The 272461-nt window shown below is 35.7% G+C and overlaps 10 protein-coding genes across 10 annotated transcripts; 3 read left to right on the top strand and 7 right to left on the bottom strand.

The window, feature by feature from the left end:
* Positions 1-22998: 22998 nt before the first annotated feature.
* On the bottom strand, positions 22999-27293 carry LOC129254935 (uncharacterized). The gene has a single exon (XM_064108090.1). It carries the CDS (start codon positions 27285-27287, stop codon positions 26352-26354), a length of 936 nt encoding a protein of 311 aa, XP_063964160.1. The 5' UTR covers positions 27288-27293; the 3' UTR covers positions 22999-26351.
* A 14288-nt stretch (positions 27294-41581) lies between these two features.
* On the bottom strand, positions 41582-49268 carry LOC129276168 (uncharacterized). Its single transcript, XM_064095746.1, has 2 exons — positions 49087-49268; positions 41582-44392 (listed from the first exon to the last, which is right to left on the bottom strand). The coding sequence occupies exon 2, from the start codon at positions 44339-44341 to the stop codon at positions 43427-43429; it is 915 nt and encodes a 304-aa protein (XP_063951816.1). The 5' UTR covers positions 44342-44392; positions 49087-49268; the 3' UTR covers positions 41582-43426.
* A 4544-nt stretch (positions 49269-53812) lies between these two features.
* LOC129254936 (xanthine dehydrogenase/oxidase-like) lies at positions 53813-99828 on the bottom strand. Its single transcript, XM_064108079.1, has 31 exons — positions 99518-99828; positions 95214-95271; positions 89718-89814; positions 88709-88817; positions 88047-88235; positions 87207-87272; positions 81773-81844; positions 81226-81367; positions 80396-80640; positions 79220-79316; positions 78331-78440; positions 77747-77931; positions 75245-75410; positions 74283-74378; positions 73431-73548; positions 72887-72938; positions 71231-71348; positions 70805-70927; positions 70083-70310; positions 69201-69331; positions 68015-68189; positions 66660-66851; positions 66298-66446; positions 65001-65085; positions 63922-64017; positions 63309-63437; positions 62757-62831; positions 62260-62312; positions 61124-61304; positions 59616-59807; positions 53813-58808 (listed from the first exon to the last, which is right to left on the bottom strand). Exons 1-31 carry the CDS (start codon positions 99554-99556, stop codon positions 58638-58640), a joined length of 3939 nt encoding a protein of 1312 aa, XP_063964149.1. The 5' UTR covers positions 99557-99828; the 3' UTR covers positions 53813-58637.
* A 4710-nt stretch (positions 99829-104538) lies between these two features.
* Positions 104539-127644, top strand: LOC129254938 (vacuole membrane protein 1-like). Its single transcript, XM_054893486.2, has 14 exons — positions 104539-104741; positions 111283-111542; positions 111971-112061; positions 112351-112461; positions 112858-112937; positions 114063-114156; positions 116165-116216; positions 116618-116700; positions 116988-117068; positions 118605-118721; positions 119427-119488; positions 119982-120084; positions 120862-124265; positions 124899-127644. Exons 1-13 carry the CDS (start codon positions 104655-104657, stop codon positions 120997-120999), a joined length of 1359 nt encoding a protein of 452 aa, XP_054749461.1. The 5' UTR covers positions 104539-104654; the 3' UTR covers positions 121000-124265; positions 124899-127644.
* Positions 127645-128536: 892 nt separating this feature from the next.
* LOC129276193 (72 kDa type IV collagenase-like) lies at positions 128537-137196 on the bottom strand. The gene is made up of 7 exons (XM_054912612.2): positions 136930-137196; positions 136054-136340; positions 134122-134280; positions 133722-133870; positions 133142-133289; positions 132372-132647; positions 128537-131795 (listed from the first exon to the last, which is right to left on the bottom strand). Exons 1-7 carry the CDS (start codon positions 137169-137171, stop codon positions 131686-131688), a joined length of 1371 nt encoding a protein of 456 aa, XP_054768587.2. The 5' UTR covers positions 137172-137196; the 3' UTR covers positions 128537-131685.
* A 20930-nt stretch (positions 137197-158126) lies between these two features.
* Positions 158127-187502, top strand: LOC129253622 (switch-associated protein 70-like). Its single transcript, XM_064108050.1, has 14 exons — positions 158127-158507; positions 165159-165470; positions 166239-166454; positions 172322-172468; positions 175070-175199; positions 178284-178462; positions 179476-179613; positions 180034-180171; positions 180568-180705; positions 183595-183732; positions 184434-184600; positions 185110-185329; positions 186442-186639; positions 187306-187502. Exons 1-14 carry the CDS (start codon positions 158409-158411, stop codon positions 187408-187410), a joined length of 2325 nt encoding a protein of 774 aa, XP_063964120.1. The 5' UTR covers positions 158127-158408; the 3' UTR covers positions 187411-187502.
* Positions 187503-194543: 7041 nt separating this feature from the next.
* LOC129254940 (uncharacterized) lies at positions 194544-201963 on the top strand. The gene is made up of 4 exons (XM_054893487.2): positions 194544-195350; positions 196336-196460; positions 197394-197512; positions 198092-201963. Exons 1-4 carry the CDS (start codon positions 194874-194876, stop codon positions 198226-198228), a joined length of 858 nt encoding a protein of 285 aa, XP_054749462.2. The 5' UTR covers positions 194544-194873; the 3' UTR covers positions 198229-201963.
* Positions 201964-202188: 225 nt separating this feature from the next.
* Positions 202189-206985, bottom strand: LOC129276204 (transforming growth factor-beta-induced protein ig-h3-like). The gene is made up of 5 exons (XM_054912623.2): positions 206607-206985; positions 206094-206311; positions 205745-205931; positions 205203-205418; positions 202189-204671 (listed from the first exon to the last, which is right to left on the bottom strand). Exons 1-5 carry the CDS (start codon positions 206860-206862, stop codon positions 204532-204534), a joined length of 1017 nt encoding a protein of 338 aa, XP_054768598.2. The 5' UTR covers positions 206863-206985; the 3' UTR covers positions 202189-204531.
* Positions 206986-210625: 3640 nt separating this feature from the next.
* On the bottom strand, positions 210626-218633 carry LOC129276217 (sedoheptulokinase-like). Its single transcript, XM_054912632.2, has 3 exons — positions 217562-218633; positions 216323-216507; positions 210626-215331 (listed from the first exon to the last, which is right to left on the bottom strand). Exons 1-3 carry the CDS (start codon positions 218209-218211, stop codon positions 214733-214735), a joined length of 1434 nt encoding a protein of 477 aa, XP_054768607.2. The 5' UTR covers positions 218212-218633; the 3' UTR covers positions 210626-214732.
* Positions 218634-223651: 5018 nt separating this feature from the next.
* Positions 223652-261005, bottom strand: LOC129253623 (transmembrane protein 132E-like). Its single transcript, XM_064095907.1, has 11 exons — positions 260933-261005; positions 253836-254718; positions 241090-241239; positions 233676-233859; positions 230953-231096; positions 229817-230022; positions 228937-229067; positions 228522-228682; positions 227469-227663; positions 226739-226876; positions 223652-226394 (listed from the first exon to the last, which is right to left on the bottom strand). Exons 1-11 carry the CDS (start codon positions 261003-261005, stop codon positions 225201-225203), a joined length of 3459 nt encoding a protein of 1152 aa, XP_063951977.1. The 3' UTR covers positions 223652-225200.
* Between the last annotated feature and the right edge of the window lie 11456 nt (positions 261006-272461).

Raw genomic sequence — 272461 nt, 5'->3', positions numbered from 1 at the left:
AGCGCGAGCTGAAAATTTTTTATATTTAGACCAGAAAAAGGTGACATTTTAAGGGCTGTTTTTAGGAATTCATTAAGAGCACACAATTCTCACCAATCCACTAATGCAAACGTAAGCACGGACTGGAGATGTTCAGACCTTAAAAGGGGGCAATCACTTTAAGTAGTCATAAAAAAGGAGCATATGTCGCTACTAATAAAAGCTCGGAGTGCGAGTAAATATTTTTGGTGGATATTGCCTTGAAAACGGGGTTTTAATACCATTTAATCACCTTGAACAGGATTATTTATCTCATTAAACAGACAATGCGAGCACCAGGAGTGAGAGAAGACATAGGCTCTAAGCAAATTATGTTTCCTAAAGTTATGAAAAAAAATTCTTATGTAATAAATATGATATAATAATCTAATACAATATTATATGCAATAATTTCTTCTTCTTCCCCCTCTACGTTTTCTTTCTTTCTCCTCTTTTTCCCATTTCCCCCGGGTTTTTTTTAGGGGGGCACGTGCCCCCTGTAGTTACGCCAATGACCCTATGAAAATGGCAAATTGCCAATTCATCTACTGCTAACTAGTCCACTCACCAAATTGTCTACTTTCATTTAATGCCATCCCGTCCATCAACATTTCGTCTAACAACCATTTGGTCCAATCATCACTTCGTCTAATCACCATTTCGTCTATGACCCTTTCGTCTCATAACCAGTTGGTCTAATATCCATTTAATTTTCATTCATTTTGCACAATTAACACTTAGTCCAATTAGACCGAAAGGTATATGTACTAAATGGCTATTGGACCAATAGGTTATTAGACGAAATAGTGATTGGACGAAATGGCAATTAGACCATGTGGATAAACTGATGGTAGACCAAATGAGAGTAGACGAGTTGGCAATTGGACGAATTGAAAACGACGAAAATGACAGTACGAAGCACAATCACAAGTTTGTCTAATCGCAGCTTACAAACGCTTGCCTTGCAGTAAAAAAAAAAGGAGTCAATATACATTGGATCCAATCCTTTCGTGAATGTCGCGTGGAAAGGGTCTAAAATTTGGTTCCATGACACTAGCTGCTCCGGCGACAATTGCTCCAATGGAAAATCTGCACCAAACAAAAAATCTAACCTCCAAAACTAAGTAAGACCATAATCCTAGCATGTATCTTTACATTATTCTGAACTTTGTTACAATCCTAACTCTAACCCCAAGTCATCTGAGATATTACTAGTAAGACCGGAGCAAATGTCACAGAAGCAAATGTCAAAATAGAATATTTGAGATAAAATTAAGGGGTGAGGAAAACATGAAAAAGACAAACTATTTTGAATCCATAGCCGAGCCCCCCCCCCCTTCCCCCATGTGTATATTAAATTAATGCTGTATTCAGTTTGAAAAGTTTTAAACGGTGTTTAAGTCGCGTCTCAACGTCAACGGACGTGAAGAAGAATATGCTGCATGCAGTGGCATGATAATTATATAATGATAATTATAATTGTAATGCACATTATTATTATCTTTTTTACTCGGCAGCCCAAGGGGGTTAGGGGGGTTACCCCTCCCACTCGGGTTGCCAATTAAAAATAATGTGCATTACAATTATAATTATCATTATGTCCAGACCCCCATAGCATTAACTGTCTTTTATGGTCTCCATTGCGTTAATATATGCCAGGAAAACATCAGGGAGAGTCAGAACCACTAGACCACGACAGCAGTGCTGACTTTGAAAATGGCTATAAAATAACACCATTCATATAATAATATACTACTACGTTCATTGACCCTACATGACATTTGACCTTGATCAAGTGACCTACGACTTGTGCAAGATGAGCGATGATACTGGATTACCCCTATGTCCACATTTCATTAACTAAATATCCATAAACTTTCAAACTTATGATGGTAATTCAACAAATACCTACAAAATGATTAAAGTTCATTGACCCAGAATGACCTTTGACCTTGGTCATGTGACCTGAATTTTGCATAGGATGTTCAGTGATACTTCATTACCCTTATGTGTAAGTTACATAAACTAGGTCCATACACTTTCGAAGTTATGATGAGATTTCAAAAACTTAACCTTGGTTAAGATTTCTATATTGATTCCCCAAACATGTTCTAAGTTCATTGACCCTAAATGACATTTGACCGTAGTCATCTGACCTGAAACCAATGTTCAGTAATACTTGATTACCCTTATGTCCAAGTTTCATCTACTAGGTCCATATACTTTTTAAGTTATGATGTCATTTCAAAAACTTAATCTTAGATTAAGATTTGATGTTGACGACGCCGCCGCCGTCGGAATAGCGGAGCCTATAGTATCGCTCTGCTATGCAGGTGATACAAAAATCGACTCGCTGCTTCGCGGCTCGCAGGTGATGTTCCTTCTGGTCAACCCGACCCCCCCCCCCCATGGAAAAAAGCTAGATCCGCCCCTGGTATGATCTTTCTATATAACTTTTCATATCCTCATATAAGATCCCCATGGTAACAGATAACAATTGAAGCATGTTTCCCTTTATTTATCTTCTCTCGACAACAACCGGATGGTTTCACTTTTGACTCATGTTCATGGGCGGAAATAAGTTCAAACATAGTTAACACTATACCAGATTTTGGTAGAGTGCAGAGACATGTATTTCAGTTCTTCATCACATCCATTTATCAAAGGGTTCAGTAAAAAACGATCCGATTTTGGATTAAAACGCGGTTTTACTCATTTTCTGAAAATGTGAATGAAAAGTATCTTTTTATTTCAGGTTCATATTAACTGAAAGAATATTAATATAACAATTTTGGATGATTACAAACCTTCATTTTGGAGAAAAGGCCAAATTATGTTTCAAATCGTAACAAATCGTACGACTGCTATGACGTCATTATGACTAAATATTAAATTTTATTCTGATAAGGAAGATAGCATAGTCACATATTGGAACATAGGTATTCTTGCGATGACTTAGAACGTTACACAGTAAGATATACCATGTTTCAATATTAGCATCAAATTCTATTACGTTTTATTCCAAAATCGGGTCGCAGACAAATCGTAAGGTGTGCGGTGGCCTTAAGGCGAGCACGCCCGCCTGTAACGTGGAAAATGGAGTTATTGGTCAAGCAAGAAAAGTGGATGGTGGCAACTTCACCTTTGACCTTCTGACCTCAAAATCGATATAATTCCTGGAATCTATGCTAGTATCATACGCACCAAATTATATGAGCCTAGGTTAAGTTAAACTAAAGTTATCACGTCAACAAGGACTTCAAAAGGGTGAGGTGCATGGTGTCACTGTGATCTTGACCTTTAACCTTTTGACCGCAAGATCAATAGGCTACCTATGATCCATGCTAATATCATACACACCAAATTATATGAGCCTACATGTAGGTGAAGTTAAACTGAAGTTATCGCGTTTACAAGGACTGCAGAAGGTATAAGATGAAAACATGTCACTGTGACCTTGACCTTTGACATTTCGAACTCAAAATCGATAGGCTTCCTGGGATGAAGTGCCAATGTTCCCAATCCTAATATTATTTGTAGAAGTCATGTGATTCATTTCATGGAACCATTGTTGGGTTTTTTTTGGCGAAGTGGAAACGAAGTCTAAATTTCATTAACTCTTCCGACAACCAAATGATGTTGTGGTTCTGTCTTCTTTCAACCTTGTTGGCATTCATGAGCTGATTCACGTGTAATTATTACGTTAAATCCTTAATTCAAATGCAAATTTCAATGCATTTCTTTGAATTATTGCTTCATTACCATAGTGATTTCTAAGATCCGTGCTAAATACCTAGCTATTATCACGATCAATACAAAATATAACGTCATAATAGGCAAGTGTACTTCTATCGGATAATAAAAATACTTATATTCCGTTTGACTGGGTGCATACTAAATGCTATCATTATGGTTCTGAAAAGAAAATATACCGAGAGGCAACTGTTTCATCGTGGGTAAATGATAATCCACTCCTCATGAAAACTGACACCCACATGACTTTAAGCATATCTGTAATTTACCTAATGGTAAATATGTAACCTGTTTTCTTGCATGTTAAGATGGGCCTCTATCCGATTCCAAAGCACCCCTGTCTTTGCGGCCTGGGAGAAATATAGACCCAGTCCTATACATGTAAATATCGCCATGTATGTCCATGATGTAGCTGATGGGCTTAGTAATGTCTTTTAAAAATATATACATGTTTATTCCCTTTTTTCCATTTTTACACTCGGTTTGGTACAGCTAATGGCATTAAAACAATGTTTCAATTTCAAAGAAAAATTGTATAACAGCAACTCAACACTTACGATGCATTGATAAAATTAAATAAAATCAGGTTCCTAAAAAGTGTGATAGGTATCACATTTTTATATTTTCGACATTTGTGAGAAAATTACACAACAGTGCCATCAGTGCAATTGATACATAGATAGTATGATAAACGGCATAGGTTAATAATTGATCAAACGATAGACAAACGTGGAGAAACTTTATAAACAAAGACATACATGAACTGTACAAGGCCTAAAAGTGTGACGTTTTCAAACCATTTTCATAGGTATTATACGCGCCAAATTCATAGCCTCAATATCTCGGTCGCGCGCCTGACCAAATACACGAAAATCCAAGGTTCGATGCTCGGCACGGCGCATGGATTGGTAACCCTTGTGGATGCTCTTCAATAAGGAAATGGAATCGGGAACATTTTTTGTGAGCACATTTTTTTTTTTTACTTTTTATTTTTAATTCGTGAACTGTTACAATTCTATGGAAGAGACTCAATCAAGAACCATCAAGCTTTACTATTTTCAGAGTGATGATGTATTCCCAATCCATATTTTCTCTTCTGTTTCTGAAAACGAACATCGTCAAGTATAAAACTCTATCCTTCATCATGTCAGTTTGTTTTAAAATAATATATATCCCTGGAGACCGAGTGCCTCGTGGCGTTACAAATTTATTCATGATGTGCATGCCCGCGAGGGCCTTCATATCACCATATGGGGATGTTTACCCTTATTTTTCTTCTTCGATCACCATCTCGTATTCCTCTTTTGTACTTTTAATATGAGAGTCGTTAGGGAGTTATTAGACAGTGTTTCACTGAATATTTTAAACGTTAAAGTGTGAAGAGTGCATTGGCGTCGACTAAAGGGACTTGTAAACCAGCTGTATGGTGTAGATAGAGTGAGTGTATAAAAGCGATTAAAATAATAATGTTTAGGCTGTTATCATGGTTATAGAACCATTCTTGTAAATGCTAATTAAATATCAGATCGGATTGATCCATTTTTATTCATATTATGTCAGGGTTGGGCTCAATTACAAGGTTATTGATCAATTACGTAATTAATTACATTTTTGAGTAATTGTAATTGTATTTGAAATTTTGAAAGGGAATGTAACTGTAATTGTATATTGAAAATGTAATTGACTTCAATTACTGTCAGTTACTTTTAATTACATTCAATTACTTTACAATAAACTTACTTAATTTATGATTTAATTTAATGACCTATTTCATGTCAACTGCTTCAGCATCAAAGAGTGTAATAAGCAGAATATGTGCTCTTTAACATAAACCTTCATCTTGTCAGTTTCTCTATAACTAACAGGTAGAATAATGTTTAAATAGGTGGTGCTAATACATACATAATACAAAAGCGATTTCATTTGTAACTTTTCTAGAAAGTAATTGAAATTGTACTTGTAAATGACAAAAGTAATTGGTAATTGTAATTGAAAAAATGTAGTTTAATTGAAAAGTAATTGTAATTGAACATTTCTTCAATTGCGTAATTGCAATTGAAGAAAGTAATTGAGCCAAACCCTGTATTAAGTACCCAAATCACACCAAGTAGTCTTGAATTTGAATTTCATAAGAAGATATTGATGGATGATATTGTGATAGTAAGTGGGGTGGAAAAATATATACATGTACACGATGTAGATCACCTTTCTGATGTGCACAACTAAATCATGCCTTATATCATACAGGATACATGAACATGCTCAGACATCTTGCTGAATGACTCCGCAATATAATTATAATAATATAATATGTAAGTCTAAACCACATCTGATTTATATTAATATTTTTTAATACATAAGCTTATGGGAGCTTTAATGAAAAATAATGATCGAATACTTCATAACCGGTCTTATTTTCATGCAGTTCATGAAAACCAAAGTAAATCTTAGTTACATACAGTCAGTGTCGTAACGATCCAAAAATTTGAGGGGGCTAGATATGGCTTATCGCGTAAAATTAATAAAAAGTTGTGATCGAGCAAAGTGAGTGAGCAAAAATTTCGACATTTTTATTTGAAAAACCCAATTTTGTGATAGATTTTAACATAGTATTCATAAAATTATATATTTCACCCTTCTCTCTTTTCTTTTCTTTCTATTTTTTCAAAATATTTTTTTGGGTCGTGATTTTATTTTATTTATTTATTTATTTATTTTATTTATTTTTTTTTTTTTTGGGGGGGGGGGGCAAGAGCCCCCAAAACACCCCCATCTATACGCCAGTGTCTACAGTGGCGTATCACATGGGTCATGACATTACTAGTGGGGAAGGAGGAGGGGCACCAAGAGCAAAATATTCAAATCACGTTGTTAAAATCGGTACACGGTGAGCGTAAGAAGACAATTCGCGTAATGGTATATAGGATATTCCAAAGAGATGCCCTTTTCCCTTTTAATTTACTGATTTTCTTTCTCTTTACCCAACAAGTACACCCCCCCCCCCTTTCCGATGCAAACTGAGAGGAGATGGACTGCTGGAAAGAACAGTGTCGTAGCTAAATCCCTGGCCGTAGGGTGTGTTCACAGTGTGAAAGCAGTGAGTTGTGAAAGTGCGATACTTAATGATGCTAGAATTTAACAGTGTGACGATGATTTCACACTGTGTATACTTTGTGGGACACATGCACTGTGGGATATTGGATTTTTTTTTCAGCAGATGGGAAAGGGGGCTTGTGACTTTACTGCCCCCGTACTTAACAGCACTAGTTATTTAGATGTATATACATATATTTTGTCATTTCTCTTCCCTACTAAAAAAGATTTCAAACAGTGCTCTTTGATGTTTTGGTGGTGATGTTTATTTTTCTTTATTTAACGTGCTTTTGCTCATCAGAGGTTGAGCATGGAACCCACCCCACCACACCCCACCCCCTTCTCTCTCTGTCTGTCTCTCTCTCTATATCTACCTATGCTATCTATCTATCTACCTATCTACATATATATCTATCCGTCCATCCATCCATCTATCTATCTATTTTTCGACCTACTTCTAGGTTTCTATTCATCATTATAATTATAACAAAATATGTGTTCATAAGCAAGCACGGAGGCATTCAGAAATATCACTTGAACAAATAAACATTGTAACTTTGTTTGGAAGCTAACTAAATCTTTCGGTTGGTGTATTATAAACGTGATTTTTGTTTTTATGACCTTGGAAATCATCTCAAATAATGTAAACATAATGTGGTTGATTTTAAATGGAAAAGAGAAGTGACACTTCCTTTAAATCATAATTCCTTTTATAAATGGGAGTTACATAGAGATTACCAATCTCCATAAAAGAGATAAGGTCGTCTGTAACACATGGCATCGCCATAAAATTATTACAAAACATCACTCTTTAGTATATATAACTCGTTTAAATGGGATTGGTCAAAATAACTAATCTGTGAGTGAAATATGTGTTCGACCGAGAAAATACAATGAGCTAAAATTATGTTGATTTCGCATCTTTCCTCCCATTATAAACGCATTCATCAATCTAGTGGTTAATATCAGAGTGATTATATGTGACGTTCTTGTAGTACATGTATGTTTCAAACCTATAATCTATAACCTTCAAATCTATAATATGTATTAAACGGATGCTGATAAAGTGTCATTAAATGCATACATGTTCTCTCTTATTACGAGTTCCCATATTTATAAAACCTTTGAGTAAGTCGAAGTCGTAACTATGAAATATGTTGACAGAGATATTACAGAGATATTACAGATAAGGTTTCGAGAAAAGGGGGCTATAGGCGTTGACCACACATACAAAGCTTGGGTAGTTAGAATTACATGTATGTACATGTACATTGTACACTGATGTATAAACTGATTTACCATGGACAAATGTAGCTCCATGGATTTATTTGTTCTCAGATGGATGTCTATGCTAACAGGCAAGAGAGATGCAGAAACGATTAGGAAGTATTATAATTGATTAACCAGATCATATATCTTTCATATCCTCATTAAATGTATCACTGTAACAGGCATATCAAACAAAGCGATTCAAAATGCATATTTACATTAATTGTAGATCAAATTAAATTTGCCGTCTGATAAAATGAAGAAAAAAATGGCGACAATGCATATATTTCTGCATGATGGAAAGGCGAGGAATTATAGAGGACACAATACTATAGCATTTAAAGGGGAAGTTCAACCTGACGAAAAGTTTATTGTAAAAATACCAGAAAAAAAACAATTTGAAAAACAATGGGGAATGTTTAAGGAAAATCCATCGAAGAACAAGAAATATATTAGAATGATAAGTTTTTGATTTGTGACGTCATATTGAGCAGCTCAGTGCTCCATAATTGTATTATGTAATATAGAATGCGCAAATTTCAATTATTGAAAGGTTCATGATGACTAAAGATGTATTTCTTTCAGGAGCGGGTGTGAAATGATTTATGTGCTGACATATTATTATGAAGGTAGAATAAAAGTATTTTCAATTTTTCGAGAAAATTACATTTAATTGATTTTTTAAATACACGATATATTGGGAAGCTGCTCGCATATGATGTCACAAATAAAAAAAATAAATGATAATAACTTTTTTAATTTATCATAAAGTTTCCTCAAACTTTTACCAATGTTTTTCATTACTTTTTCTGCGATTTCTGCAATGCACTTTTCGTCAGGGTGAAATTCGCCTTTAAACTTAGGAACATCATGCTTAAAATTATTGCAGAATGCACTATATGTACATGTACTTACATGCCCATCCATAAGATATCCATCCGCCCTGATTATGATGGTTTCATAGGTCACACTTCAATAGGTAACCGACGATAAAACTATTCATTCGTATTGTTTGTTTTTATTGTCTTATCATTAGGAGTGGGCTATAAATGGGTGGTTTTTGTTTTACTGTGGCAACAGGTTTTTGTGTTCCTTTTACCGAGAAAAAAAGTGTGCCGGGCCAAAATCCAAAATGGCCGCCATACCCCCCCCCCCCCCCGAATTCACATATTTGGCCACAATTTCTTTATTTTCAATTCTTTATTCGATTTTCATTCAAATCGTAATACAAAGTAATATAAAGTAATACAAATTTATTTGATGGTCTTTTTCTCTGGTTTTGGTGTCTATTCATATGTTTTGGGGGCAATTTATTTTTCCCCTAAACTTAGTACTTTAAAACCATTCTTTATAGAGTTAATAGGTAATGTTACCAAAATTTACCAATTTTTAGACCCTTTTTTTTCAGCCAAAAGTAGGTTTCATCGTCTTGTGGTTCTTGGATATTAAACGATACGAGTATAACAATAGCAAGCAGCTTCTTATATATTGTTTTTATTCTGGGTTTGCGGATATTTGCAAAATATGTCTATAAAAAATGTCATTTATATACAATGTACTCTACATACTACACTGCATATATACATGCATTGACTACTATGACATATAACAAGGCCTGTATATAAACTATAGTGTCTTAGAAGTGAGCTACTGAGGTTTAGAATCAGATTGAGAATTGTGAATTTTGATTGCTTGTCAGCTGATATACATGATCGATGTAAGCCAATGTAACATCAATTGCACATAAACATCACTATAGTACATCCCATTTTTAGTTTTTAATAATGTCTTTTATTTGGAGTTTTTTTTCCTGGTTGTGGTGTCTAAACCTATGTTTATGGGGTCAGGTAACTTCCATGGTAATGCTGATCAAATGCCAATCAGAATCAAGAATTCCAAGTTACCATTGGATGGCAATAATAGTTACAGTGCAGCTGCAATCATGTGGGGTTGACTATAATCCATTGTTAATATTTACCTCTCTGCGTCCCCTGAATTAGCATACAGTGTATTTCATTTGACTAAACATAGATCTTCAATTTCTGAGGCACCTAATTCCAAACCTCAGGAGCTCGCTTCTGTGACACTAGTTTATGTATGGTGGTCAATGCATGTACATGATGTACGTAGTGCAGTATGTAAAGTACATTGTATAGATAAAGCGTATAGCCCCTTTGCTATAGATAAATGACATTGTTTTATTTGATAAGATATATTTCGCAAATATCCGTAAACCCCATTTTAGAGGAATGATAGCAATAAAGCTATATGAAGCTGCTTGGTATTGTTCAACTCGTATCGTCTAAATAAAAGTTAATATCCAAGAACCACAAGATAACGAAATCTACTTTTGGGCTGGAAAGGGGGTTGTTAAATTTAGGTAAAATCACATTTTAACTCTACAAATAATGGTTTAAAAGTACCGGGTACAAATTTTAGGAAAAATAAATTGCCTGCCCCACAAAAATGTGAAGGGAGGGGGGGGGGGTGGCGGCCATTTTGGATTTGGCCCGGCGCATATTTTTCTCGGACCCGAGACAAAAATATTGTCATTTCATCATGAGATACATTACAAGGGATGAAAAAAAAACTGTTGCCATGTCAAAATGACAAAAATAACGTATTTTGTACCCTTGTACATTTATTACTAGTCGCTCACTCCTATCATCACGACGAATTCTTGCAAAGGACCAATAAAGCCAGACTTCATGCATGGTGAAAAATGGAGTAATGGGGATCAATACCCCCACCCCCTCCCCATTTCCGGACATGTCGCATTTAAAAGGAACTTTAAAATTAAGTGAATCTGTTTCGAACATTACATGAGAGAATCAAATACAAGTATTTTAGTTTTGTCGGTCCATATTAAGTTTTGTAAATACCTATTTTTATGTATCCACAATACCCAAAGATCGTCAAGATGGTTTTGTTATCAGAAATTTCACTCGGGGCGGAGATCATTATTTTCAATGTTCAAACTCGAAATCTACAATCCAACAACCAAAACAAATGCAGAAAGTTTTTTTTCTCCTCCTATCGAGGTGTAACAAGTCGTAGTCTAGTAGAACAGCCAGGCAATACAAAGGATCGAGGACGATTTTGGGCTGACTTGGGGCGAAGAACAAATAATCCACCAAATTTGATGCTTTGGGGCGACAGTCTTTTCTAAAGTAGCCCCAATATTTCCCGCAAATAATATTCAAGAATCAAAAATGGGCCTAAGCTTTCGATCCTAGCAGAATCTTCGTCGGAGGCAAAATGACAAACATATAAAGTGGAACAACCATAACATAGACCACAGACATGCTACAGCAACTCTAGAAACAAGGAGACAAAAGGGGCATTAGTGAGTAGAGAAGACCAATCAGGTTAGAGAAGGGATGAAAGAAAAGGAGTAGGCAGACACAAAGGGAAGTTAGTGTAAGTAAGGCCAATGAAAGACCTTAACTTAAGCTAAGAGGGATTAAGATTATGAGGCAGGCAACATCAAACAGGATCTGGAACAAAACAGTGATAGAGGGTATGAGGAAGAGATGAATAACAAGAGAATTAGTGAGAGGTGGGTCAAACAGGTTACAAAGAAAGGCATAATAAACTGGTGCATAAGAGTGGGGAAAAAAGGGAAAGAATGGGGAACAACTGATAAGTGCAAAAGACATACGGTATAAGTATATACGATAAAGCGTTAAACAAACTAAGAGAAGAAGGTAAGTGTAAATATGTATCTATAAGTAATATGTATATAATTATATCCAAAAAGGAATGTTTTACTCTCTAATTTACTCCATTGGCTCTCCTTTTTTTAGATAAGCAGTTTTCAGCAGCTTCTTTTTGCCAAATAATATTCAAGAAAGTTTCGAAAATCAAGTTTCTACATGGACTACAGCATAATAATGAGATGCTTTTAAATTTAATACAGCATAATTGAGCGTTACAGTAAAGTGACCATTGAAATTAAAGAAATAGGCCCCCCAAATAACGTTAGCAATCGCTCCAAAGCAATGAAGGAAAAATAGTATTTACTTACGACTGAGACCATATAACTAGACCAAATTAAAGTATGAACAAGAAAGGACTAACGCAAGTCAGAACATTAAATACATATTTAACATGCATAAAAAGTCCGGCTAAAAACACACAAGGACAGAACGTATTTAGATCTACCGGTATAACGTTAGGCCTAATTAAAAACTAATATGAAATAGGGGGTCTATGGAATTTATATTAGTTACCTAAAATCGTCTGAATTTCGAAGATACACTTCATCGTCTTGATATCTGGAAGCGTCAAACACACCATTGTGATGGAGTGAAAAGATGAAAAGAATTGCCAAGATGACGTAGCAAGCTTTCCGAATCGAAAATCTTGTCCATATGAATGACATTGTGGATCCAGATTCGTACCGTACTCCGTTGGCGATGGCATATACTAAAACAGACAAGTCGATTTCCCGAAGCTGAAGTTTTGTGTCGAAATTATAGTCATACACGTACAATACACTAGACTTCGATTTTGACTAAAAGTAAAATCAAGTCTGGGTTTACATGAGTTGTTTGATTCTAGGCAATTCCAAGTCTGAAGTTAGCATTTGTCTGACTCTCCCATGATCAAGCACTCTGGGTGGCGATGGGCATGCATTCAAAATGGATGAAAACTATTAGTTTTGAAAAAATAACTTGCTCGAAATCGATATACGACTTACGAGATTGGGGATAAGGCCTAAGATAGGTTACGTTAGGCCGGTTTGTTCACGTCTATCGCCGCCAAGACTGATGAATATCCGTTTGTCAGTGTTTGTAAACTATATCACAGAATTATACACCTATTGGTGGCAAATAGTAGCCAACGTCAATGTTTCAAAAGCAGAAATCATCCGGGCATATCGATGTTACGTTGATGACGTCCGCTGTATGTGCGCATGCTACATTGTAGCTATAGCTAGCTCGACGCTATCAAGATCTACTGTAGATTTGAGAAGTTGCTAGCTTAGTGCAGGTGCACGCGGGACGTGACCGGTGCAGGTGGACGTACGTGGTGGTGTACGTTTGCGACCTCACCCCGAACCAAAGCGCTACGCTCGCATGCGCTATGCATGAAGCATTTAGAGACTGCGATGCTTAAATCAGGTCCAACCGGATTCAGTAAACAGTTAAACAAAAGGAGGCTTGAACGAAACGTCAATAAGATCTTCGATGTGTTTATTGTATCAATCAAAAGATGTTTGCTTTGGAATGAACAGTAGTTTAATTATTTCACGTAACATGGGCTTCCGTCCGTTCCACTCGACAGAAACAGCACTGGTTGATGTAAATGACTCTTTACTGAGGGGAATTGATGTGCTTTATTCCTGGACTAAAAACTTGCATCAGTAAATCATAAAATTTAGCTGTACAAATTAAGAAAATATGGTATAATTAAAGGACAAAGAATTGGAATGGTTTAAAAGCTATCTAAGTGATCGATTACAATGTGTCGTAGTTAATGGTGCTTAGTCTGGGTTTCGATCTAAGTAATCCCACATGGATCAATATCAGGGCCTCTTTTCCAAATTCATTAATGACCTTTGTTAGTTTTTTTACTGTGAAAATACTAAAATTTGTTTGTACGCTGATGCAGCAGCAATTTTTTGCCAAGGCAGAATATATTGTTGAGAAAACATTTAAATGTGAGTTTTTAAAAATAGTTGATCACATTGAAAAGGATGATTTAACGTTGAATATTAAAAAGTGCAAGATTTATGCTATTTGGAACTAGGAATCGCATAAAAAATAAACTCGTCTGTTCTTTGACCTATAGAGGTTATTATATAGGTTGTAAATGAATTTAAATATCTTGGTGCTATTTCGGCCTGTTTGATAATTGTCTAATGAATCCTGGGATTCACTTCTATCGAAAATTGTCTCTAATATCGAGAACCATATCATATAAAACGCGGTTGATTCTATTTACCAAAAATAATTTTAGCATTGCTATAATAGTTTTATCACATATTGATTATGTTATGATTTTATGGGGCTGTTCAGCAAAGTGTCATCTGGAGCTTCAAAACCGATATGCTCGCCCGGTATGCTCGTCTGATACTTATGCACATTATTTAATTCCTCGAACTACATTATTGTCCTCTTTTAGGATGGCAATCCGTCGCAGATAGAGTTCAGTTCCAATTCAAAATATGGATGTACAAAGTGATGAACAATAAACCCCAAATATATTCAGGTTATTGTGCGCCATCGAACAATAAATTTCAAAACTAGGTATTCAAATAAATGTCCCCTTTATATTAAAAAACCTCGATCCGAATACTATAAAAGATTATTTTGCTATCAAGACTGTCATATGGAATGCATTTTCCCCTTCTCTCCGATTAGTAAACTCACTTGATTCATTTAAAAAACTTCTTTCTCATTGATTATTATGTTCATTTTGTTGACTATTTTATGTATTATTGTTTTGTTATGTTTTCAAATTTCTGTTGAGCAGGGCCCCTTGGTCGAGCAGTTTTTTAACTGAAAGGGCTACCTGTTAGAATAACAGATAAGTAAATAAATAAATAGATAAATAACATGGGTTGAGGGAATGGGGATTTCCATTATAGTTGATGAGGGAAACCTGACCAGTAGGCTCTATCCAGTCCTTGGACCCTTTCTAGAGGTTTTTCTTGATTGTTTTTTTTTTCATGAATTCAGCACATCCAGTCTGTGCTCCATGTAATCCTTATAGTGCTCTTTACCAAAACCACTTTTTCGGCACAATCGGCCAAATATCGTGCATGTCGCCAGTGTTTCTGCTCACCTTTTGGAGACATGAAGATTTGTCAGAATGATTTTGCCTTTTTATATGATGCCAAGTAATTTCGGAGGCGATTTTTAACCAGTAAGCCGTTTTTGTCTCGCCTGCATAGCAGAGCGAGACCGTAGGCGCCGCTTTTCCGACGGCGACGGCGGCGGCGTCGTCAACATTGAAATCTTAACCAAGGTTAAGTTTTTGAAATGTTGTCATAACTTTGAAAGTATATGGACCTAGTTCATAAAACGTAGACATAAGGGTAATAGTGTATCACTAAAGATCCTGCCTGAGATTCAGGTCACACGAATAAGGTCAAAGGTCACTTACGGTCAACGAACTTTCGCCATGTTAGGGTTATTTGAGGAATTGTCATCATAACTTTGAAATGTTATGGATCTAGTTCATGAAACGTGGACATAAGAGCAATCAAGTATCCTTGAACATCCTGTGCGAGTTTCAGGTCACATGACCACTGGTCAAAAGTAATTTAGGGTCAACGAACTTTGGTAATGCTGGGGTATTTGTGGAATTGACATCATTACGTTTAAAGTCTATGGATCTAGTTCATGAAACTTCACAGTAAAAAAATATATACAACGCTGTTTACTATATGAACCTTACAGTTATTGTTTAAACAGTTTAAGCAAGTGTTTAAATTTTAAGCAACAAAGTTTAATTTTCAATATCTAATCTTCAATAAATTAAACGTGATTGTTTTTAATCGGTTAAACAAATACTGTATGGTTCATATAGTAAATAGCGTTGTATAAAATCTTAAACAGCGTTTTTACTGTGTTGGAAATAAGAGCAGCAGTGTATTCCTGAATACCCTGTATGCATTCAGGAACATGGCCAAGATCAAAGGTCATTTAAAAGTCAATAAACTCTGGCCATGTTGGGAGTATGTGTTGAATTGGCATCATAACTAAGGAAGTTTATGGATCTAGCTCATGAAACATCGACATAAGGATAATCAAGTATGAATGATTGTTTTGCCCATGTCTTAGGTCACATGATCATGGTCAAAGGTCATTTTGGGTCAATGGGCATGATATTTTGTTGTCATATTAGTGTTTTCTTCTGTGAATGATATTAATTAGCTATTTTCAAAGAAGCACTGCTGCTATATCGCATTTCGTAATGCAGGCGAGACTGCCAGAGGCGTTCCACTTGTTTAATTGAATTGATCATTTATTTATTCCATTCTCATAAAAACTTATTTACACAATAATCATTACAAATGTATCTACTGAAACCTACGTTAACGTTTTTATTCTGCACATTCGACTATTATGCAATTAATCTGAGAACTACACCATTACATCGTTTTATTTACCAAAAGGGGTCTATACTGTTTCACCATTCATCTTCAAACGTACCGCGACTGGTAACATGAAGAAACGAGATTAGAAAAAGAAAGATTTAAGAGGTGTTACATTTATTACGTTACCACATAACTAAAAGATATGAAGGTACATAGCTCTGAATCATTGTTCTAGAGTTGAGACCAACGGAGTAGAGCCTCACTTCTTAAGATTCATTAAATATATTGTTAACTCAACCATTTTAATCCACAAATGTAACATACATGATGTAACATACGTTACCAAACAATTTGATGAATCGCCAAATCATTGATTGAATAAAAATAAACTTAGTTCAGGTTTGCACCATCTACGAACTTTCATTCGGAAAATTGCAACCGCCTCCCAGGAGTATTTTACTGAACAAAATAGAATTGAAACTGCAAACACGACATATTTAAGAACAGGGTGACTATTTCAATTTGAAAGTATGTTACTTTTTATTATAGAATCATGATTTTATCCGATCATTGTTCAAACATTTAGTCAATAGCCCCCACTGTAAAAATACAGTTGTTACTTTGTTCTGCAGGTATATATTTTCAAGTAAATTACTCTTATCGTTAGGTAACGTAAGTTTAAAATTTTGGTAACGTATAAGTTTCAAAATATTGTCACTTTGATAGCAGACAATCCAAGTAAAAGTCTACCACTATTAATCATAAACATTTTTGACCAATTAAACTTCCTCAACAGTTTTAAATCCAATTATCCTCTTATTTCGCAAAAAAATCACGCATTTATTTGGGGACGTGCATGGGGTGTGGCCTTCGAGCCCCAAAACTGCAGGTGTTAGAATTGATAGTTTCAGGCGTTGAAGGTAAATGATTTATCCCGTATGTCGGTATAATTATGTGGGCATCCAAAATTTGACGGGGGAACAATTATAATGTCACTCGCTTCGCTCTCTCATGATATACTTGTAGTGTTTATTGTTTAAAATTTGTCTCTTGAACTAAATTAAGAGAAGAAAAACGGTCATTGAGGCTTCTAAGAATGATTTCATTCTTTGCTAACGTTTTTCTGTGGCGGAACGGTTGCCCGGCAGCCCGGGGAGGGCAGGATGCGTAATCCTTTTCGAAAAAACTCGAAAGCGAGGGAGCAAAGCATAGTATAAGAAATCATTTTTTTTTTAGTAGCATGGCCATTCTACCCATCCTTGACCATATTTGCAGTGATTCGCTTCTAAACACCATCGAATCGACCTTAGTTCTGTTAAAATCAGTTAATGGGAACTGTTAACAGTAATTAGTGATCTGTGGTCGAGCACTGAATCAACAAGGCTGTTGACCCTATAAATAGCGACACGGATTGGGGATTTTCTTTTGATTCTGGATCTGTTATGACAACCAGAAATATATTGGCCTATATAGGCTTTTTCAGTAGGCCTAGACCTATTATACATGCACAAAGCGAAAAAGAGAAAACTCTCCAAATATCTATAGTTTTTAACTAAGAAAAATCTGTGATAACTGAAAGTGTTTACTTTGGAGATGGTACCGTCACTTCTGAATTTCGAACAAAAATCTGTCTCAGACATCTAATTCTCATTTGAAAGCGTTATGCTCGTTCAGCTGAATTGTTTACACGTATAAACTCACAAAATAAGATTAGAGAATATTGAGGTGAAACAAGACACGATTATGCAAGACCCACATACAGACCCAGACAGTGGCGTACCTTGGGTCAAGGCATTGTGGGGCACCAGCAAAAATTTTGAGTCACTTAGTGGGCGCGCAAAGCGCGCTAAATTGTCAGGTATACTGTCATAATAGAAACATTCTAAGGACTATGCCATTAAACAAAAGTGTGTCTCATTTATCAAATAATGCGAGCGCGAAGCGCGAGCTGAAAAGTTTTGATATTGAGACCTAAAAATGGACATTAGAATCAACTTATTGTAATCATGATACGTAGCTGTCTCACTAAACTAAAAAGCGAGCGCGAAGCGCGAGCTGAAATTTTTAGTATATATTGACCCCAAACAGGGACATATTAAGGACTATTTTTTTATTCATGAACAGCAAACATACCTCACTATAGTCATCTAATGCGAGCGCCAAGCGCTTGCTGATTTTGTTAGAATTACACCTAAACACATGAAGCACTTTTTGTAGTAATTGTAATCAAGAACATGATACGTATCTCACCATGCTCACTAATAAAATATTGCGAACGCGAAGCGCGAGCTGCCAAATTTTGAAATTCAGTCCTGAAGAGGGGCATTCTAATACTTATTTGTAGGAATTCATGAAAAGCAAACATATCTCACTAAACCACTGATGCGAACTTTTGAACGTACTAGAAATGTTTTCACTTTAAATAGTCATTAAAAAAATGCATATGTCATTACATAAAACAGTAATAACTCGAAGAGCGTTCGAGTGACGATTATATTTGGTGTAGTATTAGCAAGTTTCATCAATGTTTAGAGCAAATATCCTGGAACTTAGATGAGAAAGACCCAAATCTTGCATACAATTCTTTTATAGATAAATTTCTAGAAATATACAATAAATGTTTTCCTTTGCATAAAGTACGTATTAAGAATTTTTTTCTTCTAAACCATGGATTGATAAAGAGTTGATTACAAAGATAAAGAACAAGTGGAAAGCCTATAGAAAATACTTAAAGAACTGAGTAAAGAAAAAAGGTTTTATAAGGAATATAGGAACATGGCCACAAATGAAATGAAAACGAAAAAATATGCTTACTACAAAAATAAATTCAACAGTAACAAGAATAGTATAAAAGTGACATTGGAAATTGTAAATCAAGCTCTCGGATCTCGATCTAGTAAAAAATATTTTAATATATCAAACTTCAATGTTAACAACTCAAAAATTACTGATAAAGCTGATATGTGTGATATTTTTAATAACTATTTTGTTGATATCGGTTATAATCTTACTAATACTGAACATTATTCTGGTAATTATCCACAGCCAGCCTTTTCATGGAATATCCGTTCTGCTTATTTTACTCCAATAGCTTGTAATGAAATATTAAATATAGTATCTTCTTTAACAAGTGGAATGCCTCTGGCTGTCTCACCTGCATCACGCGATTCAATATAGCAGCAGTGCTGACTTTGAAAATTACTATAAAATAATTATTCACAAAAAAACACCATATAATGGTACAATATTACATTCATTGACATTTGACCTTGATCATGTGACCTAAAACTTGTCAGTGATACTTGATTACCCCTATATCCACATTTTATACACTATATATAAACTTTGAAAGTTATGACAGCAATCTAATAATTACCTCTAAAATGGCCAAAGTTCAATGACCTTAAATAACCTTTGACATTGGTCATGACGACCTGAAACTCGCATGATATGTTCAGTGATACTTGATGACTCGTATGTCCAAGTTTCATGAACTAGACCAATATACTTACAGAGTTATGATGGTAATTCAACAAATACCCACAACAAGGCCAAATTCCATTGACCTTTGACCTTGGTCATGTGACCTGAAACTCGCACAAGATGATCAGTGATAATTGGTTACTCTTATGTCCATATTTTATGAACTAGACCAATACACTTACAGAGATATGGTAATTCAACAAATACCCCCAACATGGCCAAAGTTCATTGACCTTATATGACCTTTAACCTTGTTCATGTGACCTGAAACTCGGACGGGATGTTTAAATATACTTGATCACTCTTATGGCTAAGTTTCATGAATCAGATCTATAAACTTTCAAAGTTATGATGGTAATTCAACAGATACCCCATTATGGCCAAAGTTCATTGACCTTTGACGCTGGTCATGTGACCTGAAATACGCACAGGATGTTCAGTGATACTTGATTACTCTTTGGTCCAAGTTCTATGAACTAGACCAATAAACTTTCAAAGTTATGATGGTTATTCAACAAATCCCCCCAATTTGGCCAAAGTTCATTGACCCTAAATGACCTTTGACCTTGGTCATGAATGTGATGTGAAACTCAAGCAGGATGTTCAGTAATACTTGATCAACATTGTGTCCAAGTTTCATGAACTAAGTCCATATCTTTTCTAAGTTATGATGACATTTCAAAAACTTAACCTTAGGTTAAGATTTTGATGTTGATTCCCCCAACATGGTCTAAGTTCATTGACCCTAAATGACCTTTAACCTTAGTCATGTGACCTGAAACTCAGGCAGAATGTTCAGTAATACTTGAATAACCTTATGTCCAGGTTTCATGAACTAGGTCCATATACCTTCTAAGTAATGCAGTCATTTCAAAAACTTAACCTTAGGTTAAGATTTGGTGTTGACGCCGCCGCCGTCGCCGTCGGAAAAGCGGCGCCTATATATAGTCTCACTCTGCTATATGCAGGTGAGACAAAAACGGACCGAGTGCAGGGTATGATGAAATTGATGTTAATGTTGTTAAGAAAATAATTCCAATCATTATTTTGTTCACCTCTTTGTTCAATTTTTTAATTTGTCTATATCCAAAGGTCTCTTTCCAGATAAGCTTAAAATAGCAAAGGTCATTCCTGTTTTCAAAAATAGTCGTAAAGATGACGTCTCAAATTATCGTCCAATTTCAGTTCTTCCTTTGTTTTCTAAGATTTTCGAACGATGTCTATATAAAAGACTATACAAATTTCTCACTTCTAATATTTTACACAATGGACAGTATGGCTTCCGTAAGGATTACTCCGCATCGATGGCTCTTCTTGATTTTATTCATAAAGTTTCTGATTCTATTGACTCCAAAAAATATATGATTGGTTTATTTCTCGATTTAAGCAAGGCTTTCGATACGTTAGACCATAATATTTTAATGAAAAAACTATATGCTTATGGAATTCGCGGTTTGCTCTGGGAACTATTTATTATTTATCACATCGTTTTCAGTTTGTATCAATTTGTAATAATAATTCATGTTTGAAACCGATTCGATGCGGAGTACCCCAAGGATCTATTCTGGGCCCCTTACTTTTTGTTATATATTAATGATATTTGCAAATCATCTAAACTATTACATTTCATTTTATATGCTGACGACACCAGTGTGTTCATGTCTCATCACAATGTTGTTTCTTTGCAGGATAATTTTAATAATGAATTAGAAGAACTAAATAACTGGTTTATTAACAATCGATTAGTTTTAAACATAACTAAGACAAAATTTATGATATTTACAAAGAAAAAAATTGAGAAAGATAGAGTGGAAATAAGATTCAACAATTCAATTATACAATGCGTTTCATTTTTTAAATTTTTAGGAGTTTATATAGATGATAAACTCTCATGGCATGAACACATTGGTGTCGTTTGCAATCGTGTTTCTAAAGGTGTTGGTAGGTTATATAGATTAAATAATTTTCCGCAATATATTTTGATTATGTTATATTATGCTTTAATTTTCTCACATATTAATTACTGCAATATCGTTTGGTCTAACTCCGCTGATTGTTTTATAAACAGATTATATATACTTCAGAAAAAGGCCGTGAGGATAATTTGTAATAGCTCTTATAATGCCCATACCTTGCCACTTTTTCATGATCTTCATTTACTTACTTTGTCTGATTTAAATAGGCTTAACATCGCAATATTTATGTATCTTTGTTCCAAATCACTTATTCCTGATTCCATCATGTCTAAATTTGCCTTAATTTTTCGATTCATCAACACAATACCCGCAGTCTATTTGATTATCATGTACCACGAGTACGTACCTCAGTTTCTCATAACTCAATTTATTTTGAAGGACCTATTCTTTGGAATAATTTACCGTATTCTATTAAAACATACCGAACCCTCAATTCTTTCAAACGTTATTACAAATTACATCTTTTAAGTTGGTATTCTTAATTTGCTTGTATAACTATACGCTATATATTTTGAATGTATGTGTTAATATCTGTTTTCATTTATGTTATCTGTTTTTGTCATATTTATCGATTTTGTCTTATAGTTGTTGGGTCAACGCTCAATAAGGCTATCTGCTCTTTTTTGTTGGCCCCTCATTCTCATAAATATGTTTTTTGTATGTTGTGACAATGTTTTACTATGTACCTTATGTATGTTTTTCATGTTTTTATTGAGAGTGTAAATAAATTGAATTGAATTGAATTGTATATTGACTTGAAAACGGAATGATTTAGTAAAACAGGATTATATATTTTATTATACTGACAATGCGAGCACCAGGAATGATGAACACACGGGCCCTATGTTTCATTACGTTTATGAAAAAAAATTATAATAAATATGATATAAACAATAAAAAAGTTCTTCTTCCTCCACTACTTTTCTCTTTCTTTCTCGCTCTTTTTCTCATTTTCCCACGTTTTTTTTGCCAGCCGATTGGCCCCATGCCCCCCGTAGTTACGCCACTAGACCCAGACGCACCATAAACATTGTTTGGATGGGGGAGAACACCCAGGGACCATCTTTTCTTTTAGAGAGAGAGGGGACAGAGTTCTGACACAACTTTCGCTGGCAATTAGGGCCGTACACAGGGTGTCGTAGGTGTCGATTTCTTGGAGATGATGGGGGAGGGGGATGATTGGTGTCTGAGTCTCGCCGAGGGTGTGGGAGGGGGTATCCCCCTCCCACGGTAGGGATGTTTTAAGAAATAAATCGCATTTTAGAGTATACTAAAATCACTTTCTATGCCATAATATTGAAGTCCACTTTCACTATTAAATTACCACACAACATGCAAGTTTCAATTTTACAAGTATTTTATTCAAAGAAAAAGAACAACTCAAAACATTGACAGAAAAATGAAAGTAGGCCTATTTGAATATGGAATGGCATAGGTTACGCGTAAAACAACCAGTTAGAACAATTTTATTGATTACTTTTATAAGGTAAAAACCATGACAATACAGTACTGTGTAAGTTCAAAATGTCATTTCTATGAGTAAGATTACAAAATTATTTATTTTTTAAATCTCGTGTCAGATTCTGACATAATTGTTATCATGGCAAAATATAGTAGCAACATTAAAGTACAAACTTGTCATATAGTTTATATAAAAGTCAAATCTATAAATTTAGGGCCTATACATCATCCGCATGTATTAATTGCTCGTGATATTGCCCTATATCGGCAAGTTCACTTATCACATACAGATAAGTGCTTTAACTTAATTTTTTTTCTTTCTTTTTTGTATTTCTGTGTTGTCAAGTTTTATCGAGTTTATGTATTATAATAAATTTATTGATTTTTCTGGAGAAACTGTTTTGTTATGCCCTCAAAATATAGGGGAGATGATCGTACAGGCCATCTCCCCACCTGAATTTCTTTGGGATAAATCCCCCCCCCCCCCCCGGATCGACACCCATGGTATACAGAACTTTTACAGGAATAGTTGGAGGAGATGCATTGATATTTTTTCTGATATGAAAAACCTTGAAAGTAAGAGATGGAAGTGGACTGAGATTATCATGAAGGTACTTTTACATCTGAAAGAGTTGGGAATGGTATCCCCTTACTACCAACGGCTGTAGAAGTGACCCCATTTTGTGTAATATGTCCAAAAAGGTATAAGGTTATCCCTCGTGCATGCCCATTTTAAACGGAATTATAGATCGATCTTGTCCGCATGCCATTTTCACCATGAGATTATATAAATTATGCGTGAAGTAATTATGTGTTTTGTAGTTATTGAGTTGAGCAAGCCCTTTTTAGTGATTTCTGATTGATAATATATATATTCAGGCTTTATTTTTTTTCCGCGAGAGAGCGTAGCGAGTGATTGGTTCAGGGGGATCAAAATATGAAGTTGTAAAACTCGCTTTTTGGTCAATTATTATGGCGCTAATTACTGTTAAAAGCTAGGGCATAATAGCGAGAAGTTGCGAGCACGAATCGCTAGATCAAACTTTTGGGAATTTCATGTATTAAACATGAGAATTAAACATTAAAAAAAATTCAATCATTAAAACGATGTGCACCTAACTAAAGAATTAATGCGAGCTGATTTTTATAATATACTAACCTTAAAAAAGGATTTGTCAAAATAACCAGTGTGTTGTTGAATAAAATTGCTTACGACAGATAAAAATTGTTATAATAAACCAATTTATTAGTTAGAAACTATCGGTCGGACACTTTGACCGACAGATTGGTTACATGTACTTTGACCAATCATTTTAAGAGTGTATCAACAATCTAGGGACCCGTTGCATTACTATAATGCTAACTTTGCCATCCAATGATAACTACCATGGTAACGATGATAAACAACCAATCAGAGTCAAAAGATTCTATGCAAGATACCACTCACATGGTAAAGCTACCATAATGGTAACTTTTATGCAACGGGGCCTTGATAAATTATGATTTACTATCATCATAATTTTGACTTATTGGCCTTGATCTAATTACTGTAGTGAGTTGGAAGATAGACATTTGGTATAATAATTGGGTATATTTTTGTAAAGTCAAATTCGAAACGAAAGCATCAGTATTATTGACCCAAGATTCCTTATATAAATCCCAATGTACTTTGTTACTGTAGTTTATGTGCCATGTATATATTATTTTAAATACATGAAAATTAAACTAAATAAAATTCAAATGAACTGAGCTAATTGTTTATGACTATACTTATAAGAACCCTCCCTCCGCTCGTGCAATTGAAAAAAAATTTTTTTTGTACAATCAAATATATTTTGTAGATATTTACTACACGTACTTTAAAAAATATTTCTACCACTTGCTGTTATACAGAAAACGCAAAATAACATTTTATCATGAATTGAAAGAAGTGTGATTGTTAAGAATAAATACATGTTTTATCAAATCAATTATTAATAACTGATCAATAAAAATGGGCTGAAATTAATTTACTTGGAGACCGTTGGTCCAGAATTTTGACAATTACTTTGTCATAAATAAATTCACATTTTTTTCCCGTAGCCATGGTGGTCTAGTGATTACGACACTCATCTTTCAATCTGAGGAACGTCGGTTCGATTCCCATCCATGACGACCGTGTATTCATTCAGGAAGAAATTTACCAACACTGTGCTGCACTCACCCAGATGAGGTAAATGGGTACCCGGTAGGAAGAATTCCTCGAATGCTTGAGCATATATGTGGCAGCTCGGCTACAGCCGGGATAGTAACATTATGATACCAATGTAAAGCGCAGTTGAGTATTGATAAAGTAAATGCGCTATACAGTGCGTCCCACAAAAACGAAACCGAGATTTATCGATGATTTATCATAACTTAATCACAAATAAAATAAACAAATGACCTACCATTGTAAAGCTTAGAATCTCCTCTTTCATCTGAAATTACTTAGATTATTTCTTATTCACGTATGAGTGAGCAAAAACAATTTGAAAAGGGGATACCAAAAAGTCACTTGGCGGGCTGTATCTGGGTTTCAAAAAGAAAACCACATTTTCAAAAAGTTCAATATCTGCTCTTTAATTTGATACCTCAATTACCGAAAATGGTCGAGAAATAACAAAGTTCTGGTTATTTGAAATAAGGCTTGAATTTCAATAATTTCATAAAATGAAGAGGTTTTACAGGCCAGCGTTTAAACTCACTCGACACTCCATTTTGTTGACGATCAGCCATGCATTTAGTCTTTTGTTACCGTGCGATAGCTTCTGTAGGAAACCGGTGAAAACACGTTTATTTAATGAAATTATGGAAATACAAGCATTGTTTCGAGGGAACATAACTTGTTTACTTCTTGACCATTTTCTGTGATTAAGGTATCAAATAAAAGAGCAGATATTGAACTTTTTAGGCATGTGATTTTCTTTTTGAAATTCAGATACCCCCCGCCAAATGAGTTTTTGGTATCCTTTCTTCAAATTCTTTTTGCTCACTCATGCGTGAATGAGGAATAATATAAGTAATATCAGATGAAATAGGAGATTCTAAGCTTTACATTGGTAGGTCATTTGTCTATTGTATTTATGATTAAGATATGTTAAATCATCGTTAAATCTCGGTTTCGTTTTTTGTGGGACGCACTGTATTATAAGGCTAAGGAAGCAGGGTGTGAACACCCCACCCCTCTTTCCTTCTAACATAATTCTCTTAATTACATGTAGCCTAATTCACAGAATTCCCTTTTTGTAATCTAATGTTATGAATTCATCATTCAAGGCAACATCTAACATTTCCTGTGAGACCTGAGGGAAATACCGAGCAAATGCTTTTTTGATCTCTTCAAGGGACCTAAAGTAGGATTTGGTTATCTTCCCAGTTTCATTCTCGATCAAGAAAGTAGTGTCTTTAATACACACGAAACGACCGTTAGGAAACGCCATGCACCTTACACTTGTCAGGAAGACACTCTTCGGTGTATCAGAACAACCGACATAAATTGGCGTCATACTGGGTTCAAAGTGTGATATCGCCACACCTTCTTTGAAATGTATGGTGATAAATCGATACCAGCCATCGGTGATACGATTAGCTTCCATCGTCTGCTTGGCTGGATGACCTTCAACTTGATGCAAACAATATATGATGTCACCCTGGCGGGAAAACTTGAAACGCAGGAAAGAGTGATGATATGGAGGCGACTCGTCCTTGAAGTCGAAAGGAACCACGCTAAACAATGGAGTCCCGTTACCAACATCGACGTAATGTCTGCTACCCTCATTCGTTAAACTATGAACGATGATGGCGGCGTGGTCACTGGGGTGTTGAATGTCGCATGCGATGAGAGAAACATCATAACCCAATGCTTTAAGTAGAAGATAAAATGCAACATTGTGTTGGTAGCACATTCCGCCAATTTTAGTGAAGATATATCTCTTGATCTCGGATACGGTAGGAACGTGTCTAGAGTGCTGAGGCGTCGCCATATTTTGGACGTTCGAAAAGGGGATATGATGCAAATATGTTCTGATGAGGTCTTTGAGAAACTCCTGTGGATTATCCTTCAGCTTGATGGAAGACATGCCCAATACATCTTGGACGAAGTAAAAGGCCTCATCGGACGTCAGCAATTTATCATCTGTGGATCCAGCCATTCTCTGAGGCATCTAAAAAGAAACAAGATAAAAAAAATAATCCGTCACATTCTACATCGATCATTACACGAAACATGACAGCTGCAGGGCTTCGGATTTAAAACGGGTCTAATTTATATAGGGGCACTGAAGAAAACAATCGAGTACGCACACGTCTAGACCAAAAGCTTCAGTCTCTGTATTTTGGTTGTTCCGCTGAACTGCGTTGGCTCATATGGGGATTACAGTAAAATGTCAGAAATTGTTGAATAAATCCCCAGAAACGACGGTTATTCCTGTCTAGCACACGTCACACTCAATGGTATTATGCCCTATTGACACGTTCTTCTCTCATAATCGATACGATAGATATGTCATAAAAACCAAGAACAAGGAGTTGACCAGTAATCAATCATTGGTTCATTAAGAAAATCAAGAAAACTGAATGTGCGAGCAATCAATGATTATCCTAGTTTGATCGAATCTGGGAAACTAATAATGGACTGCATCATTAATCATTCATGATTTTATATGATTAAAACCAAGAGCAGGGAGTGAGCTAGCAATCAGCCATAGTTGATGTCATGCTGGAAACCAGAACATAGAGTGAACTAGCGGTCAATCATAGTTTGATGTCAGAGGCGTCGATCCTGGGGGGCAGGGAGGGACGATCGCCCCACCAATTAAAATATTGGGGGGCAAACATATCGTTTTGCCCCCCCTCCCCCCCCCAATAATTCTGCTGCATGTGCAAAAATAAAATAAGATTGCAGTGTTACACAGAAATCAGCAAGCGAGATTGAGATACACAACTCGTTCTTTATTTAAAATCGTGCTCAAAATATAAAAAATTTCAGCTCGCGCTTCGCGCTCGCATCATTTATGTACCAAAACCCATACTTTTCATGATTAATTAGATGAACAGAATGTCCCGTTCTCAGTTCTACACCTAAAAAGAACTCCCGCTCAGATTTGCAATAACCTTTTGTTGAATATATATCTTGTTCTTTATTAAAAACGTCCATTAACCTGTCCATTTTTTCAGATCGAAATATCAAAATTTTCAGCTCGCGCTTCGCGCTCGCATCTATTGTTATTTTAGATACCCATCCTAATCTTTAGTACCAAAAATAAATCTTTCAGGTCAGAATATAAAGAAATTTCAGCTCGCTCTCGGTACTCGCATTATCTGTGTAGTGAGATATGTATCCTCCACATGAGTTACTGCTACAAACAGTCCTAAACAGGTACCATTCCTGTTTTCAGGTCAGCATTATAAAAAATTTCAGCTCGCGCTTCGCGCTCGCATTAATTTGTTGGTGAGATATGTGTCCGAGTATCTTTCTCATAGTTTGTTTGGTGAGATCGAGCGCCTTTAGAACGATTCATGATTTTGCCCCCCCCCCCCAATCTGAAAAATGGATCGACGCCCCTGTTTGAAAACCAATAACATGGAGCTTGCAAGCGATCATGCAATCATAGTTTGATGTAAAGAAAACCAAGAACATGGAGTGAGCAACATTATAACGATCAATCATAGTTTGATGTCATGAAAACTAAGAACATGGAGTGAGCTAGCGATCAATCATAGTTTGATGTCATGAAAACTAAAATCATGGAGTGAGCTAGCAATCAATTCATTATAGTGTTATGTCATGAAAACCAATATCATGGAGTGAGCTAGCGATCATGCAATCATAGTTTGATGCCATGAAAACCGAAAAAAGGGCAGCGATCAATCATTATTTGATATCATGCAAACTAAGAAAATTGAGTGAGCTACATAGCGATCGATAATATTTTGATGTTATGAAAAGTAAAAACATGGAGCTAACGATCAACCATAGTTTGATGTCATGAAAACTAAGAACTTGGAGTGAGCTAGCGATCAATCATATTTTGATGTCATGAAAACTAAGAACTTGGAGTGAGCTAGCGATCAATCATATTTTGATGTCATGAAAACTAAAATCATGGAGTGAGCTAGCGATCAATTCATTATAGTGTTATGTCATGAAAACCAATAACATGGAGTGAGCTAGCGATCATGCATGCAATCATAGTTTGGTGTCATGAAAACCGAAAAAAGGGCAGCGATCAACCATTATTTGATATCATGCAAATTAAGAAAATGGAGTGAGCAAGCGATCGATAATAGTTTGATGTTATGAAAACTAGAAACATTGAGCTAGCGATTAATCATAGATTGATGTCATGAAAACTAAGAAAATGGAGTGAGCTAGCGATTAATCATAGATTGATGTCATGAAAACTAAGAAAATGGAGTGAGCTAGCGATCAATCATAGTTTGATGTCATGAAAACTAAAATCATGGAGTGAGCTAGCGATCAATCATAGTTTGTTATCATGAAAACTAAGAAAATGGCGTGAGCTAGCGATCAATGATAGTTTGTTATCATGAAAACTAAGAAAATGGAGTGAGCTAGCGATCAATCATAGTTTGATGTCATGAAACCAAGAAAATGGAGTGAGCTAGCGATCAATCATAGTTTGTTATCATGAAAACTAAGAAAATGGCGTGAGCTAGCGATCAATGAAACTTGAAAACTTAGAACATGGAGTGCGCTTGCAAGGGTTCCCGTATGCGAATGCAAGAGTCCCGGGAAAACACGTTTTTTATTGTTCTCCTTGCCGCTGTCAGGAAAGGTTTCCGTCCCGAATCGTAAAGTCCTTGTTTAAGCCAGGGTTACACCAGATCCGATTTCTCCCGATTAGATTCGGACCGATTCTGTCCGAATACGCCCTGATTCGGATGGTTTCGGTGGATTCGGAACTTGTTTGTCTCTGATTCGGGGAGCTCCCTTTATAGAGACGAATGGGTCCCGAATAGGTCCCGATTCAACGCAGAATTGCCAAGAATGGACACAAATCAATTTCGGCCATCCCGAATGGCCGAATGCCACCCAAAAAGTGGCAAGAATAGAGACGAATGAGTCCCGATTGCTCCGATTATAGCTAAATGACGACCCGAATGTCGACCCGAGTCAGAAAATGCGCCGAACTCGGACCGTTACGCCCCGAATGATACGAATAGGTCCGAATCTGCCCAGAATAATTCGCATGCCTCTCCTAATCCAACCGAATGTAATCTGAATATATCCCAAATGTGGCCCGAATGAATTTTTTTGTGGTCACATTCGGGAGTATTTTGGAGGGTATTCGGCCGAATTACTCCGCGAATGTTCCCGAATATTCTCGCATTCGCGGAGGGAGAACAGAATACTCCCGAAACCACCCGAATACAACTATTCGGATAGATTCGCAGCTGATCCAGATCCGGGGTAAACTTAGCTTTAAGCTAGGGTTACCCTAGACCAAAAGCTTCGATCTCTGTTATATCGGTTGTTCCGTTGAACTCCGTTGGCTCCACTCACCAATACAATTACAGAGACCGAAGTCGATCTGTAAAGGGACTCAATTATATTTATGTCCCGGGGTTTATGTATTAAGATCGGATAAACCAGGGAAGTGGGAGTTGCGCGACAGCCGAAGAAAGCCACTGTTTTTTTCCTATTACGTTTTTTTTCCGTTTTGGTGCATTTCAGGCGATAACGGAATAATAATCTTTATTTTGGTCCAGTTCTTTTTATATATTTTTATGATATAAAGAAAAAAATCGATGAGCCCCGTCGAGGGATTTTGCATTGTTAACATTAATGGCGGCTGCACGATCGCGAGCCATCTGTGTACGAGGAGAAATAAAAACAATATGACAATTTTTAAAAACTCGAAACAGACGGATGCCAGCTGTCTAGTGTTACACCAAACCCGAATTCTCCCAAATAAATTCGAACTGATTCTGCCCGAAAGAGCCTGATTCGGATGGATTCGGAACCTATTCGTCTCTGATTCGGGAGCTCCCAGAATCAATCGGGAGTAATCTGTTCTCCATCCCCGAATGCTTGGAGAAAATTCGGGAGGGATTCGGCTCGTTTTGAAATGTTCAAAACCAGCTAATAGTCCAGGATAGGCCCCATAGACAAGGGATCGAACCTTGTTTTTTTAGATATACAATGTTTTTTTATGGTTTCTTGTCAATTCGAGGGTGCTGATTCCGAATCTGAATGATGCCACTCTTGTAACCTTGAGCATTTTCCGCAAATTGGCAAAATCCAATATGGCCGCCAAAATATGCAAATTACCCATGAAAATCATAAAATTGCCCACACATTAGCTATAAAATGCATGTAGTTGTTGTGCAGAAGTGAAATACCAATTGGAAAAGCGATATTTGACAAAATATTTATTTTATTGATATTCAAAATGGCCGCCATAACCCCTGTATACTTTATTATGTAGAATATGAATGAAGAAAAATATTTTTTTCAAACAAGAGCACTATTATTGCATGTGATTGTGACCTGCGAGTGGACTACTGTCTGAAAACATGACTATTAACAAAACTATGTCATTTGTATACTATCTAATGTGATAAATGCTGTATTATGATATTCAAAATGGCTGTCATAGACCACTTATACTGTGTACAATGTCTAAAAGGGGACAAATAATTTTCACAACCTTTGAATTTGTTTGACTTTAAAATGCCAATAACTGCGAAATATTGGTGTAACACTGTCTGACAACAAGGATTTCTAACGAAACATATCATTTCCCTTGCAATTTTGGTAATTATGCTGCATGTTGACATTCAAAATGGCTGCCATAGGCCCTATCTGTATTATGTACACAGCGAATGAAGACACTAATTTTCACAAGAGTAAAAACAACAAAATGAATGTAATTGTAATCTACGAGTGAAATATTGTCTAAAAACATGTTTTCTGGCGAAACATATCATCTCCTTTTTCATGCATGAGATAAATGCTGTCTTGTAAAATTCAAAATGGCCCCTATGGGCCCTTACAGTATTATCTAAAATGTAAATGGGGACAAATACTTTTGAAAGAATTAGGATTTGCCTGACTATGAAATCCATATAATTCTGTTGTATAAGGAAAATATTGTTTGAAAACGTGATTTTTTAAATGAAATATAACATTTCCTCTCCCATGTAGGTGATAAATACTGATTTTTGACTTTCAAAACGGCCACACAAGCCCCTACAAATTCTGTAACATGCGTATAGAGAAACTAATCATTTTCAATTCAATTCAATTCTTTTTATTTCATTTCCATTCAAAACATAATACAAAATCATCACCAGAATGAGAACAAAAAACGCACGTAACTATGTGATGTATAGGTAAATTTGGTCTTGAACATGATTTCTGACTAAATACATCACATAATGGTTGAGAAGGTAATAAAGGCCTTACTTTGAAATTCAAAATTACTGCCATAGCCCAAAGTAGTATGTACATTGTAACTGGGGACAGATAATTTTGACAAAATTTTTACTATGAAAATGGCTTAATTTTGATGTAAGTGTTAAGCAGAGGCGTCGATCCTGGGGGGGCAGGGGGGCGATCGCCCCACCAATGAAAATATTGGGGGGGGGGGCAAACATATCATTTTGCCCCCCCCCCAAATAATTCCGGATATGCATAAAAAAAACAAAATTGTAATGTTCAGCAAGCGAGATTGAGATACACAACTCGTTCTTTATTTTAAAAATCGTGCTCAAAATGTCCGCTTTTCAGATTGGAATATAAAAATTTTCAGCTCGCGCTTCGCGCTCGCATCATTTCTGTAGCAAAAACCCATACTTTTCATGATTAAATTGGTGAATGTAAATGTCCCGTTTTCAGTTCTAAGCCTCAAAAGAACTGCTTCAATTTGCAATCATCTTTTCTTGGATATATAGCTTGTTCTTTATCAAAAACGTCCAGTAAACTGTCATTTTTTCAGATCGAAATATCAAAATTTTCAGCTCGCGCTTCGCGCTCGCATCTATTATCTTTTAGATAAAAATTTTAATCATTGGTACCAAAAATGCTAAGAATATCAAGTTTTCAGCTCAGAATATAAAGAAATTTGAGCTCACTCTTGGCACTCGTACTATCTGTGTAGTGAGATACGTGTCTGTGTCTCATTAGTCATATATATATATATATATATGTGTGTGTGTGTGTGTGTATATTATATATATATATATATATATATATATATATATATGTGTGTGTGTGTGTGTGTGTGGGGGTGTGTGGGTGGGTGTTTTGTACGATCGAGCGCCTTTGGAACGTTAATGATTTTGCCCCCCCAATCTGAAAAATGGATCGACGCCCCTGGTGTTAAGTATTGTCTAAACCCAATGATTTCTAACGAAATATATCATAGCTTGTGTCATAAAGGTGATGAATGCAGCCTTTTAAAAATGAAAAATGGCCGCCATAGTCCCTTATCTTAATATGTAAAATTTGAATGGGGAAATATAATTTCCACAAAGAAACATATTGCAGCCATTTTGAAATTTAAATATAGCATTTATCACCTAGTAAATAACATAAGAAATGATCTATTTGGTTAGAAATCATATTTTCAGACGATATTTCACTCATACATGCAACACCATTTAGTCAAGCAAAGCCAAATTCTGTTAAAATTATATGTTCCCATTCACAAAGTACATAATAGGCCTACCGTTAGGGCCTGTAGCGGCCATTTTGACTTTCAAAATACATTATTTATCACCTACCTGGCAGAATGAATGATATATCTTGTTAGAAATTATGTTTTCAGAAAATATTTTACTCTTAAATCACAATTATATGCATGTTATGGTGCTGACTCCTGTGAAAATTGGTTTCCCAGATCGATTGTACATAATACAGTCAATGTCTTTTGGCGGCCATTTTGAAAGTCAAAATACAATATTTAACACAAATATGAAACCCGAATAATATATTTCGTTGCAAATTATATTTGAAGGCGGTATTCCACTAATTTACCACCAAAAAAAATACGTTTTAGTGCTCACCTTGTTATTGTTTTTGTCCTCTCTCACATCGTAGATCATAATTTTAGGGCCTTTGGCGGCCATATTAAATATCAAAATACAGGGTTTATCACATACATGGCATGTTAGATAATAAATTTCGTTAACAATAATGTTTTTAGTCAGTATTCCACTCGTTTATCTTAACAAAATGCATTTTAGTGCTCACTCTTGTGATTTTTTTTGTGTCACCATTCACATTGTACATAATAGTGTTAGGGCTTTTGGAGGCCATTTTGAATATCAAAATACAGGATTTATCACATAACTGACATAACAAATGATATATATCGTTAGCAATCATGTTTTCAGACATTGCTTCACTCATAGATCATAATTACTTGTATATCAGTGCTCAATTTTGTAAAAATTAATTTTCCCCATTCATATTGTACAGGGGTCTATGATGGCGGCCATTTTGATATCAAGAAAATAAATATTTTGACAAAAATCATTTTTTCAGATATTATTTCACTCCGGCAGCACAATTGCATGTACTCTATAGCCAATGTGTAGACAATTTTATGATTTTCATGGGTAATTTGAATATTTTGGCGGCCATATTGGATTTTGCCAATTTGCAGAAAATGCTCAAGGTTACACGAGTGGCATCATTCAGATTCGGAATCAGCACCCTCGAATTGACAAGAAACCATAAAAAAACATTGTATATATAAAAAAACAAGGTTCGACCCCTTCTATCCTGGACTATAATACCCTCCAAAATAATCCCGAATGTGGCCACGACATAATTCATTCGGGCCACATTCAAGATGTATTTAGATGGAATTCGGTTGGATTCTGGGAGGCATTTTGGTAATTCTTGGAAGTCAATTCTTGACAATTGTGCTCCAATTCGGGACTAATTCCGGACCAATTTGCCTCTGATTTGGTCCGAAATTATTCGGGAGAAATTAGGTTTGGTGTAACCCTAGCTTTAAGCAGATCATAGACGTGAAAGAAGCCCTTAAAGATTATGTAGACTAGTTGCAGTAAAATGAGAATGTCATGCTTAATTGTCACCACGGTTACTGTATAGATTGGTATATAAGATCCCAAACTCGGCTTTGACATGATGGTGGGACAGTGTATTATTATTGCTTCAAAAAAGATCCATTATCTGCAGGGCCCTGGGAACGATTTTGGAGGGGGTGCATGTTTTGAAAAAGAAAATGACAAAAATGAAGGGAAGAAATGGGGAAGGTTTTCGTTCCAAAATGAAAGTGATTTTTGTCAAATTTCCGCATTTTAGCATAGTCGGATTTCCAGGGGGTGTTGTATGGTGAATAATTCCCAGCATCCCATCGCTCTCCCGCTTCCCTGGGCCATGGACAAGGGCGGAAATCTCTCCCCCAAAGGTAGAGGAGACCAGGGGCTGAAAAATTTGACAAGTAAAGAAAAAAAAGGTTATTACCACAAATGTAAGAATATTTGGTTATTTCGACCCTAGTAAATTTGACAAGCAAAAAAAAAGGGGGGGTTATCACCCAAAATACACGTTTTAGTTAGATTATGTATTTCTTTCCATCATAAAATACAAAAAATGGTAGGGGGACATTTGATATTGTGTCTCCCCTACTATTTTGGGTATGGGGGACGCGTCCCCCTGTCCCCTGGGGTTTCTTCCCATGGCCATGGACATTTTGGCAGACATATGTTTATAATTTTTGCTATGTTCTCAGCGGGCGTGGTTCTTCCAGCATCCTTTGGCACATTTGTGTAATTTGTTCATACAGAGGCACTTTGGTGATGAGTTAAATTGACTATGTACGAACTCATTTTGAAATCGTCAAAAGAATTTTAATTCTTCTATGGAAGCCCCCCCCCCCCCCTCAAAAATAACCCCATACAAGTATTTCCATTACGTCACAAGTGGCCTATTTGGTGGACGTAACAGTGGGAAACCTGTGCATTGGACCATAAAAATCATCATCATTTAATTATTTGATGAACATCAGCAAATAATATTCAAATACAAAACATAAAAGGGTATATCATTAATTAAAGAAATATGGCCTTTTCCGCTACCAGGCCGATTTTACACGTTAAGTTGCTTCAGCTGAGAGAGGGCGGTATTGTGCAGCAAAGGTTCCATGAGCCTAATTACACAGTAAAAAAAATAGCACGTTGTTTAAGCCTGTCACTCTAACAACAAAATGTTTAAACTTTTTGTAATTGTTTAAACTTCTTAAACAAGTTGTTCAAAAAGTCTAAACAGTTGTTTAAAAAGTTTAAACAGTTGTTTAAAAAAGTTTAATCAGTTGTTTTAAAAATCAAAACAGTAGTTGTTAAAGTGACAGGCTTAAACAACATGCTTAGAATTTTAAACAGCGTTTTTACAGTGTACAACAGGAGGGCTAAAGATATTAGTTCGACCCAACCCATTCGAATTTTTTTCAATTTGATATTGCTGATTGACAAAAGTGTATAAATACAATTGAAAATCTAACACTGATTCTAGAAATGGTAACTAAGCTGAACTTTTTTTTCCCAATTGGGAAGATATAAAATGACTTTGGAACTATTTTTTGACTGGCGGAAGAATTAGGGCTATTTTACTGTTTCAGTTGATAAATTTGATCCCATCATAGTTATCTTCATAAATGGCGATTTATTTTTAAAATGAGCTGGCTACAATACCCTTCTCTGGTCAGATATGGAATGTCAGATATAAAAATATATCCTATCCAATGGTAGTAAACATTCGACCCTCTGTTTTCACGTTTATTTTTTATGAATTTTTCAAAAGTGCCATTTTAACACACAAGTCTATGGGGAATGTCTTACGCGCGTGACACCCAAAGGGGATTTTAAGTACCTGTCCCTGATCTGTATTCTGAATTTAGGCGTATCAGAAATGCAATTATTCTATAATGCATATATTGGTATCTGCACCCGAACACGTATTTGCAAACATAATTTTTTTTAAGGCTTGGACCTTATTGGAAGTGTTGAAAGTTTATCATTCATATGGCAACTTACAAAAAGATAATACATGAAGAAAACTGTTCATTTGTGATGGTAACTTAAGAAACATATTGCATTGTAGAATAAGGATACAAATAGCTAAGAAATGTCAATCCAAACAACCATCAATCGTCATAATCGCTATGAAGACAAGTATATCAGGAAAAAAGCAGAGATTCTAGAGAGCTAGGGGTATGGGGAGAATCCGTATGAAGGAAGGGCCGAAGAATCAACAAGGCAGGGATCGGCAAAACATACATTTCAATAAATATAAACTCATAATTTCACTTCGACATTCATGATAGTGCACCTAAATAAAATGCCTTTAACTATATTGAAAAAGGAAGAATCTTCTTGGCTATTTCTCAAAGACACTCTGGTAATAATGAATAAACGATGTGATCTGCAATATGTCCATGCCATATATTACAATGAGCTGGGTCGGATACACGTTTTTACGTTCCGAGTGGGCTAAAGGTTGGTACTTCTTGATTTTCTCTCGGGAAGAAAAAAAATTGCTGAAACTATTCAGAGAAGCCTACGCAGACTCTGTTTTAGAACTTACCTATGATGAAATGATTCGTTTCTTTAAGATCATAAGACCACAAATTCCGTTCCAACAAAAGGTGAACCAAATTTTCCATAGGCCTACGAAGTATGAAGTGGGAAGATTAACGAATAGAACTACATGTACGTGCAGCCGCGAACTTTGTAAATGCCAACGATTGTCATCATTACTTTGAATGCACAGAGCCTGGGATCGAGTTTTAAAGGGGCGGTGCTAGTTTGCTATAAAAAAAAATTGTCAAGAAAAACGGGGGTTGGTCAAATCTCTGCATTATAGCATACCAACTAACTGAATGTATGTTATATATCGCAGGGGCCGCGGAACGGTATTCAAAGTGGGGGGCTGAGCCAAAAGTGGGGGGCTGACCATGCAAAAAATCACAATCATAATTATGGTCATTTTTACGTTTTTACACGGTTTTGGAAAAAAGTTGGGGGCTGAAGGCCCCCCCCCCCCCGTCCCCCCGCTTCCGCGGCCCCTGTATCCAACCATTATATTTGTTGAGAAATAATGGCGTCACCGTCTTTAAAAGTGTCTATTGCCTTGTCTGTTTCGGACCTGATCATCGAAGCCCATTCAAATTCATTGACCCATCCTAATATATTGAACGCAACGATATTGTAAGCGGTTGATTTCGTACAGTATGTCAAATCATCGGTGATACTTACCACTGTTATATGCCATTACAAAGAGATTTGGTGAAGGTTATGAATGACAAGAAATTCATGGAGTTTATTCTAAGAATGGAATAAAAGAATGTTTAAACCACCCCTTATCTACCCCGCCCCATCCCGTTCATTTTCTCGCTGTGTTTTATTATTATTATCATCATTATTATTATTATTATCAGTAGTATAGTAGTAGTAGTAGTAGTAGTAGTAGTAGTAGTATATCTTTCAACTGTCTCACCTCAAAGTCCGTTTCGATTCCAAGTTTGTTTATCCGTTCCACACACGCGCAATTATAAATTAGTAAAAGCACATGCACTTGACGCCTGTCACAGAATTTCATATCACATAAAAAGCAAGACATGATTGAAAAATATAGCCTATAATCGCGCGTACCCACCAGATAAACCCAGCGGTGCCGTGGTCGAGCCGTAAGACGCCTGACTATAAGGCTACGGGGTTCGATCCCTGCCAAATACAGGTACCAGGATTACACACAGGAGCGGTTATATTCTGTGACTCTCTTGGAGCACTAGAAGCTTTGAAAAACAACAACGAAGAACAGTTCATTTATGAGTTGTTGATGCTCCAGACACAACTTCATCATAAAGGAATACATATTTGTTATGAGTGGATACCTGGGCATTGTAACATCACTGTCAATGAAGTGGTAGTGGCCGCCAAAGGTGCTTTAATACATCCTACAATTGACATCCATAATAAACTAAATAAAAGAGAATCAAATAGTATGATCAAATTTTATTATATGCAAAAATTGCGAAATAGATGGGAGGAAACTGTATCCTCCTTAAAAAGAATCCAAAAAATGTAGCAGGAACTTTTAAATGTTCCTTGAACCACAAGAATAGTGAATCCAGAATGGAAAATATAAGATTAAACCAAAACCTATTTCTATTCAAAATACACCTATCTGGATTATGCGATGTTTGTGGAGTGCCTGAAACAACAAGACATTTTCTAACTGAATGCACAAAATATATTATAGAAATGACAATGCTGTTAGTCGATACAGACTGCCAAGAGGCAGCAGATCTCGAAGGATCATTATCTTCATCAGAGGCTTCACACCAGAGAGCACTTGTGTCTTTCGTAAGAAGGACACATAGACTCTCTTATTTTTAAGTTCTCTCTGCATAACATAATCATTACAAGACATAGCAGGCTGTAAAAATATGAATATAATGTGTATATATGTATATGATATGTTTTATTTTTATTTTGTTATTTTTGTAATTTTTTTGTTTTGCTTTGTTTTCCTCTCTCTAAATTTACTTGTAATTTGGCTTCTACATTTTGAAGTTCCCCTTAGTCTATGTACACAGGGGTCATCCATCTATGAATCGATAGAACATTCCAAATAACCATGTAAAACATATAACATTGAATAATAACATATGACATTAATCGCACCGAGCACAAGCCCAGAATGTCTGCATTAATTAATTGTTTCTTTTGTATAGGTTATGGTACATCATGCAGTAACATGTATTTTATATTACACATTTTTTATTTTCTCTTTTCAAACTTCGGAAGGAGAGGTCTGTTGACAGGCATCACACTGTCTTGGTTGGGTATTGGGGGGCCTATATAGGTAGTGCTTGCTTTTTATTAGCAATGACGCGCATGCTGAGAAGACCGTTCAAATTACTGAACCAGGTTGGCCAGAAAATACTATTCAAACAATCAATGATTTGTGATGAGCCGCCTTTCGATCTCATATAAATTGTCTTAAAGCAGCGTTGATCCATAATGCATCAAATTTTATAACCACAAAAATGACAAATTAATCATAGGCGTAAATATTCATATCTGAATGACACGCGCCTTAAAACCTAAGTTAACAACATGCCACGGCATGTATGCCCTCGAACGAGGCATTCAGTAATCAACTGCCCTGGAAACGATTTTTTTTTTTAACTGGGGGTGCTGATGTAAAATGCAAAAAAAAAAGTTTCACTACAAAATGAAGGTTATGTTGGTCCCGAGAAATTTGACAAGCGAAAAAGGGGTTTTCACTACAAAATATAGGTCATTTTGGCTACATTTATCCCCCTTTAAAACCTACCAGAATTCCTGGCGGTGCTGTCTATGGAGAATAATACACACAACACCCCTGAATGAAAATCTTGGTGGTGCTCCATACAGCACCCCCACTTCCCAGGGACATGAACTGTACTCTCTTATCCTACATTAAATTAAATGGAATTGCGATAGGCTTTCTCTGTAATTTCAGTGTGTGTGTTGTGTGTGTACTTATTAAAGAACAAGTCCACCCCAACAAAAAGGTGAATTGAATAAAAAGAGAAAAATCCAACAAGTAAAACACTGAAAATTTCATCAAAATCGGATGTAAAATAAGAAAGTTATGACATTTTAAAGTTTTGCTTAATTTCACAAAGCAGTGATATGCACATCCTGGTGGGTATGCAAATGAGGAGACTGATGACGTCATCCACTCACTATTTCTTTTGTATTTTATTATATGAAATAGGGAATGTTCTATTTCTCCCCTCATTGTCATGTAAAACAACGATTAATTCCTCCCTGATCATGTGGAATGAGCATTGTTTAATACTATATGATTCAGTCAAGTTGGTCCTTATTGTCAAATATATAAAGAATGAAATATTGTATAATTCAAACAATAAAGTACAAAAGAAATATAGTGAGTGAGGGACATCATCAACCTTCTCTTTTGAGTTTTGCATATCACTGTTTTGTGAAAAATAAGCAAGACTTTAAAGTGTGATAACTTTCTTATTTTACATCCGATTTTGATGAAATTTTCAGTGTTTAGCTAGTTTGATTTTTCTCTTTTTATTCAAATCAACATTTTTTGGGGGTGGACTTGACCTTCAAAAACATATACCTTCTTCTCAAGATGACACCACTAACCATATGGCATGATAATCGTGTCACTCGCATGTTTCTCGAGGATGTTTTCATGATTTTTGAAACATAAACTACCGAACTACACGAGGTTTAATGACCCATATATTTTGTTGTGAGAGCGAGCGAAATAATTTTTAGCAGTTGAAAGATTAGATGCTGTCTCAAATCGTCTGCCAAGGCGGGACTTTTTGAAATCACGTTAAGTCATTTAAAACAATGATGGTATAACAATAATCAACTGAAATTACAGAAAGAAAGAGAAATAAATGTCTGCTATATTAAAACAAACAAATTATGATTAAACAGCTGATGTTTATTCAATAAAAACTCATTTACTCACTGGTTAGAGGTGAGGTGAGAATGGAAGAAGATGGGATCATAATAATCATCAGGAATTAGGATGCCTTATGAAAGGAATTATTGGGCATCACACACGTTATAAATTCCCCCAAAATGTGGAAAACGCTTGCAGATTTTTTTTGTAATCTTAATATAATATGTATTCAACGTTCAAAATTCTGGTTAAAAAGTTCATTGGCATTTGGAATAACTAAATGAAAATAAATGTTTTAAATCTCCTTGAGCACATACTCATTGTGGATTTGGCGCTTTAGAAATACTCTGTATTATTATCTTATTATTGTAAACTATATACATGTACAGTGCGTCCCAAAAAAAACGAAACCGACATTTAGCGATGATTTATCATAACTTAATCATAAATAAAATAGACAAATGACCTATCAATGTAAAGCTTAGAATCTCCTCTTTCATCTGGTATTACTTAGATTATTCCTCATTCACGCATGAGTGAGCAGAAACAATTCGAAGAAAGGATGCCAAAAACTCATTTGGCGGGGGGTATCTGAATTTCAAAAGGAAAATCGCATGACTAAAAAGTTCAATATCTGCTCTTTTATTTGATACCTTAATCACAGAAAATGGTCAAGAAGTAAAAAAGTTATGATCCCTCGAAACTATGCTTGTATTTCCATAATTTCATTAAATAAACGTGTTTTCATCGGTTTCCCATAGAGGCTATCGCACGGTAACAAAAGACTAAATGCATGGCTGATCGTCAACAAAACGGAGTGTCGAGTGAGTTTGAACGCTAACCTGTAAAACCTCTTCATTTTATGAAATTATTGAAATTCAAGCCTTATTTCAAATAACCAGAACTTTGTTATTTCTAGACCATTTTCTGTAATTGAGGTATCAAATTAAAGAGCAGATATTGAACTTTTTAAAAATGTGGTTTTCTTTTTAAAACCTAGATACGGCCCGCCAAGTGACTTTTTGGTATCCCCTTTTCAAATTGTTATTGCTCACTCATGCGTGAATGAGAAATAATCTAAGTAATTTCAGATGAAAGAGGAGATTCTAAGCTCTAAAATGGTAGGTCATTTGTCTATTGTACTTGTGATTAAGTTATGATAAATCTTCGATAAATCTCGGTTTCGTTTTTTGTGGGACGCACTGTATAGAGATAAATTCGTTAGGATATTAAAGTAGGCCTACCCTTTGTTCCATTCACGCTAGTTTGAAGGTTATATTGATTGGTTCATGATCAAAGTTATGTTATATAACCATGTTTAAAAGTCGTTGGAATCATTCAATTCATACATGCTTCATTATGATAAAACCATATTCTAGCGAATAACAGCGGATATAATCTCTGCAATAAGGCGATACGTAGACATATGCCAACCGAAGTCCAAACACTATTGAATTGTAATTACAGAAGGGGCATACAGTATATCAGTATGTTTCTTGTGTAAGTTGATATTATGAATAATTAGAGCTATCAATAACACGTGATAGATGTAGGCATATCCGCTGTAACACCGGTCGAAAAAACGACATAAAACGATATGCAGATTCTTTTTTAAATAAAAAAGGTCCAACTAAAACATCTCTTTTGTGGGTATCTTGGATATAATAAGGAAAGGGTTCAATCTGTTTGAAGTTATAAATGGATTCAATGATGCAGACGTTGACTTCCTATATAGTTCTGTAAAGTTATTTCAAACAAATAACACTTTAGTTACTAATCGATTACATGGTGCTCCTTCTATTGTATTTAGTATGTATACATGTAGAAAACAAAATTATAGTAAATGTGAATGACCACTAAAATCTAGGCATGTCCAGTAGCTGGTAATATTTTAGAGTAGTCTATATCAACCCATGGGTCATTCATGACCGCTTTCAAAGTTTCTTCGGGGAATTGTGGGAAGTACTTCTTGTACGCAGTAAGGACATCATGAAGTGACTTTAGATAAAACTTTTCAACTCGACCCTCATCATTCTCAAGTAATAAGGTTGTGTCTTTGATGCAGGTGAACCGACCATGTGGCCAGGCCATGCATCGAGGGCTGGTAAGATATGGTGGAGTAGGTATCTTCTTGGTGTAGACAGTTGTCATGGCTTCATCAAAGTAGGAGACCTTCTGCGGCTGGTCAGCATGGATGTAAATGAAGGAATACCAGCCATCCTTGACTCTGTCGGGCCACAGTGAAGCTCTAGGGTCAGTATCAGCATGGTGTTGACGGATGATGAGGTCTCCTTCGCGGATAAACCGGAAGCGGAGATATGAATGATGGTACTCGGGAGATACAAGATCAAAGTTGAACGGTATAGCCTTGAATGTTGGGTACCCCGATCCAACATCCACCATATGGATGCTACCTTGGTAGGAGGCATTGTGAACAAGATTCAAGGCATGACTGTCTTTGAAGCTGACGTCACATGTCACCAAGGAAACCTCGTAACCCAAGGCTTGGAGGACGGCCATCGTACTCAGACTGTGGTCGTAGCACAGACCACCAACCTTAGACAACAGATCCTGTTTGATCTCCTTGAATGTAGGAAGATGGCGGTTAGGGTGAGGTACAGAGATAGCCTTGATGGATTGGAAAGGGATATGCTGGAGCCATGCTACTACAAGTTCATCCAAGAATGCAACCTTGTCCTGATGAATCCTCTCCATCGTGGTTTCAATACCAAGAGCATCTCGCAAGAAGACGATCGCTTCTTTAGTGGTCATCGACATGTTGTCTGATATTTTAGTGGAGATCAAGCGTGTCAGCAGCAACAGGAAAATCTGAAAAAGAAACACGAAGGTTTAAGGTAATTTACCAGACACTGTCATTTTGCAGGAGAGACAATTTCATATTTCGGCATGGACTTGGTTTTGAAAGTCTCATAATATTGTAGACATACGAACTATTATCGTTCCTCTTACATGTCTTACATAGGCGGATCCAGCTTTTGGCGAAAGGGGGGGGGGGCGCACTGCCGAGCGGCGCACATATTTTTGCACTTCACCGGCGCCATAAAAGAAAATGTTGAAAAAGGGGTAAAGTCTGACCCTGTCGAATGCTCTTTTCAAAATGTAGGATTTCCAGTCATGCCATTTAGCATGACCACACGCAGATAAAATTTCCGGGGGGGGGGGGGCAAGACTCGAAAATTTGGTGCACATCTCACATTATTTTGCACATTTTTCATAGTTTTCATGAAATGTTAAGGGAAAAAAATTGTTTTTCACAACAGCAGATCGCGAATGTGCCCCCCCCCCTTCCCCCTTGCTGCGTACGACCATTCCCTGAAGTCCACTTAAACATATCTCATTATAACAGAAATATACATCAATTTAAACATATAATCTTTCTAAAACATATATAGAGAGAGATTGAAAAACTTATTAAAGAAAGAAACAAGCAAAAAGTAACACAAATTATGCATGTTATGTGCGATTTCAAAATCTCGTGTATTAACCCTTTTATTGCGATGAGGCCAATACTTTTGTATATTAATAGAGATACAAGTTTTTGTTACTATATGTATATATATATATACACAGGGGCGTCGATCCTTTTTTTAAGATTTGGGGGGCAAAATCATGAATCAACTTTCCAAAGGCGCTCGATATCACACAAAACAAACAAACTCACACAAATACACACACACATATGCATATATATATATATATTTATATGACTCATGAGATAGAAACACATATCTCACCAACAAATTAATGCGAGCGCGAAGCGCGAGCTAAAATATTTTAGTATACTGACCTGAAAACAGAAAAAAGGTGCCTGTTTAGGACTGTTTGTAGTAACTCATGAGGAGGATACATATCTCACTACACAGATAATGCGAGTGCCGAGGGCGAGCTGAAATTTCTTTATATTCTGACCAGAAAGCTTGATATTCTATGCATTTTTGGTACCAATGATTAAGATGGGTATTTAAAAAAAACAATAGATGCGAGCGCGAAGCGCGAGCTTAAAATCTTGATATTTCGATCTGGAAAAAAATGACAGTTTAATGGACGTTTGTAATAAAGAACAAGATTATATCCAGCAAAAGATTATTGCAAATCGAAGCGGGAGTTCTTTTGACGTTTAGTCCTGAAAAAACGTATTTCCGGTTTTAGAAAAGTTTTGGGCTAAAATATCGAATCATCTTCATAAAACACTATAGTAGCTGTCTTAAACTAAAGGCCGTAGAGGTGGCACTATGTGGAATGTGTAAAGAAGAAAGGTGACTGACCTTCTTTTTATTAAAGCATTGGAAAATAAGATCAAAATTAAAGGATTTGCTCTACGCTTTTGTATGATTCTGGGATTTTTTAAATAAATTAAAGATTTCATGACATCTGTCATTCTGTGGGCAACTGCCCCGCCCCAGTCCACTCTGTAAGGGCATGCGATAAGCTTTGTTATGACCATTCAACAATAAAATGTATAACCAGGTGCCGCTGATCATTCTTGACCGGTGCCGATCTAGATTTGGTTGGCAATAGGCCCTTCCTTATTATTCTACCGGCGCCTATTTATTGGAACCAGGGGACGCTGATTATTCTTGACCGGCGCCGATTTAGAACAAGTAGTGCTGATTATTTTTACCGACGTCACGTAAGATTCAGGCAGCGGCAATTCATAATTGACTGGCGCCGATTTAGAACCAGGAGGCGCCGATTATTCTTGACTGGCGCCGATTTTTAACCAGGTGGTGCTGATTATTCTTGTCCGGTGCCAATTTAGATTCAGGTGGAGCTGATTATTCTTGATCGGCGCCGGTTAAGACTCAGGCAACGCCGATTTATAACCAGATGGCGCTGATTATTCTTGACCAGCCCCGATTTAGATATAGGTGGCACTGATTATCCTTGATCGGCGCCGGTTACGAACTCAGGCAGCGCCGATTTTTCTTTACCGGCGCCGATTTATAACCAGATGGCGCCGTTTATTCTTGCCCGGCGCCGATTTAGATTTAGGTGGAGCTGATTATTCTTGATCGGCGCCGGTTAAGACTCTGGCAGCGCCTATTTATAACCAGATGGCGCCGTTTATTCTTGCCCGGCGCCGATTTAGATTTAGGTGGCGCTGATTATCCTTGATCGGCGCCGGTTACGAACTCAGGCAGCGTCGATTTTTCTGTACCGGCGCCGATTTATAACCAGATGGCGCCGATTATTTTTATCTGGTGCCGATTTAGATTTAGGTGGCGCAGATTATCCTTGATCGGCGCCGGTTAAGACTCTGGCAGTGCCGATTTTTCTCGACTGGCGCCGATTTATAACCAAATGGCGCTGATTATTCTTGTCCGGCGCCGATTTAGATTAAGGTGGCGCTGATTATTCTTGATTGGCACCAGTTATATGCAGGCAGCGCACTGCTGATTATTTTTAACCGGCGAAGTTGTTGGGAAAAGGGTAGTTAAAAGAAAAGATAAGGAAGATGATATGATTGTGCTTTGCTGGGGGATAGTCTTTCCTTGCTGTTGCTAACATTATATCAGTGTATAATTTTTTTAAGCGGCGCCTTTTCTTTTCTTTCCTTTGTTTTTTATTTTTTCAAGCAGCACCTTTTCTTTCTTTTACTTTTTTTTTTTTTTTGAGCGGCGCCTTCGGCGCCGCTCAAATATTAGGTGGGGGGGGGGGGGCGCGCGCCCCCTGCGCCACCCCCCTGGATCCGCCACTGTCTTATTACTCCAATATTTTTCACAAATTCAGACCTCCCACGCATAACACAATGTAATAGAAATGATCTGTAATGAATGGAAAGTTACCATCTACAAATAATACTATTTAATACTATAACTGGCCAGGCGTGGTTCTAGACTAAAAGTTTTATTCTTATTAATAATTTTTTTTTGTTTTTTTGGTGGGGGGGGGGGGGGCTTCTGGGGGCTTAAGAAATGTCGACGTTGGTCTATTCAATACAATGAAAATGGCCTTTTGTGGGTAGCCTTATATCCAAGCAGCTATAGTCCTCCCTATGAAAAATATAACAAATATCACGCGAGTGAGCGTAGCGACCGAACGAAATAAAATCATATTTTAAAATGCTTGAGAATTTCTCATCAAAATATAACATCCGTAAGGGCCTGATGGGTGTAATATAGATGTAGATAAGGGCATTTAACGATAGGGTGTAGGATTGGTTATCAGGAAATGAATTTGTGTTGTTACTCTCTCCAGGCACGGATGGGATACTGAACATGCATATAGGCTGCAAAGAATACGACCCAATGATCACTGCCCTGTGTAAGACAAAAGTCTACACAATAGATAGTGTAAAGAATAGAGTCAAATCATTATACATGTTGCTTCCGTAATGGGGCAGGGGTGATTGCCATGAAAATATTGGGGATGCGGCAAACACATCGATCATGTCGATTTGCACTGCCAAATAATTTTGACAAAAGGAAACATTTATGAATCCATTGCAAAAAATTGTTTGATAAATACATCCGAAAACGCTATTAAACCATCGAATGACATAGAAATACTAATGAACTACTAATTTTTCGGTGTGCTTCACGCGTGAAATTCTTTGCATTGTCTTTATCCCCTCTCACCATCCGAACGGGATCGACACTCCTGACTCTAAACTATATGTTAAGTTTAGCCTCAATCAGGGAGTATATTGGAAGTATAAATGAGGCAGTCTACTATATTGCAGGAGATCATTGACTTCCTATACTTGTACTCTAATACCCCTTTCATAAACCCAATAAAACATATCCTCCAATTAGCCGCCTAAGAGTAATGCGGATAATTCAATAAAAATTGCGTTCACAAACTCCATAAATTATTTTTACGAGCGCCCGTCCTGAAAAAGGCGGATAATCGTCATGACAACTGGACACGCCCCCTCCAATGCGGTTGTGTTGGAAAAGGGTGACCTTGTGACCGCACCATGGCAATTATCCGCATTATTTGGAAATACGTTCATAAACTCAAAATCTTGTCCCGATGCCGCTATTATGCGGATAATAGCAGCATCAGAATAATGCGGATAACTCTTGTCCTCCTCTGATTTTACGACCAAATTATGCTGCTATTAGCCGCATAATTGTGTTTTATTGGGTTTATGAAAGGGGTATAAGAGAGCATTATGTATTCTGCATTTAGATGTTATTATGCGAGGGAGCGTCTCGCGACCGAGCGAGAAAATTTTCGAATTTGGATAGTAAAAACTGATTTTAGAGCACTTGACAACATGAATGGTATACTTTACTGCATTAATCAATACATTATACACATATAGGGCCTACATAAATATCTATTTTTTCTTTGTGGTTGAATCTTTTTTTTTTTTTTTTTTTTTTTTTGGGGGGGGGGGCTTCAGTCCCCAAAACAACCCCTAAAACCGCGCCTGCAACCGGCACTGTGAAAGCAGTGTACCTTGCATGGTAGGACTATATATACTCGTGGAAAATATAAAGTACACGATTAATTACTGCGGTATACTAATATAAGTATCAATCTAATTCACGTACCGGTAATAACGTAATCAATCTGTAGAAACCCAGATAATCGTTTCCGATTGTTCAATTAATCCTGACGGTGTTTGTTTCTACTCCAAATAAGAAGGTGTCTGCACAGTTTGCCAGGGATAGTAGATATATCAGCTGGACATGTGATTCATCCGATGCAAAGTCGGCTATAACAGAAGGAGAACAAAGTCCAATTTCATGATTATTAGTTATTTGAGGTTTATATTGAAATGGTTGTAAGTTCAAACTCTTCTCAATCATGTACTATCAATACTTGTGATCTGAAAAGGGGCGTATAATTGTGTTATTGCTCATATTATGACAAGGTATACAGATGATTTTCTGACCCGTGGCAGTGGGAAGTATTTATTCCACCCCTGAAAGGCTCTTTGTTGTACATCGAGTAGAAGCTTTCTGTTTGGTTTAAAAAAAGGGCACACCTAGTCACCTGGAATGTATGTAGTATTTCCATCTATTTGAATGTTGGAAAAAGAGCACTGTCCATTAATTGCCTTGCTCACGGGAATCGAATCCCGGACTTTCATATGTCAGCCAGGCACCTTAGACTACTCGACCAAGGCAGCTTGCCAAGTAGTAATTAAATTGAATGGTTACAATTTATTTTAGACAATTGAAATATGTTTCATTAAGACAAAATGTGCATGGTCCTGGGACGATTTTTTTTACTAAGGGTGCTGAGGTAAATTTCAAAAGCCAAAAGCTCCCCCCCCCCAAAAAAAAAAAAAAAAAAAAAAAAAAGTGGAGGGCCTCTGGCAATCTCGCCTGCATTATGCGATTCATTTTAGCAGCAGTGCTGACTTTGAAAATGACTACAGAATCATTCACAAAACACCATTCATATAATGATAAAATACTATGTTCACTGACCCTAAATGACATTTAACCTTGATCGTGTGACCAAAGACTTGTGCAAGACGACCAGTGATATTTGATTATCCTTATGTCCACATTTTATGAACTATATCCATATAAACTTTCAAAGTCATGATAGCAATTCAACAAATACCCCCCCCCCCCCCAAAAAAAAAAAAAAAAAAAAAAAAAACGGCCAAAGTTCAATTACCTTGGTCATGTGACCTGAAACTCAAACAGAATGTTCACTAATGCTTGATTACTCTTATGTCCAAGTTTCATGAACTAGATTGATTTAATTTCAGAGTTATGATATTTAAAATGCTTTACCTTGGTTAAGATTTCGTTTTGATTCCCCCAACATAATCTAAGTTCATTGACTCTAAACGACCTTTAACCTTGGTCATGTGACCTGAAACTCAGAAAGGATGTTCAGTGATACTTGATTATACTCTTATGTCCAAGTATCATAAACCAGATCCATAAACTTTTAAAGTTATGATGGAAATCAACAAATAACCCCATGGACCCGGGAAGCAGGGGTGCTGGGGGTGCTGAAGCACCCCCAAGTTCTTCCCAGGGGGTGCTGCGTGTATTATTTTCCATAGGCAGCACCCCCTGGAATTCTGGTTAGTGTGTCACATAGGAGAAATGTTTGGAAAATGATCAACATCTTGTGTTGAAACCCTTTTTTGGCTTATCAAATTTCTTGGCACCAAAACGACCTTCATTTTGTAGTGAAACCTTTTTTTGCTTGTCAAATTTACATAGGCGGATCCAAGGGGCCCGGGACTCCCCAATGGCGGAGCAAAAAAAGGGGGGAGGCATTTAAAAAAAGTGAAAGAATGGAACTTAAAATATTAAGTTTTGAAGTCAATATACAAAACATATTTCAGCTCCGACATCGAGCTTTCATTATTTTGTTTGATTTATAAATTGATTTTCAAAAAGTGCTTTGTAAAATGTCCGTTTTATTGTCTCAGTATCAACATTTTCAGCTCGCGCTGCTCGCTCGCATTATTTGATTTGTCAGGTACCTATTCCCTTCGTGTATTACATAAAGTTCTCAAAATATACCTTTTCAGGTTTGATTGTCAAAACCTATCAGCCAGCGCTGCATGCTCGCATTTTGATGGGTGAGTATATAACGTATACCTCAATAATTTCCTTTAAAATAATAAGCAATTCTATAACAAACTATTTAAAATCCCATTTTCATGACATCGCGATTTGCGCTCTCAATAATTTGTGCTTAAAATTTCCAGTATTCAGAAATTAATATCAACAAATTTCGAGCTGTCATTAGGCTTATAAGGAATATTTCGCACTTAGGAAGAGGAATAAGAAAGTAATCATTTTCATATGATGACAAAATGTCCCTAGAATGTCCAGGTCTTAGATCAAAATAAAAATAATAAAGAATATCAGCTTCCGCTTCGCGCTCACATCATTTATTAAGAGCGATCCATAATATCCACTTCACAATTTTCCTATATAGTGCTTGAGTTAGTGCTTAAATTGACCCCTTTTCAGATAGGAATATCAAATATTTTCAGCTCGCGTTTCGCGATCGCATTATTTATTTTCATGATAAAAAATATATTTAGAAATGCCCAGATACTAGGTATAAATCTTAAACGCACGCATGCATATTTATTGAGATACACAGCTTGTTCTTTATTTAAAACATGCTTAATTTATCCAGTTTCAGACTAAAATTTCTGCTCGCGCTTCGCGCTCACATTATTGATTTAGGATACCAAATTACCTATTCTTTTCATGATTTACAAAACATGAATAGAGTGACTAGTTTTTAGGTCTAAATATCTTTTTTTTTTCGCTCACGCTTCACGCTCGCATTGTTTAGTTATATGCCTTTCCTGCCCACGATCGATTCTTAAAATTTCATTTTTTAAAAAAATTTTCAGCTCGCGCTTCGCACTCTCTTTATTCGATTATTTAATATGTATCGCTTTATGGCTAACTACAGACAGTCCTTAACAAGTCCCTTTTCGATCAGTTATATACGCTTTTTGTTTAGGATCACAAACATTGCCCAGAATGTTCGATTTTCAGGACAATATACATGAGATTTCCAAAAAATTAGCTCACGCTTCGCGCTCGCACTATTTAAATATGGTTTATGAGATTACTATGTTGTATAAGAATAAAGCAAAGTAGTGACTGTTACGAAGAAACAAACAGAAATCATCTTTGAGTGGCCGATCGGGGAAAATTGGTGAATTTTTTTTCGCCCCACCCCCTTATTGGCGAAAGATGGATCCGCCCCTGAATTTAGGCCTACTTCAGCACCCCCAGCCAAAAAATCGTTCCCAGAGCCCTGATACCCCCAACATGGCCAAAGTTCATTGACCCTAAATGACCTTGACCTTAGTCATTTGACCTGAAACTCAGGCAGGATATTTAGTAATACTTGATTAACCGTATGTTCAAGTTTCATGAACTAAGCCCATACACTTTTTAAGTTATGATGACATTTAAAAAACTTAACCACCGGTTAAGATTTGATGTTGACGACGACGCCGCCGTCGGAAAAGCGGCGCCTATAGTCTCGTTCTGCTATGCATGCGTGACAAAACATGGAGGACACTTTGGTTTCGAGGAATCTGAAAAGCAAAAAAAAATTGTTTTCACTACAAAATGGAGGTCGTTTTGGTTACATTTTTACACATCTTTCAAAATACCTTGAGGCGGTGCTTCCTATGGATAATATATGTGCAGCACCACCAAGGAAATTTTCGGGGGTGCTGAAGCACTCCGCTTCCCAGGGCCATGAAAACATGTTGTGAGGAATTACTTCCTGTCGGTACCCATTTACCTCACCTGGGTTGAGTGCAGCACATAGGGGGTAAATCCGTCCTAACCCCCCCCCCCCCCCCCCCACAGACTGCCACTTAATTTTTCGTAGGTATTTCTCCGGCTTATTGTTCTTTTTTCTTCCAAGTTAGATCTCTTAACAAAATACAAGCCTTCCAAACTTTCGGGAGGGCATGCCCTGTTGTGTCTCCATTTTCATTTATGTATTTCCCTTTTTATGGGGCGTCTAGATTGACATAATGAGAGGGGAGGGGCACATATACGAGTGCCTGAATAAACCCAACAGAAATTGAGAAATATACAACTACGAATAATCAACTAAAGGATTCAAAGTCCTTTTGTGTGAGGGAGAAGTAAGAGCATGGATGATAAGAAAGAAGTATACATTGGTACAGCTATGAAATACATCCATGTCTTTCTCCAACTTCATACACCATCATACCATACCAACCCAGATTGAAGTGTAGCTCATTATGTGTTGATGATTGTGGCCTTTTTTCATTCATTTTCCAGACAGATAACATGATATTGTGCTATTTGACATAATTGCTATTATTCATTTTGCAAACTTATTTGGATGAATGAATGTCTGACTACTGTTGCTGCGTTGACTTTTGTACAGGGGATGTAATTAGATTAATCATATGCCATTTCTTGAGTAACAACATAAGTAAAACCAACTATAAAAAGGAGAAATTATAAGACTTCATTTCAAAAGAAGGACATCATCTCAACTCTCTGAAAAAAATGATCACAGAATGGTCTTAAAGTATGCATTATTGCATTTTATTTCATAATGATTCATACAGGACAAATCCCATTTTGTTAATTCTTTTTTTCATATAAACAATTCATAAGATTTGAAGTAAACTGTGCTAGGATTTCTTTGTATCTCTAACATAGTTCATCTTCTCATTTTATTTTAAAGTATTGTGTGCATAAAATTCATGGGGACACTGTATGACAAGAACATCGAATTAATCAGACACTAAATGAAATACATTTCAATGCAATGGCATGATTTGCAATGTTTATCAGTATGCTTTATTGATGTTAGATAGGTCATTGATCATTACATGATCTAACACAAAAGAGAAGATAATAAATGAATGTGAAATTAAATGTTATTACTACACACACACACACACACACTAAAATACACATCTTTTATGTGAATAGGATACTTAATATATGCTATATTTATCAATATACTTTGTTAACTTTAAGTAGTAAATCATTAGATGATCTTACACAACAAAACACAGAGAAAATCAGATTCCTGACATTTGCTCTTGCAATTGCTCCGATTGGATAAACACACATGAAGCCAAACATAAAACAAAGCTTCAAACCTTTCTTTCACCTTAATCCTAATCTTCACATGACTATGAACTAAAAACCTTATCTCTACTCTAGAAATCAACAGAGGAGTAATTGTCATAAGAGCAAATGTCGTAATACCGAAAAAAAATCACACATGGTCTTTAGAAAACAATTTCTAACATGAAATTTATCAAGTCATTGACCAAGACGATTTCATCACTTAATCAAACAGCTGCAGTGCCTTATTTCAATAATAATCACTAAACAATCTAAAAATACATATTTTTATAGTATTCATGAAAGATTTATATTGGCAAATATTTAAAGTAACAATAGTGATATAAATTGAGTAAAATCCATACATGTATAGTTCAATGTAACACACTTGTGGAAAAATTACACAGGTAAAAGTATCAGAAGCAATTTTTTGTACACTTATTAATAATCAATTTTTATTCAAAATCAGATTTAAAGTATTTTACTATCATGATACAATGCATTACAATCAGCAAACTAATCAAAAGATCTCAAAAGAAATTTTATTTAATACAGAAGATATTAATATGTGATTTTTACTCTCCATAAATATTATTCTATGATAAGAGAAAGACTTTCACAAGCACAGATGCAAGGAAGGAATAACATTCATTCAAATAATGAATTACATTACTAGACATTTACTGAAGGCAAGTTTATGATATATCAAGATACTGAGCAATACACTTGGTGCTCCAGAAAAGTGCACTTTGCAGCTTTAGAGTTGAGCAAGTTGAACACTTTTATTGTTAACAGGTTCAATGTCCATGAATTCTACAGTTCAATCAATGCTACAATCAAACCACCAAGAACATGACTCCAGATTGACAAAATTTACTATACATACCATCAATCTGAATGGAGTGGGTTTCTCAAGTGTGACAATGCATTAGAATGCTAAATAAAGAAAACAAGAGTGTCGCTAAGGCGAGCATATAATACGCCCGCCTGTAACGTGGAAAATGGAGTTATTCATCAAGCAAGAAAAGTCGAAGGTGGCGACTTCACCTTTGACTGTCTGACCTCAAAATCAATAGGCTTCCTGGGATATATGCTAGTATCATACACACCAAATTATATGAGCCTATACAGTGCGAGTCAGAAAAAATGTTACACTTTGTAAATTAAGTATATTTTAAAGAAAATGTGGGATTCAGAGAGAATTTCTAGCATGTATAGATAGAGTAAATATATGGAAGATTGAAGGCGGGAAGCTTTGTCCAAGTTATGGCCAAAATGACAATGAAAAGGATTTTTTCAGTGAAGATAATTTATTGATTTACTGGTTCTCGTGTTTATTTTTCTTGATTAATAAACATACGCATAAACTTTACGCTCATTGTTTGTGTGAATGCTTTTGTCTCTGTTTCAGCAGGTAATCACCTGACTTGGCGCAAATGGGTTTTGACATTTTTTCAAACAATGGCTGTTGTGCACTCAACCATAACAACGACAATGAAACAATTTTAACAAGTGACAAAGGAATATTTACTCTATCCATACATGCTAGAATTCCCTCTGAATCCCACATTTTCTTTGAAAATACTTAATTTAAAAAGTGTAGCATTTTTTCTGACTCACACTGTAGGTTAAGTTAAACTAAAGTTATCGCGTTAACAAGGACTTCAGCAGGGTAAGATGAAAACATGTCACTGTGACCTTGACCTTTTACCCTCAAAATCAATAGGCTTCTTGGGATCTACACACCAAATTATATGAGCCTAGGTTAAGTTAAACAGAAGTTATCGCGTTTACAAGAAAAAGTTAACGGACAGACAGGCGGACAACGAGCGTGATACCATAATACGTCCCGTCTATATAGACGGGCGTATAAAAAAATGAATAAACAGAAGTAAAATCTTCATGACTGACCTCAGAGATTTTCATAGAAAATCAAATATTTAACTCTTTGGTATGATAATATATGGCATTAATGATATTCCTCAAAATTATTATAAAAAATGAATAAACAGAAGTAAAATCTTCATGACTGACCTCAGTGATTTCTACAGAAAATCAAAATTTAACTCTTTGGTATGATAATATATGGCATTAATGATATTCCTCAAAATTATTATAAAAAATGAATAAACAGAAGTAAAATCTTCATGACTGACCTCAGTGATTTCTACAGAAAATCAAAATTTAACTCTTTGGTATGATAATATATGGCATTAATGATATTCCTCAAAATTATTATAAAAAATGAATAAACAGAAGTAAAATCTTCATGACTGACCTCAGTGATTTCTACAGAAAATCAAAATTTAACTCTTTGGTATGATAATATATGGCATTAATATTCCTCAAAATTCAAAATGTCTGTGAATAATACTGTCCTAGGCATTTATAAAATCAAAGATACATTATTTCCAGGTAGTAAAAGTAGTTTGTGTTTGTACAATGCTGCCCAACTTTGGCAAAAGGAAGCAAGTGACACATCAGTCAAATTTGAGTTACTGTTGTTTCTGAAACACCCTTTGTATGTTGCACGTTCAGGCAAAATTTGGGGAAGAAATTATCGTTCTATGGAAAGATATTGAAGAAAATATGCTGTTAAATTGCAGTGATGCCTATGTAAATGACGAACACACATTGCTCATCTACAACAAATGATACTTTTGTAACTTGCTTCCTTTTGCCAAAAGTACGGCAGAATGTTTTACAGGCAGTTTTTCCACTTAATTTGCACGTATAGTTTGCAACGGTGTGATTTGAAATTCAAATGAGTAAAATGGTTCACAGGCAGTGTTTTCCACTTAATTTGTAGGTATAGTTTGCAATGGTGTGATTTGAAATTCAAATGAGTAAAATGGTTCACAGGCAGTGTTTTCCACTTAATTTGTAGGTATAGTTTGCAATGGTGTGATTTGAAATTCAAATGAGCAAAATGATTCACAGGCAGTGTTTTCCAGTTAATTTGTAGGTATAGTTTGCAATGGTTTGATTTGAAATTCAAATGAGTAAAATGGTTTACAGGCAGTGTTTGCCGTAGTGTGTTCTGAGATTGTAGGGGAATGGGGGCATGCGGGACATCAGGCAGGATGGCATTAATATACAGAACGGAACAACATATTTCATTACTTGAATGAAAATAAAAAACCCGCCTTTTGTACATCCAACCCCATTCCTCAAATCCTACTTCATGAACTGCTGCTGAAGCCAAGATAATTGATGAGAATTACACCTTTCCATATGAAATGCAAAGCAGAGACAACCTATTTCAGTATTGTCCCGTATACAGGCTGTTGGACATACATGTTTTATTGAATTTTCCGTTCTGGAAACACCACATCAAAAATTTAAAATCATCACTCTGAACACACACACACACTTAGTAAGCTGCATATTCTAAATAGCAAATCTATGCACTTCGTTCACTTCAATTTTGACTGAAATCATGCAAAATTACATAATAGTCATTATGTCAACCTGATATGTAATAACCTTGAACACAATTTTTGTAAGGGATACCTGAAATATGTTTGTTATTTGTATGTCAAAATTTACAAAACAAACTGTAATTGTTGAAAATGGAAATAAACAAAATGAAATGAAATAGTTAAACATCAATAAAGCAATCAATCACTATCAATCCATCACAATCATTTAACCATATTCTCCAAATGTACCAAGTCCAAACACTTACAAAAAGTTGGAGATGGCTAGCACTTTGTACAAAGACTTTTTAGAAAGTACAGTGTACAAACATTTTATCACAAAATCTATTTCTCAGTGTTCTGTGTAATCGTGCAAAATTACAAATTGTGATCTGGCTCAGACTCTACTTCTTGAAAAAAAGCAAAAAATAAAAAATAGATTCATTCATCTCTTAAATAGTAGATTGTTATGCCTGTACATTGTAAAAAATATTTTGTATCAATTACAGTAATACTGTGTTGTTCTTCTCTCAAAGATGATGTTTATTTTCACATGATATTCTTCTGCTATATATTTCACAATTAAAATGTAATAGTACTGATTTAAGATTGATTTTGTTTCTTATTTCAAGATTTCAATCAAATTGATAGAATACTGGCAATATCATGCCCGTGGTAGTTTACCCATTCATTCTTGATATCAAGCACCATTGATTAAGAGAGGTCAAAATTTTATTCTCCTTGTTTGAGACTTGATTGTATATCCCAATGACTATATTAAAAAAAAAATTGTAATGCAAACAAAAATAATGAATCACCTTAACAATTACCATTTCTTCATAATAGGATTTAGACAACTATTTTAAGATTATGATAAATTGCATATAGTTACAAGCTAAGCAAATTAGAAGGCAATTCTAAGCATTGTTTTAGTAGTTTTGGCATTAATAAGTCTTTCCCTGACAGTTTATATGGTAACAATCAGAGATTGATGCTTCTCAGCAAATGAAAACCAATGACTGAACTAAAATATTAAAGAATTTCCAGTGATAACACCTTTCATGAAAACTTGGCCCAGAAGAGAAATATTCCATTACAATGAACTTAGTCATTCGTCTTAAGATCCCCACACGTCAAGCGTACTCTCTCAACTGTGGCTGGAGCATTGAGATCAAAGACACCCGTCAGTCCATTATCAGAGCGAGAACAACAGAGGGCATGCTTGATGGCAAAAAATACAGATGCCCCAATAAAGAATGGTGGTTCTCCAATGCCCTGTAAATAGAAAAATAAGATGATTCGATATTAATGCTATCAATCAAAATAGTCTGGAGTCTCAAAATGGCATAAGATTCAAGATATTAATATTGATTAAATCATTGATGAACTGGGCTATTTAAGAGGTGTTAATGATAGAGGTGGGAGACAATAATGGACTTCTCAGCTGCCATTACAGACAATTATAGATAGTCAACAACAACAACAAAATTAGCCCTAAAGTATTCAAGGAGCCCAATAAGAGTGAATTACAATCCCCTCTAATAAATTTATCTTAGCATGATTGTCTTGAGGTCACTAATTTGTACCACATAATACACTTACAGCTTAATTATCAAAATACAGTCATCCTCCACTGGTGGGTGATGTAGATAATACACAAAACAAGAATAGCCAAGACATATCAAGAAGATTATAAGTTCAAATTTGTATGATAAAGTGTGCAATGAAAGCACAATAAATAAATTCTCTATTGCAAATACAAGCAAGTAATCATTCTTTATGTGATAGTACTCCCCTACATTTATTCAGAGTATTGGTACTTATCATACTAATATTTAATCTGGTACATTTCCTAATATTTCCATGAGGAGAAATGTAAATGACTACTATCATTTCTTGGGAAAATTACATTTGCTGATCAAATGAGAGGACATTTCATCTCTTTGAAATAAACTTTGTTATTTGCTCAGTACATCACTATAAGATTCTTAACCTGTTACATAATGAAAGTGGGGGTTCCTCATACTAAACCAATTGGGAATTGCATAAATCAGTAGTAAACAGGTTAATATTAATTCGTACCTTTGAGGAGTAGAGATTATCTTCAGGGGTACGCATGTTTCTCAGGAGAGTCACATTGAATTCTTTAGGGATGTCTTTCACTGATGGTATCTTGTACGAGTCGGGTCCGTTAGTAGTCAGGGCACCCTCTTGGTTGAATCTTTTCTCTTCCATGGTAAAGTAACCATAACCTTGGAGGAAACCTCCCTCAATCTTTAACAGAGAGATGAAGAATAAATCATACAGATGATATGAGGCACACTCCAGTTCTTTTAATTAACTTTAGAAATCTATTGAGGTGTAAAGATACTCAATTTTGATTCATGTAAAAGTCTGAGTTATACATGCATGCATCAGACAAATTTGTAGATTTGCCTTTTTTATGCTGCCATGTCACTCTCATTTCTCTGTAAATTTATATATTTCTGCTTCCCCCTCCCCCGGACAACTTGGTGACTTCACTTCTCGTCAGGCCATGCACTTCTCCTCTCCCAAATATTTGTGTCTGGTGTCTGTTCAATCTATAAAATACAGAATTTACATTCAAGTACCTTGTCAGTGGTTCTCACTGATCAACTTGTCATCAGCCAATCAGATTCAAGTACCTTGTCAGTGGTTCTCACTGATCAACTTGACATCAGCCAATCAGATTCAAGTACCTTGTCAGTGGTTCTCACTGATCAACTTGTCATCAGCCAATCAGATTCAAGTACCTTGTCAGTGGTTCTCACTGATCAACTTGTCATCAGCCAATCAGATTCAAGTACCTTGTCAGTGGTTCTCACTGATCAACTTGTCATCAGCCAATCAGATTCAAGTACCTTGTCAGTGGTTCTCACTGATCAACTTGTCATCAGCCAATCAGATTCAAGTACCTTGTCAGTGGTTCTCACTGATCAACTTGTCATCAGCCAATCAGATTCAAGTACCTTGTCAGTGGTTCTCACTGATCAACTTGTCATCAGCCAATCAGATTCAAGTACCTTGTCAGTGGTTCTCACTGATCAACTTGTCATCAGCCAATCAGATTCAAGTACCTTGTCAGTGGTTCTCACTGATCAACTTGTCATCAGCCAATCAGATTCAAGTACCTTGTCAGTGGTTCTCACTGATCAACTTGTCATCAGCCAATCAGATTCATCAATTTCAGTAGCTTATAGAATTTTTCTTTTTTAAATGCAACAATGGAAATCTTTGAAAATCAATTTATGGAACACTCTCTAGAGGTCCATTTAAAAACATTTCTTATTATGGTAACAAGCATGGAAAAATTAATTTGGATCGGCTGCTGACCCGTGTTAAAAACGAACCCCATTTATTTTCTCAGTGATATCCTCTTCACATTTTCTAAGTACTTGGAGAGTAGAGTTACTCTTTGTTATTGATTTTATTGTAAAATGCTTTGGGTATTTTACTATAGAAAGGAACTATATAAATGCCAAAATAGATAAAATCAATGTAGTTAACTATAAATTTGTCATTAAAAACAAACAGCCCCCACGGTCATAGAATTGATAGTATAGATATACCTGTCCTATATCTAATGCAGGGTTGATACTCTTGCCAACATCCATGATGATATCAGTGCGTAATAACTGATGCTCTCCAGTAAGACAATCTATCTCAACCTCAGATACACCTACTCCCATGGTGAAATAGTAATAAGGATTACCGGTTTTTGTAACCCAGTCAAATGTTGGACCAGGCCTCCTAGATAATGGAAAGGATGAAACAAGAAAATTGAATCGAACAAATTTCTCAAAAATTAAGGCAGTGGCAAAAACACACTATAAACAAATGTGTAAATTAGTAATGATATTTTAACAACACCCTCTCCCAAAACCAAGACCACACATTCCAACTAATTAAACATCTCAATTAACTATACCAACATTCAAATAGAAACCTCCTTTCAGAACTTCATCCCAAAATGATGAATACAGCATCTATGTCCTCAGGTCTTATAAGGTCTGATTTAATATATGTAGTGTGATTTACGGTAAAGGCACCACCATCAATAGCAATAGAACAACAGAGACAGTGACATCAGCCAAAGGCCCCGAAACACAAAGATTTGTCATGAATTGGAGGTATGAAATAACGATTCTGATTGGTTGCAAGTCAGCATTTTGAACAAAATTAGCATGGACCAATTATCTTGATTTGACACTGCCAATAATGAATACCCTTGCCTGGTAGATATTTACTAAGATTAAATAATTAACTGCTTTTGGTATTCAATTCATGAATTTGGTTAAGCATTTTACCCTAAATTTAAGATAGCTCTCAAGGATACTTAAGCTTCACAATTATAAAATCCCATTGGCAGGTAAAGGCTTTTTGAACAGTCATCCCAAATTCAGCAGAATTATAAATTAGTACTAATGGTGAAATGCGTTGTTTGCGCAATATTGAACGATGACAACAAGATGTCAAATTTTTGCTTGTAAAAAATTTGTATCATATTGACTGGCTAAGGTATAATGCAAAAGTATGAATTGAATCCATCTCAATAACATATCTTAGCCAAGTAAAATACTTCGTAAATTTTTTGCTCAATTCAATTATTGATCTGAATACCGACATGGTATTCCCATTTTGTAGAAGTAAAGTTGCAAAGTTGTAGATACATAACTTTTGTGTATACATTTCACAATGTACTTACTTGTAAAAGCCTGCAGTTGAAAGGCTTACTCTGTCAAGATAGGCTGCTTGGACCTGGATAAAGAAATCAATAAAATTGCACTTATGATTTCATAACTCAAAATGAGCCAGCCCAAAATTATGTAAATGGTACCTTTTTTTATTCTTTTTTTTCAATTTCAAACAGAAGAGTTTGTGTGTGGGTATGCTGGTGGCTATCACAGTGTGTGTGTGTGCTAGTTGTTTCAAACTATTTTTCAGAAAGGTACAATAATTTCTTGCCAGAATTAACATAATTTGGAAAAATTTATAGTGCCATCATACATTGAAAAAAGATGTTTAAGCTACACCTGTCCAGTATTATGTAATTCTGATCATTAAACAATCGGTATCAATATATGCAATAAGGATTATGAAAAAACGTGTATCTTGTATATATTCAACAATTTTGTGGTGGGGGAATAATTACCCCCCTCCCCCAACCTCAATCTGGTTTTAATATAGATAAGGGCTCCTTACCCAGTTTTCCCAAGTTCCCTTGGGATTTGCTGTTCGGTATGGCTCTAAGCGCTCCTTCAACACATCACAGGCTGCCTAAAATTAAAATAAACAATGAAACAAAATCAACATTACTAGGACTATCTATCTCTCTATTAGGCCTACAACTCCAAATTCATTATCTAACCTTTGTTAGAGAAGTTGAATCAACGATAACTTTAGACAGAGCCAGAGAAAACTTTCCATGTTTTTTCAGACAAACAAAACGAACATGTAAACTTTTTACACTGTACGTCTCAGCCACACCTGCTTTAAAATTTGGGCAACTCCAAAAAGTATGAACGTCTGACCCCGTTTATTAGCTAGGTACTCCCTGAAATGATCTGTTTACGTTTTTTAGTTCATATGAAAGTTGTAATGGTCTAAAATCTTATTGATGATCATTCTTTAAATGAAGTTAGAATGGAGACAAATGGGGTTTGAACATACAGGAATGTTGATTGTTTTTAAAAATGAAACTCCCTATTTTAAATGGGAGCTGATGAATAAATGAAAGGAAGAGAACTACATTACCTTTACAGCACTACCTTGTAAATCAGTACCAATGCTTCCACCTGTGGTTGTTGTATTTGGAACCTTGTCTAAAGCAGTATCACTAGTATGAATCTTACTTACAGGGATGTCCAAGGTTGTACTTGCAACCTAATCATCAAAACATCAAAATAGTATAGTCAATGCGCAGTGCTTCATGTACAGGTAAATTGGGATCGTGATGGTGATATTAATTCATATTAATCAAATTACCATGGATATTCCTAACAAGATCCAAGATATTCAAGGAGGTTGCTTGTTTATGTGGAGTTAAACCAGACAGTAGAAAAGAATCACTAGAAAATATTGACAACATTACCGACACTAATTTTTTTTTACATTGATATGCACAAAATGGGACTTATGCATTAGAAATTTGAACATTCATTTTTCCATAAATATGTACTCCCCCTCCTCCCCAAAAGAGTTTTTACCATTTCAAACTCAGGTCTCTGTAGTTCACCCTTGAACATTCATCTACATGAATGTAATTTAAAAATATGACTATTCATTAGTTCTAGGAGTCAACAAAACTAGGTAAGATGGATATAGACAGCCACGCCTCTTGTGACAAACGATTGTTATTGCTACATACCTGAACAATTTTAGTATAGAGTCCCTGTCCCATCTCAATACCACCATGGTTGATCAACACAGAACCATCAGTATAAATGTGAACCAGAGCTCCTCCCTATGAAATCAATAATGACAATTATTTTAGGAATTGTAAATTTCTACTTAATTATATAAAAAAAACAAGAACTTTATTTAGAAGATGATTCTATATAACTATTGTTGTACCTTTTTTCAATTTACGATTTAATACCAAATACTCCATTTTTTCTCCAGACATTATATAACTAACTCCTGGAGGAATTACAAGTAGGCGATGGATGATTTGGCCCTCATCACCGCCAAAATTGCCCCTAAAACTGTCCAAAATAAAATGTTTTGGGGCAAAACTACTGCAGTCATTCCTATATCTTCCATAAACAATATTCAACTACATTTAGAAAATCAATATTCTACATACATGTATGGCAGAATGATATTGAATTGACCGTATAAATGCTAATTCTGCACAAAAAAAACAGCAATTACTCCTATGTGAACAAAAATAGCCCCTAAAAATCAAAATGATTTCCTTGCCTAGACGGTAGACCTGTATGTCATGTGTCTTTTATTATTTTTTTCTTTAGAACAGATATATTTGGTCATAAAACTGGTGTGAATGATCACCAAATAATGAGTACCACCTTCCCCTATTCTCTCGTTACTTAACTGCGCCCACCCCCCTTACATTAAACTCACAAACATGGTAATTGTATGGCCATTTCCATTTTCGGAGTGTTTCATCTGCATCTGTCTTCTGAAAAGTTGGCATATCTCGCAACTTTCCATGGATTTGATTGGCTGAGAGACAGGTGTCTGACTGTTACACATAGTAAATGTTGTGTAAAACATCCAACAATTACTATCGTGAAGTTTATGCAATGCAACACATTTCATCAATATATTTTGTTCAACAACTTGCCAGATCTCACATGTTACCATTGTTACTATGGAAAAACAGACTGTGTAAGATAAAACAACCAAAAAATTTATATTATAGAATGCTCCCAGAAGTCTATTGTAATCATGCCAGTTCATAAAGAAAGCAAATCCATATTCTACCTGATTGAGGGCAGGCATACCAAATATTCCGATGCCATGTTTGGTTGGGATGATAGACAGACCTCGTTTCTTCCAGGTATTCATCCTGATATAAATAGAAACAAGGAAATATACATGTATGAAGTAAATAAAGAATCAGTCCTAAAGGAAACTTGCTAGAAATATCATTGACCCTTACTAGGATATAGGAGGGGGGAAGGCTGGTTAGCAAGGAAAATTATTGCCGTTTCTTCCAAACCCCAATAAGATGCTAACTATTGCCAGGTAAATGTTTTGAGGGATTGCTGGGAAATTCTCCCAGCTTGTATGTGTCAGAGGTATGAACCCAATATTCAAACCTTGTTTCTTGTTATTCTAGGCCATCACACACCTTACAACTTGTATAAGAACTGATTGAAGTAGAAACAAAGAGATGCCAACTAAAATATTCACATTTCAGAGAGAATTTATTGAGGAAGGATGGAGATTTTTTTCTCGATTATGTACAATCCATTGAAATAAATCAATGCATGAATCAGAGAGATGTTGAATATCTTAAGTTTTTCACTTGAAAATCATTCAGACGTGGCAGAGCTGGAAACAGCATTCTGAATTGAATAATTATACACATATAGAATATTATTTGAGGTTCAGGATAACTATATCAAAATTTTCAATAATTGCAAGGCATTTTAAATCACATTCATTGCCAAGTTGGCAAAAAATCATAGCTAATAATCATCATTTGATTTTAAACTGAATTCGCTTTTACAACTATGAATAAAATGAAATAGCCATAAATTTTCAATTAAGTATTCATATGACAATTCAGAAATCAGGACTCTAGTCCACACTAGGTCCCATAGAAAATTATTACAAATCTGAATGATACCACTCGTGTAACCTTGAGCATTTTTTTTCCGCTAAATGGCAAAATCCAATATGGCCACCAGTATATACAAATTACCCATGAAAATCTTAATATTGGCTATAAAATGCATGACATTGTGTGGCAGGAGTGAAGTACTCTTTAAAAAATTATTTTTGACAAAATATTTATTTTCTTAATATTCAAAATGGCTGCCATAGATCCCTGTTCACTCTATTATGTACAATATGAATAGGGAAAATAGGGATCGTATGGTGTATAGTGGCCTTTCAACCTCCCCCTGAAATTCTTATAAAATGATTCATACACTTGTAGGCTATTGTTGATCAATTATGACAAATTCATTATCATTTCAAAGCTATATGATCAGTTTTTTTTTCAAATTTAATCCAAATCACAGAGGCCAACAATCGATAAGTTTTTAATCACCTGTTGAATTGCTCCACAGCATTCATCCTTGTATCATAGTCACTCAGTCGGAGACAGGTATCCCAACATTCTCTGAAGATATCCATTTCCATTGGGTTAGCACCCTCTATCACTGATGCTCCATCAGGTTTGAAGTTCAGTTCATGTACCTTAAAATCACAAGAAAATAATTATTAACTCTTAGCTTTTTGCATTGTAAAGCTAAAGGCAGCTAGATAATTGTAAAAGGTGATATAGCCAACTATAAAACTACCATGTAAGCATAGTGAACAATGATTGCCAATATGAAAAAAAATATATAATCATCTGTCTCCTGGAAGACACTACTTGATATTAAACAATTAAATAACAAAATCACTCACCATTCTTGGTGAGACACCTGTGGCTATGGCTACTTCAGACAAGATGTGTTCAGTGACAGCTAAGGACTGAGGGCAACCAAATCCTCTCATAGCAGTGTTAGAAGGCAGGTTTGTACGACAGCAGTGACCTTTCACACGGAAACCAGTAAAGCTGTAAAAACTCTCAAACACAAGCGTTGCTTGCCGCATTACCTGAAAGTATAAAAAATTGTGACAGTTACTATTAGTTGACACAAGCTTTGTCTACATTAACATATTACAACTATCATCATAATGTGCAGATCCTACATAAGCATAAGCCCCAATTCTCATATACTTGCTTAAACTACAATAATAGAAACCAGTTAATGTGTAATGGGAACACTCAAAGCGACCTTGGCAGCGATCTTCAGCGGTCTTCCAAACCAGTTTGAAACCACCTTACGAAGTGGTTTTCAATATCGCTTTGCCTAGTTCAACTGGTTTAAGTGAAGCAGAGGACACAACCGTTCTTCGCGAAGCGATGTTTGCACAGAAGTACAAGACTGGGTGTATGTTTGGTGCACTACACACACACTGGCCCGTATTCTGAAGTCAGGTTTAATTTAGACCATGGTCTAACTCTGTGCTAAAATTATAGACAGCCAAAAATGTCAAAATTTTCCTGACATTGGATGTTTCTTATGTTTACTGTGCTCTTTCCTAGCTCGAGAATGGTGAAGAAAGCTTATTTATCTATCCATCCAAAACAGTTAAGAATGATTTGAAAGAAAAAGGAGCTGATTGAAATCATACTGTTAGAGATTTATGCTATTGGCTTTCCATAGTTAAGCCACAACTTTAAACCAGAGGTTAAATTAAACCCAACTTCAGAATACAGGCCATTGTGTATAGAATGCCTATGCTGCGGTTTCAAATATCGTGTGAAACATGTGACCCCATTGAGAGCTTTGCCATAGCAACAAGATCGCTTTACGTGAAGTGACTTTGAAACCAGTTCAGGAGATGGAGATAAGAATGCTAGGCCAAGCGATCTTCTAAACTGGTTTAAGGGAATCCAGTTCAAGAAAGTAGATGAAAATGGGAAACTTGTTCGGTAATGTACATAACAAGAAATGATGGGTTATTGTCAATGATGAGTTCATGTCAATGCAACAAATACTATAAAATGTTTGTTTTTTTCAAATGAAATAATTTACCTAAGTCCAACATCGTTGATCTGAATAAATACGCTGTGTAAGACCATACAAAATACATGGTATGGGAATTATCATGACTAGCAAGTTAGTAAAATCACTTTGGGGGAATGAATGTTGAGTATAAATAAGACCCTTTCAAAGTGAACAAGAAGAATGGAGTTGTTTTGAGTACATTACCCACGCAGTGGCATCATTAAGGAAGCCTCCATCAAAGTACAGATCAGCATCGACAGCAAGGATACGCCCATCATTACGGAAACCAACACGGTACTTTGCATGTAATGGATGCCTTCCACCAGACATCAGCATATCTGTTGTACGATCTAAACGGATACGTGTAGACCGACCCAACCTGTAAATGGAATAAATATACAAAAGTCAGAATGAATATTATCAATGGCATATCTCAGTGTATCGGGATATTGTATTACTTTGTTGTTTTTCTCATTCACACCAGTGCAGATTTGTATTAATGTTTTTTACTCACTTTGGCAAAACACCTAAATTTATTTGTGTCTTGCCAAATATTGAGATCAGATTACTTTACATATAATATACATCATCAATGACACAAGTGAAAATTTCTTAACATGCCTTTGGAACAGTTATACCATGCCCGATGCATAGCCAAGGGTGTTTGGACAGGATCAGTGGTAATAGGTGCAGGTAATTATTATAATGCTTGTATGTTTTATAAGACATTGATGTGGATCCTGGCTATCTGATAAACCATCCTCAGCTCAAAATCATGACTGGTCAATAGATCTTGTTATCATTTTCAAATTTGACAGTTAGCTAAACTAAATAAATGGTCACAATATACATATCATCCAATCATTTGATGAGGATCCATGCTAACATATTATAATAAAGATTATATACACAAAGTATCACTGGAACAGTTCTACATGCCTATAAAGACATAGCTGAGGACATTTGCCCTGTTTTGGGAATAGTGCCATCAATGCACTTTGCTTTATCTTTGTTACACCAATTATATATCCTACACATAAACTCTGATTTTTCCAGCAAAACAAATAGGTAAGGAATGTTTACTTGGAAAGAGGGGGGGGGGGTAATAAAACTTACAGAGGCGTATGAAAAGTTGAAAACAATTGCCCAAGAATTGAACTCATACATGTACCCCATGTAAGATTTGAGTGTAGTGATCTACACATGATTATTCCTATTGTGGTTTTGTATGATGTGAGTGGCATGTACCTCTCACTTCTCTTTCTCATAAAACTAGTTCTGTTAATACAAAATTTTCAGGATTGAGAATATTTATTCAAGCTAAATACCATAACATAGCATTAAATCCTCTTGAACTCGGAATATATAGCACACACAACAAATCACTCACATTTTGGCAGCTACAGCACATGCTGCAAAGTGTGAGAGGATTTCCTCTTTTCCTCCAAATGATCCCCCAATCCTCTTGCTCTGAACTGCAATTCGGTTACGAGGAACACCAAGAACTCTGGCTACCCCAACCTTTTCAGGAAACAAAATGTCAAAAGATACTCCAACATGCCTCAGTTTGAGAGGTGCCATTTAAGCTTTTACTCCACATTTAACAAAAAAAAAAAGACCTGGAGGGGGAGGGCTAATTCAGCTCCCCTTAATATTTTTCACAACATATTTGTAAGTAACGCAAGAACCTACTTCCACATTGTTCAAGGACTCATTGAGACTTGCATATCTATTGAGACCAAAATGTGATGCCCAGTAATTTAATGAAATAAGTATTGGATTTATACATAAAATAAAATATTTTGAATAATTTGTGGTCTGTCAAGCAGGTACACAGTTAAATTATATTTACAGGAGGTTACTCTTGACAGCATATTTTCAAAACTATGTTCATAAGAATTGTGAATATTAGCTAAATTAGGGTAGAGAGTAATTAAATATCATGCTGACAGCATCTCACATCACGATTTATTGAGAAATCTGTCCCCCAATGATATTTTTTATCCCCAATTATCATTGTCAATATTCATTTAATCTAGCCTTTCCCATTGATAATTTGGATTTAATTATGAGGTTTATCTTTACATTACTCTCATTTCTTATTCAATTAATGAATTATAAAGTACACACACACATATATATTCAATTTTGTTCATTTACAACAGAATCTAAATGGGTTGAAAAATTGAAAGCATGACTCATCAGATTATCATTCGTTCGCTTTCACATCATGATATCTGACGAGATAATTGAGTTTAAATAGTTTGATTACCTGTACATTTGTAAGAGCCTGGGAGGAGGCATGGATAGTCATTTCATCATCTTCTCCAGGTCGAACTACACATGTCTGAGTTTCCATGTAGAAGTGTTCCTGTCCACCAACATCAAAGGTTCCTTCAAGGATCCTATCAGATTGTTTGAAACTCTCCTCCAGGTCACCATAGTTGAACTCAGAGTCTATATCAGGACCCTTGAAGAAAGAATCCTCTTTGATTGCATCCTGTGGTGTGGATTCAAAGAATATCTCAGGACTGGGGACCAAGTCATCAACCTTACACTCAAGTCATTAGATTAGTATTAGTATGTCTTGAATTTGGTCCAAATTTAATTATCTTTGATGGATATGAACTTCCATATACCTTTTATTTCATAAATACTATGTTCACACAAAATGGTTGACTTGAACCATGCAACTTTGAAATAGATTAAGAATGAAGTCTACTTTTTTGTTTAACATGTGATTAATTTGGACTTGAATGTAAGGATATTACTTGAATACCATTACCATAAACAGGCTTTAAATCAAGAACTACTAAATGAGAAGCTTACTAATTTAACAAATACAACATATACAAAATATTTAATAACTTTGACTGCTTATTTAAAAAAAAATAAACAACCCCCAAAGTGTAATTAAAGTAAAGGAAGTCTTTCAAACATGGAATTTAGTTTTGAAATGCACAGTGTACAAATGTTAATCTCATGACATCTCACCTGGATGGTCAAAATGCGTGGATGGAGGTCTTCATACTGGATTTCAACCAGTTTGGCTGCATTGTTGGCAAGACGATTTGAGGTAGCAACAATAGCACCAATGACCTGCCCAACACAGTGAACCTATCACAAAACAAAGTTGGAGTTCTTACGTTATTCAAATATCAACAAACCTTGTAATAATGTAAATAAACCCTACCTATGCGAGAATAAGTTTCTTTCCTTCATTTAACAAGTTGGTTACTAAGTTTTAATAAAATACAGCTGCTAATTTCTAGTCAAAAAGTCATATGATAGGAAAATATTAAGAAAACCATCTAGCTCATACATTTAAAATTCATGTTCCAGTTGTTTATGAAGTCATGTTTTACTCTACCAACAGATAAATGACCCCTGCATGCCCCTCCCGATACAACTAAATCTCACCTCCTCTGCTGCAAACAGCTCAAAACCATCACGGATATACTTATCACCAGGTATATCCTTGTGACATATATATGCTTGTACTCCTTCTAGAGCCAAGGCCTTGCTTGCATCAACACAGCTGAAATTCAATTATTTAATTATTTTATTACTTTAAAATGATGAACACATATGACAACATGAATGATTTATGATTTAAAAAATCTTAGATTTCTTCCTAAAATGATAAAACTAGATGCTCTCATTTAAAGCATGACTGAACAAGGGATTTTCATTTAGAGGAGAGACAGGGAAACATGTAGTCCTGGGCCTCATCTTACAAAGAGTTGTGATTGATCCAATCAATCACAACTATGGAAAGCCAACATTGTCAACATTGAAAATGCATGTTTGTTCAAAATGTTTTCTAGATATCATGTATTTTCATATGCATTGTTTACTTCGCAATTTAGTATGCTCCTCTACAAAAGACACTGCACATAGATTTCTTCCTAAAATGATAAAATTAGATGCTCTCATTTAAAGCATGACTGAACAAGGGATTTTCATTTAGAGGAGAGACAGGGAAACATGTAGTCCTGGGCCTCATCTTACAAAGAGTTGTGATTGATCCAATCAATCACAACTATGGAAAGCCAACATTGTCAACATTGAAAATGCATGTTTGTTCAAAATGTTTTCTAGATATCATGTATTTTCATATGCATTGTTTACTTCGCAATTTAGTATGCTCCTCTACAAAGGACACTGCACATAGATTTCTTCCTAAAATGATAAAACTAGATGCTCTCATTTAAAGCATGACTGAACAAGGGATTTTCATTTAGAGGAGAGACAGGGAAACATGTAGTCCTGGGCCTCATCTTACAAAGAGTTGTGATTGATCCAATCAATCACAACTATGGAAAGCCAACATTGTCAACATTGAAAATGCATGTTTGTTCAAAATGTTTTCTAGATATCATGTATTTTCATATGCATTGTTTACTTCGCAATTTAGTATGCTCCTCTACAAAGGACACTGCACATAGATTTCTTCCTAAAATGATAAAACTAGATGCTCTCATTTAAAGCATGACTGAACAAGGGATTTTCATTTAGAGGAGAGACAGGGAAACATGTAGTCCTGGGCCTCATCTTACAAAGAGTTGTGATTGATCCAATCAATCACAACTATGGAAAGCCAACATTGTCAACTTTGAAAATGCATGTTTGTTCAAAATGTTTTCTGGATAAAATTTTAATATGCATTGTTTACTTTGCAATTTAGTATGCTCCTCTACAAAGGACATTGCACATATTGCCTGAAGACAAAATTATGACATGGATGGATTTCCATATAGTTGAAATTGATCGGATCAATCAAAACTCTTTGTATAAAGATGGGGCCCAGATGCTTGCCCTTTTTACTCTACACACTGCGCTCCACCCACTGAACACTCTTTAAATGAATAAATCAATAATACGCTTTGTTTCATTGGTAAAACCACATTCTTTACTTTTGATACCATGATATCAGCTCCATAAATAATACTAGACTTTATTACACATATAAAAAACTTGTTTCTTTAATATTCAAATGCTTTTCCAAATCATTCACACAACACATAAATATGACATTATCTAATATTCATACCACATTTAAAGTTGTATACTTACATTATCTTTGCATGAGCTCTCGTACTTAGGACCAAAGCCAAATACAGTTCTCCTGTTTAAAAACAAACAAAATCCTATATATTAATACATTGCCGTGAAATAAAGGAAATAGAATTTGATTAACTGACAGATGATAAGACATAGAATATAGGTCTAATCAAAGTGGCAGTTGTTGCTTGACAGTGCTTCATGGATTGATGTTACTTCATTATAAAATGAAGAAGATAGAACAAGGTCTGGTAGTACATATATAGCAACCAACATCAATATAAGTGAATAATTCAACCACTGATACAACATACCCTTCAATTTTCCTTTGCAATGAAAATACTGAACATCATTATTTTAAAAAATCACAAATCAATAACCTACAATCACTATAGAATTATTTAAAAAGGACATTATCTCTGAAATGCTGGCATTCACAAAGAATTACTATAGAAACTGTGCCCCTTGGTCATTCAAAACCAAAAGATTCCATTTGAGTTAACATTAAATGACAATAATTGATAATAGCAACTTTTAAGATCTCTGTATTTTTTACCTTCATGGACTGGTATATCATCACTGAAGATGGCCTCCCCAGAGCATTGCTGAAGAGCTCCTTTATGAATGATAGGTCGACCAAGAGGATTCGCATCAGGTTGGTCTTTAGGTGGAGGCTGGATGCAAACGGATGCAAACAGTTATTTTAGTTAAGAGACATCGCTCTTGATGATATACTCATTACTCTCCGAGCACTTCACTACCTGTTCTTTTGATCACATTCAGGTGACAAGAGCTTGATCACCTGACAAATTGTTTAAGAATTACTCCCGATCTTATCAAATGATATTACGAGTACCATTATAACTTGTTAATCCTAAATATCATTGTTACTTATCAACCTAATTTTAATTTATATTGATTCACAACTTTTCTATGGTAGATAATTAAAGTTATAGACTCCATAAAATATTGGGTAGAAAATGTGCACCGAGTACAGATTTGACGTACTTCACACTGAAATTGGAGAAAATGGAAGGGAGTTGATAGATAAACCATCAGATTATATTCGTTTGATGTCACCTGTGGCCGGTAGGCAAAAAACAAACTGAATCACGATGACCCGCAGGACTCTCTTCCTGATATAACTGATTGGGGGGGAGTGCAGGTGGACCACTACATCGGGTTTCCCCCTACTCTTGTACAAATAGTGCAGTGGGTTCTTAACATGCAAAGGTGGTGATACTCCTCTAAATGGGGACTACATTTAAAGTCATATCCGAGATATCTAAACATTCTTGTTATTCCATTAATAGTCTCATGGAGAGCTTGATTCAATCTCACTACCCCCCCCCCCTGAATAAAACAAAACAAACAAGAAAACAACAACAAAAACACAAAGAGACAATACCTGATAGATCTGTGTACTGACTGGACCTTCATCGTTGTAGGATGCAGGAATGCTGGGATCTGACAGCTGACCTTGAGAGAATGGACCAGTCAATGCCTAGTTTCCATTACAACATAGAAAATTGAGGTTATGACATATTAAGTATAAAAGGAGCTCCTTCGGTGTTGAAATCTTTGAGTGTGGGAAGTAAGGGTAAATCTGAAGTATTATAAATTGTCCCGTACGATCACTAAAACTGGTACCCCTCCCCCTTCTCCAAATAATCATTATGATAGGTTCACACAAAGCATACATGTCTACCAGATGTATCAAGTTAGGAGTTACATGTACATATACACAATAATCTCCCTTAAATCTAGCATGGCATCCAAAATGGTGCTTTTGCACTTAGAGGAATTACAAGAATAAATTTGGTTGGGGATCTACATAAACTTCTTGGAAATGGACAATGCTTCTTCAGTGGAATTTGAATCCTGCAAGGCTTATGATATAATAGTGTCATTCTAATAATAAACATACTTCAGTACCAAAGAGAAAATAACACTGAACTTAGGATGATTTCTCAATATCTAACCTAACTGAAATCAAATTCGAAGTGGATATCCCAAATTGTCTTACTGAAAATTAGAAATAATTTTGCTTTCAAATCTAAGCTACATAAGGGGCAAGTTAAGTTTTGAGCTCTGGTCGTTCCTTTCCAATGGCAATGTTGCAGGTCAGTCCCAGACATAAATAGTCAAATCTAATTGAGACACACCTTTACAAACCTAATTACACACAAACACAATCCTCACACATACATTTCTCATAGGAATATATAATGCAATCATTAAAAAATATAGAATACTGCAACAAGGGCAAATATTGTCTCAACTTATATTCTTTCTCCCACATTCAGACTGGCTGAGAGGTGTTCAAAATCTCTCTCTCTATTCTTTTCAAAACAATGTCAATTTGCTGACCTGGTTGTTGTCGATGAGTTGTGACACTTGAACATAGAACCTTAGAAGACATGTCACCATACCGCTCTTCCTATACTCTGATGAAGCATCATAGGGATGAGGGGTTGGTCTAATCTCCTGGTTGACAGACTGGATTGCATCTTGTAAAAAACTTTGGTTCCAAGCTCTAGAATAATAATGAAAGAAAAATATACTTCCTTAAAGGAGGTACTGTGAATCTGGAAGTTAATTGTTACATACCTTATGTCAAAAAATAAACCTATTCAGTTCAAGCACAAACATATAGAGTTGGATAAAAATTATATCAGAAATATACTAGACCTGTATCCAAGCATACTAAAACATGAAGCACAAACGACCATACAATTCATAAACAATCATATCACATGAGTTTTTTTTTTTTTTAATTCAGTGTAAAGGAAGTAAAAATTTGCAAGGCTATCAAATCCCAAAATCATTACAACAAAATACACAGACAAATATTCAGCTCTATGATTTAGCATAGTATAAAATGCAGCAGAACTAAAATTCTGTAAATTCTTCAAAGATCAAATGTTTCACTGAAATTAAATAAAGTTGTGGTTATATAAATGATAAACAAATGGAGCCCCTCTGGCAGTCTCGCCTGCATTCCACAATTCAATATAGCAGCAGTGCTGACTTTGAAAACGACTATAAAATAATTATTTTGACCATTCTTATAATAATAAAACAAGTGGAATGCCTCTGGCGGTCTCACCTGCATCACGCGATTCAATATAGCAGCAGTGCTGACTTTGAAAACTACTTTAACTCGCACAAGATGTTCAGTGATACTTGGTTACTCTTATTTCCATGTTTTATGAACCAGACCAATACACTTACAGAGATATGATGGTAATTCAACAAATACCCCCAACGTGGCCAAAGTTCATTGACCTTACATGACCTTTGACCTTGATCATGTGACCTGAAACTTGCACAGGTTGTTCAGTGATACTTGATAACTCTTATGTCCAAGTTTCACGAGTCAGATCCATAAACTTTCAAAGTTATGATGGTAATTCAACAGATACCCCCATTATGGCCAAAGTTCATTGACCTTTGACCTTGGTCAGCGCACAGGATGTTCAGTGATACTTGATTACTCTTATGTCCAAGTTTTATGAACTAGACCAACATACTTTCAAAGTTATGATGGTAATTCAACAAATACCCCCAATTTGGCCAAAGTTCATTGACCCTAAATGACCTTTGACCTTGATCATGTGACGTGAAACTTATGCAGGATGTTCAGTAATACTTGATTACTATTAGGTCCAAGTTTCATGAATCAGATCCATGAACTTTCAAAGTTATGATGGTAATTCAACAGATACCCCCATTCGGCCAAAGTTCATTGACCCTAAATGACCTTTGACCTTGGTCATGTGACGTGAAACTCATGCAGGATGTTTAGTGATACTTGATTAACCTTATGTCCAAGTTTCATGAACTAGGTCCATATATTTTCTAAGTTATGCTGTCATTTCAAAAACTTAACCTTAGGTTAAGATTTGGTGTTGACGCCGCCGTCGGAAAAGCGGCGCCTATAGTCTCACTCTGCTATGCAGGTGAGACAAAAACTACATTCACTGACCCTAAAAGACATTTGGTCTTGATCATGAGAGCAAAGACTTGTGCAAGATGATCGGTGTTACTTGATTACCCCTATGTCCACATTTCATGAAGTTTATCCATAAACTTTCAGTTATGATGACAATTCAACAATTATCCCTAACATGGCCAAAGTTCAATGACCTTAAATGACATTTGACCTTGGTCATGTGACCTGAAACTCACATGGGATGTTCAGTGACACTTCATTACTCTTATATCCCAAGTTTTATGAACTATATATATAAACTTTCAAAGCTATGATGGCAATTCAACAAATACCGCCAACATGGCCAAAATTCATTGACCCTAAATGACCTTTGACCTTGGTCATATGACCTGAAACTCAGGCAGGATGTTCAGTAATACTTCATTATCCTTATGTCTACGTTTCATGAACTAGGTCCATATACTTTTTAAGTTATAACATTTCAAAAACTTAGCCTTAGGTTAAAATTTTGGTGTTGATTCCCCCAACATGGTCTTAACTTCGTTGACCCTAAATGACCTTGACCTTGGTCATGTGACCTGAAACTAAGGCAGGATGTTCAGTCATACTTGATTACCCTTATGTCCAAGTTTTTATGAACTAGGTCCATATACTTTCTTAGTTATGATGACATTTCAAACACTTCACCTTTGGTTAAGAATTAAATGTTGATGCTGCCACCGCCATTGGAAAAGCAGCAACTATAATCTCGCTCTGCGATGCAGCGAGACAAAAAGGGAATACACTTCATACAGTGATGAGGAGGAATTACACTAAAAATACACTTTAAAATACTAAATAATATTCAAAATAAGATCTCTTTAAGTTTTGTTACAAATTTCAATTTCAATTCAAAATAAGAAAGTAAATGCCCTTACTGTCCAATAAGTGCATTGCATGTTTTCTGAGCAATGAATGGATTATCATCAACAGCACCAAACACTAGACATAGATCATTGACCTTTTGACCTTCAGTCTCAAAGGTCACCCTGAATCCACAGCTGATTGAAGAACGAGAGTTATGGCGACGCTCAGCAACTTTATGAGAGAAGAAGTACTCATTCTGTTCATAAAAAATAAAGAGGAGAAAAAACTTTTCAAACCTGAAATGATAATTTTTAAAATTACAATAGGAGCACTGCTATGTTTTCCATATTGATAGGGAATTTTCCCCTCTATAACGCTACTAATGCCAATCATTCTTGAAAGTGGCTCTTTCCTGCATGCCATGCAAAAGGAGCCCAATATTAATATCAGATGAACCATTATAATAAATTCCTGCTGAGGCAATGAAGCATTTTCACATTAGCCCATCTACATAATGTTGGCACAATATGCCACTTCTCAGCCAACTCATTTTTCATTTTGGGGCTGGCTGATTTTCTATGATTAATTTCAATCCTACCAATGCTGATTAATTACTAGCTAGAAGTTTAGAAAGTATGTTGGCTTTTATACTCACCTTCCCTGAGAAAGGTATATGCAATGATTCAATGATCTCATCTCTCTTTAAAACTGATTTATTGGATTCTGGGTAAAAATCCTTGTCCAAAGCGACAGTGCGTCTGATTCCTGTATGATGCAAAAACAAGATGAAATTTCATAACCAATTTTATGGTTTAAAAAAAAGCCCATTTGGACTCGTTGTATCTTTTATATTGAAGGGCACTATACCCTTACAAGACTCTTATTTATTACAAAAAGATTGTTTTATTATTATGAAATGCATATGTATGATCAAGGGTAAATTATACTAGTACTTGGAATGATTCATGCATGACCACTAACCACAAATAAGTTTATGATAAACCCTAAATCATAATCAAACGACAAATTCGAGCAAAATTACTTGAAAGAATTGAGTAACTTCTGTGTTTAAGTGAAATTAATAAGTCAAGTCATGTATGCGAGAGCACAGAGTACATGCAAAATTATTAAAGTGATAGGAAAATTTTCATACCATAAATACATTTTCTGGTCATTTACTTCAGTGTGTGCTAACTTCACTATAATATTAAAGTTGTGTTTTATATACAATATCTGTCCTCTTTTTATCATAACAAAATGTTTTCATTTTCTTTCAGAATATATCAAATTTAGGAGGCCTAAGCATAAATTTCCACCAAAAAGTTTTAACTGATCCATGCAAGACATAGTAAGGTCAATGAAATATACCAATATAGGTATACTGGCACAAAATAATAATAAATAAATTATGACAATACTTAAATGGTTGATGAGGGATACTAATGCTAACCTTTTGTTACACTTTCTTCACATGAGATAAAAAGTGACAATTACACTGCTTTTAAAAAGTATAATAAAAATCAAACCAAGAATATTTGTTATACCTCCAGCTTTCACAAGAGTAACTGTTGTGTTGGTTGCCATAAGGATGATACAAAGATCCAGCATTCCACTTGCACCCGCTATACTTCCACCAATGCTCTAAAGAGACAAGGTAATTTCAACAGTAAAATGCCACTTGGTCTATACATGCAGTGTATATTATTCCATATGTTCCTATTGCCATTAAGCATATTCACAATTTTTCTATTGCTTACTAATCAGCAGTAAGCAAATACCTATTTTGTCTAATACTGACATGGTCTAACACAACTTAGTAAATATCATTAGATGAACAGTTATGAACCAAATTTTCATTTCATGAAGTGCAAAATACTGAACTGACAAAGTTGAAATTAGAAGATCTGAGCACTGGACTGGAGGACAGTTAGACCAAGTGATGGTAAGACCAAATTGTAATTAGGCCAGGTAATTATAGAAGATCAGGTGGGCATAGCAATTGTGGTGTTACAGGATCTGAGAATTAGACCATCTGCTAGTAGACCACTTTATTAAAAGAGACAACAAAGGGCTCAAGCGTTAGAAAGAGCCCATACCCTTCACCTCTATAACTGTCACCATTAGAAACAGTACCAATATCATGCTGTATAGGGTATAGCTGCATAATTCACATTCCTTAATATTGTAACAAACTGATAATTCATGTTATGCATAAAAATTGAAATATATTAAACGTCTTTTTGATATAAAGTAGAAGAGGAGAAACTGGGTATTTATTAGTGCATTAACATGCATTACATTAATTATTCATTAATTTCCCACATTCCATCAATAAAGTATTAATGAAGAGCAGTGGCGTACCTAGGATTTTCCACAGGGGGGACAAATTCATCCGTAAAAAAATTGACAAGCAAAAAATAAAGGATTTCGTACCAGAAAAAAATTTGACAAGCAAAAAAAAAAAAAGGTCTTCAACCACAAATAAAGGATTTCGTACCAGACAAAAATTGGACAAACCAAAAAAAAAAAAAGAAAAAAAAAAGGGTCTTCAAGACTCGTCAGGGGGGGGGGCAGTGATATGTCCCTTGCACGGGTTGTGACTCGTCAGGGGGGCAGTCTGCCACCTCTGCCCCCCCCCCCCCCCCCCCCCCCGTAGGTACGCTAGTGATGAGGAGCTTTCAAGAGGACAGGATGCAGAGGTTAAAAAAACGTGAACTCACTGCCATGTTGCGAATCTGTTGTCCTGCCCATTGACCAAGCATGTCAAGTATAGCCCTTGCAAACCTGGTCTGGTGTTCTGGAAGCCGTTCTACTAGCTCCCTTAGATGCTCTTCAAACTGTGCCACACTGACCCCTGACCCAATGGTAACCCCTCTATCAGAGGTCACAACCTCCATCAGCTCTAGGACTCCACTGCTCGGTGAGACAAGAAGAGGAAAACGTTCACCTTCATACTTGCGAACACCTGGTAATTAATGAGATAGAAACAATTATTAATTACTCACTGATATATTCCTGCAACATATGTGATAGATGATAAAATATATCGTCACTGAATAAAAATTCAATAAAATGGTGAACTGTTTGTGCCAGTGGGGTCCTATGGCAAAAAGACATACATTCAATCAATCTCATAATCAAAGGTACATGTTTTGCCACATTGTTTGATTGGTAACAAGCAGAAGATTGATCATAACTTTCACATCTAAATACAGGGAACAAAGCATTCAATATTGATTGAATATAGCATATTTAATGACTGATGTCAAATAGTCATAAAACCAGATTTATGAGTAAATACAGAGCCACAAGAGCCTTTCATATAATTCATATTATTAAAATTTGAGTAATGATAATGAAGTAAATCAGATGAAATCCATACCAATTCAAAAGAGTACAGAATATCAACAAATTCGCATTATCATGAATGAGTCTGCCTGTTTGATAAATGGAAAGGTATTTGCTCTATGTAAGATTTTGGTCTACATTTGCATGTGGAATGGTCATACTCAAACATCATGGAGGAGATATCCCAACTAGAACAACCTACTCATTACAGTGTTTCCCATGGCAAGCTGAGCCTGTGAGTTGGCAGCAAGGAGTTGAAGAAGTTCTTCTAAAGTTGACGCCACAATCCACTTGGATTGACCCCTCTGAAAGGTCACAGTCTTATTGTATTCTTCTGCATCGGTCTTTGGGAAATGGAAAAAGATTAATTATACAATTGTCAAAGTCAGTCATATTTTTATTTGAGTTTAATCATTTCAAAAATGTTTTCGTTTTCACCATCATTATCATCCACATTATCCACATCAATTTTGTATTTGCTATCCCTCTTTCATGTTCAATCCCACTTCAATAAAAGTGATTTTTAGATCCAATTTAGAGAATTTATTATATAAACCAATATGATACATGTATCTGCACTTTAGACAGTCATCCTTTACACCAATTCCTTCTGAATTCTATACTTATGGCTATTAACATAGGTTGTGGGTGTTGATTTGAATAATCGTCATGACAATAACGAACAATGCCAGACCAATTTCAAAGATAACATAATGGTATTTAAATTGGAGATAAAAATGAAAGCATACTTGAAGTTCAGGAGGAAATATTGGTTCTTGAGAAGGATCGTATGGTTTCCAATCACCATCATCCATCACCACCTATAAAAAAAATTGATGCAATATTAGAATCCAGTCAAAATGACAGATATATCACAGTAAGCTGCTACAACAAAAGTGATACTTAATGTGTTAATGAATGGTAGCAGACACTTTCAATATTCTACATATTTTTAACACCTAAATGGCTATTAGGACCATAAAATATATATATTGCTGAAATTTGAAATGGATTATATTAAAGATATGTACAGCTATGGTTGCTGAAATCAATAGGACCGGAATGTAAATCCCATCCATCCAATCCAATACACATTTGATATAGCGCTTTTTCCTTTCAGTTACAAAGCACTGCACACATACTACTCCATGTTTGGGCCAATAAAACAATAATTCAACACCTCAGAATGATCAGCTTTAGTCCATGCAATCGATTGGTCATGAGATATTTCATTCGTGATTTTTTTTTTGTGAGTTAAGTGTTTGAAATGAGTCAAATGTAATCTGAACAATAATGTCCTACTATATGTTATGTGAGCATTTAGGACAGATGCATGTCATGAGTTCTAAGTAGCTAGCTGAGTTATTAATTTTTTTTTTAAATTAAAAATTAGATTCATTATTAATCTATTGCATTTATAATTATATACATGTACCCAATAGTCAATACAAATAATATAAATCATGCAAATGCAAAGAATATGAATAGAATTAAAAAACAAACTACACGTCAGATTGAGTTTCTAAAATCCTAACTTTATCTATCATTTGCTGATTAGTAGCTTAAAGCAAGGCTATCTGTCACAGATATTTTTATGGGCTCCCAAAACTGGACCTTCATTTAACACACTCCAATAAAGAATTCGAGCTGGTTATGAATTTATGGCAGAACCTTTGATCATAATCCTTATCTGACCTTATATCAGATAATCTCTATTGTTACTACACTCCCCTCGGAGATCTGCCACTCACTAATCATACATTAATGACCTTCAGTGAACATTGCAAATTATACAAGTCTGATAAATAAACTGGGTTGTAAAAGAATCTTATCAAACTTCACCAGCACAAACCCTAATCAAAATCACGAAATCAAATTCTACTCCGGAGGTGAATTCCATTTAAGTTTCTGTAACAGTACGAATTCTGCATGTGCAATGCTTGACCTCCAAAACATATTTTGGGGGTGAAGCTTATGTGACCTTTTAAGCACTTCTGTAGTAATACAACTGTCATGCACTCATTGCAGTTTGTATTTGCATACAGTGCTTTGATTGACAAGTCACCAAGGACACATACCGCCTTCACCCGGGAATTTGAATTCAAATCAGTTTTTTAGTGAGCGTGTGAAAGGTCTGATTCTAATGACGAATTGCAAGATTCATGTGAAAAGGCCCTAAGAAGTTACAGGAAGTTAAACACACATATTGAGGTCAAAGAAGCAAAATGCATAAATGGTCTCAATAGCAGTCAAGCAAAGAATGACCATTTCTTTAAGCTGGTATAACATACAAGATTTTTCATCCATGCATGAGTGAGTAAACACAATTTGAAGGATAGCAGAAAGTCATTAGGTGGGGGGCATCAAAATTTCATACACAAAATCACATGCCTAAAAAGTTTAATATCTGCTCTTTAACTTGATAGCTAAATCACAGAAAATGGTCAAGAAATTAACACAAGTTATGTTTCTTTGAAACAATGCTTGTAATTCCGTAATTTCATGAAATATACATGTTTTCACCTGTTTCCCACCTAAGCTATCGCACAGTTTACAAAAGACTTTCTGCATGGCTGATCATCAATCTAAGGGCTATCCTGTAAAACCTCTTCACTAAATAAAATTATTTTAATTGGATCGTTTTTAAATTAGAATATTGTAATTACATTTTTGTTCATTTGCTTTGTTTTATCTGTATAGTGTACTTCATGAAGTTTTGTAAATTGACCCTTTCAGCATGTGCTGCTGGTCAATTTTTATGTGCATATATATCAATAAATACAATAAAATATTGGAATTTAAGCCTTATTTCAAATAATCAAACCCTTTTATTTCTTGAACGATCAAATTAAAGAGCAGTTATTGAACTATTTAAAAAAATTATTTTCTTTTTGAAACTCAGATATCGCCCGCCAAGTGACTTTTTGGTTTCCTTTCTTCAAATTATTTTTGCTCACTCATGCACGAATGAGGAATAATCTAAGTTATTTCAAATGAAAGAGACCCTAAGCTTTGCAATGATAGGTTGTCTATTGTATTTACGATTAAGACAAGATAAATCATCTATAAATCTCTGTTTCGTTTTTATGGGACGCACTGTATAGTGAAGTAAGACTTGAGAAAAATGGGGGTTGGATGTACAAAAAGGTTTATCATATTATGGAATTGCCCTTTTGGAACCCAGATTAGTTTCATTCCTGATATCACCTCCTTGACCTTGTTATGATGCAGCAGTTTTCAACATAATACAGATGATAATAGCACAATAAGCCAGTTCACGGTTAGCTCATGATCAACTTTTCTCAAATGACCTTTGTGATTTTTCATTAGGATAAGCACTATCATTTTCAAACGTAGATGTTGCGTAAGCTTTACGGTAAGCTTTACATAGAGTATTCGAATTCTAAGAACAAAAGGCATTGTATAGACCAGGTGACTAGAATAGTACATCAGGGATAAAGTTTGGAAATCTGTTTTATTGTCTGCCTTTGGCACATTTGACTATTGTTTAGGCTACTGTCAAATACCAGTTGATTATGAAGGCTCTATTTATTACTCTTCAGCTTGAATGTGATAAATATTTTGAAAGGAATACATGAATAATCATCAAATCACAAATGCCTATGTCAGTGAATTTGAAAGCCACCTTCATGGTTGTCTCCAATGACCTTTTTCTGCTCGTGCGCAGTTTACAACCGTGAACAGGCTTATACAATGTACAGTGAATCTGAATTGTTTCCACCTCACTTGATGTGAAACATAAATCCTTGCAGGGAATGTTATTTAGCAAACCTTTAAATCAGGGATTATCAATAGTGCAGGGGCGTGTCAGGAAGGGTGGGGAAACTCAAGCGCAATACATTCGAAAAATCTATAGGAATACAACAGCATCACAATCATCAAAGTCGGGTATTAAACCTGTAGTCAAATCAAGGTCACATGGGTCATAGTATGTGTAATGTAGACTGTGTATACATGTCTCATTCCATTCACATGGGTTTAATCAAAGATAGGTCGTCTGCTTATAGGCCAAGCCCATCCAGGGACGTGTTACGGTGCTACATGTAGGAAGGATGGGAACTCAAGCACAATACATTCAGAAATCTATAGGAAAACAATGACATCCCAATCATTGACAAAGCAATTCACAGGAAATTGATATTCCATGAGGCATGCTATAAACCCAGTCCTGCCAACCTCTGGGAATGAAAAATTGTATTCAGTGATAAAAAAACTGTATTTTTCGCAAATAAAGTGTATTTCATAATAAAATGCTTGGCACACTCGCTCATCGCGGCGCTCAAGCTGCACGCAAGCTAAAATGCGCACTGCTCTTGCAGATGAAAAAAAAACATCGAAACATGTGTATATCTCACCCTGGTTTTAACAGAATGATTGAAAAAAAACAAGTTACCTGAAATTACATTGATCTAATAACCATATTTGTCTAAGTTTTATGAAATAGAGACATATAGAGATGATTTTTTTTCAATAAATTACGATTTTGAAAAAAAAAAAAAAAAAAAATATACAAAAACATATTTTTTAAAGAAAAAACGTACTGCCGTATTTTGGTTTAAAAAACGTACTAAATACGCCAAAAACGTACTGGTTGGCAGGTCTGTAAACCCTTTGCACATGCTAAATGGGTACCTGGTAGGATGTGAAAGTCATTGTAGCTTGTCCAGTACCGTGTGCGCCTCACCGGTGACTGACTGGAATACTCCCCAGGGAATGGAGGATGTGCACATTGTGTGCGGGAATGACTGACTGAATCCGATGACGGGGGTAATAATATATCTGTAAAGCGCTTAGACACGTCGCTCCCATGTATTAAGCGCTATATAAATGCGGATTATTATTTGCAGGAGACAGTCTTCTGCAGAAACAAAATATCAATATTTATCAATTTTTTGTCTCTAGAAGCATTGTTTTGCATGCCAACATAACACAAAATAATTGTTGGACTAATTTCGGCATTTTTCAACAATTTGCGCTATTTTAGAGCTCAATCAATACGAAAGATGTAAAATTATGAACATAATTTGTATAACTTTTGCATGTTCTTGCGTGAATCTGAGTAATTAATTTTCAATATTACTCATATTATGGTTATTTTTGTTCGCTGATGCCTGTTATGCCCACAAAATGTAATAATGCATCATTAAGAAAAAGACAAGTAAAATTAGAATCTGACTTTATTTTGTTGCTCTGAAAAATTGTTGCCTTATATTAAAAAAGGTTTCTATTGTTGAAACACCTGAAAGGCACTGTTAAAACTCCTGTTTAAAACAGAGAATTGTGAAGCGCTTTGAGCATTGATTGATAAAGCCTAGCATAAAAGCCAATTGTTAATATTACCATCTGGTTGTCGGCTCATCACATGGGGTACAAGTAGGCTGGTACTAAGCGGGTACATTCCTATCCTTCTAACACGTCCATGATAAGTACTGTGCATGCCACTTGTGATGCTTTGCATGCCAACGCGATAGCAAATTTGGTATTTCAACTAATTGAGAACCCCTACTGTATATTACGTAAAAATGTTGCAATTTTCAAGATAAAAGTAATGAAGGCTCATATAGAATGTGAAATGTTAAGATTTCCACTTTACCACACAAGGTGGATCGCTAACCACAAGTCTTGCCTGATTTCACAATCAATAAAATATGATCTTTTGACACCTAAATGACATTCTACATCGTTCTCATGAACACACATTTGATTTTACCCAAAGATCATTTGTACAAAAGGTGAACGTAATTGATGCAGGAGTAAAGAAATGAGATCAAGTTGAGCAAAATTTTAACATTTTTGTAACAGACCAAAAAGAGTAATAGACCAACAGGAAAAGTGATCACGAGGTCTCTGCCAAACTTTGTTCAGGCGAGACAAAAAGGGAGAATGTAAAGAAAATGCATTGAAAAGAATTTAATGCATTTTTTATACAAACATTCACACCCTGTCTTTGTTGCATAAATGAATGGCCGGTCGAGCATTTCTGCTTTTTTTTTCTAATACAAATACCCTATAGAAAAATATTAAGTGTGTTATCTCAAAACATAATACCCTTAGGCATGAACTGCACATCACATCCAAACTAGTGTCAATAAGCAAAGTCCATTTTTAGTATTTGTATTTAAAATGGCTAAATCTTATAACAAATATAATTTCAATACTCACACTAACGGGCTGGTCCTCATTTTGTGACTGAGAAGAACCTCCTGTACCCTGACAACAGTTCTCCTTCTGTGAAATAAAATAAAATCCTTTTCTACTATTCATTCTATTCCATAAATCACTAAAACAATGTCAGGCACCTCACAAAGTCTAGGTCATGTCCCACTGTATATATTTTCCTACTCCTAAGCTTCATACCCCTTGAAGTCTGTTGGTCAACTTACACATACCCCTATGAAATGTTTCTGAATAACCCCTTTATATAAACTTAACTTGGAACACTTTAAGTGTTTCTTTTTAGTGCTTTGCTTAACAAATAAAACAACCCGGTTCAACATCCAACAGAAGCACCTCGGCAAAGTGGTAAACAAGGGATGTCGAAAGGCCTCAAAAATAATATGTGATAGAGAAACACTTCCTTTACCTCCTGTCAAAAGATGAAATCTTCAATAAATAGATCCTTTCTTTTAAAACTTGCTAAGAGTTTCAACAGATCTTGCCCAGTACATGTATGTACATCTCATGCTTGGGTGAATCCCATATCAATTACCATTTTCTCTTTATTCGTTGGATCTCCCCTTGAAGACTTTCAATAATAAATTTGTGTCCGGTAATTAACACGCTTTCATTGATCATATTGACAAGTTGTGCATGATGCTAGAGCTTAGGTTCTGCCTTTTTGTTGAACTAAAACAAAATAGAAACTCTGTAAATTTGTCCTGGTCAGCTTATTGTGAGCTTTCAGCTGGACAGTCACATCGGTCAATTGGTCATCAGTATCATAATTCATCTTGATATCATTCCCTGATAATGTTTCCACCTTCCTCTGCACATTCAACTTACCCCACAGAATGATTTAAATCCATCAAGGATTGGTCTATATCCAGTACAACGACATAGGTTGCCTTCAAGGTACCTGAGGATATCCTTGACTTGTGGCTTTGGATTGTTCCGTAGTAGAGTGTACATGGACATGACCATTCCTGGACTGCAGAAACCACATTGAGAACCATGGCTCTTGGCAAGACGCTCCTACAATCACAAACATGTATTTCATTGAAAGAAAAATGAAAAAATGTTTAACTTAATATGAAATTATAAAACCTAATAGAAATGGATAAATTCAGATGCATCAGGTTACCACACTTGATCTTGTTTTTTTCTAATTGGTCTCCCCCTCCCCTTTCTTTGTCTGTCTGTCTGTATCTCTCTCTCCCCCTCTCTGTCTCTCCTTCTCTCACTGAGTGTCTCAGTCTGTATGCCACTCTCTTTCTCTCTACCCCCCCCCCCCCCGAGAAAAAAAAAGTTTTGCATATCTTCACCATAAACCAGGACCAACACCCATGTGTGAGCTTAATTTCAAATAGTTTTATACCTAATAAGTTCTTCACATGCAAGGTACCTTATTTTGTGTGTGATATGTGGGATGCCAATTTGAGCCACCACTGACTCAGTGATTCCTTGATGTACACTGTATGTATTACATGTTCTTTAAAAATAATTACCTGAACAACATGGAGCCTATCTCTGCAGCTTCCAATACCTTCTACTGTAGTGATTGCTTTGCCATGAAGAACACAAATTGGTGTCAGGCAAGAAACAATGGATTCATTGCTGTGGATATTTTTTTTAAAGGAAGGAATATCAAAAGAGAACAAAGGCAATATCATGATTTGGGGGCCGTTTCATAAAGAGTTTAAATACAACAGTTGTAACTTTGCCATTATGGCAACTACCATTGCAACTGGGCTCAGCAGCCAATCAAAATCAAAGTTACCATGGTAGTACAACAGTTGCAACTTCTTATGAAATGGGCCCCTGATCATGTTGGCAAACAATAAAACTTTATTCACATTCACTCCTTGACTAAATCTGACTTGCAAAGAAAATAGATGTAAAGGATTATCTGGCCCTTGAAAAAGGAACAATTAGCATAGAGATTGTGTCTCATAGCAAACCATATTGGGACTCCTATATCAACTGTGAAAAGCAAATTACACTCAATGTCGTGACAGAATAAAGCATAGCATAGTGAAAAAGTTAAAAAAATCACATAGTTCATATAATTTACATACGGAGCCATTAGTAGATAAGTCCAACTGGGAACTATAGACTAGAAAGAATTGAAAAATGCACCGGTGTGTTGGCTCAGTTGGTAGAGCGTCCGTCTCACAACCGGGAGGTCGGGGGTTCAAACCCCGGCCGCGTCAGACCAAAAGACGTTAAAAGATGGAAGTTGCTGCTACCCTGTTTGGCATTCAATTAATGGGATAGAGCCTCATCTATCTGGCGCTGCACAGCGGCTACCGGGCCCATTATCAATTGGGAAAAGCAAATTTTCGGAGTGTTTCATTTCATGTGTATTTCGAACAATAAAATATGGATTTTCATCATTTTTTTTCATCATACTCGCCCTTTGATTATGAGAAGAGAGAAGGGAAGGAAACTGAGATAGGAGAGAGAGATTTCACATCGATTGGGTATGATCAACTCAAATATAATGTCAGCTCTTACCGTATAGATTTTGTTTGTGGATGTACATATGAAAGCATCACAGTACATGACCCACATGCCCCTACACCACATCCTTGTTTGGTTCCCTGGAGCTTCACTGGTGTGGATATCGTTAAGGAACTGCTTTATAATTTCACTCTCACTCTCAAGGCAGCTGCCCTGTAAGAACATTCTCAAACAAACATGTTTTCATTATGGCATATTAACATAAACTCTAAAATTAAACATTTCTACCTCTTTAGTCAAGTACACTCTATATTAAGTAAAAAAAGCATCATTTTAGAACAAATCAATATGAATAGGCTATTGACAAAATTTAAAAAATAATCCTAGAGCAAGTTTAGATTTCTATCCCACAAAAATCTTTCAACAGCACACACTAATTTCAGGGAGAAACTCACGTTCTATCAATTGGACATGGTAAAATTTGAGCAAATTAAATAAATATTCATGATAATTATTCAGCAAGTGAAGTTCCGGTTAACACTGTATGACTGCAAAAGGCATATATACAATTATACAAGGTTGGCATAAAGGCCAAGAAAGATGGAAGTATTAACTGTCAACACCCTGGGACCAGGGAAAATATAAGGCCACCTCAACAAAGAGTTAATTCAAATGGATACAGAACAATGAGAAAAGCAGAACTAAAAATCGGATTAAAGTTAAGTTTATTTTGATTTATAAACAAAAAAGTAATATGCATATCCTGGGTAGTATTGTAAATAGGGAACCAAGAAGATCAAACACCTGCTACTTCTGATTTTTCTCTATATTATTAAAGTTTATATCCCTTGTTTTGAGGATCGACTTTGCCCGCTCAGGAAAATCAATGAGAAAATGTGTGGGAATGTAGCAGACAATAAGAGCTAACATCCAGGTATTCTACGCATCCTGTTGAACCGCGCAGCAACAATATACGTCATAATGTTAATCAAGATGAGACAACGCTGGATATTACGTCTCCAGGCCAAGGACCTGACATTTCAATAATTCAATTACGTCACAAGGGTTAGGTTCAGAGGCCTGATCTGCTCGATATGACAAAATAAATGTAGATTCCCATTCTTAAAGAGTAAAATATTTTTTTTTACACAAATTTTGCTCTAGATGTCTGATTTGGATAATAATAAAAATATTTACGGGCTTTTCTTTTTAAAGAAACATATTGCCCTTGTCTAAAGACTCCGGCCAATATGATTCTATTGCGGGCAATGTATTTGATGTTCCCCTCTGGCCAGGCAATATTATAATATCTCAGATCGATGCAAGAACATGCATAAATTATTGTACAAAATACGTTCATAATTAAGTATCTTTCATAACGAATGAGCTCTAAAATAGCACATTAAATTAGCGGAAAATGCTGAAATAAGTCAATTTTGTAAGTAGTTATGAAATTCTTTTTATCATGTTGGCATGAAAATATCACAACTTGTGAAGGGCTTCCCTTTTGTTGTCCATAACTAAGTTGAAATTTACAAAAGAAATTGATAAAAAACAATGCTTCCAGAATAAAAAATATCAACTACTGATATTTCGCTTCTGCAGAAGCCAGTCGGCTCCAAAGGGTTTATCGGCACGCCACATGAAATATCCTACCCCTGAGGAATGCTTTGTCAATGATTATGATTGGGATGTTCTTGTATTCCTATAGATTTCTGAATGTATTGTGATTGAGTTTCCTATCCTTCCTAGCACCGTAATACGTCCCTGGATGGGCTTGGCCTGTAAAGCAGACAACCTATCTTTGATTGAACCCATGTGAATGCAATGAGACATGTATACACAGTCTACATTACAAATACTATGACCCATGTGACCTTGATTTGAACTACAGGTTTAATGCCTGACTTTGAAAAAGGTGGTTCACAAGTCCCGCCGGAATTCAGAATCAATATAACATGCAAAATGACTTTTTACCCCAAGATGGCCTTTGGTGTAAGCTTTGTAGCTATATTCCACAAATGTACTCAGGCCTATTAACCCAAGGATCATTTGTAACAAGTAGTAGTACAAGCACAATTGATGAAGAAATAAATGAGAGCAAGTTCAACCAAAACTTAAAGGAAAATGATGATGCATATTTCTTTCATTTAACATTTTGTCCCTAGATGACCTTTGACCTCACCAACATCATCACAGTATAATACCCAAGGATCATTTGTACAAAGTATTAAACACAATTGATGCAGAAATAAATAAATGAGATCAAGTTTATCAAACATTTAACATATTTTTCGTAACAAGAAAAGTTGTGTGCATGGCCTCCCATCATTTGACCTTTAACCTCATCATTTTCACCACAAGTGTGGTATTACCCAAGGTTCATTTGTACCAAGTACGAACACAACTGATGGAGAAATGATTGAGCAAATTAAACAAAATCATTAACACTGTCATAACATGAAAAATGAAACACATGGCCTTCCATCATGGCCTTTTGACCCCAAGATGACCTTCGACCTCACCATCTTCATCACTACAAATGAGGTATTACCCAAGGATTAAAGGGGAAGTTCACCCTGAAAAAAACTTTGTTGTAAAAATAGCAGAAAAAATAGTAAAAAATATTGGTGAAGGTTTGAGGAAAATCCGTTAAAGAATAAGAAAGTTATTAGAGTTCAAAGTTTGGGATTTGTGACGTCATAAACGAGCAGCTGCCCCATGTGTTATGTAATATAAAATGCATGAATTTCAAATTTTATATGGTTCCTGATGACTTAATTTTGTTTTCTATTCATGATCGGGTGTGAAATGATTTGTCTATTGATATACAAAAGATACAGTAAAAACCATTTCCAATTTTCTGAGAAAATGACATTTCATTGATTTTTTACCATTCGCTATGTAGGAATGCTGCACTCGCATATGACGTCACAAATCAAATAATTGAAATTCTAATAACTTTTTAATTATTTGATGAATTTTTCTCAAACCTTCGGCAATATTTTTTTATTATTCTTTCTGCTATTTTTACAATAAACTTTTTGTCAGGGTGAACTTCCCCTTTAAGTATGAACACAATCAATGCAGAAATAAAGAAACGAGAGCAAGTTGAACAAAGGCTTCAACACTTGTAACAGACCACCTGTTATCTTTTTTTAAAGGGAGCCTCACTCTGATATCAAGCTCTCTTTAATTCATCGTTATTAAATTTACCATCTGTGAGAGTGAGGCTCTCATTACTCCTATGTTAATGAGGCAATTATGGCAACCTATCAGAGTAAACAGCCTTGTACCATGAGTTGTTTATATCTGACAAAGACCTCATTGATTATCATAAGGTCACTGCTTTATATTTTTTTGTAAAGTTGAAACTACAGAATCATGAATGTGTCTAAAGAGAAGAATCTCCAGCTGCAGTTCTTCATCAAAAATGGAGTCCTGGGTTCAATGTATGGATAAAAGGGTAATGCTAAAAACATGGCTTGGAACACAACACTTCTCATGATATTGGAAGATTGTAAATTCACAAATGAATTATAATAAAAGCTCCAATCATTTGAATACACAAAATGACATCCCATTGCAAACCAGCAGCACAACCTGACACTGGGGGCGGTATTCTGAACATTGTCTTTTCTCCATATTTTATCTTTTCTCAGAGATATGACAAAGTCGGTATTCTGGTGGATGTCATAACTTGTCACAAAAGTTGTCATAAATTTTGTCTCTTCTCTTTAGTGCGCACCAAACATATGCAGCTCTTAGATGCACATAATCCCAATTTAGAAGCAAAAGATTTATGACAGGGGGATAGCAGTCATAAATTTTGTCATATCTTTTAGTACCAAATATCCCGAAACCCTGCCAACTAAATGTCAAGCATATTGTAGTATTAGTTTTACTCATCATCCATGATATTTTTCAAAAACATTTTTTCATGCTTCAATTAGTTAGGCCCTACATATCAATTCCTCCTGTATTTCTCTGTTTTCCCTCTTTTCCTACTTCTCTTCTAAAATCCTTCACAGCTCCCTGTCTCTCTTTGTAGTTAGGCGCATCAATACTCATATTGGGGATACGCCCTGCCTGCCACCGGACCTTCCTATTGGTTAAAAGGGCTCCCACTGGGAACTAACAATGATTTTGATTGGTTTGCTTCTGAAAAGATGGGCGGGAACCTAGAGAGATATGATAGAGAAAAGACAATGTTCAGAATACCGATTTGTGACAATCATAGCGGTGTCACATCTCGAAGAGAAATAACAAAATTTATGACAAAAGTTATGAGTGTTCCTGAATACCACCCCGGGTCATTTAATCACACTTTACCCTTGCTGTTTGCGTGAATATCATTGTCTCCAAATCAATATGTAATCACTTTGTCAAAATAGCTTTTGACTTTGAAATAATTGTCTGTTTGCCTCAACCATAGGACATGTGACAACAAAATTGAAGATTGCTTCATAAGATAAATGGATGAATTCTCTCTAAAACATTGAGGGATAAAATACATGTATCTCCATGCTCTCTAATCATGATTTAAAAACGAATCATTTAAACATATAATAATAATAATATAGGTATATTTACTCAGGGAAGCCACTTCAGTTCTGAAAACTTTTCACCGAGTGGGCCCTGCTATTGTTGTTACCTGGCTTTAGCTGGGCTGCCTAGGCGCTCAAAGCATTCAAGGAATTTCTTCCTACCCGGTACCCATTCACCTCACCAGGGTTGAGTGCAGCACAGTGCGGATAAATTTCTTGCTGAAGGAAATTACGCCATGGCTGGGATTTGAACCCACGACCCTCTGTTTCAAAGTCAAAAGACTAATCCACTGGGCCACAACGCTCCACATAACATAACATATCATCATAACATGTAATTGTAAATAGCTTAATATACTATATTTATCTGGGGAGAAGTTTGTGAAACTGTGCATAAAATATGGCAATGAAACCTTTTGGTTCTTATTTTGGATTACCAATAAAGGCCTAAAAAAATAAGATGAAGTACTCAATTCATGATTAAGTGCACATTTTCCCAGGATTACATTGTCGATAAATTTAATAATAACATGGCTTTTGTCAAAGGATTTTTATATGCACTGTTAAAACATTGGCAGACTTTGTTCTTCTGACGTGAAAACTTGATCTTCCATTTTCAATGGTCAAAACTAAGATGATGAAATTAAATTTTCTTTTTTTTTCATTCATATTGAATCTGATTATTTAAAAGTACCCTGTACATTAAAAATCACCTTCAGTGCTGAATTATACAAATTTGGGGAATATCTGAAGATTTGATCATCAAATATATTTGCATGCATGTGACAGCCTGTATTTTTTAATGATCAGAAGATTCAAAACCCTACATGTATGAACCATAAACATTTTCAAGTTTTGATTCATGAAAAAAGTAGAGGAGATGTAATCAGCATTATTGAAGGTAAATATTGGGTTTTCAGAACTTATTAGCCAATCCTAGCCCATCCTAGCTGCTAAGCAACATATAGGCCTATCTTGCATTTAAAACTGATGAAAAGGATACGCTTTGTCCGAAGATAAACATCAAGAGTAGTATCAGGATCTGCATCTTTTTCAATGATCTGAATATTTAAAAGAATAATAAAAAACACTTTATCTGTTTTTAACCTTGTTCAAAACTAAACTAAAAACCTACCTTTCTTAAGAGTTTCAATAAATAAGTCAATTTTTGTTATATTATTTGTAGAGACAGTAGGCTGCCCCTTTTCACTTTTTCCTGCAATTATAACTTAATCATATTTTTGCTTCCTTATCTTGATAACTAATTCGTCTTATAAGTATTGTAAGGCGCAGTTGAGTATAGGAACACAATATGAATTATGCACAATTATTATTATTATTTTGTCTGATTGTCACAAGATTGTAACCTTAAAATGGTAAAAAGACAGGACTGTCAGCTTCACTGGAAATTTATGTCTTGAGGGAGCAGTGACACCAAGTGTTACTTACCACTGCACTGCACTAATATTGTCAATAAATCTAAACATTTTGTCAAAATTCTTACAAATTATACTACAGTATGCATATTTATGTGAAGCAGAGATGATTGTGCTGTTTGATGCCGTTTCAAAAAGAAATTCTTCAGTATGATAGAGCAGAGGTCTACAGTTTACATAAGGAATATCATAACAATCACACAAATTTGCTCACATTGTTTTCGTAAAAACTACATATTTCTTCAAGTTGTTCAACCATTTGAGTCATATTGAAGCTGAATGAGCAACATTTTCAACAAAACCAGTTGTCGGTCATTTGAAATATCAAACATACTATAGAAATTCATAAAGGGTGCCGAAAAGAAGAGAAAGAAGAAGAGGAAACAAAAATTGACTAAGACATGTAAGTGAATGGAATGGAGATGAAAGATGATGATAAAAAACATTTTTAAAATCGTGAGAAAAATAATACAATATATAGGAAACCTCCCGGGGGGGGGGGGGGGCAGTCAAATATATTGCTGTACACACGCGTGACCAAGTAATTTCCAAACACCCCCTAAATGAGTTTTTTTCTGTGTGCAAAAGTACCCCCTAAACAAGTTTTTCGCGGGATTTTTTTAAACCAATTTTGGCCCCTAAACAAGTTGTCGCCAAAATATGACCTCCAGGAAAAAGCTTGGGGAAAAAACATACCCTAAACACGTTTGGCTAGTCTTTAAAAAAAAAGCTTTGGGGGAAAAAAACATACTCTAAATACGTTTGACCCCGCGATTGACCATTGACCAGTCTTTCAAAACCACCCTTTTTCTTGAAAATCTGTGTTTTTGATACCCTTAACGAGTCCACGTGCGGACCACGTCAAAACTGAAAAAACACCCCTTTAAACACGTTTTTTTGGTCACGGGTGTGTACAGCAATATATTTGACTGGCCCCCCCGGGGGAAACCTATGGGCCTAGTTGTTAATGACTTAGTGTCAGGTCTTCCTGAATCGACTTGCGAGATCCAGATCCAGCCACTCATTCAATGAACAAGGTTATGGCAATTATCTTGCGTCGTATTACAATTACAATAGCGATACCTCAAGTGATAAGTTCAAGTTCATTTTATTTGTCTCCCAACTTTGAGTTTGAATACATGACAAACATACAAGTGTGTATGAAACAATAAGCAGAGTACATGATAAACATACAGGTATAAATAAAACAGAGTATGCAGAAAACATTGTTTTTAAATACATTATACAGCTTAAGACAGAAAAGAAATAATTTTCAGGGAAGACGAGGAGACCTAAGTGAAGCAATGCTTGTATTAAAATTTAGGTTCCTCATTACGAATTCAAAGAACATTGGATAAACAACACAGAAATGGCAAAATAATATATGATAACTAAAGAGAGAGGCGGGAGAGAAGAGGGACACATTTATGTACAAGAGACAAAAAAGGGGACATGAGGACAGAGACCAGCCAGGCCCGGGAAAGGGGGGGGGGGATGAAACGTATTGACAATTTAGCATTAACTGATAAATAACACACGTAAAATAGGCTTTACGAATCACTTCCATAGTTACTCAGTAAATAAGATTTCAATTTTCGTTTAAACACTGTACAACTGACAGCATGTGTAATGTCAGGGTCAAGCGCATTCCAAAACCTGGGTCCAGTGCAAACTAGAGTGCCCAAAGTGAACTTTGTTCTTGCACGAGATATAAGGAGAGTGGAAGATTGTCTAGTATTGTAATTGTGTACTTGACTATTTTTCTTAAATATCAGTGCCAGGGCTGAAGGGAGACTTCCTGAATCAAAATCATACATAAGAGATCCTAGCTGCATAAAGTAAATATCTTCCACTTTCAATAAGTGATTGTCATGAAATAAAACATTTGTATGGGCACGATAACTGACATTACATATACTTCTAATAGCTCTCTTCTGAACAATGAATAATTTTTGCAATTGCGTTTTAAGTGAGTTGCCCCAGGCAAGCACACCGTAGTTTAAGTAAGGAACAATTAATGAGGAATATAATATAAATACAATTTCTTTAGGGAAAACTGATCTCAACTTGTATATAACACAAGTATTTTTTTACAACAGTTTGCAGAGATGATTTACATGAAGTTTCCAGTTCAATTTCTCATCAATAAATAACCCAAGAAATTTAGTTGAGGTTACTCTTTCAAGACAGACATTATTAAACATTACATTGCCAGGCAACATTTTTAAGGAAATAAAAAGCATATAATTTGTCTTTTGAAAATTAAGTGATAATTTATTGGCTTGAACCCACAAGATAACATTCTTCAATTCACAATTCACAATTCACTGTTTCTATCAGGGTTAGAGGATTCCTATGTGAAAAAAATACACAAGCATCATCAGCAAAGAAAATAAAGGATAATTTGTTTGATGAATTTTGAAAATCATTTATACACAGTAAGAATAAGAGAGGTCCTAGAAGAGACCCCTGAGGTACACCACATGTAACAGTTTGCAAGCTGGAATTAATTCTATTCAAAGATACAAATTGTCTCCTGTCAGTGAGATAACTCCTAAACCACTCAAGGGCAACACCTCTCACTCCATAATGGGATAACTTATGTAGCAAAATTTTATGATCAACTGTATCAAAAGCCTTGGAAAAATCCAAGAATATACCAATTGTGCTCAAGTAATTATCCAAGGCAGTGGCAACCTTATCAACAAAGTGCAAAATGGCATGTGTAGTTGTATGCTTCTCGCGAAACCCAAATTGAAAATTCAAAAAGATATTTGACTTTTTAAAGAAATGTATGACCCTTGCATATACATGTATGAGTTTTTCAAGGATTTTTGAAAAAGATGTCAACAAATAAATTGGACGATAATTGGTCAACAATTCAGGGTTGCCTTTCTTAAAAATTGGCACAACTTTTGCAATTTTCATGCTTCTAGGCACAATGCCACTTGACATTGAAAGATTAAAGATGTGGGTAAGAGGTGTCAAGATTCCTACAATAACATGTACCAGTATAATAAGTTCATTTTTAATATTATCACAGCCTGGGCTCTTTTTACTTTTGAGAGATCTAACCACATCAGTCAACTCTTCCTCACTTGTAGGCAAAAAAGATTGACTTTCCGAAGTAGGCTCAGACAAGAAGTCAGCACAGGTTTTTTGACAGGGTGGAATAGCCGCCTGTAAATTTGGACCAATAAAAATTACAAAAATAATTGTTGAACTCTTCTACAATAACACTGTTAAAGTGTTATCATCCACAACTTGATCATTTATGATTATACCTGTTTTATCTTTGAAACCTTAATTAAGTGGTGCTTAGTTTTAAAACATTTCTGATCACTTTCCAGGTATCCTTAATATTATTAATATTAAAAGTCGCTTGGAAATGGAATTGAGCACAGTAATATTGCTTTTTTGCTTTACGTAATGTAGCAGTTAAAGTATTTCTATAACTTTATAAGCGGAATATTTCCTATACAAAAATGCTGACTTTGTTTTTTATATTGATTATTGGTAATACATCTTATCATATCATGCTTATTTTTCTTATTGAGTTTAACAAAGATTTGGTAATCCACGATGTTCGTGCAGGCTCCACCCCACTGAAGTGGGGTGGAGCCTGCATGAACATCAAGCTTGAAGTTGAGGTACAATATTATTAGCAATAGCCCCCGGCAGTAGCCTGACTAGATCTAGATGCCTACTAACCAAGGCAAAGGGAGCTCCGGCCCGCTTCGCGGGCCGGAGCTCCCTGACCCTGGGTTAGATGCCTACGGTACCTAAGTTAACACGGTTAAAGAGTGTAAATCTACATCTACATTCTGTCACTAAGTAAATGCCATTTATTCATTTACAGGGTGTTGCCTACCTTTCTACCATTGCAGAAGAAAACTAACTTGTCAGGCATTTTAGAGAAGATCTTGCGCTTAATACGACGTTACATAAAAGATCAGCGGATGGGTCGACGTGCTCGATGACGCAACCGTACCGTCTCACCGGTGTACAGCAACGCTATCTGATAGGCATCCCGCGCCTGGCCGGTTCGATCGAGGAGGCAGGCAGCGCAGCGCAGCTGGCGCGCCGCAGAGCAGAGCTAGCTCGCTGCAGCTAGCTGGCAAAAGGCATGGGGATGGGGTTTGTTTCACAAGGCCGTTCGTAGTGCAAGCTGATATTACGATCAAAAATAACTATGACAAGCCAATGAGGGAGCTGGGTTTTTATATATTTTCATTGATTTTTATCCATTGTGTGTGTGTGTATTTGAGTTTTTGTCAGACATGTATCAATCAGATATGATTATTCATTCATTGTTATTTTATTCTATTTCAATATAACTAATGTTATTATTTCAGTATTTTATCATTTTATTATATACGTAATTTACTCATTAGCATCTTTGCATTTCTTTATATTTTGTTTAATTATTAATTAATTTATTCATTTTTCTTAATTCATTATTACATATTTTTCAGGGGGAGGTGAGGTTCTCGCCATCATATAAAACCGGACATAAATAAGCATCGGTTTAACCATTATTGACTTTTCAAAGTTTATGCAAATGAGGGAGTAGATGATGTCAATCACTTCGCCTAGCCAGGTGGGCGGTGAGGGGAAAAGGAGAAGAAAAAAAGCGGATGGAGAAAAGGGAAAGAGGGTATGGCTTTATTGTTTATCCTCCTTATTTTTTGTCAAAAGAATAAAACCTAAACGAGACGTTCTTCTCTCTATTCATACAAAATTTTGTTTGCGCACTTCGCGCGGAAAAAATATCGAAAATGCCTTTCCCCTTTGTTTCCCACACCTTTTTCTACTCCGTTTCCCCTCCCCATCAGATATGGGACTCGTGTATTTCTTGCCTTAAATTATAAAGTATACATTGGTTTTTTAAATATGAGAAGTAATTTTTGTTTAAAGGGGAATGAAACTTTTATAACAAGTGGGCTTGTGGGGGGGGGGCAGGCATTAAATTCGCTCCGTGCTATATACAAAAGTACGACGAAACTTTATTCTACATCGCTGCCCATCCATCTCCCGGTCTTGTTTTGAGCCATTAATTTGAAATTATGAATATTTCTGAAGTTTCTTAATCAAACAAAAAGAAGCGCTTAATATGAGCGAAAATTACACAATATTTATCCCAAAATAAATCACAAAGGTTTCCGTCATTCGCGTGCATGGGAAAGGAAAAATCCCCTTTTCTAGCCTGCATCATAACTTTGACATTTGGGAGCGCCTTTTTCTTCGTAAACAAGTCATGTAATATAAGGAATATCAAAATTTTATATTAGAGCAGGTTAAGGTTTCAAAGAAATGTCAGAGCATCAATGCCATTCGCGGAAAATAATAATCCTCCCTGCATAAGCCTACTTGTCTTTTACACTGTTTTTCAAATGTAATGTGGCTAAATCTTTTGGTATCGAATCTGATCTAACCAAGGTAGACATTTTATACCACTTCTGTTTTTACTTTTTATAAAATATTTTCGCTTCCGCGCTTCGCGCGGGAAGAGAAATTGTTTCATATTCCTCAATATTTTCCCATATCTGGGGTGCTCATAATTTCTTTAAAAAACAAGTTTTTTTTAACTCAGCATTTCAATTAAATCGAGTTAAATTCAATACTAGAAGCGCAAGAAGCGCAAGAGACCTCTTTTGATTTGAATTGAATGAGACATCGAACCCCCCCCCCCCCCCCCCGGAGCGCGATTCGCGCGCTCTGTAAGTGTTGGCATGCTTCGCGTGCACGTACCGCCCCTTCCAAAATTAAATCCTGGCTGCGTGGTTGATCACTTCCAAGGACTTTGGAAGAAATCTGAAATTATATTCATATTTTCACTCTTCTATTATTTTACTTCCTATATTCCCCTTCAAGTTCTTCCAATCATAGTTTAAGGCCAGGTCCCACTGGCCGACGGACACAAAACGTATTCATAAAGGATATGGCGGACGAGCAAAATTTCGGGGGTGGTTCCATCCGTTTTTATTCGCTCCGGCCAGAACTGGATAAAAAGTTATGAAAACATAACGGAAAAGAACGGACGTGGGTAGTATGTTGCGCGGATGTCAAACGGATGTTCATCGGAAACACCTAGTGAATGTAAATGGATGACAGCTCCGAAACGGGTTACCGGGGGGGTGAATACTTTACGAGATGCATACGCTTAAAATCATTTCTGTGCACTAACGATGTATAGACGTTCCATGTACCTTATCTTTCCTCCCTCCGTCGTTCAGCTGCATATGGATACGGATATGAGTTGCTAGCAGGGGCCGCGGAACGGTTTTCAAAGTGGGCCGGGGGCTGAGTCAAAAGTGGGAGGCTGACCATGCAAAAAATCACAATCGTTATGGTCATTTTTACGTTTTTGTACACGGTTTTGGAAAAAAGTGGGGGGCTCACCCCCCCCCCCCCACTTCCGCGGCCCCTGGCTATGATGCCCAAAAGATGCAGAGAGGATACAGCGGACGTTTAATGTATGATAACGGACATGGGGCGCCGAGGACGTTTGTTCCTCGTTTATGTTGAGGATTTACATCGTACACGGCGGAAAGTTCATCATCCGTTCTAAAAGTTTTGTGCAGCTAAAAACTTTTTGCGCGGATGAATCACACAGTGGATCCGACGGATGCTTGATGGATCGATAAAGCGTATATGTAACACATGAGTACACAACGGTAGAGGCGTAGGCCTACTGTAGGTCACGGCATTTGGGGGCACCAGCAAAAAAAAAATGATTGGGCGCGCGAAGCGCGCTCAATAGCCAGGTACATGTAAATTGACCTTTAATAAAGACATTACAAAACCGTGTACAAAAACGTAAAAATTACCATAATGATATTCCGCGGCCCCTGCATTAACCGTGTCATTAAAATGATATGTACACTAAATCATGTAACGCGAGCGCGAAGCACGAGCTGAATTTTTTTTTTATTCAGACCTAAAAAAAGGGACATTTTAGGCATTTTTTTGTAATCATGTAATCAGTAACACTAAAAAAACGATGCGAGCGCAGAGCGCAAGCTGGAATTTTTGTATATTGATTCAAACAGAGGCATTTAAAGGACTATTTTACAGGAATAAGAGTATACATATTATCTCAATTACGGATTACGAACCTTCGGAAATACGAAGCTTCGGAATTACGAATGTATGCGCGTGCGGAACAACCCTGAACCCTTTATTATTACTTCAAAAGAGAATAGCTAGAATAATTACGTTCAACCATCATACCTATCACACCTTTATTTTATGATCGAAATATTCTCGATATTTTCAAACAATACCAATATTTGTTAAGAGTATTTATGCACGATTTAATTAAAAATCGGTTGCCGCATAGTTTTATTAATCATTTTTCATTTATAGACCATCCTTACAATACGAGAAATAGAGAAAAGCGAAATGTTAATTTTGACAACTATAATACCAATTTGGGAAAACAATCAATTTCATTTTCTGGTCCTACTTTATGGAATCATCTGCCACGTAATATTAGAAACACCCCCAGTCGCAAGATAGTTAGTAAATCGTTAAAACTATTGCTACTGGAAGATTATGATTAATTTGGTATGGTAAATACTGCCTAAAAACTAACAATTCTGTATAAAGATTTTGTAAATGATTAAGATATTTTTTCCTGTAAATAGTGTAAATATGTTCACTAAAAATGATCGCAATTTTCTGGATCAGTAATAAGTAGAATTAGTACTTGAATTTGATGTACAATATTGAGATTTGGTTAAAATTATTGTTTAAACTTCGATTAGCATCTTGCTGTTATGTTAGCTCCAATTACCAAATGTTTTGTTTATATGTGATACTATTCCATGTAATTGTACCTGACAGTGTTAATAAATAGATTCAAGTGTCAAATTCAAATAAAAGCTCGAAGTGCGAGGAAATTATATTTGGTGTATATTGATTTGAAACGGGATGTTTTGGTACAATTTAATCCCCTTGAACGGGATTATTAATAGTATTAAACAGACAATGCGAGTAGTGACGGACACATATATAGGACCTATGTAAATTACGTTTCATAAAGTTATAACAAAATACATCTTATGTAATATATACAATAATTTCTTCTTCTTTCTCCCTCTTTTTCTCCTTTGCCCAGGACCCAGGTTTCCCCAGCCGATGGGGGAGGGGGGCACGTGCCCCCGTAGTTATATGCCATTGCGGGGCGGCATATATGTAAACACAGTATTTCCCATCATCTGCCTATAATTTAATGACATTTATGCCAGAACTGTAAAGCGACACAAAATCACAAAATGAGGCAACCAAAGTAATTTGAATCCGAATCAAATTAGATATCATATAACACAGCCCCGCCCCCAGCTTAATTGGGCCAAAGGCAGCGTATATGGACTAAATGCGGGACTAAATGGCTATTGGACCAACTGGTTATTAGATGAAATAGTGAGTGGACGAAATGACATTTATACCATGTGGTACTGGCGGATCCAGGGGGGGGGGGGGGGCAAAGCCGGCGCCGCGTATCCCCCCTTGAGAGCTAGGGAAAATTAAAATTTGTAATGTAATAATGCCGTTAAAATAGAAGTGGGCCATCCCCTTTTGAAAGTGAAGCCGGGAAGTGAAGACCTTTTTTTTTTCTTTCGCTTGTCAAGTTTTTTCGTGGACGAAATGCATGTCCTTAATTTTTGGTTAAAAACCTCAGTTCCCATTTTTTTTGCTTGTCAATTTTTTCCTCGGGAAAATGTGCCCCCCCCCCCCCTGGATCTGCCCCTGCCATGTGGATAGTGGACGAACTGATGGTAGCTAGTAGACGAGTTGGCATTAGACCAATTGACATAAACCGAATTAATTAAGGCATAATTATTTTCAGACGTAATAGCTTTTGGCACCTCATAACCTCTTTAGTTCATACTTTGCGATCGGTTTTATGAAATACAGTACCGGTACCGGTACTCCCCTAATTTTATACGTACGTACGTGTGTGCGGATTCGATACCAACCAACCAACCATTAACTTATTAAGAATGGATTATTCACAACTGAAAGTTCCTCAGCTCAAAGAAGAACTCAAGCGACGAGGTTTGAAAGCACACGGTTTAAAAGATCAGTTGGTAGGCATACATTATAATATTATGCTAATTTTGTAGTACCAGTATATCTGCCATGGTTTTTGTTCGAGAATTTAACTTAAGTCTTGACTTGAGTCTAATCGGGCTATAATTAGTTACAGTTGCATTATCGATGTGTGTGAACTCTTATTCACGCAAGTGAATAGGTGGTTATCATATTTTTGTGATACGTGATCTGAATTGCACATGAGCAGTTTTATGTTGACAAGTATACTCGTGAGGAGTGTGTGATTGTATCGCCAACCAACATGCTTATCTGGCATTGGGCCTGGGCCTTTACTAGGAAAATATTCCCCTGATTCGTAGAATATTTCCCAAACTCCTGGAATATTTCTGGTATTTTCTGAGCCATCCAATATAAATATTCATGCTGTTTGACCTGCGACCCTCGCATGCGATGTTTTGAAATCGGCCGTGAATAATTACGTGTGAGGAATTAGATACTGGCCCAAAATCACAAATTTTGAGGATAACCGGAGGATGGACTCGGAGTGAAATAAGGGTGAAGAGTAAGAAATAGAGCTATTTTTCTTTCTCGTTATATTTTTTTCTATAATTTTTACAATAAACCACTTTTTGATCCCACCTTTGTCACTTGGTATATCCGAACTAGTTCACGGTCCCGAAGTTCTGGTAGGTGGAGCGTAGTGTAGCGGTATTGAAGTGGAGTGGAGCCTGCACGAACTTCGCCCGAGGTAGTTTAGAGTTGCCAAGTTTTTTAACATTTTGAATTTTTTTTTTCTCCTCGTACACAGACGGCTCGCTATCGTGCATCCACCATTAGCATGATGAGGGGGTTAACAATGCAAAATTCCCCTGACGGGGCTCATCGATATTTGTCTTTATTTCATTAAAATATAGAACTGCACCAAAACGGGGAAAAATAAACTTAAAAGGGGAAAAAACAGTGACTACTTCGGCTGTCGCGCAACTTCACTTCCCTGTTTTATCTGAACTTAATACCTAAACATATGGCCATTGAGTCCCTGTCCCAAAGCTAGAACTTTGGTCTCTGTATTTGGTGACTGGAGCCAACAGTTCAGCGGAACAACCAACATAACAGAGACCGAAGCTCTTGGTCTAGCCTGTAACTAGTACTTAGTAAGTTAGTAGCAGGGCTGCCAACTTTTGAGAAGAGTTTGGAGTGAGACATTGCGAGGGAGCGAAGCGACCAAGCCCGATCAGCGCCCGAGGGGGGGATGGTGTGGAAGGAGGTGTCCCCCTACCATGGTAGGGAGCTTTTAAAATTTTGAAATTTAAATGGTGCAATCTGGCACATACTTTAAACTCTGATTCCATAAATACATAAGGCAGGATTCAGATAGGTTAATTGACTTTTTTAATTAAGTTCACTGACCTTGACAAGAAATCCACATTTTTAGGTGCATTATTCCAAATCAACTGTCTTTATTAGCTTAGCAGTGAAACTTCAACCTGTGATTATCTGCTGCTCCCTTGAGGAAAAAAGAATGAAGGAAAGAAATAAAGATGGAAGGAAAGGAAGCAAGCAAGCAAGCAATATAAAAAAGAAAGAAAAGGTAAAATAATAGATGGAAGGAAGAAAAAAAAGACCGAAAGACAAAGAAAGGAAGGAACGAATGAAGGAAGGAAAGGAAGGAAGAAAGAAAAAAAGAAAGAAAAGGTAAAAGGATAGATGGAACGAAGGGAAAAAAGAAAGAAGAACAAAAGACAAAGGAAGGAATGAATGAATGAAAAAAAGAAAAGGCTGAAAGAAGGAAGACATAAAAAACAAAGGGTAAAGAAAGGATGGATGGAAGGAAGAAAAAAAAGATGAATATAGGATGGATGGACTCAAGAATTTAAGAAAAAAAGAAAGAAAGAAAAAGAAAGAGAAAAGGAAATTATAGAGAAAAATATTTTTTTAAAGGATAGAAAGAACAAAAGACAAAGAAAAAAAGGAAAATTAAAAAAGAAAGATAGTAACAAAAAATGAAAGAAGAGAGGGAAGAAACAAAGAAAGATTGAAAAGAAAGATAGAAAGAAAACAGAGGAAGAAAGCTAAAACTATCATCATAAATAAATTATCAGTTTCTTTTTGGCTCAATTAACATAAAGCTACGAAAGAAACCAAGTGTATCAACACACACACAAATGCATATGTGGGGCTATCATGTATTCAGAGCACCTTGCCAGCGGGCTATCGGCATGGCATTGCATTGACACTCGATCGCTCGTTGTGCCTTGCACAAAAACCCAGCTTCATAGACATACTAAAATTTCGACGTCACCAGCTCTCACACGCGGGATACAGTAAGCCAATCGCAACTCAATATCTTGTCTTTGCGCGGCAAACCGAAACCGATTTGCATTGATGGTTTAGCTTTGCGCTTGTGTGGTTAAAAACATTGAAACTTTTGCCTAGCCGGGTTATAATGTTATTGAATATCCGATATAGGCTAATAACTTTTTTCTCCCTATTTTCGGGGTTCAGCGTGAGAATTCCTATGATCAGCGTGAGAATCAGGTGAATTGCGTGAGATTCACGCAGATTGCGTGAGAGTTGGCAGCCCTGTAGTAGTAGTACAGTAGCTGTCAACGGGGGCCGCGGAACGGTTTTCAAAGTGGGGGGGCTGAGCCAAAAGTGGGGGGCTGAAAAAGTGGGGGGCCATGCAAAAAATCACAATCTTATGGTAATTTTTACGTTTTTGTACACAGTTTTGGTAAAAAGTGGGGGGCTGAAGTCCCCCCAGCTCCTCGCTTCCGCAGCCCCTGACTAATGGACATGGTCATGGACACTTATTCAATGAACGAACAAGGTTATGATTAGACCAAAAGCTTCAGTCTGTATTTTGGTTGTTCCGCTGAACTGCGTTGGCTCTACTCACCAACATACAGTAGACTGAAGAGTTGTTGGCCCGTACGTAAAGACAACGTATTAGCAGCTTAACGTTAGATCTAACATTCGGCGGAAACATGATTTTCGGATCGTTTTTTGTACATTAAATGTCACATTATAAAAAAGAAATTACATCAATATTTACAAAAAATATATAAAAATCAGAAAAATTGTACCTTAGACCGTAATTACTGCTAATTCCTTTCAAATGATGATCAGAACATAGTCATCCTCGATCCTTTCGTTGGTCATCGTAAGTTGCTATCTTGGATGACGTCATCATCCTTACAGACGTATTTACCAGTCGCTATATATCGCGATTCATGCCGCTGCTTTGCGCTTGTCTATGTGCGTGCGTTCGGAACTTGTCGCATGCATTGATTGGCCAGGATATCGAAAATTCTAATCGGAAAGCCTTGATAAAAGCATGACTCAATGAACGTAGAGGGCAGCAACACACTGCTGCCATATTTTCCTCTCCGGTAGAAAAATTCAAAAAATATATATCATCGGTAACCTATATTTTCTTGGAATATGCACAGTATCAAAAGAAAGATTAGAGTCCAATAAAAATAGTGGGCCATCGTTCAAGATAATATAATGTCATTTAGACGTAAACAAAAATAAAATCTAGACAAAACACTATAGGCCCGAATTGGGCGACGTGATTACACATGCAGGCTCGCACTAACACACTACCGTCGGTGAATGGGGATTATAGTAAAATGTCAGAAATTGTAAAATAAATCCCCAGAAACGACGGTAAATTCCTGTCTACATGTAGGTTATGATATAACCTTGTTCTCTGTCAGTACTCCATGTGTGGCAAAATAAGGTTGGCAATGTTTGGCTTATTTTCTCTTTTTTTTTTTAAATGCTTGATTGTTTGACACTCTCAGATTCCATTACAGCCAATCATCATATAACTTGGTTCTTGAATAAATTTGGTTCTTTTAATGATTTTTTCTAAATTAAGAATAGAGATTGAAAAATGAATATTTTCTTGCCATATTACTTTCCACCAATAGAGGACGCACACAAAAATATGCCTAAAATTCAAGTTTTTGAGCGCTCTGGAGAATACAAAAATTATTTTCAAGTTACTAATTAAAAATAAAATGGAACTGTATGGAAATTAGTATTTTTGGTCACAAATATTTTAATGATTTTTTAAAGTGTGTGTTGCGTACTGCATTGGCATACCATAGTCCTACCTTAGATTCCCAGAATGGTTGCAGTACTTAAGCAAGTGGACATGGTATACGAGTAAAGTGCCCAGTATCGGACACTTAATTAAGCATAATTGAAATTTGGACCAAAACAAAAATACAATCATTGAATCAAATAAAAATCATGTTTATTTCGGTAGTATAGTCACGCATTGTATTACCAGACACTATCATGATTCCAGACGTGGTGGGCTGGTGGCATATTACTGCGTACGAAAACAATTTCGTACTGCAAGACTTCCGCTGTTCAATTTCATAGAGCAATACATAAAACAAGATTGCAAAAACAAGGGAAAAGATCCAACTTTTACCTTCATTATCTATAAAGGGGAATCCAACCCAAATAAAAACTTGTTTTTATAAGGAAAAGTAAAATCAGACAAGTTGATAGGTGAAAGTTTGAACAATATTGGACAAACAACAAGAAAGTTATGAATTTTTAAAAGTTGTAAATATTGGTAATCACTATACCCATGGAGACTTCAAATTGGCCGCATATGGGATGTCATAGTGATGTAAGGCAAGGACTACTCAGACTTCCATATACTCCAATACATATTTTGGCTAAAATGTTATTTTTCCCCAAAGTTTTATTTCAAATTATATTTTTCTTTCATGAGGTCATAAAACAATATACTCCCTGGGTTATATTTAGAATACTTCCCCAGGGGAATGGGTACTTAGGAGAAAACCACAAATCTCTGATAATAAAGTATATGGCCTATGGGAAAGCTGTCCTTGCCCCTTGTCATAATTTACTTACCCAGTTGCCAATTTGAAATCTACATAGTATTAGTGATCTTAATTTTAAAGCAGTTATAACTTTCTTATTGCTTGTCCGATTTCTTTCAAACTTTCACCATTCTATTTAATTTATTTTTCTCCTTCCCAACACAACATTTTATGGCCAAGGCTGGATTCCCCTTTAACATAACAGAAAATGCTTAAAATGTATATTTTCTGACGGAAATATGGGCCTGATTTGCTGAATTTCAATCTCGTCCGCTCCTTCGATCGAATGTTGAGGAGTGGTGTATTGTGGGTGATCATAGACGGCTAGTTCTCAACTAGGTACAGCCATGTGCGAGGTTACCTTGGAAAACCAAAATCTTCTGTTTCTGTTGGTTGTGGTTCCGCTGAACTCAGTAGTGAGATCGTACACAAGGACTAATTTCTTGCCCATTATTCCTGCCTTGAACCGGTTCATGTCATTTTCTTCAAGAGATTTGTAATGATGGTTGGAATTCATAAGCTGCCTACTTGGTTCTGAATATTCAAGAAAAAGTGACGACATACTCCACCATGTCTACCCCGTGACCCTTGCGTTATTTACAGTGCCCAGATGTTTTGTGAGTTGAACGTTCATCACATGGGCACGATCGACTCACCATCTAACCCAATATAGAAGGGATGATCTGATATTTTGGCCAATGGTTTCGATATGCAGTTCACACTGTAGTGCTCTTTGATATTACAGCACTGCACTGGTCAGTAGAGGTGCTGGTCTGAAAATGAGGATTGTCCCTGTTTACAGGGATTGCCTACATTCATAATGAACAAATATCAATCTCAATTTATCAAGACATGTTTTGTCTTTATAGTTTATGAGGATGTCCTTGTTCTCTGGGATAATCCTCACTTTTATACCAGCTCCTCAACTGCTGGTTGACCAGCAAGCCTATGGGTAGCCTGGCCTGGGGCCCGTTTCTCAAAACCATGATAAGTCTTACCTTGACTACATCAAATATAGTTAGCTACTTGCCTGCTAACCACTCATGATGCCCTTTTTACCAAAATCGGGGACAACAACATGTTCCCACAGTCACGGAAAATCCTGGGGAAAAATGGTGGTCATGGAAAGTCAGAGAATTGCGTTTACCTCTTGGCTATGGCAGCTTTACAGTTTGTTATGTCTCGCAACTCTCATCCTCTGTGATCATACTCCGCTATTATAATTGTTGTTCATGATTTCCATTTTTCCTAGTTTTGTGACATCCCAAATTCCATATTACTCCCGGGACGTCACAGGAAGTCATGGAAAGCAGCAATTTAGTCATGGAAAAGTCATGATATTCTGTTTTCAAATTTCTGTGGGAACCGTGAACAACCTGACTAAATATTCATGAGACCTCCAACCGTGTCGTAACTGTTTTCGTAATGACAGAGTGCCATCTTAAGTGACATGCAAAAGTGTTTCGAAATTTGGAAATTATAATCTTACATAATCATAAAAGTTGAAATAAAAAGTGCCTTGGGTTTCCTGCCTTCAATTCATCAATGTATTGACCATATTGATGTTTAGCTGGTAGAAAGCTGTCAAACAACAGTTTACAAAACAATCAATGTGAAGGTGTGATCTTACAGTCTTTTTCAGTATCTACTTGAAGAGTGTGTTCATGCAAATTAATATTTGAAGATAAATTTGCTATTTTTCCAGGTGCTACGTCTGAAAGATGCAGATAGCATGTTCAAGCAGAACAACCTAAATCCTGGTATTGGTCAGCTTATCCGGGCTGGTCCTAACACCCCAACCAGTTCAGAGCCTCCATCTACCCCAGAGGAACTAGAAACTCTGAGAGAGATGAGGAGATTGGATAGAGAAGAAAGAGCCAAGATTACCCTTTTGAAGAAACCACTTACCACTTTGCAGTACTTTTTCCTAGAAGTTTGTATCATAATTGTGGGATGGACATACAGGTATTTATCCATCAGTTTTTAATTTTTTTAGGTATTTAAAAAAAGATATCTGTACCTAAAATATAATATATTCAAAGTTTATTATACCGTTATTTTCCTATCTTTACCACATTTCACCAGTGAACTGGTCTTTGATGTGAAAATGTTGTCAGGTACCAGTTAATGCGCTTTCACAATTGGTTTTGCGACTACAATTTGCGACATTCAAATTGAATGCAAAAAATCAATATAACCAAATGGTCACAAAAGGTTGAACAATCATTTGTGAAAGCCTCTTGAGAAAATGACTGGGGTAATTGACTTTTTAAGGCAACATTATAAGAAGTATACTGTCTCTGCAAGTATTAAATGACCGTTTATCTTGAAGATCATCCTTTAACAGTGCACCTTGAGATGAAATGAAGTATTCTATTTTACTATTCTAACAGGTTATGGGCCAACAGAAGAAAAGTTGCAGCTGTCATCATCTTTCTTATAACAATGGCTATCTTGTATCATTTAGAGGGATCACATCAAGTAGTAAGTTCAGAACACATTAAACTTAAATATAATGCATTTTAGCATGAATGCTGCATAATCATGAGTATTATTACATTAAAACTTCAATGATTAAACAATATTTGATACTTTTGATTGAATTGATAGGGAGAGAAAAATTTCACTCTTTTTAAAATTATTTTATTAATATTGAAATATTTCTTTGTGTGTATGAATTTTTGTCTCTGTTTAACATGGGTATGGATGGTACAATATTAGCATGCAATGTTATTACCAAACCTAATTGTTTGCTTTCTTTTTTTATCCATAGTATGTGCAGTACTTAGAGAAAAAGACATTGTGGTGTTTGTATTGGGTAGGACTTGGAGTTCTATCGTCAGTAGGTCTAGGAACTGGTCTTCATACGTTCCTTCTATATCTGGTAAGAATTGCATCATATCAGTTTGGGTCATTTTTACAGCATCTGAAAATGTTTGCATGTTGGACTTTACCTTTTCAATGTTCAGGTAAAAAATAGAAATTTACATGTATGAAAGCAATTAATTGCTCCATAAAATTTACATACACATTACTCTTTCCCTCAAATTTGACATGCGTCACATGTATCATGTTTAAAAAAATGAAAATATGTTTAAAAATGCAGCCATTTCTTACTCTGTGCTTTCTCACTTCACACGAACATGCACCAGTTTGCAAAAAGTGCCAGCAAGAAAGTGTAGAATTTGAATGTTAAATAAAATGATGAATTACTTACAGATCTTGATTCTTGATTATATGGTTTGAGTTAAGTGTAAGTAACTTTGTTTCTTTATTGCAGGGTCCCCATATAGCCACAGTGACGTTAGCAGCATTTGAATGTCAATCATTAAATTTTCCTGAACCTCCCTATCCTGACAAGTAAGTACATTTTTGTCTCCTCCATGCATGGTAATATAAGGGTGGCTTGTATCTGCACACCAAATCTGGATCCGGGGGAAGCACGATGGTACAGTTCATAGAAAAGTGAGCGTAAAATGGTTCATCTGTACTATTTGAAAAAGACTGTTCATACCAATCATAAGCTATGTCTGGTATAAAAGCAGACTGATAACCTTAACAATTACTATGCACTCATTCTGTGAGTGATATGACAGAGTTGGTGTGCAGGTGCCTTTACTGTGAAGGGGTATCTAGGAGGACTCTATGGTAATTGTAGGGTTACTATTATGTGGTATTAACTCTCAGGTTATACCTCCCTCTACCAATCCTGATCTCTGTGTAATTCAGGCTGACCTTGATACATTAGTAGACTGGAGTAATAGATGGCAATTGCACACTTTAACTCTCAAAAGTGTGAAGCACTACTTGTAGGCTCTGGAAATGCCAAACATTCCTACTTTATACTTGGGAAAGACGTTCTTGAGCATGCATTTGGCAGTGGAGAGAGACCTAGGCATGGTGAAAATGGCCTTTATGGTGAATACAGTTGAAATTAATGGTTGTATAAAAATTGATAATAAAAATAGTTTAAAATTGTTGTGATGACACCATCAATGCCACTACATTTTTATTTTGCATCAGATTAACTTCAAACAGTTATCTGCTTCCAATGAGCCAAGTGAAAACAGTTATACAGAACTTTCATTCACCCCAAAATACCACCCTTATTTTGTCCGTATTTGTAGACTGCTCCACATTTTTAGAAATGTTCATTTTTGCAGAGACATGCAATAGAAACTTACATCAGTTAGCTATAATAATAATAATAATAAATTAGTACTCGCACAATCTTTTGTATTTTTTCAGCAAAATGTGAAGTCTTATGAGGGTTTTTTTTGTCTCACTAATTTCACCTTGATTTTGAGTATCTGATTTATTTTTTTTATTTTTGTCATTTTGATACATTTCATGTTGGACAAGTTTAATCTCTTAAAAACATTCCCATTTATATGCATGTGACACATGTACATGGTATTGCCATCTTTAATTTGACATGATCATGTTTCATTTAAAAAGAAAAATGAAATTGTTTCTATTCTGTAGAATTGTTTGTCCTGAATCAAGTGAAGGAAGTACAGCTGTTTCTATGACAATATGGTCAGTTTTACAGAAGGTCAGACTTGAAGCAGTCATGTGGGTGAGTAGTCAATAATAAATTTATTGGGGTTTTTTATGATTCCGCGCACGGTAACTATTTGCCGGAGGCTTTATGTTGTCCGTTTATCCATCCATCCTCTCTTGTTCTGGCAATAACCAAAGACAGATTGACAAATCTAGTTCAAGTATGGTATAGGAGTGTCAATGATCTGATTTTAGGGTCATGAGGTCAAAGTATTAATCACAAACAGAAAACAGCGCACTTAGAAATGTCGGTAGTAAGCGCCTTCTAAATGTTTATTATTATTATTATTATTGTTTTTGTTGCTGTTGTTATTGTTGTCATTACTATTATTATTATTGGCCAAAGGTGACAGAAGTCATTATATACCCAGAAGTTTCATTCTCATATAAAGTTAAAGGGATGGTCCATGCTGGAGATATTTATATCTCAATAAATAGAGCAAGACTCACAAAGCAAAATACTGAAAATTTGATCAAATCAGATAACAAATAACAAAGTTATTGAATTTTAAAGATTTGCATTATTCCAGTGAAACAGTTCTAGGCATGTCTTTATGAATATTCATTAGGTGGGCTGATGATGTCATTTCCCCACTGTTCTTTTGTATTTTATTATATGAAATTAGGTTTATTCAAAAATTTTCTTCCAAGAACTAAAACAATTGGATTGACAACTGATTAAGTGCATTAGTTATTCATTGCCGCAACTTATTTCATCATAATGGAGACACATTCATGAAAAAATGAAACATTTATGATTTCATGTCATAACATATGAAAAAGGAAAGCGGGGATGTGACATCATCAGCCCACCTATTGAATATTCATGATGATGTGCATATAACTGTCTTCACAAAATATTGATAAACTTTAAAATTCAATGACTTTGTTATTTGTTATCCGATTTTGATGAAATTTTGAACATTTTTCTCTGAATTTTTCTCTATTTAGGTAGATATAAATATTTTTAGCTCGGACCATCCCTTTAAGAACCATTTGAGGATTTCATTTTACGCTTGGCCTATGTATGCATAGAAGAGTAACGATGATCTGATTATAATTTTTTGATACATTGAAATATCTTTTTTCTTGCAATAATTGGAGAACCTTTTCAGGGTTCAAACTTGGCTGAGTTAGTTCATGTATGCAGATTTGACTGACATTGATCTGATGAGATTTTGAGGTCATATGGTCATTGTCATAGAGGTCACATTAAAGGAAACCAAAACCCAAGAAGAAAGGCAACCATATTGGAAAGAGTAAAATTAGAGGAACAATTTAAAACAAGTTTCATCAAAATCAGTTATGAATGTTTAAAGAGTCCTGAGATACTTTCTATGGGAATCCCCAAATTGGCCACCATGCATCAGAATTGCAGAGTTTGTGGACAACTCACCATTTGATTTGTACACAAATTTTTCCCATTATCTTTCAAATTGCATCTTTCCTTCTTTTGTGCATGACATGTCATGGGAAACTATAATTCACACCAGTGGCACCACATATGTCAAAGTCAGGAGGAGATAATGTGAAATATGTCAAATAAAGGGGAAAATCTGAAAATTTGTGTACAAAACAGATGGAGAGTTGTCCACAAAATCCGCCATTTCGAAGCATGTTTACCAATATTAGGATCCCCATAGAAAATACAACAAGACTTTGCAAACTTCCATTTCTCGCTTTTCCTATAACCGGTCTGATTTTGATGAAACAAGTTGTACATGTAGATTACTCCTCTCATTTTATTCTTTCTGATAAGATGGATTCTCTCCCTGTATTTTGGTTTCCTTTAATAAGTTAAGTGTGTAATGTTCTTGATTTGCAATGGTGGAGGCAAGAATTTTGACTTCTTGCAGTCAAGAATCTATCTAGTTATTACTTTCATACATGGTGCTAGTACTACTCTTGGAGAGGAGTAAACTTTGTATTGATTGATTAATTAATATATAGATTGATAAATAGATTAAGTTGCTTAGTAATATTGATTCGTTCAGTTGTTCATTTGCGTTGTTACTTTCTTATAGGGTGCTGGTACTGCACTTGGAGAGTTGCCTCCATATTTTATGGCCAAAGCAGGTATGTAAATATTCATTTTGATTTATTCAAAGCATTTTATTACTCCAATTATTATCAGCATGTTGGATTTTCTTTTACAAAAAATAACACCAAAAAAGTATTGTTAGCCTTCAAAGAGAGCTCAAGAATTTCATTGATTGATAAAAGAAATAGTAAAAAAGCGAGGGCTTTGACTGACTCTAGTCCATTCCAGATGTGATTTGAGTCCAGACACAGACTTTGAAGGAACTTGATTAGAAATATGAAATGTAAAAGAATAATGTAGTAAAATGCACTTTGAATTTCCATTGACTGGAGGTATGTGAATCGGTCGGAGTCGGCCTACCCGGTAAATTCTATACCTCATAACTCAAATTATAGAGTTCCTAATGATGGCTTATTTCTTTTAAATGATTTTACAGCTCGTCTTTCTGGTGTTGAACCCGACAATGAAGATTATGAAGAGTTTGAAGAGATTATGGAACATAGTCAAAATACTCAACAGGTAAGTTATCATAAAACTCAATATGTAGAATCCAGCCCCCCCCCCCCTCCCCCAAACAGACTTGCAATATGTCAACAGTGCACTGTCACCACCACAACGCATATTGACTCTTTTTCTGTAGTTTCTTGCACATCCTTTGAGATCACCTTCATAACAATAATGACATTCAATTATGTGGTTCCACCACTTTGGGAGCACTTTGAAATGTTAATGTATCCAGTAAATTAGTTTTACGTTTTATAAACAATGGTGATATTACTCTTTTTTGTATATATTGCTTTTAACAGGACTTTATGACTCGGATGAAATTAGGGGTTCAACGCTTAGTTCAAAGAGTTGGATTCTTTGGTATATTAGCATGTGCATCAGTAAGTATTAACTCCTTAAATTTGCATCAACCAGGTGCTATAGGATATTTCAGGCTGTGTCATATCAGAATTCTATCCATAATATTATCATCCCCAAACATAATTTGTAATCTGCTTTAAAAAAATCTTGTTCGACAGTTGCTGGCCATTATGTTTTTTTCTGGATTCTGATATTATCTTACCGGCCATTAGAAATTGATATTCTGTGGGATGGTCAGGAAATTGAACACATTAAAGGAGAATGAAACTCTTGGAGCAAGTTAGCTTTTGTGAAAGCAGAAAAATCAAAGAATAAGATCAACAAAACTTTGAGTAAAATAGGACTAGCAATAAAAGAGTTATGAGCATTTGAATGTCGAGATCACTAATGCTATGGAGATCCTCTCATTGGCAATGCGACCAAGATCTGTGATGTCACACACGTACAACTCTCCCATTTGGACACTGAAAATATACCCCAAAACATCTCTTTTTGCTCATTCTAATCATATGACAAACGATTCATCAATGATATAATGTTGTGAAACCTCTGTACTTGTCATCTCATAAAGAGAACACCTCACCTTGTGATAGACTCTATAAAAGTGAGAATATAAGTGAAATAAGTACTAAAGTATTGAGGGAGTTGTACGTGTGTGATATCACAGATCTTGGTCGCATTGCCGATGGGAGGATCTACATGGCACTAGTGATCTCAATATTCAAATGCTCATAACTTTCTTATTATTCATTCAATCTTCCTCAAACTTTCAACAATATGTTTCTTAGATTTTTCTCTTTGATATGGATTCAGATAGTTTCAAGGGTTTCATTCTCCTTTAAAAAAATCTTGGATTTGCATCCTCCAGCCTGTTTTTTTCAAAAATAAAATAAATAAATAACTGAAGACACCATCCCATGTCATATAACCAACTCTCCTATTGGATAATGTGTGACACTACAGGGTCATTCTAAAAAAAAAAAAGCCTTACCAATTTATTTGGCATGTTGCTTTGCACTCATAATTGGTTTCTGTGACATGATATTTACTTTGATGGATGAGGTGTTCTCTACATCTATGCTAGGTGCCCAGCAATCCAGCTGAAATAGCTAACTGGTTTGTTAACATTCATGAAGTTATCATCCCTAAACATCTTCATTTGTTATCTGCTTTCATTATCTGGTTGTGTTGTCTCTGGACAAGTGCTGAGCATTAGCACACAGGGATGTCAACCTTATCAAATGAATTGCAATATTTTGAAGGATGGAAAATGATGAAGTACAGCATTTGTTAAGGGCCATTTGTATGTTAAATAAAAAGTATTTTGTGTGGAAATAGTATTCATCTCTGCTTTAGTCACATATGCAAAATCCCTTTAGGAAAACAATATTTTCATGAAACCTGCATTAGTTTTATTTCAATGTTTTGAATAATTTCTCTTGAGAATGGCCACACAAGCAGTTACTTTGTTACCCTTCTATCCTACCATTTTTAAAGATGCTTCCTAAAGCAGCAATATATATCTTTAATTGCCTGTGTACCATTTCTTTAAACAGATTCCTAATCCATTGTTTGATCTTGCTGGTATTACATGTGGTCATTTTTTGGTACCATTCTGGACTTTCTTTGGTGCAACACTCATTGGAAAGGCTGTTATTAAAATGAGTATTCAGGTAAGTAAAGAGCATTTCAAAGCTCAACAGTTAAGGAAATTATTTCAAAATTATTCAGAGAATAAACCTTAAAACTTTAAATCTTCAGAGTTAAATGTTTAGCTTGAATATTAATAGTTCATTTGTTTTCTATGATTTTGTGCCTTTGCATATTTCTTTACCACAATTTCGGCACATTATAACCAAAAACAAGTGTGTGTGGGGGGGGGGGGTGGCTGTTTGTGTGAGGAGTGGGTTCAATTTGATCTCTAGCACCATTGCCAGGTGTTTAACATTTTATTTATGATCCTGACAATTTAGTTTATTTGTTCTATATATTCATCTTTCTTATGAATTTAGATTTCATGTTCATGTTATGTATTAAAGCAACATTAGCATCAGTACCTGGCTGATATGTTTCATATTTCAGTAATAAATCAGCAATAGATCTTGTAGAGCAATCTACTTTCCCTGTTTTTGCCCAATACTCATAAGGGAATATCTGCAAGACACATTTTTTTAATGTTTCAAATAAAGCATTGCCATAGTAACAACGTAATATAGCAATAAATGAGGGAAAATGATATTTTCATTTATAATGACATATATTCCTCACATATATCCACCATGATATGGTCTGGTTATTTATCACTTTCATTGATATTTTTTCTTCTAATTATCAGAGCACAACTATAGTTTAAATACTTTTGTTTATTTCTTTCCTAGACAATTTTTATCATCATCACATTTAGTGAACATCATGTAGAATTCGTTGTTGACTTGATCGGGTAAGTCTTCTCGTATAGGAATTTTGTTTTCAGGGGAAAATCCTTCAGTGAACAATTATGTCACAGGATGTTCTTCACAAGATTAGTTGTGCTGGTTTCTTTTCTTTGTTATCTATTCTGTTTTGTTATCCAAACACAGAACATTACTGAATATCAGTTGATTTAAAGACAAGAAATGCAAAATGTTGAAATACACGATGCTGGAAGTGTTGATTCAACTATTTCTGTTTATAGTTTTAGGATCATTTTTGTAGATATTCAAAATTCTTTCTTAAAAAGTAATTTAGGCCACTCAAATTTCTCACAAATAAAATGACTTATTTTCTCACTGTGACTTGCAAGATATATTCTAATGAGTAATTATTGTCCTACATAGTCATTGCAGTTGCATATGTTGTGTCAATTCATAGTATGATATGTGATACTTACCAGCTGAAAACCAACAAGATGAGATAAAGGAGCGTGACAGTTTACAATTTCATTTCTTTATTAGGGGCATACCCATGATTGGTCCCTTGATCCAGCGACCATTCCGTGACCTCTTAGCCAAACAAAAGTCCAAGTTACACCGGGTACCAGGCAGTGCTGTTGATAAGGTATGTTTGAAATTTGAAAAATGTTTTTGCAATTTAAAATACAATACCCTTCCATGACTGATCTTGTGAGGAAGATTGATGTCTATGTTTGCTTTTTTTATGCGAGTTAGAGTTAATTTATAATAGTCAAAGAAAAATTGTATCCTTGTTTTACGATATCTTTTAGATTACGCTGAGAAATTGCAAGTGCAATGTTTGGTGTTAGTGCTAAGTGCCAAGAGAAGAAATCAAACTGCTGAACTTAGTTTTTAAAGAAAATAATTTGGTCTTAGAAATTTATCTTAATTGCCTTGACACTAAATCCAGCATTTAACATCATACTTCAGATCACCCTTTTTCATTTACCGGTACGTTCATTATTTGGGATGACAAAGGTCAGCAACAATTGTTATGCTTTTAAGGGATGGTGAGAATGATGAATCATTTATGCTGATTGAGGGGCATTGTTTGTTCTATATCTAAAAACAAAAGTGTTCAAAGTGCAGACTTATTCAAGACATCTATTATTATTCCATCAAGATGTCTTGAGTCAAGTCATATTATGTCATGAGTTTGTCTGCAAACCTTTGAAAACAACTTAATTTATGTTAACTATTGAAAGAATATGATTAAAAAATTGCCTCTTTGTCACCTTATGACGAAAACAAAAATGTCTCTCGCCTCCAGTTGACTTTCTTACAACATGTCTGAGGAAGTCCATTGCATTTCTTATACTGTGAACATTATCTACTAAAATCAGTAATATTTATCTCATATTGTTTAATTTTCTATTTACAGCAAGGTAATCTGCTTGGATTCCTGTTTGAAAAGTTGATCATTGCCATGGTTCTATACTTTGTTATCTCCATCATTAATTCCCTCGCTCAGCGATACTTGAAACGGGTCCAGGAAAAGAACAGAGAAAAGAGCTCTTGATGATAATGTATCCTCAGCCTAGGTTTTATTGGGATTTTATGTTATATTATGCATATCATTATTATTATTTTTTATTTGACACCTAGATAGATCCTTGTCATTTGATTGGTTATTCTATATCGATCATTCAGCCCATTTTACAATGACGTCATCAACCGTGCAATTTTGGATCCACTCATCGTGCAATTTTTTATCCATACGACTCTGTTCATTGCATGCGTGCACCAAGACTGCAGGCACCTCGAGTAAAACCACTCATGTTTGCAGCGCGCATGTTGTTTGTACGAGATAACCAACAGACTGAGCTCGCACTGCATGAGCATATTTTGCATCAAAATTCATAAATTTCATATGAAAAAGAATCTTTTTTAGGTGTCATATAAACCAAATAATGAATGTTCTTTACATTCGTGCAATGGATAAAATACTTCATTCGGTGAAAGATGAAATGAATGATCCATTCAATTCGGCTACGCCTCATTGAATGGATCATTTCATCTTTCACCTCATGAAGTATTCAGTCCATTGCACTCATAAATATTCATAATTTGTATACTATTCATTTGCCGCTGTGTGGCTGACAGGTGATGACTCAACCAGTTACATATCTCTGGTATCAACTTGCTATAAATTATTGCTTGCTCAATAATGTTCCACTAATATAGTCCTTGATTCCTCAGAACAGCATCTCTAAGCACTTTACACTTTACAAAATAATCCTGCTCAATTTTCTAAATGATGATTCAAATACAGTGTCATAATCTACAACTGTTCCCAATGCACTTTTAAGAATTAGACATTTCTAGTGCAAATTTTCTTGCATGCATGCTACTCATTTTAATATCCTTGACCCAAAATAAAGATGTGAGCTATCTATGTAAATTGTAATACCGGTAGTGCTTGTCACTTTGTAGCATATTAATACAAATTCATTCTGTCATTCACACAAGAGATAGAAGGGTAGTCAGAAGATTTTATATATTTTTTCATTCCATTTGCACTCACCTATATTGGATTGTGCATAGATTTCAGTTGACTTGGTTTTAAGATCATTTTTGTCCATTAGAGATATTGGTGCAGTGTTTCCATTTTTGTTGCAAGTAAGTCTCCAAGATGTCTGCACTAAAATGGTTTTGCTCTTAAAAAAGGCACAACTTCCAGGAAATTGACTCAAGACTTCTTCAAGTCACTTGTTAATCAATTTCTGGGAAGTTACAGAGATGAGAAACCTCTCGAGGTTGCAAGAACATCTCTATGGTATCTTTGGAACAAAATAATCTTTGCAACTGATAGAGACGCCACAGAAACATTTCAGAAAAGAAGCAGTCTCTGTCTAAAGTATTAAACGTGTTCAGATATGTCTCAACTGCTAGGAGACTGTAATTTTCAAGAGACATTGCGTAGACCTCTCTGCAGTATGCAAAATCTGTAGTCATGACCGAAGCGCCAACTAATATCAAACCCATTGAGATTAACCCTTAGAAAATGTAAGAATTTGTTTTAAAGTAATACATGTAATTGTATTTTCATATTCGAAGGTAAGGGCCCCCAGGGTCCACAGTTTACATTAATCTTTATTTCATAAATTTAATATAAATTCTATAAATTAAAGACAGTTTCTTTTGTGTTAATAAGACCCATATTTAATTCAAGTTATATCATTTGATAAGGGAGAGCCCAGAACTGACACAATTTTTTATGATTTTTATGAGATATCTAGATTCTTATTTGTTGTACTTTCTTAATTTTTGTAAGGACACATCTTAGATTAGCATGACAATCTATTGAGGTTTGATTTGATTTAATTTGTGACTGCAACTCTTTATGTGGGAGGGCCAAGAACACATTGGAATATTTATGTGGTTGTTTTTTTGTTGGATAATTTGTGTTTTGATAAAAGTGACTACTGATATAGCATATTTGTTTAAATGTTTATTGAGACCTTCTTTATTTAATAGTTTTGAATAAGGAAGTACAAGTGTAATCTTGTTATAGCCAAGCTGATATTTCACTTTGTGATGCGTGTAGATCAGGCATTTAAAAGGAAATAGAAAACCCAATATTACCACATGTAATGTGAATATACATAATTATTCAGAAAACTGTAAGATGTGAAAGAAAAGATAAAAAAATGTGAAACTCAGTCATGACTCTACTTGGAGTTTTCCTTATCACTATTTATTCAGAAAACAATGTGTAATATTGCATTCATTATAAGACTTATAGGGCCAAATTGACATAGGTAGTTTTGAAAATATGTGGTTTGAAATCGGTGCTTATGCATATTTGATTCACTTGTAACTCTTCATTCAGTGCGCATATTGTTAAAATGTCTAATAATGGATGCACATTATTATCACAGCCCACTTAAAGTTGATGCTTGTTACTACTGATAATAGGTTCACTGTTTTGTAGATAAATTAACATAAACAGTGGACTGATTACTGTTGTAACCTTAGTAACAGGCATCAATTTAGGGCACTGTGATAAAAGCATGTATACAGTATTGGACAGTATATTGTAAATGCAATTTATGGCTTTCAACCCAGTGAATAAGATCGCATTGATCGATTTATTTGATAAGTCAGAAAATATTTAGTAACCAGCTCTCATCTACTGATTGCCAGTATTGGATACCTTCTCAATATACATGCTGAATCAAGCATAATCATTGCATGAAATCTGTTTAAACCATTGTTTCAAACCACACATGCAAAACATTTGGGAATTCAGGGCAAAGAGTAATGATGAAAACCAACCATATCCCAGACCCTCCTTTTTTTATTTGAATGACAATACTTTAGGTATTGTAAAATATTTACCTTGTTCTTGTTAATTAAAATTTCATACATGTATGAATGAAAGCAGGTTTAATAAAAATGACAAAGAGTATGGTGATGTGTTACTTATTGTACATGTGGTACATCAATGCACTGTTTTTGAAATTATGATCCTGAAGAATAATACAGGGAATATTTAAGTTGCAGATGGCTGTTTTTTTATAAGTTGTATGTTTAGCATACTTTTTGCAAATTAATATCCCACCAAGTAGATATCATCTATCTCTCTAGTGCTTTCACATTTACATTGCCATATTGAGCTTGATTATTTATAATCACATGTGGTAATGCATAATCATATTTGTACTGAAATGTTGATAAATTTAACATTTGAAATCTTGTAGTTGGAAATCAAGTTTTCACAAAATATGTAAGTTTTATCCAAAATAGCACAAAATATTGAGAATCCTCATTGACTTTGTACAGGCGGCACCGCTTCCTCACCACCCCTGGTGCTCTGTCTTTAAAGATGTGTAACTCAAGCTCTATTTATTCTAGAGCAATGAAACTTTCTACATCATTAGCTAATGAATTCAGCTTTAAATTGATACCAAATTTGTTGGCATACCTCTTTTGGTTTTGAAAATATTCAAGAATAACTCTACGAATATGTCAAAATATGTAACAGCACCACCCTTTTTGCCCGGGGGGGGGGGGGGGGGGGGGGGGGCCAGTCAAATATATTGCTGTACACACGCGTGACCAAAAAACGTGTTTAAAGGGGTGTTTTTTTCACTTTTGGACATGGTTCGGGCATGGGCTCGTTAAGGGTATCAAAAACACCAAGAAAAAGGGTGGTTTTGAAAGACTGGTCAATGGTTAATCGCGGGGTCAAACGTATTTAGGGTATGTTTTTTTTAAAGACCAGCCAAACATGTTTAGGTTATGTTTTTTCCCCAAGCTATTTCCCCGAGGTCATATTTTCGCGACAACTTGTTTAGAGGGCCAAATTGTGTAAAATAAAGCCCGCAAAAAACTTGTTTAGGGGGTTATCTTGCACACAGAGAAAAAACTTGTTTAGGGGGTGTTTGGAAATAATTTGGTCACGGGTGTGTACAGCAATATATTTGACTGCCCCCCCCCCCCCCGGGCCTTTTGGTGGGCAACCTCATGACACATGTCCTTATATCACAAAATAGTAACCTTTGTGATAATATATATTACAAGATAAAGATGTGGTATATTGCATATAATTATAAAAGAATAAGTCAGAAAAAATAAGATATATAATGCATGAGGTAAATAAAAGGTATGCTGTAATAATAATACTCCGGGAATCTACTCTATCTACCCATTTTTTTTTACAATCTTGAACAAGAGCAATAAGCTTAGAAATCTACTATGATGTTGATATGAGCATTATCATTGATCAAGATATTAACATAATCATGAATTTCTAGTTCCATTTGTAAGAATCACCAGAATTTACAATTTTTTGTTTGTAATTCATGTAACACATGTGACTAGATTCCAAGTAACCCATCAAAAACTTGCAATCCTTGTTTTATTCCATGGGTCAGTATCAAGAGTTATTCAGTGTGTGTGATATTACCAAATACTATCTGTTATAAGCAGGTTCATAATCCCAATTCTCGATTCTAAATCACAAATCTAACATACATTACTCTTTTTTAGTTTTACTGATTTTTTTTTGATCGGATTCATTGTGATAGCTAGTTTGATGCAATCATTCAATACCGTTTATATACAAATTTATGAAGGATACGTGATTTTCTTGTAATAAGCAGGTCCCCCCATCCCATCATATATGTTTGCCCATTGAAGATTACACTTGTTTAGGATACAATATCAAGCATTTACCTTGATGATCCATGTTAATTTGGATACTAGAATTAAGTTTAACTTCATATTTGCTTTGGGAAAGATTTGCCTCTTTTCCATTTCAGTCCTTTGAATTTTCTTGATGAGACTTCTGAGTTGCAAACTTATTACTTAAATTTATTGCGTAAGTGTATTTATGTGATACTGTACAGCTTTGAATAGCTGTACTGAAAACCTAAAACTGTCAATGAAGGCCTACAAAATAATTGAATGTTTCTGATATTTGAATGGAAATAAAAAACAGCAATGGTTTTCAAATTCTACAGTGTAACCTTGTTTATTTTGGCCGCCTTCAGACCATTGCCCAACACTATAAAGGACAGACTTGATTAAGACACCATTCAAATGGAAATTAATAATGTAGAGGGGTCTCTTATTTATGAAAGTCTATTTATATGGGTTTATTTGTACAAGATGAAAGTAAAATGAAAAAAAACTTAAAAATTGCTAAATTGTCTATTCTTTGTACTTGTATAGAGGGAAATTGGCAGGGAGACACAGACAAATAGTGAGTCCAAAATTTGACTAATTTCTATCGTTATGAAATAAGGCACAGTTATAAAGTCTGAGGCACAAACCTCCTTGGCGTCTTCTCCCTTCTAATCCCTACATGACACCTTAGCCAAACGATGGAGATACTGAACTTCTGCTTGCACCATACCTGTTGTGACTTATAATTATGTGACTGAACTGAATATTGCATTGATTGTTTTTATTTCTAGAAATCTCTTTCTAGTCAACTGTCTTGATTCATTTATTTAATTCTCAATTTGAAGTAAATGATAATCAGAATGTATCTTCTGAATCAATGGATTCCTTCTAATGAAAGTAATGATTTGTATTTCCCGTTTCAAGTGACTCATCTACCTTCATACGGTTATGTAACAGCTTGAAACAGCAATGCTCTACACTTCTTACATTTTGCTTGTTTTGCAAAGAAGGGGAATATGTAGTACCATATTGTTTGATTATGCACAAATTATATGCCAGAAACATATATCGCAATTGATTTTACAAAGATATATTTCCCCTTTTAACAAAGTGTAAAACTTTTTTTTTTTCCAGTTGAACACAATGCCGTTATGTTTGGATGTATTGTTATGTACATTGTAATTTGTTAAGTGTTAAATGTGTTATTCATATTCTTCCAACACGGATATGCAGTATGAAATGTTTAAAAGGCATATATCATTTTTTGTCTTCAATTCATGTACCAAATCTGAAGTAGGGTACATATTTTTTTAATAATGTTTATCTGCTTTGTATGTTTTATTTTGTATATTTTGGAATGAAATCACTGGATGTTTTTGAGAAATGCTTGTAGGTAGGATCAAGAGAAACAGAAGTCTGTTAAACCTACCTCATAGAGGCAAATATGTGAAACAATTGAAAATTGTTTGGGTTTTGCACTCAATGTTGCCCTGTGAAAATACAGTTATCACTTTTTCATAGTGCAGGTACCTAGTTGCATTAATGATACTATTTTGGTAATTTTACCATCCAGTGATAATTACCATGGTAACAATGTCCAACAACCAATCAAAATCAATGATTCCTTGGGAGATACCATTAGATGACAAAGTTACCTTCATAGTTACTTTAAAGCAAAAATGCCTTGGATCAGTCAAATATTGCTAAAACTGAGGAGTGTTCCACAAAGCAGTTTGTCAGTGATTTTTATTGACTAATTTGTTCTGAGCCAATCGGATGCAAGGATTTCAGTAGCCTATAACAAAATTCTGTGAGAATGACTATATGTTTTATGAAATGCTTCTCTGATTTTGTTTTGACAGCCGTCTTGGTGAGAAGCTGCAGATAACCTTGATAATTCATTCAATGTGGTAAAAGATTGTGTTTAATGTTGTTAACTTGTAGTTGTGGTATTAACATTTCTTGAAAATGGCCAAATATTTCTATGTTCAATAAATATTATTATATCATAATAAATTCTTATTTTCTTTCATTGGATGTCTTACAGAATTGTTTGGTTTTCAAAATGCTTAATGAATTCAAATGAAATAATGCTTCAGTGAGGTTGCCATAATGACAACCTGTATTTGAAAGTAGATAAGAGAGCATGAGGTGAGTTGTATGGGTTTAAGGATAAAAAGATCTACACATCCTTAGCCCCAGACTAAGTTTTCATCACACACTTCACATTTTTTCTCCAGTGCTGTCTACTAAGCCAGGCGTGCTTCTATTGCTAAGCATCACAAATATTCCCTCGTTTCAAAAACTGGTAGATAAGCATACTGCTTGAAAAAGTTAAATTCTGAGACGAATCGTTTTTTAATGTTTACACAAATTTTAGGGCTACTTTTAGCTTTTTTTTTTCAAAAGCCAGTTTACACTGAAGAATTTTGCAAAGGATAGGTAACAAAGGTAGTCAATATTAGTGGAGCCAAGGCATCCCCCCCCCTCCTTGCTTATATGTTTATACTCCTCAAAACTTCCCAATGTAAGAATACATATATATGTATCTCCAAGAAGTGAAAATGGCCAAAAACTCAAAATAATGATATCAGCAAAGTGCTAAGTTGATTTGCATTATTTTATGAAGAGGTTATAATATTGTAGCTTGAACTAGGAAGTTACTCAATTCACTTCTCAAATCAAGTGAAAGACAAAAATCAGCAGAGATGGCTGAAAGCTAATTTCCAGCTAACAGCCTTACACCATCTCTGCTAACTTTTACTGTAAAAAATAAGAGCGCAGTAGTTTTTTTCCCCAAAGATTTGCATGTCAAGCTTTTAGCATCCTCCTGACAAAACATTGTTTTGTTGGGAAGATACAATTTAAAAACTGAAATTGAAACCACACTATGTTAAATAAATACGCCAATCCAAATACTTCAATCCCTTTGTTTTATACTCATGTTTAATGTTGCATATGTTCATATATATTTTTTCAGATATAGATATCTATATGAATATTTACAAGATATACATGTTTCACAGTCCTAGTACACTATTATCTATACAAGCACACATGTAGGAAATATGAATTAATTTACAAACCATACCCATTTAAAACGTCCATAGCAACCCAAATGCAAGTTGATCTACAGTGCTGCAAAGAATACATGTGTCATACAAACATATGAAATAACTTATCAATCCTTTAAGAAATGCTTGTCTTATTCATTTAGTGAAATTACATATTACAAAAAAAAAAATTGCAAAAATTGTTTTTAAAAGAGTGGTAGACACCTCATTCAGCTGGTACTTGATGTAACAGCATGCCTCCATACAATATCTTCTCAAAATTATTCTTTTCTTGTTGATACTACAAAATTAGTCATGTCTCACATGATACTTTCCGTAGTAAGATAGTCTGTAATATCATTTGACGGGCCCGTGGCCTGCTTTGCCAAAATTGCACACCACTCTCTTGGGGAATGAGACATGTCACATTCATAACGAATAGAGCTGTGAGAAAATTATTAAAATATGTATATATATCCACATTTGAACATAATATTTGAGTTCTATTCAGCTCTGCACTTCAGAAGGAATCAATCTGCATTTGAGTTACAAGGGTCTTTAATTAGCATTCACATACAGTAGTACTTATTATATAACATATACAAGAACTCGTTAGTTTGGCATTTCTATTAATCCAAAACATCTGCTAACACAGTATGTTCACAAAACAAGCTTTGACACAAAAGTTGAATTTGCATTATGCATATGGAAAAAACTTTCCAAAGCTGTGTCATATTATTATATAAGAAAAAAGGTATTTTCTTTTCATTTTTCATAGGGGACATGTGAAGTTTGATTAATACATGATCAAGGAGAGCATTCTTCGCTCCCTCCACTGATGACCAATATTCTAATGTATAGCCATTATGTTTGAGTTTGTTTTGTGATGCACTGCACTGATTTCATCTATTTACCTATGATGGCATCCCTGATTGTAAATAAACTATTTGACAATTTTACATATGAATACAATTCCATTGAATACTACTGTTTAAAGAAAATACTGCTATTAATATCCATTAATATCTTTCCCCAAATTCACTATGGCACACAATATTGTTTACAGTATCATGAAAAGATAACTTTGCTTAAGTATATATTGAACATCCATTACATATTTATAATCCCATATTTTCAATAATAAATATTTTCTATTTCCATTCATTTGAAACCCTTCAATATCTGTTAGTTAACCTTAATCTGCTATCTGTTTTATACAGGCAGATTCATATACAATCACCACTTTGTCAGAAGTCAGCCATATTTTAAACTTACACTTTGAAAAGTGTTTCCCTTGCTTTAAAATGCTGTTCGTGTTGTTGAATACCATCAATAAATACATTATCACAAACCACATTAAATTACAATACTATTGAATACAATGACTGCAACACAAAGACATACATGTCTTCATATTGGTATGCAGATTATTAAATATATAAATGCATATTGGTGCCATTTTTCGCAATCTCTTTACCCAATCACCAGTCAGTTTATTTTGCATTTGTTTATACTCTGCCCCCATAAGCAATGATTCATAGGCAAATCTGGCATTTTGACAATTCATTGCATTCATGCAACAAAATTAATCATATATTATGTCCCAAATATAATAAGAAAAAAGCACACACCATTCTCTGGAATGTGGTTCATTTTAAGTGGAAAGAATGAAAGAAGACCAACCAGTACAAGTGATTATAAACAAAATACCTCCAGTACATTTTAAGTACATATGGAAAAAAATGAGTGTAAATTTGTTTTACTCTTAAAATGGCGATTCTCTCATCACTAAAATGGTCAAATCATGTTTTATAAAATTGTGAGATCTTATGGTAAAAAACCACATGCAATTCATCATGATATCTCCTATTGTAACTCTGTATCATTAAAAAATATCACATTATTGCTTTAAAATAGTAATATGTGTTACTTTACTTAACATCTTTATGTACTTTGATTGGTGTTTTTGTTGATACCATTTGTATTTACCTACAATTGATGCCAAATGCTTTTTTTCACTTTACTCAATACAATGAATGGAGTGTATGATTGGTCAATTTATGTTTCTATAATTGTCTGTTTATGATAAAGTAATTTTCCAATCAAACACTGATTTTAAAGTATTTGATATTGATTAAGCTACTATTCATATAAACCTCAATTTGCTCTTGACTCATTGGTGTAAATTATTTAAGTTTAAATTGGCTGTTTTAGTCCATTGTTGGCAATAGGATTTAAAAGCCCTTCAACACAAATTTACACTATTCATTGGTGAATATATGCTTTTGACATATTGCGTGTGAGAAGACGGGTTTTGACTAGTTGATATCAAAAGGCTTCAGAATGTGGACATAAACTAGTCATGAAATATTAATACACTATCATTATCAAGCTGTGATCTATATTTTGTTAGGTTGTGACGAGTCACAGAGGCCGTTGCAAGGTATTGTGAATGAAGGAAAGGGGGCATAATTATATAAAGGTGCATGACTTCGGTTCTCTTTCCCATTGTTTTAGCTTGAGACCTAATATTCACTTGAAAAATCATGGGGATCATCACCCCCCCCCCCCTCTTATGGTTCTACTCCTGACTAGTCAAAATAAACTCCTCTTTAAACCTAAATTAACTTAAGTCATGAAATGAAAGGATATATATTCCTTCCACTAATTTCACCCTTGAGTCATTATGTTTAATTACACACTTCATGACTAATTCATATCTTTTATAAAATATTTAATAATAACAAATAAATAATAATGTTCCCCAACCTCTGATCTCTATTTAAGACAGTAAAGATTTGTTAATCCAAGTCCTGTCCAATTTGATTTAATGATGATTAGTCAACCCTAGTTGCCCACAGATCAAAGAAGATCCTGTACAAAGTCTATTGTAATTGAATAATTCAGTAGCTAACTGGTTAAATTTGAAATATTGGCAGGAGTCACTTTCTCCTGTCTGCTCGAATGTGTTAAAGTTACCATGGAGATCTTTCAAAGGATTGTAATGATGGTGATAACATTCAGCAACCCAGAAAGTCTTCATGAAAGTTCATGGGATATCCAGAGGCCACTCTGTTATTAGTATGATCCACTTTCCAGTATTGGTATCCAAGGATGAAATATGAATCATCTATGTTAAACAAAAGAAAACACAATAATGAAAAGGGGGATATCAAGTGGTCTATTCATAATAAAACAATGACAATTGATATTCAAGTAACCTTCAGCTATTCTGTGAATAATTTTAAACTGATAAATATCTCTCTCACAATAATTGGAGATCTAATACTTTTAGTTCTTTGAAATTTGAATTGAAGTGTATAATTTCTGCTTTTTAATGGATAACCTTATACGTGGGTGGGTTGGGAGGCTCATTGATGGCTAATCAACTTTTGATTAATAAATATACTTCTATTATTTCTTTCCTCAAAATCTAATCAGTTCAAGGCTTATAAAAATATGGCCTGGTTCTATTTAATCAAAATTTGGCCAGGTTATATTTTTGTAATATGTTCATCGGATTTTATATATATTCATAAATCTAGTATTGCAATCAGAGATATGTTTAAAACAGTGAAAATTTAAAAAAAAACACTTTTTTCAGCAATAGGATATATTTTTGAGCATCCCATTCGTATCAATGATCAGATAATCGGCTAACAAAAAATATTTCAAATATCAATTATTCATTAAAATTTTAACCCACCATTGTAAGTGAAAGCTGCATCCATGCGTCTGGTTGGTAGACCATTCCATAAGTCCTTTACCTCAAGCGGACCTTCTAAGATAGACCTGGTCTGGTCACTGTAGTGCCAAACTTTGCCTTTCTTGAGGAAATATGTAGACTGGGGCCAAGAAGGACATGAGAGGGCCATATCAATAGCTCTTGGTAGACCAATATCTCGAAGATGAATCTGGGTGTAGGGGGCAAGGGTATCGCTTTCTGTCTTGGGGTGGATGTCATAGATCCACATCCTTCCAGCTGGAAAGGAAATAAACAAATAAATGGCAGATGTGCTTATATGGTTGGATATTGCTGATGAAAAGTGAAAACAAGACACAAATAAAACAAAACAGACTGACTGATAGCAAAAAAATGGTGTGAAAAAAAAATCAAGTATTTTAAACAAAGTGAAAATGAATTAATGTGAATCACCATAATAGTGAGAGGATATTTTTGAAAAATCAAAGAAGATATTGAGGGATTGAGTTCCACATGAATATCAATTTAAATGGGCGATTGTAGAAATTATACTTGAACTACACAAATTCAACTTTTCTCAAAGTTGGCCACTTTAATATGTAATCGACCATGGTTCATCCTTAAACTCTTTCAAAGTGCCTTTAAGTTTGAAAGTCTATCAATTTCTAATCATTTTAGCATAGTGTACAGTATATCTGGTAAAAATGAAAATATTCAATATGAGAACAGCAATGCTGTAGCTCGACCATTCCATTCAAATTATAAATAATTACCTCTAATAAAGACGACTTTATTATCAGTGTTCCTTTGATAAACAGCATCTATACCAGTCGGTAAACCAGGCCAACGTTCTGATATGAGACTACCACTGATAGGTGATAACAGATGATTAGGAGATGAAAACTGCCAGTATCTATTACCCTAGATTGGAAGGGAACAAATGAAAATATGAATTTTGGTAGAAGAAGAATGATAACATTCTGTAAGTTGTTGCATAATAATCATCACCATCAACACTGGAATAAGAACGTTTTTTGTAATCTATTTCATTGTAAGTTTCGACAAATAAAAATACAATTGTAACTTACATTGGAGTTACTGAAGAGTCTATAATTACTTTTGTAATAATGAATTATTTTTATCATACAATGAATTGTAATAGAGATGTTAATACTAATAGCAACTTGCTATACCTGTAAGCGCTCATCACTGCCAAATGCGACCAGTATGTTTAAAGAGTGCAAAATTGGGCCCCCTCATAGTATATACCACAGACCCTCTTATACATTTTACTCATAGCATCATCTCGACATCACCCCTACTATCTGAAGGTCAAGGGGGGTCGGGGCTCACCTTAAAAACATATATTTCTCCAGCTAAAATGGCCACTGCATCTAAAGGTCTCTCTTGACAGAGATATCTTGGTTCACTATGCTGTATAATGGGACTAGGCAACCTTCCAACAGGAGGAGATATAGGGTCAACGGGAGAATTGGGTAATCCTGAAAAGAATGAACAAAACCAAAATTAAATGATTACTAAAATGAAAATTTAAAGATATTGATTTAAAAAATCAAGAAAGCTAATTCAATGTTGTTGTTTTTTACATTTCGTTTACTATAATGTAAGATAATAATATTAGTATATATTTTTTTTTAATCATAGGGTATCCATAAGCATGATAGGTACATCAGATAGCAAGGTAAAGAAAAAAAACTCAGCAAAGAAAGAAAAAACCTCTTGTTTTATTTACCATATATTGACTGGATACCAGCGATGTCTGTCTCTGTTAGAGTAAAGTTTGGAATATATGGTTTAACGCATGGAGACATGATAGAGTCATGATCAGATGAGTGTCCTAATCCTAAGGCATGACCAATCTGATGAACCATCACTTGAAGAAGATTTATACCTGAGAAACAAAAAAAAAACGATGAAAAGGAGAGATAATTGGATTGATCTGATGATTCAAGTATAACAAGGAAAATATTCTCATAAAACAATTAGAGAGAGGGCTTTAATAAAAATGTGAAATATGGTGAAATTGAGGGAAGAAATACACAAAATAGTTAACTTACTACAGGTACTATATACATGATAGAGAGGAAAGAAGAGTGGGAGGAAATATATTGCAGTTACAAGAGAAAAAAATAGAGGGGCCGCGGAGCAGTTTTAAAAGAGGGGAGGGGGACTGACTATTTCCCAACTCTCCCCTCCAGACATTCCCGGTTGAAGCTGCCCTTGATGCCTTGATAGACTAATGGCTTCGAGAAAAAAAAAGAGAAATGGATTGTAAGAAGGGAGAAAGGAAGGAGTCTTGAGATAACAAGCATCCATGTTTTCTTAATACCAAAAGAAATAACCACAACTAAAACCACTAAACCACTAAATAGCATAGCAAGTGATAAAAAATAATTTCACATGAAAATGAACTACGCCTACGTCCTTTGCATTTATAGTTTTAATGATGACTGGATTTGCCTGATAAAATCATCCTATTGTGATAAAGATTACTTAAATTAAAAATTAAATGTCACATTCGGTAAAGATAAGAAAACATACATCGCATTTTCAAGGTTAGTTTGAGGACATTCATTAGTTAATTCTGAGGATTCAATTAAAAGTTTTACGTCATGAGATATCTTTCTATTTGAGTAAATGATTACAGCGACTTGCCTCATCATCGTTGATTTCTACAGTTAACCTTGGATAGTTGATTACCAATATAGTACGCATCATTGGAGTGAATTAAACTATGATTAAATTCCACTGAATACCAGATGGGCACCCGACGTAATTTGTTGGGCGTTAAAATATGGTATCTCTACTACTGTATAGCTACACAATAACCCAAGAAGATGATTATGAAAGTTTGATCCCTCCCCGTCAACAATACTATGTTATGTTTGTGTAAGGTGTCGGTTTTTGATTACTCACGCGAAAGTTATAGAAGGATGCCAATAGTATTTAAAAAAATACGTTATATATTATTTTTTATGTTAGTGAATTTATGAACCGACCTATAAAAAACACATTTTGCTAATTAAGTCTTGTCGGTTTGAAATGAATTGATTAAATGAAATGAAAAAGGTCTCACAGTTGTATATTTGCGGTCAATAATAGCACGGAGGTCGTTTGTCGTGTCTGTATATTTGTAAAAATACTTGGTAACATTCAAATTTACTACCAAAGTTTTGCGCATCCCGCCAAAATTGCGACTCTTCCAAACCGAGGCGTATACGTAATATCAAACTTTGGACACATAAAAAGGGAATGTTGGGAAATTTGCCATTACTGACATTGTCATAATCGAGTACATGTGAAAGTATAGGGCCTATATAATAACGACACTAATTATAAAGTCGTATTATAGCTTGCCCTGTTCATAACAAATAGATATTCCCTGATAGGAATAATTCATTCAATCATCATTTTAATCAATATTATCATTATCATTGCTTTTTTCCATTCATTGCTAACTCTACTGTTACTGTTAAAAATGTTGACACATATCGGAACAAGTATAAATAGATACAAATAACTGATAATGCCAAACTAAATGGTTTATTACTATCTCATTATCTATTTTCTCCAAAGATGAGTGAAGGTGTTTGTAAGCTTGAGGGTGTGCATTTTTGTGATTCTTGACAAGGACTTCTTGATCCCAATCTACGACTTTCCTTACCGTCTGCGCTGTCAAAACTGAATAGTTCATCTGAATCGACGTCGATCCTGACAACGCGAGATTCATACATCTCCTCAATCACCGGATGACCAACAACGCCCATTGGTCCATCGAATGGATGTTCATCTTGATGAAAACCCGAAACAAACCGAATGTCGATGTCTGCCGAATCTCTCCGATTCACTTCCCGAAATGTGAGCGGTGAAGCGTTACTCCAAAGCCGGAAAGCCTCCTCGATCGCGTTACGGTACTGCGATTTCTTGACCTTACGTGGAAACTTGAATATCCTGCATGAAGTATGATAATAACATTGATTTAGGAACGATAGAAATGATGATGAAAAATATCGAATTGAATAGAACTGAAATAAAGTACTGAAAATACCAAAGCAAACAACGTATATCACATATGTTGTAATTGGAGCTAATATAATACCAAAATGCTAATTGACGTTAGTGGTAAAGTGGTGATGACGATGATAATGATAATCGAGATATAATGGTGATGATGATGGTGATGATCACAATGTTGGTGGTGGTAGGCCTACTGATTACGAAGGTGATGATGATGATGATGATGATGATGATGATGAAGACGATGATGGTGGTGGTGACGATGATGATGATGGTGGTGATGATGATGATGATGATGATGATGATGATGATGGTGATGGTGGTGGTGGTGGTGGTGGTTGTGGTGGTAGTGGTGGTGGTGGTGTTATTGATGATGCTGATAAACAAAAATACTTAAAGGATACATAATAAAGCCTAACGATGCGCAGTTTAACAGAATTTGACGCAAAAAAGCATGATTGCTCTTAGAACTATTCAGAAACTACCAATCCTCTATTTTGACGCTTCTCTCGTGTGTTCTTACTTGTAGACTAATGCAGTCTTGTTCCACCTCGGTCCAAACAATGTATGACGAACTACATCAGGGTCTCCCTCAGCCATGTGTCTGATAGGATCTTTGAGACCACACCTAGGTGTCCTGACAGTATCAAGAGTCTTCTTATCTACCTGTCCCTTGCTACCAGATGGAGTAATGTCCATGAAAGACTGAAGATTAGATACAGCATTCGTGATGACCGTAGGGCCGGGAGATTTCCCGACAGGCATGGTTAGGTAACCGAATTCAAACAGGTAATTCTGTGGAGGATTCGATGAAAAAAAATATATTATAGTATAAAGAATTATTTTGTTAAGTTGAATTTTGTTAAAGGGATGGTCCGGGCTGAAAGTATGTATAGCTTAATAAATAGAGTAGAATTCACTGAGCAAAATGCCAAAAATTTCATCAAAATTTCAACAAATAACAAAGCTATTGAATTTTAAAGTTAAGCAATATTTTGTGAAAACAGTCGTCATGAATATTCATTAGGTGGGCTGATGATGTCACATCTCCACTTGTTCTTTTGTATTTTATTATATGAAATTCGGTTTATTCAAAATTTTTCCTCCATGATTTAGTGCATTAGATATTTATTGCTGCAACCAACTTGGCTGCAACTTATTTTATTATAAGGGAGACATATTATTCACACAAGTATGAAATAAAGAAAAAAATATGATTTTATGTAATAACATAAGAAAACGGAAAGTGGAGATGTGACATCATCAGCCCACCTAATGAATATTCATGACGACTGTTTTCACAAAATATTGCTAAACTTTAAACTTCAATAACTTTGCTATTTGTTATCCGATTTTGATGAAATTTTCGGCATTTTGATTAGTGAATTCTACTCTATTTATTAAGATATAAATATTTTCAGCCCGGACCATCCCTTTAATAAAGAAAGATTTTGATAAACTGTTTTGGTTGTTTTCACCAATTTATTGTATCCTTTTGATACTCTTTGACTGCATCACAATTACAACACAGAGATAATGAACTAGGCCTATATACCCAGGGCATTGATGAATCAGTGTGTCGATTTCATCATAGTATAAGGAGCAGCAATAAAATCGAAGAGGGGACCAACTCCTGGGGAGGACAGTGAGTGAGCTAGGAGGGAAAGTTATCTTAAAGACAACGTAAACAGATATACACTTAAAAACTTGTGTCATTCATCATTTTAAACGGCTTAAGAACTGATGAAATGACGAAGAAGAAATAAATATGATGTATGTTTATTTATTCATTCATTAATTTTTTTAAACTTTTGTCAGGGTATCAAGTAGTGATATTCCATGGGACCCTGTATAATATTGTCTTTTTTTTTTGGGGGGGGGGGTGGTATTTCATTACTTAGCAAATCACAGGGCGGTTGCCCCTTTCCCCTGTAGCACCGCGCTCCCTGACTTGCCAGTGCAGGAAGAAATGTGAAAGTAAACACTATTATTTGAGAACGTGGACTTGGGGACAGTATTTTGCAGTAGATTCCAGAATGAGGGAGAAATAAAAAGTACAGCGAACCTCAAAATCATATCCACCGTTCACCGGCGCGCCGAAGGCTCTGTCAATCAGAGTGCTTGTTGCGTGATAACAACCGACCTCGGTAAAAATTAGTCGTGATGATGAGTAAGAGAATGATCATGATTGTGAAATGATGGCTTTGAATATTACTCTATACTATAAGCCAATTAGTCTTTATCTATCTACTGTCGAGTTGTATAGGATGACATATAGCATGATACACGCCGGAATACGCTTACCATACCTATATATTATATGCTATTGATATTGCAATCAATTGTAATTAATGAACAATTGGTAATGATAATACACGATGCCACCGGTATATAGGTCCACGTGACGGTGATCATAACGGATTCAGTCTATATTGGATATTTTGGCTATCATTCAGCAAGCTTTCACCCTTAGTGATTCAGGATTCCGGTATTAAGCACAGTCATGCGGGATTTCTAAAGATGTATCTTTTCCGGATGAGTTGGATCATTTTGGCTGGAGCCGATGGAATATTATTTGACTTCTTACAATTCCTGCGTCATCCATTTACGAATAGAGTAAAAAAAAAATATGAAGTTCAAAAACTTCCAGCAAACACTAAGTTTACCCGATGACTTAAATTCTAAATCGGTAAAAAAAAGTAGCAGAACGTTTCGGTGTTAAAACTTAGGAGAAAACTGTAAATAAGTGATAGTTGTCTCCATTTAAATAAGTAGCATATATTTACAGTATTTATGAAATTCAAATATTTTCTCCTTTATTGATAAAACTATAATAAGAACTAGCTGGTCGGATAAAGGTTTATTACGTGGACATCATCATCCCCAGTTTGAATTAAAGAATTTCCCTCTGATGAGATGTGATAATAATCATTCGTTTAAAAAGTCTGAATTGTGGTAAAATATCAGGACTGCTGAAAAGCATTTTGGACATACACTTGTTGAAAGTACAAGGCACATAGCATTCTAAGAAAGCACGACAATATCAGCTGTTCTAAGGTGGTTGCCAATTGCAACCGGTTGACAATAGACGTGACACACATTTCGAATACACGGGGGGGGGGGGGAGGGGCTCGCAAGACTGACAAGAGACTAAATTTTATAGAGGCTTCGTTTCTGGTCATTAATTGTCCTTTTCTTTCCGAGGCAAGCGGACTTGTATTGTAAAGATCATCTACAAAAAAAGTATTTTCTCAAGTGTAGTGAATCGCTAAATTAAAGCAGTAGTAGTAGTAGTAGTAGTAGTAGTAGTAGTAGTAGTATTACCAGCAGCAGCAGCAGCAGCAGCAGTAGTAGTAGTAGTAGTAGTAGTAGTAGTAGTAGTAGTAGTAGTAGTAGACGTAGTAGAAGTGGTAGTAATAGTAGCAGCAGTAGTTACTACCAGCAGTAGTTACTAGCAGAAGTAGTAGTAGTATAGTAGTAGTAGTGGTAGTAGTAGTAGTAGTAGCAGTAGTAGCAGTAGTAGTAGTAGTAGTAGTAGTAGTAGTAGTAGTAGTAGTAGTAGTAGTAGAAGTCGTAGTAGTAGTAGTAGTAGTAGTTGTTGTTGTTGCTGTTGTAATGGTAGTAGTAGTAGTAGTAGTAGTAGTAGTAGTAGTAGTAGTAGTAGTAGTAGTAGTAGTAGTAGTAGTAGTAGTAGTATAGTAGTAGTAGTAGTAGTAGTAATAGTAGTAATATAGTAGTAGTAGTAGTAGTAGTAGTAGTAGTAGTAGTAGTAGTAGTAGTAGTAGTAGGAGTTGTAGTGGTAATGGTGGTGGTGGTTGTGGTGGTGGTGGTGGTGGTGGTTGTGGTGGTGGTGGTGGTGATGATGATGGTGATGCTGGCTAGTCCCAAACCTCTACAAAATACATCACCTTTCTGTTTGTTTGAAACTTGAATTTGAGTTTGTTCTTGGATCTGTTCTAAAAAAAGAGAATTTTCAATGGAGCCTTGGCCAGTGTAAACACGGTTTAATAATCCTGAATAAATCAGTGTTGGTCAATGATGTGACAGAAAAGGTTTAAATTTGACACAAATCTATAGAGCCTTTGAAAAATTACCCTCTTTTTTGCTGCATCGAATATGATTTTTGGCATTCCCATCATAAAAGTGTATGGGCAATCTAATTTATACAAAATGGGCAAGGTTATTACATTTATTTTGGAATGCAGTGTGAAAATTGATAGATAGGAAAGATGGACATGATGGAGGGAAATATATATTTATATACTGTATGTATATATATATATACATGTATATGAAATATGATGTGGATTTTGTAAAGCAACTAGTCCGTTTTGCCAAAGAACTTTGAGAAAGTTTCATACTAACTCACTACTAATAAAAATATTTGTATAATCTTAGTAAATGTATAACACCGTAAGGCATTATTCGTGACAAACTGCGGAAAATAGAATGTTAGAAATACAGTTCGAAAGAAAAGTATTTCTCTGTTGGCTACCTCGAGTTGGCGCGTATGTAAAAAAGTAATTAAATCCATCAGGCTATTCTTGTACAAGAACCATGATTATTTAAAGCTGTCGTCCAATCCTTTTGCAATATATTTATCGGTGGCGTAATGAGGAAAAAAATGAGGGGGCTAGATATGGCGCATCGGGTAAAATATATAAAAGTTGGGAGCGAGCGAATATCAACATTTATTACAAAAATCTAATTTTGTTATAGATTGTGACATAATATTCAGCAAATAATATCACCCTTCTCTCTCTTCTTTTCTTTCCATTTCTTTTTTTTTCTTTGTCATGAAAAAGCCCCCCCCCCCCCCGCTTATGTACGTCAGTGCTATTTATGGATAATAAGGGATTTCACGGAGCTGTTGTATCCTGCAATTTATAATATTGCGTTTACGAATTGTGTTATATATGTGATTCAGAAGAGAGATATATATAAAGTTATATATGAATATGTTTAAAAGAAAAATAAAAGAATACTTAGTTGAAAATGAATCCTATAATAAAGTTTTCAAAATATACCCTTTTTTAGGGGAGGATTTTTGGGCGTCTGGTCGTCTTTTTTCAATTCTATTTATATTCATATTTCTGAATGCCATGTGTAAATGTTTTTTTTTTCTTTTGTTTTCTTTTGTGTGTTTTTTTTTTCTTTTCTTCTTCTTTTTCTTTTCTTTTGCACACTTTATATATTTTATTTGGAGCAGCTCACCACAATTTACGATACTTTCAGGGTAAGAAAAGTAGTTTAGAAATGTGACACGAAGTCATGTGAACAAACTACGCGCGTTACCCCGGATACCTTACACGCTACTTGTGACTTTTGACCTCTGTGTTTCCAATGATACCTTTCATGCCTTCAACCAATCCAAATCTACGAATTCCATTCCATTGGGGATCATTTCCTCTGAATTCACGCCCCGCCTGATCCGTTTATATATAGCCATATTTACTATTTAACACCATCTCAAAATATAGATAGACAGATAAGTAATTTTACGCTCAAAGGTGTTCTCAAACAGGGTGAGAATCACAAATACTTTTTTTTTTTCATTTCGAGCTTGCCAGGGGGGCTACCATACCACCCTACTCGCCAATTAAAGAGTCCAGAAGCCGACTTGCTGTGGTTGATTGAGTTGTAATTTCAATTGTTGTTTGTGGCTTCCTGTCAAAGAGCAGGAAGGCTTTCATTTTCTCCAACGAGCCAACATTGAAGGAATTGGAAAGTAAAAGTATTTCAAGAAGCCTCGATCCGCTCAAAAGATTTCATCACCAGTGATCACGCCAACCTTGTGAATGTAATATGCACATTCTATCTTACATGTTAATACGATAGGAAGTCTTAAACATAGAATTGAATTGTATACATTTCCTTCACATGCCTATACTTGGTAAACAAGGCATTGTAGTTTTAGAAGGTCTTTGACGACTGAACTTGCTATGATCAGGAGATTTTGTCACAAAAATATTCTAATGTGTGTTCTTCTCTTAACGTATACCTTAATAGCTTTCCATTTTCACTAAAGATTGTTACCATGAATGCCATTTCGAACCTTTCGCATTTACTACGGAGACACTCTCTACAACGCACCAATTCCTTTGAAAATGCAAGTCAAATCACAATGGAGAGCTGAGAGGCTTTTGTCTAAATTTGGTGGAACGGGACAGCATCGGAATCTCTTGACTTTGGACAACGACATTTGCACTTGTTCGTCCGGTGTAAAGCTTACATCACTGACCAAGATACTAAAATATATGTACCCATTCACACAAAAATCATCGACGATTTGCTGATTACATTCAGCATTACTTAGCAATAGTCAAGTACAAAGAATGGATCTGACTTTATATCGGTCGTGAATTCTCAAAATGTGTGGCAACAACAACAAAGTAATAACCGTAGGGGATGGCAGCACTTTCAGGCCTAGTTTTAAAAAGCGTCATTTTACATTATCCTGCTCCTCCCTTTCATCACTTCTGACCAGTGGCCATGCAGCCTTCCAAAGGATCGTCCTTTTGAAATTCGTTCAGTTTTATAAATGCCCCTATATAGAAACCGGGAATGATTATTAGAAAAAAAAAAGTACATGTTGTAGGACGGATATCCCTCCCCTCAAGGTTTTACATATAGTTTTTATGAAGGTCTGTCTATAATTCATGTCCTTGTGACAGGGATCCATTTTCAGTATTCTATCATAATTAATTGTCATCTCTTTCGTCCACCCATTATCACCTCCGTATCCCATTTATCTTCACAATTTAACCAGATAGAACGCGTTCTTTAAGCATGTTTAGGATGTGAGAAGTCAGTGTACGCCGAGTCAGTGCACCTATTATACAAGATAATTCTTCCCCAAGAGGACTGATCTGCTGATGTCATCAGTGAATTTCTGACAGATTCTTCAAAACCTTCAAAAGTCCCTTTCATCATATTCATGGTACGTTCCAAGAAAATTTGTTAAAGAAGTAGCGTGAAAGCAAACAAACTTGCATGGCACGCCCGAAGCCCAAACCAGTATAGTTCCGCTAGATTCCTTGGAAGAATAAAGGTTCATATAAATCACTTTTTGATTCTATACTGATCAACTATGGCTCAAAAAAGTAAATTTGTGCTGATTATAAACATATATATTTCAAAAGGATCAAATTTACGATGGAAGCTGCTTGATAGAGACATGTCACCATGATCAGGAGGCTAAATTGTTATCTTCAACCCCCTAGATTGGAGGATAACTTTTTAAAGACCAATATATGAAATTTGCTCTTGAAAATGTTCTGAAAATCCTAAAATATATTTCATAGCCAATCAAATATTTATTGGTGTATAAATGAAAATTACTGCTTTAAGAATACTTCAACAAAATAATACAAATACACTGACTTGAATGATTTCACATTCAAGATAATACATTTCAACAAAATAAATGCATGTATGGAAATAAAGAGGTAACACTAAAAAGAAAAGCTTGTATATACAATATGGTCATCCTACTTAACTTTTAAACGATTTTATGTCAAAAATTGTATAATTAAGGCAGAGACATGAATGAAGACGACATAAGTATTTTTTACCAGGTATAAAACATGACATGTTTGATTTTGGACAGTGTATAAGAAATTCATCTATGTCTAATGTATATAAAAATAAACATAATAAAAGAAGCGACCTGTATTCACCCAAAGAAAACAAAATCGAGTGCTTTCAATTCCTGTTTATCCATGGCTCCTCCCGACCCACAGATCATAACTCTACATAATCGTGCTCTTTTTGTTTATCGATACGGGGTTTGAATTATTTGATAAAATGGAGATGCAGCATACAAAATTAATCTGGAAACCCGAGAAAAACAAGAGAATGTGGGAAATCATCCCCCATCAAATAAAATTGTGACCCTATCATACAGGTAAGACTTGAAGAGAAAGCTGCTTGATCTTGGCTTGTAATCATGATCATGAGGCTAAGAATCACAAATGAACTGTGCTGTGGTTTACTACTAATGAAATTATATACGCGGTCGACCCCCGAGATGAGAGGCGGGTGCCTAGTTATTTCAAGGGAGGAGGTTTAAAAAACATTCTTCAAAATCTTTTGATTTGATAGATAAAATAATGATATTCATTAGCCCTGAACTGCTGAATGAAATTCTTTGCTTGGTTCTTCGATTATTCATAAAGAAGCTCGGATCCAAGATGTCATGACGGGGGGGGGGGGGCAGATTTCTTCAATTTTGTTTAGCCTAAAAATTGTTATCGGGATCCACATTGGTTTAGAGTTCCACCACTCGAAATTAAGACAGCGTAATTCAATCCAGCGTGCTTTTCGGGGTACTAAAAAAAAAAAATGACTCCACAAGCTAGTCTGGCGTTGACTACTGCGTGGTTACAAATGACCAGGTTCTTTTTTAGAGTGAAGGAATAGTGTGCATTTCAGAGAAATTACTTGTTCTTTTTTTTTGTGAATGAACGAACGTTTTATTCACCACTAACCTAACCTATATTGTTTGTTTTACCAGGTTCCAGATTGCAGTAATTATTTTGTTCATGTTTTGAGAGATAAACGGTATTGTTATCATGTCAATGGTTACTAAATGGGACCAGTTGGTGTATGGATTTGTATAATCGAGTAATCATGTTGGCCCGGAAACATATCCCTTTTCATCGTTTTTTGCCCATCATCTTAAAAGCAAACCCATCACCTCATATTTCTTTTTCGACACCGGGCTATTGCCTAAACAAGGTAATTATTGGATACCCCTTCAGCCTTCCAGCACCCGAGATGACGCTCGAACTCAGATTTTGTAAACGTTTAAGGGTGATCAGTACATGTATATATTTTGTAAAAGAAATAAGAATACAATTATTTGGAATTAAAAAGGGGTGTATTTTTTGTTAGCTTTTAGTTTATATTCCAATAGCACATGTTTTTATGCACGTACTTTTGATCTAGATTCTACCATGGTTTGCATCATGCATGCATGCCAATGTGGTATAGACTCCCGGAGTGTTCGTGGTTGCTTGGTCGGTGGTGTCAAGGTAATATAGCACGCATATTCTTATGATTAGAAGAAATATACTACAACGTGTATTGTGATGTCGATGACAAAGCTGACAGACACATGATAGAAATAATAATTCATATTTTTGTTCCTTGCATATTGACAGACAACCTGTATACTGATAGTAGTACGTGCACTGGTGTAGCATATAAAGAATCACCAAGCAATTGATGATCTAGATCAAGATGAGTACTAACCAAGCGGGAAAAGCAATCGAATCTTGAGAGAATGTGTGCTTATCAGAAAGCGGTGTTTTCATGTTTAGCGGCTAAATTCAGATTTCATATTTACATCCATTTCCGCATTCTCTTCTCTTAATATTTAATGTGCCCGTCTGAATTTGTCTAGATTACCACCGATCATCATTGCATCACTCAATTAAAACGGTGTTTACAAATACATTATCTGACTGAAAGCCATATAATATTGACATTCAATGGAGTTAGATCTTCTTACCCCTCAACTCATTTATTTAACTCAAATCCAGTTCATCTTTTTCGCTCGGTGCTCAATTTATGGGAATATACACAGTAAAAAATATCACGCTGTTTAAACCCAGGCCCAGGCGCGTAGCCAGGGGGGCGGTGGGGGAGGTCGCCCCCCCAAAAAAACGCTCCCAAAAAGAAAAAAAAAAGAAGGAGAAAAGGAGAGAAAGAAAAAGCGAAAGGAGAAAAGGGGAGAAAGGTATAGCTTTTTTGTCTTTTCCCTTCTATTTTTGGTTAAAAGAATAAAAACTCTAAACGAGACGTTCTTCTCACTTCATAAAAAATCTTGTTTCCGCGCTCCGCGCGGGAAAAAAATATAAAAATTGCCATTCCTTTTTGCTTCCCAAACCTTTTTTCTACTCCGTTTTCCCCTTCCCGCCTGTGGGAATCGTATATTCTTGCCAGAAATTATAAAGTATACATGGGAGTAAAGAGTATGACAAGTATTTTTTCAAATATTGCATTGACACAAAAGTTTGGATTTTCTGTTCTTCCGCTTTTCAGCAAGTAGTGTTTGGCAAAGTCAAAGGGGGAGGCATTAAATTCGTGCCGTGCTATATGCAAAAGTATGTACGATATACTTTATTCTATATCGCTGCACATCCATGTCTTGTTTTGCACCATTGATTTGAAATTTTGAATATCTCTTAAGTTTCTTAATCAAAGGAAGCGCTTAATATGAGCGGAATTACACATTTTTTCCCAAAATAAATCACAGAGGTTTCCGCGCTTCGCGAGCATGGGAAAGGAAGAGTCCCTCTTCTAGCTTGCATCATCGTTTTCACATTTTGCGCTCGTTTTTCTTTCTAATCGAGTTATTTATACAATATAAGAAATATCAAATTTAGAACAGGTTGAACTTTTTCAGAGAATTTTTTTGTATATTCGCGGCGCGCGGGAAGGAATATAGCGCCTATTTCCTTCCTGTATATACCCGTCTTCTACTCTGTTTTGCGACTTGAGTTAAAGAAATTTAATGTGGGTACACTTTTTACAATCAAATCTGATGTGACCAAGGTGGGCATAATCATTTCTTTTCTCTATTTTCAGAAAACTTTATAAGCTTCCACGCTTCGCGCGGTAAGAGGAATTTATTTCAAATTCTTCAATCTTTTCCCATTTTGGGGGCACTCATAATTTCTTTCGAAAAAAAATTATGTTAATCATAGCAAGTCAATATTCGAGTTGATAAGGGTACTAGAGACGCAAGAGACGCCTTCTTTTGAATTGAATTTGATGAGATATCGAAAACTTCGCGCTCCACGCGGGATGGGGGAAACCAGGGGGAAACTCCCCCCTCCCTGCACCCTCCTCCAATAAATCCATTATTCTTTGACAAATTTAATCAAACTATCACCAGCATTATTTTGTCTCTGAATTGTTCTGCTTTATTAAATTATTCCCAGGGTAAATGCGTCCTGAAGTGCGAATGCAAATTGTTTGACAAAATCAGAAAGCAAAATGAACCATGTAGTAATTTTTTTTTCTGTAGGCCAGGATAAAAAGGGGGGGGGGGCCTTTCAAATATTGTTGATTACGAGAGAGAAAAAAAAATAGAAGGGGCAGGGGTGGGGGAGAAGTGCAACATCATCCTGCCCATCTACATTTTGAATTTCTTTGGAATACGTACCTTGCTCCGTTTTCAACTTATTTTGCCACATGAATTCATTTGTATAATATGTATACGTTTCTGTTTAATTTCTTTCTAGACCAATTATTGATAGAGACTTTTATACGTGAAAATCAAAGCCAACAGTCTCAAGCACGCGTAAATCAATTACATTATGCTGTCAGTAATGTATTTCGTCAGGATTTATGTTGTGTTATGGAACGCCGCGCGATAGAGTGCCAGCTCGGGATCACTCATCATGGATTACTTCATTAGTGGCACCTGTCGCTTGTCATACACCTGTTTTCAACCTAAGGCCTCGTCATTTCATTTACACCATTATACTTGGACTAGGTTCTCAAATGTGTAGTATTTTGAAGAGAAATCTTAAAACCAGCTGAGTCCATGTGTTGACAGCGCTTTTTTTTTTATTCAATCATCGTCTCTCCCCCCCCCCTCTCTCTCCCTCGTTCATGTCCACAAAGTCTTTTGCCAAAATGTACTTGTAGTTGTAAATTGCGTCTGATAATTATTGCCTTTATAAACCTTTTCTAAGTATTATACCAGGTGGGTGTTTCATAAAGCTGTTCGTAAGTTAAGAGCGACTTTAAGAACGACTGGTGATCCCTTCTTGCGGTAAGTGGTATATTGAATCGGAGATGATTTAGCGCGTAAGAAAGGATCACCAGTCGTTCTTAAAGTCGCTCTTAACTTACGAACAGCTTTATGAAACGGCCCCCTGGGGTGTTTTAATAAAGAACAATAATAACTTAAGTGCTCTTGGCGATGACAGTGCCACATGTTACCCATACCGGCAATGGTCTCTTGATAAATTATCATGGTCATACAAAGTTCATTTTATGAGATTAAAATATCAATCGAAAGTACGGATTTAAACACACGATTGAGAATTATAACAAGATTCAAGAACAACGGAATACTAGATAATAGATCTAAAATAAAATGAATGATGGATACCACTGGGCCGGTAATTTCGGATACAGCAATCCGCGATTTGACGTATCAACGTTTCCATGGAGATTCATTCGACTGAACGTGCACTTTGCAGGTTATCTGTTCAATAACAATAGATCGAATTATGCAAGATATGCCATTCTGTGATTTGTCGATTAATCGCAAGCCATATTACGAAGATCAACCAACTGATAAAAATGACATAATTTCTTTCATTGAAGCAGACTGCAATCAGGACAAATTATTGATCTAGTTCTGATAATGATCGTAGTGTAGGATGTCCATAAATCAATTAACGACAGCAGGCGTATGATATTATATGAGCTCGAACGATAGATATTATACCGGTAATGGTATAAAGATAGTAATGACGACAATGATAGCAATTATTATTATCATTATTATTATCATTATCAATATTATTATCATTATCATTATTATCATTATCATTATTATTATTATTATTACTATTATTATTATCATTATTATTATTACTATTATTATTATTATTATTATCATCATCATCATCATTATTGTTGTTGTTATTATTATTTGGCCCTATTGTTAATATTATTAGTTCATTCCCCCCCCCCCCGAGTTGAATCTGAAATGAATTTCAAAAAGAGTGTTTCAAATGAAATACGCTACAGGAAGTTGGGGAGGGGCTGTTTAGTGCTTGATCACACTGAAGTCAGTTCGCATGGTGCCTCTGTTTCCAAATCTATTATAGGTCTTCGCGCGCTAATGATTTCCAATTATTGTGAAGGACACCTTACAATCAAAGCTGTAATTGCTGACACTTTCCCTTCATTTAGGGGACATATTCATAGGCTTTTTGTCCCTTGCATGCAGCATTGTATAAAATTCTCGTAGGGTGAGATTTAAAGCATTATACTGCTTCATATGGGGAGTATGTTCTGACAAAATGTAGAAAATAAAATAAATCTGTGACCTCCCTGATTTGATGTGGGTGGGTAGTGAAAAAAATACACAAAATAAGACAAACCTTGTCCGTTTTTTTGTGAAATTACTACAAGGCATTTTACATAATATTACGTAAACGCAATACGAGTAATAATGGATGTCAAAGATTTGTCCGTTTTAATTTGTTTCTCAGGAATTTGATCGTATGACGTTTGTACGTTTGTTTAGATTTTTTGCAGAGTTGACATTCCTCCTCACGAAGACAAATCATTAGACACATAATCTATAATTTTTGGAAACATCAGATGTGTTTCTATGGTTACAGTTTATATCAAATTTGATTTACGTTATTTGGAACTGCATACAATAAAAAACACTGAAAATTTAATGGAATTAGTTGCAGAGCTAGTTGTGGTTGGTGCATTGTTGAGACTTTTTTGGGGGTCTTTTTGTAGGAAAATTATGACTGACAGTTATAACTTCTGTTTCTTTTCTTTTTTTTACAAAATAGACCCGTTTCCAACCCCCTCCCCAAATTATGGAATCCTGGATCTGCTCATGAATAAAGATGATGACATTTCTGTTTATCATACAAATTGAGATTTCTCCGATGACTTTAATGTTTATGGTTTAGGTGACTTGAAAATCGGAGTCTGATACATGCATGGTTGTAATTGTGCAGTGTTTAAATTCACAAGCTGAATCCTGTCAAAAATCACTTTCAAGAAAAGATCAAGTCTTGTCGATATCAATAAGAAAACCACAAGATGAGTAAGAAGATGACAAGACGCAGTAGTGTGTATCTGACCACACACCATTAACCATGCATTCACAGACCCTATACAAAGTACTCTCTCATCAACTCACATTATGTTAACACTGAGATCCAAGTTATTATAACTGGTGAAATTATCATATCAATAAACTAAAACTGGTTCATTTTCCTCCACCGGTCATTGAATGATATCTCAATTTAGATGTATTGCTGGACATTAACAAACATGTTGACCTTAAGTAAAGGACAGAGGTGTGAAGAGATACCCCGCAACTCCTCCACCCCCCCCCCCCCCCAAAAAAAAAAAAAGATCGATGGGCGCTCATAAAGCTTGGGACTTAATTAAAGTAAGGAAATAATTATGAATTAACGCCCATCCTCAACCTATAGGATCCGACACCTGTTCCTTGTACATGTGGATTGAATGATTACCAAATATGGGACGTATAATCCTTGCAATTTAACACAGAAATCCTGTATTTCAATAATACACCCGAACTATAATCGGAAATCTTAGTAATTCGTTTATAAGCTTATATAGTGTGGTTGAAAGTTTACCATATTGCTAGTTATTAAAATTCATGGATTCTTTAATCTTTATGAATCTTTTTTATGATAAATTTCATAAAGATCTTTAGCTTTGATAGGTAAAGCACTATTAAAAGTGGGCCGCGGTACGGGGGTGCGAGGCTTCAGCTCCATATTTATTTTTCAATAAGCGTCTACAAAGACGTAAGATTTCCATTTTATTGGTGTGTTTTTATGCATGGTCAGCCCCTCCCCTTTCCCCTTTTCAATGCCGTTCCACAGCCACTGGTTACTATGGTAACTGACGGCCACCTTTTTTATAAACCATACCCAGATATCAATTTTCCCTATAACCCGTGCACCCCCCCCCCCCCCGATGTTAAATAGCACTTCGTTCACAGCCTATGCAAACAATAAGATGACCCCTGAGAAGTATATTGAATATTATTTCAAGAAAACACAATTCTTCGAAAAAAAATAAGTACATGCACGTATATTTATTATGTTTGACGAAAGGTTTCACTTTCTATTGCTCGTATAGCTATAAAGCGAAAATGAAAAAAATACAAATTGAAAATAAGTAGTTCTACAAGTTTTTTTTTCTATTATGTCTGAGGAACAGTAAGGTATTTTAGCATCATTCTGTATTATACCCAATCATACCTACATCATAATTTTACTGCCCCCCCCCCACAAAAAAAAAGATTCGCATCATCTTATTCAACATCACTATCGCTCATAGTCATTATCATCACTTATCATCCTCATGATCATCACCTTCATAACCATCAACATCATCATCGTTATCATCATTAAAGTCAACATTATAATCATCATCATCTTCTTCTTTAAACTATGTCAATGTCAACATTATGTGTTATCACGGATCGTTGCGTTCTTACATTCAGAGGACATAAATAATAACTTAGCATAATGTTCTAGTTCTATGTATAAATTCCCACAAAAAAATCACCTTCTAATGTCATTAAATTTTAGAAATATCATAAACATCAAGGTAGAACAATTTTAGGTGAAAGAGGTTTGTGATGATCTTACCATAGTTTCTATGAATGCTCGATCAGGACTCTCCGAGATGGAGGAATCTACTGGGAACATAGACACCGATGTTACGCCTGTTGTAAATATGGACACCTTCAAGAAAACCAGACAGAGTAAAGACCCAACACCGTTCATAACTTCCCATCTCGTGTGATCCAGCTTACAAACCATGGTTACACACAACACACTCTATAAACTCTGACAAGTTCAAATACCACGACCTACTACGGCACTGACGATGATACGCTTCCAAAAGTTCTCAACATCAGAACTTTCATATCAGAGATGAGGAGCAAGTCGTATTATCTGGGCATCCCGTCGGTGTGGTGGTCTACAACTGGAAGAAATGTTCGCAAATGGGCTTTATTTATATATCCTGGATCCTTGTGGAATCAATGCTTTTCTAAAAAAGAAGAATGGCGAGGAATATCAGAACCTATCACTAACGCTTGTCATGAGAGTGCGTTCGTTGATTTGAGCTCTCACTTTTAATCGAAGTTTTCTCCACACACTGTTGGTGTATTCGGTGGCGCTCTTGCAAATTGCATTTATAACAACGGTTGCTAAATGGAAAGAGATAAAGCATGAATATATAGGTTCTTCATGATCCATCCCACTGATGAAGTCTTCATCAGTGGGCTGGGATTTTTGATACTTTGGAGAAGTGGAGGAGTGCCAAAAAATTGCAAATACAAAAATTGAATAAAATATTTTTCTCATTGATCAAAGGTGATATCAGTGTATTTTGATTGAGGGGCAAGGCTCAATCAGTTCGATTAATTTTTAGACTCTAATAATTTTTTTAGATGAAAAAAAAAAATATTGGTACATTATTATATATGTGTTATGTAGACATACACGACATATCCATCTGTTTCCATACGCTTCTTTTTATTTTTATGTTTACTTCTTTTCTCCCCTTTCCATTTTGTCATAAAAAAGATAACAGTGGTGTCGCTCCCTGTAAACATGTAGAGTAACACATAATATCACATTACTTGAAAGTATGTTCTTGTTTAGGAAGAGGGGTGACGACCAAAAAAGAGAAGAACAGCGAGTAAAAAAACATAAGAAGGCATGCAGGGGCGTTACCGGGATATTTTAGAGAGGGGGGCAAAAGAGTTTAAGCTGACGTCTTTTTTTCTCTTTTTTCCATGAAAAATAGAGGTAGCGTATTGTTATAGCACCCAACCTCTTTCCAAAAATCTCTTTTCTTTATTTCGTCTGTTTTTATTTCATCATTTAAACAGTTTGGGGCTGTCGTCTCGACCTGCTCCCTTGTAACGCCGCCATAGTAATTGCTTTACCTTAATCTTACATCATTATCAGAAAGGTATGCTTGCTTATATAGGTAAGGAATTCATTCTATCTGTTGGATGTGATCCGAAACGGCACCTTACTCCGCTTTTTCGCGAAAAACTGAAAACTTTTGACATACTTTCATTATTTTGTTTAGATTTCGTTAAGTCGTATTCTTCCGAAATGTCAAAGTTTTGACCCTGATAACATACACAACAAAATAAATCACCACCCTGCAAGACAATCTTAAAGGTGCAGTATATGGATTTTACCTGATCTCTGGTATCGATGGTACATTAAATACAGGCAAATGGAATCGAAATGTAGATCCCTTGGGTATAATACTCGAAATCTTTTTATTATAAGGTACTTTTCTTTTATCTACAATACCCGGTTCAAGACAATCTCATTTCATTATTCAAATAGATGGCACTTAAAGGACAAGTCCACCCCAACAAAAAGTTGATTTGAAAAAGAGGAGAAAAATCTAACAAGCAAAACACTGAAAATTTCATCAAAATCGGATGTAAAATAAGAAAGTTATGACATTTTTAAGTTTCGCTGAATTTCACAAAACAGTTATATGCACATCCTGGCTGGTATGCAAATTGGCAGACTGATGACGTCACACACTCACTATTTCTTTCGTATTTTATTATATGAAATATGAAATATTCTAATTTTCTCCTCCTTGTCAAGTGAAACAAAGTTTTATTTTTCACTGAACATGTGGAATTACCATTATTTTAACAGTTTATGGTTAAGTTAAGTTGGTCCTTATTGTCAAATCTGTAAAAATTGAAATATTGTATTATTCAAACAATAAAAAACAAAAGAAATAGTGAGTGATGGACATCATCGACTTTCTCATTTGCATATCGCTGAGTTGTGTATTGAACTGTTTTGTGAAAAATAAGCGAAACTTAAAAATGTCACAACTTTCTTATTTTACATCCGATTTCGATGAAATTTGCAGCGTTGTTTGTTTGATTTTTCTCTATCGATTCAAATCAAATATTTTCTGGGGTGGACTTGGCCTTTAAAAGCATCGTTGAATTGTCTTATTTGCAGACCCGCATTCCTTCAGATTTCAGTAAAATGGTTATGGGTAAAACAAGAGAGATGGGAATTTTAGTGACAAATTAACGAACTATGGATCTCACTGACGAAAATAAAAGATGACATGAGCACAGTGGCTATAGTTTGAACGAAGTTCATGACGTTAATTCAAGAACACCCACTGGTTTTTCTTCTTTGCGTTCAAACACCGGCATAATAATCATTTACTTCGGTGTACTTGAGACGAACTCAACAACAATTACCAGCCATACTTTATTGGATTATAAAATGATATTCGTTGTTTACAGAGGGTTCGTTATATTGCATTTGATTTATTCGGTTATTATTTTAATTTTTATTTCTCGAAACGTAATCGCATTACATAACGAAGTTTAAACTGTTAAAATCATGCAGGTTCAATATTATTATGTATAGGGAGGCCAATTTCCTCTGATTTTACAATTCCTGAAAAGGGAAGTAAGAATCAATAAGAGAATGTACTAAGCAAGAGATTTAAGGATTTGGAAAATAAAATGATGAAGGACGTTGAAACCTCTAATTTTTATTCGAACAGTTATCAATCCAATAAGGGGTTATCTTGTTGCCCTATCAATGTAAGTTGCTATCGCTAGTAAAAAAACATGTGTGTAAATGAAATGTCAATATTCTGAACTCAAACGTTATGATAAACACAGTTTAACACCATTAATGTTATTTTTTTAAATATATTTTGTTATGGGTATTCTCACAATGCACTAAAAGTTTGTTCTTAGAAAGAAACTCTTCAGATGCATGATGTGGATGTATAACTGAATTAAGCAGGGACTGCGGAATAAAGGTGGCTTTACCCCCCACTTTTCGTTAACAAAAAAATCAACATCTTATAGTGATTTTTTTTTCATGGTTAAGTCCATATGGCTCAGTTCCCCTTTCAAACATGCATTCTGCGGAGACAGTATCTAGATAGAGATGAAATTAAAGCAAAGCAAATACAATACAAAATAAGAACAATCGCCATCATATTCCGATTGACATAATATTTCATTTGGGAGGTGGTAACTAATTCCTCTACCGATATACAACTAAGCAAAGACTTTTTCAAATGTCATTCACATGTGAACGCAGCCATTCACATTTTTGCACGGTATTAGTAAAAGACCTTTTAACCTGCAAGGCTCTGAAGTATGTGTTTGGATTGGCTTCTTGATTTTTTTCCTCGAGGAAGAAATCCATACTTCAACCATGGATATATGCCTCAACTATAATTGAAGCTTGGTCATGTTGGTAGGTAGATGGATGTAGATTAGCAAAGGCGAAAGTAAGAGAGCTGCACCCGTTTTTTCATGACAGGGGCGGATCAAGTATTTTATGGGGAATGGGATAAAATAAAATATTATGCCAGCTTGGCTGGCATAACGCGTTAGGAAAGTGTTATAGTGGGGGGGGGGTGTGATGCGCTAGTATACACGTATACATACCCTAATCCACTTGCACAGATTCTCACACTTTTTTTTTTTTTTGCCAACGAGCGAAGCGAAAGAGCAAACAATATTATATATAATTTATACGAACGCGAAGCGCGAGCTGTGATAATGACCTGAAAAGGGGACTTATCAAGCACCGTTTGGATTCATGAAGTAGATAAGACTTGTATTTAAAAACATATAATGTGAACACAACGTGCGAGCTGGATTAATATTATATTTATGAGTGAAAATTGACATTTTGAGAACTTTTTTGTAATCATGAACAGAATACGTATCTTATATACAAAACGAACAGTGCGAAGTGCAAACTGAACTACTATTTCTTTAATTTAAAAAGAATATTTTATGTGTCGCTGTTATCCTCTTGAATGGAATACGTATCTCGTTAAACGGGTATATGCGAGCGCATTACCCCCCCCCCCCCCCACCTCAAATTATTGTCCTATTCCCTTCCACTTCCTTTTCCTTCTCTCTTCTCTTGTTTTTGGTCCGCTCCTGCCGAAGGTGTGTCCTTTCACATCCGGACATTTTTTTTAATTCTTCTTTATTGTATATTCTGATCGTTTGTGTCCAAATTGAAGATTTTCTTTTAAATTTCACTATAACCTGTTTTCAAAAAAGGACCCCTCATTTCAGACCTAAACTCAAGGACATAGACTATCATCTGTTTCAAACTTCCCTTTCCCCAGTTTTCTCTCCCTCTCTTTCCTTCATAAAATTTTAGATGGACTCGTATTCTCCGTTTAAATAGGCAATGTGAGCACAAAGCGCGAGCTGAATTTATTATTTCCATTCAGTGACTTTGTCCCACCCATCTTGATCTGTCTTTGTAAATTTTATTTATTTATTTTTTTTGCGATATTGATGGTTCGCAACTCTGTAATATAACAGTATTTGGGACGACATCATCATAGTTTCGGTATGTGTAAAACAGTGGCGGATCCAGGGGGGGGGGGCACATCCGGCCCGTGCCCCCCCTTTGAGAGCCATAATAAAAAATGTGCCGTTTCTTACACAAGTATAGTCAATATATTTTAATGGGAATATGTCGTTCAAACACAAGTGAGGACCTTTTTATGCTTTACAAATTGTTATATCAAGTTTTAAAACATAAAACACAGTCATATTTTGTGAAGAAAATACCTAAAAACTTGAATATAAAATCGTGAGAGCATTAGTCTAGGGAATAATAATGATATTCACGCAAGCTGCCAAAGGTGGCGTACTCCTATTATGATTCGATGAACAGTTTAGTGCCATCATGACTAATTTAGATTCAGAATTATTCTCCCCCTCCTCATCATCATCTTCATCATCATCATCATCGTCATCATCATCATCATCATCATCATCACCATCATCATTATCATAAGAAGAAGAAGGAAGAGGAGGAGGGGGTGGATTACATCTATTATCAATCATAATTGTATCAATCCTATCATATCAATCATATTATTAATCATAACATTATATCAATCATAATTTATCATCAATCATATTAATCATAAAATCAACCATTTCAATCTTATTAATCAAATCAATCATATCAATCATAACTTCTCAATAATATATATTTTTTTACTTTTGATTTTTGACGATGTAGGTTTAGTGAAAATATGTAAAGGAATATTACATTTAATTTTCAGTTTTTAGTTTGGGATTCCAAACATATATGACCCCTATGCATAAATACTCCCTCGTCATGCAAAAATCGGATCTTTGAAGGCCAGGCACAGTGTATGGAGAAAAATTTCTGAACGGTACGAGTTAGCTAAACAAGCTAGCCTATTATTTAACATCCTTTTTAATACAAAATCTAATTTTGTGATAGATTATAACACAACAGTAAACAAAACAAAAAAATCGTTATTATATTTCACCCTTTTAATTCTTCCCTTTTCTAACTTTTTCTTCCGACAGGTCATGGAAGTATTTGGTGGCCGTGGCTGCAAGGTCCCCGATCGGTACGCTAGTTTAAACTGACACATCATACATTCAGTTACATTTATTTATCAGGGAGTTGAATCTCTGGATTTGTCCTCATGTTTTTCGTTCGTAAATGTATTGTTTGTTACCTCCATATCGAGGCTATTTCTGCGTTTAAGATCAAATGACGTCAATATTTACAAGGTCATATGGGTACGAGAAAACAAAAACACAAACTTTGGACCCTCGCCCCGCCTCAAATGTTTACGACTAAAACAATTTTAGCATATTTTAGGTTGTGTGGGGTTGTGTACAACACGTATTCCAACGTTTATTTTTACGAAAAAATTGTTTTTTCCATTTTTTATGACAAGTAAAACGTACTTTTTTTAATAAACTTGGGAAGAATAATATATGATTCTCGTCTTTATTAAAAAAAAACCGTAAAAAACACACGTATATTTTGAAATTCTTTCAATCCCCTTAAAAAATAATGGTACAGTCTTTATTGCATATTCATTAAAAAAGTTTTCTTTGCCCAGAAACCCGGAAGTAGGGGAACGCTAAATCGTGCAGCGCAATATATGAGGAACCGGACTTCCGAAAATACGTCGAAGCAGCTTAGCTTCACATATACCTTGCCCTTCGCGTAAGGCTTGCGCCGCAGCTAGGCTAGCTAGGCGACCATCGACCGTACCGTACCGTGTGCCGAGCTCGAGTTCTGGAGTCGTCTTCACTACTTTACTACTATAAAGTTACTTGCATTTGCCGTCTAGAACGATTACAGCAATAGTTTTGTTGAATTTGACCAACTACAAATGGCACGGAGAGAGGAGTGCATACCGAGGTGGTTGTGGCATGCTTTTGACGCTCTTGATAGTGATAAAAATGGATCTGCTCCAAAGACAGAATTAAAGGTACGAATCTACGATACGTACGATAGTCGATACGTTGTCGTTGTGCAGTCCGACTTATTGATGTTGCATGCCTTCAGTTCTTTACTGAACGATGATGCTGAACGAATGAGTGGGATGTATTGTAAGGTTGAATGGATTTTCAAATTAATATGCCGGGACGTTGTTGGGCTTTAAAAATGAGCGTTGTTTCCTATTTCATGCAATTGTTTTAAATGTGATACCGGTGCTATACATGTTCATGAGCAGTGGCATAGTGAGTGAAACATTTTGAGAGGACCAGACGGCGTAATGGACAAAATTTAAAAAAAATGAAAAAATACTTAAGACTTAATACAAAGTTTCAAAAATGTACTTATGATTGATTTTAATATAATATTCAGAAAAAAAGGATCTTATTTCACCTGTTCCCTTTTCCTTTTTTTTTCTTTTTTTGGTCCTGAATATTTTTTTTGGTACACATGTATGTACATGTACGTGCCCCCAGCCCCCCCCCCCCATCTGTATGCCAGTGTTTATGAGCTGTTGTTGTTGTTATTTTGAATAGGCAAACTAGTCAGTTTTGACTATTGTTGCCTTGTAAAATAGCTTTCCTTTTTTTTTTCCAAAAACAATAATTTCTTTGTTGAATCTATATCAGTTAGAAAAATAAAGGAAAGAGAGGAAAGAAAAGTTCCTAGGAAATCGTGCAAGACCACCTCTCCTGCCCTGTACAGCACGTTATCCTGACAAGCCCGCTCGAGGTGCATTTCGATGGCATCTCAGGAATACAAAAAAATTGTATTCCCTATGTCTCTCAAACGTGAGCAGGGGGCTCTCTATCCGATACCTCGTAGAACTTCAATTGAATTTCCGCAAGTGAAATTTATGTCAAATCAGATCAATATCAACATAAAAAAAAAAACTATTTATAGTAGAGTAAATACTGACATTCAAGGGCCATATGAGGTGAGGTGAATGGGTACCCGGTAGGAAGAAATTCCTCGAATGCTCGAGCGCCCGATCAAGGTAGCGGTGCTGAAGCTGGGGTAATAATAATAGCAGGGCCCGCTGGGAGAACAGTTTTCGGAACTGAAGTGGCTACCCTGGGTAAATATGCTGATATTATTATTATTATTATTATTATATGATAAAGTGAAAGTGACAAGAAAGGTGCACACATAGACTATTTAGGTGAAAACATCATCGATTACATCATAAACAATTACCCCCCAAAATGAATAATTATATACACCTTGCTCAGAAAAGTATTATGGTCACGAAGTCTTGACTACACCCTGTTGTAATGGTTGCCATCCTGGCAACCAATTTGAAATCTATGAGTCCTTTTGAAATATTTGATAAGTGCACTTTGTGTCTTTACTGCGAGATTCTCCATTTTACGTTTCGCATCAGAGATATTGTTAACATTTAATTCAGCAAGTAATAGTGCTTGTTGAATAATAAATCTAGGGCAAACATATAAGAAGTGGTATATCGTTTCTCTTTCATTACAGAAATCACACTTTCCAGTTGTGTGTCTTCCCGTCTTAAAAAGGAAGTCGTTTAAACCCAAACCTCCCAAAAGCACATATCATACAGCCTTATAAAGTCACTGAAATCATTTGTGTAGCTGGTTAGGAGCAATGGATGTTTTTTTTTAAAATAAATCATCTTCTCAAATCTTAGACTGCTAAATCCGCTGTTTCAGAGGAGTTTTCAACATTTTCTGATTTTCCTATGACCGTCCTTTTCTCATGATTGCTTATCACTGGACATAGTAAATCTACATATATATTCAATTAAATTCATTTGTTTTTATTTAGGCCAAATGAATGACCGGTCATTTACGTAGTGCACACAACCAATCATATCATTAGGATCTGCTTGTAGAATCATTTTATTACATACTTTTTGTTGAGCCTGCATAGTCCTTCAGGAACATATATATCTTTCTCAAAGCATTTATTGACTTCTTGTTGATCTGAAGATAAAATATTCTTCATTGACAGATGAAATGGAGAAGGGCCTGTATTGTTATGCAGATGTCTTGTGAAAGAGGAAAGCTAAGTCAAATATTAATTTGTAGAATTCAAAATAAATACATAAATTTATGTTGAAATAGAAAAATTGGATGATCAACATACATGTACTAACTCCCTTTTGTGTACGTGTGAAACTAGGGTGAAACTAATAACCCAGCCTTTCTCAGGCAGGGAATGGGATGAAATTTCAGGATACAACCTTTAACTTCCTGTTAATTACTCTATTTACCTATATAATTGCAATAAGTCATCAGATGTGAGTAAATTATACAATTGGTAGGTTTTTTTATCATCAGTATGGGTACTTGTCTGTTGATGGAAGTTGGTATATCGCATAAAAAGTGAGGTTTTAATTTTGCCTCCATGTCATTAAATGGAAACAGTATTCATAGCTAAAGGGAAGTAGTCCTTAAAATATTAATTAGCTAAAGTGCTAACCTATTAAATTAATTAGCCATTGACTCACTACCACCCACTTGAGTTTGATCGATATAAATGGAGACAGTGAAAGAGGACATTCTTGCTTTATAACAGTGCACTGGTGTTGGAAATAATTCATAATTGAAATCTTTACTCAAGCATGAAACCAAATGAACTAAGCTCAATTAATTTACAAAGAATGGTGAATGATGAACGTGTTTATTTGTTCCAAGGTACATACTGTATACTGTACATGTGTATACATACTGTACTGTATGTGTCCATTTTCATCATCTTCTCATGTACTCAAGTTTTTTTTTATAGATTGAGATTGTACTAGAAAATCCTAATTTTACACCTTTCAGATTTTTTATATTTTTTTATTTATTTTTGGATGATTTTTTTAATATTAAGATAAATTGGAAGCTATTGATGACCATTATAAAGAGCTTGATCTTGCAACTTTATCATTTAGAGAGCATTGTTGGCTCAGTCGGTAATGCGCCTGCCGTCGAACCAAAGATCGTGGGTTCGAGTCCACCACGGGCGGATGACCGAAGCCAGTGCGTTGTGTGTAAACGTCTCTCCCATGTTTCATAGATGCAGGCTATGTTAAAATGGAAAACACTCTGTCCCTCGGATAGGACGTTAAATGGAGGCCCATGTAGAGGAGAGTCACCACCTTTGCACATTAAGAACCCACCGCACTATTCGTATAAGAATAGGGGGAAACCCCGGTATAGTGGTCCACCTGCACTCACCCCAATCAGTTATATCGGGAGGAGAGACCTGCGGGTCATAGTGATTTAGTTCACTTTTCGCTTCCCAGGCACAGGTGACGCCAAACAAACAATAATGATAATAATAATCACTGAATTTCTAAAGTAGCTGGGGTTTTTTTAAAAGATATTTTCTTTGATACTGGCTGTGGATAAAATATGATGTATGATCAATATGAATAGATCATCCCCTAAAACTCAATCATTGTGCACATTATATTCATTGTCCATCTGTAGTTTTTGTCATACTGTGGCAGCAATGTCTTTTGACACTTTTGACACAAAAAAAAAACTGTACTTAGCAATTTCAAGGTTTATCACACAACTGACACAATGGTCTATTGGTCACAGTGTATACAAGAATCTTTCTTTTGTTTGATATTCTGATCCAAACACAACCCTCTTCTTTGAATTTGGTCAACAATCTGACCTTTATTGTGAGTCATATTTATTTAACAATTGACATGTTTGATGAACTTTTTGTTTTTGTGTCGACTTAAAACTGATTATACAGCATTCTACATACTAAAAGCTCACCTTGAATGGCAATGGAAACTGGCAAGTGACTATCTGTTTACAAAGAGTCAATTAGCTGAAGAAATTAGTCTTCCATTGACCGCATATGATTTCTGGCCTTTGGTGCACAGTTTTTGTCTCGCCTGCATAGCAGAGCGAGACTATAGGCGCCGCTTTTCCGACGGCGACGGCGGCGGCGGCGTCAACATCAAATCTTAACCTAAGGTTAAGTTTTTGAAATGACATCATAACTTAGAAAGTATATAGACCTAGTTCATGAAACTTGGACATAAGCTTAATCAAGTATTACTGAATATCCTGCCTGAGTTTCAGGTCACATGACCAAGGTCAAAGGTCATTTAGGGTCAATGAACTTAGACCATGTTGGGAGAATTATTTTCAAAATCTTAACCGAAGGTTAAGTTTTTGAAATGACATCATAACTTAGAAAGTATATGGACCTAGTTCATGAAACTTGGGCATAAGGTTAATCAAGTATTAGTGAACATCCTGCCTGAGTTTCAGGTCACGTGACCAAGGTCAAAGGTCATTTAGGGTCAATGAACTTTGGCCAAGTTGGGGGTATTTGTTGAATTACCATCATAACTTTGAAAATTTATGGATCTAGTTCATGAAACTTGGACATTAGGTTAATCAAGTTCCACTGAATATCCTGTGCGAGTTTCAGGTCACATGACCATGGTCAATGGTCATTTAAGGTCAATGAACTTTGGCCGTGTTGGGGATATTTGTTAAATTACCATCCTAACTCTGAAAGTTTATGGATCTAGTTCATAAAACTTGGACATAAGAGTAATCAAGTATCACTGAGCATCCTGTACGAGTTTCAGGTCACATGACCATGGTCAAAGGTCATTAAAGGTCAATGAACTTTGGCCGTGTTAGGGGTATTTGTTGAATTACCATCCTAACTCTGACAGTTTATGGATCTAGTTCATACAACTTGGGATATAAGAGTAATCAAGTATCACTGAACATCCCCTGTGAGTTTCAGGTCACAAAACCAAGGTCAAAGGTCAGTTAAGGTCAATAAACTTAGGCCATGTTGGGGTAATTGTTGAATTGCCATCATAACTTTGAAAGTTTATGGATAGAGTGAATGAAATGTGGACATGGGTGTAGTTGACAAGTCTTAAGTCACCGTTCAAATGTCATTTATGGTCAATGAACGTGGTATTATGTCATTATATGAATGGTGTTTTTGTGAATGATTACTTAATAGTAGTTTTCAAAGTTAGCACTGCTGCTATATTAAATCGCGTAATGCAGGCGAGACTGCCGTTCCACTTGTTGTAGATTCCAGCCTGTACTAATGTTGAATGGAACAACTTTTTAGGTGATATCTTGAGAAAAAAAAAGCTTTTCAAAGAGTACAATTTTGTGCAAGTGTAAGAGGTAGGCCTATACTCTTCAATCGTGTTTGGAACCAATTTATGAAATACAGTGATCTGTATATCATGCACTGTGGACCCTCTAAGAAATCTATTACAAATTTTAAATTATTTTTGGTGCACATTTATTTATTTTTGTTTACATGAAATTATTTAAGAAGTTTTATACTCAGTACTCACAACTTGCTATCCTAACCTACATGAGCCCAGCAATTAGATTGATGTGTTGCCCAAGTGATGAAATGTGAACATTCACAAGAGCTCTTTTTACTATAAATTGCTTTTTGAAAACCCATTGATAGACAGATAGGAAGTCCTTATATCAATACTGATCATATTGGTTAGACCTGCTCAAGTGCAATGATGTAGGTTTGGTCACGGAAACAATTAAATATTTACTGGCAGGAAAAAAATTATAGTTGATTTTAAAGGGGTATTCTGGGCCAAAAATATTTTGTGAAAACAGTTATGTATGTCATCATGAATATTCATATGTAGGTGGGCTGATGATGATACACACCCCCAATTTCCTTTTCTATATGAAATCAGAATTATTTCATTTTTTCATACAAGTGTGAATGATATGTTTCCCTTATTTATAAAAAGAAAAGTTGCAGCAATGAATATCTAATGCATTTAATCAGTTGTCAATCCAACTTTTTTAGTTTTTTGGGAAAAATTGACTAAAACATTTCATATATTTACAATTAAATACAAAAGAACATGTGGGGTTATGACATCATCAGTTTGCTCATTGAATATTCATGAAGTCATTTACAGAAATGTTTGCCCAAAATAATGCAAATCTGTATTATAACGTTGTTATTCCGTGTTCGTTTTAATCAAATTTTCAGTGTTTTGTTTGTCTTGTTTTTCTTTATCAGTTCAAATCATGTTATTTTCAGCCGGGAGTACCCCTTTAAAGCTGTCTACATATATTATATGTAATTCCTAACATGCCACACAAGTTACATCCTTGTGCAAATTTGCAAGTATGAATGTTTCTGATTTGCCAATTCAGGTTATTTTCAGTAATAATGGGGGGGGGGGGGGGGGTGGGGCTCCTTCAAGGAGAAGGATAATCCAGTTGATGAACCAAGGTACATGTATGTTGCTATTAAAAAAAAAGAAAAATGGACAGATTTCCATATCATGTGATCATACTTGAAGCTCTGCTATGAATGTCTGGAATAGTCATACTATCTGAAAATGCCAAATAAACAATTGATGACATTTGTCATTATCTAGAAAAATCAACAATCTGTTTTCAATGTTTTCTATTCACCCCCCCCCCCCCCCCCCATTCCCCATTTGTAAGTCCACATGACTAAATAGTGTGAAATTAACTTACACTTTTACAGGTCTGTGAAATGCAGGGTTATAATATATACGAAAAATGCAGTTCATTTTTCAAGAATACAAAGGAAAATAAACAATGTTATAGTTTTGTCAATATCAAGGATTGAACCATTGCTTTATGGTATCGTTTCTTAATGCAATCAGGTCCTGACTGCTCATATTGGCAACTCACTAGGGGCTGAGAACAGCAATGCCATAGCCAAGCGTCTTATGGAGCTATTTGAGGATCATCAATCCATTGGCTTCAATGACTACCGTGAATTCTTGAGAAAAGAACAGTTTCTTGTCCTTGAAAACATGGACCTGGTGAAGCTGGAGGAAGTATCTTGGATGATCTGTGGGAGATGTTATGGGCCGAGAAATAAGAATGTCCTGGACAATAGAGATGTGTACAAGTTGTGGAGAATCTTCAATTTCTTTGCTGAGCCAGTATTCCCAGTTGTTCTGGATCCACAGGTAATCTGCCTTGAGTCTGTTGCTGATAACAGCATTGTTTTGTGTCACATTTTCGTACTATAATGTAATGACAATACGTTAATTAGTTGACATGATTATGATGATGATAATGGTGAAGACCTGGTCTCAGAGAGACAGAGAGTTGTTTCAGACAACTTTGCAACTCGCCACCCAATTTTCTTTTTCAGAAACGAATAATTATGATAAAAAGTATCATATGTATTTTACCTAAATATTTTGATCAGGCCTCTGGTTTTGTGATATATTGACAAACCAAGGCTGCCAGGAAATCCTTCCACAAAGACAACAGTTTATCAACATTTTAAGAGCAACTTGATTGAGTATATATATTGTTAAATAGGGTACAGTTTTGAATAATAATAATTGAAAAGGTATTCAGGAAAGAAATTATTTGAAAGGGAACATCAGATGACCTGATTTAATTCATACTATTTTTGCATCCTACTTCATACTACAAAATTATTCATACCAAAGACAGAAGTGATTTATATGTTTTTAATATACATACTAGAATAAGCTTGTAACATTTCCTGTATAAGGACCTTCGGAGATGAATTTCATGTGCGTGCATAATTACATTGATCAATATTTGAAACTTCAGCACACTTGCACACTGTCTTTGCAAAATGACTAATTGGTACGGTATATTAGCTGTTAGTTATTATAAGATCTAAGATCTACTACATTCACAGGGAAGTGTTTTTTTTTGCAATAAATCAATCTCCTGGTGTTCTATTTTCCTCATAGGAAGCAGCTATCATGTTTGAGAAACTTGTTGTTGCTATGGGAATGAAGTGGAGTTTAACAGAATTCCACTCTCACATCGCAATGCTTCAAACTCTGACATTCACAAACTGCTTAAAGTTTTTTGAACAGCAATACACGGGTAAAGTCGACAAGATGTGTGTCCAAGTTGGCATCTCAGAGGTCTACAATAATACGATAGAAGAGGTGGAAAAAATGGTGAGTTCAGATGATGATGATGGTGATTTAATGCCTCTTTATAAGTTTTAGTTATTAATAAATCCCCTGAAAGTGTCTGTTTTTGGGGTTCAAGATCATTAATACACATTATATGAACATGTATGCAGACCTAATGTATTTTGTGGATGATGTGTAATAAAAATGTTATTGGATGTGTATCATGATTTAAGAACAAGTGTCTGATCATAATAAAAAAAATCTGCATATTTTTTTCCTTTTCTTATATTGATATAAATCCACTTCTCCAGTATGGAATAGGATGAAAATATAAGGATGTAGTCTTTGTAGCGTACTGATATCCAATCAGTATTGTAAGTCAAGTATTCAAAACCCTTTTTTCCCTAAAAAAAAAATTAAGACATTAAATGCATGTACCAAGTGCATTTTGATATTTGGAAGTAAAAAGTTCATTATTTCACAAAGAATGAATGGCTGAAAAAAATTATTTAACAGCCACTGCACTTTTCTAAGATTGCAACGTTTGGTGATACTCAAAAGTATAATTCACATTATTGATACTTTACCAATTAAAATTAGAGATGGGCTTTGATTGAAGTTTTTGCTGCATTTATAAGATGAATGCTGCTCATTGTCTATGCAGCAGCTTTGTCACATGCTGCATCTTTAGGATGAATACTCTTTAGTCTCTTTCACAGTAGCTACTTGTATGATCCCCCATTTTACAGCATGGGCAGGGCTCAATGAGGGGAGCATTTCATCAACTTTAGGACTTCTTGACTTCTTTAGGACTTCTCTTTTTATCTGACTGGTACACAGATTATGAGATAGGCATAGTGCTAAATTTGAGAAGTTCTTTTGTCCTATCAAACCATGTATGAGCTTAATAATTCATATTGCAATTTGACCAATGCTTTTTATGAATTTGAGACTGATACTGGGCTTCTGTAACCTCGGCAGAAAAATTGTATGGTATGCTGCATGGAAGTTCAAAGCTGAGTGGAATCAGTGTTACAAATCACAACTCCATATACAAACCCCATCAATACGTTTTGCATGTACAGCTCCTGGGGGGGGGGGGCACTCAGATTAATTTTTGATGAGGGTGTGCCGCAAGAAACTCTGAAATGGAGGTCTAAGGAACGACTAAAAAAGGGTAAAGTACAGGGTCTTGGGAAGTTCCCAAGACCCTGTACTTTACCCTTTTAGTTCCCAATGGGAACTAAATATATACTGCATGGTGTGAAAACAGGGTCTACGGTACGGGATAGCGCTGTGCATGCGCTAGCCATGTAAGGAGCGACTACTATATATGTAGGGAGTTAAGAAGCCGTACGTGCATCTCTCGCATGCGGTGCTTGAGCTTGACAATTTTGGCAGGGCTGGGGAACTGAGATATCTCGTATAACAGGGGGCGTGGGGCTGGGCGGCTTCTGAACTGAACTTTAGTCATTTGGAGTATCTATAGAACTGAAAATTAGGTCTGAAAAAGGGGGCCATCAAAGCACGTCCGTCCCCGTATCACCAATTTATGAGAGTGCCCCCCCCCCCCCGATACAGTTCCTTCCTAACAACTTCCTGACCTGCGGTTACCTGTGAGTAACAGCAATATATACTTCCACTCCACCAGGAAGTTGCCATCAACTCTGCTCAGCCTACTATATTGGTGGTACGGGGACGTGCCGCTTTGATGACCCCCTTTTTTCAGACCTAATTTTCAGTTCTTTAGATACTTGGAATGACAAAGTTTCAGTTCAGAAGTCGCCCAGCCCCGCTCGCAAGACCCCCGTTACGAGTCATCTCAGTCAGCGCCACATGCAAAAGATGCACGCACGGCTTTGCGACTCCCTCCATAACAAGTAGTCGCTCCATGCCGATCCCGTCCCGTAGACCCTGTAGTTCACACCGCGCGGTATATATTTAGTTCCCAAGACCCCGTATTCTATGCTTGTAGTCAGTTCCTTATTCCCCCATTTCAGAGTTTCGTGAGGCACACCCCCATCAAAAAATAATTTGAGTGCCCCCCCCCCCTTCCCCGGACTGGCAGATCCAGGATTTCATGATCCAGAGGGCACAGTGGGTTCATTTTTTCATAATATCCTAGTTCTCACTTCCAAAAAATTATGAATTTTCCTTTTGAAAAAATCCATGCAAGCTAAACAGTTTACTTTAGTAAGCGGAAGCAAAATGCCAAGTTTGGGTGGTGATGGCTGTGTCACCTCAAAGAACTCTGCCTGTATTATCTTGTTTGGGAATGAATTCATTGGACTTTGAACAGTACATTGCATACAAGATTACATTTCAAATGTTATGAATTACTACAGGTTTGTACTTTGAATACATGATTGTTGATATGGGTTTTTATGGTTAAAGTTTGTTTGCCTTTTTTTTATACATCCATACTGATACTTACATGTAGTTTACTACTATGACAACCATAAACGATTCTTTGCATATATACATGTAAGACTGCAGATCATATCGCCTGATATTGCTTTTTAAAAAGTATTTTTGTCCTTTAAAGGGATGCTCCAGGCTGAAAATAATATGATTTAAACAGATAAAGAAAAATCAGACAATCAAAACACTGAAAATTTTATCAAAATCAGACAAGGAATAACAAAGTTAAGGCATTTTAAAGATTTGCATTATTCCGGTGAAACAGTTCTAGGCATGTCTTCATGAATATTCAGTGAGCAAATTGATGATGTCATATTCCCACTTATTCTTTTTTGTATTTTATTATATGAAATCAGGTTTATTCAATTTTTTTTACCATGAACTGAAAAAATTGGATTGACAACTGAATTGTGTATTTGCTGTTAATTGCTGCCACTAACTGCATTATAAAGGAGATACATTATTCACTATTGTATGAAAAATGAAACAATTATGATTTCATTTCATAACACTAGAAAAAGGAAAGTGGGGATGTGACATCAGCTCACCTAATGAATATTCATGATGACGTGCATATAGGCCTATTTTCACAAAATATTGCTAAATTTAAAATTCAATAACTTTGTTATTTGTTGTCCAATTTTGATGAAATTTTCATCATTTTGCTCTGTGAATTTCACTCTATTTTTTTTAGATATAAATATCTTCAGCCCGGAGTACCCCTTTAATAGTAGAAACCTTACATTGCATAGAAGGGTGTAACATACAGAGTTTCCATTGACATTGATTCAAATTTCTATTAATATTCAATTTGATTTGGAGAATCATGGCCGTTAAAATGGAAATAATTAATTGATGATATGAGAATCATCAGTCTTGTAGTACAGCAGTTATACAGGAATCCTGCAGGCCTGAGTCTTTTCATCCTTATAAACACTCAGACAGATGATATAAAATGATATGATAATGTAAATAGACAAACCATAGGGAATGCAGGAAAGCTGCTATGAAGTACTTTATTACATTTTTAAAATTCCACTATAATTGGATCATGCATCTTTTAACAGCCTTCCCTGTATGAATGAATTCGCCATTTGATTAAATTAAAATTTGAATTTTATACTACTAGTACTTCATGTTATTTAAGCTATCCCATCTGAACCAATTCCTTATCAAATTCTGATCTACAATGCACCGACGGATCCAGGGGGGGGGGCAAAGCCGGCCAGTGCCCCCACCCCCTTTGAGAGGCATAATTAAAATTTGTAATGTAGAAATGCCTTTAAAACAGAGAAGTGTGCCCTCCCCCCTTTGAAAGTGAAGACATTTTTTTTTTTGCTTGTCAAACTTTTTAGAGAATGAAATGTCCTTAATTTTTGGTTAAAAAGCTTTTTTTTGCTTTTTTTTGCTTGTCAAATTTTTCGGGAAAATGTGCCCCCCCCCCCTTTGAAAAATCCTGGATCCGCTCCTGCTACAATGTATGATACTTGTGTCATAAAAGAAAGTTGATAACTTGATATAGGCCTACATTTAATATCAAATGTATTGAGGAAGTGTATTTTAGCAAACATAATTCCTCTTTGGCTTTGTCCTAGATTTACATTTTATCTTCTAATTCCAGTCATGATTGTTAAAACAATGATATCCTGTCTTCTGTTTATCTCCAATACCTCTTTCCCCATGGCAGTTTCTGAACCTCTATTGTTAACCCCTGGTTATCTTTAACCCCATGGTATCCCATTACTATATTTTTTCCTGTTCACACTGGCCTAAATTTTCTGCCTATAAAAAGTCGAAACTTTTAATACTACATGTAGGTTTCATCTTCATATGACATAGACAATGCACAAAAGAAATAATTTTGATTTCACATTGCACTTAATTACTGATATCATCTTTTTTCTTCTGATTTCATTGCAAAATAAGTGTAGGCAGTAGTTACTCCATCAAACTATGGAATGGATCAATCAATATTATAAAAATACTGTATTTGACCAAAACACAAATCTAGATAGTAACAGAGGCACATTTTCAAAAGAAATCTTGGAGATTGTGACACAGACGGCTCTTATACCCCTTTCATAAACCTAGCCTCCAATTAGCCGCCTAAGAGTAATGTGGATAATTCAGTAAAAATTGCGTTCACAAACTCCGAAAATAAGCCGCATTATTTTTACGAGCGCCCGTCATGACAACTGGACACGCCCCCTCCGATGCGGTTGTGTTGGAAAAGGGTGACCTTGTGACCGCACCATGGCAATTATCCGCATTACTTGGAAATGCGTTCATAAACTCAAAATCTTGTCCCGATGCTGCTATTATGCGGATAATAGCAGCATCAAAATAATGCGGATAACTCTGGTCCTCCTCCAATTTTACGACCAAATTATGCTGCTATTAGCCGCATAATTGGGTTTATGAAAGGGGTATAATACTTGGTCAAATTGATGTCTGTCTTTGGCCTTAACACTAAAATAGCAAGAGGGAGGATGAATCAACCTCCTCCGTGTGAAATGTTTATACCACACCATTTACTAGTCTTGTGGCAGTTGTGCATTATTTGAGATCAAATTTGTGATGCCCATGTACAGAGCCCCAAAATTATGCAACATTATTACAGGTATATAAAATCAAATATGGTCAGACCTAAATTTGTTCCAAAAGTGAATTTGTGTAGTTAGTTCATATGAAGTGTCCTACGGTACCTTCTTCATAAAGATGTGTGACCATGCAGCCACCCTAGAACAAAATAAGTTGCCAGTGAAGGTTCTCTGTAAATTGCCAATATAGTAATTTGGTTTCCTAAAGCAAAAATTGAGAAAAAAAGTTACGCGTAATTCTTCTTCAGACTGTCAAAATTTCAAGTTGTAAAGGTGAATAAAAAAATACAAGATTTCCTTTTGACACAAATTGCACAATGTGCACAACTCATGCTTGAGTGAAGCCTGAAATTCAAACATTGTTTTATTCATATTTTTTTGAAGCTCTTGTTAAAGCTTCTTCTGCATTCTACTTGTGAGGGATATTGGTGATCAATTCTGACAAGTTATTTATCATTGTAAAGCTTAGGATATGCTTTTTAAAACTCGATTGAAATCTCAAAATTCATTTTGGGCAACTTATTGTTGATTTTAGGGACTGCAGGTCACATGTGATACTTTTTGTTGGCTGAAATTGATCTGCAATAAATTTGGGGAAAATAACATAAAAACAAAGAAATGAAAAAGAAAGTCATCAGTCAATTTCAAACTGAGTTTTATTTCAAACGCAATTAATAGGAATGCTTCAAAGACTATTTGCTTTAAAAATTAACATTCTAGGAGCTTGATCCAGTGCACTATGCATATTAGCATTTTATGTGTATGTAAAATATCTCATTATTTAAGAAAAAATAACAATACAGGCTTGGACATTCCACCATAGACCTTAAATGGATTTCAGTGTATTAAAGTGAAGTCACATGAATTCTTGTTTGTTTTTGTCTACAGGGTACATTGAAGAAGAAAGGTCATAAAGTAGCTAGCTGGAAGGAGAGATGGTTTGTCCTTAAACCTGGTTGTATTGCATACTATGTAGACAAGACACTCAAGGATCAGAAAGGGGAAATTCCTATAACTAAGAATTGGAAAGTTGAGGTAACTTTTTATTCATTAACACGCTTTTAAGAAATTCAGATGCAGTTTTTGTACTTGGGTTGCATGTATAGTTATGGATGACTTAATGAGCAACTTGAATATAACCAGCTAATTATGTCTCAGTCATTTATTATTATAAGAAATTGGGTGGTTGTACAGAGCCCCGAAGATGACATGACATGAGTTACTAACTTATTCCCTCGACTTACAACTTGTTCCCTCGTCATAACATTTCCCTCGACTTTCATCCCTAGAATTATAACTTATTCCCTCCAGTTTAATACTAACTTGTTCCCTCAACTTAAATATTTGTTTACTCGGTTTATAGTTGTAAGTCATGGGATGAGTTATACGTTGAGGGAATGAGTTATACGTTGAGGGAATGAGTTATACGTTGAGGGAATGAGTTATACGTTGAGGGAATGAGTTATACGTTGAGGGAATGAGTTATACGTTGAGGGAATGAGTTATACGTTGAGGGAATGAGTTATACGTTGAGGGAATGAGTTATACGTTGAGGGAATGAGTTATACGTTGAGGGAATGAGTTATACGTTGAGGGAATGAGTTATAAGTTGAGGGAATGAGTTATACGTTGAGGGAATGAGTTATAAGTTGAGGGAATGAGTTATACGTTGAGGGAATGAGTTATACGTTGAGGGAATGAGTTATACGTTGAGGGAATGAGTTATAAGTTGAGGGAATGAGTTATACGTTGAGGGAATGAGTTATACGTTGAGGGAATGAGTTATACGTTGAGGGAATGAGTTATACGTTGAGGGAATGAGTTATACGTTGAGGGAATGAGTTATACGTTGAGGGAATGAGTTATACGTTGAGGGAATGAGTTATACGTTGAGGGAATGAGTTATACGTTGAGGGAATGAGTTATACGTTGAGGGAATGAGTTATTCGTTGAGGGAATGAGTTATACGTTGAGGGAATGAGTTATACGTTAAGGGAATTAGTTATACGTTGAGGGAATGAGTTATACGTTGAGGGAATGAGTTATACGTTGAGGGAATGAGTCAAGGCCACCACACACCTCACAACTGATCCGATTTCAGAATAAATTGTAATAGAATCTGATGATGATATTGAGACGTGGAATATCTTACTGTGTAATGTTTTAAATCATTTTACGAATGTCGATCTTCAAATCTGTGACTATACTGTCATCGGTATTAGAATAAAGGCGAGTCAAATATCTAGCCATAATGACGCCATAGCAGTTGAACAATTGGAAACTCATTTGACCTTTAATCCAAAATATAGGCTTGCAATAATAAAAAATTGTTATATTAGTATTCTTACAACTTATTTGAACCTCAAAGAAAAAGATACTTTTCATTTCTAGAAGATGAGAAAAATGCAATTTGCTCCAAAATCAGAATGTGTACCAGTGGTAAGGTTGTGGTTGCCTTTAATAACTTGTGGGAATGCGTTAAGAAAAACAAAAACAAAACATGTCAGAATGCATGATGCCACCTCAGGGGCTCCATTGTGTTACATACATACAGTACATTTGCATGTATTTTACTGTGAAGTTTATTTGCCTACATGACGAGCCTCTCATGCCAATGAAAGTGTGAGGCGCATGTCACATGAATTGGAACAGTTTCTAATTGCTTCCAAATTAAATGTCCCAGGCAAAAGTATTTTACTATAACTAAGAATATATATTTATATGTAGTCCTGTAGATAGAGATCACAAATGGGTTTTATACAAACAGTGCAATGCAGTAGGTTGTATCAACTGATCATATTTAGGGAAATCCCCTTTGCATTGCCTATAAAGGTCAAGTGGAAGAATTGTTCTCGTGAAGTTCAGGATCAAATTCAATTCAAGATAAGAAACTGATAATTGTTTCTTAAATTGATTTGTTTGATTATACACTGGCTGTGATATTTTTGCTGGAACTAGTAAGTTTTATACATATAACTTTTTTCAAGTCAAACTATAAATGAAACTAAATTGATACATAACTTTAAGGTGATAAATTTGGATTGAAGGTTAAAAATTCACCTGTAAAGTATTTTTTAAATGTATGACATTGAATCCACTGTTTGCATTAACTTCAAGTTCAACAACTAAGGCTCTGATTTTGGCGGTTGTTTGATAAAGTAGGTAGTCATGGCTCATTAATAGCATTATGTTTAAGACACTTTATTTGAATAATTACCTATCATAAATCTGCAAACATATTGCGAACATATCAAGATCATGGAGAATTATCTGAAAACAAGAAATATTGTGACTATTAACTTATGTGAACATTATTAACAACAACATGTCCTTTGTAAAGTAGAATAAAGCTAACCAAATAAAATATGAACTACGCTATACAGATAACTCTGGCAAAGTCGAATCTCTTCGGACAAGAAATATATTTGACTTTAATACATGTACATGTAAATAGAAGAAATATCACCTGTTTTGTTCTGGTCTGCCAATAATTCTTTAAGTTAGGTAATTATTTGACTCTTGGAAGGTTGAGTCTATTGTATCATAAAACAAATGAAAGGAATGCACAGAATACACCTTTAGGATCAGTTCTAACAAAATTCTTTGAATTTGATTTTTTTTTAAATGTCATTCTAGGTACTTCCTGAACTGAAAGGTAATAAGAACTTATTCACAGTGTATTCAGCAGACACCTCACAGATCAACTCAAAGAGACGCTATGAGCTTAATGCATCAGATCCTAGAAATAGACAAGAATGGGTAACTGGTAAGTTATCAGATCGTATTGACATCACGTTAAAAGGGGAAGGCTAACATGAAACAGATACTTAAAAATCAGAGTCACATATTGATTTTGTAATGTATCATTGGTGAAATGCCCATCTAACAATATGATTAATTCCCAATTGCATTGGTTCATGGTGAGTAAAGTTTCGATTCATATATTGAATGTATACATACTTGTTTCATATTTTCTGAGAGAATCGTATTTTATGGATCAAGTAGCAGTGTAGCACAGTGTGAGGGAACATGAATATTAAAGCTTTAAAATCCATTCTTTGATGGATTTTTCCTCCAATGTTCTTTCATTTTCTCTTCCTTGATTATAAAAATGAAGTTGACGTGGATTTGCTTCCAATTAGCAGTTGTAAAAAAAATGTTTCATTGCAAGATGACATGGTTACAGTCCTCATGTTGCCATGTAATGCATTTATAGGAGAGACCTGGATAGGAGCTGTTGTTTTTCCATGCTAGGAATAAATAATTAAGTACTACTCCTATGCACATTTCCTGTCATACTGTTTTAAAGGACAAGTCCACCCCAGAAAATTGTTGAATGGAAATGAAATAGAGAAATCAAACAAGCATAATGCTGAAAATTTCATCAAAATTGGATGTAAAATAAGAAAGTTATGACATTTTAAAGTTTCGCTTAATTTCACAAAACAGTTATATGCACATCCTGGTCAGTATGCAAATGAGCAGACTGATGTCGTCACCCACTCACTATTTCTTTTGTAGTTTAATATATAAAATATGAAAAATTCTAAGTTTCTCCTCATTGGCATGTGAAACAAATTTTATTCCTCCCAGAACATGTGGAATGACCATTATTTTAACAGTTTATGATTACATGTAAGTCAAGTTGGTCCTTGATTTCAAATCTGTAAAGATTAAAATATTGTATAATTTAAACAATAAATAACAAAAGAATTAGTGAGTGAGGGACATCATTGACTCTCTCATTTGTACATCAATGAGTTGTGCATATAAGCGTTTTGTGAGAAATAAGCAAAACTTAAAAATGTCACAACTTTCTTATTTTACATCCCATTTTGATGAAATTTTCAGCATTATGCTTGTTTGATTTTTCTCTTTCATTTCCATTCAACAATTTTCTGGGGTGGACTTGACCTTTAAGGAAGTATCAAGAATATATTCCATTGATTTCATAGCAACTAGTCAAGCAGGTAAGATTGTGTTTGCTAAGGGGGTGGTAATGACGATGGAGTGGGGGGGGGGGTGAATTGTCAGATGTTAAAATACAAATTAGATTTATTTATTGTAAATCAGTGAAGGGTTTCTCCAACAAAACCATTAAAGAAACTATAAAACTTGAAATATTCAATATTCCCTTTAATAGTATTAAAAATATTGTGACATCATCAGTTTCCTTGATTGTTACAAGCCAGGAAGTATTAAAGTTGTTTTAACCCTATCTAGGCCTCTCAACGATTCACACACTATTTTCACCGCGCGAAGTTTTTTTACCGCGTTGCTCACTGGCTTTTTACTTTCAAGTCTTGCGCTACTTTTGAGACCAATTTTGCGTCACCCGGGTACGTAGTTCCGAAATTACGCAACATTATGTAAGTGCATGTCAGACCAAAAATTGCTCAAAAACGTGATTTTGTGTACAAAGTTAATGCAACTTGTGTTTTCAACCAAAAATCATGAATGTATGATTATTTGTTGGTTTAAATTCATGATCTCCGAAGAGTCCCCAACAAATTTCATTGAAAAAACAATGAAACACAAAAGGTAAAAAACATAGAAAATACATAAAAAATTGCAAAAAACAATATAATACATAAGAAAATGATTTGATATCACAATTTTGTTCATGTACACTTGCTAAGAACACCACAAAGAGTTTCTATACAAAAAATTAGAACATTTGGAGCTTTATTCAGGGAGTTAGAGTAAAAAGTATTATTTCGCATACTAATTACGCATAAATTAGCATAATCACCTAATAGCAATTCGCATGAAATAAATTACTATACAATTTTGAAGATTATGTCCCAGACAACCCGCATGCCAATTTTCGGCACGATCGTGAGGTCGACGGCCGAGATCTCAAGGGGGGGACCTGGGAGGCCCCCCACCCCCGGCCATAGGAACTCCCAAAACACCCTGGCCTATATAAGGTCAAGGAAAAGCTGAATTTGAAAATGATGTAATTTCTTATTTTATATCCCATCGAGATGAAATTTTCAGCTACATGTATGCTTCTTGGTTGTTTTTTCTATGTGCTTAACCCTATCTAGGCTGGGGGGAGGGAGCCCGGCCCCCCTCAACAATTCACGCAATATTTTCACCGCGAAGTTTTTTTACCGCGCCGCTCACTGACTTTTTACTTTCAAGTCTTGCACTACTTTCGAGACCAATTTTGCGTCAGCCGGGTACGTAATTCGGAAATTACGCAACATTATGTAAGTGCATGTCAGACCAAAAATTGCTCAAAAAAGTGATTTTGTGTACAAAGTCAATGCAAATTGTCTTTTCAACCAAAAATCATGAATGTATGATTATTTGTTGGTTTAAATTTATGATCTCAGAAGAGTCTCTAACAAATTTCATTGAAAAAAACAATGAAAAACAAAAGGTAAAAAACACAGAAATACATAAAAAATTGCAAAAAACAATATAATACATAAGAAAATGATTTGATATCACAATTTTGTTCATGTACACTTGCTAAGAACACCACAAAGTGTTTCTATACCAAAAATTAGAACATTTGGAGCTTTATTCAGGGAGTTAGAGTAAAAAGTATTATTTTGCATACTAATTATGCATAAATTAGCATAATAACTTAATAGCAATTCACATGAAATAAATTACTATACAATTTTGTAGATTATGTCCCAGACAACCCACATGCCAATTTTTGGCACGATCGCGCGGTTGACAGCCGAGATCTCAAGGGGGGGCCTGGTAGGCAAGTCAAAATATGAAGCGCAAGTCTGCCTTGAGCATTAAATTTGTGGATACGTCCATATATATGCTAGTTAAACTTTCATGATATTTAATCTCTGTTCTTATTTTATTCTCTTCCGTTTGTTAGCCATAGAGAATGTATTAAAACGGATGGAATGTGGTCAATCCCCTCACGTCCAAGATTTGGAGAGAAGAAGAGATGAGAGGAGAAAGAGACAAGAAGAAGCCGAAGAGATAGACAGATTACGAAAGCTACAGATAGAGGAGAATGAGAAACAAAGACAGAGACTTGCGGAAATGGAGAGGGTAAATTCTTACAAACTGTTCGGTTAAGTAGGGTCATTTGCTTTGTTTTCAATTTGATATTCATATCGGCTTTATGGACTTTGATTTTTTTTTTTCCACTGCACATAAAATATTCTTCCTTTTTGCAACTTTTATGACAAAATCAGACAATCTGCAAAGAAAAGGTGTGAGGGTCAGTGTCATCAGGACATTGTAAGTGCACAAAGGAACTTTTAAAAGCTTGCCCCTCTAATATTTTCTCTGCTATTAGTGACAGGGTTGACTCTGTATTAAGGTTTTCAACATGATCTAATTGGCAAATGTAGAGCAGCAGAGTATGAAAAACTGAACTTAATAGTTTAATAGACAGAGAGAGAGACTTCTAAAAAATCTGAGGGTCACTTCACCTGTATAAAATGATATCTCATTGTGGGTGATGACATTTCATCCATATTACCTACACTCCATGGAAACACCAGTTTGCCATTGTTTGTTAAAGACTTTCAAATGAATGTAAAATCTTGTAATATTTCTTTAAAAAATCTTTTTTTGGGTTGCTTTGTTTGGCTAAATATGTTGTTCATTTGTCCAATGTAAAGTGTATACTGCTGGAACATTCTGAATAGACAAAGCTTGTGAGGGGCAAGCTCTGGTTTGACCTTTCTAGCATTTATCTGATCAATACATTGCAGTGCCACTGAGAGTGAAACAATAAAATTCTAACCTTCTTGATGGTGTAAAGTTTTAATCCATTGATTGACAGGACTGTATATATCTCTGTTTTTTCTGCCCTCAGTTTGGTTGAGATGTCTGTTACAAAATTCAAAGTCGCATCTTTCATACAGGAATCCTGCATGCATTTTTTTAACATTCATAATTTTGACATTTTCATCATAGACAAATCTATAGGGGGTGCAGGAAAGCTACTCTAAAAAGACACGTTGCCTTAAATGCAAGATCCTGCAAACAACTTTGGTAAGGTGCCTGAGGTTACATATCAATCGAATCCTTTATCTTACTTTTTTTGTTAACAGTTAAGAGATGAAGCAGCACAGAAAGCTGAAGATGAGCTAGCCCTCAGGATGGCAAAGGAAAGAGAAGAAGAGGAGAATAGAAGAAGAGAGTTGGAAGAAAGAGCTAAGACACAAGCAGAGATTGATGCCCTTAAAGCAGTGAGTTCATCTTGCCCATCTAGGTTTCTTCTTTCAAAAAACAACTGCTATAGGAACATATTTCATGAGAGAATAAAAATGAAAAGTTAAAGAGAAGTTGACACACTATTTGGGACAAAGTTATTGCAACAATTTTCAGATATTTCTCTGACCTCTTAAAAAATTGAAAACCTGGATTAGCTACCCATTAGGTGGTACATGTAGGTAAAGAGTTAGATGAGTAATTTTGTGCTTTGTACCATTTGCATTACAGCACCCCAGACTTGACGATTTGGAAAACAGCATCCATTCTATTAAAATACAATATAATATCTTATGTTGCACATAGATCAAGTCATGTGAGGGTTGATTTGTTTATGAATCCAGTGAAAAATATTTGATTTATTCTTGTTAGCGGCCTCCCCCTTCTTTTTTCTTCAGGCTCGCGACGTGGCAGCCAGGAAAGCAGAAGAAGAGCTAGCAATGAGGATGCAGAGAGAACTGGAAGAAGCCAAGAATAGGGTTAGAGAGATGGCAGATAAAGCAAGAACACAGGAAGAGATTGAACAACTTAGAATAGTAAGTTTAAGAACCAAATTGCAGCATAGAAGAAAGTTTGTTGACCTGACATGAGCATATTTGAAAAGCTCAGTGCGTTCAATGTAATAACTGGTATCAGTTTTTGTCTTAAATAACAAAAAAATTATGTTGGCTACATTTCTCATTAAGATTAGGGCATTTAGAGGGGTGTGACATGTCTGGCTATAATCTTGCTAAACATGTCATTTATTCTGCTACCCTAGGCTAGTTGCCAAATATCATGTCATAAATAAATAACATTTATTTGGCAGTGAGGATTATGAATTAATTAAATTAGATTCTTGGCAACTAATAAATTAGTTTTGCAAACAGGAAGAATGATTTATGATTTGTTAAAATAATGGAACTGAATTGATTGGCTAATGTTTTTTTAAGGCTAGAGATGAAGCAGCCAGGAAAGCAGAAGAGGAGCTGGCGCTAAGGATGGCGAAAGAAGAAGAAGAAAGGGAGAACAGGAAACGAGAGGAAGAACATAGGGAAAAGACTCAACAAGAGATTGATGCACTTAAAGCAGTAAGTAAGATTAATTCATGCCAGAGAAATTGCTGTTCGCTGGGATTGTATCTCTTAATTGACATTGAGTCCTTTTTTCTTTCTTACTTTTCCTGCTGTGTATATTTTTTCTTGTTCTTCTTTCATTGTGCTTTGGGCACTCTGCATAGTGGACTTGATGATTATAAATCATATATGTTATTTTTGTCATTATTATGTGGTGCCAGTAGGCAACTCTTACAAGCTTAATAGTTAATAAGGCACAATCTCATTTAGGTTGATCGCCTTTAATTCTCCACTGTCATGTAGACAAAAAACAATAAAAATAACACGTGTACAAAACATAATTGTACTTTAAATCATACCATCTGAAAATAAGGTTTATATTACCAAGGTTGAATGTCTAAGCAAACCTTCATTGACTCTGATATACAGGCGGCACTGCCAATGCATTCATACATACTAACAACTCAATAGATATACTGCGCACAAATTTCATTCATTTGATGGTGTTGTTTGTATTGAGTTTATCTTGAGTTAGTGGCACTAGTCCAAATTACTAAATAAGATCTTGTACAACCAGAACAAATGTGATACTCCTCATGTGTAATAGATTATCCTTTTTCATTTGCCTTGCACTTGATGTGTTGTTGTTAACTTCAATAAGGAAATGAGATAAATTGTACTTCGACAGAGGCGTACATAAGAAAAATGTATGAAACAATCAGCATGCTAATAAGACTGAAAGGGAATAACTTCTGAAATAATATTACTGCATATATACAGCAGTTATTATTAATTTTCTTAATACTATTAATAGAAACCATTCACCAATGGCAACATTCTGCTTCTCTTCTTTCCCAAAACATTTGTGTTTCTCTACTTGATCAAAGACATTTGTTGATGCCTTGCACAAAGATAATTATATTTGAAATGGATATGCAGGGTTTTTGTCTCGCCTGCATAGCAGAGCGAGACTATAGGCGCCGCTTTTCCGGCGGCGGCGTCAACATTGAAATCTTAACCAAGGTTAAGTTTTTGAAATGTCATTATATCTTAGAAAGTATATGGACCTAGTTCATGAAACTTGGACATAAGTTTAATCAAGTATTACTGAACATCCTGCCTGAGTTTTAGGTCACATGACCAAGGTCAAAGGTCACTTAGGGTCAATGAACTTTGACCATTTTGGGGGTATTTGTTGAATTGTCATCATAACTTTGAAAATTTATGGATCTAGTTCATGAAACTTAGACATGAGATTAATAAAGTATCTATGAACATCCTGTGCAAGTTTCAGGTCACACAATCAAGGTCAAAGGTCATTTAGGGTCAACGAACTTTGATAATGCTGGGGGTATTTGTGGAATTGTCATCATAACTTTAAAAGTTTATGGATCTAGTTCATGAGAGAAAAAAAAAATACTAACAGATTAAAACTGGTGTGCACCTCAAATGACCGACCCACAACTGGGATTCATTGATTGAAAAGGTATGTTTTGAGCAGGGCCTCAAACTGACTGACGGACTTGGCACTATGCATGTGAGAGGGTAACTTGTTCCAAAGAGAAGGGGCAATAGAAGAAAAAGCACGGTCACCATATCTTGTAGAAGTTCGCGGTCCAGGAGTTAACTGCATTTAGATGATGAACGGAGGGGTCTTGAGGAGGTACTAGAACGTAAAGAAATGAGATCCTTGAGATATTTGGGGGATTGACCATTAAGAATTTTGTAGGTAAGGAGGAGGACTTTGAAAGATATACGATGATGTATGGGGAGCCAGTGGAGAGAACGCAAGATTGGGGTTATATGCTCAGATTTCCTACAGAGAGAGACCAGTCTAGCAGCAGAGTTTTGAACCCGTTGAAGTGGAATTAGGTATGTATGAGGGAGGTTAGAAAATATTGCGTTACAATAATCTAGGTGACAGGAAACAAATGCATGTGTTAGTTTGGCAGTTGTGGGTCGGTCAAGTAGAAAGTTCATGGATCTACACATGTAGTTCATGAAGCATAGCCATGAGGGTAAGCAAGTATGTTTTGCACATGTATTAGGTCACATGATCATGGTCAAGGTCATGTTTGATCAATGGACATAGTATTTTATAATCATATGAGAGTTTTCTTTTGTGAATAACTGTTTTCAAAGTCAGCTCTGCTGCTATATCGAATCGCGTAATGCAGGCGAGACTGCCAGAGGCGTTCCACTTGTTTTTTCAATAAAGCTGTTTATAAAGGTATAATGTACTGTAGCATAATACTAATCCCAATTCCTCACTTGAATTGCTTCATCACTTAAATAAAGATGATGATGATCTATGGTATTTGTATATTTGTAAAGATACCCAAAGTTTTCCTGGTGTTTTTAGCAAAATGAGACTGAATATCCTATGAAAATGAAAATCTATATTTTATTGTTCGAAATATAGAAATCCGAAAATAGAAATACTCAAAAAATTCATGTTGCCCAATCGATTATGGGCCTTGGAGCCACTGTACAACGCCAGATGAACGTAGCTGTATCCCTTACATCATTGAATGCCAAACAGGGTAGCAACAACTCCCATCTTTTAATGTCTTTTAGTCTGAAGCGGCCGAGGCTCGACCTCCTGGTTGTGAGACGGACGCTCTACCAACTGAGCCAACACCCCAATCAAATTTAAATATGATAAATTTGGCATTGTAACACTTGTTTTTCAATGTACAAATATCATATCCAAATTTAGCTTATGCAGACAAAAACATGTCCAGTCATTTGTACAGTCTTCCATTACTTTCCAAACAGTTTTATTGAACAGCTTTAATAACCAATGATATAATACTGTTACACCACCCCCTTCAATGATGGTAAATATACAGGAAGAGTAAACAAATAGTAATATCTTCTCCCATTTGTTTAATTTGTTTGCAGGCTCGTGTAGAAGCTGAGAGGAGAGCAGAAGAAGAGGCAAAGAAGTTGATAGAGAGACAGAAAGAAGAAGAGGAAAGGAGAAAAGTGGAAGAGGAAGAGAGAGAAAGACAGGCTAGAGAATTAGAAGAACTAAAGAAGGTAAGATTGATAATAATATAATGTTGATGACTTGGTAGAAATAAACTGTGCTGTGTGTTTGAAAATTCACCTTGTAGTCTGTGTTTACTAGGGGATTGGCAATGGATATTATTCACTGGAATAGCAATGAAAATATTTTGATTATGTTAATGAATAACATCTTGATATCTAATTTTGCAATTACAACATAGTAGGTTGCAATCCTTCGATTAGAATTGCCAGTGTTCTTGGAGCTGTTTTCACAGCAGACTTTGTTTTTACTTTACATTAATGTCGAAATGTAGGGTTAGAAGGGAGTAGATGCTGACTGGAATTCCTTTTAAAATGGGCTATAAATGACAATTTATTAAGGTGCTTAAAAGTAGTGTCCTCTAAAGGGAAAAGAGTGAATTGCCATTCCTTTTAGGTCCACTTTTGGGTTATTGATTATATGCAATTCATGATAAAATATTCTATAACATACGTGTTTAGTGTTCTATATGGCCTCATAAAAATTCTTCTTTACTAATGGTAGTAAAAAAGACATAAAAAATACTTCTATATACCTGTTGAAACTAGTCTTCTGGTAATTTATGCACTGCTTAAAAGATGCATATCATTGGTTTGTAGAGGAAGGTCTTAACTGCCATTGATAACCCTGAGAACATCTTGTTCAAACCCAAAATATATCTGTCTTCTCCTATGACGTATTACTTGTACAGGCGTACGAGGATGCAACAAAGAGAGCTGAGATCGAGGAACGTTTGAAAGAGGAAGACAAGAAAAGGTTAGCAGAGCTTGAGGAATCACTTCAGCAACTGGAACTGTTACTTGAAGAGGAGAGACAAGCCAAGAGGGATGAAGAGATTGTGCGTGCTCTGCAGGCTAGGTAGGATGAGAGTGTTGGTTCTCAAGGAAATAATCTTGGCTCTGGTTACTACTATGATGCTGGTGGCAGTGATGGTTGGTGTAGTTGACAATGATGTTGTAAGGGGTTGGTGATGATGATGATGGTGATGATGAAGATGAGGATGATGATGGTGGTGTTGATGATGATGATGATGATGATGATGACGATGACAATGATGATGACAATGATAATGATGATGATCATGATCATGATCATGATGGTGATGATAATGACGACAACGGTGATGATGATGGTGGTGATGGTGTTGATGATGATGATGAATATGTTATTTTAGAAGTAATTTGAAAGAAAGCTATTGTTCACAGTGCAGTAAGTTTGCCTACTGTGATAAAAATAGATTGTTAGCAGTGATGCTTATATTCTAATTACAAGACATACATGGTAGATATTGATTAAAAGAGTTCAGTACTGAACTTTGCCACTGTTCCTATTCTTCACTCTCTTGCAATCCAACTCACATAATCCAGAATTCTTTCTGAGGAAACTGAAAAGAGAGAGGAGCTGGAGAGATTGAAGGAGGAGCAGGATGCTCTTTTGAGGCAGGAGCAGGAGAAGAGGGAGCACCTGGAGCAGTGGAGTGAGGAGCTGGTTCAGCAGAGACTGGAGCAGGCCAGACAACTGGAGCTGGAGAGGGAAAGACTAGAAGAGCTGGAAGACCAACGAAGAGCTGCTGATGAGAAACTCAAGGTAAGAGATGTCATGATGATGGATGCACTCAGAATGGGATTCATTGTAGATAATAAAGGAGAGAGTTGAAAGAAAGGAATAAATAATGAAGAGAGAGGGGAGAACGATATGTATAGAGAGAGTATGTGAGCAAATATTGAGATAGGAAGAGAAACAGAGGTGAGAATGGCCTTGGAGGAAGTAGAGCTTAGTGGGTGTATAGTTGGAGATTCAATTCAATTCATTTTATTCAATCATTTAAAAAATCAATATACAAACCAAAATATATACAAATCATACATGAATGTAACAGTATAGTTTAAATGATTAGGGTGCCACTAGAAGCAAAAGCTTGATGAGTGGGACACCCAATACATATAAATATATATATATAAGTGTACATAAAAGTGAAAAGGTAACAATAATAAATACAAACAATACATAAGAAAATAAGACGGTAAACCTAAAGGGGAGAGGAGGGGGGGGGGGGTCAAGAAAAGGGTGTGGAAATGAATTGTGTGATTAATTGGCATACATAATTACAAGTGAACTTTTGAGTTTTGTTTTAAAATGCAGTAACATTTGTGCTAGAAATTACATTGGAAGGGAGGGAATTCCATATTCGAGGACCAGTGGATTTAAATGAATAAAGGGTTGATTGATTGAGAAGGAGTATAAAAAGTTTACCAGAGTGCGTAAGTGTGAGTGCGTGTGGGACTGAGGCGTTCTGTTCCACAAAGTAATCGTTCAAATAGTCAGCAAAACATCATATCTGTGATCCAGTGAAGAGGTTGGAATTGAATTTTTCCAAGAAATATCATGCTAAAATATCAGATCGGCTCTTCAGAACAATATGAGTTCCAATATGTGATCCTATTATGCTGAAAATAGTGACAATATTTGTCCACAAAATCACATCATCCACACACGTACATACGTCCATAACACACCAGACACACCAGACTCTAAACTGAAGTTAAAAAAGATGGGAAAGAATGAAACCATTACTATAGGTAGGACAAAATTGACTTTGGAAAGCCATTGGATTAGCAAAATGCTTTCAATAAGATCTTTAATTTCAGCTCTATTTAACATTCTCGTTCATCCTTTTGATACAATGTCAATGTGTCTAGGCTGCCATGGACAAGCTTACTCAAGCTGAGGAAGCTAAGAAGTTACAAGAGAGGAGGAGGAGAGAGCTTGAGAAACCGGTAGGCTTAGCCCGATTGATTCAACCCAAAGCAAAACCTCTTACCACACACAGGGGTGTTGGGGCTTTCACTGCTGCACAGTTTGAGATAGAAAAAGAAAGAAGACAGTTTGTCAAAGGGGTAAGTATATTCGTGATAATGATATCAAAGGAAACATTATGAGGGGATGCCAATGATGTCCCCTATTATCAACATCATCATCAACATCGCATTATCATCATCATTATCGTCATCATCCTCACGATTATCATCATCATCCCTATGATTTTTATCATTATATGAAATGAGAGAATCACATGAAAAAGTGTAGGGACAATATTTTATGATACATACACACCCAATACTATTATTATTAGTTTGCCATCATCTGTGCCTGGGAGGCAAAAATGGAACTGAATCTCTCTGACCCATGCGTCTCTTTTTCATGACACACAAGCATCTAAATACAAACAAAACTACAAGTAAATACAATCTATTTAAGAATTATATGGATAAAAAAACAACATTAAAGTCATCAGAAAAGTTCACTGTAGTTAGTCATTGTAATTTACTTTAGAAAAATTGAAATTAAATCTGAAAGATGAACTCTTCTTCACCATACTATAAAAAAAATTTGAAGTCATAATAACCTCCCCCCCCAAAAAAAAAATCTTCTTTTGACACCATTTATTTCTGCACAGCTGGTAGTTTCACCCGAATGGCATAGTAAAAATTCTTCACCAACTGAGGTCTACAAAGAAATAAAGCATATTTTCTCTTTTTCTCATTATTTTTTGTGGAAATCAGGATGAAGGAAACGCTACATTACCATGCAGTGAAGGAACATTGAATGGCCATCAACAGAAAGAGGTCAACGGGGTTACAGAGAATGGTGTTGAAGGTGAAAGGTGAAAGGTCATTTTAAGTTGTGTTTGCTTCCTAAGGTTAAAGAGCTGAGATTATGTCATGAAATACTTTATTGTTTACTTCCTTTTCCTATAGAAAATATTTATGCTGAATTATATGAATATCATATTGTGTTTTTAAATTCATTGAAGAGTATTTGAATGATATCTTCCAATGTAATTGCCAGTCAATTTACTAACATGAAAGCATTAATACAATAAATATCAAGTGCCTGAATAAAGTTTCTTTGACTATTCATGTTATGAAATGCCTGCTTAAATCTTCCAGTCAATTTGTTTGCCAATCATTTGTATCAAGCGTTGAAATATATATTTTTTTTATTTATATATTATCTTTTTATAATACAATATATTTTTAGATTATTCTCCTTATAATCATGTTAATATGATATTGTATTTTTTATTTGATATTAGAAGCAAAAAAATTGAAAATTGAATTGTTTTGTTCAAATCGTGGAATGCCTGCTCAATTCATTTGTTTAATTTCTGTGCCAATAATTTGTATCAATTATTAAAAAAAAGAAATGTTTTTCAACTTTTCTATTTCATTGTTTGAAAATAAAGTGTCATTAAAGAATATGTTATTCTCTATATAAAATATTGAATATAAAAATATATTTGTTATTGTGAAATTAAAATTGAAATAGTGTTTTATTAAATCTTACCTTTACGATATAACATAATCATGTACCCCCTTTAATGTTTATGCTGCTCCTCACTGAATTTAAAGAGATATTGTTGTCAGCATGTACACAAGAGAAGATTGTAACTTGATGAACCCGGCATTGTTAAAAGAGCTGGAAATAATTGCCATTAATTTAAGTTAGTGGACCAAGCAACAGGCTCTCAAGTAAAGTACATTCTTCAGCCCTACCCATTTCACTTTCTGCTACTGTACAGAGAGTGGGAAGTTGATTTGACCATATGAGGCAACATGTGGAACATTTTTTGTCAAAAAATGATAGTTAATAAGTACCTGAATGATATCAAATTACCCATGGGACCTGACAACAATATCAATTTAAATATACACACTTGCACTTCACATATTTATAGAGTATTTTTTATATAATTTTTGTATTAACTGGGCGTTGTGGCGTGCGCCTGCAATCCAAGCTGTGGGGAAGCTACAAATTGATGCAGAGGTATGGTGGATGGTGACGTTAAAGGTTGGTCCCAGACGTAAATAATCATATCTGATTGATACACGTCTGACAAAAGTCAAATACACACACACACAACAGTTCACCTAATGACTATGATTTACCTTTTAATCTGGACATTCCATTATGAAAAGAAAGTAAATTGTCTTGAACATGAGAATGTAGACTGATAACACTAATCCAAATATTAGAACATTAGGAAACACTTAGATACAAAATGTCTGATTTATATATATGTTTGGTTGTGTGTACCCAGTGCTGTCATATATTCTCTGTCCCTTTTTGTTCTCTTATTTTTTTTCCTTACTCTGTTTACCATTGACTTTGATAATGTACAGCTATATGTAACAGTCTCCTCAAAAGATTTCATTGATTTCATTTCATTTACATGTATATATATATGCCAGACGGATCCCATTGGAATTCTTTAAATGTAGGGCATGTTGATTGAACATAATGAACCCACATTCTGAATTCTATGTCAATCTCAACCATATGGAAACCTACATATGATGTATTATATACTATAGTGTGATAGAATTATACATGAAGCTGCCTTTGCCTGCCATATTAGTCATGGACCTTTCCCTTGTAATTAACACAAACAATACAGTCGATTGAAAAAATAAGCATACATTAGGGTTTGTCGTAAATATCTACAAACATTTTATCATGAATGTTTATTTTGTCTCTTCATCTGCCTACTCACGATGAAAACATTTGCATATTGTCAAAAATATTGAATAACACTAACTGTTATGGTAGTTTAGAAAGATAAATTTCATTGGAGTAAAAATAAATTGAGTTAAATTAAGTTGTAAATGTTTGTTTCTACACTTCTGTTTGTGAAGAATATCATTAGGTAAATGTAATAGGTGTAGATTTGATATGTATAATGTAGGTAGTTTCTTCTTTTCTACTTTGAATACATACAAATTATCTATAAGACAGTTTGAAAATACCAAATCAGGTAATATTGCAAAGGAGCTATAGTTCCAAACATAATAACTATTAAATGTCGTTGTACTATTAGTTTTTGTTGATTGTTATCTTTTCAATTGTGATGTGTTTTTTATCTGTTTTCTCTTTATAATTTTATATACTTAAAGTATTGCTTTACCACGTTACATGTATGCTTTTATTTTCACTGTAAATAAAAGGTCATAACTGGCCAATCAGTCAATTACAATTTCAACTACTTCCAGCTCTCCAATATGATAGTATTATATTTGTACATTTTAGCATATCTGAAATATTTCTAATCATTAGCCTGTTGTGAACAGAAAAGCATTCCAGTTACATAATCTCATTGATTTGATAATACATGTACATTTTTTTTTCTCATACAAGTACAAAATTGTTGATGATATAGTGTTTTATTGATACTAGATTTGTACAATTCTAATATTATAAAACCATCAAAGAAATCTTGGATTTCAGTTAGAATAATTCCTTGGAGGAAAAAATTGTGCAGTACTATTAAAATGACAAAGACATTTGTGATCAATCATTCCTGAAAAAATGTATTTAATGATATTGGAACTGAACATTAAAAATTGACGTTGAACTATTTATTGACTCAAATTGTGTGATTTTGTATTAAAATTCAACGATTACATGAGTTACACAGATTTTTTGTTACATATTGAGTGGTACACTCCAACCTTATTTGTCTGGATAAATGATGAAATCAAGGTCAAACTGTAATGTTGGATTCATCCTGGTATGAAATGTAGAGATAAAGTGTGACTTAGCAACCATACAGTAAAATAGCCAAAATGAATTTTTTGAACATGAATAGAATTATGCCTACTGATGATTTGAAATGGCCACAGCATACTTTCTTGTTTTTCATTTTGACATTTGAATTCTATGTACAGTATTGCTTATATTGAAGTGACTACGTTGTATTTTATTCATCAACGGTGGTCCATGCAAAACTTATGTTTTTCTTTATACATCTGATATTATTAAACATGAGAATGAAACATGATCCTTTAAATTAATGATGCTCTTTCATCATTTTTTATTAATGTGAAAGGGGAAAATCTGAAGATTGGCACTGAATGATGCTGAAGTTGGGGGTGGGGCATGCAGGAATTAAAAGAGGGCATTTTAAAAGGGTTAAAGCGTATGAGAAATATTGTCAGTACATTAATACTGCACCAGTTTGATTAGTACATCACCAAAGTTTATGCTTTTGTTCTTTCTTTTATTTTGTGCATTTAACATGGTAATTTATTTATGATAATCCTGTTCATTTGAAATGAATGTTTTAAACTGTTTGATCAAGAGGTATGCATATAGAGCATTGTGCCTTGATCACTGACCGCCCTTTCACACGGTAAAAAAATCGTAATTTGAATGACGATTCCAGTGAAAAATCAGGCTAATGACGAATATTTAGCACATGTGAAACCAAATGAAGAACATGATTAGAATCACGAACGCTAATCATAGTCAGGATTACAATAGCAATCATCATTACAATGATGATTCAAGATTCACGTGTGAAAAGGCCCATAATACCTTCAATAGATGGTGGACTGTCATCATTAGATTAAAAAAGGATATGATAAATAGCGAATGATTTTCATCTGACAGATTTTTTTTCAGATGAGAAGAACATTGACACTATGTAATGTGACCAAATTTATGAACAACATAGACTATATCAGGGATAACAGAGGAACATAATTGAAGAGGGAAAATGCAAGAAAAAAATAAATAAAAAATTAGCCATCGCCAGCTAAAGAAATGTTGATTCAAGTATTACGTTCACATAGGGTTGGGGTTTTTTATGCTCAATGACATAGATTATCATTACAATGGTCGTTCTAAAAATTCCTGAAGCTTGATATGTTTTGTATAAAATTATGTTCGTATGGATTTAAAAATACACCCAATTCGTCCATCTGTGACTGGAAACTCATTTAATTTACCTGCTGGGGAGGCTAGTTCTAACACACATAGTATATTAAATTGAATAAAATTGGAATAGGGTTTCATGTTTTGTTTTTGTCTCACCTGCATAGCAGAGTGAGACTATAGGCGCCACTTTTCCGACGGCGACGGCGGGGGCGGCGTCAACACCAAATCATAACCTAAGGTTAAGTTTTTGAAATGACAGTATAACTTAGAAAGTATATGGACCTAGTTCATGAAACTTGGCCATAAGGTTAATCAAGTATTACTGAACATCCTGCCTGAGTTTCATGTCACATGACCAAGGTCAAAGGTCATTTAGGGTCAATGAACTTGGACCATGTTGGGGGAATCAACATCAAAATCTTAACCTAAGGTTAAGTTTTTGAAATGTCATCATAACTTAGAAAATATATGGACCTAGTTCATGAAACTTGGACATAAGGTTAATCAAGTATCACTGAACATCCTGCATGAGTTTCACGTCACATGACCAAGGTCAAAGGTCATTTAGGGTCAATGAACTTTGTCCAAATTGGGGGTATTTGTTGAATTACCATCATAACTTTGAAAGTATATTGGTCTAGTTCATAAAACTTGGACATAAGAGTAATCAAGTATCACTGAACATCCTGTGCACATTTCAGGTCACATGACGAAGGTCAAAGGTCGATGAACTTTGGCCATGCATAATGGGGGTATCTGTTGAATTACCATCATAAATTTGAAAGTTTATGGATCTGACTCATGAAACTTGGACTTAAGAGTAATCAAGTATCTCTGAACATCCTGTGCGAGTTTTCGGTCACATGTTCAAGGTCAAAAGTCATGTAAGGTCAATGAACTTTGGCCATGTTGGGGGTATTTGTTGAATTACCATCATATCTCTGTAAGTGTATTGGTCTAGTTCATAAAACGTGGACATAAGAGTAACCAAGTATCACTGAACATCTTGTGCGAGTTTTAGTAGTTTTCAAAGTCAGCACTGCTGCTATATTGAATCGCGTGATGCAGGTGAGACCGCCAGAGGCATTCCACTTGTTTACTTTCTTAAAGCACTAAATGGTGGTTTATTTATAGGTGTATTTTTGCAGGCCTTCAATTTAACAACATATTATCGCAGATATGCCTTCAGGTTTCAAATGGTCCCTTACTGCTCAGGTTTTTTTCAAAAATCAAATCATTGCTATTATTATTATTATTGTTATTATTATCATCAATCATTATCATCAATCATCATCATTATTATTATGATTAGTATCGTTTTTTTATGGTATTGATACGTTATAGCCTATTAGTGCGCAATGATACCCGCTGATGCGTGGACTTGCCAATTATCCCCCCCCCCACACACACACACAAATAATAATAAATAAATAAAAGAGGATGAGGATAAGGGAGAGGGAAGAAAAGGGGGAAAGAGAGAGAGAAAACTTATAGAATCAAGAAAAGACGAGAAAGGGGAGGAATGGAAAAGAGAGATAAATAGAATGAAAAGTAACAGAAAAGAATAAGAGGAGAAGGGAAGAAAATAATTGGCAGAAAGACAGAGCATGTAAGGAAATATCAGTAGGTCACTTTTTTTTTGTAAAATTGTGAATCTACGACCCTAAAGCTCTTGCCTCCTTGGTACCATAATAGTTCAGGAAAGGAAATGGAAAATATAGACAGATCCAGTGGGGCCAAAAACAGCCGCGGCGCACTATGTGGCACGGGTAAATGTGTGTGGGTGGTGGGTCGAGGAGAGAAAGAGAAGGGGAGGGGGAGAAAAAGAAGAGGCGAAAGGAAGGGATTAAGAAAAGAAGAAGGATTGAAACATTAAATGAGGAAGATGAAGAAAATTGGAGGAGGGGATCGAGAATTGACAAATATAGCAAAGCTCTGTACTCGCATTACCCGTTAATGAGATATAATCATAACGATTACATGGCACTATTAAAAAACGGTCTCGCTGATTTCAAGAAAATGGAAACAGAAATAGTTTAGTTTGTTTTGTAAGATGCTCATCATGTTGTTCATGACTTCACAATATGTTTTAAATGACCCGTTTTCAGTCCAGACCTGAATATGTCAAAAAATATCCCGTTCATAACTCTGCACAATAATGAAAAAAGTAGGCTTTTAAATTACTCTTATATTATATACCACCATAGTTCAGCTAGAGTTTTGCGATTGCATTAATTTATTTAGTAGTATGTGTATACATCATGGTTGAAATATCTCGGTCGGCCATAAAAATATTTCAGCTCTCGCTTCGCGATCGCATTATTTGTGTAGTGATAGTCTTATTTTGCACTCTTCATGATTTCAAACGGCGCGCTTGAAATGTTCATTTAAAGGGATGGTCCGGGCTGAAAATGTTTATATCTAAATAATAGAGCAAAATTCACAGAGCAAAGTGCTGAAAATTTCATCAAAATCGGATAACAAAGTTATTGAATTTTACAGTTTATCAATATTATGTGAAAACAGATATGCACATCGTCATGAATTCAATTCATTAGGTGGGCTGATGATGTCACATCCCAACTGTTTCTTATGTTATTACATGAAATCATAAATGTTTAATTTTTTCATAATGATGTATTTCCATAATGATGAAATAAGTTGCGGCAATAAATAACTAATACACTTAATCAGTTGTCAATCCAATTGCTTAGTTCTTGGCAGATTTTTTTTAAATAAATTTCATATAATACAAAAGAACACGTGGGGATATGACATCATCAGCCCACCTAATGAATATTCATAAAGACATGCCTAAAACTGTGGCACCGGGATAATGCAAATCTTTAAAATTCAATAACTGGGTTATTTGTTATCCGATTTTTTCTGCATTTTACTTTGTGAATTTTACTCTATTTACTGAGATATGAATATATCCTGGACCATCCCTTTAATAGGTCAATATATAACCCCCGAAAATCGCGCTTCGTGCTCGCATAATATTATAGGCCTCTATAGGCCTACATTTTTAAACTCGCTCTCAAAATCAGTGCATGATGAGTATTTTCCCAAGTTCCTCTATCGTGATGACGCGTTGTGGCCTCGGCTAAACTCCACAAAAAAATCTGACCCCCCAGACCCCCCCCCCCCTCCACATGGAATTCTGGATAATTTTATGGCCGTGGTGCGAACAAAGGGTGCCGCCAGTCCTCAGCAGCCCCCGCCTCCTTTCTGGACCATATTTATATGGGACAATTTACAGGTCTATTTATCATCAACAAATACTTGTTCAACTTGATGTGATTCAATGTTCATGTGTACACGTACCGGTACATGATGATCTAGAGGGCGTGTCGCTTTTATCGCGGCGGTGATTACGCAATTTCTTCTGGTGTGTAAACAATGACCAGACTAAATGTCTATTCGTGATCGTTTTACACGGAACTTGGTTGGACTATTTTGGCTTTTACTAGCTGTAGTCGTGGTAGAAATCTTCCTTTTCGGCACTTGCTTTATCTGGAACCTGCCAACGGCTTACCTCCCAGCACAAGTATTACCCAAACTTGAGCAAACATTGGCCGATTCTATGACACGTAGCGAGAACATGCATCGGACCGTTGTCGCATCGCTCGCCTTGGTCTTCGGCGGGTTGATCAGTCATGGTACCGCTCAGGCACCGATTCCTCTTCGACCACCTGGATTTTTCTACGGCACTGGATCATGTAATGCTCCTATACAAATCGAAGCCTTTGTAGATCTCATATGTCCAGACTGTAAGGCTGCTTGGAAAACATATCAGAAAGTTGCTGATTATTATGGACCAGACACAGTGAGATTTTCAGCTTTGATCTTTCCTCTACCCTATCATCGAGCTGCAATGGCTGCTGCCCAGGTATGGCTACAGCTCGACAGTGAAGGTCAATTTTAGTATTAATTATTATGCCCAAGACCAAACAAATTTAGAATCAAGCCAAGGTATGGTTGCTTTTTCAAAATTCACTATTGTCTGATCTACTTTCAAGTAGTCAAGGATTAAGCCAAGGCTATTGTATTGATATAAATTTGTAACTAAAAAAGGGAATTAAGAGCTCCTTTTGAGACAGCCACGTCCACCCAAAGTGGAAAAAATAAAATATTTATGGGTTAGGGTGGCTGTTGCAAAAGTAACTCTTTCCAAAAAAAAAATTATGAAGATGAGGATTTGAATCGATTTAAAACCTGACTGGAACAGGGCACATAATGCTTTAACCCGATGCACTAAACCACTTTGAGTATGAGCAAGTCATGTCAGAATTGAGTGTTTTACACCTGCTCTATAGAAATTCTATACTTTATTTATTATTAATATCTTGGGTAGGAAGGAATCTTACCAATTTGAGGATTGCTGGGTATATTCACTAATATCATCAATAATATTATAATGACAAGATCAGTGCTAATGTCATTGAATTTAAGTCATATCTCATTTTATTAAAAAAATGCCTTCATCTTATATGATTTTGGGGGTTAAATATATAAATTGTGGGAGGGTATTTAACTGGACTTATAGGCCTATGCATTAAATGATCATTAATGTCACATTTACCTAGGGCTCAAACTAGCTCTGACCTCGAAATTAGTTTGTGTGCTGTACCATCCATTGTCTTGCGTAGAGATACATCATACACGCCATCAAAAGATGGCCAAACAAAATAGCCTCATTAATGTATTTGGCCATGATGAGGAAGTATATTTATAGCCATAGCTACATATTATTAGTCTGTAGGCAGGAGGTACAAGCCTTTGGATTTTGCATACTAGAGTCTGAGCGAGTTTTAACAGGAAGTAATCAGTTGCATCTTTTAATGAAATTTTATTCTTTTTTTCTAATGGAACAGGGTGCCTTTGTAGCAGATATGCTTGATCCAAACAAGACATACAGCTGGTTTAACACAGTCTTTGATAAGCAAGCAGCACTCTATGATGGAAATATCTCGGAAAAACCTGATACCTATATCATAAAGTAAGACTTTTCTACGTTTAGGTGGTAAACTTGACTGTATGCATGACTTTATTAAAAAGATCTGCTCTTGTGTGCCAAATAAGATTTTCATTAGTACTTATCCCCATATAGCTACACTTAAGTATCAAATTTATTATTTATGTTAATAACAAGCATCTGAAGGTAAAGTTTATTATTTTCACTCTTTGACTATAAATACATGTACTGTAGGATATTGAATTGTATTCATTGTGTTGAAATAGGACAGATTAGGGTAAATCTCATTTAGAACTTAGACAGGTCATCATTCTTGTGATTGTCACTCATATAAATTGCTTGTAAATTGACCTTTGTTGAAATGCTGAATGAAATATTAATAATATATATTATTAATCTGTGAACAGCTTTATGGAGATGCCCTAAGATAAACAAACACACTGACCCCTTCCATTTTGATTTTTTGTTTATGTGATACCTCATACTCTAGATTTCATGGATTTTTAATAAATCCAGATTTGTCCATGTTATTGATGAGCTAAAACTAATATCAGATTGAGATTTAGAATTGAATTCAAAGCTTGAAGATTTGAATTTACACTGTAGATCAGTGGAGATTTAAAAAAAAATTTTTAGTATTCAAATCAAACCCATGGTTCAACTATAGTAGTTTTTGATGCGTAGTCATATTAAAGGTTTGCTGTAGACATGCAATATACTAAGTGATATTTGTCTGTTTGCTATGTGAGCAATCCTTTATGAAAATATTAATATTTCATGTGTTATACAGGAGAATAAAAAACAAAATAAAGTTGTGTTTTTGTGGATTTATGACAGACAGTGTATTGTTCTACCCTTGGCAATATGGTATAAAATAGATGTTTAAACATTGAAAGCAAACTTATAAAAATAGCTAATTGTAGTACAATTTTCTGTAAAACTCTTTCCCCTTTACAGTGCCCTTTCTGAGTGGGCATCAGATGTTGGTTATTCTAAAGCCCAGTTTAAGATGCATCTAGCACGCAGTGATCCAACCCAATCATTAGCTAGGATAGAATTCAAGTATGGTGCAACACGTAAGTATAAGTGATATCTCAAATAATAGTCAACAATGAAAATAGAGAATATTTAGTCTTATATTGATCACACATCACCCCCTGCAAGAGTTGAGTAATAACCTGTCACTAAAGTGAGAAGGAGGGTATGAAATTCTTTTCAGTCATGGAGTGATCTAGATTTTTCTCAATATCTGTACGTCATTGTATAATCAAGATATAAATGACGTAAATAGGGCCTGAACATAATTTTATATTAATTTGTATATTCGTTTGTTATTAAATTAGTATACTTTTGTTATCATTATTTTCATTTCTATTATTAATCAATATTATTTTCATCAACACTATTATTTCTGTTCTTACTAACATTACTATTTGTATATTTATTTTCTTATTCATTTGATTGCCTATATTGAACTTCACACATTTCCTGGCTAAAGTTATATTCCTCAATGAAATGGACAAAAATTATATTTTTAATGTCTCTCATTAATTGTCTACACATGAGTCAGTGTCTGTACAGTAGTGGTAAATATGTCAGCCCTTCTCACACAGGTTATGAGATAATCACTAAATGGTTATTCATTCTTCTGACAGGTGGTGTTTACGGAACACCTCAGACCTTCATCAATGGTGCAGTTATCTCCTCTCAGCCAAGCTGGACATTGACTGACTGGAAGAAAATTATAGATCCTCTCCTCTCAAAGAACAGATATATCTTCAGACACAATTAAGCATTTCCCTCGAATACACACAAAGGTCAGGGTATTCTCATGCATACATTGGGCTTTCTTCCATCATTAAAACAGACCCTCCCCCCCAAAAAAAAGAAAAGAAAAAGAAAATAAGTCTTCCACTGTACATTCACGATTAGTACTGATGCTATGAAAAAAATTGTCAACCTATTTTGAAGCTTTGTCATAAATGTACACTTGAATAATAGTTGAGAAATGGACATCATAAAAACTTGTGAAAATATCATAGAAAGCACCTAGAGATGTTGTCATGGTGTATGAAACACTATATAAATGTGGAAAATTGTTCTTTTTTTCTATTAATTTTTTAAGGATATATTAATATTATTATTTATAACTTTATTCAGGAATGTCTTGTTATTTTTAGCATTGCTGATGAAGCGAAGGGCACAACATATTATATCATCTGATAATTATGATATGATGAATGATAATCATGATGGAAATTGATTTTTTTTTGCTATGTGTGAATTATTGTCAGATGAGCTGCTACTAGTCACTGTTTAATTGTGAAAATTTTGCTAGCATTGCTTCCCTTTTGCTGATTGCAATGATGAGATGTTGTGTCACAGAGTCAGTATAGGCAGTCTCCCATTCCCTTTTACCATCATGCCAGTGTCTAATCCAGTGACACAGCAAGTGTAAAAAAATAACACAATCATTATTTTAGATAGGCTAGGATTGATACTGGATGTGGTATTGGTTAATTTGCTCCATGGACAGAGAAGTTTGATGATTTCAAATAAAAATCACAAAATTCACAAACTTCTTTAATGGCATCACTTTCCTGTTTTATTCTTTGTCTTCACCATGTGACACTCACTGCTTAATTCTACTCTTCCCTCAGCATCAATTGCAGGTAATGGTATCAAAACTTGAACAGGATACAGTATTCAAACAAGGGAGGTATATTATGTAGACAAAATTACCTAATTTAGAGCTTTAATTACCCAACCACATCAAAGTTAGTATTTTATTGTCACTTTGAGGATTTCAAAAACTTTTATTGATTTTATTTTGGGGAGACTAAGAGATTTGCTAGTAATATTGTTTAAAGATGAGATTAGGATTTTCTTTTCTTTAACTTGAATTCACTCTTGTAGATGTGAACTTGGAAGATCTTCACTAAAATATATGTATTTACCACTGTTTAGGCACCTTGTTTATTCAAAGAGATAGTCGAGAGCGTGTTTACAACAGCTGCTCTGCTTTAATTTGATGCTACGTTATGATATGATAATATATGACAATATAATATAATCACAATGATAATAATCATATCGTCACTAATCATAAAAGATCTGATTAGATTTAGGGGGTCAAAGGTCACATACGTCATTGTCTGTCTGAAAATTTATGTTTCGCCCGATGTTTCGCTTTTGAATGGGAGCAACAACAGCTCTAGACAGCTGGCAGCCGTCTGTTTCGAGGAGTTTTTTAACATTTTGTTATTTTTTAAATTTCTCCTCATACACAGACGGCTCGCTATCGTGCAGCCACCATTAGGGGACTTACAATGCAAAATCCCCCCGTCGGGGCTCTTCAATTTTTGTCTTTAATGAATCAAACTTTTGAAAATTAACGCGACCGAAATGCAAATTAATATTCCCTCTTGGCATCAATTGCCAAAAAACGGGGAAAATCAAGTTAAAAGGAACAAAAACAGTGACTTACCTCGGCTGTCGCGCAACTTCACTGCCCTGTTTTATCCGAACTTAATACACATAAACATATGGCCATTGAGTCCCCTGTACAGATCGCGCTAGAACTTCGGTCTCTGTATTTGGTGAGTGAAGCCAACGGAGTTCAGCTGAACAACCAACATAACAGAGACCGAAGCTTTTGGTCTACAACAGCTCAACAAAAATGTGTAATGAATATATATGTTTGTTGATTGTACATCTACTGCATTTTTTATTATGTTAACATGCTGGAATATCTTAAATGTTGTAATCCTAAATATACCATTATACTCTTTCCATGGTGCTATCCTTGTGAAGAAATTACTATAAACTCAGACAAGGTCAATTGTACTTTTGGAATAGTTTAGTTGTCTATCTGTTATGATTTTATAGTTTTTTTTATTCTTTGATCTGTCTTCAATTGTGAAAAATGTCAAATGTAGTTGTGTTGTTAAATGATATCATGAATATTGTAGGTGCAGTTTTAACTCTAAATACACGTCAATATAAACTATAAAGAATGCTCATAGAATATAGTAATGAGTGTGATTAGTTTGTCACGAAAGAACATTTGAAAAATTCAACTTTAGATCCTTCAGACAGCAACATTAATCACTATAAAGTTCATGGTGCCTATTCTTATACAAATCAGAGAAATGTAAGCGGATGGACGAGATATAAATTAGCTGCATGAGTTTATGGTTCTCTTGCAATTAAAATCCAATTTATAATCCAAATGTTAGTTACATATATAGGCTTGACAATAATCTCTATCAAACTTATCTTAAAAACTTTGATTTGCAGTTAATGCTAAAAAATGATTTAATGGATGGACATTTTTGCTGAAGTATGCATATTTTAACAAAACTGGAAAATTGTATCGACTAGTATTTTCTGAGAAACCACATATATATATATCAACATTACAAGGCAAAATAATGTTTGGTAAATATCCTTCCAACATAAGACACGGTTGTCACGAACGTGCAAAATGCTCATTCTTAAGTGATTATACTCTAATCAAGCTGAAAAAATGAATAAATGTATTTACTTGGAGAAAATACTTGCTGTTAAATAACACTTTATAGCTCCACGCTATATATAGGAGCGTTGTGGCCCAGTGGATTAGTCTTCGGACTCTGAAACAGAGGGTCGTGGGTTCGAATCCAGCCACGGCAAGAAATTTATCCACATTGTGCTGCACTCGACCCAGATCAGGTAAATGGGTACCTAGCAGGAATTTATTCCTTGAAATGCTTTGGGGCTACAGCCAGGATAATAATATCCAATTAAGCGCATAGGGACGCATTTGGCAGTGATATGCGCTATAAAGCATGTTGGTATTATTATTAATATTATTTGTTTATTTATTCATCTATTTCTTTATTATTTCATTCCTTTATTGCCGATATATACACAGGATGGCACATATCACCGAATTATAGAGGTATCCCATGAGGTCAACAATAAAAGAGATTACAACAATAATAAACAATATATGGTAATAGACAAGATGCGATATATTAGAATATGAAACATGTATTGTTATGTTACTATTTATTTTCATATGAAAATCAATTCATATGTATTATTTTCAAACACTAGCTAGGTTGCATATAAGTTGTTCAGTATCTTGGTTCATGTTCTTAATTGTGCAATAATTGTAATCTCTAACTTCGATCAATAAATAAAATAAAAATGGTGAATTAATGCTGGGAATTTGTAATTTCACGATGACTATATACTCGTCAACATGTATAAGGGCGAGAAAAGACGCTACATTTGTCATATATTTTACCAAAGACAAAGAAAAATGATATCCAAAGTGTACTTATCAATGAATATTATAACTACGATACGTGGTACAGATTACTTGTGAATTAATTATTTAAAATAATTTGGTGATTTAAACTCTGGGCCTTATAAGAGAAATGATATTCTCCATCCGTTGATTGTATTATTTTATCCCGTATTCTCTTTACTTTTACATGGATACTAATTTCTAAATAAAAGCCAATCAGAATAGTGTGAATTGTGATCAATTTTCTTGATTTATTCATATGTCTGGGGGATTAATGTCTCTCTTTCATTATTTCTCCCATTCTTTTTATTCTTGCTCCATCACGCCCACTTTCTCCCCCTCACTCTCTCTCACACACACACACCCACCCACACTTGTAACCATACCCAACTCCCTGGCAAAATATTACCTAGCAACACTCCCAACAAAATAAATCACATCAATGCACATTTCAAGTGAATTTATATTTGGCCAAACCTTTATTCATGGATCACAAAAAAGATGAATCGACCGGGATGTATTGGTCAAGTTCTTAATTCTAAAGGGTTTAATCTTTGGCGATATAATTCAAAAGAAATGGGGGAAACTTTATACCGGTATGCCCTTCTACTTTCATGATATCCACCCTACTTAGCCAGGTTTAAGTTTTATGTCGCATTCGTCAATCGAAAAACGCCACGGTTCAGAAGGACTGTTTAGAAACATTTTCTGCTTCTTTGAAGAAACTTAAAAGCTGTCATTATGTTCATCATGCAGATATAGACCTTGGAAGTTCGGAGCATTTTAATCAAACAAAGCGATGAGACAGAACTATGATTTAGGCTGAAAGGCAGATCTGGGGCCCCGTCTTACAAAGAGTTATGATTGATCCAATCAACCACAACTATGGAAAGCAACCAACGTCAACATCTTAAATGAACATATGTTCAAAATATTATCTAGATATGGATTTCTATATTTATTTACTTTTATTTAAAAACAGGGCAGTCCTTTCAGAGCCCAAAGGCCTGCTTTACAAAAGATTGACAAAGAAATACAATTAGTAGAGGTTGATCGGATCAATCGTAAGACGGGACCCTAGTGTGTGCCTAATTTATTAATATAGGTTAGGTCCTATACTACTGCATATTCTTTCATGTGCGTTGTCAAATTGTGATACACTTGATGGATGCCCTGAATCATCAATATCCAAAATATAGATTGGACGCAGTCATACAGGCACGCGCCCACGCACATTATTCCCAATGAGCTCACTTTGACCCATATGACCTCTTCTTGACCCTTTATTTCTTCTGGATAAGAAACTTCTGAAGACGAAACTATCAAATCGAAAATAAAAAAGAGGGGGTAAAATAATAAAATGTGTTTTTTGAACACTTAGTGTAATTGGTTTAACACTGATCAGTATTGTTTAAATGCCTATCTGGGGTTACTGATAGATACCGAGCCGGTGGTCTGATCCACACGTTTCATCTGTAGCCCAATTTAGCTAAAACGTCGTTGAATTATGCCGCATCCAAAAATACCAGCTGAGATAATGCGGTAAAACCGCCAATAAATTATATACCATTTTGTCGCTCCTCTCGTCCCCTATTATAGGGCGGGGGGCAAAAATGTGTCTTGCCAATCTACAGTTTTTTGACACCCCCAGTCTGCCCACCCCGTCCGTCCCGCGCCTTTGGTAATTAGTATCAGAACAAATTAAGTGTTGATTCGTTATAAATATTATGTTTTCTGTATAAACATCGCTGGTCGTAGGTGTATAGCGTAGAAAAAGCATCAGTAATTCACTAAACAATTTTTTTCGGGTCACGATCTACCTTAGATGTGGACTCCTCGTATAAACATGATGGCGTCTCGGTTTTTTATCAGAGGCAATGAAAAACAAATGCATGAAATGAGCATCGGGTAATTCAATTCTGCTCTACATCTAAGTATTCATATGCCAGATAACAAGGGGAGAAAGGGAAGACCGAGCGAATAAAAAAGGAAAACGGGGTCAATAGTACTTATAACTCGATTGGGGGAAAAGTGACGTCATTTTCAGGTCGTATTGCCCTTTGAAGAAAATACACTCGGAGAATGGTGAAACTAGAGAAGTAGGGAATCCAGTAAATAGACAAAACGACCCTGCTGGAAAGGAACAGTGTGAAGGTGATTCACATTGTCCTATATAGACCCGATAGGCTCACTGCATGGCATTGTTCTTTCCAGTAGGGGAGGGGAGTGAAAAGAAATGATAGTAGGAAGAAAAATATGCGAGAGAAAAAAAAAGAAAGCTAAGGCATGAATGATAGGGGACTAAATGGGGAGTGGAGAGAGAGAAAGGGTGAACTAGAAAAATGAGTGGGAAGAGAACATAATTTTTTATAAAATCACGACTATTCCTCCTTACAATTCATTCTACATTCTTCCAATACCACCATGGGAGGAGGGCACTCGAGAAATTACTTTGTACATGGGGGCAGTAAATAAGGTGTCAAAATGTTTTGATTTAAAAAAATCTTTGTTTCATTTTAGAATAAAGACGATCGTAACCCAGTGTACAGTTTATTAGTCGAGCGCCCCATGACCCACCCGCGTTTTTTTATCTTTCTCTTAAAAACAAATTACCAACCTGAAAAAAAAATCCAAGTAATAGACCATTCTTTAGTTACATAATATAGAAATGGGTAGTTTTATTTCCGTTTTGAAATACAGAACGAGGTACCAGAAATCTGAAATACAAATTAACTGAGGTTTATTAAACCCATAATTATGTTTACTGAATGGGCAGTATCATGGCACAATTTGATTGGGTTAAAGGAGAACGAAGTGTCTTCGAGGCGGGAGAAGGATCCGGTCGACGACTTGGATGACTCCGTTGGTGGTCGGGATATCACGTAAGGTCACTCGTGGAGCTTCCGACTGTTCACTCTGATCGTTCAGGATAATTTGGTCTGAAAGAAAAGAAATTTCTATAATTTGTTCACATTTTAAAAATGTAATATCATGAGGGAAATTATGTCCAACCAATTTGGGATAATATTTTACTCAATGCGGGAACATATTGTCCAGTAAGGTTAAAAAATAAGCAGCAATTACTTTAAAATGGGCAAACTTTTCACACTGGATAAATAAAAATGCCCAAAAGAAATGCCTAATGTTAGTTGGAAACATTACCCTCATGGAGCACAGCACTTGTACCCAATATTTTTAGAGTGTAGCTAGTAATTTGAAGCGACTTAAAAATATTCATGCAAGGTAGAAAAAAATTGTTATTTGATCAAGCATGGTAACGATGATCAATCACAGCCAATCAAAATCAAGGATTCCATGCAAGTTACCATTTCATGGCAAAGTTACCATAATAACTTTTATGCAAGGGGACCCATTATTAAAAAAAAAAATGGATGAGATTGGTGCCCGCCTTATTTTGTTGCCCCCAATGGTCAATATTTGATCTACACCTTGGTAAGAAAATATATTACCATTAGCATCACGGGTGACAGAAATATCATTTCCTTGCGAAGCACGAATTCGCTGTCCAGACGACAAGGAGGCAGAATATCTAACGTCAGAGATGACGTGGTATCTGAGCAGGTTTCGAAGCTTATCGTTGTCGCGTTGGAGGTCGTCGAGTACACCTGATGGGAGGGCTTGGAAGGCGTCGTTGGTTGGTACAAGAACCGTGATGGGGTCCGATTCTGACACAATATGAAATACGAATAAGGTTATGTACATTCTTAGTAGGGCCTATTTTAAAAATGTACGTTTTAAATGTTGTAATACCAATGAATATTATAGGTTACCATTTTATTTCACTTCAGGTTAACAAAATGTTTCAACGGGACAGAAGAAAATATGGTGATTTGGTATTTTATCAGAAAGTTTTGGGTCTATCATAGTCAAATGAAGATTAAAACTCCTTGTAAAAATCCAAATAATTTTAAAAAGTACATTGTATAAATTCATAAGAGAACGAATTGGGTGTGTGCCTGCGTTCTCCCAAGCTTATTATAGGCAAACTTACCAAGTTCAGCTACCAATTCGGCCCGTTTCACGAGATCGACGATGATGGAGAAGGCTCCGTTATCGTCCAAGGTTTCGATGACGTTACCAACAGGAAGTGGATAAATGACCTTGTCGACTACCTGGATGATTTCGTTGGCGGATGTTCTAATGTCGTTAGTGATTCGCGCTCCATTCACGGTGATGATCTAGAAAGAAAAGAAAAATCATGAGAGTATATAACGTGAATTTTGTTTGTTGCAAGACTGTATAAAAACAAGATTATACTTTAATTGGTAATTGGTATGCACTAACATTTACACCTCTCGAAAATAGTTTCCTACTTAATTTATTATATTAGGCAATTTTACCTTCTTGACGTCACTGTAGATGTTGAATCTCAGCTTGGCGCCATTCAAGCTCTCCACCTTCTGGTCATTGGTGACCTCTGATGACACGACCCTTTTTGGAATGATCCAAGCCTTGACCAGGTTCTTCAAGCTCTCCCTCTCCGGCATCTGCCTTTCGGGGAGCCCCTGCCTCCACTTCTGGACAGCCTTGTCACTGGGCATGCACAATGTGACCGATGCTAGAAAACGAAAGGAATTTTTGTACGATTTTTTCAGATAAAAATGCAAAGGGGTACAAGGTAATTCTATTTCGATTTGACAAATACAATGGTCAAAATGCTTGTCTAAATAAAAATGTATGTTTAAGGGCAAAGTAAAATGGTCATTGATTGGCTATTTATATACATGTATATAATAATCTCGAGACACTCATTCTAATTTCAGATGGGTTTGCGTTTCACCGCATTGTACTCTTCATCAGTTCATCCACGAAAAAAAATATAATAATAGTCAACGAGTCAATTATAAACTTACGGATGTCACTGTCCCGGAGGATCTGCATCAGGTCTACCTGCTTTGCGATTTTTGCTGCCTCACGAAGCTCAAGATCTTGTAGCTTCTCGGCAATGTCCCTGCTATCACTCCCGACATAAGAGACAACGGGGCCCTGGAGGACCCGCTTCAGGTACTCCTCGGACGAGATGTCCGTGTTCTGTTGCTTCAAGTCATCGGAAGAGATGGCAACAGCTGCCCCGACGAGGACGGCCAAGATAAAGACGAAAGACTTCATGACTGGATGCTTGGTGGTGCAGGAGAAGACGCAGAGGGACGTTCCGCAGGCCAGCAGTAGTGACAAGGTGTGACGATAAGTTAAGAATCACTAGTATTTATGTCCTTCCAGCTTGAGCTCCCTGCATACCATGCGCATCCGTTTGAATAGCATTCTTCCTCACATGATTTAAATATTCAAACCAATAGGCTATTTAAAACGTAATGGTCAAATAACTGGTTCCGCAATGAGCAGAGGAGGATCTAGGGGTTAGGGGGTTAACCCCCTCCCCTTCAGTTCCCGACGGGAGAGGGAATCAAACTCCAACACCCCTTTTCTTGCTGACGAGAGTCGCCCAAGCAGAGGATGGTTTAGGACAATACATCTTCATGTTTAGGACGCAGTACGTCGGAGCTCTTCTTCATTGGGTAAAACCAACACTTGTCACCCCCACCCCCCTTATAGCAAAAGAAAAAAAAGGCTAGATCCGCAGATGATGAGATTCCAATTCGTAGTTATACCTCATGGGCAAGCTTTTTCAAATGAATTGTCTTTTCTTTCTATAGGATAGGCAAATTTCAATGCAAGATATTACGTAAGCATGCCTGTCATAGCATAATGCGGAATCGAATTGCATATAAATACCAGGTGATATAATCGCACATGAAGGTATTTGTTGCATTTCTAATTTGAACACATTGGCATGTACTTGGCCGACACATTGCTGCATCAGTGGATCTAAATAATGAAAAGCATTCATTCAAAAGAATATATGAATAATCAAGACATCAAAGTTGGTGCTTATCTCATTTAATAAACCTGCCAAATTGAGTTCAAATTACTTTCTTCTGATCATGCGCAGAATGGAACTACGGACTGGTATTAATGGCATTGGGAAGGTGCCTGGATTCTTGCAATTCCTTTCACCTTTAAAGAGTAGGCCCATTATTGTATTTACCGGTAATATATAGAATGTGAAGTGAATTGCTATGTGTGACTCTTTCAACTGATGTATTTCATACACTGCCTATAAGAATGCAATAACTGAAAGTATCAATATTTTGTTTCACAAGGCCGGCGACGGGATATTCTCGACCAGGGGAGTGTTGGGGAGGGTAGGGGAAAACTCAAGCACAATATATTTGAAAATCTATAGGAATACAAAAGCATTCCAAGGGGGGGGGGGGTGTGATATTTCATGAGGCGTGCCGATAAACCGTTCGGAGCCGACTGGCTTCTGCAGAAGCGAAATATCAGTATAGTTCGTAGTTACTTTCATTTCTTTCATCATGTTAGGCAGATTTCAAAGCAAGAAATTACGTAAGCATGCCTTACATAGCAGGATGAAGAAATTGAATAGACCAGGTGACTAGAATAGCACACCAATGAATACTCTATGAAGGTATTCGTTGCATTTCCACTTTGAATGCATATTATAGCATGTTGCACAATGTACTTGGCAAACTGTGAAATACCAGTCGTTCGAGGACGCATTGTTGTTGTTTTTTTGTGGATGTAAATGAAAAACACAATTCAAAAGAATATATGAATTATCAATTAAGACATCAATGTTGGTGCTTATCTCATTAAATTTTAAACCACTCGAGTCACTTTAGTACCAATGACCTTTCTCTGATCATGCGCATAATGGAACTACGAAATGGCTTATTAGGGCAGATCCAGCTTTCGCCAATGGGGGGGGGGGGGTGAATAAACCCCCACATTTTCGCCGATCGGCCGCTCAAAGTTGATTTTGTTTGTTTCTTTGAAGGGGTAGTTATAACATGTTACTTCTTAACTTTATTCTTATAAAAAATATATATAGTCATCTCATAAGCCTCATTTAAATAGTGCGAGCTCGAAGCGCGAGCTAAATTATTTTGAAAATCTCATGTATTTTGTCCTGAAAATTGAACATTCTAAGGACTGTTTGCAGTTAGCCACGAAGACGATACATATTCCAATAATCAAATAATGCGAGCGCAAATCGCGAGCCGACATTTTTTTTATAAACTGTCATGAAAAGGGGATTTTAAGTAGTTTGTTATAGAGGTAAGACTCACCAATCAAAATGCGAGCGCGCAGCGCTAGTTGATGGGTGTTGACAATCAGACCTGAAAAGGGATATTTTGATAACTTTATGGAATACATGAAGAAACTGGCGGATCCAGCCCGTGCCCCCCCCTCCACTTTTGAGAGGCATGATAAAAGAAAATTTGCCGTTTTAAGTGTGCTCCCCCCTTTGAAACAGAGGACCTGTTGTTTTTTTTTTGTTGTTTTTTTGCTTGTCAAATTTTCCTCGGGGAAAATGTGGATCCGCCCCTGCACGAAAAGAATAGGTACTTGATAAATCAAATAATGCGAGCGCGCCGCGCGAGCTGAAAATTTTGATACTCAGACCATAAAATGGACATTTTACAGAGCATTTTTTAAAATCAATTTATAAATCAAACAAAATAATGAAAGCTCGATGTTTGAGCTGAAATATGTTTTCAATTTGTATAATGACTTCAAAACTTGAAATTTTAAGCTCCACATCAGCCTATTGAGCAAGATTTGTAGGCCTATCTCATCGAACATGCAATGCGAGCGAAAAGTTTATACATGTATAGTGACATGAAATTTGTGTGTGTGTGTGTGTATTTTCCAAGTCTTCCCCTCACCTTATTTTATTCACTCGTCTTCTTGCTCTTATTTTCCTTTCTATTTCTTTCTCTCCCCCTTTTTTTCTGCTCCGCCAAAAGAGGGGCCTGGGCCCCCCTGGATCCACCTATGGCTGCTACTGCCGACTGGTTGTATTGACCATTAGTGTCATTAAATAAATTTTTGAAGAGATACGCACCATGTTCATGCTCACTAAAAAGTGCTGACAATAAAAAAAACTTTATCCAGCGCTACGCGCTCGCATGATTTTTTGTTAGATGTCCGGGGGGTGGATGTCCGGGGAGCAGATGTCTGGGGGTGGATGTCTGGGGGTAGATGTCCGGGGGTAGATGTCCAGGGGGTAGATGTCCAGGGGGTAGATGTCCGGGGGTAGATGTTCGGGGGTAGATGACCGGGGGTAGATGTCTAGGGGGTAGATGTCCGGGGTAGATGTCCGGTGGGTGGATGTCCAGGGGGTAGATGTCCTGATACGGTTTTTGCCGACCAAACTTTTTGCACATCATTTCATTCACAAACCCCAAAACATACAAATACATTGGCATGTTCTTCTGTGGCGCCCGTAATGACGATTTTTTCCCCCCAAGTTCATATAAACAAAATACTTTCAATATATCATGACTTGAGCAGTTTATTAAGTGAAGAATGAAAAAAATAGTCGAACGAACAGAGATTTTTATAATTATTTCATCAATTGCCTATGTTGATGATTTAACAATCAAAGCTTAAAGCTGCCCAAAGAGTCGATAAATTATCTGTAAGTTGGTGAAAAAAAAGAGAATAACAGAACTGGCCTCATTCCTCTCACTCCTCCCCACAATTCTCGTTGCCCAGTTACATCTAATGGAGAAAAAGTGTGCAATCTAAAAGGATATCCTTAGACGGAAAGTCTACCTCAACAATAGGTACATTTCAATAAAAGAAAAATCAAACTGCAAAGATTTGATCAAATTGAATGTATAATAAGAAACATACATATGTTTCTTAATGTACATCCGATTTGATCATTTGACATTTTGAAATTTCTCTTATTTCTAATGAAACACTAATATGCACAACACGGTGATACACAAATTAAAGAATCATTGATGTCACATACTCCTTCTTTCTTTTGTATTTTATTATACAATATTTCACATTTTTGGCAGATTTGACAAAAGGGATACTTGTCATTGAATCGCAATAGGGTACAAAAATAGCGATGCCACATTTTAAAGAGGTATAAAACTGTTTTTGATTAAATGAGAAAATATATTTCATATTTCATAAAGCAAAACGCATTAGAAAAAATGACTAGAAGTCATATCTGGTGTTTCTCACTCCTATAACGACCAGAATGTGCATATAGCTACAGGTAATTACGTGAAATTTTAAAATGTCATAACGTTCCTATTTTATATCGATTATGATTATGTTTTGAGTGTTATGCTTGCATGATATTTCTCCTTCAATTCATGTAAGTCACCCTTTTGTTAGCATGGACTTAAGGGTATTTCATGCCCAGTTGTTTTCAGAAACAGTCTCTATAAAAAAATATCACAAAAAAATTTGTAAAAGTAAATAAAAAATGTAAAGATTATTTTATTAGTTTTGTATTTCCTGGCTAAAATAGTGATGTGCATGCAAGAGAAAGAGAGAGCTGATGCTATTATAACTAAAAAAATCAACTTTTTCTTTACCATTTTATAAGACATCCTGCAATATTTTTCACGAACGTGGATCAAAAGTTGGAATTGTAAGGATGATTTAACACATTCCATGAAGAACTCGGCCATGCACTACATTTTTGCATCATAACATTGAAAAATAATTGTTATTTAATCAAATACTAAATCACTCTATTAATATAGATTCATATTGATATAGACATAAGTATACTTTCTTTCAAAACAGTGCAAAAATTTAAAAAAGGTTGATTTGGTTAATTTGACAGTTAACATCCGATTATACAATTGGATTTTCAGTTCTACGTTTCTGTTTTATTTTGCCCTTTTGTTGCCTTGAAAGAACACTATGTTTTCTGGAGAAAGATGACAGATTGACAAATATTGTCTGGGCTTTCACAACAGCTTTATTGCAGTCTGTAGAAATTTGACAATTACTTTTCAACTTTACTCAGGTTTGGTACAGTTATTCTAGATTCTAGTGAATTGTTTGCCAAACAAAAACGCGTCCATTTTGTGCAATGCATTTCATTTTACAATCATTTCCTTTTTAAATCAATCCTTTGAGAAAGTTCACAATACCTGGCGGCCATTTCATTAAGCTGCTTGGAAAGTTGTGCACAACCTTATGAACAACATGTTATATAACTAGCCAATAGTTAGTCCTAATCACACAAAGAACTGAGGTTAAAATTTGCAAATATAGATAAACACTATCAAAACAAATTTATAAAGTATGCTTTTTGCCTTGATGTAAATGAAAGTAGTTGAAGTACAGATAAAGTTTGCTTGTGAAGAACTTGTGGCTCACTTTCTAGCACTTCATCTCCAAGTAGCTTGCAAAGTCATACACAACTTCACAAACAGTTTTATGAAACATTTCTCCACCACCAAACAAGAACGACATTTCCTGGTAGTATCCTCTTCAATGTATTGGAATTACCAGTTCACTATAATATCAGATATATCTTGAAGTTGTCTTGAATAAAGGTAAATCAAGTTGAAACCTGCAGTTAAACTTAAAGGGAAATCCAACCCAAATAAAAACTTGTTTTTATAGGGAAAATAAAAATCAGACAAGTTGATAGGTGAAAGTTTGAACAATAAAGGACAAACAACAGGAAAGTTATGAATTTTTAAAAGTTGTAAATATTGGTAATCACTATACCCATGGAGACTTCAAATTGGCCGCATATGGGATGTCATAGTGATGTAAGGCAAGGACTACTCTTCCATGTACTGAGTACTACTCCAATACATATTATGGCTAAAGTGTAATTTTTCCAAAAAGTTTTATTTCAAATTATATTTTTCTTTCATAAGGACATAAAACAATATACTACCTGGGTTATATTTATATTACTGCCCCAGGGAAATGGGTACTTAAGAGAAAACCATAAATCCCTGATAATAAAGTACATGGCCTATGGGAAAGTCCTTGCCCCTTGTCATAATTTACTTACCCAGTTGCCAATTTGAAATCTACATAGTATTAGTGATCTCAATTTTAAAGCAGCTATAACTTTCTTATTGCTTGTCCGATTTCTTTCAAACTTTCACCATTCTGTTTAATTTATTTTTCTCCTTCCCAATACAACATTTAATGGCCAAGGCTGGATTCCCCTTTAAGCCATGGTCTAAAATTGCTACAATTATTATAAGCCATAAATTCCAACATTTTGATTTCAATTTGTACCATGTTCTTTCTGCATGCTTTTATTGTGAAGGAAACTATCCTATTTATCATACCCAGACAGCTATTACTGAATTTGGTGTCAATGGTTAAAATTAAAAATACAACTTGAGTATCAATTAAGCATGAGTTCAGAATATGGGTTTATGTGATTACTTGCATTTTCAATTCAATTTAATTCAATTAAACATTATTTTTCTTTTACATTTCATCCTGAAATGTCACGATCATACAATATTTCACTTAGGTATTATTACACTCATCCAATTATATCATGAGCTAGGAACTAGCCTGCTTTCTACCTTCTCTTGTCTGCAAATTGAACATGTTTGTGAATGCTATAAATGTTGTTTCCAGTTTCATTAACTCAACATCTTTATCTGCTTGATCTTTAATTTGGTATGTTTCATGACTATCGGAATGTGGCCACAACCTGTAGGATTACATAGAACACAGTAAATTACTATAGTAGACTCTGCACAAATCAACCTTCCATATTAAAAGAGACATTTTGGGGGAATTTTATAGTCCATCATAGGGAAGTTGTTCGCATGTGATATCACACATCTTTGTCGCATTGCCAATGGGAGGATCTCCATAGCATTAGTGATCGCAATATTCAAATGCTCATAACTTTATCATTATTTGTCTGATTTTTCTCAAACTTTCTTTGATCTTATTCTTTTGATTTTTCTCTTTCCACACAAGCCCACTTGTTCCAAAAGTTTTATTCCCCTTTAAAGTTAGATATATTTCTGTGATCTGAAGAGATTTGACTTAGGCAGAGTCACCTGTGTATGACATTAGACTTGATGGGTGTTAAATAATCATATATAGCAAGTTTTCAACCCCCCATCCCATCCCAGAAGGATCTACCATGAGGTATTACATAGAAACAGGCTTTCACAAGGGAGAATTGAATAAAATGGTATTAGTCATAAGATTGAATGTTCATTGAAAATGCCATTGTTCTGTGACCCAAAATTTCATACAGCCAACTGGTTGAAGTTGCATAATCCAATACATAGCATATCAAATGCTCTCCACCCAATGAGTTTTAAGACATGGACAACCATCCAACACTTTCCCTTGATAACCACTTTGATGCCGCAATGATAAAATAATGTATGTTACACATGTGTTTCATTGCATATTTTTTGCAGATTATAGACAAAAAAATTCCTGCCTAACTACAGACTTACAGGTGAATTACAAAAGGAAACATGATTTTGTAATGATAATTACTTCATGCTGCCTGTGGTTGGATAATATGAGCAGACACATTGCTCACTTTTGTAAAGGGGATAGCAAAAATAAATGTAGCAATATTTCTTGAAATATGATTTCAAATTACTCTACTGGCCGCATTTGGCCACAGTTCTGACACATAGCATCACAAATTAATATATTCCAACTGATCATAATATTTTTATAGTGTGGAAGTTTGTGGGATTTTTTTGTTGATTTTAAAAACATCAAATTATTAGGTTTTATTACATTTTAAACATGGTATCATTCAATATTTTGCCCAATATCACGACACAATAAGCCTTTGATGTATATTTCCTCATGTGTTCAATACATGTATCTATGTTTCGTGCTCAAATAAAAATGGAAATATCCCAGTTATCTATTTTCAACATAAATCACTTTTCAGTGTTCGCATGAAATTGGCGGCATCATAGGTCGCCACCAAAGCCTACAGTGCACCTGTGTATTCTTTTGTACTTCTTTAGAGAATGGAAACAATTTGCATATCGTTGTCACTCCATTCTCTTTACCTTCATGCTCCACCAAGATAACTAATTTTCCAACAATGTGAAACATCACCAGTAAAAAGTAGAAGTGATGAAAAAGCAGTGTATTAACTGATTTAATCTGTACACATTGCTAATGCTGCTCCTAACGATGCATCACCCTTATCACTATACACGAATGGCAAACTCTGAAATGCTTTCTCGAGCTCTTCCTTGAGTACCGGGTCACGAAGCAGGGCACTGCCACATCCAACAACCTGTGTCACTCCCTTGTTAACCATCTCTTCTGCAGGGCACATTCTGCTGAGGTTCTTTGCAATACCTCTGCAAGTGGCCCTGAAGATATCACCAAGAGATAGGTTCTCAAACCCAATGTTGGACACCGAACCCCTTCTGTTTGGCTGATGCCGTTCTCCTCCAAGGACAGGATCAACCACAAGAGTGGTATCCTTGCATTTCAAACCTGAGTCAATCATCATTAAGAATAATCTATCTCTATCGGATGCTTGGGGTAAATCTAAAGCACTCAGCCACTCCTGGAGTGTAGTCACCAGGTGGGCAAGGACATTACCTCCTGTTAGTGAAGCAGCTACAGAGAGGAACTTCCTGTCAAAGAATGGGAAGTACTCAATGGGGGATGAGCCATCCGATGGCGGTGGAGTGAAACCAGGTGGAGTGCTAGTAACAATCTGAGCAGATGTACTGATGCTTATCACTGCAATAGATCATAAGGGATTGGTTGAATTGCATACATTTTTTCACCATTATTTCATGGAGCATATTCATCCAAACTTTATTTGTTTCACAATACAGGAACTTATGGAATAAAGAAATGAAGTACAAGTTCAAAATATTACTCTTGTTATTGTACATTACCATTGTAACACATGTAATATTCAATTTATTTGCCATGGTCCATTCCTGTGCTCATAGGTCATACACAGTATATGTCTGTTATGATTGTAAGTCAACTGAACCTCTTGCTGAATAGCAGATGTTTCATAACGATTGAAAAAAAAAGCAGAATTGCTGCTTATACCAATTTGAATATTGCCTAGGGGTATCAGTTAAGCGAAAATCAGAATCAGTCTACAGGCTATTTTTTTTCTTGCCTACTCACCAACATTATGGAAGTTTAAAAGTGTACCTTAGTAATACAATAATTAAAGATGAGGAAGGATTAAAAACACACAAGTGGGTCTCATCTACAGATCTATGAAGGTAGGGCAGGGTCCCACCCTCTGAATGGAAAAATTTGACATTTTGGGAAGACAATAGAACAATGGTGAACAAATTTAAGAGCTTTTTATTTTGCTTCTCAAAAAACGTTCTAGATGAAAAATGAACCAATCCCACTGGGTAGTGATTCCCTCCCTATTATTTTGCTTATCACATTTTTTTTTTGCTTTTTGAAAGAAAGTCAGACACTTCCCTGGACAATCTGGGTAGATGTTTCACTAAGTTGTTCTCAAGTTATGAGCAACTTTATGAACCAGCGGTCACCAGTGATCCTTTCTTAGGTGCCAAATCAACATCAATGAAAATTAGGTATGTATCATTTACCACGAGAAAGGATCACCAGTTGTTTGTAAAGTCACTCGTAACTTACAAACAGCATTATGAAATACCAGCCTGGTTGTGCTGTGGAAACATCTATAGAGTAAAGCTTAAAATTATACTATTATTTTATTTGTAACAGAAAATACCTCCATGAGTTGGTGTCTGTAAGACTGGTAGCATGTTACATGGAAGGTCTCCCATCCCAACTCCTACATCAACACCTTCTGGTAAGACGCCATCACACCAACTACATCTCTTGATTTGACCTGCAATACTACCAGGAGCTCTTACTTCAGGAAGGAGATGAACAGGAAACCCAGCACGTGACAGTCTAAAACAAAGGAATCAACATCGGGTTGTAAATATTCTAACTTAGAATTGAAACACTGCCTGAAAAGCTGGACATTGATCGAGGTATTATCTTCCACAATTTGTATGTGTTTCCCATCAAATGGATATTCTTAAGATTCTGAAAACTTATTTTCAATAATTTCGATTATAATTAAGCTTTGAAATGCTTAGGCTATTTCTGAGCTTTTTAAACTGCTTGATGAGTAAGACCACAACAAAAATTTAAAAAAAAGATATCATATACTTGTACAATTATCAATTATTGCATTGTCAAAAGCAAAAAAAAAGAAGAGTAAAGTTCATGTTGGAAAATCATGATTTGTTTGATCCAAAGATATCACATAACAAGCCAAATTTGCATCCTGACCACATACACATTGAAGATCACATCCTAATTTACCAATACTATGGCAACTAGTGAAAAAATCCTACACCCAACCCAATTTTCTATCTGCTGACTGCATTCTAAAAGAATACCAACTCCCAACAGGCAATATTATGCAATAGACTAAATAAATAACTCCTATAATCTACATGTATGTCTAAAGTGCTTTTGGCATTATCCTGGTTTAAGTCACCAGTCCATTCACTGCAGTTTATTTCGTCAACTTCCATTGACTTTGTACACGAGTGCACACACACGAGAAGAGAGGTGACTAATTTCACGATAAGGCCAGCTTTTTTTCAAGGTCAAGAATGTTTAGTACAGAGGAATGTATTATTCAAATTAATTAAACCAAATGAAACATAATCATTGGGGTATTTCAAAATGCAATGCAACATGATTTTCTACTGTTAGAACATATTTCTCATATGTACCTCAATAGGAAAGAAATTACAACATCCTCTAGGTTATAGTGTTGCATTGTATTCTGAAGGGAAGCCAAATCATCAAACCAACAATGATTTAGAATTAGATTGTTGAAAAAATAAATTAAATTTAACAATCAACTCATTCAACTGATCAAGATAGATTTATCTACGTAAAAAACAAATTCCACACAAGATACGTATGTATAGCACGTTGAATTTACTTTTGAGAATTCCATGTATTTGATTTGCAGTTGAAATAACCCCAGCTTGCTGCATTCTGTGTTGACATAATAGGAGTCTCTATCCCGCATATCAATGTCACAAACATATCCATGATTGATCCAGCTCGATCAAATCTCTGCACAAAATGTGAGTTGTTTCTCTGGAGCCAGAAAGCAGTAGCACAACCATGACCTGTAGCTAACCTGAGGTGTGAATCAGGGGATGGTAGTTCAGCTAGAAATCCAGGAGTGCATCTTCCATCTTGCCAGGTAAACAGATTACTGAAATTCTCCCGGCTCTCAATTCCATCATCTTTTTCTTTCACAATGTCATCGATTGTCAAGTCAGATCTCCAAAAAACAATTCCGTGCATCTGCCCTGTTACACCGACTGCCTTCAATTTGTAAGTAGCATCGCATGCGGAATAAAACTGTGCTAGATCGTGTAGACATGCTTGAATAGTGATGAAAATTTTCTTGACGTCCTGTTCATCAGACAACGGTGGGCTCTCCACGCCGACAGTCCTGGCCGCTGTGGGACGTGCGACGGCAAACAATACCTCGCGGCTTGTGCCATTGATCAGCGACAATTTGACAGAGGTTGTACCTAAATCGATACCAAGTTTTGTGTCTACAGACCTCACATTCATAGTTCTTAATATCTATCATTCATGCAGAGTTCAATTGTAATTGAAATGAGATTTCTTGATGCCTGAAAAACAATAAATTAGTACTTTGAAGTTTGACTAGTCTACCTGACTGCTGTCCGAAGTGGGCGTGTGCCATGATCGTGTGTGTATGGCAAGCCAAATGTTTAATCCAGGGGCCTGTTTGCATGAAAGGGTCTTTCATAGAACTGTTCTTTTGTTTTACGAAGCCAATTGTCCATGGAACCCCCCGTAGACTAGACCAAAAGCTTCAGTCTCTGTATTTTGGTTGTTCCGCTGAACTACGTTGGCTCCACTCACCATACATGGTGAATGGGGATTATGGTGAAATGTCAGAATTGTTAAGGAAATCCCCAGAAACGACGGTTATTCCTGTCTATCCGTAGACATGCTCTTCTTTGCACACCGCCACCGTCGGCAATGAGAGAAAATATAATGGCAAGACACATTTCTACCATTTTTTGTCATTTGATTGCACGCTGATCAACGTTGCCAGAACTGGCATAATTATGCTTTTTGGCATAATTTCGACCCTTTCAGCATAATTCATTATGCCTGGCATAATTAGACTTTTTTTCTGGCATAATTTCGACCCTTTCAGCATAATTTGGGGCATAATTAGACTTTTTTTAAGCAAAGAATCTGGCATAATAATAGCATATTTAGCATCATTTTTTTTTGTGCTTGTCAATTTTTTTTCTGGTACGAAATCCTTTATTTGTGATTGAAGACCTTTTTTTTTTTCTTTTTGCCCCCCCCCCCCTGTGCTGTGGAAAATCCTAGGGTCCAAAACGGTTTGGCATAATTTTTCGCGATTTAGCATAATTTCGCTGCTCCTCTGGCATAATTGGATTTTTTTCACTGGCCACGCTGACGCTGATGTATCTGGGAAGGCGCCAAGTTATTTTTTGTATGGGGGTTGGCATCACTTTCAGGTTGTCTTGCCCGGCAAGACGGCCTAAAACTGAGTTATTTAATCTTCTACAATCTTTATAGGCCCAAACAATTCTTCATATGTTTTCCTTTAATTTATTTTCTTCCTCTTTTCCTCACCCCTTATCCCAGTTTTTATTAAACCAAACTTGAAATATTGAAATGAGCGGTAACTTCTTTGACACCCCCCTTGATTTATCATTAGATAAAGTTACAAAAATGAAGATTTTACTAAACATGCTAAATCCTTTATTTATTTTTACTTCATTTATTTCCACTTCTTGCTTTATAGGGAGCATTGAAGAGATATTATAAAACTGTGAAAACATTTTAAACAAATAGGAATACAATAATAATTTCATGATAAAAAGTATAAAAATATCATTACAAAAAATGCTAGGCCTACTTGGAAAACACTACTGACTCCTTTTATATATTCTACTAACTAAATTGTGTGCTAGCTGTAATATCCCCTTCCCTCCATCCCCACCTCAATTGAACTGTTTATTCTGTGTACCCCCTTCCTCTCTCAATCTTGCACATCATTTCCAGGTATCCCTCAAACTTACCACTTGACCCTCCATTCCCTCTCCTTCTCTCCCTTACGCTTTCATTCTTCCTACAGTCTAACATATGATTCAATATCAAGGGTATGAGCAGAGTTTCATCATTTTTTTTATTATTTCATATTCAATTTCTCTCCATGAGGAGATAAAATATGGAGAATAAGTCATCTTCATCATTCTTCATAATATATAAAGTTTAGATTGGCAATATGTATCTACATTTATGCAAAGGTCCTGTACAAATAACTTTATGTGAGTGTATATAGAAACAGCACAAACACTTGTCATGAGCAAAAACAACACACACATGCACACATAATCGCACATGATTTTTTTTTTCTAAATGCTCCTGTGTGCATTCAATCTTAAATTCTTGATAACTTTCATGAATAATTTTCATACAGAGATCATTCATGCTTCAGATGTCAATATATTGGTCTTTACAAGACTACATAATAATGAGACTCCAATAAAAAATATTCTGCATAATTATACACAAAACTTTGAGAAATTGTTGTAGTTACAACTTAAAAAGAAAAAAAAACATGTACATTTTGGCAAAGATAAAAAGCTCATAAATGTAGATTTTTTTTTGTTTAAAACAACAAAATTTTCCAAAAGATAAGTATAATTCATGAGGGAAAAAAAATCAAATGGATCAAAATCATATCAAGAAGCCAAGTAACATTTATCTGTGACATGTAACTCAGATCTAACATAATATTCATACTCATTTATGATAAATAAGCATACCCATAAAAGATGAATATGTGTGTTTGAAAGCCAATAGAAAATAATGTGTAAAGAAGCATAATTTTAACCAAAACAAACTGTTTCTATTGTTGTTAACAATAATCCAATGAGAATCAGTTGGTTTGTATTCAAATTAAAGGAAACACTAGCAGGTTTCACTGCACATGTCTAGAAAAGAGCAGATTTAGAAAGAAGTTGTCAAAACATGACAACATTTACATTGTATAAGGAAAAAAATGTGCATCTCACCAACACTTAAGGAATTTTATGTGTTTTATAAAAAAATATGTTCAATTCCCCGTACAATAATGCTTTGTGTGTGCTTCTGAATCTAATTGGTGATAAGCATTCTGTCATAACAGGTTTATACTTTCATCAGTCTTCAATGGATGTACAAATCTTGATTATATTGTTAATATTGGAATTATGACCGATATAAATATAAAAGCAACCAATGACATTAACTGTCCACCATAATACATGGAAATTAATCCTATCATTATGAAGTGCTTCTTGAGCATCATAATCATCAAAAGACTTTGAAAGGCTATTGAATTCAACATTCTCTTGCTTTTATGTCTTTTCACATAAATTCCAATTATATGGATTATTTTCTTATTCTGAAAGTCATTGTTTATGAAAGCAATTTCTCTGACTATGATGGAATAACACAGGGGCTTGTATCAATGATAGCAAAATGTTTCAATAAGAGAAAAGATTGGAGGTTTAAACCACACCTTTATTTAACCAGAGTATTCCAGCACTACTGGGCTGGTATTCTGGAAAATTGAGTTGAACTAGGTCATGGGGCCAGTTACACAAAGCTTTGCAATGATCGCAGAATATTTGTTTATGATTGATTACAATGTACAATCGTAAAAATCAAGTGTATGATCAATCACTAAACTTTGTGTTACAGGACCCTGATTAGATTCATCAACATTCAATCTTTATGGGATGCCAAATTTGATCTTCTTCATTCATGGCAAATATTACAAAGATAATACCATCCTTCTCCTTTCATTACAAGATCATTATGTGGGACATTTGTAATAGATGAAATGGTAACATGCAACTAGGTATTTCAACTGAGAAAACAACTGAACCAATGTCTTTTACAGACAGGCAATAAAAAAGAATAAAAAAAGTTTATTAATTATGCCACAAGCCATAATTAGTGGATTCCAATTTGTACATATGGACTGGTGGGTAATGACTGCCTTTAAATGTATCTAAATAAAATAATTTAGGTGGGAACAAATGTTACGAATACAAAGAAAAAAATAAATGAACTAGCTCTTCAAATTTGTAAAATTCTACACATTAGATAATTATTACAATTGTCTTGGTAATATGCATTGCAATTGAATGAAAATAGAAGTTGTTACTTGGTGGGAAAGTCCATTCATGAGAATAGAGTTAGAAAAATAAGTACTGTTTCTCTTTTTATAAATAAAAAGACGGTGGTTACCTCATGTACATTATTAAAACCATTGTAGCACACTAGAATGAAATATAGCCCTATAATATGCATAGTTAAGTATAAAAAAAATCAAAGCATCAATGACTGGGGTGAAAGGATTGGGTTCAAGTCTGTACATAATTGAAGTATGTACAAAAAGCCAGACTTTTCACATGGAGTGTCATACTTATACCTTGGTCACATTTGCTCTACGGCGGCCAAACGGCGAGTCGAAAACAGCCGTTTAAACATTTTTTTGTACTAACTACATATAGGTGGTTTGAATTAAAATTAATAAAACGGCTGTTTTCGACTCGCTGTACGGCCGCTGTAGAGCAAATGTGACCAAGGTATTAGCAAACTATAAAAATTACAAATGAAATGCACGGAATACCAACATTACTTTGTACAGCAATGGTATCAAAGGTTGATATCAAAGACAATTCCTATTAAGTCCCACCCATACATGTAGGTCTAACTTATGTAGGTCCTTAAATTTCTGCAATCATTCAATTAAGTACAAAAAACAACAATATATCTTAATATACAGTGGATATCAATATTTCCGTTGCTTAAAGGGATGCTCCAGGCTGAGATTTAAATAAGATTTAAACAGATAAAGAAAAATCAGACAAACAAAACACTGAAAATTTTATCAAAATCGGACAAAGAATAACAAAGTTATGGCATTTTAAAGATTTGCATTATTCTGGTGAAACCGTTCTAGGCATGTCTTTATGAATATTCAATGAGCAACTTGATGATGTCATATCCCCACTTGTTCTTTTGTATTTTATTATATGAAATTAGCTTCATTCATATTTTTTCTAACAAGAACTGAAAAATTTGGATTGACAACTGATTCAGTTAGTGCATTAGATATTCATTACTGCAACTTATTTCATTATGATATTATTCACACATGTAATTCACACATGTATGAAAAAATTATGATTTCATGTAACATAAGAAAAAAAAAGTGGGGATGTGACATCATCATCCCACCTAATGAATATTCATGATGTGCATTTAACTATTTTCACAAAATATTGCTAAACTGTAAAATTCAATAACTTTGTTATTTGTTGTCCGAATTTGATGAATTTTTCAGCATTTTGCTCTGTGAATTTTACTTTATTTATTTAGATATATTTTCAGCCCGGAATACCCCTTTAAAAAGTCAAGTTTACTAAGCAGGTACAAAAAAATCACATGTGTATGATACTTCAAAATTAATCCATGTTTGAACATAAAATCTATTTTTGTATATGCTTAAAGGGTGATCTTATTATTTGACATTAAGTAATATCATGGATATTGGACATCCATTCCATACAAGTTGGTATTTAACAGTGCTTGCTGTTAGATAAACTTGCAGTATTTGCTGAAACTATACAGATATTTATTGAATTCCCTACAAGGTCAAACAATTCATATGTGAATACATTTGGCAGAATTTGGCAGATTAGAAATAAATTTGTCCAGAGGCAGCACTTGTCTCTAACTGTTCTTAACACAGCTGTAGAATGAGTTACATAGTAGGTTAACACATAATCAAATGCACTAAGTGCTGAATGCAAAATATACAAATATCTGTTTAACACACAGAACAATTATTCATATAGATTTTGGTCAATCAAATGTATTTGACTGCATTGGCAAACATGCATTATGTACATTATATTAAAATTCTTTTAATCATTTTCTTCACATAGTCATTTCATGAAAATTAGAATGTACAGTACAATCATAATGTATGACACAGATAGTTATGCACACTCGATTCGCTGTACACACAATGTACATTGAAAACAGACACAGCCAGACACATACACCCATATCCATAATTTCATGCACAGACTCACATAATTTTTAAATGTCTGCAAAAAGAAAAATGCAAATGTAAATAACATTGAGATGCTTCCTCTCACATAGGAAAGATATTTTGATTCATAACAAATTACAGAAAATAACTTTAAAAATTTAGCTCACACAGAATTGGTGGGAGGATTATTGGGGTTTTAGTTTTTACATAAATGGTATCAAAGGAAAGTAGTCGCAGCAAACAATGATTTGATGACATATACTTTAAAATCAAGGTGGTCACCATATATTCTGGATCTAGCTCTAGTTTATTTACATAAACCTAACTGTGTAAAATCATGAAATCTAAGCTGATAAACAATCACCATGAAGATCACCAACAAAGCTAATCACATATGGGACAAGGCATTTTCATTGCTTGAGAAAAAAAACTGATATCTAGCTGGAATACCATGCTTGTTTTGTCAAATTTTTAGCAATTACACATTTTGTACTAGAATTCTTTGGCACATATGAACACTTGGGGTTCTGTCCAGAATCATTTTAAACTTGTTACCACAACTGGTGTTCATGTTTAATAATAGTTTCAAATGTAAAAGAGGAGTCCAGAGATGGGCAAGAACAAATTTGTCGTTTGCGTATTGAGAGGTGGCAAAGTGATCGAGTGAGGGTGTAACAAATGAAGCTGCTTTGTGTGAGGAATGACACCATGCAATAATATGCCATTCTTGCATAACACATGTCTCATTTTTCATTTTTTTAAAGATATTAATACCCTAAATTTTATCTTTAGGTACAACAATGTTTTGTGCATACAAAGAACAAAGCCTACCAGTAAGTGAGTAACTTGAAATATTTATGACTTATTGGACAAGTGCTTCTCACCTTGGACAAACATCTTGTCCCGTCTCTTTGAGTATTTTATCATAATTTCACAAGCATTGAATACAAATTTATTTGTTTTACATTCTCCTTTCTCTTTTGGGCTTTTCTACTTATGTTACATAATTCATAACATATTTACATACTTCATGTGAATTGATTTTTTTGGCAAGGTTATTTCGTTTCAATAAAATTTGTTTTAAAAAATACTAAGTTGTACATAATTAATGCTTTTGGCAGGAAATGCAATTCTAATCCAATGGCCATCTATTACCTGTAATGGGAAGAGACATGAAATATTTTCCACATTCAATGCAACTTAGATCAATTCATTACTGACTTTGTGAGTTTCATTACTATAATACCAAAAATAACATATCCAGTGGTGATTTCTACAAAGAGCAGTGTACTATATTCATAACTTTAATTCAGTCTCATCTAATGAGTTGTGCTTTTCAAACATTTCTTGCTTTCATAATAAACATAAATGACAAGGTTGTATGAGGACATCATCATTTGTAGTTATGTGGGCATTACCACGTACACAACCGCTACGTGCAACTCTCTTTCAAATTATCAAGATAGTTCAAGATTTGACTGAACTCCATTCCTTCAAGTCCTGATTTCAGCTGCATGCTGTCATCTGATGGATTCAGAGTTAGTCTAACATCACAAGAACTGTTAGACTGGTTGGTGTTTAATGATGGTGATGTGTCCTCTGGTATTGATTCTACATCATTGTCTTGAGCTTTTTCAGTGACCAGATTTGTATCACTGCTGGCATTTTTATTTTCACTACTTGTTGAAGATGAAGATGACTCCTCTGCATGTTGTGATGGCTCTTCAAGTCCCTCTAATGACCCATCCTCATTATCATCACCATCCATCACCACACCACAATCGACATCCTGCGACTCGTTGCTGGCGCGATGCTCTTGAGGGACTTGCATTAACGATGTCTCTTCAATACCATGGCTACATATCCTTCGACCCTCCTCCGAGCTGTGTCTTTCAATGCTGACCTCACTTTCTGTGCCAATAGCTTCATCACGGCTACTCCCTTCCTCTTCATCCTTGAGTCTTAGAGGGATGTTCTCAGCAGGGTCCATGTGGTAGCGTGGATGTTCTTCTTGCATGCCAAACATGACCCAGTTCTGAGGGTAAGGGACTGACTGGTGTGTCTTTGGAATCCTCTTGGCCCTTCGGTACTTTGCCATGAACATCACACAGTTCACCATGAAGGCTAGAATGGCTAAACTAAAAACACTAAGCAGGACATACATCCCAATTTCAATGCCTGACAATGGATCATCATCACTGCTTGATCCATTACTTTCCCCATCAAAAGGAGCTACCGTCGAGGATTCTGTCTCATCATTTTGGTGTGCACCCGGTCCCATGGGATATATGTTACTAAAGTCAACGTCCAGCGGAATTGAAGAAATAACACTTGAATCTTTCTTTCCAGTATCCATAAGGTCAAAGTTCACCCTGACAATCCCATAATCCACCGTTCCTGGCACTCTGGTTAGACTCCTCCACAGGCTGTTTGTGCCAGTTGGTAAAGAGGTAGCATCATTATTAATCAGGCCTGTGTACTTGGGATTATTGAAGGTCACATTGACAGGGATCAGGTCATAGACGATAGCATTGCTACGACGACGCTTCATGCATGGTTTTGGTAGAGAAATCTCTAACATGATAGATGTGCTGCCCTCTCCCATGGCGATTAAACCAGGATATGCCTGTAAAGGTATACACAAAAACATACAGATCTGTCAGATACAAAAACAGAAGATGATTTTCGAGAGAGAACGAAATATTTTCTAATATCAATGTCCTCATTTTCAATGTTACTTATTTGGTTTGGAGTGGAGTCCACTATATCATACACAAAGGATTAAATGGCTATACATGTACTTTTAGAGTTTGAAGTCACAGCAACAAAGACCATTTATCCACTGGAAATACAGCAAACTATTGGTGATATTATGTAATCTCAAATCACCCACTTTCTCTTTTCGTCTTCCTCTTTTCTTTCTAGGTCTACTTGTCATGATTGATAGAGTTAATGGAATTATCTTCTTACCTGCATGGAATCTGGACTTTCCAGGATAATATGTGGATCCAGGGTTGTTATAGCAACAGTGTAATCATTAACATCAACATCCTGAAGTGCCAGGTTTGTTCCATCATCAAATATCATAACTGCATCCAAGACAGCTTCCTAAAAACCAACAATAAAGAAAATATTATAGCATGAATAAAAACGGACTATACAATATTAAAGATTGGACTTATTAGATTAGACAAAATGAAGTGGTTTCATTTAAAGCTATCCCTTTCTTTGATAAAAAAAAAAACAAATCACACATACATTGACCATTCAAATTCTGATACACAGACATCTAGCTTCAAATTGTGCGGAAGTATGCAGTCAATTGTTACCCTACATTTTGCGACATCAAGAAGATGATTAATAACTTTTTTTGACCAGTAATTCCAAACAATCAATATTTGATAAAAAGTACCATAAGTACAATATCTTTTAGAATACAATAAACCAACCTTTTAAAAACAAAAGTAAATCCTACCTCCAACCCCCCCCCCATAAAAAAAAATTAAAAGAAACAAAAAATTAACACTTGTAATTCATAGACTTGGAAAACAAAGAAAAATTAAAAACTATGTTTGTTATCGAATTACAGAAAAACATAAAACCCTGGGACATTCTTAAGATTTTCATTGTTTCATGAAAAGCTTATTTACAAAGAATGGGATAAACTAGTCAATTATTTCCAAATCTTGATTTTCCTTACCTGATGTTCAACAAAGAGGTCATTCAATGCAGTGATGCTTGCCATTTTGACTTTTGAACCTTGACCTATTACATCATGAACATCAAGGGTCATACCAGATACCAGGGTGACCCTCATGTTTGCGATATTGACCTTGTCTGCTGCCACCATTAGAGGAGATTCACCAAGGATCTCTTTCGTTCTTGGGTTCGTCACCTGCATTTAGAACATTATATATCAAAGGTTTAATGCCAAACTAGTTGTGATGAGTAATATTTAAAACGTAACAAGTCTATCAAATCAAGCTTATCCTTCAAAGATGAATATGAAATCAAGCTAGTTCTTCTATTATCATGAGAACAGGATATTTTCAGGTATATAATAACATGTGGTCCTACAACTTTGTCCTTGACCCTAAAATCTAATCAGACTCCCATATGCACACATTAGCAAACTTTGAAGTTGGAACGCTGAAACAGTTACATGTAGTTAGCGGAATAACGACAACATATTTCCGGGTAAATAATGACCTCTGATTTTTTACCTTGATACCCAAAAAACTTATCAGATCATTGTCACTCCAATATGCATACTGGGGCTAGGTTTTAAAGTTTATTCGTCAAACGGTTATCAGTTATCGCAAGAAAAAACAGACTTACCAATGACCCCAAAACAAACTGCCCCTGCCAACCACCTATGAAATAGTATAGCCCACATTCACAAAAGTGGTTTTGAACATGAAAATTTGACTCATTAATGCACTTTATCTTAGTAACAAGTATTGATGAAGTCCACAGTGATAAAAACACGTGTCCATTTTTAGATGCTTCTTAAATATATATGGTAAATTGAGCATAGTTAATGCATGAAATCTGCAGAATCCAGGGATTCAAAACAACCTTTGTTACTATGGGCCAATAGGTACCTACATCATTTATTTAATTCACCCCCTGTCAAGGATAACCTATTCAGCAAAGCAGTTTTGTATGTTATGCCAATCTTGTTGTTGGTAAAGGGGTGGCAAAAATTGCATTCATTTAATTTCTGTATCAATCAACAAACTTAATAATTTACCTCAATTTGTGTGTTTCCAGGAGACTTGGCAATGATCTTTGTTCCCTCTATTCTGGCAATGGAACGATCCGCAACCTTGATTTGATTCTTCACAAGATGAGTAATGGACTGTTCCATATCCTCTCCAAATAGGTAAATCCTCTTTCCATCAGGTCGGGATACTGTCAAAAGAAGGACGTTGTACATTTATACTTACACATTACACATATTGCACATACATTTTTCACTTAAATTGATATTTAACATTCAGCAAAATAGTAAATGGCTTTAAGGTCTCACAGCCACTTTTACAAATGCAATTAATACTTCAGGCCTGTACCAAAATTCTATCTTTTGAGTTAAAGTGCCTTAATCTGAATTTTACTAATGTTGTCTTCATTTTCTGCTTATAAGCTAACTTGAGGTATTGACTTACCAGAGTTTGCATTGGGTGCATAAAACCTTGTATAGACACTAATCTTGGCTTGTTGGTATCTGAGGTGGCATGTATTCTTTTTACTCGTCTCCCCATCTCCATTCAACATCTTCTCTGGTTCTAGAATTCCTCTAAATGATGGATAAGCGAGGAAGAAAAATCAGACACATGTTGTAAATTAAATTGTCTTTTCAATTCATACAATTACACCCAGAAAATTATTATTACGGGCCTTGTGAATAAATACAATCATTACTTAGAATTGATTCTAACTATTTTATACAGGAAATGCCAGTGTTACAGTCATGGCCCTGGTTGTGATTCACAAAATTAAATCCAACATCATAACCTAAGGCAGATCTTTTGATATTAGGTCCAGCTTTATATCCAGACTCACTGGTTCAATTTACCCAATATGAGAGTAGGGCGACCTTTCTCATATGAAACATGAATATTCATGAGCATAATCAATTTGATCAATCATACTACCCAAATTTTAGTCATGCCCTTATCACCCAGCCCAAAGTTTTACTGTATATTGTAGTTACAATTATAGTTAACTGGCAGAGTCCTTATCTTTTATAACTTTCTGAAGTTTAGGAAGAAAGTCGTATCAAATTTACCATTGAGCCATTCTAGGTCATCAAGAACACTCGTCAGGACAGAGTGGGTATTGCATTAATCTATATAAGCTATCCCTATTTGACCTAGTTTGTCTTTTAAATTCAAATCTGTAAAGCTCTCATCCCATGTTTGAGTAGCACTATACACACAGGGCCAAAGCAGGGGAGGCACATTCAGCCACAGCCTGAGATGCACAAGGGGAAGGCTGGGTTGAAATGCTGGGTGTTGGGGGGGGGGAAGGGGGAGAGATACTTACCCATCCTGTCTCCCTCCTGCAACTTTCCATCCTCTGATAGTACTGAGCTTACTGTCAGAGATATCCAATCTCAGAGGCAGTTCTGGTACCCAGACGCTGAAGATGATGGTTGCTTGATGACCCTGTAAGCTCACCTGCACACTCGTGCTCTGTGAACCAGAAGTCTCTGTCCCATCTACATACACGTTAGCACAGCTACGGCGGACCTGGTCATAATATACCAAATTATAACAGCATTACCAAAAATAAATGGAACAAATCAATTTTACTCAAATTTTCCACATTCTTTGTTCTTCTATTTAACATGTTATAAACTGAAATACATGGATACCTGTAAGATTGTCAATGCAGTAAATTGCAAAAGCAATTTAATAAACTGTGTACTCAAGTTCTTCATCTCAACTGCAAGATAACAAATTTATTAAATCCTGCAGAAAGTAATTAAAGAGAAATTCCAGTATTTGCAGTAAACACTGATTTCATGAGAAAGTCTGTAAAACAAGGCTTAATTGTCAGTATATCATTGAGGATCTAGATCTGGTACAGTTACATAAACTGAACTTTGTGAAATCTTGAAATCTACGCTGAAAAATGTTCACGCTGAAGATCACCAACACAGATAGGCACACGTGGGACAGTGTATTATTATTGCTAAAATAAAGACCCGACGGAAGTGACCGAATCCGCGCTTATTTTGCTTATTTCTCAGCAATTACACAATTTCTTCCAGAATCCTTTGGCACATATTTTTTATTCATACAAACAGACACTTAGGTGGTCATTATATTAGATTCTGTAAAAAGTCATTTTTAGATCGTTACCAAAACTGGAATTTATCTTTAAGAGTGAAAGGCAACAAACATGGATATGAATACCTGGGGCAATATCATCTAAAAGTGTCCAGGTTTCTGTGCTTTTTGGAAAATTTTGAAAAATCTCGGAAGATTTTATGAGCACTTAATTTGTAGTGCAATAATAGCAATAGCATATAAATCAAAATCAAATAAATTAGCTAACTCATATACATTTAAGATGTTTCTCTTTTATCCAAAGTAAATCAAGACTCAAGAGCAGTCATATACAAACATGTAAATAGACCTAATTGTGTCCATGACAGATTAAAAGTTGATCCACACCTTCAGAATATCTGTATCTGCACTTCGACATCTGGCATGGCCTGCAGCATCCATGACATGACCCAGAAAGGTCACGACCTTGATGTCAAGGGTCACAGTCACCTCTTGACCTGTGAGCAGAGCAGTGTTTATAATACTCTGCCCCTGAGACACCAGGGAAAAATCAGAGAGATGGGGGGGGGCAAAGGGAAGATAGAAGGGATGGACATGGGGGTAGGGAAGGAGGAGAGAGGGGTAGGAGGGATGGAAAGAGATGGGGGGAGACAACAGAGTGGAGGGATGGGAAGGGAATAAGGAAGAGGGGTAAAAGTTGGAGTGGTAGAACAGGTTAAGGAGAGATGAATAGAGAGAGGGAGAGAAAAAATATAAATTCAAGAAAACCTCCTAAACCACTGATTCCAATGCTCAAGCAAAATCATACTTGAACTTCACGTACAACTAAAGCTTTTACAAATACAATGATGGATTCTAATGTTTTCAGTATGGCCATGCGTTTTATGTTGGGCCCGCAAATAGGTGGTATCGTTACATTACATTTGCACGACAAGCACAGTAATAATTAATGGTATAAAACTTGAAATACATGTGCTACATGGGTATATTTGGTATCATATTAAAGGGAATCTTTATACCAATTACTTGAAAGAAAAAGAAATACTTGAGATTACTTCATTTACCAGTAATTAGCAATTATGTAACATCAATTGGCCATTTTTGCATGGTGGTAGACGAGGGGAGCATGACGAGGGGAGCATAAATTTTCATTTCATTAAGAAACTAAATGTGTAACATCACAGTACCTAAATATGTAATAGTTTTGGGGCTCACTGGCTTATTCTTAAATCATAAGTGGGCCAAATTTGAACTTTTAAGTTTAAAGGATACCTAATTAAGCTTATTAGTATAATTAATTGATGTAAATCATGAAATTTACATGATTAAAATTGTGGCTGTCTGATGTATAGGAAATGAGGAGAGGTAAAATATAGTTGTGGGTTCTACCTTCAATAAAATTTAGAAGCTGCAAAAATCTCAAAAAGAAAAGCACAATTTGACAAACTAATTAAAATCTTCAGAGATAAATCAATCTATTGTTTATGACCTCATGGTTTCAATTTTGACAGCGTATACTGACAGTGATAACTTTGATGTGTCCAAATCTTCAGATTATTCTGGTAACATAACAGATAGAAAATACACCTTTTATGTAATTTTAATTAATGAAAACTTGTTTGTAGCAATAAAGCCCTCATCTGATGCTATTCACTTTTTTTTTCTTAATTCACACTGCGTCTGTGAATCAGTAGATGACACATATTTGGCTGGCACAAAAGTGTTCAGAGAATATTTTTCCAAATTATCAAAAAACTACTTGAGAATGAAACTGGTACAAAGATTACACTAAACAGAGACAATTGTACCCATACAATGTGTTTTGTGCATTAAAATTCAATTGGCCCATTTGATTCAATTGATTCAATTGTCCTGCAGAAAGTCGAGCAAGAGGATATATTTAAAATATAACACTATAAAATAACATATAGTATTTTTTGCCAGGTGTATGGATTTATTTATAACATGTCAGTTGTTTTTGTTCACACTAAGTGAAAATAAGCTAAAGCAGTAATGAGAACTTTTCATTGTGCATTCACATTTTCCCTATATTTTTGTATGTTAAACCTGACTCTCAGTTGTCAACCTGTGGTCCACCGGTCTTTGAGCCAAGAGGTATCAAATTAAAACATTTTTTTATTCATAATAACCACAGTAAATATATTATAATATACTGGTTAGTGTTTGCAAGTGTATTTATGCAACTAAAGGCAAGACTACATAATATTTTAGGGGTAAATCAAGCATTGATACATATTTTCCCGAAAAATTGTGATGTGAAATTTGGTCTTACAAGATGATCGCGCCCAATTATTTTGGTAGAGTTATCCCTAACAAGTTTATGTATCACTGGAAAGGTCTCACTCTAAAGAGTTGAAATATACATGTTATTTCCCTATAGGGTGTAAAGTCTATCTGATTCTCAGATTTATTGGGAAGTACATTTTTTTCACAGTTTTTCACATATTTTGACCTATAACTTTTTATGACATTACCCTATGCCTTTTCTGATTGCATTTTTGAATTCCTCAGACAATTTCCTTTCAGAATATATATTCTTTTACGGGTATAGGATGTCAAACATAAGAAAAAAATACAATCGTATAAAATGGTGCGATTTTTTGAGTTGTAACGGAAATGGGCCCAACTCAAAACGCATGGCCGTATGCAAATAAATTCTACTTATTTATTTGTTGCGTTTTGGGCAAGGGGGGTGGATTATGTGGAAAAGTAATTTTTTCTTTCCAGTTCCAATTAACACCAATAAACATGGATCCCCCCCCAAAAAAGGAAAATTATATCAATAATAATGATAATAACAATAATAACAACAACAATAATAATAATTATGATAATAATAATAATAATGATGATAATAATAATATTAACAGGAACAATAATTGTTTGTATGCACACTCTTTGGGAGTATTTCATCAGAATGTTTGCCTGCCAAGTTCTCAAATCTGACATCTTTCCTTGATTTTGATTGGCTGAGAAGCACTGTTACTATGGTAACTGTCGGATAAAACAGGACTTCTCAGATAAAGGGTCCAATAAGTCCTTTCCTGAAATGCTCCCCTGGTGCTTGACAATCTGAATAAATTCCGTACCTGTGGTATAGGCACTATAGCTTGTATCCAGTTATCAGAGACAACGGTGATGCTTGTGCTGAAGCGGGAAGCCCTGGCATCACCACGGAGATTGCAATCCACTCTCCAGTTGATGACACGGTGCGTGGCTGTGTCGTTCAGCACTTCAAATTCCATTACAAACACTAGAGGATTCTCCTCCGGGCTACATACAGAGGGAGAGAGAGGGAGAGAGAGAGAATAAGAGATGAAGAACGTTTAACCCATCAAAATAAACCAACATGCATTTATGTAGCATTGTCAACACACAGAAAAAGTATGAGAAGCGGTTATTTGTGAACAAATAAAAATCAGAAAGAAAGAAAGGCTACATGTAGATTGGTATCTATTCATTTCTTTATACTGCAGTTTCATTCACCAAAAAGACAACCTTTTTTTTAATTTTTTTATTTATTTTTTTAATTTTTTTATTTAAGTTTTTATTGAAATAAATCATAACAATCACAATATTTACAAATGATTAGCATGATGAAAAAGCATAAAATCATAAAACATTACAATAAAAAAGGCAGATATACGATTATAATTATCTAAAAGTTTTCAAGAGGGCAACCTTGATTAATCTTTACCTTTAATCATCACTGGAATCAAACACAAAAACTGAACCTGAACGTGATGTTAGAATATTTGTGGGTTCCCTGAATTTTTTAGCGTTCACATTCCCTCTTGTTTTAAATTTCATCACCTGACACTTAGCAACAGATGGCGGGTGATCTTTTTAACTTTCTTCCCATTCAAGAGGATAGCTAGGTGCTTACCTACAGCTCTTTCACACCAGAGATTTGGACTCTTAGTTTGTTCAATTTGTTCAAATTAAAGGGGTTAGTTTGTCAAATAGACTGTTAAAACAGAATCAGAGTTAATAAATATTTTTAAAATATTTTTTTCTTTAGTCATGTTGATGCAAATAAATGAGAGTTGTATGCCAATGAAATAAAAACATTGCTTTTTTTCTTGAATTTATTATCTGAAATATAATCTATTTGAAAAATCTAGTTTCATTAATTAATGAAGACAATGTAATATTTTCATACCTACAAGCTTGTATAATACAAGTAATAATAAATGTGGACTGCTGTGATTAGTTAGCCAATGAATGTTTACAGCTCAGATTGAAATTAGAAAATAAAGGGATATAAAAAAAACCCAGGTAGGAATGGGAAAAGAGCATTTTGAAATCACATCACATTACCTACATACACTGTACAGAGTTTAACCAATTTGTGCTTGATACCAAAGTTTATTATGATCGATTAACACAGACCGTATTGTTCTCTTCACAAACTCATGGGTAAGAATATGTGTAATTTATATTCAGGCGATTAAAATTGAAAATAGTTATAAATCTGGTCAACAGCACAAAGTTTTCTTTCTCTTTGATCTGCAAGACATAAAATGGGGTTGTCTTTTATTGTCCCATAATTCCATACTCTATATTTCCCTCCTTTATAAAGTATCCTTCTAAAAGTTCAGTCCCCTCACAGGTTGAGCAAATCAAAAACAGTACTTCCAGATCTATGACTGACCCTACTCTGATTTCCTCCAATCAGAAAATAACGACCGAATTCCAGAGTAAATTACTGTAACCACTGAAGTTGGAACTATAGTCCGCAGTCCAGTAATTCATATGACCCCTTTATTTCATTATGTCCTCTAGAACCATCATATAGAGCTTCCACACAATTGTTTAAGCACCATTCTCATGACCCAACGTGAACACAGCATTTCAATATTACAGAGCATCATTATTTGCCCAAGGCCAAAGCTTCAAATCATAATTTTCCACGTTCAAATTCACCAAGCCAACACAGCAAGTACTATTGAATTAGTGGAATAAAATTAATTACTGAACAAAATAGAAAAAAAAATATTCAAACCCAAGGTTCAAGAAATCTTGAAGTTGATATCTATGTAAATCAATAAGCTATAATATTGATAACCTTCCATGTAAGGCTACATTATGTTATTACAATTATGAAATAAAATATTTGATTTTTTAATAAAGAACCCCTGTAGCATGTATCAAAATCTAGCTACCCATTTTGGGGGTTGTTTTTACAATCACCTCTGAAACATTGACTGAGTCATGTAGTTTAAATGATGTCGTCAATGCAATTTAATCTCACTCTCATTTAAATATCAGCACCAGGCTGTATTTTCACATTTTTAAATTCCCTGATTTCCAAAGCATAAAGGGTTGTATTTTTATCTGCATGTCAAGCATTCAGGGCTGCTCCATGAAAAATTTGCTATACGATACCTACATTATTACAGTACACATACCTGTATAAAATTGAGCATAATTAGAAAATATCTCAAAAGTGGATTTTTCATGACTTTTCAGAAGGTATTGAAACATTCCATGATGTTTTGAAACTCAGAATGTATTTCTGATTTCCTGTTACTTGCAGAGGACTCCCTGAACTAGACATGAACGCTTGAAAATGACAAAACACTCGTGTGAAAAGGCTCTGAAATCCTTTCACTCTGCACCTTGGCAGTGAGTAGAAATGAGAAAATAACAGATAGGAACAATAGAGAACATGGGGAGCACTGGTTGATGTGAATCCAGGAATCGTCATACAGGACTTCTTCACCTTGGCAGGTCAGAAAAACTGGCATAAAAATAAATGCGTAGTTGAAGTTTGACTGGAAAATAGAATCACAGGTTTAAGACTTACAAGTTCAAATTTCCTTTCATAAAGGGATTAAATAAATGTCATGACTATAAGAAAAACAATCATTCAATTCAAGCATATTCTTTACTGTGTGAACCAGCTCTCAAACTGTGTTGTGGGTTATTTTGCAAGGTTCATAGCATTGCACTAGACCATGCTGTGAGGTCAAGAGTAGGAGGTCAATGAGCTCAACTCTCTTCCTAATCTCCAATGCAAGTATCCCCCCCTCTTTCTCTATATCTTCTTCTTTCCCCCTTATCTAGCCTATTCATCCTCTCATCACATTCCTTAACTATATCCATCCATCCATGTCTTCCATTGGAATTTTCCTCCCTTTTAATCAATTTATCCTTTTCCTAGCTCTCTTTTATACCCCCATTGTCCTTGCATGGACCTTTACTCCTTTCCACATTTCCCCCTTCCCACATCTCCTTCATATCACACTATCTCACTATTAAAGCCACATTTTCCTTTCCCTTCTCCCTTCTCCCTTCTCAGCCTTTACAACTCTGCATCCCTACCTCACCCCAATCCCCATCTCGTCTATCATCGTCTCTCTCATCTCCCAACGGTCATTTTTGATACTGCCTCACAAGCATGGCTCACATGACTCTAATTACGTTTCGCTGATTGCGGGGACTTAGGTTACGCCACAGGGAGAAAGCGAGATTTTCCACCTCTTTCTTCTCAGCCTGCTCAGGTCGTCTCGCTATTACCCAAACCCTTCATGGATACAGGTATTTTATGTGCTTTTGGCAACATCAGGGAAAAAAACAAAAATGATAGTCTGCTTGAACTAGCCCGTGACATCTACTGCGCTCACATCATTCCAATAAACCTAACTCTTCCTAAAAACAAAAACAAACCAAAAAACTTAATGATTTGTATTTCATCGGGTTTGCAAGGGAAAGAGAATGGCACTCTGGACTCATTCATTATTCAGTATAATTTAGGGCTTAATCAAATAAATCTAAGGCTGCTACTCAGACCATACTGCACATGCTCATAATAACTTTGGGAACTTACCCTGAAAGGGTCCAATTCAAGAGGGCATGAATACAGAAAATAATTATTGGGTATTTTGAGGCCTTAACAAGTTCTCACTAAATAAATATATAGGTATTTTGGTGATCAAGTCAGTCTGAAAATACCCTGAATTACATGTATTTGGGATGGTTGTGACCCTCACCCTGAATATTTGCAGATATCAAGCTTATCAGCAAAGTGAATGAATATATATGTATGAGTATGACATTTGAAATAAATGATCTCTCCTATTCTCATGATTCGAGCCCAGCCATGCCAGCGGCACGTTACTCCGCGAGTACCCAGCCTGGCCCGGTTGATGTTGTGAAGCTTCCTGTACTATTAAAGATAATCTTAAAAAAATCACTGCTTTAACGGAAGTAAAATTCATCAATAGCTTACACACAGTCTGCATAAGACTCGCCGTATATTATTGCATGAGCCTCCTTGGTAGGGTGGTATATTTCAGTCATTTTTCATGCTAAAACCTTACAAATGACAGCCATTTGGCGACAAAATTATAAATTGAAGTTATCGACTGAATATCTCTAAAATAACATCATTTTTAAATGGTCACCTGACAACTAGAACCCTTGCTTTTTGGATCACATGAATTGGAGCCGGTATTCCGGCTTTTACGGTATATGCGCGATCATGGTGAAGCCGGTTATCCTGCTTTTGGAGTTCAAAGGATTAATTGGCCTCATCATTCAAATACCCCTTTCATAAACCCAATTATGCGGCTAATAGCAGCATAATTTGGTCGTAAAATCGGAGGAGGACCAGAGTTATTTGCATTATTTTGACGCATAATAGCGGCATCGGGACCAGATTTTGACTTTATGAACGCATTTCCAAATAATGCGGATAATAGCCATGGTGCGGTCACAAGGTCACCCTTTTCCAACACAACTGCATCGGAGGGGGCGTGTGCAGTTGTCATGACGATTATCCGCCTTTTTCAGGACGGGCGCTCGAAAAATAGTGCGGATTATTTTCGGAGTTTGTAAACGCAATTTTTATTAAATTATCCGCATTACTCTTAGGCGGCTAATTGGAGGATGGGTTTATGAAAGGGGTATTAGATATTGTTGTGCTCTATTGACCATTTTCCATTTGTGCTGTAATAAGGATAATGTGTCCTATGAAGAAGTGGATTTGCCCTGAAAATATTGAAATTTAAGGTCTGGAAAACCAATGTCCTTCCCTACTTTAGTAATGTACCAATCATCATCAGTTGTCTGATTGCTTACCATGTAAAAACATTCTTTACCAATCTTGAGAGTTTGATAATCATATCAACCAAGGCTTCAAACTAGAGTTGATGGTTGTTGGTTTTCTTTAGCTAGCTAATCCTAATTGTCACAATGGTCGGAAATATGCTAGAACCAAGACTAGCTGCTCCAGCAATAGTTCTCTTGTCAGTGACTCTCTTCCTCTATGCACTTGAAAACATATGGTTTCAGTTGAGAGTCATTCACAATTTTTTTGCTCCTCCATTGTAAAGAAAAAAATCAATTCAATTTAGGGTATCAATCGAGAGCTTGACACACCTTTTCCCTATCGCTAGCCAATCTGAACTTCTGAACAGAAAAGAATAAACACATTGATTTCTCATAGATACATTTTCTGTTCCTTCTCCCAGAATTTGATAGAAAACTTACATAAAAACTCCTACAGGTAAAGCATCATCATATAGTTTATGCCAGGATTGGGCTGGCAAAAAGTTTCTCAATAGGCGGTGCTGCACCAGCATAAGTTTGCTCAATCTTGAGATTTTAGCCTGATCAGCCCTCTATGCGATTAAACTTGAGATTCAAGAAACCCCATCTCCACCAGCGCAAGAAGAGCAATAGGTGCTCGAGCGAGGCATCGATGCATTATGGACTGACACCATGAATAAATAATCCTGAGTCGAATCAAAATTAGCGGGATAATTAAAAAATAGCGCTCTATTTTGCAAATATTCCTAAGTTGACTTAGGTTTGCAATTTCGAGATTAATCCAGCGAACTATCGCGATGATTGCATCTCCATTACAAATAATCTTGAGAATGTTCAGATAGGGATAATTTGCTGGATCAGAAACTCGGGCTAGTGCAAACGGCTCTAATGCCACCAAAATATAGGCCATCTCAAATACAAGGTGCTCTCGGTGGTTTCAGATCGCCTCGAAGTTAGTCAGTTCCAGGTATTTTGGCAGTGTGAAAGCAAATTACGCATAATCTCCCCGAAAGAAAATACCCGCTAAATAGTAGGTACTTGTCAAAATTACGAGAACTTTCACACAAATTTTTCCAAGGTCGCAGGTAATCTGGCAGTGTGAATTGTGAAAGCAAATTACAGGAACTTTTAGCCCAGCGTGTAATTGGGCACAGGCACCTTGGGTGGCTGTTGAGCTAGCGATTTTGAATCTCGCACCTTGCTTGCTTATCAGACCATACTGCGAATGCTCGTAACTTTGGGAAATTATCGCGAAGAGTTTGTTTCGAGGCGGTGTGAATGCAAAAATGGTCAATGGGTACCGGTAGTTTTTAGCCTGAAAAAGTTCTTGTAATTTAACAGGGATTCTTGTGATGGAGGCGGTTTGAAACCACCTTTCATGTTCCTTCTCTTGTTAGCACCATAAACCCACCAAAATGCTTTGCATAGGCATTTGGTACATTGAAACTTTTCGGCTGACCTAAAGTAAAGGATGTTAATGGGATGGCACTTAGACCCTGTTCTCATCTAGAACACCGTTCTCACTACCTTCTTAAAACTAGTTTAACGTGTAATGAGAACGGTTGAAGCGATCTTGGAAACAATCTTCTAAACCGGTTCATAAAACCACCTCGCGATTTAGTTTTCAAGATCGCTTTGCCTCGTTAAACTGGTTTTAGCGTAAGTGAGGACACAATTGTTCTTCGGGAAGCGATCTTCGCACATTTTGAGCAGGCTTCTCCACACACTGTGTGTAGAATGCCTACGCTGCAGTTTCGAATTTCGCACGAAACTGGTCACCCTACTGAGAGCGTTCCGGTAGCAACAAGATCGCTTTACGTGAAGTGATTTTAAAACCACTTTCAGATGATCAAATGGGAACGCTAGCAAAGTGATCTTCCAAACTGGTTTCCTGAACCGGTTTCCAGTATAACTAGTTTTAGAAAGTGTAATGAGAACGGGGTCTTAGCCTAATTTCTTGAACTGGCTTCCCTTAAACCAGTTTAGAAGATCACTTCACTAGCATTCTCATCACCATCTCCTGAAGTGGTTTCTAGAACCACTTCACGGAAAGTGGTCTTGTTGCTATGGGAATGCTATCAGTGGGGTCACATCTTTCACAAAAAAAAAATGAAACCATCGTGTACTACGTGTAGGCACAATCATTAGCATTCTACATACTGTGTGTACTGAGTATCACCCCAATATGCATACAGTACATGTATCATACTGCCAGGTCAAGATCGCTTTGTGGAGACCGGTTGAGGCAAAGCTGTTTGAAAACTACATTGTGAGGTGGATTTCAAAACTGGTTTTGAAGACCACTTTGAGCGTTCTCATTACACATTAACCTGGTTTCCACTATACAGGTTTAAATATACATGTTGATGAGAGTGGGGGTCTAAGTCTCACTCAATGTTAGGATGGCTAACAAGAAAAAAAAAAAAAGAGATAGTATTATATTGTTACCTTTCAGTGGTGGGAGTGTCCGAAACAGATCTCATTCCCTCTGCTGTTACCATTGCAAAGGATTTCTGCTTGACCATAGACAGTGTATTCCAATCTTCGCCATCGGTAGACCTCACTGATACTGCAGCAATTCCCTCTCTCGCTTTAGCTCTGAAAAAAAAAAGACAAAATCACATTAGTTTTTCATCATTTCAATTCCAATCAGTTTAGATTAAAATATAATATTTGCAGAATAATATTAATCTGGTTATCAAGGATTTGAATGCAAAGTTAACATTCAATTATACCCATGAAATGAAATATTTTCAGAAAAAATCTTGACAGATACAAATAGAAGGTAGAATTTAAATAGTACTTGGTGCTTTCAACAATCAGGAACATTACGCATTTCATCAAAATGTTGCAATATTTTTAGTTTATGACTTGATATTTATATGTTCGAATATTTTGTAATATATTTCCTGTCAAATTTTTAATAAAAGGACAAAATACTGATTAATCTTTCGGCAAATATATGTCTTGAATATTGAATCTCGTATTCATTGGGTGGATAATAATGGTGACAGTGTGTGTGTGTGTGTGTGTGTGTGTGCTATCATGTAGAAGGTGCTATGTACACTACTCTTTTCAACCACTCAGTATCATTTAAAGGACAGTTTATTACAGGGAAAATGCTTTCTCCTCACACAATTTCACTCATTTGAACATTGTAACAATCAAATATGTAATGCACAGGTCGCTTTCAGTATCATTCATAATATGAATGAATATCAGCACAGAGTGGAGGGTGGAGGGGGGGGGGGAGGCACAGAAGGCATGGGAGGGCACAGCAGGTCCCTTCCATGCACCTGCCGTCCTATGTTAAGGGGCGAGCTAGCATCCAACGGAGGTGGTAAGTGGGATCCAAATTGGGTGAAGAAGCTGCCTTGGTGACAAGTAAAGAAGGAAACAAGAGTTAGAATTAATGCCCCTTTCTCTGGAAAATCACATGTCGTTCATGTTACACTTAGGATTTCATTGGATTAATATGTTTCTGTTTACAATCAATGCATACATGTACATGTAGGTGGTAAAGATAAATTCCCTGGTGAAATAGTATCATGAAAAAGAAATGCTACAGATTACATGAGGTTCACAATACAAAATATTTTTATACTACTGTGTAAATTAAATAGATTCAGAGACTTAATTTAAACTTAAAGGGTAATCCAACCCAATAGAAAATTATTTTGAAATTTACAAAAACAGAAATAAAGAGTAGCAGGTACAAACACAACCTGTACAAAATTGTGAACAATAATCAAACAAATGATAAGAAAAATATGAATTCTTAGCAGCTGTAAAAAAGTTGTAAACACTATGGGGATTTCAAACGAGCTGCGCAGGTAATTTTACTGTAACCTTTTTGTATCATTTCCCTTTGGTTTCCATTTCCGAACAGATCAAACAAGTACAGTAAATAACAAATAAAGAATAGTATTATAATAAAAGTAATAACATGTATCGAATCAGAGGGTAGCCCAATTTAGCAATGCTGGTAACATTACTGTTCTTTCTTGGAGTCCTGACAAAAATTCTCTGATATAATTCTATTACCAAGGTGGGATTCCCCTTAGAATAAAGTAAAATTCAGTAAAATCAGACAAACATAACACTGAAATTTCACCAAATTTGTACAAGGGATAACAAAGTTGAGTGTGAAGTTAGTTGTTTAAATACCAATAGAAATTGATGTACATCATTAGCCTATAAAGCACACAAAATCTAAGATGAATAGAGACATTCAAGATGAAGAGAAAGAGGGGGGGGGGGGGGTGAGAGAGAACACAATTCTACATGTGGGTGATTCATGCTCAAACTAAAATAAGAGAAGAGAGAAATAGGCCTACACTTCAAGCACAAAAGGAAAAACAAGAGAAGGACAAGAAAAGGAAAATCAGAGTTGTTTTCAGAATTTGTGGGATCTGGCAAAATGTCATAAAAGGTTAATTCGGTTTAGGAATTTAGGCTTCAGCTATTTGTTAGCCACAATTGCCACAGTTGTTACACTGACAAACACATCCGCAGTCCTTCTAATAGGCTCTAACTTAATTTTAAATTGCCAGAGTATGATGGGGTTGGAAATGTTTAACACCCCCCCCCCCCTCCCTCTCCTCGGTATTCTGCCTTACCTCTACCATCCCCAATCCAAATTTGGAAATAATTTCAATATCAAAGGAGGAAATCATTTTTTTTTAAGAGAGAAAAGTTTGGGTAAGGTTAGAACCTAATAAAAACAAAAGAAAATCCTATGAATTTGGTCTGGAGGTTTAGTGATTCAACTAATTTAGATGCAAAATTCCTGGAACAACAATTTATCCTTTTTTTTATATGCATGTGTGTGTGTGACTAAAAAAGAAGGGAGTCTATTCACCACTCAGTCTGTACCAAATCAGGATGCAGGTACTACATGCAGAACGTTTTGCAAAGCAGCTGTAACTTCATGTGTATTTCTTGCCACATCAATGTTATCCATTCCATTGCAATTATTTCTATATTCATGACATTAAAGGCTTTATTTTTCTCCAGTTATATTCATTATTTAGGATCCCTGCTACATGATACAAATTTAATAGCAAGCTGATAGGGCCTACAGAGTACCCTCTTATTTCTGCAATCAAAAGTATGGTCACTGTAAAAATCAGCAAGTTTGTTTTGGGCCATGTAGAATTACTGAATCATTCATTACCTGTCCTGCTTAAAACATAATCAAGATTGGTCCTTTGCTTTCATTCATTCTTGAATGGATCTCATCAATCTTCCCCACCCTCATCATCAATCCCCACCCCAGTCTTGGATCACACAAACAAAATATCTGAGAGCTTTGTAAGGACCCCATACTGCAACTAAATTGGCAATATTTGTTGAGTATGCGCGATTCGTTAGAAGCTAAATTGCAACAGTTTCAATCTCGCATCACAGCAGCCCACACAGAGAGTTCTAACCCAGCAGGGATTCCATGGTGAAGTTCAACAAAGAGATACTCTGGAAAACTTCAAACTTCACATAAGATGCTTGAAAGATATACAGAAGGTTGCTCTATAATATTTTGTAAAAAAAGAGATCTATTAAAATGCTAAAACTAATCTAGGAAAAAAATATTACTTCAAATAAACCTTTGAACTGATACATCGTTGGCGTTCATCCCAACAGTTATATCAGTCAATTTTGGTCAGAAGAATTGATTTTGAGATTTTTGCACAAAATGCAAGTCCTAATCTATATTTCTAGGCAGCAATTTATTTTAGTTTGAGATATGAGGGGATTTTAAAGGCAATGCCATACAAACTTTTGATGAAATGCGCAAATCCCGGTGGAAATGTGTACTGTAGCAAGTAAACAACAGCTACACGCGCTTCATATGCAAATACGCGGTCAGCCAAACCGTCGTATTTGCAGTGCATTGACTTTGCACGTGAAAGAGGGATACAACGTTAAGCTTGATCGGGTGCATTGAAATTGCAGTCAGGGTTGTTGTTTTCCCTATGGCATTTTTGTACAGAAATTACAAGCATGTAGCTCTTTTGCGATACATGTATCTTCTCTAATTCTTGGTAAATCTTGGTAATGTGTAAAATAAAATGTCATGGTCTTTCCTACCAAGTGTACGGCTTGGGAGAAAAAGTGCAAATTATAGTAAACTTTGAAGTAAATTTTCTCTTGGGTTTCGCATTGTCGTATCACGATACAACGGTTCTGACGGCCGCTGACGACATGTAAAACTGGAATGCATGTGATTGGAGAAATCTATTACAGAATGTAATTGAAACCTTATTATTTGTATGACCAAGGATACAAAGACCCCGTTCTTATTACCGCCCTAAAACTACATGTAGTTTACTGGAAACTAGTTTAACGTGTAATGAGAACGTTCGAAGCAGTCTTGGAAGTGATCTTCCAAACCAGTTCAGAAAACCACCTTGCGATAATAATAATGATACATATATAATTATAACGTCTTTTCCATTTTGATTAAATGCTCAAGGCGCTTAGAAGAGAGCAAAACATAAAAGTAAAGATAACTTAGAGAAGTACAAGAAAGGGTAAATTACAAATGAGGAAAAATATCTGTCTTCAAACCTAGTACCCGCTGGAGAACAAATGCAATTTTAGGTTGCAGAGTTTGAGTTCTTCAGCTCCTGTGGTAGTGAATTTTCCACAGGGCTGGTCCGGCATGAGCAAAGGCTCGATCGCCCCAGGATTTTTAGATAGTTGCATATGTAAGAGACTAGATTCAGATGATCACAGTGTGCGTACAGGTCGAAAGTATTGTATCTAGTTGTAATCGAATGCGGATCCATGATATGATATATGATGATATATTATAAATCAGAAGTAGAATTTTGAAAACTATGCAATCTTTTATGGGCAACCAAATTTGGAGGTCTTTAAGAACAGGAGTGATGTGATCATGTTTATTTGACAGAGAAACAATGCGAGCTGCTGAATTCTGAAGTTTTTGAATTTGGGTGATTTTGAAGTTAGGTATACAGTGTACGTGGTGTATGACAGACAAGATATAGTTTTCAAGATCGCTTTGCCTTGTTAAACTGGTTTTAGGGTAAGTGAGGACACAACCATTCTTCGGTAAGAACATTTTGAGAGCGCTACTCCACACGCTGTGTGTAAAACATCTATGCTGCAGTTTTGAATTTTGCGCGAAACGTGTCACCCCACTGAGAGCATTTCCATAGCATCAAGATCGCTTTACGTGAAGTGATTTTGAAAACCACTTTCGGATGATCAAGTGGGAACGCTAGCAAAGTTATCTTCCAAACTGGTTTCCTAAATCGGTTTCCAGTAAACTAGTTTTAGAAAGTGTTATGAGAACGGCCTCTTTGGTAATTTTGTTCTGTGGAAAAGACAGAGTGACTTATAAAATTAATACCCCTTTCACATTGGGCTAGAAAGATTTGGGCTAGCCAAATTTTCCTCATGGCTTTTAAATTTTGGGCGACCTAACCATCTCTCGCAGCCACCATCACAGGCATGCATGTGTGAGCTTGGGCAAGTCGAGAACTTGGTAGCAAGGTCAGCACTGGTCTAACTTTTTTGCAAGACGAAATACTTTTAAGGCGGTGCTGCACCATCCCGAGTTTGCTCAATCTCGAGATTTTAGCCCGATCGGCCTACTTCGCGATTAATCTCGAGATTCAAGAAACCCCGTCTCCACCATTGCAAGAAGAGCGATTCCTGCTCGAGCGAGGCAACAAGCCCGATATTCCGAGCATGCGCACTTTCGGATCTTGGAGTTTCAACGGCCCGCGCTTTTGAATAACTTCCCGCGATATGCAAGCAATGTACTCCTTTCACTAGCACTTTCGCCGAATTCGACCGGTGTTATGCAACAATCCTCTCAGCTCAGCGAGTGATGAAGTGATGTATTCTTCGTTAAATATGATGGCGGAGTAGGAGGCAACGACAGAGAGAGAGAGAGAGGGAGAGAAGGAGAAAAGAAATGCTTTTTGCTCACATTTTGCGAAGGAATAAGACGACACTGCTGTCAGTGTTGTTATTGAATATGACCATCGTTGATGAGCGCCTCCCCCTTCGGTCTGGTCTCTCCCAAAATCCATTCACTGGTGGGACACCATCGTTGCTGATTAGGCAATTGATGAACGCTATTCGCGATAATATCTATTCGCATGTATAAAGTTGACTTTCGCACGTGTTTATGTTTTGACCAAGGCGGAAGTGGAACGCGAATTGCATTATGGACTGACGTCATGAATAAATTACCCCGAGTCCAATCTCGAGTGCGTCTGCACCTACGAATTAGCGGGATAATTCGTAAAATAGCGCGCTATTTTGCAAATAAACCCGAGTTGACTTGGGATTGCAATCTCGAGATTAATCCTACGAACTAGCGCGATAATTGCGTCTCCACTGCAAACTATCTCGAGATTTTTCAGATCGGGATAATTTGCCGGATCAGAAATAGCGCGCTAATTTGAAAACTCGGGATGGTGCAGACGGCCCTTTAGTCTTTTACATCATAAAATTGATACTATGGCGATTAAAAGGCCCTTAATGGCAAAGGGGTATCATGTATGTAAATGAATGCTGATCAAAATCTAGCACAGAGGATTGGTGATGCTGCAGCTCCATGTACATATATGCATGGATATATGTAACTTTCATAAATTACATGTCTTTATTTTAAGGGGGAGGGGGAGGGGGGGTGGTGAAATGTGTGTACAAAATATATTGTGCACAATAAAATTACAAAAAGAAAACAAGAGAAGGAAAATGTATAAAAATCATAGAAAATAAAGCCCCCACCCTTCCTCATTTTCAAAATTTCAAAAAGATTGTAATCACTGTAGTGGGCCCTCGAATCCCTTATCTATTTCATCAGAACCTATAAATGGACTGGTTTTTCTAAAAATCCATTCATTTCACCAAAGCTTTGTGTCTGCCCGCTCTTGTTCATAAACACTTAACATGATTATCCCATCAAAGCAATAAATTAACAAAGGCAACAAAGCTTTTCAATTTTTTATGAGTGCTTTGCCGACCGACCGACCGACCGGTGCGTGACGCTTCCACATTCAAGGCCAATGAATGAAGACTGTTTAAAAGTGAAGCAGCCCTACGATAGCAATGCTGATATGGTTAGTATGAATCTCACCCTCAAAAATGTATTCAAATAATTTTCTCTCTCTTCTCTGCTTCCCCTCCATCTACGTTTAGTCACAAATCTCACAATAATGCTTTGTTATTTCATCAGTTATCTCTCAATCTCATCTCTCCTGCCCGGGAGCACTAAACTGCAATGTAGAGGGGTACCGCGGCTGGCTTTTAGCTTTGCTCAGGGCACATAGTTGATAATTACTGTCACTGCGCACTCCTCCGTGTGCAAAGATTCCTCGCTTGTAACTGGATTAACACGCAGGCGTAATTCTCTGTTCCAGGTGTATTACTTATCGGAGGTGGATCTTGCTATCTACACCAGTAATACAGCACAATTACTGTATGCACCGCTGCAATATGAATGTATCATAGAACGTACATGTATATTCTGTGACAGCCAACATTTCACCAATTTATTCATGATGTATTCAGCCTTAAAATAAATAAGAGAATGACAATGTTACTTCTCTCCACATGTTTGTCAGACATGGAGATTTTCACTTGAGATAAAGTTAGGATGTATATCTACATTTACTTTGGTAGAATAATTTCTACTCTACTTTAAAATGAGTAAAAACTTGTAATAATATGCATAGATCTACTTTTTATACATGTATAAAAAGTAGATTTGTGCATATTACAAGTTTTTACTCATTTTAAAGTAGAGTAGAAATTATTCTACCGAAGTAAATAAAATATCAATAAAAGCTTGATTAAAAAAAATGTATTGATTACCATCACACAGGGCATGAATCTTCCAAAATCATGAAAATCACAATAGTGTATGACATTTGAGAAAAAGATGCGAATGTACAAGAACTTTTAGGTTTTGTGATAATGAGATCCCCTCCAATTTCAATCACTGATGTGAAAGATGAAATGACAATATCATCAAGATTTACCATATAAACTTAAAAAAAGAAACTGCATTGCCCATGCCAGAAGGTAAGACATACATGAATGCAGCCCCCTCCCTCCCCCCCCCCAGGTGTAAAATGTAGGCAACAACATTTTAAAGCAAGTCGGATTCTACAAATGTGTCTGAGACTATGAAGATATCTCAAGTGAAAAAAATAAGTTTGAGGAATTATCACCTACATGTACATCCTTGACCTTTGTAAACACTTAACAAAGCATTATCTGAGCACTAGTACCCTAATAAGACTGGGGTCCCACCCCAGTTCAATTCAATTTTTTTTTTTAGTGTTGCTCACTGAATTTTTACTTTAAGTCTCGCACAAATTTTTGAGACCAAAATAGTGATCCCCCCCCCCAGGTAAGCGGTTCTGAAATCACGCAACATTTCGTAAGTGCATGCAGACCAAAAATTGCTCAAAAAATTCATGTACAAATTCACCGCAAATAGTGTTTTTAGCCAAAATTCATCAATGTATCTTATATTTTTCCTTTTACTGATTAAAATAAAACTAAATTTCATCTTGTTTATGGTAAAAATAAAGTCCCTGACAATTTCCATTGAAAAAACAATTTTAAAAAAAGTTAAAATCAAAGAAATATATAAGAACTTTAGAAAACAACAAAACACATAAAAATTAATGTGACATCGAAATTTTTGTTAGCACATTTGATCAGATTCCTATAAAGAGTCAGTGAACCAAAATTAAGAATTTTTAGGGACATTACACCTGAATTTAGTTAATTAGAGCAAACTTATTTACACATAAATTATCAGAATTAATTAGCTATGAGATTTTTATATTATAATATAGTTTTCTGTAACGCATGTGTCAATTTTCACCGCGATCAACGGCCAAGATCGTAAGGGGGGCAGAATCAGCCCCCCCCCCCCGTCTTCTTAGGCGTCAGAATAGCCCAGTCTATTTAGGATTAAGAGTCCAATCTCTTTTATAATTTCTTGAATTTACTTTACGACCTTGATTCCACAGTATGACATACATGTATATTTTGGCCCTCATTGATTCACTGTTAGACAAAACTATAGTTTGAACTTAAAGCCTGAATGTAAGACTAGCATAGAAGCTGATTGTCTCACGTGCATGATTCAATTTTGTGTGTGCGCCGCGGCAGACTTTCAAGTCTGAATTCGGCAAGCTGTCTGATCTCAAAATGAGACGATACCGCCAGATTTAGGTCGGCCTGAACCAAGCCAATTGTGATTGGGTTCACAGAGGGATCTTTTCATGTTTATTCCATTATAGGTGGGCCTTCTAGTCAAAGCATAGCTAATTAGGCAATAATACTGCTATGCAGGGTAATAGCACAAAGATATGGCATTCAAGAATGCATACTACTGTAGTCTGTGCATCAATATCAACTCCTCACAGGGAAGGCCATACACCAAAGCATGTATGCCTCCATGTACTGGAATTGCAAAAAAGATATGATTGTACATGTATACAACATAAACTAAAATTTGCCATCCATGAAAAAAATAATAAATCAAATCAATAAATGTATAATAGCATGTCAATGAAAAATTGCTAAATCTTGTACGAAGCCACTTTCTTCCATGTTTTTATTCTTCTTTGTTTTTGCTGCATGATACTATAGGAAGGCTTACTTGCTGCAATAAATGCAGCAAACACAAAAAAATGTCCAATCGATGTGTGTCTTTTTACATTACCAAAGGCTCAAGACAAGCGATTTTCATGTAGGTCGTTATCCCATTGTTGAATCTTTGAGCATACAGAATACTATAAACAAAAGCATAGGTTTTACGATGCATTGTCTCAAGCCAAATAGAGTGTTACTAGGATCAAAGGTCTTCAAAAATTCAACACTACGGTCATTCCTTGATTAACTGGGTAACACAAGAATGTCAACAAAAACAATGTCAGTCTACAGTTGCAATAAAGTGCTAGCAAGCATCAATGTACAGTAACATTTTACTATTTTTCTTTTTGTTGTATTATCAGTAAGGATGTGTAACAATACCTTTACTGTACTGGCAATACAACCTGCAACATACATGTACTTTTTTTAGGGAGGAAAGGGCGTTTACACTATCTAAAGAAGCATTTTTTTTGGCAGTATGTACCATTTTTAAATGTTTCCAAACACACTACACTGCATCATGAACATGTACACAAGGAAGTACATGTATTTCAATTTTTGTTATAACCTTTTCAAACTTGTATGTTTTAAAATCAAATAAAAGTGATAAAATTCCAAATGTTACAGGAATGGATTACCTTCAGGAAAATTTTTATAATTTTTTTATTTTGGGGGGCTACTTTTCACGAATTACTGGCTAAATCTGCAACACTGGATAAGTTTTACATTTCAATGAATGGGGATGTTCCAGGGATCATTATTCAAGTTTCCAGGGCTTTTTTAAAGCATTTTGGGGGCCAAATCGCCCCAATCCTAGTTCCCATGTATTTTTTCTCCTAATTACCTTTTTCAACCTGAAAATAAAAAAAATAACCAAGGGTCTCCATACACTGTCCCAGCAGAATTCTTATGGTGGTACTGTATACTTGGATATATTGATGTAGATGTATGGATGTCTATTTTGTATGTTAAGCTCAGGCAATTCACGATTCAATGAAAAGTTTGCAATAAAAATTGAAACAGTAGCTGGAATCCTGGAGAATGTTACTCTGCCTTTATGACAGTAGTTCTCTGCTGATACATGTACTGTCGATATTTCCTCCAAATATTCCTTAATGGGATTTGAACAAGAGGTGGTGTCATCAGGGTGCTACATAACTTTTTAGAAGCACTTGCCCAGTCGGGCAAGTGAATTTCTAAATAGTTGGAAAATACTTGCCCGAAAATACATTTCACTTGCCCGAAAAAAATCCTTCAAAATAATGTTTTACCGCTTCAAAAAAAAGTACTACGATTTTATATACCATTGCCCCTTTCCTCTCTTTTTAACGTGAATTATTGTACCTTAGTTGCAATATTTTTTTTTCAAAGTTATTTTACCTCCTATGACCGAAATTGGTGTCAATACACCATTTGATTAATTTTCTCTCTCATATATTTTCATGTGCTTTTGTATATGACCGTGACACAAAATAAAAAAGGAATCACTGAAAATAACTAAAGAAGAAAGAAGGAAAGGAAGGAAGGAATGAAGGAAAAAGAAAGAAAGAAAGAGGGAAGGTGAATGAATGGGTGAAGGAAATGATGAAGGAGAGAAAGAAAAAAGGAAAGAAAAGAGACGAATGGAGAAGAAAGAAAGAATAAAGGAAAGAAAAAAGCTTTCCTTCATTCTTTTAAATTAATAAAGAAAAAGGGAAAGAAAGAACATGAAAGGAAGGGAAAATGAATTAATGAGTGAAAGAAAGAATGGAAAGAAATAAAAAAAAGGGGGGAAAAGAAAGTAAAAGGGAAGAAAGAATGAAGAAAAAAGATTTCCTGCATTTTTTTAAAGAAAGAAAGAAAAGAAAACAACGAAAGAAAGGGGAAAAACAGGAAGGAAATAGCAAAAAAGGAAAGAAAGAATAAGGAAAAAGAGAAGGAAAGAAAAAAATAAAGAATGAAAGAAAGGATGAAACTTTAGTGGAAGGAAAGAATGAAGTGAAGAGAGAATGAAAAAAAGAAAATAATGGAAGAAGGAAAAGAAAGAAAGAAAGAAGAAAAAGGAGAGGAAGGGAGAAGGAAGCAAAGAAAAATTAGAGGAAGAAAAAATGAAGAAATTTAAAGAAGGAGAGTACACGATGTAAGAAAACAAAGAAAATGAACAGAGAGAGAGAGAAAAAAAAAGATCAGGAAAGAAAGCTAGGAAAATTTGAAAAGATAGATGGAAAAAAAAGCAAGCGGGAAAGATAGAAGAAAGGATAGAAAAGAAAGAAAGAAAGGAAGGTAGCAATTAAGTAAGGATTAAGGAAGGAAGGAAGGAAGGAAGACAAAGAAAGAAAGAGGAAGAAAGCTCAAATTTGAAACAAAACAAAAAATGCAATCATTTAACAAAAATCTTGCTATTTGTTTAAAATATATTCTAAAAATTGTTGGAAAAATTAACGTTTTAGAAATAAATAAAATTTCACAGAGAAACATTGACAAACTTAAAAATCAAATGAATCATCGCGGCAGCATCGTGGACTTGCACGCATCTTTCTTCCCACTACACCGATCACAACACTCAAAACAACGGCTGAAACTAGTTATGAAAACTCAATAACTTGCTCCTCTGATCACATCACCAAATCATTAATCTGAGAATCCAAATAAGTATAACAATTTCCTGCCGATTTTGTGATTATTTTGTTGGAAAAACTATTTTTCATGTGAGCTTGTTCACTTTGATTCGAAGTTTGATCGGGGATAGTACCAGTGTGCACAGTGCACAGCAGCATGGAGATCCATGCATGCCTGCCACACAGGCTGGGCGCACCATCCAGCCACATGTATGCTGACTGTGTGTGTGTTTTTGTGTGTAGATCCCAAAAAATGTCGCAAACTGGCTTGCAATTTGAATTGAGGGAAGTTGTTAACTTTGTTTTTCTCTCTTTCTCTTCTGTATTTTTTAGTGTGAAGTATGGGGAAACTTTGTAAAATGTCATTTCACACTTGAGAATTTTGCTTGCCCAATTCGGGCAAGTAGTTTTTGTCTTTACTTCAAAACACTTGCCCGACTCTAACTTTTACTTGCCCCGGGCAATCGGGCAAGCGCTTATGTCGCACCCTGGGTGTCATAACAGTACCTACAGTATACTTGTGGGGGCGTAGTTGTCCAGAGGTTATTACTCTCGTCTATTAATCTTAGTTAAGTGGGTTCAATTCCCAACCATGGCGTGTTTTCCTTCAGAAAGAAATTATCCCACATTGTGCCCTACTCAACCCAGGTGGGGTGAATGGGTACCCAGTAGGAAGAAATTGCTAGAATGCTTGAGCGCCTACATGTATATGGGCAGCGCAGTTAAAGCCAGGGTAATCATAGCAGCGCTTAGCGCTTTGTATCCTCAAGCATAAATAAATAAATTCAGATGTTATTATTTATTTATTTCTTTCTTTGCTTAATAACTATTTCTTTGCTTAATACATATATTTTTTGGAAATTCAATGAAAAAAAAAGTAAAAATAAAAGGTTCAGTTGACCTGCTAAAAGAAAAAACATCACTATTAAAAGCAGAACTTACTTGATGGTACATACTCCAGCAGTGTACATGATGTTCTTGTTGATGGTGATTGGGATGACGAAGTGCTCACCGATTCCAAGTCTTCTGCTTGGGACACGGAGACCTACATATTCATCCTCTTCTATGAAATCCATCTGACCATCCCATGCCAAAATGGTCACTATGCCAATCTGCCTTGAATCACCTAGAGAGGCCGGCTTGGCTGCCTTTGCAGTTTGTTCTCTTGAGGAGATGGAGTTGTCATAGTGAAGTTCGCAAGATCCCATGCTCGTAGCTGGGAATATTGTGTAGGATACTGCAATGTTGTTGATGGAACCAGCCCGGCTGAGTTTGTACCATGATATGGGGATTGGCACCTTTGCGACACAATGTTCTGATTCTTCCTGTAGAGTGCAAGAACTTGAGGATTCTTCATCACCAAAGAGTGCAGCAGCTCGAAAGCAAGGTTGAACAGTTCTTGAGTTCCCTATATTTGTCCTACTCCCACTGCTAAATAAATTGTCATTTCTTGAGCTAAATAAGACACTAATGCTACCTGCAAATGGGGGAATTTCTTCCTGTAGAAGATGTGCCTGAATATTCAACTCATTGAATGGCTCCGGTAAGGTTGGGAAGAGTTCTTTCTGGACCCAAAATGGACCGCTACCAGCCTTGAACAATGTTCTTTGGGCATTAGGTGTCCCTATGACCTGTTCTGCAAACAAACTGTCCCAATAGGTGTGGTTGTTGATAGACTGACTCTGTATATTGGCAATTCTGTTGTCTTTTAATAAAAATACATCTTGATTTGCGTAGAATGTGTAGTTGATGGCATCCCATTGGACATCCTCTATGGTGGCTTCCCTCCGATGACGATGCCTAGTGAATCTAGAAACTGCCTCACCTGCAGGTCAAAGAAGAAAAGAGAAGATTTTTAATGAGGTGCACATACATGTAACATGATTGTTTGCCCCTAGAAGCACCTATACATGTACTTATAGCCTACTGAACATGTATAATCTAGATTGGGAAATTATCTGTTTCAAATGTTGGTGGTCATGGGCAAAAGAAATACATTAATGCAGGCCAATATTAAGCACACAATTTAAACAAAATGAATGTTCCTAGAAGGATCAAATTCAATTAATTTAAAAAATTTCCTCCAGGAGTAACATCTGTGGTGACAGTACTTCTGGGCCTAGGACATTTACCACATTCATTTTCCTAAAACATTAGATGTATTCATATCGACTCGAAGTTTCGGGTATTCTCTGATTGGGATATTAACCCTGATCAGAAAATACCAAGTATATTGGCAGTGTAAAACTAATTACTCGTGATATTCCCGAAAGAAAAACACACTAAAATAGTAGATACTTCCCGGAATGTTCTGCTTCGGGTCATTGTGAAAAACTGTGAACGCAGTTTATCTGGTATTTTTGAGCCAGAACAAGTTCTTGTAATTTAACAGGTATTATGGTAGTTATTCTTAATATACCTACTGATACAAAATACCAATACTGCACTTACTAGTACACCTACTTGTTTTGAAACTGACAAAAAATGTATCAATAAAATTACCAGTATCACATAAAAGGAAGAATCATTATACACATTTCAAACATGGTTGGAAGAACAAGACCAAACTATCTCTCAATCCCCCATTCCCTGTGGTACAAAACCTACATATCTACACACTCTTAATGACTGGCCTCCAAGTTCAAGAGTGTTTACACAAGGGCAATTAGGATTGATACACGCAACTTCTCAAGTGATAAATTGTTATATCTGGTGTAAACACTTCACTTCTCTAAAAGCAAACCCAGAATGAATACCCTTTGTAGTATTCAAACTACAGAGGAGAGTGGGATTCACACTGTCCATAGAAGAATATCAGCTCTTATGTCAAGCCCTGTTAAATAACATTGATATTTCCATTTTCTGCTACCAATGAATTGGTATTTGTGTCATTTTGCAAAGATCAAAACCTTAATAGACCTCTAAGTTCTTATACATGTACATCTCAGATTTGTGATCTATAAATGTTTTCATAACACAAATTTGATTTTATGACACCACAAGACTATGTGCAAGTTATAATCACAATTCCAAAGTAATTTGTAACCATTTATTTGGTTATAAGTTTTATAACTAGCCAAAGATCACTTTGCTTTCTCTCAATCTCAATGTGACATCGATTAAGCAAGTTTGAATGATAATCACCTACATTATAACTAATGAGTTCTAACAACAACAACACAATTAACAAGATACAATGTAGGTTTTTATAGTTTTAGTTTCTCCTCCATTATCTTGAAGCAGACCAAGGAGGGATAGTATTTGTATAATAAGAGGGGGATGGTGAACAATCGACATGGCAATTAATAAATCAGGCAATGGTTGAATAATCACATTGGAAGCTGCACTGTTTCAACAGTAAAATGCTTTGGTAGTATAAAAAGCATTTAGAAAATTTATGAGGGTGAAAATTTCTTCGCTTTTTGCCACTTATCAAATGTTTTGATATGCATAAAAAGACTTATGATAAAAGAAAGAAGAAAAAACAACTTTAAAACCAAACACATAAAAGAGATAATAAATTGTTGAGATTCTAGGCCACTGTTGATTAAAAAGTGCCTTGACAATCTATGTATGTTTGGATAATGCTACTAAATCAATAAATGCCTTCAAGGGAAGAGTATTCCTTTATTATTGGGAGAATATGAAGTATACAATGACAAATACATATGAACCTCATCCAACTTATCAATAGGGGCCTACATGTACAACATGTTTACCACATTTCTGTGACTAAACTAATTTTGAAAATACAAATTAGTTTTATGGTTGTACTATAAACATGTAGGTCTAAATTTTCAAAATTAAAGTCAATTTGAATAGAGCACAATCACCGAAACCAAAACGCAAATCTGCTTGCACAAAGTGCTGGCCATTGCACTGCTGAGTTTTTACACAATTGCAATCTTTCCTCCAGGAGGATACATGTCAAATGTCATCAGCAGTAAAGTAGATGTCATGGGGTCAAGTATCCTTCCTGCATGGTCATCATTGATAGCCAGATTTCGAGTATGGTGGAAAGTGTGAAAAGGTGGTTTCAAACCGCCTCGATCATAAGAATCCCTGTTAAATTACCAGAACTTTTTAAGACTAAAAAATACCCATTAATTATTCCTGCATTCACACTGCCCCGAAACATACCCTTCGGGATAAGTTCCTGAAGTTACGAGCATGCGCAGTATGGTCTGATAAGCAGGCAAGGCTAAAAGTTCCTGTAAATTGCTTTCACATTGCCAAAATACCTGCGACCTTGGAAAAATCCCCGCAAAAGTTCTCGTAATTTTGACAAGTACCTACTATTTAGTGGGTATTTTCTTTCTGGAGATTACATGTAATTTGCTTTCACATTGCCAATATTACCTGGTATTTTCTGATCGGGGTAAATTTCCCGATCAGAAAATACCTGGAACTGACAAACTTCGAGGCGGTCTGAAACCACCTATTGACAGTTCAAGTCTACTCCTAATGCATCAACTTCAAATTAGTCCCCAACAAAACATTCAGGATAGATGCATGTGCCTTTTAAATTTGATATGATAACACCTTAACCGACAATGACAGGAGGAAAATTGACAATTTATGAAGAAAAAATGTAAAGAAAGGTGTCAAGAAATGGTCTTCTGATTTTTGTTTGTAAAATGGGAAGTCCACCCCAACAAAAAGTTGATTACCGGTATATGAAAACAAAGAAATCTAGCTTCAAACAGTCCAAACTAACAAATGAATTATAAGCACTTACTGGTCTGTATGCGAATAATACCCCTTTCATAAACCCAATAAAACATATCCTCCAATTAGCCGCCTAAGAGTAATGCGGATAATTCAATAAAAATTGCGTTCACAAACTCCATAAATTATTTTTACGAGCGCCCGTCCTGAAAAAGGCGGATAATCGTCATGACAACTGGACACGCCCCCTCCAATGCGGTTGTGTTGGAAAAGAGTGACCTTGTGACCGCACCATGGCAATTATCCGCATTATTTGGAAATACGTTCATAAACTCAAAATCTTGTCCCGATGCCGCTATTATGCGGATAATAGCAGCATCAGAATAATGCGGATAACTCTTGTCCTCCTCTGATTTTACGACCAAATTATGCTGCTATTAGCCGCATAATTGTGTTTTATTGGGTTTATGAAAGGGGTATAAGGGTACCAAAGAAATCATCCACCCACTTTTTTTTTTTTTTGTATATGAATTCATACATGAAACATGATATATTTCAATTTTCCCTCTCATTATAAAGTGAAAAAAATTTGATTTTTCCCTAAACACAAGAAATAGCCATAACCTTTGGTGATTTCATGTCTTCTTATTGTAAAATCTGCAAAATTGAAATATAGTAGGCCTATAATTCCTACAATAAAATACAAAAAGAAAAAGTGAGTGACAGCCATCAACTCGATCATTTCATTATCACTGTGCTGTATATTAGCCTATACAATAGGCCTACATGTAGGCCTACATGTAGAACTGTCTGGTGAAAAATAAGAAAAAATTTAAAATTTCATATTGTGCATCCAATTTTGATGAAATTGTCAGCCTTATTCTTGTTTGATTTATCTCTTTTTATTCAAAGTTGTGATTAAGTAATCAAAACAAAATTGGCAACAAAGTGAAGCATCTTTTTTTTAACTATATGTAATACGTATGAGATATTAGCATTTTGAAAGTACAATGACATAGGCTTGATTTAACCCCCCCCCCCCAACAAAAAAAAACTCCCTGGCACATACAATGTACAAACTGAGTTTGCCCTCCCATCCAATTCAAATAAACTGAAGGAAAATGAATTATCCAAGTCCAATAATATACACATAAATGTACTAATATTACTGACATGGATCATGCATGGATCATCATACATGTAAAGCCTAGATGTATGTAGTCAGAGTTCAATTCATTTCACAATAAAATGTCATGAATTATTGCAGCTCTCAAACAGTGCATCTTACATGTAGTCTACAACCAAGCTTCTTTAAACAAGCACGGTATGTTAACAAAACTTCAAAACACAAAGACCACAGTTTCTCAACACTGTAGTACTATCCTGAACCCCATACTATCTTTTTAGTTGGTTTCAGACTGTCTCTCTTAAAACCTACACCATTTGCTTTGCCAGGTTTAATGCCTGAATCCCATAACATCTACATTTTGCCCCAGAGGGGGGGGGGGGGGCACTCGACCAAAAAAGTAGTAGGTGTGTGCCGCGGGCGAGACAAAAAACGGGGGCCTTGCAAACAGGCTTATTGTAAAAAGGAGGGTCCTCGGAACGGGCTTCGGAACTACAAATGTTTGTGAAAACGGGGGTCCTTGGAACGGGTCGCCTGTGTGTGAGTGCGCATGCATCCCTATGGAACGTGCATGTAGCTAGCCCGGCGGTACGGGCGCCGGGTCTGCTAGCGCAGACGCGATGGTCAGACAGCGGTCTTCGACCGCTTTTCACCAAAATTGCGGCTCATTGTAGCAGATCAATACGGCCGGAACGGCATAACGGAAAATATGCGAAGCTTCGGAGCGGATTTCGTTCTTCTTTTTTCTGGATAAGAAGAAAATGCTATGCTTTGGAGCGGCTTTCTTTGTTCTTTTTCTCAATAAGACAAAAATGCTATGCCTAGGAACGGAAATTTGAGTGTAAAAATGGGGGTCCCCTCCGCGGCACATACCCACTATGCATTATATACTGAGTGCCCCCCCCCCCCCCCCGGATTTTGCCACACAGAACATGAAATATCCATACATGTACTATTTACTGTGCTAGCCCACTCTGATAAAATTTAGTCTGAAAATGAAGTGGGCTAAGCATAACTCTGGGAAATTAGTGGTGCAAAGACTCCCCCCCCCCCTTAACTCAATCGATTTCCAAGGGTTAAAGAGAAATTCCAGTAGTTGCAGTAAACACTGATTTCATGAGAAAGTCTGTAAAACAAGGCTTAATTGTCAGTATATCATCAAGGATCTAGACCTGTTACAGTTACATAAACTAAACTTCGTGAAATCTTGAAATCTACGCTGAAAAATGTTCAGACTGAGGATCCCCAACACAGATAAGCGCACGTGGGACAGTGTATGATTATTGCTTTGAATGTTGTGCCCGACGCTCTACCCGAATCCTGTGCTTATTTGCTGATTTCTCAGCAATTACACAATTTCTTCCAGAATCCTTTGGCACATACGTTTTATTTATACAAACAGACACTTTGGTGGTCATTTCATTGGATTCTGTACGAACTCATTTTGATATCGTTACCAAAACGAGCATTTACCTTCAAGGAATTTTTTGTAGTCTGAAAAGCATATAACAATACATCTCTCTGCAAAGCCTGCATGCACAAGACTAAACCTACTGGTAGCATGTCAGCTAGCTATTTCCCTTCCACTTCACATTGTTTACATTCATAAGCCAGAGTCAACATCATGCTGCTTCACCCGAAAAGGGTAAAGAAATGAAATATTCTGTCACAAATGTTTGCTCCCCAGTGTGGGCAAAATGGAAATATAAACTATCATATCACTCATAAATTTGCTCCCAATGTAACATTTACTGGGTGTTTGTTTGTGAAGAGCAAGCAATAAAATATGTGTTCTCACTGTGCTTTGTGCATAAGTGTGTTTGCTACGTAATGTTAGGATGTTAGGATCTGACGTAAATGATGTTATTTTCTGCTCATTTTTTTACCCTTCCCCTCCCTCTTTCCCAATAGTCCCTTTTCATATCTTATTGATTCAACTTCAAAAGTAAGAGGTACAGTAGTGACAAAGCAATTTCTTTGACATTCTGGTGTCATTCAACAAAGATTTTATCTGTGTCTGCACTTCAAGAAATAGGAAAGCCACTTTGGCATGTCAATGAAAGGCAAAAGAGAACAATTACTTTTCCCAATATGAGGCCTACAAACTGTGCCAGTATTAATGGACCATGAATCTCCTAAATTTGATAACGAATAAAGGATAGAAATGAAAAGGGTCAGTTTATCCATGGATCCATGAAGTAATTCATTTAAAGTTCTAAAAATTACAGTATTAATGTGCAATTACCTTTAAATACCACCCCCTTCCCTTCCTTTCCTCCACCCCATCCCATTCTCTCACTCTTTCCACCCTTCTCCATCTCATCCAGTATTCATAGACTTAAAGCCCCTTTACTCATCGCCCCCTCAAGACACAGGTGTGAATGATGATATCATGTTCTCCCTTACAACGCAGCGACCTCCTACCCCCCCCCCCTTCCATTCAGAGCTTCAAAATCCGTTCCCAATAAATCCCTATGCTCTGTTCAACACACTTTCCATGCAAACACGTACATGCTGAGTCCCTTATTTCCGATTTACAAGCTTGCTTCTTATTTTCATGAACTTTTATTTTTTCACTGCATATTAGCTGTTCTTTTGATTTTCTTTCTATTCAATCATTCATTCTCTCCTTCCATCATTCTCTCAAAAGGTGAAAACATACATGTAAGAGCATGTCAGAATCTCCCCTATGCACATCTTGAGTGACGATACAGCAATATATGGACCCTCTTTCATGAGGTGGTCTTTTTTCCAACATCCCCGGGTCCTGACCTATTTATCCACCTTTCCCTATAAAGTGGAGTGTACATATCCTCCCAATCATGCTTTTGAATATATTCTCTGATCTGACCCTCTTGTCCTCATCTCTTCACAGTAATGAAGTAACCCTTGACCAATTTCCTCTCTTCCCCTTTACACCCATTTATTTCCATCTTGAAGTATATCCCCCAAACATTCAGTTGACAGGCAAGGATGTACATGTACATGTAGGTAGGCACATAGTAAGATAGGTAAAAAAGTGCAGAGAGTCTTCATTTCCATTATAAATAACCCAACTAGTATGATTCAAAATGCGACCGTGAATGCTGTTTTTTTTTTCTTCATATGATCACTTTTCTTGTGCTGAAGCTAAGGGATGAAGAAATGAGTTTACAGCTCAAGCTACTTGAAATTGCGAGTCTGATGCTGTTGCGTGAAATGTCAGCCATACATCTGATGTGGAAGACTACAAACGGTGGTCTTGCGTTGTTTTTGTTTAACTTTTTATTGAAGAATGTCGGTGGCAGTTTTTAGTTACGAACAAACCTGCACCAAATCCTGGTCCATAAAAAGAAACGGCTATTTCTACAGGACCAACATACTAGATATTTTTTCTGAGGAAAATTCCAGATTTTCCTGATCAGGAAACATTGGTATTTGGAGCGTTGTGGCCCAGTGGATTAGTCTCCGGACTTTGAAACAGAGGGTCGTGGGTTCGAATCCCAGCCATGGCGTAATTTCCTTCAGCAAGAAAGTTATCCACATTGTGCTGCACTCAACCCAGGTGAGGTGAATGGGTACCTGGCAGGAATTTATTCCTTGAAATGCCCCAGCGCTGTAAAAGGCTGCGAGGCTAAAGCCAGGGTAATAATATCCAAGTCCTTTGGAAGCGCATAGAGACGTTATTTATAATGTGTTATGCGCTATATAAGAACTGTCTATTATTATTATTATTTTCTGTGTCGGGTGAGTATGAAAGCAACTTGTGCAGAAAAGTGATAATGAAATGCCATGCAATTTGGCCAAGACACATTCTTAAATGGTAATATTGATCAGGCAGTCTGATGTAAAGTCCCATTCACTCTTTCCTGTCCTTGATGCTTACAAAAAATGTAATTTTCATCTTTTTGAAATTTCCCTCTTCCCCAAGGCCTCTCCTTTTCTCTATCCTTCTCCACATATAAGTAAACATACATGTAGGCCTATCTCATTGCATTTTTCTGTCTCTGTATCTCTCTCCTTCTCTTTCACTTGCTCATTTCCACAACCCCCCCCCTTCTCTCTCTATCTCTCTTCAGTATTAACCTGGTAATCATGGCCATCAGGCTTGAGCTTGGCATCCAAAGCAAGGGCTGCCTGCCGAACAATGGTTTCTCAATCGCGATCAAAACCGGTCAAGTTACAAAGCATTAGCCATTCAATGCAGTGGTACTAAGCCTTTACCACCAGACAGCCAAAGCAAGAAAACAACTGCACAATTTATAAGTTGACATGCTCTCAAACCATTTTCCTTTTTAGGTCTACATCCTGTGGTCTTCTCAGCATGCTAAGCGTAGGATCCATGAATAATAATAACCTTTTCAATATTTAAAAAATAAATAGATGAAATGCCCAAGCCTCTCTACCCTTGACATATCTGAAAGAAACATATAATCATGTTGAAATTGGTTTTGAACAGGGGGTTTGAGCCGGTCTGTAAAATCATGCGCACTGTTTTTTAGCAGCACAAACCATGGTTTGAGCCAGTTCATAAAATCATTCATGCCATGCGCATGGTTTTTTAGAGACCTAAAAACCCTGCACAAACCATATATGAACCGCATCTACTAGATTCTAGGTCAGATCTTTGACCTGTGCGTGCCATTCCAGAGACTTGATAGAACACAAAGAATGGTTTGAGCCAGTTCGTAAAATCAAAGGAGGGGGTAGAGCTGGTTCGTAAAAATATTAAATATGCCCTTATTTTTAAATAATACAAATTTCGATCTGAAATTTGGCAAATCAATAGAGTAAATCACAGGCTTTTAGAATTTGCAAAAAATCAAATTTCGAAAATTTGACAGAAAATAAAGTTTGAGCCGGTTCGTAAAATCACTGACGATATGCTTGAGATCTCTCCTAATCTCCTAATAGAACTACATGAATCTATTAAAGGGATTCCTATTCGTATATGTATATACATGATTTTATTTCACCAAATGACCAACTGAACTTCTGTTATTGTTTGTTGCTGGTGTTATAAAATAGTAGGTGTACATGTACAATGTAGCAATAGAAAGTGAATATTTCAAGCAATACTCGCAGCTTTTGCTTGAAGCATCATACTTTGGCAACTTGTTTTTTCATCAAATCTTTGAAAAGAAGAAAGGGAGAGGAATATTTAAAGCTTGAAATTGTATTATATTTATAAGGACCAAGCTACAGTAGTACAGTGTAGATTTTTCTCAATATCTTGTGCTCTTCTGTGGATCCACACTATGTAGTTGCCTGCTAAGAGATACAGATGTAGAACTGATCAGCTAAGTTAGCTAACAATCTGTTCTGTTGTGTGAAGTATCATAGAATTATGTGTATCTTTTCTTACTTTCATGGTGCTTTATTGTGATGAAATACCACAGTTCAGGTGATAATTTTTATTCCCCTTGCCTTTGTCCTCTTTTTATCAAGCTTGTTTGCAAATACAAACATTTCAAGGGGGTGACTATACAAGATAAGAGTGGCTAAATGACTTCAGAGTTATGTAATGACATTTGCTAAACAGAAAACATTTATATCCTAATCATGGTTGTAAAGGCAAAGCAAAGGTTGGGTCTTAAACCTGGCAAGTCTGGGTCCCAACAAGTGCACCTTCAAAAACGTACGAGCAATAATTAAAACATGGTGATGATAATGCTAATTATGATACTTAATACTTATAACAAATAAGCCCACCAACTATATCCATGGTAATAATTATTATGATGGTAATAATACAATAAATTATTCTCATAGTTACCAATAAACAACCCCCTCCCTGATAGTCCCAAAAGGTGACATTTTCCTGGGGTTTGTTGCGAATTTTCTAACAATAAAAAAAACTGGTTAAACCTGTAACAAAGGTTGGCATGATCCAATAAAATAAAAATACATGTACATCTGCACGTTTTGTGCACAAGTTCCGAAGTATTCCTTCATTTTCAACTGTAGGCATACTAAGTACTCTGCATATGAATATTGCTCTGATTTCACAAAATACAGTTGGCAGCTCATAATAAACCACCTGTAACCACCCATCTGATGTTGAGATCACTGCACTTTTTTCAATGCCATCCTTTTACCCTGTCTTCAGTTCCATCATACATCAAAACAAAGCCCAAATCATCTCTGGTTATTTCTGGTTACACCTCCACATAGCAGATATATCGTTCTTCCCCTTTCCATCATTCTTGATTCTCTTCTCCTTCCAAATGAATTTTATGGTAACATCCCTGGCGCCAGCCGATCAAGAAATCGTTCACCGCTATCATTTTCATTGTCTGCCCAGCATCTCAGGTTTTTTTTTCCAACCTCCATCATCTGCTTGCTTTTCATTACTTTTCATCAAAAACTGCTGCCCTAGTATATATAGAACTTTATGTAGGCTTTAAACATTGAGAGAAAAGTAGTCAATCTATGATAAGCATTCATTGATAAATATTTGCATGTTTTAAATGTTGAAGAATAGAAATTACAATAGAAATTGTGTTCAGATGAAAAGAATTAGTTCCAATGTGTTCATTCAGGTAGCGAAAGAATAAAATCAATTTTTTAAATATATTTTTTCCATGGAAAAAGACAAGGTGAGACATGGGTAGGAGTAAAGGGGTACAATAATGAAGTGAAGGGGGGGGGGTAGTACATGTATATTGTAATTGAAATTGTAAAATCTGTTCTCATAAATAATCAGGGTATATTACTGGGCATTGGAAGAATTATTATGCTGTCATTTTCATTGACAGTCTTAGCATGCAGCCTGTTTTTGCATAGCAGATTACATTGATCCTGTTCTCATCTCATTTCTTGAATGGGTTTCCCTAAAACCAGTTTAGGAAACCAGTTTGGAAGATCACTTCACTCCTCATCACTATCTCCTGAACTAGTTTCCAGAACCTCTTCACTTCAAGTGGTCTACTATATGAATGCTCTTATGGCACAGTCACATTTCCCCAAAGGTGGCATGGCAAGTCGGAATGAATAAAACGGCTGTTTACGTCTCGCCAAAATGTGAAATGTGACTGCACTATTAGTCTGAGTGGAGTCACTAGAGTCATACATGTATGTTTCTTGCGAAGTTTTAAACTGCAGCATAGGCATTCTACACACAGTGCGTAATGACTTAGTGTGCCCAAAATGCAAAGACTCTCGTACTTCCATGCGAAGATCGTTTCCCAAAGAACAGTTGTGTCCTCACCTACACTTAACCAGTTTAATGAGGCAAAGTGGTCTTGAAAACCACAACTTGCTCATCCCGTCAAATCTCTTTCTCATGTAAGTATCACAGCAAATCCCCATATCTGTACAAAATGCCTGTGATCTCATGCCAAGTCAAGGCAAATCTCATGCATATAAATGCAAATTTGTGGAAGATGGGTCCCATATTTGTAAGATAAGAAAATATAGCCTACATGTATGTGGATACAAGTGTACAGTATGCTACATGTACTACTGTTCAGGTATAAAATTTCATAGAGATAACCTTTTCACAAATTTGTTCTGATGCATGAACAGAAATACAGGCCTGTATGTAGGTTTTATATAAATACGTGTACATGCAATGCAGTCATAACATACCGATGGGAACAAGGGTCTGATGATGTAGACTATTCTGGCCCCAATGAGGTTACTCTGTGTCAAGCAATGAATCCCATTACGAGCTTCACAAGGATATGGAAGCTAAACAAAAGATGGTTTATGAGTTTTTGTGACTTGTCTCTAAGAAAATTAATTTACAGTATTTACTTTGGAAGCTCCATTCTAGTTTATGACAGTGAGTAGTGACGCGACTGACACCAGGAAGGTAGCTGTTTTCACTCAGCAATTATATGGAGAGAACATTATGTGACATACATGTACCCCCCCCCCCTTCTATGGTAATTGGACAAACTAAATAGATAAAAAACTGTATGATATTGGCCTTATATTAAAGGAGTAAAGAGTCATAACCCTTATTACAGGTATTTAAACCACTGCAGCACCTGCCAGAATTTTTTGGGCAGAGACTGGTGGGCCAGTGAAATAAATGTATACCTACATGTAAGAAATTCAGTGTCACAAGAGTCTGAGAAAAAAAATACAAGTCTATTAACTTATCAACATTATTAACATTTTCACATATTAAATTTCAAATGTTTATGCTATTTGACTACATGTACATGTATGGAATTACAGACTACTGAGAAGGAACTCTCAATTTTCTTGATTGAATCATGGTTCTAGAGTACATGTAGTTGGTCCATGCTTGAATAAATATCTATATCTACATTGTAGCTACATTACGACATGTATGGGAATGGTCATATTAATATATTATTATTGAGTCTATTTGGAAATTTGCTTGCAAATCGTTATCTAGGAATTTTTCCTCTGGAGTTCTGCTGCAAACCTTGTAATCTCAATTCTAAAAGAGCATTCAATTTTCAAATGACCCTTCTTTTCCAGTGAGGATGACTCCCCTTCCCCTCCCTGATGATTCACAGAATTCTTAAATTTCCTGCCTGGATCCCTGGTGGGGACAGTACAGCAAAGCAAGCAAACAGAGTCATAAAAAAAAGACTGGCTAGTGAAGAAGGCTAATAAAATAGACTGAGAGCGCTTTGTAAAAATATATGTTATAGCTCGGTTATAGGGGCCTACCCTTTTCTTGAGGGCTGATGCTAAATGGCAAGTTAGCCCACATTTAGTCTGAGGTTACGTTTTTGTAAAGTGGGCAAAAAGGCTTGGCTAACCCCAACTATAGTACAGGACTACTTGGTCAGGACTTCAAATAGAGGTGTTAAGGTTCATCATGTGAACAGAAACCCAGCCAAGTCAAGCCAAGGATGTTGCTCCCTAGGGCTTTACAAGCCATGTAGGAGCAACAGAGCCAGCACTGTTGTCCAATCAGAGACACCATTCTCACTATACCTTCTAAAAATAGTTTACTGGAAATTGGTTCAGGAAACCAGTTTGGAAAATCGCTTTACTAGCGTTCCCATTTGATCACCCAAAAGCAGTTAAAAAACCTCTTCACGTAAATCGGTTTTGTTGCTATGGGAATGCTCTCTGGGGTGACAGGTTTCGCGCGAAATCTAAAACCGCAACATAGATATTTTTATGAGAAAAGTGCTCAAAATGTGCAGAGATCGCTTCCTGAAGAACGGTTGTGTCCTCACTTACGCTAAAACCAGTTTAGGAGGTAAAGCGATCTTGAAAACTACATCGCGAGGTGGTTTTCGAACCAGTTTGGAAGATCACTACCAAGACCACTGCGACCAATCTCATTAGAAGTTAACCTACTGTATACTGTAGTAGTTTCCAGTAAAATAGTTTTAGAACGATGAGAACAGGGTCAGAGCCTTAGGATAACTGACTTTGCTGTGAAAAAGCAAGTAGGCGTATTTCCTTAGCCAAGGTTAGGGAGAAAATTTGGCCTACATTTATGCGAACAGGAAATTATACTACTGGGTTTAAAGAGGAAATTCACCCTGAAGAAAAGTTTCTTGTTAAAATAGCAGCAAAAATGATAAAAAATATTGGTTAAAAAAATTTTGGAAATCCATTAAGAAAATTATTAGAATTTTAAGTTTTGGATTTGTGATGTCATAAACGAGCAGCTTTTGTTTTGTTTAGGAACGGGTGTGAAATGATCTGTCTATTGATTTATGCGCCACTTTTTGTAAAAAAAAAATCATGATTAGAATCATGTTTCAAATCATGATTCTGAAAAATCACAATGTGTTTAGTCAAAAGTGAAAATAAACATCTTTCAAATCACAAACATGAAACACGGAAAAAGGGGTGTTTGGAAAAACGTTTCTGTAGAATCACAAACGAAAAAGGTTGTATAAACGCAATCGTGATTTGAATCATGATTCTATGACATCATGGTGTCGGGCTTCTTCCGGTTTGACTCTTGCCATGCTCAAGGCATGCGCTATTAGGCCTACAGTATATGTGCTATGCATGCATTTCTCGTCACGTGCATTTTAACTTCATGTTGTGTTGGTCATGGCATCGTCCACTACTTTTCGTTATTTTTTTGTCTTCGAATTCAAGCTCTAGTAATGAACTGGACAGACAATGATCTCAGTTGTTGTTGAGTTAACAGTGTCGATATTAAATTGGATCTACGCTGACATTCACTTCCGAACACCATTTTTGATAAACCGACAAGATGAATAGAAGTAAACAAAATGAGGTATAGACTGAATTCTGGAAGCAAAAGATTGATTTTTCAAGAGCCGAAACACGTGCAAAAAAGTTAACCTACATGTATACTTCCTATGTCAAACTGCGCACTGGATTGGCATGACTCCGAGGAGAAATGGCATTGGAATGAAGGTCGTCTAAACGCTGATTCTGGCTTGAGGTTGCATAAACGCAGCCATACTGAAGGTAGAGTAAAAACCTTTTTCACTTTTCTGAGAAAAGGACATTTTATCAATTTTTTACCATACGACATGGAGGAAACATGAAAGGCTGCTCGCATATGATGTCACAAATCAAATAATCAAATAAGTTTTTTATTCTTCGATGGATTTTTCTCAAACCTGAGGCAATATTTTTATTATTTTTCTGCTATTATTTACAATAAACTTTTTCTCAGGGTGAACTACCCCTTTAAAGGATACTGAAAATATTTCATCTGATTGGTGTGCAGACATGAGAAAATATTCATCATTCAAAAATCACAAAAATTTGCCAAGTTTTTGGAAAGCCTTTGTGATTGTGGAATAAAGACCATTTCTCATGTCGGGGTTATAGTGTGAGGTTTAACAATAGTCATGGGATAAAAAAATGTTGTGAGAAAAAGGGTTGAAGTAGGCAATAGATAACATAACATGAGAGTACATTAGTGGCAAATACACGCATATATTTTGGAAAAACTCATCACATTTGTCTTTTCAAAAATTTGAAAAATTTTACTTTATTTTCCATTACAGTGTATTGAGTGTGCATTATTTTAAAAATGTAGGCCAATTCCTGTCCCATCTACACCAATTGAAATTCAACAGTGCCTGTAAAATGATTGATAATATCATTAATATATATATTTTAGGTAGGCCTACATCAAGGTTTGACATTAGCAGTGGCCCAGGGCCACCAGAAATTCACCTCGGGCAACCATTATTGAAAAATGCTAAGTTTTGGTGGCCTGAATCGGGCAACCAATAATTTTTAAACTAGCGCAATTTTTCTCCGGATTTGCACGAAATTTATCAACTTTCTACAGTTCAAATTGCAAGCCAGATAGTCTTCCCACTTTTTCTTCAATCTTCAAACAAATACACACACACAAAGTTTGCATAGTCATGACAATATACCGCTATAGTATACAGTAGCTATATATCCAGCCGGCTGGCGCCGGGCATGCACAGCATATCATAAGCTGAATGAAGCCATTGCAACTAGCAGCCTACAGATGTAGCAGGGGCCGCGGAACGATTTTCAAAGTGGGGGGGGGGGCTGAGCCAAAAGTGGGGGGGGGGCTGACAATGCAAAAAATCACAATCATATGGTCATTTGTACGTTTTTGTACACGGCTTTGGAAAAAAGTGGGGGGGGCTGAAGCCCCCCTAGCCCCCCTTTTCCTGATTTTTGTTTTTTGTTTTTATGTTTCTTTTCTTTTTTCTTCTTATTTTTGTACTGTTCTTTTTTCTTTCTTCATTTATTTTTTCTTTTGTTTTCTTTCACTTCTTTCTTTAATTATTTTTGTTTGTATCCCACTTATATGCATTGTTCTTATTTTGCAGCATATTTTTCTATGATTTTCTCCTGCTATAATATGCTGCAAGGCAGAGAAAGCAAAAATGAATTGGATTTGGGGCCTGCATACTCTAGATTTTGGGATTCAATGAGGAAGAAAGGGAAATTTATTGTTTTGTATCTGAGTTTGATGAGTGTGTGTCTATATGCGTAGATCAAAGAAAGAAAGTCCACACAACCTGGGAACAATACAACTGATTTATTCTCTTTCAATCATTTCATATTTACAATGATAAAATAAATTATATTTTACCACAAATCGATTTGCAAAATATGATTACAACAAACAAGGTTTACATACAAGAGTAACAAGATACACACAGTGAAAGTACATGTAACTTTAGTGGTCGTGGCTGCAGAATTAATATTTTAGAAGTTTGTTTTATTCATTTTTAATGTTTTCCTTAATATTTTTCGGGCCACCAAAAAATATTATAAGAAGGTTTTGGTGGCCCAAACGGGCCACCACCAATTAAAGTTAATGTGGAGCCTTGCCTACATGATGGCCTAGTACATAGGCCAAAATACATGTGAGTCTAAATGTGTGTGCTCTTTTTCTTGTTGCTGCCTCCTTCTTTCTTGTTTTCTGGATTTCTCTCTCTTTCTCCTTCCTTCCACAGACCCACTACTTGAACTGATTCACTGCTATACATTTCTATTAACTAGCAGAAATATAAATTTTACCTCTCTAGAAAAAAAGACCTACATGTATGACGAATTACAAAATAGTGAAACACATCCTACAATAAGGTTTTCCTATGGTCCTATTCACCAGGGTCTTTCTCATTATATTGATAGCCTTACCTTAAAACCACAACAATGTATTGAGGAGTTTCAATGGGAGTCCCCTTCTCCCCTACTATAGAAAACTCTAAGATTGCTTGGTATTGTTACCCCTAGCCCTTTGGGAGCACCTCCCTTTCAAAAAGGACCTCAAGTATTTCAAGAAGGGGATTAACTAGGAATGATAGTCATTGAGAGCTTGCCATCTTATTATAACCAAGATTGGCTAGTTGAAATGAAAAGAGATGAGACTGTTACAGGGAAAATAAATGCAAAACACTTTTTTCTGAGGAAGTATACATAATAAGAGTTATGATGTTACCCTCATTTTAACTCTGAATTCCCCCAAAATGCAAGAAACCCAGAACAGGTTACTGTACAAGCTGTTATTTTCACGTACCATATTGTCCATGGACGGGGTCCTACATGAAGTGGTGTAATCAGGAAAAAATTTTGAGGGGGCCAGACGGTGTATGGGGAAATTCATAAAAGGCCACAAGTGAGAGAAGCAAGCATTTGTGATAAATCTTGATATAATTTTCAGAAAATAATTTCATAGTTGGTGCTTTCCTTTTTTTTCTCATGTTTTTCTTGGTCGTTATTAAATAACTCAGTCTCTTACCAACCAAAATCAATTTTGGGCCTTTCAGTTCATCACTATACTTTTATTGCCATTACGTGCCATTACCATGCTCAACGCAGTTTCCAACAGTCTTGATACATAAAAAAATGATTCTTATATAAGCCTACATCTACAAACCATTTGTGTGCAACCATATTTCATGAGCATTGCTTGACAATTGAAACTAATTCCATTGTAGGCCTATCACCTCCAGTTAACGTTACAAATAAAAAAAAAACTACACATATATTACACTGTCACCTTGCAACATATGAAGTAGAAGAAAATGGGTGTGTTCAATAAAAAGTTTGTGCTAGAGACACAGACATGAAATTCACTGTTTCAGCAGGACAGCGTTCATATTTACAGTGTGTATTATTTTGTCTTTCATGTCAACCATATTTCAATCAGCTTCTACAACCAGGACCCTGCTACAACACAACTTTATCTTACATCTGGGAAGCTCTTGCACCGCAATAGAATATAAAGAAATAGTTTTTGCATTATATAAATGCATGTTATCATTATTATCATTATTATCATTATTATCATTATTATCACACTAATCATCTCTCAAATCATGATTTCTGTCAAAAATAAAAATAACTTGAACACAACCTTGAGAAA

The sequence above is a fragment of the Lytechinus pictus genome, chromosome 2 (genome assembly GCF_037042905.1).
Source record: "Lytechinus pictus isolate F3 Inbred chromosome 2, Lp3.0, whole genome shotgun sequence".
NCBI lineage: Eukaryota > Metazoa > Echinodermata > Echinoidea > Temnopleuroida > Toxopneustidae > Lytechinus > Lytechinus pictus.
Note: the sequence above shows the minus strand (reverse complement) of the source record. Positions and strands in the feature narration are given on the sequence as shown.

Excerpts from the sequence above, each read along its gene's own strand:
- LOC129276193 (XM_054912612.2), bottom strand. The coding sequence starts at position 137,171 with ATGCCTGTCGGGAAATCTCCCGGCCCTACGGTCATCACGAATGCTGTA. Across the intron at positions 133,871-134,121 it reads TGGTATCCAGTCAATATATG|GATTACCCAATTCTCCCGTT; the intron begins GTAAATAAAACA and ends CATTCTTTTCAG. Across the intron at positions 133,290-133,721 it reads GAGAAATATATGTTTTTAAG|GGTAATAGATACTGGCAGTT; the intron begins GTGAGCCCCGAC and ends CTTCCAATCTAG.
- LOC129253622 (XM_064108050.1), top strand. The coding sequence starts at position 158,409 with ATGGCACGGAGAGAGGAGTGCATACCGAGGTGGTTGTGGCATGCTTTT. Across the intron at positions 179,614-180,033 it reads AGATTGATGCCCTTAAAGCA|GCTCGCGACGTGGCAGCCAG; the intron begins GTGAGTTCATCT and ends TTTTTTCTTCAG. Across the intron at positions 183,733-184,433 it reads AATTAGAAGAACTAAAGAAG|GCGTACGAGGATGCAACAAA; the intron begins GTAAGATTGATA and ends TTACTTGTACAG.
- LOC129254940 (XM_054893487.2), top strand. The coding sequence starts at position 194,874 with ATGTCTATTCGTGATCGTTTTACACGGAACTTGGTTGGACTATTTTGG. Across the intron at positions 195,351-196,335 it reads CTGCAATGGCTGCTGCCCAG|GGTGCCTTTGTAGCAGATAT; the intron begins GTATGGCTACAG and ends CTAATGGAACAG. Across the intron at positions 197,513-198,091 it reads ATTCAAGTATGGTGCAACAC|GTGGTGTTTACGGAACACCT; the intron begins GTAAGTATAAGT and ends TTCTTCTGACAG.
- LOC129254938 (XM_054893486.2), top strand. The coding sequence starts at position 104,655 with ATGGATTATTCACAACTGAAAGTTCCTCAGCTCAAAGAAGAACTCAAG. Across the intron at positions 104,742-111,282 it reads ACGGTTTAAAAGATCAGTTG|GTGCTACGTCTGAAAGATGC; the intron begins GTAGGCATACAT and ends CTATTTTTCCAG. Across the intron at positions 112,462-112,857 it reads ATACGTTCCTTCTATATCTG|GGTCCCCATATAGCCACAGT; the intron begins GTAAGAATTGCA and ends TCTTTATTGCAG.
- LOC129254936 (XM_064108079.1), bottom strand. The coding sequence starts at position 99,556 with ATGCCTGACAAGTTAGTTTTCTTCTGCAATGGTAGAAAG. Across the intron at positions 68,190-69,200 it reads TGTGCTGTAGCTGCCAAAAT|GTTGGGTCGGTCTACACGTA; the intron begins GTGAGTGATTTG and ends TTCCATTTACAG. Across the intron at positions 63,438-63,921 it reads TCTATACTAAAATTGTTCAG|GTTGCAAGTACAACCTTGGA; the intron begins GTATGTAGCAAT and ends TTTGATGATTAG.
- LOC129276217 (XM_054912632.2), bottom strand. The coding sequence starts at position 218,211 with ATGAATGTGAGGTCTGTAGACACAAAACTTGGTATCGATTTAGGTACA. Across the intron at positions 216,508-217,561 it reads AATACATGGAATTCTCAAAA|ACTGTCACGTGCTGGGTTTC; the intron begins GTAAATTCAACG and ends CCTTTGTTTTAG. Across the intron at positions 215,332-216,322 it reads ACAGACACCAACTCATGGAG|TGATAAGCATCAGTACATCT; the intron begins GTATTTTCTGTT and ends GATCTATTGCAG.
- LOC129254935 (XM_064108090.1), bottom strand. The coding sequence starts at position 27,287 with ATGCCTCAGAGAATGGCTGGATCCACAGATGATAAATTGCTGACGTCC.
- LOC129276168 (XM_064095746.1), bottom strand. The coding sequence starts at position 44,341 with ATGTCGATGACCACTAAAGAAGCGATCGTCTTCTTGCGAGATGCTCTT.
- LOC129253623 (XM_064095907.1), bottom strand. The coding sequence starts at position 261,005 with ATGGAGAAGGGTGGAAAGAGTGAGAGAATGGGATGGGGTGGAGGAAAG. Across the intron at positions 241,240-253,835 it reads GCTGGAGTATGTACCATCAA|AGCTAAAGCGAGAGAGGGAA; the intron begins GTAAGTTCTGCT and ends TTTTTTTTTCAG. Across the intron at positions 233,860-241,089 it reads GACACTCCCACCACTGAAAG|CCCGGAGGAGAATCCTCTAG; the intron begins GTAACAATATAA and ends CTCTGTATGTAG.
- LOC129276204 (XM_054912623.2), bottom strand. The coding sequence starts at position 206,862 with ATGAAGTCTTTCGTCTTTATCTTGGCCGTCCTCGTCGGGGCAGCTGTT. Across the intron at positions 205,932-206,093 it reads TCTACAGTGACGTCAAGAAG|ATCATCACCGTGAATGGAGC; the intron begins GTAAAATTGCCT and ends TTTTCTTTCTAG. Across the intron at positions 205,419-205,744 it reads CGAATTGGTAGCTGAACTTG|AATCGGACCCCATCACGGTT; the intron begins GTAAGTTTGCCT and ends ATATTGTGTCAG.